At 46.7% G+C, this 265,281-nt stretch overlaps 8 protein-coding genes and 1 long non-coding RNA gene across 30 annotated transcripts; 3 read left to right on the top strand and 6 right to left on the bottom strand.

The window, feature by feature from the left end:
• Positions 1–31,167: 31,167 nt before the first annotated feature.
• YWHAH (tyrosine 3-monooxygenase/tryptophan 5-monooxygenase activation protein eta) lies at positions 31,168–38,459 on the bottom strand. The gene is made up of 2 exons (XM_028710127.2): positions 38,029–38,459; positions 31,168–31,959 (listed from the first exon to the last, which is right to left on the bottom strand). Exons 1-2 carry the CDS (start codon positions 38,113–38,115, stop codon positions 31,303–31,305), a joined length of 744 nt encoding a protein of 247 aa, XP_028565960.1. The 5' UTR covers positions 38,116–38,459; the 3' UTR covers positions 31,168–31,302.
• Positions 38,460–41,512: 3,053 nt separating this feature from the next.
• On the bottom strand, positions 41,513–46,361 carry LOC114586458 (uncharacterized). The gene is made up of 4 exons (XR_003704124.2): positions 46,228–46,361; positions 45,199–45,319; positions 43,958–44,038; positions 41,513–42,614 (listed from the first exon to the last, which is right to left on the bottom strand). It is a non-coding gene; the product is annotated as an uncharacterized LOC114586458 (long non-coding RNA).
• Positions 46,362–50,105: 3,744 nt separating this feature from the next.
• Positions 50,106–102,462, bottom strand: DEPDC5 (DEP domain containing 5, GATOR1 subcomplex subunit). Of its 6 annotated transcripts, none has more exons than XM_028710046.2 (43): positions 102,350–102,462; positions 101,508–101,625; positions 101,243–101,330; positions 99,903–99,949; positions 99,615–99,700; positions 98,635–98,718; positions 97,425–97,474; positions 96,314–96,383; positions 96,117–96,195; positions 95,629–95,690; positions 94,486–94,555; positions 93,741–93,813; positions 92,707–92,810; positions 91,007–91,081; positions 89,600–89,734; positions 88,888–88,949; positions 87,940–88,013; positions 87,308–87,377; positions 86,368–86,404; positions 84,956–85,076; positions 84,093–84,316; positions 81,662–81,868; positions 80,756–80,891; positions 79,334–79,431; positions 78,200–78,265; positions 73,796–73,979; positions 72,444–72,604; positions 71,935–72,052; positions 71,349–71,516; positions 69,206–69,425; positions 68,045–68,181; positions 66,885–67,008; positions 64,035–64,097; positions 60,636–60,787; positions 59,536–59,613; positions 58,193–58,325; positions 57,693–57,801; positions 57,293–57,517; positions 56,051–56,220; positions 55,176–55,347; positions 53,181–53,241; positions 52,488–52,570; positions 50,106–50,756 (listed from the first exon to the last, which is right to left on the bottom strand). In XM_028710046.2, the coding sequence occupies exons 2-43, from the start codon at positions 101,563–101,565 to the stop codon at positions 50,464–50,466; spliced, it is 4,827 nt and encodes a 1,608-aa protein (XP_028565879.2). In that variant the 5' UTR covers positions 101,566–101,625; positions 102,350–102,462; the 3' UTR covers positions 50,106–50,463. The 6 variants fall into 6 exon arrangements, with proteins under 6 accessions (XP_028565879.2, XP_028565881.2, XP_028565880.2 ...); XM_028710048.2 differs by having other exon boundaries at positions 102,292–102,377; XM_028710047.2 differs by having other exon boundaries at positions 102,281–102,369.
• PRR14L (proline rich 14 like) lies at positions 102,460–127,299 on the top strand. Of its 3 annotated transcripts, none has more exons than XM_028710041.2 (9): positions 102,460–102,594; positions 104,645–105,166; positions 107,371–107,452; positions 109,836–115,449; positions 119,510–119,578; positions 120,742–120,904; positions 122,636–122,742; positions 123,188–123,259; positions 123,948–127,299. In XM_028710041.2, exons 1-9 carry the CDS (start codon positions 102,475–102,477, stop codon positions 124,222–124,224), a joined length of 7,026 nt encoding a protein of 2,341 aa, XP_028565874.2. In that variant the 5' UTR covers positions 102,460–102,474; the 3' UTR covers positions 124,225–127,299. The 3 variants fall into 3 exon arrangements, with proteins under 3 accessions (XP_028565874.2, XP_028565873.2, XP_028565878.2); XM_028710040.2 differs by having other exon boundaries at positions 107,368–107,452; XM_028710045.2 differs by lacking the exon at positions 102,460–102,594 and adding an exon at positions 102,681–103,074 and having other exon boundaries at positions 107,368–107,452.
• Positions 127,300–127,305: 6 nt separating this feature from the next.
• Positions 127,306–145,167, bottom strand: LOC114586507 (ovotransferrin-like). Of its 6 annotated transcripts, none has more exons than XM_028710077.2 (17): positions 143,781–145,167; positions 141,523–142,658; positions 140,421–140,520; positions 139,306–139,482; positions 137,445–137,607; positions 137,286–137,350; positions 137,000–137,157; positions 135,888–136,074; positions 135,037–135,185; positions 134,650–134,740; positions 133,218–133,277; positions 132,733–132,915; positions 130,999–131,155; positions 129,758–129,840; positions 129,232–129,416; positions 128,601–128,778; positions 127,306–127,796 (listed from the first exon to the last, which is right to left on the bottom strand). In XM_028710077.2, the coding sequence occupies exons 2-17, from the start codon at positions 141,832–141,834 to the stop codon at positions 127,744–127,746; spliced, it is 2,301 nt and encodes a 766-aa protein (XP_028565910.2). In that variant the 5' UTR covers positions 141,835–142,658; positions 143,781–145,167; the 3' UTR covers positions 127,306–127,743. The 6 variants fall into 6 exon arrangements, with proteins under 6 accessions (XP_028565910.2, XP_028565913.2, XP_028565914.2 ...); XM_028710080.2 differs by having other exon boundaries at positions 141,523–141,686; XM_028710081.2 differs by lacking the exon at positions 143,781–145,167 and having other exon boundaries at positions 141,523–141,686; positions 142,318–142,797.
• A 61-nt stretch (positions 145,168–145,228) lies between these two features.
• PISD (phosphatidylserine decarboxylase) lies at positions 145,229–188,599 on the top strand. 7 transcript variants are annotated; one of them, XM_028710088.2, is made up of 9 exons: positions 166,484–166,601; positions 167,606–167,727; positions 174,791–175,222; positions 177,767–177,932; positions 183,315–183,551; positions 183,962–184,100; positions 184,340–184,477; positions 185,106–185,266; positions 186,238–188,599. In XM_028710088.2, the coding sequence occupies exons 3-9, from the start codon at positions 175,032–175,034 to the stop codon at positions 186,460–186,462; spliced, it is 1,257 nt and encodes a 418-aa protein (XP_028565921.1). In that variant the 5' UTR covers positions 166,484–166,601; positions 167,606–167,727; positions 174,791–175,031; the 3' UTR covers positions 186,463–188,599. The 7 variants fall into 7 exon arrangements, with proteins under 7 accessions (XP_028565926.2, XP_028565921.1, XP_028565922.1 ...); XM_028710093.2 differs by lacking the exons at positions 166,484–166,601; positions 167,606–167,727; positions 174,791–175,222; positions 177,767–177,932 and adding exons at positions 145,229–145,402; positions 151,150–151,247; positions 159,349–159,524; XM_028710089.2 differs by lacking the exon at positions 167,606–167,727 and having other exon boundaries at positions 166,495–166,601.
• On the bottom strand, positions 188,454–221,150 carry SFI1 (SFI1 centrin binding protein). Its single transcript, XM_028710064.2, has 34 exons — positions 220,796–221,150; positions 219,042–219,137; positions 217,952–218,023; positions 215,549–215,701; positions 214,948–215,019; positions 214,236–214,346; positions 212,998–213,092; positions 210,282–210,399; positions 208,871–208,973; positions 208,233–208,389; positions 206,831–206,992; positions 206,221–206,291; positions 205,536–205,628; positions 204,679–204,776; positions 203,423–203,489; positions 202,517–202,647; positions 202,336–202,417; positions 201,518–201,696; positions 200,408–200,483; positions 199,406–199,501; positions 198,727–198,803; positions 198,475–198,577; positions 198,208–198,304; positions 196,945–197,105; positions 196,718–196,792; positions 196,263–196,337; positions 195,407–195,577; positions 194,199–194,461; positions 193,392–193,487; positions 192,554–192,785; positions 191,800–191,962; positions 191,329–191,461; positions 190,052–190,154; positions 188,454–188,951 (listed from the first exon to the last, which is right to left on the bottom strand). The coding sequence occupies exons 3-34, from the start codon at positions 217,972–217,974 to the stop codon at positions 188,844–188,846; spliced, it is 3,744 nt and encodes a 1,247-aa protein (XP_028565897.2). The 5' UTR covers positions 217,975–218,023; positions 219,042–219,137; positions 220,796–221,150; the 3' UTR covers positions 188,454–188,843.
• Positions 221,151–221,487: 337 nt separating this feature from the next.
• EIF4ENIF1 (eukaryotic translation initiation factor 4E nuclear import factor 1) lies at positions 221,488–246,056 on the top strand. Of its 4 annotated transcripts, none has more exons than XM_077920046.1 (19): positions 221,488–221,720; positions 223,615–223,725; positions 225,243–225,316; positions 225,423–225,550; positions 225,907–226,202; positions 227,099–227,300; positions 228,355–228,530; positions 232,142–232,277; positions 232,526–232,705; positions 235,121–235,347; positions 236,002–236,073; positions 236,794–236,986; positions 237,346–237,425; positions 238,288–238,427; positions 239,187–239,286; positions 239,613–239,742; positions 241,029–241,373; positions 242,191–242,355; positions 244,454–246,056. In XM_077920046.1, exons 2-19 carry the CDS (start codon positions 223,642–223,644, stop codon positions 244,678–244,680), a joined length of 2,955 nt encoding a protein of 984 aa, XP_077776172.1. In that variant the 5' UTR covers positions 221,488–221,720; positions 223,615–223,641; the 3' UTR covers positions 244,681–246,056. The 4 variants fall into 4 exon arrangements, with proteins under 4 accessions (XP_077776172.1, XP_077776173.1, XP_077776174.1 ...); XM_077920047.1 differs by having other exon boundaries at positions 238,288–238,428; positions 239,194–239,286; XM_028710073.2 differs by lacking the exon at positions 221,488–221,720 and adding an exon at positions 221,815–221,966.
• A 1,971-nt stretch (positions 246,057–248,027) lies between these two features.
• DRG1 (developmentally regulated GTP binding protein 1) lies at positions 248,028–259,789 on the bottom strand. The gene is made up of 9 exons (XM_028710144.2): positions 259,651–259,789; positions 257,703–257,826; positions 255,689–255,864; positions 254,920–254,989; positions 254,445–254,614; positions 253,320–253,450; positions 252,601–252,768; positions 251,188–251,310; positions 248,028–248,607 (listed from the first exon to the last, which is right to left on the bottom strand). Exons 1-9 carry the CDS (start codon positions 259,690–259,692, stop codon positions 248,508–248,510), a joined length of 1,104 nt encoding a protein of 367 aa, XP_028565977.2. The 5' UTR covers positions 259,693–259,789; the 3' UTR covers positions 248,028–248,507.
• Between the last annotated feature and the right edge of the window lie 5,492 nt (positions 259,790–265,281).

Below are 265,281 nucleotides of genomic sequence, written 5' to 3'. Positions count from 1 at the left end.
AAGGATTTGGTAACCATATATTCCGAAGATCTCTGTTTGAAATATGGGCCGCAGTGGGTGTCTCCATTAGAAGCAATGAGTGTGAAAAATATAAATATGAGTAAAAATTGGGTTACATATGAAAAATTAATACAAAAGGAAGGAAGTAAATGGAAAATGAAACCTTATGAAGAGGTTAAAGGATATGCTGCACTATAGCCAAGTCAATGAAATGTTTAAACAGGATTTGAAGATAATAAATCAAAATTTGAAATAGAATTATTGAATAATGATTACAAAATTTTGTCTAAAATGTATAAATTGCTACTTGAATGGCATTTTAAAAACGAAGAGGTAAAGTCGGTTATGGTACATTGGGCCAAAGATTTTGGTTATAACATACAATTAAAAGGCTGGGGGAAACTGTGGAAAGAAGGACCAAAATTTACAGCATGCAATGCTTTGAATGAAAATGTGATGAAAATGATGTATAGGTTGTATATTACCCCTGTGAAACTAGCTAAAATGTATAAAACAAGTAATAAATGTTGGAAATGTAAAGAAAAGGAAGGAATTTTTTATCACATGTGGTGGGAATTTTAAAAAGTGAAAAACTTATGGGTAATGATATATAATGAGATGAAAAAGATGCTGAAATATACATTTATTAAAAAACCAGAAGCATTTTTACTTGGCATTGTAGGGGATGATATTAATAGACAGGATTGTAAGTTGTTTTTATATGCAATGGTGGCAGCAAGAATATTATTGGCACAAAAATGGAAGCAAGAAGAATTACCGACAAAAGAAGAATGGCAAATGAAATTAATGGACTATGGAGTAAATATTTGAACTATTTGAAAAGCAACTGTAATAAACAGATTACACTAGTAGGATTGCAAGAAGTTCTGTAAGGAGGACTATTTGAAACACTGCAAGAAAGACTACGGTGAGAATTATTAAAGACAATTAAAAGTAATGGAGAAATTAAGAAATGCAGAACAAGTGATAGAGAACGGAAAATGTTTAGAAGTTGTTGACGGAAGTCTAAAATATTGTATAAGATAAGAAGTTATGTTAAATGATTGTTGGAAATGATATGTTAAAAACAACAACAATAAAATGTGTGTAGATAGATAGATAGATAGATAGATAGATAGATAGATAGATAGATAGATAGATGATAGATAGATAGATGATACATAGATATAGATAGATAGATGATAGATAGATAGATAGATAGATAGATAGATAGATAGATGATAGATAGATAGATAGATAGATAGATATATAGATAGATAGATAGATAGATAGATGATAGATAGATTAGATGATAGATAGATAGATAGATAGATAGATAGATAGATAGATAGATAGATAGATATAGATAGATGATAGATGATAGATAGATAGATAGATAGATAGATAGATGATAGATAGATAGATATAGATAGATATAGATATAGATATAGATATAGATATAGATATAGATATAGATATAGATATAGATATAGATATAGATATAGATATAGATATAGATATAGATATAGATATAGATATAGATATCCCAATAGGGAGACTGCAAGCAGGAGTCTGAGCACAAGAGCCCTTTCTGCTTCCTATGGTTACCAGCAACTGCTATTCAGAAACCTCACTCGTTGGATCATCACCTTGTCGTGGTGAGTAGGCTTGCACGTTCCTATGACCCTTGTGAGTGAAGCTGTCGGGAATCTTGTACTCCCAGCAGAGTCACCTAAGGCAGTATGGTCAAAGGGAAGGAGCTAGACGAAGAATAATCCAAGAAGTCCTCAACGGCAGAACAGGTGGATGATAGCAAGTGGTATGTTACAACGGCTGTGAAGGCGGATGAAGGCTGCAGCAGATAAGAATCTACCAGTCGTCGTGACTACTCATGCCATCAGAACAGAGCCATACTGCAAAGAATGTGCGTTGGTCAGCATGCGCTGATCTACACACATAAAACAAATTCACACACAGGCGTATTCCAAAAACCCATCCCAAACCCCCAAAGTCCCATGGTGATCGGTAAATGATAACAGAGGCAGGACCATGAAATCTGGAAGCCCCTAGTCATGAACTGGCACATGGGTGGTGGATACAGATTCAGTCATTCTGACTCAAGGAACAAGGCAGTTGAGCAGATCAGCAGCTGTATCCGTGACTGAGCAGCCCTTTTTAGGATCCACTCTGCTCATCCTGAAAAGGGGGAGGGCCCCCTTTTCCCTGACTGGGTTACCGCGCCCAGTGGGGTCACCACCCAGCGGTTGTAAAAGACAATTGTACTTTGGAACATGGAATATACGGACTTTGTCAGATAACACAGATAACGAGCATCCTGAATGCAGAACTGCCATCATTGCAAGAGAGCTGCGACGTTTTAATATCGATATTGCAGTGCTTCAAGAGACCCGAAGAGCAGGCAAGGGACAACTGAAGGAAGAAAAAGGAGGCTACACATTCTTCTGGAAAGGTCTATCTGAACAAGAACTTTGGATACATGGGGTAGGCTTCACTATCAAAAACGATCTTGTGAAGCTCCTGTCAGAAGTCCCTACCTGCATTAATGAGTGGCTCTCAACCCTTTGAATAAAACTCACCAAAAACCAACAGGCTACTATTATGCACCAACACTGGATGCCGATGAAGACATTAAAGAAAATTATTACTCTCAGCTGGATACCGTCCTATCAGAGACGCCTAAGGAAGATAAAATTATCCCCCCTCACAGAGTCACCATTCCAAGCAACAGTTAACAAACTACAGTTCCCATAATTCTTTGAGGGAAAGAACATGCTTTGGATGTGCTTTCAAAGTCTAGGGCAACATTCCCCCAAACGTTCCTCTTCCCCCATGGATCACTTGAGGGTCTTGGCAGACCACTTAATGTGTTTTTTTTCCTTCTGCCTGTTGCTATAGTTAAAATGCACTGTGATAGATTTATGATTTTTAATTGTATTTTTACAGACATACTGCAGAACACCTGAATGAGGTTCACGGACCACAGTTTGGGAACCCTACTATAGTGTGTGCACAGACCCAGGCATACCCAGGCCATTGGGGAAGACTGGGATAGGATGAGTGGCTTACTGGGAACGGATTCCGGGAATAATAGTTTGCAGTTTGCAGATAATTGTAGTGACTATTACTAATTAACACGGGACACACACTGGACTACCAGCCCCATTCGAATGAATGGGAGATTCATATGTTTTATCTCTCTGTGTGTGTATTTGGGGTGGTTGTTTTTTAGTTGTGTCAGATACTGTATGTAATGATCTCCTGGGATGGTTAACAATTCTGTTCAGGCAGCTTTCCACCTTGACCAACAGTTGGTAATGATTGTAGGAACCAAAATATTCCAGGAATTGGGTGCATCCGGAAGTGCCAGCGGTTGGGTGTTTTAAGCACCTGCTTGTTGGCGCCAGACTTTTCCGACACTCAGGAGGACTCTGTCCCATTCAGCAGTAGACTGTGTCGTTTTTAACAGATGGGCTTTAAAATATGTAATGTATTTTCTATTGTCTGATTTTCACTGGTAATATTTTTTTTAATTGATTTTAACATATAAATTATAAAATGTACCACAAAACTTATCACTTATACAATCTTTTTAGACTTCCATCAGCACCTCTGATGATCCACCGTTTTAACCACTTCTTATGCATTTCTTAACTTTATATTGCCTTTACATCTCTTAACAAATCATCCTTCCCCTTTTCCAATTTTGCAATACTTCCAATAATACTCCTCACAAAACTTCTTGCAAACCTACAAACATTGTCTGATCTTCACAAATACTTTTCAAGTAGCCCGTAAATTTACTCCAGTCTTCCGTGAATTTCTGGTCCCGCCAGTTTCAAATCCTTCCTGTTAGTTTATCTAATTCTGCATTCTTCTTGCTTCCATTTTTGGGCTGGTAATATTCTTGCTGCTGTTATTGCATATAAAAAGAACTTACATTCCTTTCTATTTATATCACTCCCCACAATGCCGTTCACTGGTAATCTTTTATGTTATTTGTAAGACACTTAGAGCCCTTCCCCCAAACACATGGTTAAGCAGTACAGTGGTACCTTGGTTCCCAAACAGCTTAGTTGTCAAACAAATCGGCTCCTGAATGCTGCAAACCCGGAAGTAAGTGTTTTTTGGAAGCCGAATGTCTGACGCGGTTTCTGCGGCTTCCAACTGAGTGCAGGAAGCTTCTGCAGCCAATTGGAAACCGCACCTTGGTTTTCGAATGGTTTTGGGAGTCAAACAGATTCCTGGAATGGATTAAGCTTGAGAACCAAGGTACTGTTAGAATTCCTGCCCCATGATTGCAGTAATAGGATTGTTGTCTTTCACATGACGGTATATGTTTTGACTCCACAGAGTGGGAAGTGACAGAGACAGGATGTTTGTGTTACTCTGTTCCGTGAAGTGGGACTATTGTCCTTTGCTCTTTCTCTTTGCTGTCTGATGCTAGAGAGAGAGGGAGCCATGTTGCAGTGCTCTGTGTGTGTTTATATGTAAATAAAGTAGATTAGCCAAAATGCTGAGTTGCTGAGGTCTGTCACGCAAGGTGCGCAAACTCTGCGGACCCCTAAGTGTGCCGGTGTCGGTTGGCATCAGTCGCTGTGATGTTCGGGCTGAAGAAAGCTTTTGAAGCTCCCGAATGATCAACCAGGAAGCAGAGAACATGCCAGTCAGGTGTATACTTGAGTGTAGGCTGAACTCCTGACAGGTGTTGTTGTTGTTTAGTCGTTTAGTTATGTCCGACTCTTCATGACCCCATGGACCAGAGCACAATAGGCACTCCTGTCTTCCACTGCCTCCTGCAGTTTGGTCAAACTCATGCTGGTAGCTTCGAGAACACTATCCAACCATCTCGTCCTCTGTCATCCCCTTCTTCTTGTGGCCTCAATCTTTCCCAACATCAGGGTCTTTTCCAGGGAGTCTTCTCTTCTCATGAGGTGGCCAAAGTACTGGAGTCTCAGCTTCAGGATCTGTCCTTCCAGTGAGCACTCAGGGCTGATTTCCTTCAGAATGGATAGGTTTGATCTTCTTGCAGTCCATGGGACTCTCAAGAGTCTCCTCCAGCACCATAATTCAAAAGCACCAATTCTTCAGCGATCAGCCTTCTTTATGGTCCAGCTCTCACTTCCATACAGGTACCACTGTATATAAATTGTCTAAATAAATCAGCGAATGAATCGCAGAATTGTAGAGCTGCAAGGGACCCAGAGAGTCATGAAGTCCAACCCCCTTCATTGCAGGAATCACAACTAATAGAGCAGAGGATGTCAGAGTAACTACATAAAGCCCCATGGATGAGGCCCATTGAGATTTCCATAGTGCAATTTGCCCTGGCAAATGTGCCACTCTCCCACACCATTCAAGGAAGTGCAAGCCTCCCTTTGGAGCTGCAAGGGCCCCCCCCCCCATAGCAGACAACTTTCTGAAGAACCTGCTCTTACTTCAAACTGCTTAATCCCCAAGTTAAACCTGGCTGGGTGTTTCTGCGACAGCTGTGAACCCATTTGCTGAGGTTTTCCTCATACTTCACATCCATGACGGAGAGTCGGGAAGTGGCTCGTTGCTAAGGAACTAGTCTTCAAACAGAGGAAGAGAGTAAACTTACTGGCTTGCTATTTAGTTATCACAGAATTGTCGGCAACCACCTCTCAAGAGAAAATCCCAGGGCAGCTTACCTTACATGGAAATGGGAGGGAAAAACACCTCTATACCCCAAAATTGAAATACAGGTAAAATACTCCTGACCATCGGAAGAGGGCCACCCACATAAAACTATGGATCTAAGTCCAGGATCTAAAATATTAGCTGTACAGTGGTACCTCGGGTTACATATGCTTCAGGTTACAGACTCCGCTAACCCAGAAATAGTACCTCAGGTTAAGAACTTTGCTTTAGGATGAGAACAGAAATTGTGCTCCAGCGGCGTGGCAGCAGCAGGAGGCCCCACTAGCTAAAGTGGTGCTTCAGGTTAAGAACAGTTTCAGGTTAAGAACGGACCTCCGGAACGACTTAAGTACTTAACCCGAGGTACCACTGTACCAGAGAGTATTATTAAGAACATAGGAAGAGCCTTTTGGAGCAGGCCAGTGGACCCAGCATCCTGTTCTTGAGATAGCCAAACAGATGCCTCAAGCAGGCAGGATTCAAGCACAAGTCCACTCTCCCCTCCTGTGGCTCCCAGAAACTAGAATTCAGAAGCACTTCCTGCCTCTGACAGTGGAGGTGAAGCATGCCCATCATGGCTAGTAGCCATCGATAGCCCTCTCCTCCTCCATGAATTTGTCCAACCCCTTTTTAAAGCCGTCCAAGTTGGTGGCCATCACTGCATCCTGTGGGAGTGAGTTCCACAGGTTAACTACGCCCTGCATGAAAATCATTCTTTTATGTGGTTTTATTATGCTGTATGCTGCTCTGGGAAGGTTTCCTAGCAGAGCAGAATAGAAATTATTATTATTATTATTATTATTATTATTATTATTATTATTATTTGCTTTTTGAACTGGAGAGATGGAAGATTGAGCTGAAGATCTCAGGACACGAACAAAGCTCTTCCTTGACAATAGTGAGACTGCATTAACTGACAGACTGATTGGTCTGGGAGGACAGAATGGGCTGGCTTGCTTTAATCTGTTATTATTTTGCTGTTTTCAGTTTCTTCGTCACGGGCTAGCAAGGTGTGCGTGTGAGAAAGAGAGAGCTGACCTTGATGGATATATAAGTAAGCAAATTAAGGACAAATGAACCAGGGACTCTGCATACCTGAAGGGGGTGGGGTCAAATGCAAAAGGTTACACCAGTATAAATAATAATAGCAGCCATGCTAGAAGGTCGTGCAAATGGAATCTGAATACAATGTGCAAACTTTATCAGGTCCAAAGGACTAGTGAGTGTATATGGCATGGGATTTACAAGACAGTTTCTGGCTGGATCGCACCTAAACTATTCTAGACTTTAAATTTATTTCAGGAGAGTGAGAATAATGCAAAAGTGCAGCAAAACCTTGGTCCACCACACCAAGGCAATGTTCAGAAGAGCCCAAACCAGAAACAATGGGGTAAAGAGTGAGTCCGATGACCAACTGCTGTGAAACATTTCCTTTCAAGCAAATTAATAGTTCTTGACTTGGTTCCCAATTCAGCACTGGTTTTTTCTGCATTTCCTGCCGTATTTCTAACAAGCGACTGCATATGGAATACTGTGTGCTGTTCTGGTCGCCTCCCCTCAAAAAGGAGATTGTAGAGTTGGAAAGGGACACAGGTGGCGCTGTGGGTTAAACCACAGAGCCTAGGACTTGCCGATCAGAAGGTCGGCGGTTCGAATCCCCGCAATGGGGTGAGCTCCCGATGCTCAGTCCCTGCTCCTGCCAACCTAGCAGTTCGGAAGCACGTCAAAGTGCAAGTAGATAAATAGGTACCACTCTGGCGGGAAGGTAAATGGCGTTTCTGTGTGCTGCTTTGGTTCGCCAGAAGCAGCTTAGTCATGCTGGCCACATGACCTGGAAGTTGTCTGCGGCCTATAGAGCGAGATGAGTGCACAACCCCAGAGTCGGTCACGACTGGACCTAATGGTCAGGGGTCCCTCTACCTTTACCTTTTAGAGTTGGAAAAAGTTCAGGAAAGGGCAACCGAAATGATCAAAGGCATATAGAGACTTGCTTATGAGGAAGAGTCGCAGCGTTTGGGACTTTTTAATTTAGAGAAAGAGGGGGTAAGAAGCAACATAATAAGAGATTGCACAATTCTGCATGGCATGGAGAAAACTGATAAGAGAAAAGTTTTTTGCCCTCCTAACTCTAAAACTTGTGAGCATCTAAAAAGGCTGAATGTTGGAAGCAAATAAAAGAAGGTACTTCTTCACAAAGCACATAGATAAACTATGAAGCTTGCGTCCGCAGGAGGCTGTGCTGGCCACCAGCCTAGATGGACAAAGGACAACTGTGACTTCAAAGAAGAATGGGAACTTTTTACAAATTATTTAAAAAGACAACAAAATGAATTGGACTCCTTGGCAGGTTTTGAATAAACATACACAAATTTATTGATTGATAACATGGTAGACAGATAATAATACAGTGGTACCTCAGGTTAAGTACTTAATTTGTTCCGGAGGTCTGTTCTTAACCTGAAACTGTTCTTAACCAGAAGCACCACTTTAGTTAATGGGGCCTCCTGCTGCTGCCACGCCGCCGGAGCACAATTTCTGTTCTCATCCTGAAGCAAAGTTCTTAACCTGAAGCACTATTTCTGGGTTAGCGGAGTCTGTAACCTGAAGCGTATGTAACCTGAGGTACCACTGTCATAATAATAATAATAATAATAATAATAATAATAATAATAATAATAATATCCCACCCTCTCCAGCTGAAGCCGGGCTCAGAGCAACTAACAACAGTAAAGGTAATACAGCATTATATAAATACAGCATTGTATAAATAAGGATTTATACAATTTTATAATATGCAGAGAATAATATGTGTTGAGAAATCAGAGAGAGGAGCTGAGGGAAGTCTTTGGGGGTGAAGGTTTGATGGGGAGGTGGGAAAAAAGGGGGGAAATAATGAATATGATATGTTTTGATATTTCGTTATGTTGAAATTGTTAATAATATATTTTTTTTAAAGAGGATTGGACAAATTCATGGGGGGAAGGGCTATCGATGGCTACTAGCCACCATGGCTATGTTCCTTCTCCACAGTTATAGACACTAATCCTCCTGAACACCAATTGCTGGAAGCTCTTGTGCTTGAATCCTGCTCGTGGGCTTCCCACTGGGGCATCTGGGTGGCCACAGAGAGAACAGCAGGCTGGACTAGAAGGGCAATTGGCCTGATCCAGGAGGCTCTTCTTATGTTCTTATGAGACAGAACACTGGCCCATCTACCCTGTTATTGATGACAGTGATGCGTGGCAGCTCTCCAGCACACACGACTCTGTCCACTTTGCCCCTCATCAACTTCTTCCACCAGAGGCAACTTCTTCCCTTTGCCTCATAGCAGGGCCGGCACCTGTCCAGGCCTTTAACCGCTGCAGCTGGTCAAGATCTGTTGCTGCATCCCACGCAGCTCTTAAAGGCACAGGAGCCCTGCCGGAAATGGAGGAGGGGAGAGTTATAAATCGCAGCAGACTCCCTCCCTGCTCCCTTTAAGAGTTTTTGTCCATTTTTTTTGACTCTGCCCAAGAGAAACCGCACCAGAAGACCTGTAACTTAACTACAGAGCCCTGCAACAGCTTGGCTTATTAATCCACATCAGAGCTGCAATCATCCAAGGACCAATTGACACTTATCTCTCGGTCGTTTCCGAACGGTGAGTTGGATTACTGCCTAATGATATTATACTTTCACCCACAGGGCTTTCTGTTTCCCGATTAGCGGGGCTGCTTTAATTGCTCACGCCATGTCTTGTGATTGCTGCTGTATAAGAAGGTCACGTGCACCAACCTCTTTCTAGGGAACGGCTGAACTCCAGGCCACAGAGGACGTTCTGTGGCTCAGCACCTCCAGCACGTGGCCAGCAAAGCGTCAGGAACATGCCCAGAGAGGAATCTGAACACAGGGCAGTGAGGGGTGCCCATTTTCATAGAATCAAGAAATTGCAGATTTGCCAACCCCTGGAATACATGCCTTTCAACTAAATCATCCATGATAGATGACCATGCAGCCGCTGCTTAAAAAGTGGAAGAACAGTCCACATCCTCCCAAGGGAGTTTCGAATCTGTTGCATTTATTTACAACCTTTTACTCCAATGAGGTCAAAGTGGTTCTCCCCACTCCTCATTTAATCCCCACAACAGCCTTGTGAGGTAGGCTGGGAGGCAGTGACTGGCCCTCAAGTTCACCCAGTGAGCTTCATGGCTGAGTGAGGATTCGAACCTTGGTCTCCGAGGCCCTAGGCCAGTACTCCAAGCATTACACTAATGTCTTTTGGGGGGTTTCATTTTAATGTATCCCTGTGAGTTGTATCTACAGTGGTACCTCGGATTAAGTACTTAATTCATTCCGGAATTAACCTGAAACTGTTCTTCATTAACCTGAAACTGTTCTTAACCTGAAGCACCACTTTAGCTAATGGGGCCTCCTGCTGCCGCCGCGCCGCCAGAGAATGATTTCTGTTCTCATCCTGAAGCAAAGTTCTTAACCTGAAACACTATTTCTGGGTTAGCGTAGTCTGTAACCTGAAGCATATGTAACTTGAAGTGTATGTAACACGAGGTACCACTGTATTTGGTTGCGAGTTGCTTTGAGTTGCCATTGGCAAGAAAAAGTGACCAATAAATTTAATAAATGGCAGCAACACTGACTCTCGCAAGGTAAGACCTGCATTAAGGGCTTGGATGAAGGGTGCCAACTGACTTCAAAAAGATAGCCTATTCTGCTCTTGTGCTTCTAAGCCAGTCTACACATTTCCAGGTATATTATGGGGGCACTCATAAAGTTCCTAACATCACCCACACTGTGCCCCTGTGCATTGGGGGGGGGGGAACATGCCAGTGTTCGACCACCTCTTCCAGACTGACAGCAGCCTTTTCCCCCAGCAAAATAGAGAGCCCGGGCAACAGTGGGGTGAGGTTCCCTTACAGCAGTCTTATTCAACCTTGCATTCCCAGGTGTTTTTAGACTACAACTCCAAGCCAGGTCACTCAGTGGTCAGGAGTGATGGGAGCTGGCATTTCAGCAACATCCGGGGATCCTCTGTTGAAGGACTCTGTAGCCTAGAGTTAAGCTGGACAGTGTTCTTGGGCTCCATGATCACTGCAGATGGTGACAGCAGCCACAAAATTAAAAGACGGCTGCTTCTTGGGAGAAAAGCAATGACAAACCTAGACAGCATCTTAAAAAGCAGAGACATCACCTTGCCAACAAAGGTCCGTATAGTTAAAGCTATGGTTTTCCCAGTAGTGATGTATGGAAGTGAGAGCTGGACCATAAAGAAGGCTGATCGCCGAAGAATTGATGCTTTTGAATTATGGTGCTGGAGGAGACTCTTGAGAGTCCCAAGGACTGCAAGAAGATCAAACCTATCCATTCTGAAGGAAATCAGCCCTGAGTGCTCACTGGAAGGACAGATCCTGAAGCTGAGGCTCCAATACTTTGGCCACCTCATGAGAAGAGAAGACTCCCAGGAAAAGACCCTGATGTTGGGAAAGATGGAGGGCACAAGGAGAAGGGGACGGCAGAGGGCGAGATGGTTGGATAGTGTTCTCGAAGCTACCAGCATGAGTTTGACCAAACTGCAGGAGGCAGTGGAAGACAGGAGTGCCTGGCGTGGTCTGGTTCCATGGGGTCACGAAGAGTTGGACATGACTAAATGACTAAACAACAACAACATTTCCAGAGAAAGTAAGCTTCAGGTATTGTGGCTGCTCTGGAAATGCATGAATAAAAAGGGAGTCATGCCCCTCTGATTAAAGGAGTTGCCCGTTGAGGAAGGACTTCCCCAAGGCTGGCGAACCACAAAGCCTTTCAAGAATTCAGGCGAGGTCACCAACATGAAATCGCTTTTGCAAACCAAGGGATTATAATAACAAAAGACCTGGGTATTAAACTAGGCGGTGCATTTATTCACGGTGTGGACGAACTTGTTCCCAGCGCCTCTTACGAAAGAGGAAGCAGCTCCTGGGAAAGAGAGTCAGCGTCTTCAAAGCAGCAGCGTCTGAAATGCAACCGTCCGCCAAGGGAGCTTCAAGGGTTTGCAGGAAGCAGTGATTTGCATATTAAGCTGCTTTCTGCTGAGTCAGACCACAGGCTCATCTAGATTGTATTGTACACAATAACTGGCAGCAGCTCTCCAGGGTTCCAAGCAGTGCTCGGACGTCCATTTCAGGCCCATTTTGAACGACTGATAAGAGATTGCAGGGAAAGTATTTTAATTTACTACGTTTGCATCCCTTGTCTGTGCTCTGGGAAGCTCAAAACAGCATACCGTATTTTTCGGTCTATAAGATGCACCTAATTTTTGGAGGAGGAAAACAAGAAAAAAAAATATTCTGAATCTCAGAAGCCAGAACAGCAAGAGGGATCGCTGCGCAGTGAAAGCAGCAATCCCTCTTGCTGTTCTGGCTTCTGGAATAGCTGCGCAGCCTGCATTTGCTCCATAAGACGCACACACATTTCCCCTTACTTTTTAGGATGGAAAAAGTGAATCTTATAGAGCAAAAAATACGGTATATGGCTGCCCTCCCCTTCGTTTTACTCCCCAACAACCCTGTGAGGCAGCTTAGACAACCACAATAAGATAGATAGATAATATTTATTACGGCCATAGGCCCATACAGGTAAAAACAACACATAAGTGACAGCTTGTGCCTTGGGGAAAAGAAAAAAAAAACAGTCGCTAAAATACCACTATAACAATAAATACTATAAGATGGAAAGGCATGCTACGCCTTAATTAGCTTGTAGCGCTCCTTGGCGTCGCTTTTGGGAGAGGACAGCGACCAGGAACCTAGCCACTTTCAGGGTCGTGTGGGAATCCTTATCCTGCAAGATTTGGGCAAGGTGGAATTTTGGTGGGGTACCCTCTAGTTTCTGTATGATTGATCCCAACAAATTTGCCCGTGGCACATTGAACAGGGGGCAAGTGAACATAATGTGCTGGAGCGACTCCGGCGTCACCTTATCACATTCGCACGTGGCGGGGACTTGGCCCTTTGAGAATCTATGTCTCAGGACATTGGAGGGGAAAACGTTGAACCTCGCTTTGGTGAAGGCCAGTCTATGGGCAACAGTCGAAAGGGAGGAGAGGTATGATGGAACGCAATAAGTTAAAGTGATACCAATGTTCTGGGGCGAACAAACACCTCCCCCCAGCGTATAATTTTGCTGCAAGTCGATGTCATCCAGTCTTTGACGGATCAGTCTTTGAGCAGTGATTTGATCTAGTTTTAGGGAATCTGAGGGAGAGATTCCATAGCTCAGGAGTTTGGCATGAATTTTACTAGTCCAAAGGCTGGAGAATTCATCTCGCCATAAGCATTGGACAAGGTAATGATTTGGTAATCTATGCCACAATGATAACCAGTAATTGAAGACTTGCTTCCACAGGCAAGTTTCTAAGGATGCGATCTTCAATTCTAGTCGCATGGCTGCGTTGCTTACGCACAGGGGGAGCATTAGGAGCCGGCGTAGGAATTGGCTTTGCAGAGTCTCAAGGGGAGCAAGATCTGTCATCACGGCCCAGAGCGGGGCAGCATAAGCAAGCACTGCAACCACTTTTGCCTTGAACAGACAACCACAATAAAAGCACAGCATGAAGAGGAGAGCCCGCGTGTTGCCTTGTGGGTGCCATAAATGGATGTTGCTGTTTGATACAACCTGAGGCTCCTTCGTCGATTTACTCTCTGCCACGCGTTTCTCTCCACCTGGAGAAATTAGATGTTTACATGCCTGGATGATAGTTCCTGCTCCTGAAGCCTAATGGCTCATGCGATACCTTGGCAACCCATTCATCGCTTCACTTTATAAGTTCTTATTGCATGGTGCCAGAGCAATGCGGAGCTCAGGGCTCCAGCTGGTGAGCTTCCTGGTCCAGCAATCATCTTTAGTCATCCTCCCTTAGGGCCAGAAAAGCCTTACCAAAAGTTGTTTTCTTTGCTGCTGGAGCAGCGCACAGCAGAACTTGGATGGATTCTGCTGAAGCGGAAGGGTTGCAAATAGTTCCTCACGGATACTCGTTTGCACAAGGCCACATACTGTTGTAAACAAAATCTGCCCTTCTTCCCTTATGGGGTATCCAAGAGCCCATATAGAGTCCTTACGTGGGTTCCCTATTGGTAGGAGAAAATAACAGAGGCCAACCAGAGAATATTGAGAAGCAAAGCAGCTAGTAAGCCTGATCTTTATTGATCTATTGCAACAGGGTGCTCCCCTCACACGCAGGAAAGGAGGAGGACCTAAAACAACGGTGTGCCTGCCCTTATATAGACATTTTAAATTCCCTGCCCTGGAGCTCACGACCACCCCTCCATACATCATACATACATCACAGCAGGGGTGTAAACCAAGACCACCCTCCACAAACATCATACCTACATCACAGAAAAGGCGGTCTACAACAGAAATTTGAGTGTTGTTGTTTGTTCTGTCCGGCAGGTTTTCTGATAATGCCTTATATGATTGCCTCTCCTGGTAGTCTGCCTATTCCTCTGGAATAGTGATCACCCACTTCCTGAGACAATGGGAAAGTTCCCCCACCCCCTCCCTCCTTGCAGAGAAAACATTTGGTCAGTTTGGGAGTCAAAATCGTTTCAGGGAGTCAAAATGGTTTCAGGAAGGTCTTCCTGTGCTGCTCCAGACATTGGTACATTTATGAACATATATAAATATATATGACCTTAAAATTCTTATAACAGTACACACATAAGAACACAAGGAGAGCCTGCTGGATCAGGCCAATGGCTCTCCAGTCCAGCATCCTGGTCTCACAGTGGCCAACTGGATGCCTGCAGGAAACTCGCAAGCAGGACTCAAGCACAAGGTCATTTCCCCTTTTCCGTGGTTTCCAGCAACTGGGATTCAGAAGCATTGCTGGCAGAGCATAGCCATCATGGCTCATAGCCATTGACAGCCCTCATCTACATGAATTTGCCCTATCCTCCAGGTCTTTGGCTTCTGGGATGTTTGGTTCATCCTCTGAGGACTGCAGAGCCTGGTTCTAGCTCAGGGCTGGGCATGACGCCGCAACTACATGAGCTGCCCCAAAACTGGGGCAAATCCAGACGATGAAAGGCAACCCTGAAACAGCCCACTCTGTCCACTGGTGCAGGCAGCAGGTGGTGACGTAGAAATAAATACCGATTGGGGTTGGAATGGAATCTGAGGACCAGCCTTCCACCAGCGCATGTCCTCCAAATGTTTTGGATTAAGAATCACATAATCCCTGACCACCAAACTCGCTAGCTGTATTTGATGTGGGTAAAAGCCTCAGCGCCTAGGGCTTGCCGATCGCAAGGTCGGCGGTTCGAATCCCCGTGGCGGGGTGCGCTCCCGCTGCTCGGTCCCAGCGCCTGCCAACCTAGCAGTTCGAAAGCACCCCCGGGTGCAAGTAGATAAATAGGGACCGCTCTACAAGCGGGAAGGTAAACGGCGTTTCCGTGTGCGGCTCTGGCTCGCCAGAGCAGCGATGTCACACTGGCCACGTGACCCGGAAGTGTCCTCGGACAGCGCTGGCCCCCGGCCTCTTGAGTGAGATGGGCGCACAACCCCAGAGTCTGGCAAGACTGGCCCGTACGGGCAGGGGTACCTTTACCTTTACCTTTACTATAGCCAAAAACAGGGACGCGGGTGGCGCTGTGGGTTAAACTACAGAGCCTAGGACTTGCCAATCAGAAGGTCGGCGGTTCGAATCCCCACGACGGGGTGAGCTCCCGTTGCTCGGTCCCAGCTCCTTTCAACCTAGCAGTTTGAAAGCATGTCAAAGTGCAAGTAGATAAATAGGTACCGCTCTGGCGGGAAGGTAAACGGCGTTTCCGTGCGCTGCTCTGGTTCGCCAGAAGCGGCTTAGTCATGCTGGCCACATGACCCAGAAGCTGTACACCGGCTCCCTCGGCCAATAAAGCGAGATGAGCGCCACAACCCCAGAGTCGGCCATGACTGGACCTAATGGTCAGGGGACCCTTTACCTTTACCTATAGCCCAAAACATCTGGAGGGCACCAGGTTGGTGTAGATAATGGTGAGCTAAATGGACCAGGAGGCCAACTCAGTGTAACAAAGTTTCCCGTGTTTCCAGCTGCAGTTTGGCGACAGTGCGCCTGCTTTGCATGCAGGTTTGATCCCTGACAGCATCTCCTGTTAGAGCTGGAAATTTCCCCTGCCTGAAACCCTGGAGAGCTGCTGCCAGTCCGTGTGGACAGTACTGAGCTAGATTGACCAGTCATAGAAATCATAGAATTGTAGAGTTGGAAGGGACCCTGAGAATCATCTAGTGCAATGCAGGAATATGCACCTGCCCCATACGGGGATCAAACCTGCAACCAGTAGCACCATCCTCGAATACCTGAGCTACCCAGGCAGTCATCTGATTTAGCGTAACTACAGCTTCCTATGTTCCTTCCTAACACATAATTTTAAGTGACCAGCACAGAGCGCATGTGTGCATGGCCCTGACCCTGGACCAGCCGAACACTGTCTCCCATCTGGGGTATATACCCTCTACAAAATATCTGAAGTGCAATGAGAACTAGGGTCCTCCCCAGACCCCTCACAGAGATGGAGAAAGGCAGCACCAAGTCTGGAGAGGAAACATGGGACCGGGGAGGTGAAGGAGCATCCCTGATGTTCACGCAGGCCAGGCATGTGCCTGGGACCGCTCTTTAGTGCAATTGCTCAGATAAACGTTTGGCGAGATAGCTCTCTCCGGAGTGGACTCTAACCTGGCTGGCGAATGGGGAGACCTGTGGAGTGTGGAACCCAAAGGAAAAAGCCCATCTGAGATTAATTAGTAGCTCAAGCGACCCTGACTTGACACCAGAAGCACCTGCTGCAGGTAGCAGCTCCTTGCAACAAGGGCCAAGTCAGGACATTTTTTTCATACCTGAGTTAGGAAATCCAAGTGGGCTGGTAATCCATATTGAACAACGCTTGAGTCTTGGAGGAGAAGGCTTTCAATGGCATCGTGCATCTGGATGCCAGTTACACTTACACACACACACACACACACACACTACTGGGAACATAGGAAGCTGCCTTATATTTGCACCACTAAATCCATCTAACTCAGTATTGTCTGCACTGACTGGCAGTCCCTTTCCATTGGCCCAGCTAGCTCAGTTTGTTTATTCATTTATTTATATTTTATTGAGATTATTATACAGTAGTGAGTTAAAGTACCGGTAAATAAGAAAAAAAAGAATAGAAAAGGAAAAAGAAAAAGGATACATTAATTTTTAAAAAGCAGAGGAAAACACCAGTAAAATAACGATAAAATATAATTAAGGTTACAAAATTATATTGTATATATGCAGATGGATAAACTTATTGTTTCCCTGAAGTATATGTTGATTCATGTGTCCCTATAAATATGTTTCAAATATCGTTAAATTTGTCCATGCATAATCCTCATCTGAAAGCAATCCGTTCATAGGTTGCAAGAATTGTCATGTCATCTATCATCTATCCATTGATCGAAGGTGGGGGGCATATTTTTGTTCTTCCAATGTATCAATACCACTCTTTTTGCAGATGTGAAGGCACAGAGAATCCATCTACGTTGGCCAATTGTCAGGCCCCATATATTATGTAAAAAATATTGTTGGCACTACCTGGCAGCATCCCTCCAGGATTTTAGAGAAGGTTATTTCCCAGCCAACTCCTGCCAACCTAGCAGTTTGAAAGCACGTCAAAGTGCAAGTAGATAAATAGGTACCGCTCCAGCGGGAAGATAAACAGCGTTTCCGTGTGCTGCTCTGGTCCACCAGAAGCGGCTTAGTCATTCTGGCCACATGAACCAGAAACTGTATGCCGGCTTCCTCGGCCAATAAAACAAGATGAGCGCCGCAACCCCAGAGTCGTCCGCGACTGGACCTAATGGTCAGGAATACCTTTACCTTTATTTCCTAGCACTATAGGCAAATGCCGATGGAGACTGAACCTGAGACCTTTTAAGGGCCAAGCAGCTGCTCTGCACCACAGAGCCTTGGCCCTTCTTGTAGAAGGAGACACAGCTTAGCAGTGCCAAACAGTTTTATTGACTGCCCAATTTTCTTTGCAGTCTAGTCCAGATATTATTATTACTGTTGTTGTTGTATTGCATTCTTGTGTTGATTTTAGTTTTTACTTTGCAAACCACTCAGAGATTATTTTCTTTAATTAATTAGTCTATAAATCAGTTGATTAAATAAACAAAATCTCAATTTTCAGCCCAGGTGAAGAGAAAAGTAAAGCAGTGCCCAGTCACTGCCAAGTGGGGGTGCCAGCTTGAATAAAATATGGGGGGGCAGGTAAGCCCCGCCCCACATAATTGATCACAAGACATGGCCCACGCTGTGGCAGGATGGAGGCTGGGCAGCCTTGGTGCCAAGCACTGCAAACCTTTCCATCACACTCACCCTGTAAAGTTGCTTGTGTGTTCGTCTTTTTAAATCCTCTCTCGGATCCCAGGGCAGCCACAAGTTGGATGTTGCTAATCAGTATCTGAGAGACGTGCCAAAGAGGTCTTGCCAGGTAAATATTCAAACTAATCTTGGTTTAGAGCTAAGCCCAGGAGCCAAAGAATTTTATTTGCACAAGAGCCCAGCCAGGGAAAAGTCGGCAGCCTTGGTGCCCTCTTGAGACTGGGCTCAATAAGTAACTGGGAAGTGGGGGGGGGGGGCTTGTTGCGCTACTTCCGACTCAGGGATCCTTATCACTGCAGAAAGCCAGCCTGTCTTTCCCACATCCACTCCTCTCTGCACTTGGCAGTCTAGGAAGGATCAGTTGGTGCTTTGATCCGCAGTTCTCTTTGTGGCTTAGGAAAGTTTTGTCTCCTCTGTTGTTGGCTTTGCCTTATTTATCTAAGAGGAGGACAGGAGGGCAACAGTGGGGCAGGAGGCCACAGAAAGAGGATTTAGTGCTGCATTAGGTCTGAAAGAATGAAAGATATGAAGAACATGAGAGTCTGGCTGCTGAATCAAGCCAAAATGGCCCATCTAGTCTAGCATCCTCTTTGGCCAGCCAGATGTCTGTGGGAAACCAGAGAGCAGGAATTAAAATGCAAGAGCCCTCTCGCCTCCTGTGGCTTCCAGCAACTGTGTATTCAGAAGCATGTTGCCTCCAACTGCAGAGGCAGAGCCTAGCCATCATGACTAGTAGCCTTCAATAGCCCTCTCCTCCAAAAATCCAATCTGGGATTGTAGTAAATGCCCTGCTGCATTAGGGCAATGGCCCATCTGGTCCAGCATCCCCTTCTCACAGTGGCCAATAAGATGCTCCCAAAGATGCCTGCAAACAAGACCTGAGCTAAACAGCAGTGCTCTGTGGGTTCCAACAGCTGGTTCAGGTGTGTGCTGCTTCTGACAGGGGAGAGAGTAGCTCATTCTTGGATTCTCAAGGGCAGAATCCTCTTGAGTGTTTTCAAAAGAAAACTACGGTTGCATTGGTAAAGGGACCCCTGACCATCAGGTCCAGTCGTGGCCGACTCTGGGGTTGCGCGCTCACCTCGCTCTATAGGCCTCAGACAACTTCCGGGTCATGTGGCCAGCATGACTAAGCTGCTTCTGGCGAACCAGAACAGTGCATGGAAACACCGTTTACCTTCCCGCCGGAGCGGTACCTATTTATTTACTTGCACTTTGACGTGCTTTCGAACTGGTAGGTTGGCAGAAGCAGGGACCGAGCAACGGGAGCTCACCCCGTCGCGGGGATTCAAACCGCTGACCTTCTGATCGGCACGTCCTAGGCTCTGTGGTTTAACCCACAGCGCCACCTGCATCCCTCTACGGTTATATACACAACATATGTTTAAAGCACACGGTTTCCCACCCAAGAATTCTGGGAAATGCAGTTTCCCCATCACAGAGCTACCCTTCCCAGTCCCTTTAACAAATTACAGTATACCTGAAGGAGCGTCCCCACCCCCATCATTCTGCCCGGACGCTGAGGTCCAGCGCCGAGGGCCTTCTGGCGGTTCCCTCATTGCGAGAAGCAAAGCTACAGGGAACCAGGCAGAGGGCCTTCTCGGTAGTGGCACCCGCCCTGTGGAACACCCTTCCAGCAGATGTCAAAGCGATAAACAACTACCTGACATTCAGAAGACATCTTAAGGCAGCCCTGTTCAGGGAAGTTTTTAATGTGTGATATTTTACTGTATTTGTGGTTTTTATGGAAGCCGCCCAGAGTGGCTGGGGAGGCCCAGCCAGATGGGCGGGGTATAAATAATAAATTATTATTATTATTATATTATTACAATTCCCAGGATTCTTGGCGGGGGGAGCCATGTGCTTTAAATGTGTGGTGTACACACAGTCAATGCCACTGGCGAAGCACCAAGAGGTGTGTTGAGTTTCTTCATTCTGTAGCTTTTGTCATGTGTCTCCTTTCACCCGCCTGGCCTTGGACAGTTAAAACCAGCCTCTTCTGCTTTGGTTGATCTGCCGCTGCTTGGAATTGTTTTCATACTTGTAGAGAAACTGCTTTGTTTCTGTTTTACTGTACTTGTTTTCCACTACGATGCTTCTACGGCTATCTCTCGCCCCGAGACCTTTCAGCAAAGGGCGGGTAAGAAAGCTCACAAATGGATAAATAAAGCAGAGCAAAACAAACAGGAGGGTTGTGCCAGTAATAGCAAATAAGCGAAAGTCCTTGTACGTGGCAGTAAATGTTGTCATAGTACTTGGAAATTGCTACAGTAATTAACCACAATACCTCCAGGGGTTGTGCCCGTTGCCAAGGCTGATCTAAGGAGGCCATTTTCCTGGGCCGGTCTGGGAAGCTCAGAGGAGAAACCCAGCCATTAGCAAGGCCTTGCAGAGAGGACATAATTACATCCAAAGGCAAGGAATGCCTGTCCGTATAGTTAAAGCTATGGTTTTCCCAGTAGTGATGTGTGAAAGTGAGAGCTGGACCATAAAGAAGGCTGATCGCTGAAGAATTGATGCTTTTGAATTCTGGTGCTGGAGGAGACTCTTGAGAGTCCTATGGACTGCAAGAAGATCAAACTTATCCATTCTGAAGGAAATCAGCCCTGAGTGCTCACTGGAAGGACAGATCCTGAAGCTGAGACTCCAATACTTTGGCCACCTCATGAGAGGAGAAGACTCCCTGGAAAAGGCTCTGATGTTGGGAAAGATGTAGGGCACAAGGAGAAGGGGACGACAGAGGACGAGATGGTTGGACAGTGTTCTCGAAGCTACTAAAATGAGTTTGGCCAAACTGCGGGAGGCAGTGGAAGACAGGAGTGCCTGGCGTGCTCTGGTCCAGGGGGTCATGAAGAGTTGGACACGACTTAACGACTAAACAACAGGCTGAAGTGCAGGCCAAGCACCACAATTCCCAGAAGTCTGTTCCAGTGCCTTTCATTAAGGAACTACCTTTGGGTCTCAGTTTCCCTGATTTCAGCACAGATGCAGGCAGACAAAACAGGCCTCCCTTCTCCTGCATGAGATGAGTCATCTTCTTCAGCCTTCAAATGCATCTTCATCAGACACGAACGCCTAGGATGCTTTCTGTCCGCTTTCCCACATTTGGACACTCGGTGTGCCAGATCCTGCACCCTTGAGCAGAAACAAGGCTGCTCCATGTCCACATGCAGGAATCTGGACAGCCAGCCTTTTGTGTTAGTGAGGTGGCTCCAACAGCCGATGACACTTTTCCCATCATTGCAGAATTGCCATTCCCAGGGGGGAAATGTCATGTGCAGATTTACTTTTTAAAAAAATAGCGAATTTAACAAAGAATTAAAAAGATAAAGGGAAAAAATGAAGGGGTGGGGGGAAACCCCAGCAACCCCCCCCCTCCATCAGCTCACATTAAGGACACAAGAACTTTCAATGCACCCATCTTAAATTAAACATTTAAGGGAAGATAAGCCATTTAGATGTTCAAATTGGTATCCACATGAGACTGACATTTTTGGGGAAATATCTTCCAATGCAGCCAGGGCAGGGAGGCCCTCAAACCGTTAGGCAATAGACGGTGGGTGTTTATCCTTCCAGCCTTAAAGTCTATAACTCTTAGCACAACCATAAGGGTTCACAAAATCCACTTTTCTTGTCACCTGGTGGTTTATGCAACCGTATTGGGAGGTTTTTAATGTTTGAGGTTTTACAGTGGTACATTGGGTCAATAACTTAATTCATTCTGGAGGTCCATTCTTAACCTGAAACTGTTCTTAACCTGAGGTACCACTTTAGCTAATGGGGCCTCCCGCTGCCGCTGCGTGATTTCTGTTCTCATCCTGAAGCAAAGTTCTTAACCTGAGGTACTATTTCTGGGTTAGCGTAGTCCGTAACTTGAAGCATCTGTAACCCAAGGTACCACTGTACTATGTTTTTATATGTATTGTAAGCTGCCCAGAGTGGCTGAGGAAACCCGGGCAGATGGGCAGGGTATGTATGTATGTATGTATGTATGTATGTATGTATGTATGTATAAATAATGTGCCCTACTTTACAGAGGATAGTCCTCTCTTCTTCTGGAAGGGCTCTCAAGTCCAAATTAGGTTGAACGATATGAAAACCCTAAGAAGGGAGAGCAGGAGGAGAAGGAAAGGCCTTGAATTGACCCCTGGGCTGAACAGACAGCTCACCTGGTCACACTCTTTTCCACGAGAGTGTTTTGTTTTTTTTAATGGTTTTAATTATGTCCCAATTTGCATCCGTGCATAGAAATAAGCATCTCCAATTTTATGCGAACCTGTTTCCTTTTGTTGTTGTTTTTTGGGGGGGATGAAGTGTAAAACTTGTACCACACCCAAAAATAGGAAGGGATATTCATCACCACAGATTTGTATATCATTTGCATATGCTGATGTATGCCCACCCTATTGCCCTGGGACCCTGCCAGGAAAGCAAGCAAGCAACAAGGCTGTCACCCTGGTTGACCTGGTAAGAGCATGTCAATAACCTCTCATGTGCATAGCTTCACTATGGGATGGGACTGCTTTTAAAACCCATGATGCCTACTCACTTTCTCCCACTTTCTGTTGCCATAGAACCAGGGGGACTGAGCTGTGGCTCTTTAAATGCTGTTAGTCTGCATTCCCCGCCCTCATCCCTGGACATTAGCCATACTGGCTGCTGGTGCCTGGAGTCCAACAACATCTGGAGACTGGCCAGAGATATTCCCCACCGCTGCGAGGGAGCACCCTGTCCCAGACTCTCCAGGCTTTTGCCAGAAGGATGCTGCGGCCGATACCACCATTTCCCAGCTTCTGTGTTGCTCCCAAAGGAGAAATTTGGTAGCCGCCTTAAGTCGGAGGCTTCCCATATAAAGTTGCCCTTCCTGTTCAGCAATGGCCACAATCTGGAAAGAGATCATGAAGTTTACTTGAAAGGAGGGGAATGCCAGGACATTCTGTGCTACTCTGAGAGTACTTTGATCAGTTTAATGGTATGAGTTCCAAGTCCACAGATATGGAGCCACCCACAACATTATTGCCGTTTGTAAAAATTAAAAAAATAATAATACTGTAACCAAAGTAACTGGGAGATTTATTTAAATAAATATGCACTTGTTTGCATCCAAGCATTCCCCCTGGTGCATCTCAGGCCTCCCTTGTGGCCCTGCTGAACCTATTATGCCCCCCATCCTAGCTTATATGGCAATCAGTAGACCGGAGCCCTCCGAGTGTGTTGGATCGCTCTTTTTTAATTGACCAGGCTACAGCCTAGAGCAAAACACCTTCCTTGCTTTTATTTATAGTTTTATTGCTCTTATCTCTTTCAAAGTTATTTCCTTTGGTCATATCTGTTTGCATTTACAATTCTGAGTTGTCACAAGATAGCCAATTATTAGGAATAGCTATTGATTTTCTTATAAATTAGTTGATGCACATTTGTGGTAGGTGAAGGTTTGTGCATGTTTCGTAAATAGTGATAGAGATAAGTTCTTCACTCTTATGTTTTCATTAATAAGAATGTGTAAAAATAATTTTCATGCAATACTCCTTGCTGAATTTTATTGTGTTATCTTTCTTAGTAGGTTAACAACTATTCTGAATAATGCTTTTTTATGGTAGAGGGCACTGGAGACGAGTTTATGGAACCAAATGTGGAGAGGTGTCTACCACAGCAGTAGACTCTCCACCTCTAGCTATTTTCACCTTTGTCCTAATAATGAGCTGAAGCTGTGTACACAATATACCTTTCTTCTTCTTCTTTGGCAATCACTCGTAGCCGAGTAAGAATGTCTTCCATAAACACGGTTTTAACAATGAGTCCGTAAGTGACTGTGGAGGCCAGTTCTGGATCCACACATCCTTCCACAGTGGAGACATTGGTTTCCGGGCGGGAGTTGACCATGGTGTAGATTTGCCAAGCGTGCCTTCCTCTTAGCACGTTTCTCCCTTGCGTCCTGAGTTTGAGTGTCTTCAAAGCGCATGACACCTTTGGTAAAGGCTGTTCTCCAATTGGAGTGCTCGCAGGCAAGTGTTTCCCAATTGTTGGTGTTTATATTACATTTTTTAAAATTTGCCTTGAGACCATCTTTAAACCTCTTTTGTTGACCACCAGCATTACGCTTTCCATTTTTAAGTTTGGAATAGAGTAGTTGCTTTGGAAGACGATAATCAGGCATCCGCACAACATGACCAGTCCAACAAAGTTGATGTTGAAGAATCATTGCTTCGACACTGGTGATCTTTGCTTCTTCCAGTACACTGGTATTAGTTTGCCTGTCTTCCCAAGTGATGTGTAACATTTTTCGAAGACACCGTTGACGGAATCTTTCAAGGAGGAAATGGTGTTTATAAGTGGTCCATGTTTCACAAGCATACAGTAAGGTTGGTAGGACAAGAGCTTTGTAAACAAGCATTTTGGTTTCCCTGCGAATGTCCCGGTCCTCAAACACTCTGCACTTCAATTGGGAGAAAGGTCAGAGGCAGTACCAATTGCTGGAAGCCACAGGAGGAGAGGGTTCATCTGGTTAGCCACTGTAAGAACAGAATGCTGGACTAGATGGGCCACCGACCTGATCCAGCACAATTGCTCTTAGCTATCAATGGCTACTAGAGATGCAGGTGGCTCTGTGGGTTAAACCACAGACCTAGGACTTGCCGATCAGAAGGTGGGCGGTTCGAATCCCCGCGACGGGGTGAGCTCTCGTTGTTCGGTCCCTGCTCCTGCCAACCTAGCAGTTCAAAAGCACATCAAAGTGCAAGTAGATAAATAGGTAGCGCTCCGGCGGGAAGGTAAACGGCGTTTCCGTGTGCTGCTCTGGTTCGCCAGAAGCGGCTTAGTCATTCTGGCCACATGATCTGGAAGCTGTACGCCGGCTCCCTCGGCCAATAAAGCGAGATGAGTGCCGCAACCCCAGAGTCGGCCACGACTGGACCTAATGGTCAGGGGTCCCTTTACCCTTTACCTATCAATGGCTACTAGCCATTGGCTACTAACCACAGTGGCTACTTTCTACCTCTGCCTCAGAGGCAGCTGGTATACCAGCTGGTGAGAATCACAAGTGGGAGAGGGCATGTTTGTGTGGGCTTGGCAGAAGTGGCATCTGGGCCACAGCAAGAACACTGTTCAGGACAGAATGGCCGCACTCTTCAGCTTCACCTATCTCCAGGCTCTTTGGGAGTTCTTAAGACATGGTGAATGATGACATGTTACCTGGCATGGTTTAGAAGTGTTTAAAGCAAGAAAAAAGAAGATTTAAACAGAGAGGTTGCATTAAACTGGCCGGCAGCTCACCCTCTCCCCAACAAAGACAAGGCAGTGATATGCTTTCACAGGGAAATGGAAAGATCTTAAGATTGCAAACGGCTTTGCTGCTTCTTTTAGAAACTCCACAGGCAAGAGCATCCTCCATCTGCAAGGGTTTACTGCCTCCAGCAGAGTCACTGGGGAATTGCAAGATGTAAATATTTTGGGTTTAGGAGGGCGCCAAGCTGCTTAAATAAAAATAATTTCGTACCACCATATCCTATAATATCAGGGCAGTGTACCATGTTAAAACATAAAGCACCACTTTTATAAAACAATTAAATACAGTTAATCATTAAGGTGATTAGCTAATCGGAAATAAAAATTAAACTGTTGCAAAGGCCTGTTGGCTTTTAAAATAGCCTTTGAGGCACCTGAAAGTTAAAAGTGAGGATGTCTGCTGCATCTCTGCTGGAAGAGTGTTCCATAGCATGGGACCAGCGACACTCAATGCCCAGCTTCAGCTGAGACCAGCCAGGCCTCTGTAACATGGAGCAGAGTGTACAATGTTCCATGTAGAATGTCCAGCTGGCATCTAATTTATCACCAATAGAGATGTACACAATCCAGTTTGAGATTCATCCTTGACGGGAAAAACTAGGCAAAGAAAGGTGGTTTGAAAGCCACCACCATAAGGAACCATCTCATCTCAAACAGAATCTGCTATCTAACACTGCGGATGGCTGCTGCTTTAGAACAGCCAGTCTTTTTCTACACATAGCGTGAGCAGTCTAAAGGAGACAGAATAGGCAATTAAATTTTTTTGACAGGTCCCTCCCACATGAAATGATTTATTTCTGTTGTGTGCATCTCTCCACCCCCCACCCCCCACCCCCGGTGTAACAGGAACATCTCCGGACACGGGTTGGATATCATTACTTCCTCAGCAAGCTGGCTCCGTAACCCTAGCAACACTCCTCAGTGCAACCACGTCATGCTGTCTCCAAGGCAACAGTTGCTAGTGTAATGACATCATGGTGTTGCCATGGAGATGCTCCATGAAAGTCAAGGGGAAAATATACTCTAAAGTAAATAGGGACTGGTGTGGAAGGGGGGGGGAGATGGAAACAGGGAAAGGGAGGATGAAGAAGGGCTAACAAACAAGGTTTGTAAGGCATCAAGTGGGAAGGATCCTCGTGCATCTTTGCCAGGAGGAATTAACATATCCCTTGGCCCGCCTGAAGAATTAATCATTGTGCGGCCCTGTTTGGTTTTGAAACAAATGTCCTCTTCCTGCCCTCTGTAATTTCCATAATTGTTGTTGTTGTTCTCTAAGCAATTGTGTTTGGGAATACTTGCTCACTTGCAGCACACCCTGAAGGCTGGTTTTCGCTACAGCTGGTTCAGTAACATCCAGAAGAATATATTACATGCTTCACATACCAAACAAGTTTAATACATAAATTAATGGGCAAAACTTAAGGGATGAATTTTGATTAGCACCGGGAGGCAACTGGAAGCCTGTGGGAACCTGCTGAGCACATAAGCAAGAGCACTGTTAGAATTAGGTGTTTGGCTGCAGAGTCGAGAGGTTCTTTCTACTCCTCGCCCACCAAAACCTCCGTAGTCCAGCAGGGTAGTTACTAGCCTGGTAGTATTTTTTGGTCACACCAACAAAACCACAATCTATGTCAGATGCTCATGACTGGGGTCTATGAAAACTCTAGAATCACATTCACCCGGTGCGAGATCACATTCACCCGGTGCTATACCAGCTGCACTGGCTCCCGGTGGAGTACAGGATCAGGTTTAAGGTGCTGGTTTTAACCTTTAAAGCCCTATACAGCCTAGGACCCTCGTACCTACGGGACCGCCTCTCCTGGTATGTCCCACAGAGGAACTTACGATCTTCAAACAAAAACATCCTGGAGGTCCCAGGCCACAGAGAGGTTAGGCTGGCCTCAACCAGAGCCAGAGCTTTTTCGGCTGTGGCTCTGATCTGGTGGAACGCTCTGCCACAAGAGATTAGGGCCCTGCGGGACTTGACATCTTTCCGCAGGGCCTGCAAGACAGAGCTGTTTCGCCAAGCCTTTGGCCAGGGCACAGCCTGACTCCCTCCTTTGGCAATCTTCACAGAACTCTAACCCAATGGTTGCCATCAATTTGATTTGAAGTAATTTTTTAATTAAATGATTTTAGAATGTTGTATTATTTTATTGTTGTTAGCCGCCCTGAGCCCGGCTTCGGCTGGGGAGGGAAGAATATAAATGAAAATTTATTATTTATTATTATTATTAGAATCTGTTGGTCTCTCCATACCTAGCCACATCATGGGCTCCCCTGGCTCAACCCCAACCTTCTCAATTCCACTTTGCCTCTACTTTTAGGGGCCAGGAAGGATCTTCAGGACCAGTTGTTGAGATGTGCTTGTGCTTCTCCTGCAGACAATTGACCAGAACTCAGAAGACTGTGCATTAATGCCCAGAGGAATGGTGCGAACATAAACCCACCCATTCTGGGAGGGATTTTTAACTGCCTGCCTAGGGTGCTCATCAAACTAATGAAAAATGTTATGGGCATTCATTCATCCTTACGTACCAGCAACATGACTCTCTGAATGGTTTCTTCGCCACTGAGTGGAATTCAGAAGCATTAAAATCAAGAACATGATTTGCCATGCAACGAACTCTGACCAAAAGCTGGGTATGTCCCATGACTATCCATAGTACCATAAGTCCCAGACATACCTGCCTTTCTGTCTTTAGACAACAATGAAAAACTTTCTGCTTGTGGCAAAAGGATCCCCTCCCCACCCCCCAAAAATTATGTTACTACTTGAGATTTTTTTTTAATAACCTCAAAATAGGGTGAGATAGCATTGACTTATTTTAGCTAACAAGCAGTTGTAAAAGATTTAACACCAATCAATAACCTCTGCTGAAGGTTTTGCTTTTCCTTCATTAAAGACGAGTGTTTTTCTCCTAGGAAATTAACATTCCACTCCTGATTCCTGCTCTGCTCAGGCCAGAGATGGAAAATGAAAAGCAGGTTTCCTATTTATTGAGCAAGAAAGGAACACAGGAAGCTGCTTTATATTTGGTCCATTTACCTCGGTATTGTCTACACTGACTGGCAGCAGATCACCCAGGTTTCAGATGGGTTCTCTCCCAGCCCTGTCTGCAGATTGGATGTGGGACCATGACAAACCTAGACAGCATCAGTCATGAAATTAAAAGATGCCTGCTCCTTGGGAGAAAGGCGATGGCAAACCTAGACAGCATCTTAAAAAGCAGAGACATCACCTTGCCGACAAAGGTCCATATAGTTAAAGCCATGGTTTTCCCAGTAGTGATGTATGGAAGTGAGAGCTGGACCATAAAGAAGGCTGATCGCCGAAGAATTTATGCTTTTGAATTATGGTGCTGGAGGAGACTCTTGAGAGTCCCATGGACTGCAAAAAGATCAAACCTCTCCATTCTGAAGGAAATCAGCCCTGAGTGCTCCCTGGAAGGACAGATCATGAAGCTGAGGCTCCAATACTTTGGCCACCTCATGAGAAGAGAAGACTCCCTGGAAAAGACCCTGATGTTGGGAAAGATGGAGGGCACAAAGAGAAGGGGACGACAGAGGACGAGATGGTTGAATAGTGTTCTCGAAGCTACTAGCATGAGTTTGACCAAACTGCAGGAGGCAGTGGTAGACAGGAGTGCCTGGCGTTCTCTGGTCCATGGGGTCACGAAGAGTTGGACACGACTAAACAACAACAAACGTGCAGAGCAGGTGCTCCATGACAGAGTTACAGCCCTTTCCCCAAGTCAGCCTGAATGCAGTTCCGAGAGCTTCAGACTCAGACCTTTTATGGTAACTCAACATTTTAAACCAATAAAGCTTTGCTTCCAAAATTTTGGGAAGCCTTCCTCAACTGGGCCCCCTCAATATGTTGTGGACTACAACTCCTTTCACAGCCAGGCTGCATTGGGGCCTTTTTAAGCATGCAGTGGAATTGTTGCAACTCTAAATATATGGCCCCAAACCCCTTCATATCCACTTGTCAGAAATTAAGGACTGGGCTTCTGTATCCTATGCCCTTTTAAAATGTGTTGGGGGGATTGGCTTGTTGTTTTTACTTTTATTATGTTTTATTATTTTGTGGTTTTATATTCTGATTTTATTCTGTGAACCGCCCTGAGGCCTGCGGGTATAGGGTGGTATATAAATTCAATAAATAATAATAAATAATAACAATTATTATGGCAGAATGGTTGTGTCTCATGTCTTAAAACACTTGAGCAGCATTCTAAAAAAAAACAACCATCCCCCGTTCAAATCAAGAGTCCCCACCACCACCAATAGGACTTGATTTGGCAATGGTAGGGGTGGACTAAATTCGGGAAAGACCTCATGTGAAGGGCACTAGGAATATCCCAGGCTAGAAGGAGGAATTTATGTCTGCTCAGTCTTCAGGCAGCCTCATTGGGCAGATTCTCATTTCCTGTTGCTATGCTAGCCTCCTCATGATACTCCAAATGTGTCAGGCCAGATCTCTCTGCAGCCTGGGAGAGCCCCACCTCTGAAGTGCACATGTGTGACATGTGTGATAAGGAACTGGCTTTTATATTATTGTCTCTTCTTCCCAACAAAGGAATGTTCCAGGAATCTGCCCTTAACTTCCAGAATGTGATACTCCAGTAGGTAACTAGGTCAAAAAGAAGGGTGGGATCTTATACAATTGGTCATACTTTAAAGTGAAGCTGTGTAAGGTTGGCATACCAGCAGAGTTCTATGGCACCCATGGGACAGAAGAAAACCTCATGCCTCATCCACAAGCAGTAAAATCAGTCAGGCATTCATTGCAACTGGGGCAAAATATTCACTCTGCATTTCCGTTACTGGAACACAGCTAATCAGTGAGAAGGGACTTGCAGGTTTAACGAGCTTATTTAATTCCTATAGTTACACACCTTGGGAGTATTAGTTTGTAAATATTTGAGAATTGAAGGCAGCTTGTAAATTTATTTGCTCCATCTTGTATCTGCCAGCAGAACCTGTGAGAAATCACTAAGAAGCCCATTTTTTGAGAGGCTAACATCCTTTTTGAGGTGATGGCAATTTCCTCTGAGACATGCTGTGGCCCAGAGATGCAGCAGCAAATGGAACATCTGAGGAATGCAGGTAAATCTGAATATACCTTTGCCTCTCTCTAGAAATTCCTATTTCATTGTACTTCGTAAGTCACTTTGAGAACTTTGGTTAGTGGGTGGGTTTAAATACTCTCAAACAAACACACAACTTCTTACAACTTATCTCCCCCAAGCAGCAGTTTATTTTCTTTAATTCCAAAACACTTAATTTAGAAGTCTGGCATCTCATCATCCATCTTAACATGGGCTAACATTGACACTGCGCTGTCAGAATACACAGGCAACTGAACAGCCAAAGAATTTACAAAAAATAAATCATGATTCTTCAAAACTGCAAAAAAAGCTTACACGTATCAAAATCAAAACCTCAAGATGCATTGCCTGAAACCAAGTCTGTGCACATAAAGAGTGAAACACAGATTGTTATAGAACCTCACATTTTAAAATTGATGAACAGGACAAAATCAGTTCACATCTGCTTAGAGCCACTTCCATGTTTTGCATGTATAAGATGTACTGCTGAACTGACATAATCCACTCCAAGCAGAAAATTTAAAGATTCAATTTTCGATCAATTCTCCTAAATCATTTCCACTCTTTTATTAACCCATATAATATGAATAAAATGAAACTAAAATGCCTCATTTTAAGTTTCTTCCTGCACAATATGCCACTATGATAAACAGGGCTGATACACCATTTAGTCCAGCAATGCCCATGAAGCCCCATCTGAAGCAGCATCTGGCAGACCTCACAGCTGTGCCAACAATACATTTATGCTTAGCACTAAATACATAGTGTGATCGTGGCAAAGAAGTATTGGTGATGGTGATGAGGTGGTGGTTGATGGGAAGCCGTGATCTGGGGAGCTCTTCAATTGTTGCCTTCCCCTGCCTCCTCATCCTGCTGGTCACTTGTCCAGAGAGTGAGGTTGTCTCGAAGGAGCTGCATGATAAGCGTGGAGTCCTTGTAGGAATCCTCGTTGAGTGTGTCCAGCTCCGCAATGGCATCATCAAAGGCTTGTTTGGCTAGAAGGCAGGCCTGCTCAGGGGCATTCTGGATTTCATAGTAGAAGACGGAGAAGTTGAGTGCCAGCCCCAGCCTGATTGGGTGCGTGGGCTGCATGTGCTCTTTGCTGATTTCAAAGGCTTCTTTGTAGGCAGCCTCTGATGCTTCCACAACGCTGTTCTTCTTCTCACCTGCAGCGACTTCTGCCAAATAGCGGTAGTAATCACCTTTCATTTTCAGGTAGAAGACCTTGCTCTCATATTGAATGTCACTGCAGTTCTTGATCAAGAACTTGTCTAGCAGGGCCAAAACATCATTGCACACTGTCTCCAACTCCTTTTCAATCTTCTCCCTGTATGCTTTAACCTTTTCCAGCTTCTTCTCATTCCCATCAGCCATGGTTTTCTGCTCTATGCTGCTGATGACTCGCCAGGAAGATCGCCTGGCACCAACTACATTCTTGTATGCTACAGACAGCAGGTTCCTGTCTTCATTTGAGAGGGGCTCATTCAGCTCGGTCACCTGCAAATGCACATAGAGATATTAAGACAAGTTTTGGGGGCCAAATATACCATCCTCCAAACCATACCACATGTACAAGTTTCACCCATATCTATTACAAAAGCCAAAAGACTCTCTGGGCCCTTATGGTTGCAGAGAAACTAGTCTTTCAACATGGGAACTTCCATTCCATTAATCAATAGAAGGACAAAAGACCTCTCTATGCTCTCTGAACATGGAACACATGAACAACAGTTTTCACCTCATCAGCCATTTGGAGGTTTAAAGTAACTCTGCCTTGCATTGATGAACATAGTAAGGACACCGTAGGAAGCAGACAATGATTCAAGTGCATCTCCACCCTCAGGCAGAAGCGGAATGATTTTACATTAGGTATTGAGAGGACGACATTCATATTGTAAGCGCAAAGCAACATCAATAATAATGACAGATTACAGGGCTGGAAAATTCTCTTGCACTTAAAATTAAGGTGTGGGTGACTAAGAATTTATAATGTTTATTCCTACACAGATCTGGCACCTTCCATTTTTATGCCATTTAGTTTGCTACGAAATAAATAAATGCTGTTAAAGAACAGGACCTAAGGCCCATCAGATTTACTGAGACAGAGGATTTGTGGACTTAAAAGTCCATGAGCCCTTTTTCAGTGATTGCTCATAAAAACATAATTCTAGCACCTTGGAACACATATTCAGCCCCAGTTGATTCATCTTTCACAGGCTGAGAAAAAGGATCCCTGCACTGCATAGAGTCACATCAGCTGAGAATCAGAAATGCAGCTATAACTTCCCTGAGTCTGTGACTGCTTAGGGAAGGAATGATCTGGCTGCTAAGACAGTGGAAACTGCCCTGCTGAAAACTGGAGGCAGCATGCAGTAGGAAGCAGGAGTAGAGCAAAGAGAAATATCTTCTAGCTCCCCAGCATCCCCTGTGGAAGTGTGGAAGGCAAATTAGCCCAAAGCCATCCTGTTGTGGGAAGAAGGTATTGCAACTTCCATAAAGAAAAAAATTAGAAGGGTTGAGTACTGTAAGTGACCAACTAAGGGAAGTGCAAACCTTACTCAGTGTGAGACATAATTAATGCAACAATCAACCAGCTACAAATGTGCAAACCAAGAAGTAACATCACAGTTTTTCTACAACATTTAACTCAATTTGAGGAAGAAATATAAATGAGGAAATTTTCTATACAAAAATGCATGTGATTTTCTTAAAGCTTTCATAAGAAGAATTAAAAACATCTGTATTATTAAAATTTATTTTCTTTCATTTCCACCTCCTAAATTACAGATAATGAAATTCCCATAGAAGGAATCTGGAAACGAACAGAGTCCTCATATTGGAAATGTAGATATGAACTCATTGTCTACGTCACAAGTTACGTGGCATGTGGCAGTCCTGTCCACTAACAAATAATTCTACTTATGTCTCTAGTATAAATAGCTAGCCATATGTGTGTACGGGACCAATGGAACACCCTGTACTAAAATCTGGCTCAGGCAAAAAAAAAAAAAAAAAAAAGCAAGCAAGCAAAGCACTTCTCCTTTCAGAGCACTGCAAAAGGCTCAATGACAAGCAAATAGTAACCCCACTGGAGGAATAATGCACTTTTTACCAAATAAAATTCCTTTACACCTATTCACATTTATAACTCATTCCACCTTTCATTCTAGCAGAATACTGCTCCACAGCTCCTTTACCACAGGGGTAAGGGTGAGGAACTAGTTAGACAGGAGGGTGTCTTGATTAAGGGAATCCTGCCCCTACCTGTTACTGTCCATTTGTCTTCTGAAAAGATAGATACAGCTCCACTTTCACAGTATGGCTCACTTCTTGCCTACTAAATGTAGGCGATATGGGTCATATTCAAGTAAATTGGGCAGCTCTCCACACAATGCTATGCATGCTTTCTTGAGACAAAAATCCTCACCATAAAGCAAAGATGTCTTAAGCTGAAAACCCTTGACTGAAGTTTGTACATGAGAACCAAGCCTCTGCAAATCTGCTTACCATGGCAAGTGTGGTGGTGTTCTCTGATAAGCATGACACACAGCCAGCAATGCAAGCTAAAAAGGTAACCCTCTGCCCCTCGCTGTCCTTTCTTGTTCTGGAGCAGGAAAGAAGGGTGCAGAAGACTAGACACAGCAGCCTGAAGCTATGCCAAACCACTCTCCTGATGGGCAACATTGCTTGGAGGTGCCACTACCTCTGACTAGTGTTGCCCAACCACCTATTCTCGTGCAGGTGCCCATTGGGCAACACTGCTCAAAAGCACTCAGAAATCCTCCAAACACCTTCACTCTGACCTAGCATGCTACCCCCCTCTCTACCCAGAGGTAGGACAGGGGCTTGCATACAAGATGGGGCTGGCTTTTACACAACACTGATAAGAATGCGCAAGTTCTCTATATTTCTCTTTGGAGTGGCAGCATGTTCTAATTTCACTGTTTATTAGGATCAGCATCTCAATTTCTCATGAAATAGGGAAGAATATGTAGCAGACAGCAATAAAAGAGGCAATATAAATTCCCTTGTGAAACATCAACCAATATAATTTCAAATGGGGGAAATGTTCAAACCCCACCCCACCACCAGCAAGATGATCCTGTTTAGACATGCAGAAAGCATTAAGGCTACTAGCATGGTTAAATATGGCTGCACCTGAACTAGTGGCACTGATTTCAGCAAGACACAGTTCTGAATGGATGTCCTTACCCTAGAGTATCAAGCCATGTTATACAATGTTGAATCTGTTCTAAAACCAATAATTAGTATGCAGAATTGTGGTAAAGACTCCCATCATTTCTAGTCTCCAAAAAGATGAGGCCAGAGTAAGGCAGAATCAAATGAGCAGTTGAAAGGAATGATGTTATAACCATTTCACAGTCCTACAATAATAGTTTGAGCCCATCACATAAATGGAAAATTATGCCAACAACAAAGATGACATTGCCAGGTACTGTATTTTGTAGAGTGAGACAAGCCATCCCTTCTATTAACAAACTTGCAAGCCCTGTCCCCATTTTATATACTTCTCTAATCACCTTGGCTCCAAAATCTAAATTTTGCCTGAAAATGTATTCCTCAGCAGAGGCTTAGACACCCAGGGCAAGAAAGGAGCAAGCATGTGCTGGCTGTCACCATTAACACAAACCACAGGGTGTTGACACCCTCTATGCAGCAGGCCAGAGACCTCTGGAGTATGTGCACACCCTGCTTCCTTGCAGTGCACCTAGTGATTCGCACTGCAGGGCCCTGGAGGGGGAAAGCAGGAAGCACTGGAGAATGATAGTGCAAATAACTAAGCCACACATTAAGATTAGGGACTTCCTCCCAAACCATGTATGCAAGGGACCCCTCTTGCACTCCCCAGACCTTTACATTCATCACCCCATGACAGTAGCACTATCAATACTCTTTTCCTCCCTCGCATAACAGAGCCTATAAGAGAAATCCCTAGCGGAGGTTCTTTCTTTTACAGATAGCCCTAACTCCCCCTCCCCCAATCCTTCTCTTTCCTCCTTCTCCATTTATTTTATTTTTGCACTTGGTTTTAAAAGGGTCCCAAAGGAACCTACAGCTTGCCAACATTTGTGTTCTTCCTTCACAGCCTTCACCTAGGAATGTTCTGTATGGTGCCCCTTGTTATCAAGAGTCAGGGTGTCTAGTCATTTTAGTATATGTAAAGAATAACTCATGCAAATCTAGTGCAATTTACAACCTCCAGATTTAAGGCAGACACCTTTGAAAGAGTCATTTCCTATAACTTTTGCCTTGGGACAGGTACCCACACTGATCTCTTTTCCCTCCCTGTTTCCTTTCTTGCCTCTCTAACTCTTAAGTAAGTTACCCCACACTGCTTCAAGTGACATGGCTGTTTTTTACTCCCCTTTTTGTAGTAAACTGCATATTCAATTACTCTAAGCACTGCACTGTTGTCTTTTAGCTAATTACCCCTCAGAAAACATGCTTGCTGTGATGCACTGCAACCCTTGGGTAAAGATCCTAACACATGTCATCTAGGTATGCATGTGCACTACTATACGTGTGTAGTCATTCTGGAATCATGAAATTGCTCTTTTTATGGTGGGAACTTCAAAAGTAGGTCAAAAGCAGACAGGAATAAATAGCAATCCAACCCCACAAGATGCCCCCGAGCTGCACCATTTACATGTCAGACTATTGCTCAGACTGACAAATGGATCTTGAAGCAAAAGTATCCAAGAGTAGCTGTTTTAAAGACTGAATCCCCACTGCTACTGAAGCCTGCCTCAGAGCAGTAGGGTGTGCTTGTGCTACAGTAGCTCAGGCTCAGAGTCAGCATGCGGCAAGACAGATGGGCAGAAACATAATCATCCAGCACTGCGACTATCTCCAAGGTTGTGCAGAGGAAAGAATCTGAGGTAGAATCAAGAGTGTTAACAGACAGGAAGTATGGAGGAGGGGGTGAGTGTGCAAAATCCCCCTGCAAGCAAAAATGGGGAAACTGGGTAGTCATAAATACTATTCAGTCAGAATATTTTCATGGAAAACCCATAATGCCAATGCATGAACTCCAAGAATTGACAAATTGATTTTGGTCCCTTGGATTTGATGCTCACTAGAGTAATAAAGTCAAGCAGATGCAAGATAGCAGAGTGAGGATGAATCCTGACCATCTGGATTACAGAGAAGGAAACTGACATGCCCTGCATTTACATGCAATCTGGTATATTTTTTGGTGGGCCAAATAAAAAGCTGTCTGTCCAGTGGCAATAAGAAAAACAGACTTGTATAAGAATCATGTTATGCTATAGACTACTATCAAAATTTAATTAGATTTTAATCCTTTTTATGCTGCTGGATATTGAAATGACAACAACAAAAGGCAAAAATAATAATTCTGAACCAGTCATTTGGAAGGTTATTGAGGCAAGTACCATATAAATGCAAAAGGGGGCTGCTGGAAATAAGGGAGATGGATAGCAGTATGGCCAAAAAGCCCTTTTTCAAAGTGGTTCAAGATGTTTTAGAAGCAGAGCCTCATTAGCATGAGGGACAAACTGTTAGGAAGCTCTCCAACAAAGGCCACATGAAATAGAACCCTTTGACAAACCTTACAGAGAAGAGCTTCCCAGCCAGATCTGCCCCATGGCTCAAATCAGTTTCCATCCCACTCCAACAGTGCCCACATCCCCATTGCTCCACCTTGCCGCATGGCTTAGGGCTTGTCCTCAGCTTCTGGCACACACAGACACGCCAAGCTGTTAAAGGGCACTCCCTTAGTGCACTACATACACCCACTCCATCGTTGACAATGCCCATGTCAGCTGATAAGCAGACAGGGAGGGAAATGATAAAATAATCTGACTAACCCCACCTCAAGAAACCCACACACACTCCTGTCCTGCCTAGTCACAACATACGTGTGTGGTGTGGTGAGAGGACTAAAAGGGGCTAAAAGACCCTTCCCCTTTCCCAGCTCATTCTCATAGGATGGAGACTAACAGGCAGCATGCCTTAGAAGGGAGGCTGAGAGGAGAGATCTGTTCACTGATAGAACCAGTTCATTCTTTTACAGAGGATCCCCACCCACACCCCAACTTCTACTTTCAGAGGGAGGGCTGAGAGAGGGTGGGGGACACCTAGACCAGGCCTGAGAGAAAGGGGCCACAGCAGCTGATTCAATGGATAGCACCCACCCCCTCTGAACTGCCCCCTCCCAGCCTCTTCCCAGCTCCAACTACAGAAAAGAAGAAGAAACCCTCCTCCCCCAGAAAGGCTTCCACAATACCCTATTAAGATCACTTAATAGAAATAAAAGGGGGGGGCAGCCTCAGAATAACAAGAACCTAAAAGAGACAGGTATCGCAAGGCATCCGCCTTAAAGGTTAGGGGGACTGAGGAGAAGGGAGGTGAGAAAGAGGGGGGGACACATTTGGAGCGAGAAGTCTTGGTCACCATCGCCGACCCCCTTTCCTCCTCCAGGGGGGCGGCCGCCATCCTCATCCTCCCCGTGGGTGGGTCTGGCGGTGGGTCAGCAGCAGCAGCCCCTTCTTCTTCTTGGCTCCCCTCGCTCGGTCCACTCACCGCTTTCATGGCCGAAGCCATGTCGTCGTATCGCTCCGCCTGCTCGGCCAGGCGGGCTCGCTGCAGCAGCTGCTCGCGGTCGCTCATCGTCGTCGTTGTCCGGGGGCTGAGGCGGAGGCTCGAGGTGGCGGTGGGGTCGCTGGGCTGGGGCTGTGCGCGCCCTTCCGAGGCGAAGCTCCTTTCAGGGCCGGCCAAAGACAGAGCGAGGCTGAGGCGGCGGCGTCGCCTCAGAAGCAGCAGCAGCAGCAGCAGTAGCAGCAACGGCTCTCCTTCCTTCGCCTCTTTTTTACCTCAGGCGAGAGAGCGCGCGCACTCTGTGACTGACTGGACCGACTGGCTGCTTCGCGCACGCGCAGCTTCAAACGTCTACTCCCTCGCTCTCGCGCGTGCGCGCTCCACACACCGGCCAGCGCCCGACAGACTCACCCACCTACATACATACACACGCTCACTGCATGACACTCTGCGCATGCGCCAGAGAGTAAAGCGCCACCGCTAAAGGGAAAGGAGGGCAAGTTGGATTCCTTGCTGCGATATTATATTTTTTTTTTTTAAAAAAAAAGCTGCGCATGCGCACGCTTGACGAGGCATTCCCCTTATAGTAAAAAAAGCGGGCAAAGTGGGCGGAGCCAAGAAGACCGCAAGGGAAGGGAGGGGTTGCGGAGGGCGCGTGCCCGTGCGTCAGCCCATCAGTCACGCGCGTGAGCCGCGGCTGGCCCCGGCGTTCTATTTCTAGCTGACGTCATCGGCTATAAATAGCTCCGCGGCGCTGGACGCGGGAGTGCGCGGGGCGGGGAGAGGGAGGCCGGAGCATGCGCGGTAGCCGTGCTGCATTGCAAAAGGGGTGGGCGGGCATTGCGGAGGGAGGCAGGGCGGAGGAGGAGGGAGGCGTCCCACGAGGAGGGTTGGTAGATCTAGAGACTGACCTCCCTGACACCTCCCCCCAAAAAATCTCTCCCTCGGCCGTGATGCTCAGTGGGCTCAGCCTGACCTACCTCGCAGGGTTGTTGTTGCGAGTGTGAAATTGGGGCGGGAAGAGCTCGCTGAAAGAAGCGTAAGACTTGAAATGTTCTCTTCTAAGTTTGCAGGGAGGTGGGCTTTTTCGGGAGTGCCTTTCACAGGACTCATTGTCTGTTCTCTTCTGCAGAGAGAAGCCCTTCCTTGCAAAGGTGGCAAGAGCCTTTCAGAGGGTAATCAAGATTTAAAGGTAAAGGGACCCCTGACCATTAGGTCCAGTCATGATTGACTGTGGGGTTGTGGTGCTCATCTCGCTTTATTGGCCGAGGGAGCCGGCGTACAGCTTCTGGGTCATGTGGCAGCATGACTAAGCCGCTTCTGGCGAACCAGAGCAGCGCATGGAAATGCCATTTAACTTCCTGCCGGAGTGGTACCTATTTATCTGCTTGCACTTTGAGGTGCTTTCGAACTGCTAGGTTGGCAGGAGCAGGGACCGAGTCACCCTGTTGCGGGGATTCGAACCGCCGACCTTCTGATCGGCAAGTCCTAGGCTCTGTGGTTTAACCCACAGCGCCACAAGCTTTGCCTTCCAGCTATTTTGAACTAGGACGCCCACCTGCCCCAGCAAACGTCTTGAGGACATGAGGAAAAATGAAGGGGTGTTTCAGACATTAAGGGCAGCAGGTTGGGAGACAGATATTGGCCCTGGGCTCAATGCTCCCCCATGATCCTGAGTGAAGTGACTTCCGAGCCTCCAACTCGCCTCCGCCTGGCTTGCACACTTGATTTTTTTCTCCTTTCATTTGCCGGGAAAGCATGACTTATTAATGCACAGCTTGTCTCTAAGTGCCCTTTCCTCCTTCTCCCTGGCACTCAGACGTCGGGGCTGCAGCCTGAGCCAGGAGAAGAGTCACCCCCATCTGTTGCCATGGTTCAGGAGGAAGGGAGAAGATGGATATATTTGTCTCCGGTTGCTAAAGGCAAAGGAGGCAGACCAGCCTATCCGCACAGAGCAAGACCAGGACTATGTGTGCAACATCAGCTCTCTGGTGGGACCAAGTCTGCACGTTCTTATATATCGTCATTGTAGGGGTTGTCTCTGGGAAGGGCTGTCCTCCGCCCCCAGTTCTTTTTTTGCTAGAAGATGGTGGTTTAAGGAGGAAGGAGAGGAATCAGCCCCTTTTGGGGGGTTTTCCCTCTGTTTCTAAGGAAATCAGCCCTGAGTGCTCACTGGAAGGACAGATCGTGAAGCTGAGGCTCCAGTACTTTGGCCACCTCATGAGAAGAGAAGACTCCCTGGAGAAGACACTGATGCTGGGAAAGATGGAGGGCACAAGGAGAAGGGGGCGACAGAGGACGAGATGGTTGGATAGTGTTTTCGAGGTTACCAGCATGAGTTTGACCAAACTGCGGGAGGTAGTGGAGGACAGAGGTACCTGGCGTGCTCTGGTCCATGGGGTCACGAAGAGTCGGAAACAACTAAACAACAACCCTCTGTTTCCCATTTTCCCAACCCTCTACATCAGTTTACAATTTTTGTTCAAATCCTCAAATTCCACTAAAACAATTCATATACAGTGGTACCTCAGGTTAAGTACTTACGGTAATTCGTTCCGGAGGTCCGTTCTTAACCTGAAACTGTTCTTAACCTGAAGCACCACTTTAGCTAATAGGGCCTCCTGCTGCTGCTGCGCCGCCAGAGCACGATTTCTATTCTTATCCTGAAGCAAAGTTCTTAACCTGAAGCACTATTTCTGGGTTAGCAAAGTCTGTAACTTGAAGCATCTCTAACCTGAAGCGTCTGTAATCCGAGGTACCACTGTATTAGGAGAATTGCATACAGGCATGCATTATTGCCTGTATGCATACAGTGTACACTGTTTTGGAGAAATACACTGCAAAATAGTTTGCAATTACCATTTTCAAGTCCTCACAAAAATTTGTCAGCATTTCAGGGGGCATGTTGCCTAATACTATACACTTTTGCTGTTGTTGCAAATAATCTGAAATAAAATGCATTTTTTGTATGTCATTTCCTCTAACATATACCTTTCATACACACTGTTGTTGGAGACCTAAATCCAGAGTACAAATTTCAAAGGACCTCTGTTTTGGGGGAATGAAAATTAGGTTTCCATTAAAATGGCACCCCCTAAATTTTTTTCAAAGCAGGTTGAATACTGTTCCATTCATGTTTTCGCTGCTACATATGTCCTTAAGACAATTTGCATGAAGTCTTTCTGTGTCTCCAATTATAGGTTTGAAAGGATGGCAATTTAAAAAAAACCTTCGCATAAAAATTTGCATTGACTAATTTCTATGTGTAGGCATCTCTGGGCAAATTAAGGTGTGTGTGTCTCATCAGCAATATATTTTACAAGGCATCCAAGCCTAGTCCTAGCAAAGTTTTAAAAAATTAAGGGAAGGGAAAGGGCAAAAAAATCCAGCGCTTGGTGCAAAAGACACCCAGGCTCAGATCCCAACCAACCACAGCAACCACAATACCACCTATGCAAAGAGAGGCAGCCATTTTCAAATAAATTTTATTCGTAATTATTCCTTTATAACAGAAGGTCCATGCAGGAGGCAAATATCCCATTGAGAAACATTTAAGATGGTGAAAATTACCGGAGGGACCACAAAAAGACGAGGAAGGAAGTCGAGTCTTGAAACAATTAAATGACTGTAAAACTATTGAAATGTATATAACTGAAAATTACGAAAAATAAGATTAAAAGAGAAACAGTTAGGATGAAACTGCTGGCCCTCCAGATGTTGGTGTCCCATCAGCCCAAACCAGCAAGGCCAGCAATCCAGGATGATCGGAGATGTAGCCCAGAACATCTGGAGGGCCTCACATTTGAGTTAAGCAAATAAAACCTTCAATGGACCTTGTGATCTGGAATCCTGCTTAAAAAGTAAACAATTTGATAAAATTACTGCAAAGGCCATATAGCAATCTTACATTTCTATGGTCTCTGGCATGTGGCAAATGCCCCTCCCCCTCTCTTGCCTCCAAAGAGACACCATTTCCATTATTTCAGCTCACAGAAGTAGTTCCACAACAGGAAAGAGAGCAGAGTGGCTTGGGGCGTGCTAGCTGCTGGGCACACCATACACTGAAATCACATTATTTCCCCCGGGGAATCCTGGGAACTGTAGTTTACCCACACAGCTAAAATAGGGAACCTACAGTTCCCAATATTCTTTAAGGAAAGCCATTTATGTTGGTCTTGTTCTCCTCGTGTTAGGCTTGGAACACTCCTCTGTCAAGGTGGAACCTCTGAAGGCAGCTGAGCAGATTCCCATCAATGAGAGCTGAAACTTGACAGCTTATCAAACGATTGAAGCCTTCCTCTGCAAACAAGCTTTGCAAAATAGTTACAAGAAATCTTGGAGTCCTTAGCAGACCCCAATGTCGAAAGTGGTTCTGTTTAGACTATGAACCACCTGAAAAGAGTTCCCTGGCACTGTTTTCCACAGATGCAACGGATGGAGAATGTGGGTCTTTGCAACTGCAGGACATAGTACGTTCTGGATCCAGCACAAGGGGAGGCAGGAAGGGATCAGTGGAAGGCTTATTAAAAAGCAAGATCTCCCCTCCATCGCCGCCCTTTTCTTTTCAATTCCTAGAGAAAATGGATGAGAAAATGGGGAAGGTAAGTATGCAAGCATGTTAAGAGGACCAAATTCCAGAGTGTAAACGACAATCTGCTCCCCCTTCTCATTTCCCATCTTATCTTAGGGGCATCCCTTCCACAGATAACTCGTCCCCACGAGATTGTACAGCGGGCCCATAGCTTAGCACTCACAACAGCCTCAAGCGTTGTTCTTTTAAAACTCGATAAATGCCACCCCTCATTGCTTGACTTACAGGCCACTTTGCAAGATGGCAACCGCCTTGTGAAGTTGGCAGGCTCTGAACCCCTGGAGGGGCTGGATCTGTGTGATCCACCAGATTCACCTGGGCCAATCCTCGGTGCTGCTGTTACCCCAAGGAAACGTGGCACTGACGGCGGGCTCCCTTGCCACCTACCTACCTGCCTGTTCTTCATGATCCAGACATAGGGAGTGGCCCTTCCTGCGAGCCCCCAGCGTGGGAGGCAACTGCCCTAAGCTACCCAGCGCAGCCAACTTTCCTAGTTTTCCACCAGCCAGCGTGGCAAAAAGATGCCAGAGCCACACTAAAGCAGCAGCAGCTCAGAGTACACAGAGGTAGCACATTCATTATTGATGTCCTTAAAAGCATTCCTGCTCTGCTAATGGCCGCTGAGAGGGCCACATTCCAAGACGAAGAAGAAGAGTGCCGTCAGGTAAAACACGGACAGAGAGCCCTTTCGAGAAGGAGCAGCACCCCCACCACCCGGCTGAGTGGCGCAAGCCTCCTTCCGCCCACCCAACACACTGCAGAAAATGAGTTGCGCCAGTCCAGCTGGGCGGGGCAGGATTCAGGCTTGTTGGATCAACTTTGGGATGTGTGGTTTTTTTGCTAGGACCCCACAAACTGCCAACCAGACCCAGGTGCTAGATCCCAAGTCCAATCTCCCTTGAGTGCTTTTGTCTGGCTGGGAGGCGACAGTGGACTCTGGCGTGCCTGGATTTTATTTTTTGTTACATTTGCCCAGCCCCCTTCACCTGCAAATCTCGGGATCCAAAGCTGGAGAAAGGTGTGCCTGTGTCTAAACTAGTAGAAAAGTAACGTTTGCATTCTTTCCTCCCCCTACATTTGGCCCCCAGAAAGTTACCCTAAGAGGAATGTGGCCCTTGGGCTGAAAAGCCTCCCCTCCACCCCCGCCATTCTAGAAGTTAAAACACCTACCATATCATGGGGCCAGTCAATGCCTCTCTTAGCCTAACCTACCTCACAGGGTTGTTGTGGGGATAAAATGGGAGAACGATGTACATCACCTTGTGCTCTTTGGCAAAAAAAGGAGGACGTCAATGCAAATAAGAAGAAGAAACTAGTCCTTACCTGCTGTTGTGCCAAGGCAGGGCTATTCTCTGAGCAGGAGAGGGGCAGCATCGAGGATGGCCAAGCACAGGGATAGAAGAGCTAAGGAGGGGAGGGAGAAATATTAGCTGTGGTTCATTGTAAGGGGTTGGACTAGAGGATCTTTGGGAGTCCCTTCCAACTCTATAATTCTATGATTGGATGACTAGTCAACAGGTTTTGTTAACTGTTTGGATTTTCCCTGGAAAGGGTAAATCTGGATTATTATTTTGGGGGGAGGGTGTAATACAAGTTGCTTACGTCGTGTGAAAAATGTGCGTGTGTGAGGAACACCCATCCATAATAAGCACCTGTTTGGAAGCACCCTCCGTTTCCTGGTGCTGAAGTCCAATCAGTATGGCTTCAGGTGGTGCCACTGCCTCAATGGTGCAGGGCAGGAACCTGACACAGTTGCTCCTCTGAGGCTACAGGTTCACAAATCTGCAGCTGCTCCATGAGGAATCCCACATTCTTCCATCAGGCTCCTTTCTCATTACCTGCTGCAGGAAAGGCGAGTTGACCAGGGCCACCATCACTCCTTGTATCTAAGCACCAGGCCATCTTTCTCCAAGTCCTGCTCACTGACTGTCTCTGATCTGACGCACCTGGAGGCATCGTGGCACAACCTGCATTGAAGAAATACACACACACACACACACACACACACAGCGATCTGGTTGTCTGAATACTTATAAACCACACTTCCATATAAAATATCTGTAAGGTTGTATATGAACCAAAAAACACAGTACTGTATATAAAGACACCTCAACAGCACATCTTTTGAATGTTGCTTTTAAAGAGTTGCTTTTACTGATAAATTTAGTGTCTTATTCTCTTTGTAAACCAGTTTGTAAGATTTATATACCACTTAATGATTTTTTTAAAAAGTAAAAAAACAAAACAAAACATTCTCAGAAGCTTAGGGGTGCACCCTCTCTTTGGCCTAGACTAGGTAATTCCCAGTTCCCCAGCTGTATTCTCTGCAAAAAAAAAAGTTGAGTCATATTCCTGCCTCCAGAAGTTGGCATAATAATAATAATAATAATAATAATAATAATAATAATAATAATTTATTATTTACACCCCACCCATCTGGCTGGGTTTCCCCAGCCACTCTGGCCGGCTTCCATCAGAACGCTAAAATACAATAACCTATTAAACATTAAAAGCTGATTCTCGCCGGGATGTAGATGATGTGAGGAGGGACCCCCCCCCAGTACCTGCCAGTCTTGCCAGGCCCCAAGGGGATTGCTGGAGAGCTTGAAAAGCTTTCCTGCTTCATGGCTCCTCTTCAGCAGGGCTGTGAACCACTTCACCTTTTTGGTCCACGCGTGGCCTCTTCTGTGGGGAACAAGGAACCATTAATCTCTGCAACAACCCTGTGAGGTAGGTACCTCAGGCTGAGAATGACTGCCCCAAGGTTAACCAGCGAGTTTCATGGCGGAGTGGGGATCTGAACCCATGTCTCCCAGGTCCTAGTGCCATAACTGCTTCTCATTCTCTCTCTGGTTATGTGTGCAAAAGAGATGATTCTAAGTTCTTGCACTGGGAGAAAAGCTTATTTCTATTTGCTTTCTTCACACCATGCTTGAACTTCTAGGTTTTTTCTAACCATTTTAACTAAAATGGACTATCTAGTAAATTAGACTGTGGCTCTGAAGACGGAAGTTGCCAACAGAATTATCTGAACAAAGCGTGGCCCTTGAAACTACTGTTTTTAAAATGTGGTTTGTTTGGGTCCCTTTTTATTTTATATCGATACTAGGAAGGGCAGACAGGAACAAAAGCACAGGCACCAGCGAGTAATAGAATTCTGGCCTTGGGTTCAAATCTCAGCTTCTGACAAATTATTTGGTAGGAAGGAACAGCACCAAGAAGATTTGTTTTATACAAGCACAATCAGGAAATAAGGGGGCGGAGAGACAAAACTTTCTCAGGTGTGAGAAATTAGACAACTCCCTGGAGGAAAAGTTACTGACCATTACCGTGGCTAAAAGGATTTTCTAGACTAGAGTCTGGGGTCTCTAGCCAGCTCCTCTCTGCAAATTGCAGGCTCCGAATTGGGGGGGAAATGAGGTTTTCATTTAAAATCACACCTCAATCATGACCTCTCGGAAAGTTTACTCTTGTGGTGATGATGAACCGAGGACTGAGAGACTCAGGTGTGCCACTCCGGGCCCCTTAGAGGTAAAGGGTGGGGTGTAAATTCAGCAAACACAAATAACTCGACCCGTTCCTGGGCAACTCACCAGCGGCACCCGTTTCTCTTATTAGTAGCAGCCTCCCGCCCCCCCCCCCCAACAGGAAGGCGCCCTGGGGCGCACCGGCCTCACTCCCCCGCACACGCCAAGAAAGATGCAGGATCAGCCCCGCCCCAAGGCAGGACCCGAGCACGTGGGTGGGGTGGCTCAGCCCGTTTGCAATTGCAAAGGTGTGTGGGGGGGTGTCGGAGCGCACGTGGCAAGGCCAGGGGCGGGGGCTTTGAGGTGGGGGGTTCTCCTAGGGGTACAGCTTAGGGGGCAGCAGAAGGTCCTAAAGGTGCTGATTTGTTCTCAGTTCTTTATTTGCTACAAAGGTCTCAGCTCCAAAAATCTGTGCCGATTGCTTTTTTTCCGTTTCTGTAATATCTTTTTAAAATATCTCTAAGCGGTGCACAAAAAATAATAATGAAGCGACAACAGACGGCTTAAACAAAAACATTGCAAAAATACAGTTACACGCAGTACAAATTCAGGTAGGTAGCCGTGTGGGTCTGACGCAGTCGGAATAAATAAATTAGAAAATTATCCAGTAGCACCTAAGTTTGTTCTGGGTATAAGCTTTCGTGTGCATGCCCACTTCTTCAGACGCAGTACAAAGTTACTAATGCATATGAGACAATATCCATTTTCCTTCTGATACACCCCACCCACTCAGCCTCTGGGATCTCACACAGGGTCCAGAAAATTCTCAACTCACCTACAGAAGCTCCACGAGAGTTGCTGTGCCTGGAAAAAGCCAACATCTAGTGACTCTCATGCAAGACTCACCATTTTATAGGTAGCCCACCCCCCACCCCGCCCAGGTGGATGGTTTTTTTTCTCAGGCGGCCCACAGCTGTGTCACATTCAGTTGCACCCAGTTTGTGGAGTTTCCCAGGTGTTTCAAAGGGTTGGGAAAAAGGCCTTCTCCACTCACAGCTGTTATTCTTGCTCTTTCCTCTCCTCCTACTGCAGCTGCTTATATACTTCTTGAGCCCCAAAATAAATGGGGATTCCCTCTATTGTGTATCCCCATGATCAGTGGACTGCCCCACTTAAGCCACAACAATGAAGTTATTTATCTGACTCCCACCCACTGCAAAAAGCTCATAAATGCATGAGAGCAATATATAATAATATATATAATAAGTGAGTGGGGAGCCCCATTGCCAACACATCGCATGCAGCCCAGTGTTTCCTGTGTGTGCATGGTACCACTTTATGGTTTTCTGCAGTCAAATGGTATATAAAGCAGATGTCAACTAGACAGAGCTAGTTGGTGGCCTATGAACTGGGAGACGGGTTCGAATCCCCACTCAGCCATGTAGCTCAGTGTTTGATCTTGGGCCAAACACTCACTCTTAGCCTAGCTTACCTCCCAGGGTTGTTGTGAAGATAAAATGGGAAGTTGGAGAACCATGTCTACCAGCCTGAGCTGCTTGGAGAAAAAGGTGTGCTCTAAATGTAATCATTGTTGTAAACAAAAAAATGGCCCTTTTCCCTTATGGGGTATCCAAGAGCCCATATAGAGTCCTTACATAGGTTCCCTATTGGTAGGAGAAAATAACAGAGGCCACCAGAGAATATTGAGAAGCAAAGCAGCTAGTAAGCTTGATCTTTATTGATCTGTTGCAACAGGGTGCTCCCCTCACACACAGGAGAGGAGGACCCAGAAAAATGGTGTGCAAAGCCTTATAAAGACTTTTGAAATTGCCACCCTGTAGATCAAGACCACCCCCAGAAACATTATGCATACATCACAGAAGGGGTGTAACCTAAGACCACCCCTCAGATACATCTGAATGTTGTTTTTCTCTTGTTGTTTATCTCCTGTCTGGCAGGATACTTGATTGGATTTCCTTGGTAGCCTGGCCATTCTTTTGTAGTGATAAATACTTAGTTCCTGGCCATGTCACAGGCTCACACCCTATTCAAAGAGAGACATACCCTTAAGATAGGATTTGTGAAGGACAAGACAATGGGGAGGCTTTTCCAGTTTGACCTTGCAGAGAAAACATTTGCTCGGTTTAGGAATCAAAATGGTTCCAGGTTGGCCTTCCTGTGCTGATCTATGTACGTGCAGTTATGGACATTGCCATATATCTAAGACCATAAAATTCCTATCACATCATCATCAACTGGAGAGCAAACCACATCTCTGTGAGCCGCCAGGTTGCATTTTGAAAGCTACATGGGGGCTGGAGCACTTTTTGTGGTTTTGAAAAGACTTTGTCTGTGGAGAGGGAACCTGCAGAAAGGCTCTGCCCTCCAAACCTTCAACCTCATTAGAAAGTGAACCGACTCCCCACCCTGCAAAAGGGATTTATTAAAAGCAATAAATAAGAGAAAGAGAAATTCAGTCTCTCTGCACACACCTTTCCGAGCAGAAGCTTCTTGGAAGCCAGCCACACATCCCAGCATGGCAACACCACCCACTTTGAAGGAAAGCGCTGAGTAACGCAAGTCAGGCCAGGATTGGGCTCAGTGATGTGAGAATGCAGCTCCATCATCACTCATGCATAATTGCTGACAGTCCCAGGTAGTTTTGGGAATGTGAGGAAATGGATCTACTCAATTTTTGGACATGCACTGATGCAGAAAGATGAGATGAGCTCTCTCTCCTCCAGTTTTGCTTATCTAGCTTCATGGAACCATGTTGGAGAGGTCCCCAATCCATTTTTTTGCTCAGTGTAGGGTCTTATAATGCAGGATCCGGCCATAGCAACAATGACAAACGGCCAACCAGCCTCTACTTAAATGCCTCCACCAGCTAAGGAATAACCCATCCATCACCTTCTGAGACAGGCTTCTCCATTGTCAAATAGCTCTTATCCTTAGATATTTTCTATTATAGTGGTACCTCGGGTTACATACGCTTCAGGTTACATACGCTTCAGGTTACAGACTCTGCTAACCCAGAAATAGTGCTTCAGGTTAAGAACTTTGCTTCAGGATGAGAACAGAAATTGTGCTCCAGCGGTGCGGCGGCGGCAGGAGGCCCCATTAGCTAAAGTGGTGCTTCAGGTTAAGAACAGTTTCAGGTTAAGAACAGACCTCCAGAACGAATTAAGTACTTAACCCGAGGTACCACTGTATTGTAAGGGACGCGGGTGGCACTGTGGGTTAAACCACAGAGCCTAGGACTTGCCGATCAGAAGGCCGGCGGTTCGAATCCCGGTGACGGGGTGAGCTCCCGTTGCTCGGTCCCTGCTCCTGCCAACCTAGCAGTTCAAAAGCACGTCAAAGTGCAAGTAGATAAATAGGTACCGCTCTGGCGGGAAGGTAAACGATGTTTCCGTGCACTGCTCTGGTTCGCCAGAAGCAGCTTTGTCATGCTGGCCACATGACCTGGAAGCTGTACGCCGGCTCCCTTGGCCAATAAAACGAGATGAGCGCCGCAACCCCAGAGTCGGTCACGACTGGACCTAATGTCAGGGGTCCCTTTACCTTTACCACTGTATTATTTTTAGCCCAGGCCCAATGCTTTGATTTCTCTCCACTGGTCCTCGCCTCCCCTCTGGAATGGGGTTGGCCAGCCCTCATTTTTAAAAAAGAAAAGAGTCTCTAGCTCTGCTAGATAAACAGTTATGAAGCAAAAAATGTAGGTAATCATCTAAGCAATTTCTGTGAAATGAACAAACCTGGCTGCTCCTGAGTCAGTTTTTAGCCAATGAATGACGTCAGATAGATAAGTGAGGAGTTTGCACGCCAGGCAACAGTAAAACCCAGGTTCCTAAAGAGGTGCTATTTCCACTCCCCTTTAATGTGCTTTTCCTGCTTCTACTGTATCATCTAGTCACTGTATCCAACCATCTGCCGCTCTGTTTTGCTGCCTGCCAGCAACCACATGCAAGCAGCGAGAGCCAATGAATACACCACTCCGGCAATGGGAGGAGAACAGTGTGTTTTTATTCCATAAATATTGTACAACATTTTACATATGCACAAAAAACTCCCAATGAGCATTTTCAGAAGATGAAAAAGTTTTTGCTCGTTTTTCTGAAAAAGCTTCTGCTCTTCTTCCACTGCTGTCTGATGTCCATCAGGCTGTCCTCCATTCGGGCAGGAAGTCATTTTCCCATAGTAAGACTTATCCATTCGCACCCGTGAAAAGTGCCCATTTGTGGCATCCTGAGACCTTGCTCCCAGGAGCCTGCCCAGGATTTCTCAAGATGCTCTTTGCACCCACTCTTCCAGGACAGCTAACTGCAGCTACATTTGACTTCTGTGGCTTGTGGGGATTCTTCAAGGGGCGCTGGCGTGCATCTTCTCCAGACAGCCTGTCCAGAAGGAAACCAGCCGGTTGTCCTTGTTCCAGCAGAAGTCGGTGAAGTCCTTCAGCAGCCGGTCAGCAAACTTCTCATCCCCTGTGGCGCTGGACCGCCACGTTTTGGTCAGCATGGTGTTGTAGGCCCAGTTATAGCCGATGCGTTCCTCACAGAAGACATTCTGGTTGGTGGAGCTGGTGGAGTTGCGCCGCCGTCGCTGCTGCCCAGAAAACTTCCGCTTGGAGTATGGCAGCTGAAGGAACACTGTCCCTGAATCGAGAGGAGCACATTTTTTTTAAAAAAGCAGCAACAATCTCATATTGCAGTTAGGTTAGTGAGGGATACATGTCAGTGTGTGATGCATACTGGGACCCTGGTCAACTTAGAGCAGAGTTAGCAAGTCTGCTACTTCTGTTCTTAAAATGAGAGCTTGTCTCCTTTGTAAAACCTGCTTTGCTGAGGTTTTTGCAAACAGCTCCAGCATGAGCTAGCAGTACAGCTCTTGCAAAACATCTCTTCTCAATCAACCTTATTGCCACAAGTTTGCTCAAAGAGGGAGGGTTGGTGATCGCATTTTTTTATTTTTTATTACTAAAGTCAGAAAGGTAGTCAAAAACTTTAGGCCTCACTATCAGGCACTCTGAACTCCCCCCGAGCCACACCCCTCACTGGGCTACCCTTGAACTCTAATAATATTTCTTGCTTTGATGATGATGATGATTTGTACCCCACCCATCTGAGTGGGTGGCCCCAGCCACTCTGAGTGGCTTCCAACACATATAAAAACATAATAAAACGTTAAACATTAAACAACTTCCCTATACTGGGCTGCCTACCCTATACAGGGTTGTCTTCTAAAGGTTATATAGTTACTTATTTCCTTGACACCTGATGGGAGGGCGTTCCACAGGATGGGCGCCACCACTAATAAGGCCCTCTGCCTGGTTCCCTGCAACTTCACTTCTTGCAGTGAGGGAACTGCAAGAAGGCCCACGGTGCTGGAATTCTGTCTGGGCTGAATGACGGTGGTAGAGACACTCCTTCAGATATACATGGCCGAGGCTGCTTTTCCCTCCCCCACTGCAATAGGCCCTTCCAGCTGAGGAGCAAATCAGATGCAGCGACACAAGCATGTCGCCAGAACTTTGAGAAAGAGCTTGTGCCATTGGATGAAAGAAAGCTGGTGGGTGGGGCCCCCAGGGCAAGGCAAACCTCGCCCTAAGCTCACTCCCCTCTGGAGAAGGACAGAGCCCCTGCCAGCTGCCTTCCAGGGTCCTCTCTAGCAACTTACTCAATTTTCTCTCTTTGGTGACTGGTTGGTAGGCGGGCTGTAGGGGACTCAATTGGCTGAGGCACTTGGGTGTTATGGGATTCCTCTACAGCATACTTACCAACCAGTCCCTGACCAACTGGAGCCAAGAGCAAAAGACACAGTTAGAATGGAAGAAAAGGGTTCCTCTGAGCACATTCTGAGCCTTGGAACTGGTTTTCAGAACCAGGATTGAATTGATGTCAGAAGTCCAATCCTGGCTACTTTGAAACGTTCTTTATTTCAGAAACTGGGTATGAGAAACTGCACCCCTTGCTAGTCTCTTGCAAATCAGATTGGCACCCCCTCCCCTTGGCCAGTCTCCTTTCTGCCCTCCAAGTGCTTTTTTCCTAGAAAAATAGGTGCCGATACTCACCATGAAGTTGTTACTGTAAGTGTCACACTTTTAAACAAAAAAAAAGAGAGGTGCTGGTACTGCGTACCCTTGAGTACCTCCTTTTAAAAAAGCACTGTGCCCACCCCTGACCTAGCCCACTACTCTGCTGCAAAGCTTTGCCTTCAATGATAAAGCAGTTATCGCTTGCTAGGGGCCTTTTGCTGACTCATCTCCTCATTCAGCATATTTCTCTGCTGGGTGTTCTGGTGGTTTTATACAAGGCCAGCTGCTCACAGGACGCTTTGTGTCTTGAGGGTCACAATCCCAGAAGGAGAAGAAAAAAAAGTGTATTCACCTGTGACATGAATGTACTGGGGTTTGTTCTCTGAAGGGAAGTTGAATGCAGAGGCAGAATATTTATCTTGCACAAACCCAAACCTAGAGAGAAGAAAACGTTGCAGAAGGAAATTAGCAAGGAATCGCGGAAGGGCTGTACCTTTTCCTGCAGAAGGGTCCCAAACTCATTCCCCAGCAGCATCGTCAGGTAGGGCTGGGGAATGACTCCTTTCCTAAAACCCTGGAGAGCCAGTCCTGCCACTCAGTGGGAGCACTGCTTCGCTAGATGGGACAATGGAGGACAAGGCAGCTTCCTATGATAGGGCAAGGGGTAGAGAGCATTTGCTTTGTCTGCAGAAGGTCCTGGGTTTTCCCCTTGGCATCCCCAGGTGAGACCCCCTTGCCTGAAACCCTAGAGAATTCCTGACAGTCAGTGTAATGAATTAGGTAGACACAGTGGTCTAACAAAGAGTAAGGCAGCTTGTTCCTATGCTCCTAAGTGACAAGAGGAATGACTGCATTCTGAACATGAGCAGGAACCTGGCAGCTTGTTTGCAGAAGGTTGTATAAAAGCCAAGACTCCTGCAGAAAACCTTATTGATCTCATTTCCCCATCCCTGATCACTCTCCCCCCCCCCCCAACAAGTGACTGCCCTTCTTGTGGCTCAAGGGTTAAACAGACGCTCCTCAGCCTGCCCTCTTCTAGGCTTACCTGTGTGCGATCACCTCCTGAAGGAGATGCATGCGGTCCCAGTAGGTCTCTGGCTCAAAGCCTGGAAGAGAACAATTGGGTGACTTTCCAACCCTGCTAGCAGGATAGGATCAGATTGCACCTAAAGACGTCTGGATGTGTAGGGAGGAGGGCCAGGTTGTTACACCAGCCCTCCTTCCTTAAAACACATGCATGTGGGAGGGCCATAGCTTAGTGCTGGAACTCATGTCAGAAAGCAGCAGGGATGGGTAGGAAAGACCTCTCTCCTTCTCTGCCAGAGTTGCTGCTGGTCTCAGGGGAGACAGTATTAATACTGGGTGAAGGGCGGAAAAGGATGGAACCTCCACTGGTCCACTATGCCATATTTAGAGGTTCTAGTTCCAAGACCTGGCAAGACTCAGGTTGGAGAGAGACAAATGAAGCGATTAGCTTTCGTAACTGGGCACTCCCCTTTTGGGGGATCTTTGCCTCTTGTTTGCGATGAGGAAGCCCCTCCTGCCTTTTGGCTCATCACCGGACAGGGAAAAGCCACCGGCTGTTCCCTTCCTTTCATGTTCCCAGAAAGCACCTTAAGTCTGAAATATTTTGGGGTGGGAGGGAGGTAACTATGGTAACAGTGGAAGCAATTGCACAGCAGAAGTCTGGATCATTCCATATTGGGTGTGGGGAGGGGGAGGCAGGCGGGGGTGGTGGAATGAGGGACGCGACCACCTGGCAGGACATTCATCATGAAGTCTCAAATGGCGAGGTGGACCCTGCTTTAACACAGTCATTGCTAGAACAAGAAATCCATTTGTGGCTCTTGGGAGACTACAGCGCCCCGCCTCCCCTTAAGAGTGTTGAAAGCTGCCAAATTCCAGTCTTCACCAACCTCCTGTTCTCTAGAAGTTTTGGACTACTGCCATCACCCCCAGCCAGCATTATGATTCTGGGGATTGATGGGAGGTGTAGTCCAAAAGGAGATTCTGTCTCCACTGAAATGGCATCAGTCACACCAGATGCAGTAGAATGATCCGCCCTCAGAGGAGTGCACCTGCTGCACCTCTGTATGAGTTGCTGCCCTAGGCTTCCTTCTAGTCAGGTGAGCAAGAGGCAGATCATCCTCTCTGATCCTACATGCCAGAGAGCTGTGTCCTGGGTGCAAGAGGGACAGGGGCTCAGATTTTTAAACCAGGAGGGAAAAATACAGCACCTCCAAAATGCTCCCGCAGAGTATACACCAGATGACGAGGAGGAGGAGGAGGAGGAGGAGGAGGAGGAGGAGGAGGAGGAGGAAACCCATCAACTTTTGGTAAAGGCAGGAACTAAAACTGGAGGAGGATCCAGAAGGAGGAGAAGCCTATACAAATCTATGAGTGACTTATCAGGGAAATTTTGGGAAAATTAGGACACACACAATAATTTAAGTGAGTGTCGCCCATGCCAATCTGAGACAGGGCAGGAAGGAGGGAGAGACTGAAAATGAGGAATGCACGAGCACTGACTACCTCCTTGCCCAAATCCAAGCGCCACAGTGAGCAGAGTTTTGAAACTGAGCAAAGGGACTCTCCTCCTGTCACCAGCAGGTGCAAACAACACCTTTCCAAATTTAATTATTATGATTTATTTGTAAAATAAAATAAAATTGTATACTGCTGGTCAACAAAATAAATCAAAGCAGTTTACAGCAATAAAAGCATAAAACCAGACATGAAAAAGTTAAAACAGACATCAATTAACCATTGCAGAAGTGTGCACTCTTAATTGTCAGCATTGGCCTGGCAGAATAGAAGAGTTTTCAGCAGGCATTTCAAAGCTGGAACAGAAGGCACCCGCTGAATCTCTATCGGTAGAGTGCTCCACAAGACTGAAATATCCCATGCACCCAACTTCAGATTCCACAGGACCCAAGCAGAGCCAAGAGCGACACTGCTGGGCTTTGTGCCGGGGGGACAGGGCAGACCCTCCACTCTCACCTGAGTCACCAAGGTGCCACTGCCTCCCTCTCTTCCTTACCATCAAAGAGGTGCTCGGTGCCCTCCTTCACCAGGCAGCTAATGTTGAGAGGGATAAAGAGCTGGGCTCGAAGGGGGTCTCCGTACAAGTAACTGGGCAGCGCAAACGGGCCTTCGAGGACAGGGACCAGCAGAAACCCGCAGGAAGTGGCTTTGCGATGCCAACCTTGGACCTGGGAGGAGAAGGAGCAGAGCCACACTGAGGAAAAGAGAGAGGGGGGGAGAGGTAGAAAGGCCTAGAGCAGGGGTCTGCAACCTTTAAGACAAAAAGAGCCACTTGGACCCGTTTCCGAAGGAAAAAAACCTGGGAGCCGCAAAACCATTGCGACATTTAAAACAAATATAACACTGCATATATTGTTTCTTACCTTAATGCTATATATACAAGATCTTCCTCCTCGCAGTCGTAGACCTACATGCGCGCTGCTGCCCTCTGATCTGACAGCGGGCGGGAAGGTGACGTCGGGACAGTGCGTGACTAACGCACGCACCGCCCCCATGCGACGTCACAGCCAGTACAGTGCCCACCACAGTGGGGAGTGTCGGGGCGCACAATGCGCCTCCTCCCCTCGCTAGTATCCGCCCCGGAGCCGCGGCAAAGGTGTAAAAGAGCCACATGTGGCTCCAGAGCCGCGGGTTGCAGACCCCTGGCCTAGAGGGGCCACTGGCCAGGGCCTATATGAGGGCACAGCAACACCACAAACTTGTGGTTTACGACCAAATTCTTCAGCAGGACAACGGAAACCTAGATAACTCCACAATTCTAGGCGTAACTACAGAAGTGCTGTTATTTCCTCGCACCAAAGAAACAGGCCCACCCTTCGACTCTCCATTGCCAGTTCTCAGCAAGGAACAGTCCTACCCAACCCCTCTCACCATCTCAAAGAGAACGGCCGCCGTCACAGCCATCCAGTGCAGCTTGATCTCGAAGGCGGCGTTGAGGGAGAAATTGCCGTGGTAGTAGCAGCTGCACCACTCCAGGCGGTCCGTGCGGTTGTTGATGTCCACGTCCAGCGTCACCGTCCGCTGTTCGGGCACTGTGGCAGCTGCCGTGGGTCAGGGAACCAGAACAGCAGGAAGCCATTAAGAATGGGGGAACTACAAGGAGGAAGCTTCTAATGAAAGGCACAAGGGACCTTTGCTCAACAGGACTTATCTCTGAGTAAACAATACAGAAGGGTCTCAGCAATGGGCCTGATTCAGTACATAAGGCAGCTTCCTATGTATGCTCAGCAGGGGTTGCTGGTTTTAGGGGCAGCTGTTTTAACCAGCCTTTTCCAACAGTGGACTGGACCCCTCAGAACAAGGTAGGCTCTCCTTCGCTGGGGGTTTTTAGATGGCGGTTGGATGGCCATCTGTCAGCGATTTTTTAGCTGTAATTCCTCATTGCAGCCAAAGCACCCTTGTCGGTACCATTCCAACCCTACATTTCTACCCCCCTCCTTTTAATGCAATTTTTATTGGGGGGGGGGGGGAAATCAGAACATTGGAGATGGACTACACCCAATATTATATGGCGGCAAGATGAACAGTTCGGTTAAGCCACATTTCATGTTCTGCCCGAATCAGAGATTAATTCTTATCTCTATTTGCTGGTGGTCTTGAAAAGTGAGGCCACAGGATATATTTGACCATCTAAACTTCCAGCTTCTCAGCCCCACTCTGGAAACTTCTTGAAGCAGTATACAGTGGTACCTCGGGTTACGGATGCTTCAGGTTACAGACTCCGCTAACCCAGAAATAGTACCTCGGGTTAAGAACTTTGCTTCAGGATGAGAACAGAAATCTCATGGCGGCAGCGGGAGGCTCCATTAGCTAAAGTGGTACCTCAGGTAAAGAACAGTTTCAGGTTAAGAACAGACCTGCAGAAGGAATTAAATTCTTAACCCAAGGTACCACTGTATTGCAATTAGATTTAGATTACCCAGCCCTACAATGATCCTGCTGCCCTTGAGATGTTCTGGGCTACTGCCCCCAACCAGGATCTGGAAGGTGCCTGCTTGACAGTGCCTGGTTTAAACCCTCTCTTCCTCTTATGCACACATCATGAACTCTGTGGCGTTTCTGACAGCCCCAAGGGCTCAACTCTCCCCTGGCCACCTGCAGCCACTATCTCACCTAACAGCGCAGCTGCCTGGCTCCGTCCTCCAAAGCTGCGGCTGAAGGAGCTGTGCCTGCTGGCGTAGGAGGCCGGGCGGCTGGGTAGCCAAGGCAGAAGGAAAGCCGGGATCTCAGAGTGGAGGAGCTCCTCAGCCACAAAGGCCACCTCAAACCACTTCCGTTGGAAGGCAGAAAAGTCGTCCTTGGCGGCCGTGTGCCACATGGCTGGCTGCTGGATTCCCACTGAAGAAGAGAAGAAAAGGAGGAGAGATCCCTGTGAAATGGCGTGTTGCGTCAGCTTTGCAGGATGCCCAGAGCTACCATTGCAAGGCCAGCATCCCTGAGGAAGGCCCCCCCCAAACACCCACCCAAGCCTCCACAAGGGGTGCAAGTTGCCTTTCGCCACACATAGCCTGACCTCGCTCCTGCTCCTTGTCTTCCATGATCTTGTAGAAGTAAAACCCATAGATGAAGGTGCGAAGGGCCTCTCCTGAGGCATGGGTGATGAGCTGCTCGTCCAGCATTTTCTGCAGACAGAAGCCGGGTTAGGGTCTCCAGGGCTGACAGGAGGGCACGTCGTCTCCAGGGCCTGGGGGGCAGGCTCACCCACCATCCCAGTAGGGGTCCTCTCAACTGCACCTTGTATTCCACCCCCCTATGACTTGGGTGGGTGTTTATGCACACATTCAGCACTATGGGGTGAAGTGAAGAGCTGAAAATATGGCGGGGGGTGGGCCTCCGCCTTCTGCTCTTGAACACTGCCTGGGACCCCTCTGCCCATCGCTGAAGTCTTTTGCCTTTCCTACTGCCCAAGGCAGGCACTTTTCATGCCCGTTAGCATCCTGGTAAAGCAAAGGTCTCAATTGCAGCTGATTCAGGGTAGCAAGCCACACAGGCATGTGTGCGCGCTCTTCTCACCTGCATGATGTCAATGGCCATGGCCTGGGTCTGCACCCCTTCCACCATGTTCACCAGCCAGTGGACCACCTCCGCGCTGATGAAGCAGGTCGGGGAGAGCCCCTTCTGTTCTGACAGCAGCTGGATCCCTGTGCTGAAGCCCAGCGGGAGAAGGGACAGAATGTTAACACAGGCAGGGTTAATATTGTTCCCCTTGCCAGCCCTTGACATGCAGGTGTATCCACTTGTGGTCTGCTCTTCTGGAGAAGGATACTAAGACTATCTGGGCTGGGGAAGGCTACAGTTCAGTGGCAGACCATCTGCTTTGCATGCACAAGTTCAATCCCTAATGGCATTGCTAGGTAAGGCTGGGAGAAAGACTCCTATCCAGAGAGCCACGGCCCGTCCATGTAGACGAACACTGAACAAGCTGAAACAATGGTCTAGCTTGGTGTCATGAACCAGATGGCTGCAGAGGAGGGGTGAGAGGCACCAGGTGGGGAGCCACCGAGGGAAGAATGCTCAGAGCTTGGGGAGTGGTGGTGGGGCAATGATGAGTGGTCCAAGGGAGCAGACTGGGAAAAGGTGTCAGAGCTTAGTGAGCTGGAGGAGTCTGTGACAGAGAGCAGTCCAGAATCAGAGGCAGAAGAGGAGGCTGGAAAGAGGGGGGGGGGGCCAAGAGGCAAAGCTGAGTCAGGCTGGCGAAGAGTCACGAGTGTCTCCCCCTCCTGTTGCAACAAACTCTCTTCCCGCCTTGTCTCCCAGAACCAGGAGAGGCACTAAAAGGGCAGAGAGGAGGTTGGTTGAATGCATGCAGGCACAGTCTCCAATTGCTTGGGAAAAGCCCTGGAGAGGAGGGGACTTAGATGGGCTGGGAGAAGGCAGGGACTTTCAGTCTTGGCAACTGAATTTCATGGAGTAAGACCAGCAGGAATGAGCTGCTCTGTTCACTAGGCCTGATACTCAACCAAGTCTGTGGAATTCGTGCTTTTGGTAATAACAAGTTAACTCCAACTCTTTATTACTGACTGGCACGCTCCTGCGACACTCTGTTTGAGGCTGCTTCCCAGTTACACCGGCCCTTTATTCAGAAGCATGAGGACTAGAAACCTTATTTTTAGGGGCAGGGCCATAGCATCTGCTTTGCAAGATCGCCAGGTTAAAGTTCTGACAGCATCTAGGTAGAACTGGGAGAGACAACCCCCCCCCCAACTGAAACCCTGGAGTCTCTGCCAGCCAGTGTGGACAATACTGAGCTAGATGGACCCATGACCTGACTCTGCACGGGATGGCTTCATGTTGACTGCCTAAGAGGCGAGAGAGAGAGAGAGAGAGAGAGAGAGAGAGAGAGGGGTTGCCCTTACGTGGGGTGCTTCATGGCTTCAAGGATCTCTATCAAAGTAGAGGATGAGGTCAGGGAGGTTGCTGAGGATGGCTGAGAGCTGCAAAGTTAAAAAACACACACTATATAAATATATTTAACCACCAGCTCAATTTGGCTCATTTCAGGCAGCCTTCCCTAACTACTTAAGGCCCTCCAGCTGCTTCGAACGTAAGAAAAACCTGCTGGATCAGGCCAAGCGGGGGTGGAGTGGGGAGTCCGTCCTCCCCTCCTCACAAACATGGAGGCACAGCACAGCCATCATAGCTAGTAGTCATCAGTAAGCCTCTCCTCCACGAATTTGTGCAATCCGCTTTAAAACCCAGTCTAGGTTTGTGGACTTCACTGCCTTCTGTCCCATAGTTTAACTAGCTATCTGCTGCACGAAGCAGGACTTGATTTTCTCTACCTTTGTCTCTTTCCTTAAGTCTCTCTCCATTATCAAAAGTCTATTCTCCTTTCAAGACCATGCCAGGGCTTTCGGAAAGCAGGAGCCTAAACATCTACCAGCTTCTGTAATTCAGGTACAGTCGCTCTGCTGCCCGTACAGATTTTACAAAGAGTTAACTCTAGACAATATAGCTGTGTCATCTCAAGTCCGGGACAGCCCGGGAGATTTATTTTATTACATTTATTTCATAAAATTTATACACTGCTTGATTTGTTTGTTTTTAAACCTCTCAAAGCAGTTTACAAAAAAGACGATCAAATTATCAATCAGAAAAAGAACCACAATTTAAAACATTCAAAAAGTTAAAATAACAATAAAAAACAGATTAAAACTTGCACCGACTCTCTAAACATCTGGATAGGCTTGTCTAAGCAAAAAATGTATTTAAGAGGTGCCAAAAAGAATATAGCGAAGGTTTCTGCCTGATCTCAAGTGGCAGGGAGTTCCAAAGTCTAGGTGCTGCCACACTAAAAAAAATAAATCTATTTCTTACAAATGAGGAACAGTTGTTATGTGGCACAGTTCCGCTGATCAGAGTGGCTGAGTGGGAATGTATGGGGAAAGGCAATTTCGTAGGTATACAGACCAGACAGGCCCACAACAAGGCTTTTTACCTGTGGCAACCGGCTCACCTGTTCTCGACGGAACCAGATGTTGCAGATCCCTGGTCTCCTAAGTTCTGGGAGCTGGCAAAGGCTTGGCTGATGCTCCTGTCTGTGGACTGGCTTGCGTTGCTCAGCGCAATGCCTTCAAGAGTGACAGGGGCTGTCTGATCAATGGAGACCTGAGGAGGGAAAGAAAGGCAACTCCTCTGTGGGCACAATTCATTTATTTAATTTAGCAGCATTAATCTAAACCAACTGATATTGAAAAGCCATATATAAATACGACATAAAAACCCAATAAAAGTTGTTGTTTTTTAATAACCTCAGAGATACAAAACATGAAAACAGTATTATAGAAACAGACATTCAGTAATTTCAGGTTCCAGTCTTCTGGATCAGGGAAAACCTGGGCAGGAAGATTAGACTTTAGAAGACACCTGAAGCAACCTATACATGATGCTTTGCCTATGGTAGAAGGAAGGCATTTCAGAGTGCTGGGAAATGCCCATTTTGGAGACACCACGCTGTGGTATTTTGTAGAGCGCAGCACCACAAGCGCAATTCCCCAGACCATCATCAAAAGCACATGGCTGCCCCCAAAGAATCCCGGGAACTGTGGTTTGCTAAGGGTGCTAGGAATGGCCGCTCTGTGGCCCCTTCCTCATTCCCTGGAGAGGAATCCTGTCGCGAGGTGATGAGAAGCCAACCTATCTGGCAGCGGAGTTCAGGGTCCACAGAAGAACATTAAGAAGAGCCCGGCTGAATGAAGCCAACAGACCATCTTGTCCAGCACCCTGTTCTCACAGGGGCCAACCAGATGTCTGTGGGGATGGAAATCTGGAAGCAGGACCCAGGCACCAGAGCCCTCCCCCCTCCCGAGGTGTCCAGCAACTGGTCTCCAGAAAGCACTGCTGCCTCCAGTTCTGCTCCTTTCTTGGGACAATTACTGCTTCCTCTCAGCTCATGGGAAGTGTTGTGCGTTTCACAACCTTACTGAAAAAACCAGAACCCTGGATTACGAAATTGTGCGAGTTGCCTCTTCTGTTTAAGATAAGCCCTCAAGAGAGCCAATGCAGTGTAGTAGTTAGTATGTTGGAACTAGGATGTGGGAGACCAGGGTTCAAATCCCCACTTGACTATGAAGCTCACTAGGCGTGTGACCTTGGATGGGCCAATCATTGCCTCGTAGCTCAAGCTACTGTATTTTTCGCTGCACAAGACGCACCCGACCATAAGACGAACCTAGTTTTTAGAGGAGGAAAACAAGAAAAAAGAAAGCAACGCAAAGCCTCTTGAGCGAAGAGGGAGGAGCGCTCCAGTTGCGCTCAAGAGGCTTTGCATGGCTATCCCTGAAGCTAGAAGACGAAGAGGGATCGCTGCGCAGTGATCCCTCTTGCTCTTCTGGCTTCTGGGATAGCTGCGCAGCCTGCATTCGCTCTATAAGGCACACACACATTTCCCCTTACGTTTCAGGAGGGGGAAAGTGCGTCTTATAGAACGAAAAATACAGGATCTCACAGGGCTGTTTGGGGGAGGGGGTTAAATGAGGAGGTGAGCAACCATGTACGTCACCTGGAGCTCCTTAGGAGGAAAAAAAGGTGGTTTGAAATGCAATAACATAAAATTTGAGTTTTCGGGGAAAGGGAGAGGAGCTGAGACGTTCTCCTCCTCCTCCCCTCCGACCAGTCAGGCTTGCAGCTTGTGTGATGACACAGAACGTTTCCCCCCTGCCCAAGGACTGGAAAGTGGGACAATCCAAGGGAAGGCTTGGGAGTTGCGGTGGAATGAACAACAAAGAACCTTCTGGAAGGAATGAGAGCCTCAAAAGCCTCCGCGTCAAAATGAGGCCAGCTGCCCCCAAAACGGATCCCATCTGCTGCTAACAACACAGTATGTCAAAGCTTTGGTAGATGAGGCACTGGGATGCATGCGCACAAATGATGCACTGAAGGCCTCAGTCGGCAGCAGGGCTAAGGAAAGAGAGGGAGCCATCGCAGTCCAAATTAAGGTCTTAAAATTAATGATTGTCTTGAGCATCTATGAATCTGTTCCGACGCTGAGCAAAACTTCCATCTAATTTCATAAGCAATCGTTAACGGATACCGTCCTCCTAATTCCTTTGAAGGCGTGGTTCAGTGGTAGAGCATCCGACTTGGACCTGGGAGACTAGGGCTCAATTTCCCACTCGACGACAAAGGTCACTAGGCCTGGCCTCAGGTCTGTCCCTGCCTGACCTACCTCACAGGGTTGTTGTGGGAATTCAATGAGGAAAGGGGGAACCATGTACGTGACCTTGAGCTCCTTGGAGAAAAAGGTGGGAGATGAAGGCGACAAACGAATAAAATCTCAGCCGCTTTCAAAACCCTCCACCACCATCTCTAAATCAGGTTTCCGAGTTGAGAGACAATCTGTTTTTTTGTTTTCCCAGAGGCGTTTCAATTCACACCACAGTCGGGTGATTTGCAACCTTCATTATCTTTCTGAACACAAGAAACCCTCTTCAGGTTATTTAAGCAGTTATTTAAGTTCTATTGACTCTTATTTCACTTTGCAAGAAGGCAACAAAAAACGATTAAAAAGGGAGGGGGGGGGAAGAGGCACGAATAGCGTCATTGCAGCCCCCTCCCCGCCTGGGGACGGATGGCTTCCTGCAGGCCCAGCTTATGTGACACCTCCCCGCTGCCCCGCATTCACACCCTCACACCCTCCCCCCTCACCACCTACATGACACTGTCTCAGCAGCCAGGAGGAACAGATGCTCTGCTTGGAATTGCAGAGCCAGCCTCGCCCTGGATCCCCTCCAGCCTTCTCTGAAGAGGAACGAACAGCTCTCATTATATATTAACCGGTACTGCATGTTCCCAATGGCACTTTCGTCCTCCCTCCCTCCACCTCCTGCAATTCCAGCATCCTCTGCCTCTCAAAACCATTAGAAGCAGGTCACGCACCGGGGGAAAAAGGTATTGCCTGGCCGCAGAAGACGGTGTGAGCCTCCTGGGATGCAGAACCCTCAGGGCCCAAAAGGAGAGAGGACATCAGTCTACTGGCCCATCTAGTCCAGCCTCCAGTTCCTCAAGGAGGCCAACCAGTTGCCCCTTCTGGGAAACCCGCAAGCAGGGGATGAGTGCAAGACGAGTCTCCCTTTCTGTGGTTTGCAGAAACTGGCATTCAGGAGCATTGCTACTTCTGACTGTGGAAGCAGAGCAGAGCTGTCATGGCTGGTGGCCACTCATATCCTTATTCTCCTCTGTTGTTTTGCCTGACCCTCTTTTAAAGCAATCCCAGCATCACTGCCTCCAGTGGGAGGGAGTTCCATAAGCACCCAGGAAGAGCAGAACAGAAGTGGTAGCAGAGGGAGAGATAATGGGGCTCCGCTAAAAAGACCAGCTGCGCCAAGGGACAGCAGGGGCCTGTCAGGAAACTGACCTGCGTGTGGAAGGCAGATGCTGTGCGTGGGCTCCGGACATACTCCACAAAGAAGGTCCCATCCTGAAGGCATCAGAGCAAAAAGCCGTGGGTGGCGGCAGCAGCAGGAACAAGATGGGGGAGGAAGACACACGTTTGTGCAGAACTCTCACCATCAGGAAGAGGAGGAAGGGCAAAGGAGGCAGCAAGGAAGGGGGAGGAAACACCTCCAGCACCCAGAGAGGGGCCTCCCCCAGGGTGAAAAGAGCAAGCAGTTTGAAGCACCACATGCCGGGCCAGGAGGGCTTCACCACCCTGAAAACAAAGTCATTAGGGATCCATGCACCCTGGGAATCAAAATTCTGCAGCATGCATGACCTCTGCATCTTGAATCTGCTTTGCAAAATGAGCAAAATGACACAGACGCTTCTTGCAGGCATGAAACATCTAATTCCACCACCCCTTTGGTGTCTGGGATTTCATCAAGCATTTCCCGCATGCTTTCCTTTCAGGCATGAGGGCTAGAAACTTGCCCTTCAAACAAACGGACAAGCAAGCAAGCAAGCAAGCCGAGATTCCAAGCAAACCAAATTTTGTGCTCAATCCCTGTCCACATTCTGGACTTTTCCACTCCGCCTGCAGAGCTGCAGCAAAAGGCGCAAGGTCCTAGCATAACAGCATGGGGGCTCTTAATTTCAAGAAGCAAGGATGGTTGCATAGCAATGGGAAGGCATGCAAAACACGCCCGCTTTCCTGCAGGCACACCATCCATTCAAAGTATGGGGAAGGGGCGCAAGGGGGTGTCTTTCCTGGAGCGGGGAGGTCTACTGTATGTTGCCAAGGGAAACCCACATGCAGGACATGAGTACAACAACAGCGTTCTCCCCTTCTAGCAACTGGTATCCAGAGGCATTTACTGTCTCCACCAGTGGAGTGAGAACATAGCCTTATCCCCCTCCATTGATTTATTGAATCCTCTTTCAAAGACTCTCATAAGCTGTTGGCCATCATTGCCTCTGGAAGTTTAACTCTTGTGTGAAAAAGGACTTTCTTTTGCCCACCCTGAATTCTCCAACATTCAGTTTCACTGTATGTCTGTGAGTTGCAGAATCTCTCCTTGCCATGCATAACTTTATTTCTCAGTTTCACTGGGAGGGTGGAGACTTTCCAGGTTTTTTTTACATGTGATCAGGAGAGGCCTTTGCTCCATGACGGCCCATCTAATGCCTTTCTTGGTGCAGCAGTTTCCTAGATACGCAACCTGGGTCTTAAGAGCCAAGGTGACTCCTAGCGTGGTGTGACTAAGCATGGGAACTGCATTAACTCCATCTTAAACCTTGCCTGAGGCTACTTTGCCAGTTGACAGCAGAAGCAAGGCTACAGCTTCAGCCCATTCTCTGCAATACTGGGATAATAATGAAGATGCACTCCCAAGAGCTCCAATCCTCTGCCCTTCATAGAATCACAGAATTGCAGAAATGGAAGGGACCCTGAGGATCATCTAGTCCAGTGCCCTGTATTGCAGGACTATGCAGCTGTACCCATATGGCAGTGGTGGCCAAACTTGGCCCTACAGCTGTTTTTGGACTACAACTCCCATCATCCCTAGCTAACAGGACCAGTGGCCAGGGATGATGGGAACTGTAGTTCCAAAACAGCTGGAGGGCCAAGTTTGGCCACCACTGCCATATGGAGATCGAACCTGCAACCCTGGCACCACCACGCTCTAACCAACTGAGCTATCCAGGCCGACGATGTTATCAGAAAAGGTATAGAATGTCAGCACATTCAGCTTATTTTAATTTCAACCTGGTTAAGTGCTCCGCACAGCCGATAGATCACAATGAAACACCAATGCAAAGGCCCTTCAGCATGGCAAACATTTACAAAGGCTTGGGAGGACGGCCGTCCGACGTCTTTTCCAAACCAGCTCCCTATTTCACACCTTCACCCTCTCTCCTTTAAAGGATGCATAAATCCAGGTAGCCTGGCTGACCCAGAGAAACTCCCCGTCCACCCGTGTTTTTGTTAAGTTTTGAAGAAGCCAGTGTAAAACCAAAACAAAAACACAGCAGCTGGACCAGGCCCAAGGGACTGGATGGATTCTGCTGAAGCGGAAGGGCTGCAAATAGTTCCTCACGGACACTCGTTTGCACAAGGCTACGTACACATGTAAGAACACAAGAAGAGCCTGCTGGATCAGGCCAATGGCCCATCTAGTCCAAAAGGAAGACAACCGCAAGCAGGACCTGAACGTAGCAGTGCTCTCCCCACTTGTGGTTCCCCAGTATACTGCTTCTGACAGAGGAGGGAGAGCACAGCTATCACTGGCTTGCAGCTGCTGATGGTATTATTCTCAGTGAACGGGATGAACCCCACTTTAAAGTCATCCAAACCAGAAGCTGTTACAGACACCACTCAAGATTCCTCATTACAGTGGTACCTCTGGTTACGTGCTTAATTTGTTCCAGAGGTCCGTTCTTAACCTGAAACTGTTCTTAACCTGAAGCACCACTTTAGCTAATGGGGCCTCCCGCTGCTGTGCCGCCGTGGCGCAATTTCTGTTCTCATCCTGAAGCAAAGTTCTTAACCCGAGGTACTATTTCTGGGTTAGCGGAGTCTGTAACCTGAAGTGTATGTAACCTGAAGCGTATGTAATCCGAAGTACCACTGTATGTCTCTTTATGCTTTCCTGGACGGTGTGGTCAAACCCTCTGGAATTCCCTCACACAGACAACAGAGTCATGACCCCGCATGGAGCGAGTGAGGCTACAGCTCGGCCGGAAGAGTTAGCAGATGGGTCCATGCCAGCAACATGCACGGGGCAAACGTGGCCTCTTTGAAACCAAGCCCCAGAGGCCGTGTCCTTACCTTGCGTGGACTGTCCACATACGTCGGTGTCATGGCCATGCTGCTGCTGTTCTCGGCTGGCTGGCTGGAGCTCTTCCCAGCAAGTGCTGCTACTGCTGCCGCCGCCTGCTGCTCTCCCAGGGTCCTGGAGAAGAAAGTGCAGGCAGAACGGAGGGATGAACTCACACTTCTTATTTGCGGGCAGTAACCACAAGAAAACAGTTTGGCTGCCCACTCGACCATTTCAACCTGCATGTGTGTTTCTGTGCAGAATGTGGCCTGTTGCACAAAGTCACGTCGGTTGCTCTGGTTCAGAAAGTATTGATCTGATGTGGAGAGATCTTTCCTATTCTAATTAATTCAAGAGGGTTCTGGAAGCTTCTCTGCATGATACAAACAGGTGCAAGCTGGAAGTTTCTAGCTGACACTATTCTGCCTAGAAACAAGCAGAAGGTTCATGATGTTTGGGTTAGTCCTTCAGAGAAGCTGAGCACAGCTGGTTTAAACTGGTTCTGTTATCTCTTTCTGTCAAGGTTATGCTGACTATAAATAATAAGGCCAGAAGGAGCCTGGGATTCACTCTTTTCTATCTCTCTTTCCTTCTGGTGTTGTGTTCTGTATATAGTATGCTTAGTGTTAAGGTTTTAGTCTTATTATAAGTTATTGTTAAGTTGCAGCATACTGCTGCAACTGGATTTCTTATGGACAGTGCCAATCCTGAATGTATTGGATTTGTGACCGTTATGCTCATTTGCCTTCCAGTAGCAGTAAAGCTCTGCTGGATGGAATATTAATTGCCTCTGGTCTATGCCTTTGGGAATCCAGCAACGTGTTTTAGATTTTACTCTGCTAATTATACGCTGAAATTTGCTCTGGATCAATACGAGTAGAATTCATGACACTCTTTGAATAAACATACATAAATTTATTATTGTTAACCTAACAGAGAAATAATTTAAGGATCTTTACAATTTTATAATATGCAGAGAATAATATGTGTTGAAAAACCGGAGAGAAAAGCTGAGGGAAGTCTGGAGGTGGGTGGGAGGGAGGATTTTTCTTGGGGAGGGGGGAAATGAAGATGATATGTTTTTGATAATTTGTTATTTTGAAATTCTTAATAAAAACTATTTTTAAAAAAAATCATGACACTCAACACATTGCTCAGTGTCCCAACTCACTTTTGGCTGGCTTCCATCTCCAGCAGAGCCGAGAGCGCAGAGGTCCCCTTCTTACCCAGAGGGGGAGGCCCGGACGGTTCCAAAGAATGAGCGGAAAGCGGACCCGCCATCTGCAAGCCTTTCATAGTGGTCCCTTTCTAAATGGAAAGGGATCATTGGGGGGCAATGGAAAGGGAAGAGGGGGAAACACAGAGAGAAGAACATCATAATCTGACTTATACTAAGTCAAGAGTATTGGTCTGGCTAGCTCAGTACTCCCTACACTGGCTGGCAGTGGTTCCTTAGTCTTTAAGGCAGGGAATCTGGAGATGCCAACAGAGACTGAACCTGGGACTTTCTGAATGCAGAGCCGGTACAGGAGTCTCCCCAGTTACGTGTGTTTGACTCGCATGCGGCCATGCATACGTGCAGCACTGGGAAATCATTAATCGGTTTAAACTGCAAAATGGTGCAAAAAGAGCGGGGAAATGGCTAGCCTTGGCAATTTCAATCCCATAAGCCTTTGCACTGACCTTTGAGGCCTGTGGAGAGTTGGGAATTTGAGAATGGTTTGTAGGGAGTGATTCGTGCCAGTCTGGTAAGTGCTGCTGGTTTTTAAAAGGGTTTTTTTCAAGGGTTTCCAGAGGTTTAGAGCATGTTTCCGGGCTTTTTAGAGGCTGTTCCCCACTATACGCAATTTCATGCACATGTGCGTTACCTGGGAATGTAACTCCCACGTTGTGGGGAGAGGCCTGTACTCTACCATGGAGCCACAGGTATTAAGTCACATGACATTTCAGTAGCTCTTCAACTGTAGGACTGTGATTAGAAAAATCCCTCCTTAGCTCATGAATGAATTTTATTATTTCGGTCACAGACCAGTTCCAGCCCACATACAATATCAAGGTCCTCAGTTCAGTCTCCACTAGGAACTTGTTACATCAGTTTTATAGCTGTTTGACTCCCATGAGAATTAAAATCTGGCAAGGGTGCAGAGAAAAAGCGTGAATGGAACAAAGACTGACGAGCAACAAGAGCAAGTAGGCTTGTGAGGGAGCTGGGGCTGGCATCAGCTCCCTGCCAAAAGTCAGCACGCTGGCCACAAGGTCTAGATACACCTTGCAGAATGTGTGAACGGGCCCACAAAAATTCACAGAGCGCTGGCTCAGGTCACCGGCTCACCCGGATCATCCGGTCCGACCGGTGGCGCCTGCGGATGCGGTTCAGCCCCTCCACAAAGCGGATGAAGCCATCCAGGAGCTGCCACTCCTCCTCGTCCGAGCGAGCCTTGCCCCCGTAGACGTCGCAGTGCGCCTCGCCCTCCATGATGCGCTTCGTGGCACTGATGCAGGCCGGCAGCAGCAGGAAGCGAGTCCGCCAGAATTTCAGCGACTCAATGAGACTGGGGGGAAGCCAAGGGGGGTGGGGTGGAGAAACACGTGGGAATCATAATATGCGTATGTCTTTGGATAATTACAGTGGTAAAGTAAAGGTAAAGGTACCCCTGCCCGTACGGGCCATTCTTGACAGACTCTAGGGTTGTGCGCTCATCTCACTCAAGAGGCCGGGGGCCAGCGCTGTCCGCAGACACTTCCGGGTCACGTGGCCAGCGTGACATCGCTGCTCTGGCGAGCCAGAGCCGCACACGGAAACGCTGTTTACCTTCCCGCTAGTAAACGGTCCCTATTTATCTACTTGCACCCGGGAGTGCTTTCGAACTGCTAGGTTGGCAGGCGCTGGGACCGAGCAATGGGAGCGCACCCCGCCACGGGGATTCGAACCGCCGACCTTTCGATCGGCAAGCCCTAGGCGCTGAGGCTTTTACCCACAGCGCCACCCGCATCCATACAATTACAGTGGTACTTTGGGTTAAAAACTTAATTTGTTCTGGAGGTCCGTTCTTAACCTGAAACTGTTCTTAACCTGAGGTACCACTTTAGCTAATGGGGCCTCCCGCCGCCACCACACGATTTCTGTTCTCATCCTGAAGCAAAGTTCTTAACCTGAGGTACTATTTCTGGGTTAGCGGAGTCTGTAACCTGAAGCATCTGTAACCTGAAGCGTCTGTAACCCGAGGTACCACTGTAAAGGAGATTCCAACTAAAGATTAGGAAGAACTTCCAGATGGTGAGAGACATTCGACACTGGAACAGGCTCCCTTGGAAGGTGGTGGACTCTCCTTCACTGGAGGTTTTTAAACAAGAAGTTGGATGGCCATCTGTCAGGGATTCTTTGGCCATGATTGCTGCCTTGCAGGATGACCCTTCCCAATTCTAAAATTTTCTGATTCTGTGTCATGTACGGCAAACATCTGCCAAGCTGCTCAAATTGAGTTAAGTATCAGTCAACCAACCTTGCAAACATATTTTACAGATTTCTACACCTCTTCCTGCCCATCTGTGCTCACCCCTTGCAGCCTGGCAGAAAAGGAGGAGCCAAACTCTCATGCTACTTCAGAGTTTGGGTGCCAGGAGGGGATGCTTCCTGGCCACGTGGGGCAACCATGCAAAGGAGCTGCTGGCCAGCCTGCAGCCCAGAGGTCAACATGGCTCCCTCTGGTTGCACACAAGAAGATCCTCATTGAAGCATCTCCTTCTCAAGCTTGATGCAGGAGCTGCAGCAGCTGTATTGGGTTGCTGCCACACTCTGGAGACCAGAGTTGTGGGCTTCTTTTTTTAAAAAAATAAACACACAGCCAAATAAATCTGTTACATTAAAAAAAGATGCAGAGCAGTCACAACCAGAACACACACAAATCCAACACAAGTTTTCCATGCAATATAGGGAGCAGCCAGCCAGACATAGACAAATTGCCCAAATAACTAGGAGAAAACAAGCCTAAAAGTATCAAAAGAAACACTTTTATGTTGCTTTAGGAGTTCATCCTATTCTTCTGAGGAACTGATATTGAACACAGCTGGAGATCAGTGTTAAAAACTCAAGATATATAAGCCAGGTACCAAATGTCTCCTTAAACCAGGGTTACAGTTGCTGAAACAGAATGTCTTGTTGCCATTTTGTGGCCAGATGGCTCAAAAGTCGTATTTTTCAATGCAACGTTTTGGTTCCTGAAATTTGTTCCGATCATGCAGATAAAATATCACAGGTAGAATTCTATAGGATGTGTTGTTACGTGTGTGAAAACAAGGAAAATCCAAGGATCCCCAGGCATGCACCTCCAGATGGTGGAGACGTCAGGCACCATCCTGGCACTCAGGCATCTTCACTTGGTCGCAAGTGGCCAGTAGCCAGGTGCAAAATGTGACTGGTGAATTTCCAACGTGCCTGGAGAGCACCAGGTCACTGAAGGCTGCTCAGCACTTACCTGAAATCCTCTGATCCTGCAGAGCAGATGTACTGGTCCAGGTAATTCCACTTGTATTCCTCTAACCTCTCATGGGAAAACTCAACCCAGCAAGAAACAAACTCAGAGTCAGAGTGGGAAGGGCACAGGCTGTAGGTGTAGTTTATCTGGGCTGATTCATACGGATACCTAAAGAGAACAGAGAAAACCTTGGCAGCTCAAACCCACAAGCTTTTTTGTTTTCATATTTTTTAAAGCCAAGCAGCTAGTCCACATTGGCCCTGGAGTTCCATCTGAAGATCAATACTCAGAAGATTACCTTGCCCCCTATATATAACGAACCAAACATTGTGCCTTGTAGGAGAGGGACTTGTTCCATCATCCAAGAGGGAAAGGAAAAGCGTGGGAGGCTTGTGAAGTGTATGGCTCACAACGCCCCTTGCGCTATGGTTCCTGAACCTGGAAACCTCACGCAAGGGATTCTGACGGGTGGGTGGTACAACCCACCTCTGAATCAGATTTGACAGAAGGAAGGAAGGATGGATTCTGGCCCACAGAGCCAAAAAGGGTCCCTCACTCCTGATCTAAGGCTGCCAAAGTTACTCACTTTGGCAAATACCGAGTGACGGTAATGATTTTGTCCTTCAATATCACTTTGTGGAAGGTGCGGCCCATGCTCAGCCAGTACTGGTCCTCCTCTTCAGCCCGGATTCGAGACACGAGGCCTGGTGTGTAGGAAGGGTATCGTAAATATATATATATCTCAAAGTGGTTTGCAGCAATAAAAACATAAAAGCATTTTAACTTCGTACAGTAGGCTGCTTTCTACACATGCATGCACCGCCAACATCTCTCCCCTCCATCCGGCAAGCCAGAGACAAAATTGGAGTTCAATGACACATCCCAGCCAGGCAAAAACATTCCAGGAGGGTGCAAAGCAAGGCTGGTGAGGGGTGTTGCACAGGCATAGCCTGGGAAGAGGGCTGGTCTCCCACCATTGCTCAACTGCATTTCCAAGTCAACCAAGGGCTAATCTGAACTCATTAATCTCCCTCCTTAAAATGGAGGAGGAGAAGGAGGAGGAGGAAGAAGAGAGGGTCTTGGGCAGGCTCTCACCTCTGCTGTACAAGGGGCTGCTGCTGAGAGGCGGCTGGACGGCTGCAGGCGGCTTCTGAGGCTTGCTTTGCACAATGAGCTGGTAGCCCTGCATGAGCCTCTGGCATATGAACTCCTCAAACACTTGCTGGGCCGTCATCTGCACACCTTCCTCGTCCCTCCTGAGAAGGGAAAAGGCAGGCAGTGAGTTGTCCCTACCTCAGGCAGGCAACCAGGCACCACCCTCTTCCCACAGCAGCCAACCAGACGGCTATCTGCATGAAGGGGGAGGCTGGAAGATTCAGGAAGTCTTCCTTTACACAGCGCATAGCTGCACTGTGGAATTTGCCGCCACGGGAGGCAGTGATGGCCGCCACTTTGGATGGCTTTAAAAGAGGATTGGGCATACAAACAAATTATTGTCTTATCCTTATTTTTTCTAAACATTGTTAGGTGAGCTTCCCCAAGTCCCACCTGTCTGATTTTCATTTTACCTCATCTTTAGCAGTTTCATGTATCATAATTTTTAACCATTTTTTTATCACACTTAAAGGGTAAAGGGACCATTAGGTCCAGTTGTGACCGACTCTGGGGTTGCGGCACTCATCTCGCTTTACTGGCTAAGGGAGCCGGCGTACAGCTTCCGGGTCACGTGGCCAGCATGACTAAGCCGCTTCTGGCGAACCAGAGCAGCGCATGGAAACGCCGTTTACCTTCCCGCTGGAGCGGTACCTCTTTATCTACTTGCACTTTGACGTGCTTTCGAACTGCTAGGTGGGCAGGAGCAGGGACCAAGCAATGGGAGCTCACCCCGTTGCAGGGATTCGAACCATCAACCTTCTGATTGGCAAGTCCTAGGCTCTGTGGTTTAACCCACAGCACCATCCACGTCCCTTTATCACACTTACTTTTACCATAAAAATCTTCACATTTGTATTGTTTATTTGTGTTATAAAGTGAATAAAAAAATTTGGGGGGGTAAAGAGGATTGGGCAAATTTGTTGGGGAGAGGACTACTGGCAGTTCCTAGTCATGACAGCTTTGTTCTGCCTCCCCAGGAGGGGAGAGGGCTCTTGTTGTTCAAGTCCTGCTTGTGGGGTTTCCCAGAAGAAGGCATCTAGTTGGCCACTGTGAGGGCAGGAGGCTGGACTAGATGGGCCATGGGCCTGATTCAGCAGGGCTCTTCTCATGTTCCCCACCAGGGGCGCTACCTGGAAGAAGCTGGTCTGGCAGTGACCCCCCTGCCCTCCCAATTACTTGCCATTTCTCCAGCCACTGGTGGCCAGGCCCAGCCTAGCCCAGCCAGTTCAACATCCCAAAGCACCCAATGGGACAGGGACAGCTCTCCGATTTCAGCCACAGGGTAAGCGTACCTGTCCAGATCTGCTTCGGGCAGCAGGTCATAGCACCCTTCGGTGTAGTCGTTCTGAAGGCTCTGGCGGTCCGGGAAATAATCCGTGGTGAGGGGGAGGCAGGCGGGCGTGGTAAGAGACTTCCAGTCCACCCCGACTGTACAACAGAAGCCTGGCACTACGGGGGGAGCAGACAGCGTCAGAACTGCCTCGTTTCGTCACCGGGCGGAAGGCAATGGGGGTGGGTTGGGCATCAGTGCGAGGGAGGAAGGAGAGAGAAAAAGAGAGGAGGAGGAGGAGGAGGAGGAGGAGAATAAAGTGCCACAGAAGCAAAAAATGGGAAAAGGGAAGGAAGGAAGGAAGGAAGGAAGGAAGGAAGGAAGGAAGGAAGGAAGGAAGGAAGGAAGAAAGAAAGAAAGAAAGAAAGAAAGAAAGAAAGAAAGAAAGAAAGAAAGAAAAAGAAAAAGAAAAAGAAAAAGAAAAAGATAGATTTGCATGGGGCAGGAGAATGAAAAATGTTCAGGATGGGAAAATGAGGTGGGAGGAAGGGTCGAGGAAGAGGGGAGGAAGGTAGGGAAAGAAAGACAGAGTTTGTTAAACAACACAGTGGCCATGCCGATTCACTCCCATCATGCAACTGGGAATAAAAATAAAGTTAAGTAACAGTTCAATTCGCCTTTCGATTTGTAAACTCGAATCAATACAGCAGCTGCAGGAATTAAAAAAACAACAACAGCTATTAAAAGCATCCCAAGGCGAATGAATGAAGAAGTGCAGGACAACACCCGTATTCCAAGCCCAGAACAGGAGAGGGAGAAGACCCTTCTCCTCCTGTGTCAAAGTGCCAGAGAAAGAGAGGAGGGCTAAGAGAGGGCAGCAGAGCGGCCTACACCCAGCAGAAGTTGCACACTCATTAGAGCAGCAGCAGCAGCAGCAGCAGCAGCAGCAGGAAAAGGAAGCACGGGAAAAAATTTAAAAGGAAAGAATGAGCAGCACAGGGAGGTAAGAAGGGATCTGCGGGAATAGTGAAAAGGGGGATCTTGCTGGGGTGACCCTTGCCAGTGGGTGGAACTGGCAGGGAGGCCAGTGGTAGGAGGCACCCAGGCCAAAGGCAGGCAGAGCCACCCACTAAGAAGGCAGGCAGACTTGGGAGGATATGGCTGGTGGCGCAGTGCCCCCCCATTTGCCCTAAAAGGGGAGAAGCTTCCCAAGGAAGCAGAGCTCACAGGATCAAAGCCGCCAGTTGCTCCACACTCTGGGCACGGGCTGCATCAAAGACTCCTCTCGGCCAAAAGCCCCTCTGCATCCCCAGCCTAGTGGCCAGGGCAGGACATTCTTTGCACCTTCTGAGCCAGCTGACAGGTGCAGAAGGAGACGACGAAGATGGGGGACTCATTTCCCCACAGTGCTCTCTCCCACACTCAAGATGCGTAAGTCTGGCTCAACAGCACGAAAGACAGAAGCCAATCTAAAGGGAGAATGGCATCTGCACCCGGAGAGGGTTCCTGGGACTCATCTCCTGCCATCCACGGTTGTCAGAGCAGCTACTTGGGCTGGTTCCCACATCCATGAGGGAAAAGCACTGTACACATGCTCAGAGACTTCCCTCAAGTCCTACCTATGTTCCAAGGCTAAGCCATCAAGGGCAAATTCCTGCATCGGAGTGAGCCTCGCAAGACACTCTGGGCTTGGCAGATATTGTTCACAGAAGATGGGCACAATAAATCCAAACAGAAGGCAAATTTACACGGAGACCCACTTTTTAATGGCAGGCAGATCAAGCCCTAGGACCAAAGTTTTTTGTTGTGGAGTGGGAATTGTACTCAGGTTCCAGAGCATGAGCAATCTAGCTTCCCTCTTTCCATCCCAGGGCACAGACTGTGCTCTGGTCTCCACCCAAAACGGCTGCAATTCGCAAGAGCCTCACAGCTCTCTGAGGGGGAAACGCGAAAAACAATCATAGGCCGCCTAAGCAAAATCCTTCCATTTAAGAATTTTGCAATCGACTCTGTGATTGAAGAATCGCAGCCCTCCGATAAAACAGTCCCGCAAATGACTCTGAACGGGCAACCTGGCAAAGTATGTGCAAGGGGGTAGAGCAGTTTTCTCCATTCACTTCCAAGCCTCCTCAATAAAAACTGCATTTGAAAAGGAGATGTAAAACTGCCTCTTCATTATTACAAGGGCTGTCCAGCAACTTTATTACGTCTGCCTTCTAAAAGATTCAATATCAAAGCACTCAAGTGTGTCAAGGAGAAAGATTTCCTGTATGCGGGAACAGAAAACCCAGTTAAGTATGTCACCCTGTTCTTAGAATTAAGACACGGTGAACCCAGCAACCCAGACGGGGTGCCAGCGGGGGAAGATAAGGTCCCAGGCAGGGGATGCTGCCTCCCCCAACTTCTCACAGGTCAACATTCATTAGTCTAACAATACATTTGCCCTGCTCAAGGTTCACAGATAGTAAATGAGGAGACAGTCAAACAACCCTTTGCACCAGTTCCTTTAAAGTAAAGGTAAAGGGACCCCTGACCATTAGGTCCAGTCGTGGCCGACTCTGGGGTTGCAGTGCTCATCTCGCTTTACTGGCCAAGGGAGCCGGTGTACAGCTTCCGGGTCATGTGGCCAGCATGACTAAGCCGCTTCTGGCGAACCACAGCAGCACACGGAAACGCCATTTACCTTCCCGCCGGAGCAGGACCTATTTATCTACTTGCACTTTGACATGCTTTCGAACTGCTAGGTTGGCAGGAGCAGGGACCGAGCAACGGGAGCTCACCCCGTCGCGAGGATTCGAACTGCCAACTTCTGATCGGCAAGTCCTAGGCTCTGTGGTTTAACCCACAGCGCCACCCGCGTCCCCCAGTTCCCTTACCCAGGCAGATTTATTTAAACCTTGTGGTTAGTGTTGCTCGCTCTCAGACAAATACAGTGGTGCCCCGCAAGACAAACGCCTCGCAAGACGGAAAACCCGCTAGACGAAAGGGTTTTCCGTTTTGGAGGCGCTTCGCAAAACGAATTTCCCTATGGGCTTCCTTCGCAAGACGAAAGCCCATAGGGAAATCTCCGGGACAGCGGGGAAGCACAGCGCGTCTTCCCCACTGTCCTCGGACCTCCTCCCGCCGCCAGGCTTCGGAAGGCTGCTCCGAAGCCTGGCAGGGGGCGGAGAGGTTTTTTAAAAACCACGGGACAGCGGGGGACTTCTCCGCTGTCCGGGGCGATTTTAAAATGCTGCCGGGTGGCAGCGCTGCCGCCCAGCAGCATTTAAAAAAACCCGGGACAGCGGGTTTAAAATCGCCCCGGCGTTTCTCCGCTCTCCCGGGAAGGCAGGCAGGGGGGAGCAAAGACTTTCGCCCCCCGCCCGCCTTCAGAAGAGGCCCTGGACCTCTTCTGAAGGCGGGCGGGGGGCGAAAGTCTTTGCTCCCCCTTGCCTGCCTTCCTGGACCTCTTCTGAAGGCGGGTGGGGGGCAAAAGTCTTTGCTCCCCCCTGCCTGCCTTCCTGGGAGAGCGGAGAAACGCGCTGCGTTTCTCCGCTGTCCCCGACGGCTTTTTAAGGCAGGCGGGGGGAGCAAAGACTTTCGCCCCCCGCCCGCCTTCAGAAGAGGTCCTGGACCTCTTCTGAAGGCGGGTGGGGGGCGAAAGTCTTTGCTCCCCCTTGCCTGCCTGTCCCGGAGGGCTTCTGAAGGCAGGCGGGGGGGGGGAGCAAAGACTTTCGCCCCCCGCCCGCCTTCAGAAGAGGTCCAGGACCTCTTCTGAAGGCTGGCGGGGGGCAAAAGTCTTTGTCCCCCCTGCCTGCCTTCCCAGGGGCTTTTAAATCGCCCCGGACAGCGGAGAAGTCCTCCGCTGTCCCGGGGCGATTTTAAAATGCCGCCGGCCAGCATTTTAAGATCGCCCCAGACAGCGGAGAAGCCCTCCGCTGTCCCAGGGTTTTTTTAAATGCTGGGGGTGGGAAGAAAAGCCCTTGTCCCACCCCCCCAGCCTTCAGAAGAGGTCGGGGAACAGACTGTCCCCGGACCTGGTCTGAAGTCGGTTTCCCTAGGAACGCATTAATTGATTTTCAATGCATTCCTATGGGAAACCGTGCATCGCAAGACGAAAAACTCGCAAGAAGAAAAAACTTGCGGAACGAATTAATTTCGTCTTGCGAGGCACCACTGTATTCTGGGATGTTCCCGACAGCTGAAGATCCGGTCACTGAGCAACCAGAAGCCTTCCTCGGTGGGACTGCGTCCCCACAGCTTCTGTATGGGAAAATCCCAGATGGAAGGAAAGCCCTATCCCAAAACTTACCACTTTGGAGAGAGGGAGCAAAAGGAACTGGAGGCGATCGTGAGTCCTTGGGACTCTGGAAGTGCTTCTCTCGCTTTTGCCCTCATCTACACAGACCAACCTCCTCCTCCCCAACCCTGTCATCACTGCTCTTACTCGGATCTGGAGAGTTAGAGACGGCGCCCTCCAGGGAGTCCTTGTTCTGGCTTCGGGCATTCATTCCTGAAAGAAGGGGAAAGATGTCAGCTTGCATTTCTTAGTACAGAGAGTATTGATCTTTCCTATTCTAATAAATTCAAAAGGGTTCTGGAAGCTTCAGGGAGCGTCTCTGTGTGAAAGAAACATGCAGAAGGTTCATGATGTTTGGGTTATTCCTCCAGAGAAGCAGAGCACAGCTGGTTTAAACTGGTTCTGTTATCTTTCTGTCAAGGTCATGCTGACTATAATAGTGAGGCCTGGGTCTCAGTCTTTTCTATCTCTCTTTCCTTCTGGTGTGGTGTTCTGTATATAGTACGCTTCGTGTTAAGGTTTTAGTCTTATTATTAGTTATTGTTAAGTTTAAGTCAAGTCTGTTGCAACTGGATTTCTTATGGACTGTGCAAATCCTGAATGTATTGGGTTTGTGACCATTATGCTCATTTGCCTTCAGTAGCAGTAAAGCTCTGCTGGATGCAATATTAATTGTCTCTGGTCTATTTTCTTGGGAATCCTGCAACGTGTTTTAAGTTTTTACTTTGCTAACTATACGTTGGAATCTACTCTGGGTCAATATTGAGTAGAAATTCACCAACAAAAGAGACCTTCGCCATGACAGGAGGTGCAGAGAGGGCTTTCGTGAGCCACAGAACATTTCTAGTCCAGCCTCGGGTTCTCACAGTGGCCAAACAGCTCCTCCAATGGGAAGAAGCCAGCAAGCAGGATTTGAGCACAAGAGCCCTCTCCCCTCCTGAGGCTTCCAGCAACTGGGATTCAGAAGCATTGCTGCCATTGGCCATGGAGGCAGAGCACAGCTGTCATGGCTAGTAGCCATTGATAGCCCTCTCCTCCATGGATTTGTCTAATGCTCTTTGAAAGCAATTTAAGTTGGTGGCCATCACTGCCTCTTGTGGGAGTGAGTTCCACAGTTTAACCACGTGGGCACTAACTGCAGGGACATAATGCTCACAGCCCCTGCAATTTGCTCTTCCATGACGAACGCCCAGACAGGTGTATGTTATGGGTCAGTTTTGGAACAGGCCCGCATCATCGCCGAAGCCCGCCCGCCACCCGCCTCGTGCCAACCGTTATCACCTGTGGCATGGCTGCCAGTGAGCTGGTTAGAGTAATCTTCCATGCCACTGAAGCTCATGAAGGAAGTGCCATCATCTGGATGGTGAGCAACTCCATGCCTGGAGAGAAGGAAAGGAAAGCTTTTAAAGATACAGTGGTACCCCGCAAGACGAACGCCTCGGAAGACGAAAAACTCGCTAGACGAAGGAGTTTTTCGTTTTCTTAGCCGCTTCGCAAGACGCATTTCCCTATGGGCTTGCTTCGCAAAACGAAGCTTGCCCCGCAAGCTCCGGGGATAGCGGGGAAGCGCAGCGCGCCTTCCCCTCTCTCCCCGGACCCCTTTTGAACCAAGGGGCGGCAACGGGGAGAAGCAATCTTCTCCCCTCTGCCCCTTCCCTTGCTTTAAAACAGGTCCGGGGAGATTGCGGGGCAGGCAACGGGGAGAAGCAATCTTCTCCCCGCTGCCCCTTGCTTTAAAACAGGTCCGGGGACAGAGGGGAAGGCGCGCGGCGCTTCCCCTCTATCCCCGGACGGTCTCCATAGGAACGCATTGATTGATTTTCAATGCATTCCTATGGGAAACCATGCTTCGCAAGACGAAAAACTCGCAAGAAGAAAAAACTTGCGGAACGAATTAATTTCGTCTTGCGAGGCACCACTGTAACAGTAAAAGAAGATTAAAGCATGTCAACATCTCTGTGTGTGGAGAGGCTTTTAAGGTGTGTTTTTTTAAAAAAAAGGTTTTAAGCAGGTGTTTGAAAAAGGTACAGTGAAGGCTCCTCCTACCTGAGATCAATAGGCAGGGAGTTCCAAAGTGTATGTGCTGCCATGCTGAAAGATCGAGGTCTTACAAATGCAGAATGAGCTGCAGCTCAAACATTTGTAGGCAAAGGCCAAAAGGAGAGTAATTTGAGGCAGCGACCAGAGAAGAATGGCAAACCAGGTTGATGGGTTATTCCGAAATGGCAAAATTAACTGGGAAGCTCAGTAATCAAGAAGACAAGAACTTTAACAAGGAATGGGGAAAGTTTATAATTTATTTACAAGACCATTGTAAACAGGTTAAAACATTAGCAGGATTTTAACCACACTTGTAAAGTAATGGAAAGTATGGAAAATTTAGAAGGATTAAAAATTTGGATAAGTATTGATATGCAGTTGTAAAAAACATATTGTTAGGATCCATGGAAGGGATGGGGGGGGGGGGGAGTCAGGAGATTCAGAGCAATCTCGATATTTGGATTCGGAACTGTTTTTTGTTGTATGTTTATACTTTTTAAAATCAAATTAAAAAACCATATCCCCTCCCCCCAAAAAAGAGTAATTTGAGGTGGAATCAGACTTCCTATGAACCCAACGCCTGAAAGCTCCATCAACGAGACCCACTTTTGGTTGTAAGTTTAGGGGAAAGCGCCCCTATGCGTTCCCTTTGGGCAGCCTCACCTCCCGGCTGCCTCGTGATAGGCCAGCTCCAGCAGTTCTGCAGAGGAGTGGGTCCAGTCCCTCTGCCCACTGCCCTGCATCTCAGCCATGTTCTGACGCGTCTGGTGGTGGATCTGGATGGCTTCTCCAGAAGGACCTGCCCAAGCACAGGATTCAGTTATCACTTGGTTTGCCAACCAGCTCTTCCCACACTCCACACCGACTCTCCACGCCACAAGATTGCATCTGAAGCAGCGATTTCCCACCAAATCGAACACAGAGGTGGCCGAGTTTGCATTGCGTCCCCTGAGCTGTTCCTGCCACAGTCTAAAAATGTGCAGTTCGTCAAAGGGGTGCAACCTTTCACATGAATAGCCTGAACCAAACATGAGAAGCACCTTGCTGGACCAGGCCAAGAGTTCATCTAACCCATGGTCTCAGTCTCCAGCTGTTTTGGGACTACAGTGGTACCTCGGGTTAAGAACTTAATCCGTTCTGGAGGTCCGTTCTTAACCTGAAACTGTTCTTAACCTGAGGTACCACTTTAGCTAATGGGGCCTCCCGCTGCCGCCGCGAGATTTCTGTTCTCATCCTGAAGCGAAGTTCTTAACCCGAGGTACTATTTCTGGGTTAGCAGAGTCTGTAACCTGAAGCATCTGTAACCCAAGCTACCGCTGTACAATTCCCATCATTCCTGACCACTAGCTAAGGATGATGGGAGTTGTAGTTCAAAAACAGCTGGAGACCCAAGTTGGGGAAACCCTGATCCAGCCCAGCAACTCCCAGCCTAGTAACTTCCAGATGTTCTGAGCTGAAACTTCCATCAGCCTCAGCTAACATGGCTATGCTGGCTGGAGTCGGTGGAAGCTGCAGTCCCAAATAATCATTCTGCCACAATAAGTGGCTAGTAGCCTTCCGTCTCCTTACCCACGGGGAAGGTGTGCATCCAGCGCCTCCGGTTCGATGTGAGTTTCATGGGCATCCTGGAGGGGGCAAAGGGGTTGATGAGGGCCCTCTGCGGCGCATAGCCCCCAGCCGAACGGATGTGCAGCATGGACTCGGCACTCCCGACGTGAAATCTCCCTGGGGCACTGGAGTCTCGCTGCTGGGACTCCATCATATTCTCAAGGGCATCTGAAATGACGACAACAAAAACTTCCCGTCAATTGGGAGAATCCGACAGGCACATAAGGAACCTACCAAGCAGCCAGTTAAGACACATGCCCCACACAGCAGATTTATTTTGGCAGGTGGGACTGTAATGGGAAACAGACAGACTGAACCCACTGGGCACAAACAGGGTGCTTTTGCACAGCGCCCACTCACCCCAACAAGGCTTACTCTGAACAGCTTCAGAGGAGATTGTGCCCCATTGAGGGGCAGGAATGGTGGGTGGCGTTTCTGACTCAGGCATGTAAACATATTTGCTCTGCCAGCCCAGGCAAAAGTGGGGGGAGAGGAGGACCCATCTTGAAGGCAACATACCCAAGTTCATCTATGTTTTAGTATGGCGGCACCTGCACTTTGGAACTCCCTGCCTATTGAGCCCACTCAGATGTCTAGAATGGCTGATGTGCTTTCAGTTTATTGCTGGTTTTAACTTTCTGAACATTTTTACTAATGATCTTAAACTGCTTTGAGGTTTGTTAGTTTTTAACAAACCAAGGTTTTTTTAAAAAATAAATTTTATGAAATAAGAAAAATCATTGTCCAGAGGGTGCTCTTTAATGTCTTTGTTTTCTATTATTATTAAACATGAATGATTGTTGTATTTATTTTTCCTTGTAACCTTTAAGCTTACACAGCAGCATAACTCTTCAAACAGGTAAAAATGGTAAATGCAATGGCTACAAAACTAAACTGAATTTAAAATCACAGAAAGGTCCACTGCAAAGGGAACTTAATTCATGTTCAATTTACCTGGAAAACATAGGAACTACTCGCAGGGGCAATTCGGATACTTTTGAATCAATTCAGTGAATTAACTTAATCGGAATTATTTTAGTGAAAGCATCAGTCTTAACACAGGCAGTTCTTTGGCTGTCCACAGATGACTTTTTCAATCAAAGATCTCTGATTTCAGGCCAGTTATTAGACGACGATGTGTATGCATGCACAAATGTGCACTCTATTTACCTCCTCCGAAAGGGAACCACCCAAATCAGCTTGCAAAAGATTAAAATAAATGCAAGATTACAATAACCAACAATTAAACTAAAAGCAGCGGCAAGAAACAAGATCTTTAGCTTCTTCTCGCTGTATTTTTTTGCCTTCAAAATGCCACGGTGAGGCTTTAGGTCCCCGAAGCTGAGAAAGAACCACCTGCTCAAGGTCCCCTGAATCTTAAAGTCACTCTAGACAAGTCCAGCTCCCTAACTAACCCCTGAGAATGCCGGACCTCACAGGGATGTTTTAAAAGGCAGATCCTAAAAAAGAAGCTGCTATGATAAGACAGTAAATCCACTTGGGAAAACAGCCACTAATTTTTCCACAGTTTGAGGCTGTAAGGGGGGGGAGGGTCCCAAGGGGCTCCCCAACTAAGCTGACCTCCTTAAATGATTTGATAAGTGGGCCAGAGAAGTAGGCCGCCCACTCCACGTGCTGTTATTTGGAGAAGGAGGACAAGGGCACTTAAGACGGAGCAGGCGAGATAGGAGGGGTGCCATGAGCCAAGGGGATGAAGGCTGGCTCAGGAAGTGAGGAGGTCTCTCTGGGGACAGTTCAGAACAATCTTCAAACAGGTTTCGGGGGGGAGAGAAATGAAAGGAAAAGTAAGAAGATATATAGAGATATAGATAGATGATGATGATAGATAGATAGATAGATAGATGAGAGATAGATAGATAGGATAAGTTGTCATAATCGCCAATAAAGAAATATAGGATGCACCTATGAAATTTACTGATTTGTTAATAAAGCATTCTAAGAGGGAAAGGATGTGTTGTCTATCATTGTAAAGAGTTCCATGGTCTGAACCAAAACAATTACAGGCAATGACCAGTTTAGGCATGTTTGAATGATGCACAATTGTGCACATGTGCACAGCACTGAACCCAGAATTAGCAGGAAAACCTCATAATGACACGAAAAGGGACAGAGTGGGCTTACGCTTGCTTTGCCGACACGCACGGGGTCCATAACGTAACCCCCGTGCAAAATGAGGATTGCCTGTATAATTTTTTATTTCAAATGCCGCCTTCTCCCTTAAAAAATATGTTCTTTTTTTCTGAAACCTGTATGTTTTGGGAGGTGACACACGCAGGCAACGTCTAATGAAATAATCCACAGGAAGAAATGAAATGATGATATGTTCAAAAGGAATGAAATGCTCCCGCTTCACATCGGGCCTCATCCTGACCTCGGGTGCTGGTGTAGCCCAAGGAGCTGCTGACTTCGTACTGGAGGTGGAGGTGCTGGCGGGGGATCATCAGGATGTTGGAGATCTTGCCCAGGGAGCTGTCGTCCGAGGCCTGGCTCCTCACCTCTTCCGGGGGCAAAGGCCGGCTCTGCAGGGAAGGACTGCAGGAGACGTCGTAGGAGCTGGAGCTCTTCCGGGGGCGGCTCTCTCGTTCCCGGACGGACCTGCTGGCAAAAAGCACCAGGTAGAAGGGAGGGCAGAGGCCTAGCTCCCGTCATGTCACAAAGACATTTTGTCACTTAACTTGGGTGGGGAACCTCAGGCCTGGGGCCCAAATGCGGCCCTGACAGGATCTCTAGCTGGCCCTTGGAACGCTCCCCAGGGCCCTGATTTGCATCCTAAGCATTTTTGCCTGGCTGAGATGTGCTGCTGAAAACTTTGATGGTGTTAAGTGTTCAGAAATAAGCCTACATCGACAAATGTAGAATTTGCTTCTCTGCAACATGCCCCTCAGCAAGCTGCCCGGAAGGGAATGTGGCCCTCAGAGTAAAAAAAGGTTCTCCACCTCTGAATTAACCAATCACAGTAAGCTGATTTTTTTTTTAAAAAAAAGGAAGAAGAAATGGGGGGGGAATCCATGGGCAGATACAGCGGGAAACCATTTTCCAGGTGTGCTTTGATGGCGCTCATGGTTAAAACAGCAGATGCAGACTGGAAGCCCAGCAGAAATGTGAAGCTGATGGAGAAGGGTGTGTGTGTGTTGATCTACGCTCCCTCCTTTGCAAAGGCTGCTCCAGATTCGTTTGGTAATGGCTCACAAGCACACCATCCAATTTGGCTCGTTGCCTCGCAAGCTTCTTTACCTGAAGATGGGGCAACGCTGAGCTCTGGACGGCCCCGGCAGACGGAAAACCTGGGCGTCGTAACCATCGTAATCCACTTGGATGGGGAGAGCGTTCTCTGTCTCTTTTGGGGCTCCCAAAGCTGGAAGGCAGTAACGTTATTGACTGGGGCAGCTTTTAAGAACCTGGTCTCCGTTCTTGGGCAAAACGGCCTAATATCAGCGTGAGAATTTCCCCGGCTGACAAATAGAAGAAGACGCCTTCACCCCGGTATTGCTCCCCTTTATCACATACACAGCCCAACAAGACAATGACAAAAATCCACCAACAGTATACAAATCAATATGGCTAACCTGATCCAAAACACCCACCCCACACACACACGAAAACAAAGACCACCACAGCCAATCACAAACAACCAACCACACCCTAGGCCAACCCCAACCTCTCTCACCACCAAAGGAACACAAGTGAACAGCAAAGAACCTGCACAAGCAACGCTGACACCAAACCCTACAAATAGTAAGTAAAATAGAAACATCACCACCCGAACCCCCCCCCATCTCCCCCCACCTCTTTCCCCCTTTTCTTCCTAATGTCTCAACAAATGAAACTGATTTGTAAAAATGTTAAAGGTAAAGGGACCCGGACCCCGGACCATTAGGTCCAGTCGTGGACGACTCTGGGGTTGTGGCGCTCATCTCGCTTTATTGGCCGAGGGAGCCGGCGTACAGCTTCCGGGTCACGTGGCCAGCATGACTAACCAGAGCAGCGCACGGAAACGCCGTTTACCTTCCCACCAGAGTGGTACCTATTTATCTACTTGCACTTTGAGGTGCTTTCGAACTGCTAGGTTGGCAGGAGCAGGGACCGAGCAACGGGATCTCACCCCGTTGCAGGCATTCGAACCGCCGACCTTCTGATCGGCAAGTCCTAGGCTCTGTGGTGAGAGAGAGCCATTGCACACACTTTTGTAAATCAATAAAATCTTTAATTAAAAAAAAAGAATTTTCCCTGTTGGAAGAGACGAAAGGTGACCTATGTGGTCCAATTTCCTGTTCTCCTAGTGGCCAACCAGATGCCTCTTTGGAAGCAGGGCCTGAAAGCAACAGCAGCTATCTCCCCACCTGGGATTCCCAGCAATGGGTGCTCAGAGGCATTGACTGCCTCTAACAGCCAGCGTGGAGTAGTGGTTAGGGTGTCAGACTGGGACCTGGGAGACCAGGGTTCAAATCCCCACTCAGCCAAAGCTCACTGGGTGACCTTGGGCCAGTTCACTGCCTCTCAGCTGAATCTGTCTTGCAGGGTTGTTGTGAGGATAAAATGGGAAGGAAGAGAAACGTGTCTGCCACCTTGGAGGATATAAACCCAATCTGTCAATGATCAATGGAGGTAGGACCCTTTCACAATAACAACCTGAGATGACTACTCACAGGCATCCCTGCTGCTCTTCAGTTTTTCACTCTGCGGCTGGAATCCAAGCGGCACGAAAAATGGCAAAGGAAAGAAAGCATTGGAAACTTAAGTTAGTTTTGGCCATGGAACGGTCACTGCATTACAAGCGATAGATTCAGACCAGGAATATTCTGACAATTCATCCAGTCACCCAATGCACACACCCCCCCTCAAATATCTCACACTGAAGTGCTTGGTGAACTCTTACTGTTTTAAAAGCCTTCAGTACAAATGCATTTGGGGGGACATGTTCCATATGAACCACCCCCATGCAACTATCCTTACATTTCAAGCAAGGTCGAGAAAAAGATTCCTAGAGCCCAGTAAGCTCGGTGCAGAGCTTAAAAGTAATTTCTGTGCTGGGAAAACCTGGTGCAAATGGAGCTTTTAAGGTCTCCACCATGCATGCAATTATTTCACGCAACTTCAACCCAGCCAGCTTTCAATTGTGCAAGGTTGAAATTGCCTGTGGCGACTGCATTTTTACAGAGAAGCATCTGCTACATTTCATGCATCAGCCAAAGTAAATGAATAAAGATCACCCCTGATGGCTGAGGTTCCCCCCACCCCATACCAATGCGGAACTCGGAAAGCTGCCCACTATGACAACATGACTTGGCTAAAGGGTGTGGGGAGAGGAAGCGAGTCAAGGAAAATGCTCTTCTATCAGGAGCTGCCAAAGTAGTGCCCACAGGTGTCAGTGAGCCCACCGGTACTTCCTATGGCACCCACAAAAGGTCTCAGTAAATAGCCCCTCAAAAATCAACAAGGCATGACAGATGGTTTGCTCTTCCTGCTTGTCCTAGCTCATCCTTTTTTTACACAGCTGTTTAGTGACTGGTGCAACTTCCTAATGTGCCCACTGCCCCCCCCCCCCCGCAAAAGGTTGGCAGCCCCGTCTTAACAGAGCCCACTTACTTTCCTGGCAGCCAGTTTGATCCGTGGAGTGAAGCTGTTACACTGGAGCTGGCTTTTGGAGGTGTAGAAACTGGAAAAGGGAAGTAGAAAAACAATGCCTCTGTTTGCATGTAACACTAAACCATGGTTTAGCGACTACACACACAAACTGGATCAAGCCCAAGGGAAACTCAGGTTTGCACATTCACTCCATCTCCTTTCTGACTCGGTGGTAGCATTTCATCTCCAACCTGATCTTAATAAACCAAAGGCTGCAGGTTACAACAAACTGCCCATGTTCAAAACAGTTCAACTTCAGACCATGGTTTCTAGGTCTGGCTTGTTAAACTAGCCACATTTTGTTGTAACCCACAATCTCCGATTCACATGTAATGACAAGCTGAGATTAGGGGGGAACAAAACTACCCCCCTTCCATGTTTTAAGGAGAAAAGCAATGCAGGAATACAGGGATTCGAAGCAACACCAGAGCAGACTCAGTGGAGGCTGAGGACAAGACTGCCCAGGGCTGAGGTTTGAGAGGGGAGGGAGAGCAGAGAGAATTCTCAAGTACCAAAAGCAGAGAGGGAAGACCCATGTGAGCATTGCCCAAGGTGAAGCCTTGGCTGCAACAGTTCCAACTTCAAACACCCACCTGTGGTTTATCCAGTGTGGTATATTGTAGTCATCTCCCAAGCGAGAGTCCCCAGGACTGCAGCGATTGTGCAGCTAAGAGAAGAAGAGTTTGGAAAAGGCACCATGTTAACTGGATGCTTTTTGCAGCTAGTTTGTACTGCATTCTGGAAATCCATGGGAATGGACGGTTGCAAGACAGGAATCTGGCACCGGATACAGAGGGTTGCAGCGAAAGAAGCCATGAATCCAGCAGAACTGTCTCTCCCTCTCCTCCCCACAGCACCCCCTTGCACCCCCCATATATGCCCTGAGGGTTCCCTTACCCCCATGGAGCAAATCTGGGAGGGTACAGGAGGGAGAAGTTACGTTATGGGAGCACAAATCATTCTGCTTATGCAGTGATGTCGTTGGATTCAACCCAGAAGCCGGTGGTCCAGAGATTTTTAGCCTTCATTTAAAACAGCCTTCCTCAACCTGGTGCCCCCCAGATGCTTTGCACTACCACCAGTCCTGGGAATCATACAGCCAAGCTAGCTGGGGCAGATGAGAATTATAGCCCCAAACATCTGAACGGCGCCATATTGAGGGAGTCTGATTTAGGAGTGAGAAGTTCCTAATCCTCAATAGTTTGGCGAAAGATAGAGGCTAACAGGCATCCTGGAAACAAGCCTGGCTTTTGGTAATTAGGCAGGTGCAGGTGTTCAGCACTTTGTTCCTTTCCCATACCTTTTCCTTCCTGCCACCCCCACCTCCAATCTCTTTTATTTCCCTATGTACTCAGCCCTTACTAGAGGATGTGCTTTAATTGAAGAGCCGGGAGTGTGGAAGCAAAATTATGGCTTTCTATTTAATTGGTTGGATATTTTTTTCTGGCACAAGAATCAGCTGGAGGAGGGAAACAGCTAGCAGGCAGGTGTGGCAGAGATGGAGGAGAAAGAAAACAGGCATACGACCCCACGGGCCTTACCTTGAAGAGGGGCACGGCGTGGAGGGGCTGCTCTCCCATGCACACCAAGTCCACCCCAATCCCTACAGAAGCAAGCAAAGCAGGGTGAGGAAGATGAGTTTGTTAATAGCCACGTGCTGTCCTGGTGCTGGACAAGGAAGGTCCACTGCAGAGAGGGGAGGGCTTGGATCTGGCCCCTCTCCTTGCCACTCATAGACCAGCAATGAAAAGCTTTCCCGCTTGGTCACCCATCACTTAAGATGCTTCTTAAACAAAAGGATTTCGCCATCTGGTTTTCCAAACAGCCCAACTCTCAACGCTACGCCTAAAAAAAGAGGTCATCTCTATATTTTGGAGATGCTCTAAAGTGAGAAAGAACACAGATAGGAAGCTTATGTGGCAGAGTCAGGCTGCTTGTCCACCCGGCTCAGAGTCCCCAGCAATGGAGAACCAGATGTTGCTGCACTGCAACACTCATCACCATCCCTTATCACTGGCCATGCTTGGCTGCAGGGCCTAATGGGAACTGGAGACCAACAACATCTGGAGAAGGGCCCCCACATCTGGTGGACATCAGCAGGGAGCCACTCTCCAGGGTTACAGGCAAGGAGTCTTTCTTCTTCCCAGGTCCTCCCTGGAAAATGCTGCCGGGGAGGTTTTGCTTGCAAAGAGGCTACTCTCCCCACTGAACTACACAGCCCTTTCCCACTGCCTGCCGCTAAGACCATTTTACCATTATCTATCATGCGCTGCTTGGTCAAGATCATGAGGAGCCGGTCCACTTCGAAGACTCCCACGCCAGGCGTGATGACTACGGACATCTGCCCCGTCCGGTCAAAATTTCGATTGATGTAATGCTTGTCGAACACTAAAAGCAGGAAAAGTCAGAAGCAAAAGGACATGCAATCTTTTACACATAATATGCCTAAGGTAAAGGTAAAGGGACCCCTGACCATTAGGTCCAGTCGTGGACGACTCTGGGGTTGTGACGCTCATCTCACTTTATTGGCTGAGGGAGCCGGAGTACATCTTCCGGGTCATGTGGCCAGCATGACTAAGCCACTTCTGGCGAACCAGAGCAGCGCATGGAAACGCCGTTTACCTTCCTGCCAGAGTGGTACCTATTTATCTACTTGCACTTTGAGGTGCTTTCGAAGTGCTAGGTTGGCAGGAGCAGGGACCGAGCAACGGGAGCTCACCCCGTCTCGGGGATTCAAACCGCCAACCTTCTGATCAGCAAGCCCTAGGCTCTGTGGTTTAACCCACAGCGCCACCCGCGTCCCTATAATATGCCTATCAAGGGACAATTTGCTCTCATTAACAACAGCTTGCTAAAAGTTCAGATGTGAACTTTGTAAGGTGCTTTAAACTGGTTCTTTTTTTTTTAATATTAAGTTTTAATTGTGGACCTGGGACCTTAGGGTGAAGGCAGGTCAACAACAACAACGTGCAATTCACCAGCTTACAGAAACTTGTTTGAGACAGTTAAAAAGTCCTGAACTGGATATTCAATCCGTTGGAGTCAAGAATCTGCTGGTTTTACTAATGAAGACCCTCAACAGTTATACTAGAGGTGGGTAAAAAAAAATCTCCTCCTGCATTTCCAAGGTCATTCACCACCAACCCAAAAAAGTGTGTGTGTGTGTTTATGTACAGAAGAGGATTGGGGGCTGTTTGTGAGATGCAGACAAAGTTGTCACGCTGGCTGGGGCTGATGAAAGCTGTAGCCCAGAGGGCACCAGATTGGAGAAGGTTGGTGTAGACTCAGGTAAGTACTGGGTGCCTCCTATTGGTCACTCTCCGTTCACAACCCACCAGGCTAGGCTAGCGTCCCACAGTCACAGAGCATGTGCACTAGAAATAAAACAAGAGTCCTCAACAGCATGAAAGGAATTCCATTCCAAATGCTCAGGGTTCCTTGGCAGATAAATCAACAAGGTAGAAATCCCCCTGAAGAGAGAAACTTTGAATGCCACTGAATTATCCCCTAAGTCAGAACTGTGCTAGTTACTGGCCTTTCCAATCCAATCTATCCTGTAAGAACAGATGACATTTGTGTGAGGAGGAGCCAGGTCACTGCCTGTGTACAGAAGGCTCCTTAGTGCTAGAGTGGTACAAGATGTTTTTTCCCTCTACTCACCATTGAAGGAGAGGTTTATGGCTTCCAAATAATTTCCTTGAGCGGAGGTGGAATTGCACCCTGGAGGAAAGCCCTCTAGAGGGTTAATGACGAAGGAGAAAGGAGAAAAGGAGAAAGAGATGTCAGCTATAATATTTGAAGCCCATTTTTATTATTTATTTGCCTGATGAATTAGGAGCGTAAGGAGAGCTGGAACAGGCCAAAGGGGACCCATATAGTCTAGCATCCTGTTCTCACTGCGGAAGACCAGATGCCTCTTCTGGGAAGCCCATAAGCACAGCAGCAGCAGCAGCGCTCTTCCCAGCAGTGATTCTCAGCAGCTGATATTCAGACAGCCTTGCTGCTTTCAGCACCGGAAGGGATTTGTCTAATCCCAGCTTTTGCTGGCGTGTTTTGATATTTTATAACTGCTTTCACCAGGGTTTTTTAGGTTGCAAGCCACCTTGTGATATTTTACACCAAAGTGCAATATATAAATATTGAAAATATATATATGAAAATCAAAGCTGTTCAGGTTGAGGAGGGAGGGGCATCCTTGCAGCTTTCCAGCTCTCCCTTTCCACCCCACCCTTCAGCACTCCTTTTCCTAGAGCTCCTAGTCAAGTACAGACACAGTTTAAAAACCACAAAATTGAATGACCATGTCGATACACAGTAGAAGAATAAAAAAACCTGGTGCATGCTGCAGACCTATCTGGCCTCCTCAAGGCCTTTGGACTACAAGTCCCATCAACCCAAGACAGCATGGCCGTATTTTGCTACGGCTGATAAAAGAATCTCTGTGGTGGTTGGGGCTGATGGAAATTGCAGTTCACAATATCGGGGGGGGGGGGGGCAAGTTTGGGGAAGGCTGCCTTGTGACAAGTTCCAAGAGTATTGGAGTCATTTTGGACTCACAGCTGTCCGTGGAGGCACAGGTTAATTCTGTGTCCGGGGCGGCTGTCTACCAGCTCCATCTGGTACGCAGGCTGAGACCCTACCTGCCTGCAGACTGTCTTGCCAGAGTGGTGCATGCTCTAGTTATCTCCCGCTTGGACTACTGCAATGCGCTCTACGTGGGGCTACCTTTGAAGGTGACCCGGAAACTACAACTAATCCAGAATGCAGCAGCTAGACTGGTGACAGGGAGTGGCCGCCGGGACCACATAACACCGGTCCTGAGAGATCTGCATTGGCTTCCAATACGTTTCTGAGCACAATTCAAAGTGTTGGTGCTGACCTTTAAAGCCCTAAACGGCCTCGGTCCTGTATACCTGAAGGAGCGTCTTCACCCCCATCATTCAGCCCAGACACTGAGATCCAGCACTGAGGGCCTTCTGGCGGTTCCCTCATTGCAAGGTTACAGGGAACCAGACAGAGGGCCTTCTCGGTAGTGGCGCCCGCCCTGTGGAACGTCTTCCCATCAGATGTGAAGGAAATAAGCAACTATCTACTCTTTAAAAGACATCTGAAGGCAGCTCTGTTTAGGGAAGTTTTTAATATTTAATGCTGTATTATTTTTAACACTTGATTGGAAGCCACCTAGAGTGCCTGGGGAAACTCAGCCAGATGGATGGGGTATAAATTAACAACAACAACAACAACAACAACAATAATAATTTCATTGCTCTGACTAATGCCAGATCTAGAATACTACCTTTTTTGAAATTCTAATAATAACCATCAGGAATAATATAGTAAAAATAGTAAGAATGCCCCACCTGCCTGCTCCAAACGCACCAGGATAGGGTACTGGATGAAGAGTTTCTTAATAGTCACAAGCAACGATGTCCACTCCTCTCGTCTTTCGTTCTGAACCACCACCCTGTAAGGAAGCGCTGGGACTGAGTAGGAGAGAAACTGAACCAGCACAATACTTTACAGATAATGTAAGGACTTAAGGATAGAAAGGGAAGGGAGCAAGGAGAGCCTGCTGGAAGAGGCCAATGGCTCACCTAATCCAGCCCTCTCCCTGCCTGTGGATTCCAGTGACTGGTACTCAGAAACACAGCCATCATGGCAAATAACCATCGATAGCCCTCTCCTCCCTGTGGGAGCTTAGAGTTAGGAAAATGGACTTTCTGGCGGGCACTTATCCAAATGCTGCTTCACAAGGTACTAACATGTAACCCAAATGTTAAAGACATCTGCAAACACGAATTCAGCATCTTGCAATACAGGGGAAATTCCCCAGGATAGCAGCAAGTTGCTAGTCCTCAAGGTTATGAGGCAAAAAACCCCAAGCAGTTTCTACTAAAATTTAAGAAACATTTCAGCAAAAACTTTCAGTCATGGAGCTTTTGCTGTCCCTCAAGGACCCCAATCTATATCCTCCTCGCCCTCCAAAATACTGCAAAAGTTGTCTATTTTGTAGCCAACCGTCAGTTTCCAAATTAAACATTTCAGTTGCAAAATACAGATTTCTTAGGAGGCTTACAAAATTTCTGGGATACCGTAGAGTAAGACATAACAGTTACTCCCTGCAAAACCGTAAACTCATCAGGTTTTAGCTTAGAAAAAACAATTGTTGAAAAGGAATGGAATTCTTCCAGTTCTTTAGCAACCGTCATGTTTTCCCCAGATAGGTTACTAGATCAATTATGAGGGGTGATATGTGTGTGGTTGTGCATCTCTCTCTCTCTCTCTCTCTCTCTCTCTCTCTCTCTCTCTCACACACACACACACACACACACACACACACACACCTGGAAATGGACCACAGATACTCAATGGAAGGACCACATGGGAAACCTACTTGTAAAAATCTTCATAGAATCTTCCTTCATGATCTTGCTGAATTGAGGCACGCTGTGTCTCTGGAAATTCATCTACAAGAGACAGCAGCAAGATGTATAGACCATCCCTGAAGCACCCAAAAGGCATCTGTCCCAAGCCCCCCACTCTTCAGACCAGCAATATTCAAAGTACTGTACTTTTCCATGTATAAGATTAGGTTTTTTTATTTAAAAATTATGCTAAAAAGTGGGGGCCGTCTTATACATGGATAGTGCATAGGGTGGACATTTGATTGGTTGCTGTCAGTGGCTATTGCGCATGTTATTGGTTGCTGTGTCAAGGGCTGGCATTGATTGTCTGATGCTGCGGCAATTGGGCAAGCGATTGGCAGCTTCTGCCAGCAAGGGGACAGATGAAAGGCGGATTTTCAGCAATCCCCCCCTAAAAAAAGCTCAACAAATCTGAGCCATCTCCCCACATTTCCTTAAATTTGAGTCCCACAAAATAGGGGGTGTTTTATACATGGGGACGTTTTATACACGGAAAAGTACGGTAGTACAACTCCTTGCAAAAGCACTTGCCCAAGCCACCAACCAAGGGCAACCATCCCTTTCCGCTACGCAGAGTAGTGACTGAGGTAACAGCTCAAAGCTCGGAGGGCGTAGGAGACAAAGAGAGAAGTCCCAGAGAGGAACAGAGGCAGGAAGATGTCAGTACCCTTACAAGCAAGGAGGAAGAGAAACATTTATCTCGTAGCTACTCACTCAAGGATTTGGCATCATAGAACGTTCTAGAAAACAGGACCACAGTCACTTCATGGCTGCAGTTCTTCTCCTGACAAAGAGGAAAGAGAGGAGGTGAATGTTCTGCACAAAGCCTCAGTCACAGCCCTCATGGGACCCCCTTGCATGCGCATGCACATAGACACAAACAGCTGCTTCAATCAATGGCGATGCTGCTTCGGTCTTGGTCTCAATGAAGAATGACCTAACTATGAGGACAGGCTCCACGCCGGAGGAATCTGACACCATGTTAGAGTCTAACACCTCCTGACATAACCTAAGGCTTTATGAATAGCTTTTCTGAGGAAAATGTTACCAGGGCAAGGGCATTTCCAAGCACACACAGGGCAACTCTCGCCCCCAAACAACAATTACAGCTTCTTCTCTAGAAAGCTGAAAGGAAGGCAGCCCCGATCTCATGCCTGAAAAATGTAAAAGCATTCCAGACACTAAATGAGGCTCTTTAATATCTGCTTTACAGAGGAAATCCAGCAATGAACGTGTAATAAAACCTCAGTCTATGGGAGTATCTATTCAGAAACCTGACAAATGTCAAGATAGGACTGGACTTCTCTTTACCGTCTAATGTTATGGCTCTTTGTTTACTTGAAAGTCACTTATCCAAAGTCTCTTTGGAAGTACCGCTACAATTCTCCGCAAAAAAAATTTAAGCAAGTGGACAAACATCTTTTGCTATGCTATGTACCGCCAAGGTCCTGCAAGCTGAGGTTGCCAACCTGGAGCCACCCAGATGATGGAGGACTACAACTCCCATCATCCTTAGTCATTGGCTGCAGCTGATGGGAGCTGGGAGTATATCATGTCTAGGTAAGCTTCACATTGGCAGTTCCCTGCATTACAGCATCCTGTGGACTCCCCAGGTTCCTTTTCCCTTCCTCCTTTGGATCCAATTGTTCCATAATCAGGCAGCAACTTCCACCAAGGAACCTCCTATCTGGGTTATGTTTTATCTACATTTGGGGAAGCTCAAATATCTATTGAGGGTAAGGAAGTGTAGGAACACCTCCTTATCCCAGTTGCAAGCAGGCCTGAATATGAGCCTAGGTCACAAAGTAAAAAGCACACTCTTATTCCATTGCTACAGTCGAAGACACAGAAAGTTACCTTCCACTTGGTGAAGAGATCAGCGAGGAAACCATTCACAGCTTTCTCAAAGTAAAGGTCCCCTGCAAAGGGAAGAGTAATAAAACGGGGGCGGGGGGGGGGGAGATAGACTAAGAGTGATTTCTGTTCAAAGGAGCATTGATACTGCAACCTGCGCTCCTCCCACCAGGTGTTTGTTCAACAGGGGAGGGGCCGTATTTGCAGTGGAAGCTAGTTCATCAGAGCAAATGGAGCTCAGCCTCACAAACCACAAGAGTTGTTTGGACGCACCCACCCAAGATGCTTGGGTCACAAGGCAACTGGAAAACAAACCAAGGTTTGCAGTAACAAACCATGGTTGACCGGTCACAAGAGACAACTCATTGCTTGTCGACCCAATCAAGGTTAGAACAAGCCATGTGGGAGTGGGATGAGCTCTTGTGGAGCCACAGTGCTAACAGCAGGTGTGGGACAGGCAGATTTCCAGGAAGGCTCCTATTTCTCCATACCGTAGATGTCAAAATCCCACATTTCACAGCTCATCTGGATGAAGATATATACCATGGCGGAGGTTGAACGGAAGACAACCTGCAAGAGAGACACACAAACAGTAAAAACTACTGCTCTAGCTGTTGCTTGATAGCGTAGAACAAACACTTGAAAAGGGGGGAGAGAAAACTCTGGGGTGGGGAATAAAGAGGCCTACCCGGGTGTCTTCACTGATGTAGCCACACGTGACCTTCTCACTTTTGACCCAAAGTTCGCCTGCTTGAGCCCTGGAAGAAAGCCAAAGAAAATCCGTTATCACATTCCGAAACAGTGGACATGAAAAGTGGGGTTGCTACTGGCTGGGCTGTATTGGCAGGCGAGGACAGTGCCAGGACTGACCCCTGTCCCTGGGCTTTGGGTTAACAGAAAAGGAACTGCCTTTTTAGGTGCATCACCATCATCATAAGTTATTATTTATATGCCACCCATCTGACGGGGTTTCCCCAGCCACTCTGGGAAGCTCCCAACAAAAAATAGTAAAAACACAACAGAACATCAAACATTAAAAACTTCTTGGAACATGCATGAGTCTCAAGAGCTCCTCAGGGGCATGTTTGCATTGATTTCCAAAATAGTGTTACTAGAGCTGCAACTTAATGTTTAACTTGATGGTATCATCAGCCTGATTAAAGCAGGAGACATAGAAGCATGATTAAGTCACACCAACAGCGTAAAGAACAGCTTCTATCTGCTGGCTGTTAGGCTGCTGAATGAAAGGATAACAACAGGGCAGCTGACTTTCAGGTTTGGTGGGTGTGCATCAGTAAACAAGGGGAATTAAGACTAAGAGAGCTGAGTGGGGGGTGCTCGTGTAATCTCACTGTATACAAGTTGTACAAGTGACAATAAAGTATTTCAATTATTTCAATTTCAATTAATCAATTTATCTGGTGCACACAAACGGCTCTGCTTATCATTAAAACCTCAAAACTGGAACCACAAAATTCTAGAGCTGGAAGAGATGTTGGAGGTCCTCTAGCATCACTTGCTGGGGCTGATGGGAATTGTAGTTCAACAACATCTGGAGGACCAAAAGTTCCCCGCACATGCTGCATTTGCAAGGCGCCTACACCGAGCAGGGAGTTGGGACAGAGGACCTCCAGAAGTCCCTTTGAGCTCAAGAATTCTACAGTTCTGTGTTATTACTTTGGGGCTAACATAACCATTGCCTGCACAGTCAGATTTCTAAAGAAAGCACTTCTGAGAGGGAGAGAGAGAGATGTGGAGAGGGAGCAAAGGGTATGTGTGGGGTGTGACTGGATACTCACCGAATACCTGCAAATTCCACCTTCTGAGTGACATAGGCACATGTGCCAACCTAGCAGGCATTTGGTTTAAAACAGAAAAAGAGGGGGAATGAGAACTCAAGGCAGTGTGAATTTGCAGGAGACAACTGTTCTTCATACCTCTTACCCCTGAGCACATCAGAGAGAGGGGGGGAACTGGTTTCTAGCACTCACGGCTGCATTTGTAAACATGCTTATGAAAGGCCCAGAAGCTCTCATCCGCTATCGCCTCATCTGCTTGTCCTCTATTCCTACCACATCTTATTTCAGCCCAGCACCCACCTCTCTTTGCCATCCTCTCAGACCCTAACCAAAAAACATCCCATGTTCTACACTACTGGTGAGAACCTTTTACTGCCTGAGGGCTACATGCCAGAGGTTGGGAGTAGAGTGGGGCCAAATACAAAAGTAGACAGAGCAATACAGTGGTGCCCCGCAAGACGAATGCCTCGCAAGACGGAAAACCCACTAGACGAAAGGGTTTTCCGTTTCGGAGGTGCTTCGCAAGACGAATTTCCCTATGGGCTTGCTTCGCAAGACGAAAAAGTCTTGCGAGTCTCGCCATTTTTTCCCCATTCCCCCCCCCTTTTTCAAAGCCGCTAAGCCACTAATAGCCTTTTAGCAGCTTAGCCGCTAATCCTTTAATAGCCGCTAAGCCGCTAAATCACTAATAGCCTTTTAGCAGATCCTCTAATGGGGTTGCTTCGCACGATGAAAAAACCGCTAGACGAAGAGAATTGCGGAACGGATTCTTTTCGTCTTGCGAGGCACCACTGTAGTTGCGATTCTCTCATTCATACAGCAGGCCACATTTCTGCCATGCCAAATCCGGAGGCTTCTACAGCCACACCTCTCCATCTAGGCAAGGAAGGCACATTATAACAGTTCAATGACACATTCAAGCCAGGCAGGGCTGGTGAAGTGTGCAGCTTGGGAAAGAGGCGTGGCTAGGGTAGGGTTCTGAGGGCCAGACAAAGAACTCAGGGGGCCGTATTCAACCTGATGTTCCCCACCCCATTTGACCCTCACAGTTGTCTCTCATTGCCCCAGTCCTGTAACAAATTCGATTGTCAGTATTTGTCCAGTTTATGCACAGAGCAGCAGCCTCAGATTCCCAAGCCGAGTCCATCGCAATCTAACTGAGAATGAACAAAGAGCACATTCCCTTCCAGATTAGACGCAGGGCCCTCACCAAGCTCTTCTTCAGTCGCCACATGTCCCCACGCCCGATGTACTGATCCTTGAATGTCAGCTCCACCAGATCAAGGGTCACTTCCTAAAGAGGAGGGCAGCAGAGAAGCATGATGGCTAAGGTGTTTGAGAGCCCCATTCTGCTCCTGTGAAGGCCTGGCACTGAAATCTGTAGGCTCCTGATTACAAGCACGAGCTCCCCTGATCTCCCCACTTAGCTGAAGAGAACTTTTCATTTATTATTATTTATTATTATTATTTATTTCAGAAACTTTATACAGCGCTTGATTAAAAAACTCCAACAACCTCAAAGCAGTTTACCAAAAAAAAATATGAAAGAAAATAAGCTTTATGACAGATAAACACCTGCATGTATGATCCCCCATAGCAAAACTGCTAAGTTTAGGTATACAATACTAGTTTTTTAAACCATTATTTTAAACTGTATTTTGATATGCCTGCTATTTGTATAGTCTGTTTATGTTTTGGATCATATTTTATGTATACCACCTGTAATTGAGTAGGCAGCTTGTTAAATAAATTTTAAAAACAACTGTGTCACCAGGTCCTTAGTGACTCTCTTTGTGCCAAGCCTCTCTTACACTGGGCAAGTAAAGTCACAGGTGGCATTATTTATATGGCAGATACCATAGGCACACCCCTAGGGCAAGCTGGCTGACACTGGACAGGAGGTCAGGGGCATCCCAAGGTAGTTGCTGATGAGGAAAGTACTCAGAGCATGTAAAGGCATCCATCTAAGGCAGTCTGCCCTACAGCAAGGAGTATACATAGTCCGAGATCTGCTACTCTCCTGCTAGAATTGCTGAACGCCAGCAGAATGCAACTTTGCAAAAGTGTTCAAATGCCTCCACAGAGCAGATTAACCTGCTTTTGCAACTTGGGCTGGGAGACAATCTCCACATGCTTGGAACCAGACCAGGTGGAAATGCCTCAGGGCAAAGGCTGCAGTGCCACAAATACCTTTGGGTCAACAACGTTCACATGGACATCCTGGTAGGGTCTCAGTCGGAACACCTGTGCCACAGTCTGATCTACACTTATGGTTTCTGCAAAAAGAAGGAAATCCTAGGTGATTGAGAGAAGGTGGCTTCCAACTGTGTCACCCCATCAAAGACTTCACGTTGGATCTCACAGGGATCTCACCTTGTCACTCCCTAGATGGAGAGCTGTTTGACAGCAGACAACACTATTGGCTGATTATACTGCACTCATTAAGGTGCACCCAAATAAAGATCAGAAAATCCCTACCTTTCTGTAAATCCTCCTTAAGTGACTTCACTTGCAGGAGCAAAGGGCTGGAACATAAGAGAGATAAACAGCTGCATGAATTGGGCCTCTACAACATACTCTAAGAAGCTGAGATGTTCTAATGTATCCCCTAAACCCTACCACACTGACGTCCAAGGAGGGCATCATAGCTGCTTCAAGAGATCAGCATTTCCCTTACACTTTTAATTCAAGATTTGCATTGTGCAACCAGAAGCTAAATTGATTTGGGAAGGAGGAGGCTAGGAAATAGGAAGAATGCCAAAACCACAAGAGGTGGTTGGCTTGAACACTCTTGTGTCTCCATAGGCCTGGTAACCTCCCGGATTAGAAGTGGGACATTCTTCTATTGCACAGGGTTAGGGCAGCAGTCAAAGGCCTGTCCCTCCCAGGGAAAACAACAACCAGCCTCCATGAACCTCCACCCAAGCAAGACCATGCTTTCAACGCTCTGTCCTTCGTGGTTTAGGAGATGTGGACAAGGTTCTTTATGAAGCCAGAACCTCTAGTGGTCAGGAGCTTAGAGGAACTGGTGCACGATGTCTTCTACGCACTTACAAAGTACACCATATCTTTTAAAAATATAAAATAACTTTATGTATTACTTTCTATACAAAGGCATCAAGACAACTTACACAGTAAACAAATATTAAAAACATACAACAATAGCAGCTAAAAGTGGTCACACAAAACAACCCCCCTCCAAGTACACGTTTCCCATTGAGCTAGCAAGAGACATATATCAACATTCAAATACTTCACTGTAGAGTGAAAGACATGACCAAGAGGTGGAAAGACGTTAAGACTAATTCTAACATGTATTGTCCACCTGAATGTGTCCTAGTAGTCTTGGAGTAATAGCTAACATACCATCCTGCCCAATGGAGTTGGAGCTTCTTACCTCAATGCCAAACACAGCAGGGTAACAGCCAGCATCTGTAACCAACTAAATACAGTAGCGCCTAGGGTTACGTAACCCTCTGGTTACGTAAACTTCACGTTACGAAAGCGGCAAACCCAGAAGTATCAGACCAGGTATCGCCACGCGCATGCACAGAACAGTGATCCTCAGGTTGTGAAAACCTCGGGATCCGGCCAGCCCTCTGAAACAGATCCCGTTCACAACTGGAGGTACCACTGTACACACACACATATGCGGTACTCCTTCACAAATGTCAACTTTAGTTTTGTCAAGCTAGAGGCCTTCATCAAACCTACCTCAAAGCTGCCAATCATTTGGCGGAGTCTGCAAAGATGGCCCCTTTTCCTGCATCATGCCCCCAAATTGCTGCATGCAAAAGCCCAAATACAAAAAGATTCACCTGTATTCATCATTAGGGTGTGCAATTTCCACAATGTCTCCCAGCTTGATCTGAAGAAATACTTTGGGGTTCACCACAAGCTCATCGTCTGAAAAGGGGAAGAAATTAGGGAGGTGGGGTTATAAATCTGTAAGGCTGTTTTACTATTTAGAAGTTCCTGCAGCATTTCCAGATTGCGGAGAAGTTATTTCAATAGAGATTAGTCTATTGCATTTTTTACACAAAGAGCCCTGAGGGAATTTCCACCACCTCCATGGCTACTGACCGCTGCTTCCAAAGCCTTTCTTGTGGATGACGAGCTTGTAGACCTTGCTGGTCTTCATCCTGAATTCTTGTTCTTCCCAGTTATTAGACACCAGGCATTTTTACAAGGTCTTGCATTTCTGCAAAATAAGCAAGCAAAGCATTGAAAACCACTTGCCTTCCATTCTACATTTCAAGGAAAACAACCCCACAGCCCAGCTTCAAAATAAGGCCATCGTCACATTTTGTACCAGCAAATTTCACAAAGTAAGTTATGCACTGTGGCAACGCAGGAACTGTACTCTGCACCAACTCAGGGGCACTTTCACCTCTACCCCAGAGAAAGAAATGGGGTGTTGTGCAAACTACTGGAGTGGCAGTTTCATCTATATACCCCCTTCAGATTTCATGTAGTGGTGGGTGTTTTTGTTGTTTTGTTTTTGGGTGAGAATCCCTTTTGTGAGGGCCACCCTACTTTTTTTAAAAAAAATCTAACAGAAATTCAGCATATGAGATAATATTTCCTGGCGTACTAGTTTGTTACTTGCAGGGAATCTGCCATTTATCATCTATTTATTGTTGCATTTATATCCCACCCTTTTGCTCCGAGGAGCTCGTGGCTCTCCCCGTCCTCACGTAATGTGCACAACAACCATGCGAGACCCATTAAGACTACATTTCTGGCCGTCCCCCGTGGTCCGGAATAGTACAGTCCACTCAGCCTCCAACCCAATGGCGAAAGAAGGAGGGCGAGCGCATTCAGCCCCCAAAAGGGGGGGGGGAGAGGTAGATTACCTCATGCCTACCCGCGACCGACCGTGCTCTTGGGCTGAGGGGAACCGACGCCTCTCGTGCTACACTTACCCACCGCACCGGGAGAGGGGGGCGTGGCGGACCCGCTCCCCGCACGAAGCGCACGCGCCCGGGCTCCCTTTTTGATTTCCTCATCCGGGAGCCTCGCGCGCGCTTTTCCGCCCGACTCCCTCTCTATGGTGGCGCAGGTTGGTTTCCCGGATGAGGAAGCGGCGCGGCCCATAGAGACGCAGGGGAGAGAGCGGCGCGATGACGGAGGGAGCGGAGACGGCTGCGGCCTGCGGAGCAGCGCTCAGGTGAAGAAGGGGGGGGGAGACGCCGGGGCGGAGCCCCCCCCACCCGAGGGGGCGAGGGCGAGTGGAAGCCCCGGAAGAGTAATATGGAGGGGGGGGAGTTAGGAGGCGCCCCCAATACCCCGCCTTCGCTCCAGCTCGAGGCGAGGGGGGGGCTTAATTAGTTAATTAGCTAAAAAGACTTTTGGGGTCTTCCCCCACTCAGGCTCCTCCTGTGGAGAATGTTTTGTTTCTTTTTTTTATGATGTAATTTATTTATATTTATGTTTTTAAATGTATAGTAGGTCGCTAGTAAACCCTTGGGTAATAAGTGACTGAATATTGTGATGAGGATGAGGATCCTCTGAGGGTCCCATCCTGAACTCGCCCACCGAAAGTGCTTTGGCGAGCCTCCCAGGGAAAGGGAGCTTTTTCCGGGCAGCTTTCTGGGCCTTGGCGTGGGCCCCCAGGCGGAGGAGGGCTTAGTCAGCTAAGGGCAACCAGGTAGAAAATCCGACAAGGCTTTTGCACCGCTGGTAGTTGCGGAGAAGAGATTTCAGCAGGATTATACCAAGCTGCTTTCTGCAGAGGCAGAGCATTGGTCCGTTTACCTCATTATTGTTGGCACGGACTGGCAGCAGTGGCTCTCCGGGGTTTCTTCATAGCTGTTAACTTTTCCCTTTCCTTGGGAGGAATCCTATTCGGAATAAGGGAATTTCCCTTTAAAAAAGGGAAACGTTGACAGTTATGTGGTTTCTTGGGATGGGTAGGAGGTCTCTTGAAGCCCAGACCGGAGGTGCTGTTGGGGATTAAAGCTGAGAACTTTCGTTTGCCGAATAGATGCTCTGCCATGGAACTTATGGGTGCGTACACAAACATATATTCTTGTCCTCATAGTTCTGAATGATGGGCTGAATTTGAAAGGAACATAGGAAGCTGAGTTATACAAAGTCAGAGCCTTGGTCTGTCTAGCTTAGTATTGTTGACACTGGCTGGTGGCTGTGCAAGGTTTCAGGTGGGGGCGTTTTGTACCTGCCAGGGATAAGGACATAAGAAGATGGTGATGGATTGGGAGAAAGGATTGGTCCCTCCTCCTGTTTTTACAGTTAACAACTAGATGCCCCAAAGGAAATCCAGCAAGCAGGACCCAAACACAAGAGCCCTCCCATCCTATGGTTTCCAGTAACTAGCATTCAGAAGCATTTTGGCCTCTTACCATGGATATGGAATAGATTCATTATGGCCTTTATGGCTCTACTATTGTGCCTTCATGAAGGTGGTTCAGGTCCATCACCTCTTGAGCCTCCCCCAATCTTGAAGTGAGTAGGGAATCCTGAGTGCCTTAGAACTCCAGAGAGCTTTGGATGAGAACCCTAACATTTCCACCCCAAATCCTTCTCTTTCTACTCCTCCTCCTCTAGTAGATAAAATTCCCCAAGCTGGGTGAAGTGAGGTGGGAATTTCAGGAGGGAATGTGAGGAAGGAGCTGCTTCTAGAGGAGGGGATCAGCAATTGGGGCACAGAAGGCAAGGTGGAGACAGGGGTGAGAACTTTGTGCCATAATGAAGGCCTTGATCATTAGCAGCCTGGAAAAACAGACGTTGGAAGAAGGCATGGTAGGGTGGTGGTGGTGGTTCGCCTTGCCTTGCCTTGCCTGAATGAAAGAGGATAGTGAAAAGTTTTTCTTCCTCTCTCATAACACTTGAACTTGTGGACATGAAGCTGAATGTAGGATGATTCAGGACAGGTAAAAGAAGCACATATTTGAACTATAAAACTTGTTCCCAAAGGAGGCAGTGATGGATACCACCAACCTAGATGGCTTTAAAAGAGGGTTAGACAAATGGCTACTAGCTGTGATGGCTATGCTCTTCCTCCATAGTCAAAGGCAGCGATTCTTCTGCATACCAGTTGCTGGAAACCACAAGATGGGAGAGTGCTCTTGTGCTTGGGTCTTGCTTGTGGGTTTCCCACAGGTATCTGGTTAGCCACTGTGAGAGCTAGATGGGTGGTTGGCCTGATCCAGGGGGCTCTTCTAATATTTCTGCTCACTTGTCTTTTTCCGTTGTGAAAGGTGGCTGGTCCAACTGTCCTGATGCTCACTGCCGGTGTGGAGTCCCTGGAAAAAAGCCATTTTGACCTTCTCAGCTCCTCCATGTCCGCTGTGGTGCAAGAACTCTACACGAGTCTGCCAGTCACCCTCCCCACTGACCTTGCAGCTCTGTCGGATCCCACCATTGTACTTGATGCTAAACCTGAAGCATCAGCCTTTGTGCTGTCATGTAGCAGTTTGCCATCCAAGCCCCACCGGACTCATGGGTTGAAAACCTGTTCTCAGGACTCTGCTGAAAGGCTGGATTGCACAGGCAAAGCCTCTTGCCCTGGGCTGATGGATCTGCTTCCTCAAGAGCCTGCAGAAGCCAGAGATCTGGCTGAGGATGATGATACCCCAAAAAAGGATGTGATGGAGTTGGACCCTTGTTACCAACATTCAAGGGAAGACACGGGAGGGACAAAGGAATTGGGGAGTGTTGCTGAGGAGGAAGACCTTGCACAGTCTTATCTAGCCTCAAAGGAAATCTGTTGCTTAAGAGAGGTAAGAATCAGGGCCATTTGGTGTTGGTTTGAAGACCGTAATAAATTTGTTAGCCTCTATTACACCTCTATTTCGCAAGAGATTAACATGACACTTCTCTGGAAAAGATTTTGGGATCTGCCCGTTGTGTCGGTGTTAGAAGAGAACCGTTACATAGCAATTGTGATAAATCGGCCCCCAACAAGATACAGAGGATTTAAAATTGAACGGTTCCAAATACTGGAGATGTTGTATAGGCTGATACCAGATTAAGAATTGCTGCATGTAATTAATCAAATGTTGACTATGCAATCCTATACCTGTCAGAATAACCCACCTCTGCCCACTTGAGTTCAATGGGAATAACTCCTAGGTCAGTGGGTGTAGTTAGTGAGGATTGCAGCCTGTGTGAATTACTGGGTGTCCTCTTCCATTAAATCATGAAGTTATATTGCTTGCCACTATTAATGGAATGTCTTGAAATATAAAATCTACAGATAGTGGAGAACTGTGTTTTGTTATGATTCATTGTTGTATAAAACAGCACATTCTCATTCCCATTTTCCTTTCAGAATTCTTGTTTCTTTGTACTAGCCTTGTGAACTAGCCTTGCTCATATGTCTGTTTAAAATTCATAACAAGTTACCGTATTTTTCGCCCTATAGGACGCACCGTCCCATAAGGCGCACCTAGTTTTTTGGGGGGGAAATAAAGGGGGGGAATTATTTTTCCCCCAGGCGTGGGGCTGGGGCGGGGGAAGCCCAGAACATGCAACTCTCCGCAAGCAGTGGGAGCGCCTTGCGGAGAGCTGTGTGAAGTTTGGGCGCGCTGAGCTCAGCGCGCCCAGCCTTCGGCATGCAGGCAACTCTCCGCAAGCCGCGGGAGCCCAGCGCAGGGCTCCCGCGCCTTGCAGGGAGCTGCGTGAAGTCTGGAGAGACTTCATGAAGTCTGAGTGAAGTCTGGAGAGGCTTTTTCAGCGAAAGCCTGCATTCGCCCCATAGGATGCACACACATTTTCCCTTCATTTTTGGAGGGGGGAAAGTGCGTCCTATGGGGCGAAAAATACGGTACTTTTTAAAATATTGTAAGGTATGAAGCTAGTGTTATACTTCATCTGAGGACCACTCTGCATGTTAAATGGGAACTGGCTTCTTAAAAACAAATTAAATTAGCTCAAATGCAGTAGACCTGTCAAGGAAACAACAGCTTAGAGAACAGAAGGGTTTAGATGAGGGAATTGTTGTATCTTGTCCCCGTGCAAACATACTGCTCTGAAGGAAATGGCACCTCCTTCTTGGAATCTATTTGGTGGTGGTGTGGTATTTAAATTTTCCATTGCGATGGATATTTTAATTCTATGTTTTATAAATATAGGAACCTGCCTTATAATAAATGCATCTGGTTCAGTATTGTCTACACCAGGCATGTCCAAAGTCCGTTTCGGGGGCCCAATGTGGCTTGCCCATCGGTTTAATCCGGCCCCTGTGGCAGTTTATTTCCAAGGCTAAAATCCTAAAAAAGCTAAACAACTGCAATCCAATAAAAACCTCAACAACTGCAATCCTAAAAAAGGTCAACAACTTTGGTCGGCCCTCATGTATGTTTACTTCATCAAATCTGGCCCTCTTTGGAAAAAGTTTGGACACCCCTAGTCTACACTGACTGGCAGCAGGTCTCCAGTGTTTCAGGCAGGGAATGTTTTTAGCCCTACCTTGAGGTGCTGAAGGCTGAACCGGGGACCTTCTGCATGCAAAGCAATTGCTCTACCACTCAGTCACAGGCCTTCCTTCAAAACAGCAGGCAGCTGTTTGGGTCTGTATGCACACTGGGAGGAAATAATTCATTGAGTTCTTTGTTATTGTCAAAACATCCAAGCGGTGAGCGTAAACATTGGTGCCAATATTTCGTAAAAATCAGAAACTAAAAATCCGTAATACGATTATTAGTAGAATAAAGCAGGGCTATCCATGGCAGGTTGGTTTTGACACCTTGCTCCTGTGTGAGTCGCCAGCGGATTGGTAGCACAAAATAAGCGTGGAGAAAGAGAATCTTTTTAGAAACAATCTAGCACATTTAATGAAGAATATCCAGAGACAGATTCTCTCCACAGACTTAACACCTGCACTGCTTGGGGAAGGTTTGGGGAAGTAATAATTAATCCCTTCTGTCTCTGCTGCTGCTGCTGCTTTGATGGCTGGCATTGTGTGTTTTTTTTGTTTCAGAAGGAACCTTGGCTAACCCACATGGGAAGAGGATTTCTTCCAAGCCCTTCCAATGTTGAAGCAGCAGGCTTGCAGAAGAACCCAGGTACGCAGAAATATGTTTGGCCAAGCTGCTTCTCCCTGCCTGGATAGTCCATTTGGGATTGAATCAGTTCGAATATCAATAAATAATAATAATAAATAATAAATAAATAAATAATAATAAATAATAATAAATAATAAAATAGTGTGAGCCCAGGAATGTCTGCTTTAAAAGATGGGTTTTTAGGAAGTGTTTACAGCTTGCCACGGTTTTTGCCTCGCAAACAGAGCATGAGAGGATGTTTGACCATTGGCCACGTTGACCGGGGCAGAGAGTGCTTCTTTATGGTCACCTACGGCATACCTGGGTATGGTTTTCCATCTCCCTGACAAGGAAAGCAGTGTATTCCAATGCTTTTCAGAAATACCGTATTTTTCGCCCCATAGGACGCACCGGCCCATAGGACGCACCAAGTTTTTTGGGGGGGAAATAAAGGGGAAAAAAATATTTTCCCCCCAGGCGCTTGTGGGGCCGGCAGCGGGGAGAAGCGCTCTTCTCCCTGCCGCCAGCCTTCATACCAGGTCCGGGGACAGCGGGAAGACGCGCTGCGCATCCCCGCTGTCCCCGGAGCTTGCGGGGCCGGCAGCGGGGAGAAGCGCTCTTCTCCCGGCCGCCAGCCTTCAGACCACGTCCGGGGACAGCGGGAAGGCACGCTGCGCCTCCCCGCTGTCCCCCGAGCTTGCGGGGCTGGCGGCGGGGAGAAACACGCGTCTCCCCGCCGTCAGCCTCCAAACCACATCGGGAGACAGCAGGATGGCGGCGTTCCGCCTCCCCGCTGTCCCCCAACCTTGTGGGGCTGGCGCTGGGGCTCTCCTGAAGCCTGGAGAGCGAGAGGGGTCGGTGCGCACCGACCCCTCTCGCTTTCCAGGCTTCAGCGAACGCCTGCATTCGCCCCATAGGACACACACACATTTTCCCTTCATTTTTGGAGGGGGGAAAGTGCGTCCTATAGGGTGAAAAATACGGTACCATTCACCATCCAGGTCACCGTCTTAACCATCATTTTGTTTTACACAATAAAGTTGAGTAACTTGGCTTCTTTTTCCCTCCTGAGAGAAAGCTTCAATTTACCCATTGCTCTGGCTAAATGGAGAACTTCTGTGTTCAGAGCCAGTATAACTTTATTAATACCTGTTGAGGCCAAACAATGGAGGAGGGGCTCATAAATGTACCCGCTAGAGATTTCAGCTCCGTAACCCTTTTGTGGGGTCCCGCTTTGATTAATCTGCAAAAGGCAGGATCTGTTCTATGATGTTAACAGCAGGGGAGAGAGATTGGAGATGGTTTCACCCGTATCCTCGTCACAAACAAAGTGGTGCCTTCAGAATTCTAGAACCTCATCAGAGTTCTAGCCCTAACAGAGAGCCCCGTGGGCCAGCTGCAGCTGAGATGGCATTTGTCTCTACAAGGCCAGAGTAGTTGTGCTGTCAGGCTTTTGACTTTCGTTGTCAGAATTAACATGTGGGTACCTTGGAGTAAATTGGAGTGAATACTGTTGCTCAGGGAAAGGACTGAGCAGAGGAAAGGACCCTGCAGTCCTTTCTGTGTGAACCAGTTAGGCCAGGGTTAAGAAGTCAAGTAAATGGGTTGATCTGGTCTGGCTATTAGTTATTTGCGAGCTGGTTATTTGCTTCCTCTGCTATCTTGCTCTTGTTGCCTCTCAGGTCACCTGCTGAGTATTATTTACTTCTTAATTATTTATTTCATTTACATCCCACTTGATTTAAATCATTTTTTTTACAGAAACACTCATTCTTGCTGGTAATCATCTTAATATTTACCTCCAGAGGAAGGTTTCATTTTTGGAATAATAATAAATTTACAGAGTAGTTTTTACAGTTATATCAAAAATTATTGATTTGGTTATACTATTGGAAATACATAGGCAGATAATTATGAAATTATTGTGCAGTTTAATATGTTAACTGTTTATATTTGGACAACTTTTCTGCTGTACTTTATTAGAAGGAGAAAAATAATCATTTCCTTAATAACAATTTGAACAATTTATTTAACCAAACAATAACATTGTAGCATATGTATCCATGTTTGGTAACTGATGTGGTTAAACAATTTATTTTTTTAAAAAAACTTAGACTGAGTTTTAGCACACATGAAAAACGTCAAACAAATCCTTATTTCCTGATGAATAGCCTTTGGGCTATAATTTAACTTAAATAGAAAAATATCTTTAGACAGATCAAATTTAGATAAAAAAAATCTGATTTAAATGTAAAAAAGCCATTTTAAAAAAAAATCATTGATTTTTATCCACCCTGCTTACAGCTAAGTTTGCTTATAACCTTATTCTTCCAGTACTAAAGAAATGGATGAATAAGGCATGTAGCACATTAACTCCTCCCCTACCCGTTTCTCTTTTGTGCAGAAGAAAGCCAAGCAAATGTGCAGGTGACCCCTGAAAATCTGTCAAACCTCCTGCAAGAAGCACAAGGTATGAAGGCGAAGGGGACTGATGGGCTGTTTAGTCATGCAGGCGAGCGCAGTGCCAGAGAGGTTGCAGGTGTCCCACCTGAGAGCAGTGAGTCCTCAGAGGTAGACACAGTCATGGCCAAAGTTGAGGTTTCAGGAAGCAACACTTTAGTCTCTCTAGATCCTGTGAGCGCCAAGAATGATGCTTCAGCAAGAGAGCTGCTGCAGGAAGATGAAGAAGTGGAGGAGAATTGTCAAGCTCTGATCTCCCACGTTGCTTTGTCAGCAACGAAGTGTATCCTTCCTAGCTCAGGAGCTGCGGGAGAAAAGTCCCTCAATCGAGATGTGGAAGCGAACCCAATCCTTGACAGTGATCCAGCTTCAATGCAGGATAAGACAAACGTGCCTAATGACAGTAGCTCTTCTCCAGTTTTGCAAAGTGGGACTACCATCGCTGCTCAGCTGTCAAACTCAGCCCCTGAAGCTTCAGCACATCACTTGGAAGGCAATTTGGAGCTTGGAAACATACTCTGGGAAGAGAACATGGATGCTTTTGAAATTGTCTGTGAAATGCAGGAGGAAGACTTGAGGAGCTGCAAAAAAATTGAGCTGCTGGAAGAATGGGCCTCTGAGCCGGATACGGATGAAACTTTGTCCCCAGCGTGCAGCAGTGAAGAGATGTCCAGCGAAAGCAACCAAGAACAGGAGGTGGATGCTCAAAGTATGGACCACTCTTACAGTTTGACCTGTGAGGGAGCTGTTGAAATCCAGAAAGGGGATGCTGTTCAATGCTACTGGAAAGACATTCAAGAAAATTATCAGCTACAGGAAAACAGCTTTGCAGAATCATCTTCAGTGGCCAAAAACATGTTTCCCTCTTCACCTGCTCATCCAGAAGATGACTTAAGACTGGCCTCTATAGAGGTTGACAGCATCCAAAAGGATAAGCATCATCAATGTGCTTCTAGTGACATAAGCATGGCTGTTGGGGGAGAAGAAAACAGGTCTCTCATGGCGGAAGTGGGAAACGTTGGGTGCATTCAGAACAGCTGCAGCACAAGCAATGATTCAAATCCCACCAGTCGTGACTCTTTGGATTGTGGCTCCAGATTAGGTGAACATGTACCACAGATGGGATCCCACAGTGGTCCAAAGACAGAAATCCGAAAGAGTCCTTCAGCTACACACCTGTGTGCTACCACAATAGCAGATGTTGACTCAGAAGAAAAACCCTCAACAGCTCAACTCTGTGACAATTACTCCTCTGCCCAGCAAACCGAGAGGAATTTAAATTGCAGCAGGTTACTAGACAGCTTGCCCAGAGAAGAATTCCCTGCAGAGCTGAAGCTGCAGAGCGCCAGCTTCGTACTTCACACCAAGAAAGAGTCACCTTCGCCAAGTCAGAATGCTGGGAGTTGTATTACAACAAGGGAAGCATCCGCGAAAAGCACAGGCCTTATGCTGAAGGATACAGAGCAGATGCCAGCTGATCAGGAAATGGCGCAAATCGAAGCATATAGTCCTGGGAACCCATGCATGAAGGACCTGTCTTCTGCCATTGAGACTTGCTGCGCCTCGTTGGGAGGTATCTGCTTAGCTGCTAATGATGATGTTGACAACAACAGTGTTCTCAAAAGCAGAAGTGAAGAATCTGATGGGCTGAAAGCAAGTCACTCTTCTGCATCTGCCGGGGAAGGTGTCCCTCCCGAGAAGCCTGGCAGTGTTGTTAAGGCAGGGGACCATCATCCCTGTGATGACTCAGATGATGCTGGAAGAATCCGGGATGCAGCTTGTCCTGAAGCTTCAGAAGTGGCAGATGTGGCAGCTGGAAATCAGAGGTCTGACGGCAACGATACTTCTGTGAAATCACACATTGCGCTGGAAGTTGACGCCGGTGTTTTCCCTGCAGATTCAAACCCAGAATTAGGTAAAGCTTCGCTGGTGGCTGAATCTGATGGAACGGGAGCAGCTGAAAGTGTAAAAACATGTGGAGAGAGTTGGAGAAACAGAATAGATGAGAAAGTGGCAGATTACAGAGATTTTGGCAAAACGAACTGCCTTGCACTTGGCAAACTTGTAAAAGACAAAGGTGAGGGGAAACAAAGGCAGCATCAAGCCCATCACTCCTCTTCCTCCTTTGCACCTGAATGCTCCAGTATGAAGACTGCCATGCACTCCAGCTTCCCCGGTCACACAGAGCAGCAGCCTGATTTTTTGCCCTTGGAGGATTTATGTGCTGAAAATCCAGGTCAGCCAGGGAAAACAATCTGTCAGACAAAAGTCCAGCCCTTTCCACATCAGAATCCTCCTTTTAATAGACTGGTTTTGTTGAATCAGAAAAATGAATCCCCAGAAAAGGATGTTTCAGAATGCCAGCAGCCTCCCTTGATGTCCTCAGAGAAGCAAAAGGTGGATCACGCTCTGCAGGCTGTGACCTCAAGTGAAGACACTGAAAAATCTGTTGACTGTAATCGGAACAACTCTCTGTGCTGGGAGAGGGGCCACGGCAAAACTCCAGTTCCATTGCTTTTAATAGGAGAAAAGAGTATTCAAGAAACATTTCAGCAAACTACATTAGGCAGTTGCTCATCTGTTAAAATGCTGTCAGAATCTCTTGGCAATCCATTGAAAGAAGAGTCCATAGAACTGAAAAGTGTCGACTCGCATTCAGAATGTTGTTCTGAACTTCTGAGGTCAATAGGGTTTGTTAATGATCAGGCTTCTCAAGCAACAACTGATGAATCTGCCTCTGGGGCAGTCGGCAGGAGTCCTTCCGAGGTACTAGATGAAAAAGCATTCTTACAGTGTAGTAGTGGGACTGCCTCATCTCCTAGTCAAATGTTTTTCCAGCGAAACTCTGCAAACTGTCAGAAAAGTATGGAGGGAGTGTGTTCAAAGCCGCTGGAGAACAAAGAAGTGCCTACTTTGGCAAGTATATGTTTCGGAGTGCAGCTCGCTCAGAATCCAGCCATCTGCTTGTCTCAGAAAGATGATCCATGGACATCTCCATCTTTTCCTCCATGTAGTCGCTGTTGTCCTTTTCCCAAAGAACACCCTGGAGCAATCAGCTTCTCTCTCAGTAGACTCAGTTATCAACATGTTAACCTGTTAAATTCAGAGAATGAACAGGCAAGCTCTTCTGTTAAAGAAAATACACCCAGAGATTCTCCTCTAGATAGCAAGGAAACGTCCGTTTGTGCAGTAGGTACCAAGCGAAGAGCGGAAGTAGTAAAAGACATATCAATTATTTCTGATAGCCCTAACCCCTCAAAAAAGATGAAACAGTCTTTGGAAGGTAACCAGAGAGCACTCAATCTGTCCACTGAGAAAACGGAGGTAACAGTTTACCCTCTAGGCATTAAAGATTCTTCTAGAGCTCTCTTGCAAGGCTTGAGGTTTTCTGCAGGGCGAGAAGAAATTGTGTTTCCATTCAAGATTGAAATACACACACAGCCTTCTTTTGTCCCCCTACCTGAGCACATTTTGCAACTTGGCAGATTGCTGCACAAGCCCAAGTTTTGCAGAATCAGAGATCCTTCAAAGCCAACTGTTGTTGCTCGACAGCATTTAAAGAACGTGCACTATGCTTTGCAAAATAAATGCTTACTCTCCACAAGACTGTCTCCGGAAATCTTTTGCAGCAGCATCCTGCCTTGTCCTTCTTCAGGTGGTCATAATAATAATAATAATAATTTAGAAGCTTCCCCCAAATGCCTCAGCAGTCAAGGAAGAAGCTGGCAGGCTGCAGAGGTCACCCAGGAGCCAGCAGGAGACGGAAAGAAGCCATTGGAAGATAGCTTGGTCATTGAAATACCTGTTGAGAAGGCGAGAGATTCAGAATCAGGTGTTTGTCTGATGCTTACCCAGAAACCCTTGCAAGAGGAGCCTGAGGAAGTTCCAGCTCTGCCTGCTGCCTCCTGTGGTGCAGTTGTTCAAGACAGAAGAGCTAAAGTGAAGGTAAAATCCAGAAACCTCTTGAAACGGAGATTCTTCTGCCTTGCACCACCTTTAAGCAGTTCTTACCGTGAGATGGTGGTGAAGCCACATGCTTTTGCTTCAGGGAGCGGAGTTGAGGTCAGTGAGAATGGAAGTCCTGGCAGCACTTTCAGGGGGTGGAAAAGGCCAAAGAGAGCCAAGGACTTTGATGGCTTGGACTACCTAGAGGCCAAAAGCCAAAGCCTAGGGAGTTTCAGGAGCCAAAGCCGGCCATCAGCCACCAATGACAGTCCTGTCCTTGTAGTCTTTTGCATGTTGCCACAAGCCTTTCACTTTAGTTACGATGGAAGCAGGAGTTCCCTCAGATGCACACGCAGAATAAGATCACCTCTTCCATTCAGGAGGCAGCTGGGGAAAGCCTGGGTCAGGATTTCTAGGCCGGACCAGCTCAGAACAGCAAGAAAAAGTCACCTAATGGCAAGTTCTGTTTCCTTCAGGAATCCCTCTGCGATTGTTCTAAAGCCTGAGTGCCAGCTCACAGATTCTGTCTGTTTTGCCCCAAAGCTCACTGTTACAGGAAACAAAGGAGAAGGCACAGTCAGGGACCAAATGCCAAAGCAACAAGGCAGCCAAAGCAGCTTGCTGGACAGCCCCAGGCTTAGCAAACTTACCAAAGACCCGGCGCTCTTGAGGAAGCTGTCAGCGTTGGCTAACAAATTGCTGGCACTGCCGGGAAACCCTCAAAACCGCAACCAGCTCTTGGGCTCTACAGAGCTCCTCCCTGTCCCTGAAAAGTACAGCCACTTCAGACATAAGAAGCTCTTGGAAGTTTTCTCCTGCGTGGACTTGAAGCTCAACTCTCCATGGTTTAATGGCAGCAGCTGCAGCTTCAAGATGTTCACCTCTCAATCTTTGGCACTTTATCCTCTGGAGTTGACCAACCTGTTCTTTTTGGAACTGGGCAATAATAACTCCCCCCTGGCCTTCAGTGCCCCTGTTTTCCCTGTGACTTTCCATATAAAATTGGACTCCAGCCCAGCGAGGAACCTCCCGGGGCTGACAGCACAGCACAACGACCCTAGCAACAGCCACCGGTTGGCTCTGGGGGAGGCCCACGGCTTCCAGCCTTCCAAGTGGACCTTTTCTCTCCTCCTGCCTCAAAGCTGCCTTGGTGTCGCACCAGTCCAGAGAGATGCCTGGGTCCCTGCTGAATCGCACACCACCACACCGCTGGCCTCTCTCGGCGCGGCAGAGAGCTGGCGAAGCGAGGCCATCACGACTCAGCGGAGGAGGGCAGGCTGCTCCCCACTTGGCCTCCACACCGTCTTGGCCCTCTATTCCCCCGGCTGCTATCGGATCTGGACCAGAAGAAGGAGCCTCACCAGCCGCCTCCCAGCGGTCCAGAATCTGGCTGCACTTCAGCTCGCCCAGGGCTTGAAGGGGTTAAGACATTCCGCTTCTGCGTCAGCTGACCTCTTCTCTTCTTTGCCCTATTCGCTGGGTCGAGTTCTGTCCATATGGAGCCAGCACAGTCCTCCCCCCAACCGTCCCTCCGAATTCGCTCCTCTCCATTCCAAGCGCTGCAAGTGGCAGCCAGCCACTTCTGCCACCACCAGGCTGGGCTTCGGGAACAGGTAAAGCTCCCTCCCCCTTATTTCCGAGACTCCCATCTTGTGCAGCTGTGTGTGTGTATTCCTGCATTGCAGGGGGGTTCCACTAGAAGGCCCGTTGGGTCACTGTCAACTCTTAGGATTCTATGTATTTTTCTGTCTCTTGCAAAGGGAGGGGAGCGCAGCATTAGGAACTGCAGGAGGTTATGGGGGGGCTCACGTTCCACCTTGCATGTGTGTGTGCCTGCCGTTGGCGAGACCTGCTCACGCAAGATGCCTCCCCTGCAGAGCGCCATCTTGTCAGCTGGAGCGGAGCCAGGCTTGGTTGGTTTATTTGCTCCACTAACTCTCATTTTTCTCCCCTCCCGGCCACACACCCCACACCACGTGCCAGAATATATATTGCGGAAAGGTGAGAATCTGGTGGCAGAGCTCCCGGAGGTGTGAGGTAGGAGAGGTTTCAGAGTCCGGAACTACGGAGCACAGACTTTGGACTTCCATAATGGGTCCTGCAGGCCAGACTTTCCCAGCCTTCCAGCTGTCCCAGACTACAACTCCCGTCTCACCTGGGCTGGCTAAGGCTGATGAGAGTTGTAGTCTGAAGCAACTAGAGAGCACCAGGTAGGGAAAGAGGCTGGCCTAGGTTCAGAGTGTTTGCCCTTACTGAAAACAACCCACATGCGCCTCAGAGATAGAGCTTTGAGCAGGATAGCATGGGGGAGTTGTAAGTAAATGTTGCTCCAAGGGCATCACCAAAAGTCCGCAGGAAATGTTGACTACCTGAATTAAAAACAGAATTAAACAAAGGAAGTTGAAGTAGTATTCTCTCTTCAACTTGTGGCTTTTGTAATTCTAAGGCAGTGGGGTGTGATCTAAAATTATTAAGTTGGGTTTTTGTTCCACTCCTCTGAAAAAAATTAAATAATTCACTTCACCACCTCGCCCTTTAGGGGCTTACTCGCTGCATCTGTCTGTCAAGCAAAGGAAATACCTTGTAGGTTTGCTTAACAGAATGCCGATTCTGTGCTTTCAATGGCCAGAAATAAAAATGGATAAAGCAGTTGATTGCTATGCCTACTGGGAGGAAATAAACCTATGGCTCAGCTGTGAGACAATTTCAGTTACCTGTTGGTTTGCAAAAGAGGAACTTTAAGAACTAACCAAACTCTAAAAATAGGTATTTTCGCCTTCCTTGACCTGTTTTTAAAACGGGTTTAGCAGAACATGTGAAGAAGCTGTTTAATACCTAGTGGAACTCTCAAGCACAGCATTTTCTGATGTGATCTGCAGTGATTCTAAGGCAGCAGCCTCTGCCTTCTGGGAGCCTCCAACTCCCAGCACTGCTGTGCTGGCTGGGGCAGATGGGAGCTGCGGTCCAAGCATCTAGAAGGCACCAGGCTGGTGTAGGCTGCTGTAAGGTTTGGGAGATTATTAAAGTATATTTTAAAGTAGTCCTACATAAGAGCCAGGCTTCTGGGATGACATCCCGGTGTTTCTACATACAAAACAAGAGCTTTTGCCACCAAACTGTGTCCTTCCACAAATATTTAATCTCGTGTACTTGTCAAGATTTTGACAATGTTCAGCATATAGAAAGCAAGTTGGGAGGATCAACGTAAAAAAGTGAGTTTTATCTGTAACTCTCTTGCTATCAAATGAAAGGGCTTGTGTCATGTTCTGAAGGAATGCTGCCTGAGTTGATAAAATACAATTCTAACAAAATACAGAATCATTGTGAGGCCATCTTGAGAAATGTACCGCTTTGGAGGGACAGAGAGTGCTGGATTTAACTGTGTGTTGTCACTCCTCTGACTTCTCTACCTACCAAATTCTTGACCTTATGGTGGAGATTGTGGAGCAGTTTCCTGCACATCCTTTTGCTAAAAGCAAGGTACCGTGGGTTGCTCCCCCCCCTCCCTTTTCGGTGTCTTGGAAAGAGGCAGCCCCTTTTAAGACCGAGATCTGCTCTACTGCTTTATCTCACCCTCTGTGTACAAAGGAGGTTGGCAGAGGGAATTGCCCCACCCCGGCTGAACCCCACAGTGGTCAAGCCAAGGCTTAGAAGGAACACCCAGGCACTGAAGGCATTTGATCGCCTCCTGCGCTTCTCATGGCTATATCCGAGGGCAAGTCACACCAGAACCATTCATTTAAAAAACAACACTTCACCATGCAGTGAGGGTCTGTTTGGGGCAGGTCAGAGCGGAACAGAGCCTCTGTTAGTGAGGCTTCCTTCCCCTTTCCCCTAGCTCTGCAGTAATTAGTTCGGCTTTAAGGTTTATTAAATCCATATATTGCTTCCCAGGGACGCAGGTGGCGCTGTGGGTTAAACCACAGAGCTTAGGACTTGCCGATCAGAAGGTTGGCAGTTCAAATCCCCGTGACGGGGTGAGCTCCCGTTGCTCGGTCCCTGCTCCTGCCAACCTAGCAGTTCAAAAGCACGTCAAAGTGCAAGTAGATAAATAGGTACCGCTCCAGCGGGAAGGTAAACGGCGTTTCTGTGCGCTGCTCTGGTTCGCCAGAAGAGGCTTAATCATGCTGGCCACATGACCCGGAAGCTGTACGCCGGCTCCCTCGGCCAATAAAGCGAGATGAGCGCCGCAACCCCAGAGTCGGTCACGACTGGACCTAATGGTCAGGGGTCCCTTTACCTTACCTTTATATTGTTTCCCACTAAAATGTCCTGAAGCGGTTGGCATGCAAGTAATAAAATTGCACAACCATGTGGTTTTGTTTTTTAAAAAAGCCACCCCATTTTTAACAATGTAATATCACTGGATATGTCCAAATGCCAAGGAAAACGGAAACCTCTGTGCCTGGACAAGGTTGGTGCTTGGAGGGCCTCTTTGTGGGGAGCATTCCATAGACGCTGTGAGGGAATCTCTCTTAACGCATTGGGACCTCCCTGACCTTATTTCCAGGCTTGGAAAAGATGCTGGTGTGAGGCTCTGGTCTTTAATTTGTATGCTGCCTTCCTACGTTACTGAACTGAGGGTGGTTCTGCAACCTGTAGAAAAGACGAAACGTACAACTATTGTCACTGTGCCACAGTCTAAAATAATAACTTAAGGACAAATGGCAAAAAAATATTGGGAATCCATTTCACATGCGGTTTTGTTAACAAAATGTCAGCGAGTGGTAGGTGTGGATCAGCTGAGGTTTCCACCTTAGGACACGTCATTTATCCTCATCCAGTTCTACTGGCACATATTTAGCAGAGGCCAGTCTCAGCCTCTCTGGCCATCCTGCACACCAAGCATGGACTGCCTTGCAGGTGGGCTCAGAGTCCTGAAGGTGAAGCTCTGCTTGCGACTTCCCTTCTCCTGCACCCCAAACCTCCTCTGGATCCCCCGTGTACCCACAAAGGGCAATCCAAATGGATGCAGTATTTCAAAACTGCAAAAGTTCTCCTGCAGTTTCAAACCCTGTCCAGCTCTCCAGTATCTCCTTGGATGGCTTCTTAAGTCCATGTATGGTGGCTGCTCCATTCAAAGGCTTTCAGGACTGCTTTTTTTCAGGACTCCCTGCTTTTTCTCACTTTCTCCTGCTGTGGCTTTTCCAATTAAGTGCTCCAGTAAGATGAGGCGAGGGAATGAAAGGTCACAGCCTTGATTGGAAGCCTTAGATGCCCCTAGCGCTCAGCTTCCTTTGCAACTTCCTTCAGCCTTCCACAACCGGCTGCCTTCCAAGTGTTTTGGACTACAACCCACCAGCCTCTGCCAACAACAGCTCTGCCTACCGGGGCTGGTGGAAGTTGTAGGCTGGAGGGCACGAGGTTGAGGAAGGCTGATGTTCTGAACTTGCTCTTTTTTAAAAAGAGAAGTAACTTTGAAACCATCAGGAGCTTCTCTAAATGATTTCCAGCCTCTCAGGCTAAACTTAGCACCCTCCTGTTTCATATTTTCTTGGCTTCTGCCTCTTAGGCCGAAACCCTTCCTCCTAGTCAAGGGGTCTCCGAAACACGTGGCCCCAGGAAGCGCAGAGAGAGAGCCCAATGTTTTCTCCCCTCCTGCCTGGAATGTAACTTGTGCTGATTCATCTCTAACTTTTGCTTTTCTGTGGCTTTCTCTCCTATCTGAACCAGCTCTGCCATGTTGCCTCAGGTGCCTGACCAGTGTGTGGATGACCCCAGCACTGTTGCTGATGCTGTGAGGTAAGTGGGGGCATTCCCACCCCTCACCCCCCCCCCCATCACACAAAGGAGCCTTTGACTTGAGGATCTCCCCTTTCGAGGTCAATTTTACACCTTGCCTGAAACTGTGTCTGTCTCTGACTAGGGAGTCATTGCGGAAAATGCATCTGGATTCTTCCCTAGAAGTGTTGAGTGTTGGCGTGATGCAGGAGGACTCTTCCTATGTCCTTATGCCTGCCCAGCATTACTTTTTGCTACCCTGGCACCCTTGAGGTTGTTTTGTACTGCGGCTCCTAGCTGTGCAGGCAGGGCTGATGGGAGTTGTAGTCTAAAAAACCCTGGAGGAGGGCGCTCAGTGCATATATCACTGTTGCCTCTTCAATCCTTGGCCTCTGCTCTCCCAGCTGGCCCTCTTTTTCAAATATATTTATTGTTGGTATTTATATACCACCCAACTCTTTTGTTGCATATTTTAATCATGGATGTTTTATATTTTCATTGGGATTGTTTTATTGTGGTAGGTGTTCATGTTATAATGTTGTGCAATTGAGTTTATATTTCCGAAGCTGCTGAGAAGCCTATTTTAGTAAAGGTAAAGGGACCCCTGACCATTAGGTCCAGTCGTGGCTGTCTCTGGAGTTGCGGCACTCGTCTCGCTTTATTGGCCAAGGGAGCCGGCGTACAGCTTCCGGGTCATGTGGCCAGCATGACTAAGCTGCTTCTGGCAAACCAGAGCAGTGCACGGAAACACTGTTTACCTTCCCACCGGAGCGGTACCTATTTATCTACTTGCACTTTGATGTGCTTTTGAACGGCTAGGTTGGCAGGAACAGGGACCGAGCACCTGGAGCTCACCCCGTCACGGGGATTTGAACCGCCGACCTTCTGATCGGCAAGTCCTAGGCTCTGTGGTTTAACCCACAGCGCCACCCGCGCCCTTTAGTATTAAGCATTATATAAATTAAGTATAAACACACACACACACACCCCTTCTGCATGCAGAGCAGATGATCTACTGCTAAGCTACGGCCATGACCATGAACCCCAGCTAACCACTGGCTTTGGCCCTCTAACTTGTCCCACCAGAACCAATCTTGATGCTGTCTCCATCATCAATCCCTGGCCTTAATCAGCATTTTTGTTCTTCCCCCACACACTCACTGCCTCTTTTGTCCTCCTCCTAGGCTGGAACCTTCATTTTCTGCGTCATTACGTGCATCTTGCTCACTTCTGGAGCCAGCACCACCTCCTCTCGGAATTCCAGTGCCTGCATTTCCGGTCATTCCCTTGGACAAACTGGACGTTCCTGTCCCTGTGTTGCCCAAGACTGGTAGCCGGCTTGAAAAGGTGAGTGATGTCCTGAGGAAAGGCGGGTACACAAGTTGGTAGGAGGGTGAATGGTGCTTCCCATTGCTTGACGGGTGTTTATCTTGGTTTAAGATGTGTGTGGGTGAAAGCATGTTTATGTTGGGATACTGCCAGGGAGACAAAGTCCATCATGGCCCCACGTCTCCATTCGGAGGTCCATGGATCTCCCGTAGACACATAGTATCAGCAATTAGCGACACGAGCTCCAGAAAATAGCTTGCCACATTCCAGGGCTGGTGCACACTCTTATCAGCAGATAATGCACAGCGTAAGATGCACGCAGGAGAGCATATTTACAAGTTTATTCAGCGTTGGTCAGAACAAAGGAAAAACATGACCGCCTGCTTCAGCGTTCAGGCACAAAGAGAGAAAACGAAAGCAACAGAAAACATAAACATCCTGTGAACAGGAAATGCGCAGACTCTGTGACTCGCAAAAGCCTGCTCCCTTTTAAGGTGGAACGGAAATATCCCAACAGTTTAGTGGGGGGGGGGGCAGGGAATGGAAGCAAAAAATAATCTTCGATTTACCCTTGTGGGGAAAGAATGGGAGGCTCTAACAGACCACTCTACCTTTTAGCTCTGTTATCTCCTCACACCTGTCATAATATGGAGGTAGTGCTGATCTACTTTGTAGGGTTGTTTGTAAGAATTAATACCGTGGTACCTCTGGAATGGGACACGGGTGGCACTGTGGGTTAAACCACAGAGCCTAGGACTTGCTGATCAGAAGGTCGGCGGTTCGAATACCCGCGTTGGGGTGAGCTCCTGTTGCTCGGTCCCTGCTCCTGCCAACCTAGCAGTTCGAAAGCACGTCAAAGTGCAAGTAGATAAATAGGTACCGCTCCGGCAGGAAGGTAAATGGCGTTTCCGTGTGCTGCTCTGGTTCGCCAGAAGTGGCTTAGTCATGCTGGCCACATGAGCTGTACGCCGGCTCCCTCGGCCAGTAAAGCGAGATGAGCGCCACAACCCCAGAGTCGGCTACGACTGGACTTAACGGTCAGGGTCCCTTTACCTTTACCTCTGGATATGAACCGCTCTGGATACCAATGCTTCGGGCTACGCATGCAGCAAACCCGGAAGTAAAGGAACGGTTTCCACATGCACAGAAGTGGGCTGCCGCCGCCCACACCTGCACAAAAGAGCACGCCTCTGGATGCAAATGTTTCGGGGTAAGAACAGACCCCCGGAACGAATTAAAATTGTATCCAGAGGTACCACTGTATGCCACTTTTCAATGTGTGCAACAGCTTTCCCCAACCTGGTGCCCTCCAGATGTTTTGGGCTCCAGCTTCCATTGGCCCTGACCACCACACATCAGCCCCAGCATCATACGGTTGTGCTGTCTGGGGCTGATGGAAATTGTGGTCTGAAATATCTGGAGGGCACCAGGTTGGGAGAAGGCTGGTCTACGGTCTATAGGTGAGCCATTGTAAAGAGGGACTGTCAGCAGAGCAGTAGCTGCCACAGGGGGCCAGGTTTGGCAATGAGTCAGATTGCCCTCAGGCTGTGCATCTCAGAGGATATCTCTGGGCAAATTATGTGTGCGTCTCCTTTCTCTCCCCCTGCCCCAACCTCTCCTGTAATTTCTGTGAGGATAAAATGGGATAATCACCCCTGAGCCAGAGGCCAGCTTGGTGGAATGCCTCTCTTTGGAGCTTGTAGCATCTGAAGCCACGTTGTAATTGCATAATCCTCTTCTTTTCTCCAGGCTGAACTGGAGAAGAGGCCAAAGAAAGTATCTCAGATCCGGATTCGAAAGACTATCCCTAAACCAGATCCCAACCTCACCCCCATGGGACTTCCCCGACCGAAAAGGTAGGAATGTATGCTCTTGTTTAATTAATGTATGCTCTTGTTTAATTAATTAATTTTATAATGAATGATTTTAGAGTGTTGTTTATGCTGTACTTTTGTACTGTTTTATTGTTGTTAGCCGCCCTGAGCGGCTTTGGCTGGGGAGGGCGGGATATAAATAAAATTTATGATGATGATGATGATGATGATGATTATGCTCTGCTCCTGCTTTTGGGCTTCTCACATGGGCATCTGGTTAGCCCCTGAGAACAGCATGTCAGACTAGGTGGGCCACTTGGCCTGAACCCAGCAGGGCTCTTCTTGTGTGCTTAACCTGTATCCCAAATCTCTTAACGTTTTGGTGTGCCTCTTAAACTCCTTTTTTCTTCTTCTGACCAAACGCAGCAGTAACTAGATGTGATGGATTACAGCTGTTTCTGATGTATCTCGATTATCATTCTTCTAGATTGAAGAAGACAGAATTCAGTTTGGAAGAAATATACACCAACAAGAACTACAAATCTCCCCCTACAACCAGGTTGGTTTACATATACCAGTGGAAGAACTCACTCTCTGGACCCATCCTGGGATAGAATAGCAAGCCTCCATAGCTGAGTTCCAGGATGTTAATCTGCTGTACAAAGAGAATTCACAGAAAACTGAGTAGCTCTCATTTGTTCATGAGCTGTGTTGTTGGGGGTAGTCATAAAGTAGTGAGCTAATGAGAACGAGTTACATTGCCTTTTTGTGATGTGCAGAAGTGTATTCATTCCCACTTTCACTCTGAAAAATATATCTAAATATACACTGATATGAGGAAATACACTACAGATTTAGCTTCTGTTCAACCCCTTCCCAACCCCTCCTCCCTGCTGTAACTTTGATCTTTGGCTGCACTTTTAGAGCAAAGGGAGTAGCTTGGAAGATATTCTGCCTGGATATCTAGATGCCAGCAGGAAACCATCTGGGAAGTGTCCTAGCAACGGGATGATGGCGATTGGATTTCTAAAAAAGGGTTGGTTTGTGGTTAGAAACTCTTAAGGTACAGCTTAGCTCTGTGTGGCAGAGATATGAGGTTTTTAGAATCACAGATATCACAGGAGGTCACTGTTTAGTCATTCTAGTTGCCTTCTCTCTCAGAGCAGGGCTGTTCCTGACACTCCTGTGGTCCGTGAGATGTCATGCAGTTAGTGACATTCTAAGCTTACTCCTTTTGGCCTTCCCAGGTGTCTGGAGACCATCTTTGAGGAGCCAAAGGAGAAGAACGGGTCCTTGATCTCCGTCAGCCAGCAAAAGAGGAAGCGGATTTTGGAGTTCCAAGATTTCACCATTCCCCGGAAGAGGAGAGCACGCAGCCGAGTCAAAATGATGGGCGGTTCCACCCGGGCTCAGAAGGCCGCCTTGGGTGGAAGAGAACTAGACGTTCTCTTGATCCAGAAACTGACAGACCTGGAAAGCTTTTTTGCCAAGGAGGAAGAGCAGGAGCAAGCATCAGGCAGTTGAGGGTGGGCTGGCGGCTGGGAACGGCCCATGTCCTTTAGCGCTTCAGCGTGCCTGGAAAGGCACGTAATCAGTTTCCCCATATGAAACCACTCTGCTCCGATCCCCGGACGATCAGCTCTTGTTTACGGGCCTGTCTGGCATGGCCGTAGAGATAGTTCATTAAGCACTGGGGAAGAGAGCTTCTAATTTCCTTTTAACGCAGCCAGGTGGCTCTGTCATCCTCCTTGCAGCCTCACTGAAAATCATTGTTTTAACATCCTCTGGGGGAAATGGGTGGGGCAGATTAAAGGCTAATGCACCTTTCAAAGGCAACAGGATTTAAAGAACCCCCAAATGTATGTGTGCGTTGAGTTTTCGGCCACACTGCTCTTTTGTGCCCCCCACCCCTAGATGTCGTAGGCGGCTAGGAGGACCAAAAAGCTTGAGTAAAATGGGCAGCAGGGGGAAGAGCTTATTCACAAGCAGCACTTGCGAAGCAAGATTTCAACATTTTTTCCATCCTCTGTAACCAGTCAAGGATCCTCTGCTGCTCTCTTGATCGAAATTGTCTCAAGTCAGCCAGAGTCTCTCCTGGGAGATCCCACAACAACATAACAACTTGCACTTTTGTACTTTGTTTGCTGCATGTGGACCCGTTTTAAAGATGCGTGGTACGGACACTGTGGGTTGAGGTTCCCCTGGGAAATGGCTGTAATTGTTCATCCCACCCCCACCCCCCGAGATGAGGGATAGCAGGTAGCATGAGCTCAGCCCCGCTCTTTCCCTCCTCACTATGTTCCTTTTGCTGACTTGAACCTTTCGGTATTTTACACAACAGTGGATTTCAGCTGCAAAGTGCACCACATTTTGTTGGGTTATCTCCCCATCTCGGCATCGTCTCTTCTCCCTGCCTGCAAATGCTGTGACTCTTAGATTTTTAACTTGAAAAATTATAGGTTTGGGGCCAAGCATTGCCTAGCTCATCTAGTTGAACAATTTATTAATAACCAACTGGTCTGTATAGCCTGGTGAGTAATACAGTACTGGGTCCTGACAGGTGGAAGCTGGTGAGCGGCCAGTGACAATTGGTAGCCACACTCAGGAAAGCTTAGCCTCCCCCTGCCCAGTTGGGAAATTTCTGTGCTCTGGGATACTCTTCCCCTCCCCATTATTATTTGAGCATTTACCGTAGGGAACAGCAGCTGCTGTGTGTCTGCAGTGCCTATAATTTGGGCCAGATTTAATGGCTGAAATCCTCATAGCTCGCCTCCCTCTCATTTAAAATTTGCACTTTCTGTACCTCAAATGCCCCTTTGGGATACCTTCTTGTTACCTCCAGAATGAGCATTGCTCTGGCATCCAATCAAGATAGCAGGTGATGGTAACTTGGGCAAGCCCAGGGGTGAAATCTGTGCTGCCCTCGCTTCTCTGCCATCCCCACATCGGAGGAAGCAAGAAGCAGAAGGTGTCAGCCCAGTTGCCTGTGATAAAACCCTGGGCCTGTAAACTGGAGGGTGGGGGGCTGCCGCACATGTGCCTGAAGCAACCGTTGGATTCCTGCTGCATACTCATCTGTATGGGCAAGTGAAATAGTTTCCCCAATGTGATAAAGATGAGAAAACTGGGAATCGTTTTTTTGATGGTGCAACCTACCCCGAAGTGGCACCCTCTCCAGATGGTTTGGACTACAACTCCCAACAGCCCCAGTATCGTATGGCCATGCTGGCTGGGGCTGGTGGGAGTTGTAGTTCTGCCACTGTGGGGAAGGTTGGACTAGATATCGTAGCCAGTTCCATATGTGACTGACGTTATGTTTGCTACTGCATGCAAATCTGTGGACGCTCCTGGCTAGCAAATAATACTTTTATCATGGTAGGCGATCCCTGAACATCTCTAGTCTCGATATTTTGGATGTGTTGAATAGAATCATCGTTAGAAGTACATTTTAAAATACATTTTTTTGTCCCATAGTGGGATTCTATGACACAGCACACCAGGACAGATTGTGATGTGGGGATTTCCAATTCCGTTGTTGAGCTGATGTTCCATGAGTGCCAGGCAGGGTCAGTGCTCTGAACAGGAGTATGTCCTCCACTGTGAATTTTGAATTGTCTGTTGTTGGTGTCTTTTGTGTGGGTGTGGTTTTCTTTCCCGCTCCTGTTTTGTTTGCTTCCTCTTGAGAATGCATTTCTGTAAAGCTGCAACATGGGAATGCAAGGACTGTTCTTGCCTTTGTTTCGTTGCAGCTGACCAGAAAATGAGGCTGAATTTCCCTGTAATGTGGTGGGATATGTGGCAATCCCAACCATGGTTTGCATTGAAAGAGGCTTTCTTCCCTACCTGGGATTCTTTCTAAAGGCATCATTCTGTGTGGATGCAAGTTCCTCTAACCCCTGTTCTCATAGGACCCGTAGACGGATTGTGGCAGTAGTGTGGCTGGTGAACAGTGTCCTCTGGAGCTGCCCCTACCGCAAGAGAGAGGTTTGGAGGATAGGTTCCCGAGGAAGAACCTGCCTTCAGGCAAGGCCCTTTCCAAGCTGTCGACTGGAATTCTTTTCCTTTCTTAGTTTTCAGTACAATCATTGAAGAAATTCTACCCAGAGCACTTGAACGAAAATTCCCTGTCAGGAAAGAGCCAAGGCAGCCTATGGTGTAAGCTCTTTGGGACCCGGAACATCGTTTTGTAATAAAATAATGTGGCTTGTGAGGACTGTGTCTGCTTGAATGAAATCAGGAGTACATAAAAATGCAATCTCTCTGCAGCTGCCAGGAGGAAATAGGGCTTGCAAGGTAACATCGCCAGGGACAGAGCATGGGTCATCTCTGCCAGTGGTTAGATTTGACTGTCTCCTTGTCAGGCTTGTCTGGCTGACGTCCCCAGAGCTCTTTGATGAAGCTCCAACTGCTTTGTGGTTAGTGTTCAGAAATGGCGTCTTTAAGCCTTTTGCATTAATAAAAACTGAATGGAAACTTGCACATTTTTGTACCTGTCATGCCATTATTATGTGGTGTTTTTGTTTTTAATTCCAGTAGTCTTGAGTTTGAAATTTTGCTTTCTTCGTATGTTAAATTATGGAAATAAAAAAATTAACATTTCATGTGTGTGTTAAAGGGATTTCTTTGTTCTATAGCAATGCCTTTATTTAAATTTGCAATGATATACAAGACCTGGAGAGTATCAGATTGGGAAACACGTGGCTAGTTGTTAAATATCAGTAGCTCTGCAAGTAAATCTTATGCAAGTCATTCCGGGGTAAGCTGCTGTGAAATGTTTCTAGGCAAGTGTATGTTTTGGAGTAACTGAAGATACAGCCTGAGGAAAACTTAAGCATGGTGGTACTGGAGGCTGGCTACCAACATGGGTGACATTCTAGTATTAGCTAGTGTACTAAACCCACCTTGCATATGTTTCCTAAGGAAAACAGCCAGCCACTGATAAAGCCCACAGAGCCTCCTGGCAATTCTCTGCCTTCCTGGCAAATGCATCAAATCTTCCACTGCAGTCTCACTTCTGTTTTGGGAGTTTCCCTGGAAACAACATCAGTGATGCTCTGAATAGATGCAAGTGTCTTGTTTGCAGAAGTCCAGGATGCCTGAAAACCAAAATGGGATGTATCTAAGTTATGCCACTAGGCAGAGGTGTGTGTGCGTGCCCGCGCACACCCGCTGTATTTTTCTGAGAGTGTCAAACAATCTCAGAATGTAGGTTCCTCCGAATCTCAAATTTGCTTTCTGTAAAACACGTTTTCAGCCCTTAACAGCTGCAAGAATGTGTTTGGACAGCTGCTGAAATCTTTTTAGCAAAGCCAGACAATAGTCTGAAATCTATATATCCTTGGGTTGAAGCAAGGGGCTCTGTGCCCTTTATGGTTCCTACCCTAACCCATTACAATAACCAAGCAAAATACAATTTGCAGGGGTGTTATGTGGGGTTGTTGTGCTTTAATTGCATTATGTTTTTATATACTGTAATTCCCCCCCCAAAAAAAAACCCTCATGAAGGGTGGATAAGGAATTCAATTAATGATGATAATAACTCTAATTTTTCACAAATTGCCTAGCATCAACGGATTTGAGCATAATTTGCACTATCTTGCTGACATTTAACACGTGCATAGCACATCCAGACTACTCAAATAGCTTTGCAGGCATGGATTCTATTATGTTTCATTGGTTTTACATGATTCAACTTAATGTCTGTCAGTCATCAAATAACCTGAGAGTTCTCCAACAAATATAGCAAATCATGCTATATTACTAGATCCTGTAGGAGCTCTCCAGCAAGGGGATCAGTATTCTTGCCCTCATAAGCATGTCAAGTACAATGCAGTAGAGAGCAAGTCGGGTGCACAACTTAGACCCTGCCATATGTCTCCTTCCAGGTAAGCCCAACTTACCTGCAGGTGTGCAGTTGAAAACAGACTCTGCAAGCTGGAAGAAGGGCTCCCCAAGGATTGTCTCATAGTCCAGGTGGCTTGTAGGAATGAGATGCCGAGTGGCATCTTTAAAGAGCAGGTCACTTTCACCGTACGCCTTTGATTGAAAGAGCTGAAAGGTCAAGCCTACGCTTTGTTCCTAAAAAAGAAAAAGGTGAAGCTGTGGAAACACGAGTACAAGCAATGCCAATATAGAGCACTTCAATATCTTTTCTGACTGGTTATGGACTGTACAGATTGCTTCACCCATTTCCCTCTCTAGTCTGTCTTCTAGGAATCATCTCTATCATTTTGACTCCTTGTTTTCCAAAAGCATGGCTTTTATTTTCCTCAAGGGGCAGCAATTGTAATTGGATGTCCAGCAGTGGCGGGTGGGCATGCAATCCCCCCCCCATCCCCCAGATCATGTTCCCAATTAAAATCACACCACCAAAGGAGGCCACAGAATATTATTTGGATGCAGAGTTGCTTTTCCACTTGCAGCTTAAAGCCAAACAGCAATAACTGGGTGTTACTTAAACCATCCACAGCTGGAAGCTCTCACAAATAATGCTTAAGCTCTTATCATTCAGTTCGACACGTTCAAACTGACCTGTGACTTCACCAGGAAGTCATAGACCTTTGCTACAGTTACGGGGCGTGTCACAACTACATTGGGAGGGACTAGGCCCAGGTTGCAGACTTTCCACTCTGTCACATTTGCGCGGCTGCCGTCAAGGCACAGGAGTTCAAGGTCACTTGGAGAACATCCTTTTGCCCAGCCTGAGCTATCCAGGTCTGCGAAGGAGCAAAAACAAAGCAGTTCTTCATGAGATCCATTTGCTTTGTAAATAAGATCCAGATATCTGTCATTGAACTATTGATCATTTTTAAGATCTCTTAGGATTTCTTAAGAATTAATAGAACAAAAGAATACAGTACAATTGTTTTTTTATGCAGGTGTTAAGTTCCAAGAGTTCCGATACTCTCAGAAACAAAAGTACAGTAGTACTAGTTCTCCCTTACAACGTTAGATTAGATAGGCTATTTAACTGGTGATAACATCTGGAGGGAAGTTAAGTTGAAAATTCACTTTGGCACCTTACTGGAATCTTAAAAGATTGAAAGAATCATCTTACACTGAATATTCTGGAGCAGGTTATGGTGCTCTAAAAAAGCCACATCACCAAAACTTCTTCCACTGGGATCACCAAAGAGGCATCTGGAAGAAGGAAGAGTGGTCCAAATCCAGCAAAAGTTAGTCACATGAATGGCTTAAAACAGTGAGATCACCCCCCCCCTTTTGTGTTGCAAGCTGCATTTACAGTGTTGTTTACATAGGTGCGCCCCTTATGAGTGAGGGGTGGTGGGGAAATTTGGCTCAATTTGCATTTTGATACTAATATGATTTTCACTTCCAAAAATGATACATGAACCAAGATGTAGCTATTCTTAGAAATTTGCACTTCTCCAAATATAAAGTGTGTCCATAAGTGTATATATTAATGAAAATAACCTATACAAATGCATTACATTATGTAATAAAGGTAAAGGTAAAGGTACCCCTGCCCGTACGGGCCAGTCTTGACAGGCTCTGGGGTTGTGCGCCCATCTCACTCAAGAGGCCGGGGGCCAGTGCTGTCCGCAGACACTTCCGGGTCACGTGGCCAGCGTGACAAAGCTGCATCTGGCGAGCCAGAGCTGCACACGGAAACGCTGTTTACCTTCCCGCCAATAAGCGGTCCCTATTTATCTACTTGCACCCGGGGGTGCTTTCGAACTGCTAGGTTGGCTGGCGCTGGGACCGAGCAGCGGGAGCGCACCCCGCCGCGGGGATTTGAACCGCCGACCTTTCGATCGGCAAGCCCTAGGCGCTGAGGCTTTTACCCACAGCGCCACCCGCGTCCCCTCACATTATGTAATACTGCTTGCAAAATGTATGTATTAGGCAAACCTGCAACATACAAATATGTGTCGGTTAGGAGAAAATAGCACTAAAATGCTGATTAGTTTTCATGAGGACTTAAAAAAAATACATCGCAGACTGGTGGGGAAAGTGACAAACTGAATTTAAGATTGAGGAAAAATGAGAAACTGAGAGAAGCCAAAATTTACAGATTTCTCCATTCCTCCTCCGAGCATGACAGTAGTCTGATAAAACCCACTATTTAACTTGGCATTTAATGATTGCCACCAAGGAATTTAGAGTTTGGCAGCAGTCAGTCAAGATTTTTTTAATATATAATTTTTATTAAATATTTTATTTGGTTACAAAACCCTTTGTCTCTTTTTTCAGGTAGCAGAGTCTTTTCTACAGATCAGTCACATTAACCTTATAATGTATACAGCAGTCATTTTTAAGCAATATCCTTCGACTCACCTGAGGGCACCCAGGTTTCCATAGTAGAGTTCGTTGTGATTGGCTGCGCACCTGGATGATCCCCTTCCTCCCTCCGCCTCCTTTTGCCCAATGCAGACTTTGCAAAGGTTCCCACCACCTCCTGGCATGCACCCCTTCCAGAAGTAATCCTCGTAACCTTTCAGGGGGGAGAGAAGGGCCAGTAGTTAAGCTTGCGTGGTTAAAAGCAATGGAGGAAATTATTCCCTGATGATCGAAGAAAACTAAGGAACAGGATAACCAATTTTACTCAGCTTGCTGTTGCTTGTGCAGAAAACATTTAAAAGCAAAACTACATGGTAAATATACTGCATTTTTTGCTCTATAAGACTCACTTTTTCCCTCCTAAAAAGGAAGGGGAAATGTGTGTGCGTCTTATGGAGCGAATGCAGGCTGCGCAGCTATCCCAGAAGCCAGAACAGCAAGAGGGATTGCTGCTTTCACTGCACAGTGATCCCTCTTGCTGTTCTGGCTTCTGAGATTCAGAATATTTTTTTCTTGTTTTCCTCCTCCGAAAACTAGGTGCATCTTGTGGTCTGGTGCGTCTTATAGAGCGAAAAATGCGGTAAATGGTTGTTTATATTTACAGTATTTCTCTTTCAGCAGCCAGGTATCATTTGCTTTTCTGAATGCTTATGTGATGCTTCCCCTGCTCTTTCGGTGCATATGAGTTTTGCTAACTTGAACATTTTGGCTGAACTGATTGTCTAAATCAGAACTTCCAAACCAAGGTATTGTTCTGCAAATCACCCATAAAAAAAGTTTGTGTCTGTTTCAGCGGTGAAAAACATGAAGCAGCCAATGAGAGAGTCCTCTTTGTATACCTTGTCTGTGCAATGCAGTTTGTACACATGCATAACTTGACGCACACATCACCTTGATTTAATTTACATATTAAAATCCTTTTTTGGGGGGGACAGTAAGCTTATCTCAAAATACATTTGTGCATCGCAAGCTGGATAAATCTGTACCACAAGCCCAGTATTTTCATACTTCAGCAGTATCAATTCCCACCAGCATTCAGGCCCCAGATAGAGAGAGAGGCATTAATGTGCAGCTTATTTTAATTTCCGTGGCCACAGCAGCACAGGGATGGGGAACCTATGGACTTTCAGATGCTGCTAGATCACACCTCCCATCCTCTCTGATGGTTGGCCATGTGGCTGATGGAAATCTAACAGAATCCTCAGGACCACATTTTTTCCCAGCCCACCCTGTACCGGGTCGTGAACTTGTTTGAAATATTCAGTAAAGTAGGCCCCATTTCCAGCTGCACATGTTTAAACCAGACGTAGCTAATGTGTTGCCTTCCAGATGAGGCTGGACTACAATTCCCATCATCATTGACCATGCTGCCTGCTGGGACTGATGGGAGTTGTAATCCAACAGCATCTGGAAGGGACTGTGTTGGCTAGAACAAGTAGGAGGCTTAAATGGAACATAGAAAGGGAAGTGGCCTAGGCTTCTATCCTGATTCAATCAAGATCTAGGACAGGCTTCCTCAACCTCGGCCCTCCAGATGTTTTTGGCCTACATGATCCCTAGCTAGCAGGACCAGCAGTCAGGAATGATGGGAATTGTAGTCTCAAAACATCTGGAGGGCCAAGGTTGAGGAAGCCTGAACTAGTAACACCACCCCCTGACACACCCACTCCCACCTTTCCTCCTGAATCAATTTGTCCCCATTTGTTTTGTAGATTCTGCTGTAATTCTCACCAGAGCTGAGGTTGCAGCTGGCAGTGCCATTCTCCTGAGCCCCCACTGTGTACTGGGCAAGGAGGAGCCATCCTCCAGGGCTGTATACGTGGCTGTGGCAGGAGCGCCTCTTCCCCAGATTGTAGATGTTCACATGCTTGGCATTCTTCTTGACAAGGGCCACTGCATAAATTGGAGGAAGAGCTGTGTGGCAATGAGGAGGCATTAGAACATGGCAGCAGGAGCGGATCTACTATGAAACAAAGGAAGCTTAAACTTCTGGGGCCCCTAATCCTAGAGGGACTTTAAAAAGGGAAGGGTCTAGTAGATGCAATTCGCGTTGCGTGAAAGGTGGTGGGTTCTTCTTCCTTGGAGGTTTTTAAGCAGAGTTTGGAAGGCCACCTGTCATGTAAGATCTAGTCTAGATTCCTGCATTGCAGAGGGTTGGATTAGATGGCCCTCGGGATCTCATCCACAATTCTATGATTACAGACACTTCCCTTTACCTGTAAGGTGGGCCAGCTTCTCAGTTTCCTCTTCTCCCTGAGCTGAAGTGCATTCTTCTCCTGTACACAAAAAAGCATAAAGAAGTGACGTCTGAACAGAAGACTCATGCCTTACACCACTTGGTAGGTGCTGAATACTAAACATGGATTGATTTGATTCAATCTTCTCCAACCTGACCTCGCCCCCATATTTTGGGCTACAGCTCACATCAGCCCCAGCCAGCAGTGTCAATGGCCGGGGATGATGGGAGTTGTAGTCCAAAAATCTGAAGGTTGTCAGTTTGGGAATTACATCAATTCATGTCTCCTTTACAGTGGCGTAGCGTGGGTTGTCAGCACCCGGGGCAAGGCAAGTAATTTGTGCCCCCTAACCTGTGGATTTTAGCACTGAGAGTGCGAGCGCCCCCAGATGTTGCGCCCGGTGCGGCTGGCCCCCCCTGCACCCCCCACGCTACGCCACTGCTCCTTTAGGAAAGTGCCTTTCATATCAGACACAGGAGCTATCAGTTTCTTTCTCCGAGGGAGAATTCCTCTGGAAACCAGAATCCCAGGATGCTCTAGTTGAGATACCCATGTCGGGAATGCCATGTGAACACTCTGGCCCCAGAAACTTCAGGCCACCTTGCAATATCCATTTGCTCCATTACAAATTCACTGTGGCACTGAGGAACTTGCACTAAGAAGACAAGGGCACAGAAAAAGACCACAGGCGCATTCTTCGTACATGCCTGCTCATTACTCGATGATTGCAGCATCAGCTGTTGCCTTGTAAATGATTAATCACAGAGTGAACACCACTGTGAGCATTGCAATATCACCTGTCAATGTAAGAAAATAGCAGCACAATACTGTCTGTACTACTCAACTACCAGTCATCAAGTGCCAAGTCACAGAGTGATGCACTTCAACGCACGAGTCAGCAAAGTGCTCTTTTAATTCTTCTGGGTTGCAAGCTTTGCTGAACTGAAAACGAAAGCCACTGGAGTGAGAACTCTGAATTGGATGGCAATAAAGGCTATAAATGCGATTCATTCATTCGAGTGGTTTAAAGTTAAGTGTCATTCCAGGATGTTTTAAGGATTTATTTTAACTTTCATTTTATCCTAATACTAAGTACATCTGCTTGCGTTTGTGGCAACAAGACATTTTATGTTTATGGTTTGCAATGACCCTATGGCTATGAGCAAGAAATATTTATCATACCATAACAGATGCGCACACACACATCACATCACATCACCTCTGCCATGCACCGGATTAGGCATTCTACACACCATTGACATTTGGGGTTATCTGCAGCAGCTTGCAGAATATTCCCCCTGCATGCTTAGAGGTATTTTTTTTATGTTTTACTTTTTATTGCCACTCTAGTGAAAAACCAATTAAAATGTGTTAGTTTGGTGTGTGTTTTTTTTTAAAAAAGGCAGCTCACCATAACATTCTGCAGCCACAGGAACAAGTGCGCATCTCCCTGCAAAGTAGGCGTGTGTGGCGTCCAGTGTAACGGCGTCTGCCTCATTGTTCTGCCCCGTGAAAAAGTGCACAGTTGACAGTCTGACATTGGCATGTTAAAGAAAGCCACACCCTTCCCTGCAAGCCATGGAGTTCTTGCCAGAATCGAGGTCTTTTCCCAGCCATCGTCTGTCTAGGCTGGGAAACAGGTGGAACTGGAGATAATATTAGTTTTATACCCCGCCCATCCGGCTGTGTTGTCCCAGTCAATCTGGGCCTTATTGAGATGGGGTGATTTATTTGTATCTTTTGCTTATGTAAAAAGAAAACGCTACCCGTTTTGCTTCCCAGAATGTGTGCAACTCACCTTGATCAGCTCAATGCAGTTGGCCATAGAGTTTGCTTGGACACAGACCAGCGGGTGTGACCTGACATTCAGAGCCCACTCCTCACATTTGCGGAGTTCAGCGTTGCTGATACAACACCAGCGGACCAGGCTGTTGGCCAGGGAGCTCCCTGAGGGAGCAGGAGAAGGTATTGTCATAGGAAGGAGGACAAATTGCATCACTTAGTAACCGAGCTGCTAGTACTTCAAAGATCTGAGGCATAGGCTCACAGAGAGATATTTGCATAAAATCTGCAGATGCTAATTTATATTATAGAAGCAACTTTAGAAGGTGAGCCAGGTGGTTTCCCATATAGATCATCCCAGATACATACTTTAGTTAATTTGCACACCAAATCAGTTCAGTTTCCCTTCCATTACCAAAATTCGTAGGCAGTGTGCCACTGAATAATGCCCAGTGGTTGGGAACTGCAAGTGGAGGAGCACTGCTGTTGCACTCAATTTTGGCTTTTGGGCTTCCCTTTGGGGCAGCTGATTGGCCACTGCAAGGACAGGATGCTGGGCTATCCGTGCCTCAATTGGCCTGATCCAGCAGGGCTCTCCTTATGTTCTTATTCATTGCCCTCCAAAGCATCTCTACATTGAATTAATTTATACTCCTAATTCAGCATCCAGCCCAGTTCTGCCTCTCAATTCAATTAAGCATCCAGAAACACCTGGGACTCCTAGAAAACGATCTGGAGCCCATACCTGAAGGGCTGACCTCCAGCTACGCTCCTAGTGTTATATAGGATCTTCGGGGCTCTTTTGATCCTATATAGGATCTTTCAGGACTCCCCATGACTTCATGAGGGAGGGAAGCACTCTCTCACCTTCATGGCCCAAGCCCTGCAGCAGAGCAACATAATCCAGGCCAAGAACGTGGCTGATTTCAGCCTCCTCATCAACAAGCTGGAAGTGGTGCGTCGCATCGTGGAAGAGCAGGTTCTTTCCTCTGAAAGGCGCAGAGGCAAAAAGCTCGAATCTGGCCTTCTCTCTTCCCTTCTTTCCAAAGAGGTGCTAAGAACAAGAGCAAGTTTCAGCTAGCCTTGGGCTACCCAGCAGAGGTGGCTAGACGATGAAATAAGCCACTGGGGCAGCCAACATGGCAACCTCCAGGTATGGTTGGACTGCAATGCCCATCATTCCGGATGACTGGCTATGCTGGCTACAGCGGATGAGAGGTGGACCGCAACAACATCTGGAGGCAGTATTGGCACATATGATGGGGCAAAGCTATCTTCCCAACACCAGCATCATTGCCGCCTCTCTGGATGGGATGGGATTTCGGCAAGGTCAGGGCCTTGCAGCTGCACCAGTGGGACTGTGGCCGCCAATCCAGTGCTGCTGCTGGTGCTCCCATATAGAGACACACACCCTCCTTATCGTATCAGTGCCATCCTGGTAAGTAGCAGTAACACCAGTATTGGATTTTAAAAAATTATCTGCCATGACTCACCCACAACCATACTTCTTTGCTATTTTCTTCCAAATGCTGGTATAACTTCAGCATCTCTTTTCTAGCTATTATTTAGCTGATAATATAGTGAGCCAGCAGCAGACACCCCCCCCCCCCAAAAAAAAGACCAGAGGCCACATATCTTCAAGGGAAAGAGAGTGTGTGGACATGATTGCAACACCCTATAAAACGTGCTTAGCACCTCCCACAAGCCATGCAATTGGTGAGAGCTTTCACCAGCCTGGCACCCTCCAGATGTTTTGTACCACAACTCCCATCAGCCCCAGCCAGCATGGCACACTGTTTTCAGGAGCACAAAAACTAGAGCACCCAGTTTCAACACTCAAAACAGCCAGATTTTGTTGTCTGTCAAACACTTTTTTTTTTAATGGAGTAGTCTTTTGGGGACTCTCAGTAGCTCTCTGTGTCAATGAGACCTCGGGCATGAGCCCTGCTGTACCCCTCCTTGTGTTGGCGAAGAAATACCTGAATGACAGTGAGAAACTTCTTGGCGATCTTCTTGAAGTTGTGGCGCGTGACAATGGCCCGTCCTGGCCCTCGGCCCAGATTGCAGGCAGCGTAAGCAGTCAGGGGAGCTGTGGACCCGTCAGGACACAGCAACTCATATTCTTCTTGTTCTGACTCTGAACAAGGGGAGGGGAAAAGAACGAATGGCATATCGAGAGAAGCTGGAGTGAGAGAATTTAACATCGGGCTGCTGTACATCTCCAGGGCAGATGTTAAGATGAGAGTCTCCGAGCAAGAAGTTTACCTGTGGCATTCATGATGGCCAGGTGATCCAGGAAAGCAACATCTGCCACCCCATTCTTCAAGCACCTGCACACAGATTGAAGTGGTGTTAGCACAGGAGGCCATGCAGCACCTGCTCCAGCCCCACCCGCCTGCACTTCAAGCACAAGCGCAAGGCCACCTGAAGGCCCCATCCGAACCAGAGAAGGGTTCGCCACCGCTGGTCTCACAGAAGTGGTTCTTGTCCTGGATGTAGGATTTCTGTCCTTGGCACAGGGAGCAGAGCTGCGGAGAGGCGACTCCGATGCCGGGGATGCAGCTGGCATTGAAATAACCACCGACGACTGGAGAAATGAGAAGGGGAGACATTCTCATGGAAACGCACTGCTAAAATAACACAGATTCTTGACTCAACCTCTGCATGATCAGAATGTAAGAAGAGCCCGTCTCGGTCAGACCTAAGAAGCCGCATCTACTCCAACATTCTCTTCTCAAATAGCCAACCAGGTGCCTCTGGCTCACAAGCAGAACCTGGGTGCAGCAGCAGTGCTCTCTCCCCACTTGTGATTCCCAGCAAATTCAAAGGCATACTGCCTCCAGCAACAGAGGTAATTCTCAGGTAAGCACACACAGAAATGTACCCACTATGTTGTATTCCTAAGTATGGCTACTTAGAAGTAGGCCCCTCTGAGTTCATTGGGACTTCATTCTAGGTACAGGACTGCAGCCTGAGGTTGCAAATCTATACCTATACCTATATAACTATATAAAACAAATCTATAACCTTTGAAGACATTCCATTGAACTCAATGGGGCAAACTTTTGAGCAGACATAATACTGTATGTTAATGCTGTAACCAAACATTTTCAAGAGTCAGACCCCAGTCTTCATCTATTTTTTAAATTAGAATTAGGAGTTTAATGTCTCAATGGCAAGGTGATAGTTCATCACCTGGGCTGCAAGTTAAGAATGTAGGTGCTTGTTTTACTTAGGCTACTTTGGGATCTGGTCTCTTTCTGCAGCGGTGAATGAAAAAGAAATTAATCAATAATATGTTTGTAGCTAACAATGAATGGTAAAGGTAAAGGGACCCCTGACCATTAGGTCCAGTCGTGGCCGACTCTGGGGTTGCGGCGCTCATCTCGCTTTATTGGCCGAGGGAGCTGGCGTACAGCTTCTGGGTCATGTGGTCAACATGACTAAGCCGCTTCTGGAGAACCAGAGCAGTGCACGGAAACGCCATTTACCTTCCCACTGGAGCGGTACCTATTTATCTACTTGCACTTTGACGTGCTTTCGAACTGCTAGGTTGGCAGGAAACAATGAATAGTAGCTTCTGTTTAATCATTCATTTTTAATTAATTGTAAATTATATTGCACTTTCTTTTCCTATATTGAAGTTTTGGTAAAATGTGGGTTTATTGAAACTTAACTGGTAAAAGACAAGATAATTAGCCAACTAAATTTCTTGAACTGGTTGACAGACTTAATCCTTTTGAAATTAAAGATGCCTCATAATGATCTGGATCAAAAAACAAAAACAGGAAGGGAGCACTTTACCAGGCAACGCAATGACAACAGGTGCTTCCTTTGGGTGTTGTCAAATTGGTTTGCAGCTCTCCCTGAAAAAAAGCTCTGGCCAAACAGGATCTGAGAACCTGTCTCAGGATCTCATCACGTGTTTATGTTTTGTGGGCACAGATGGGTATGAGAATACATTGTGAGGACACTTTGTGCATGTCATGATAAATTCTCAGGTGCAGTTTGCTTTTCTTTGACACGTAACATCCTGGGTATCGTCCAGCCTTAAAACAGTTAAGCAGTTTGGTGCTCTTTTGGTTTCAGTAACATGCTCTGGCATTTCTCCTGCTCAAACCAGTGGGACTAAAGAGGACGTCATGTGGCAGAAGTGGTCCCAATACGAGTAGAAGGACTTGGGACCTATGGTAGGTGCTTTGCACATTGCCCTTCCCCTCAAATTCCAATCGGTTGCAGACCTTTGGTACAAGGCTATGCATCTGATCTTTCACTGTGCACTCACTGTGGCTGAGGGGCTGGTCTTCATCCCATACGAGGTCATTCCTAACCAGAAGGAAGCCCAAAGGGATGTTCCAACCAGAGGTCCACCTGGCTCCATTGTGGCAACTGCGACTCCCTTTTAGCCTTTGGATATCCAGCGTTCCTCGTCTGGCCACAGCTACAGCAAACACACAGTTACCTAGTGATAAAAAAGGTACAGAAGGAACCATGTTAATGAACACTGAGAGATCTTTGTGTGAACAGAACAGCCTTCCTCAACTGCATGCCCTCCAGTTGTTTTGGATCACAACTTTCATCATAGAGACATGCTGACTGGGGCTGATGGGAGCTGTAGTCCACAACATCAGAAGGGCACCAGGTTGGAAACGGCTATACTGCACTAAGGCTTCCTTCGTGTTCTCAAGATTTCCTAGGGAGAAGGAATGATGGTTGAGCCCAGAGGAGCCAACTCCTAGGGGCCGACGGGGCTTTGCCCCACCAATAAAGCATCTGAGGGGGGTTGTCCACCCCAAAGCTAATGGGCATTGCCATTCAAATGATTGTGTTCACCACATCATGTGATTGAATACGCAGGATGGGGCTTGCCTTACCTCCCTCCCCATATTTTATTCAAGTTGGCACCCTGGTTGAGCCAGTTAAGTCTGTGTTATGTTGATATGCTCTCAGTTTATCACAGATCAAAGCAATGTCTCTGTGTGGAAAAAGCAGGGCCAGTTCTGTTAAAGAAATCTTTACAGTACTTCCAGATGGCAGTTTAATTTACAGTTGGGCTATTGGCATCAGTTTTGTTTTGTAAATTATTGATTTTCTGCTGGAAAGATTAGATCCCAGATTAAGTTGGGGGGCAGGGTATGGACAGACATTTTGATGCCAATGATGGCATGTGGACCCTGAGGAGCATCTATCCCATAGTAAAACCCCAGAGCCAAGGGAGCGGGCCTCCCTCCATAGCACACTGCTTGGAACACTTCCATGACCCTTGACCTCCATTGCCAACCTAGGTACACCAGGGATTGTGCTGGACTCAAGGCTTGGCTGGGCAGGCTCTTTACATTTCTATAAGCTGTAATCAATTTGCTGGGTGCTGACACCAGCCCTGGGGGTATGGTCACTGACCTTCCATATAGATCTCCTTTGCCACCACACTCAGGCCATAAAGCTTCACAGCCGAATACACATCTCCAGCATCCAAGGAGACAGCATCAGCTTTGTTCACCTAATTAAGAATGAGAAATAGTATTTAAAACAAGCTTCTGAATATCTTCAGTACAAGTTATTCTAGTCAGGCAGACTTTTCCCAACACTTCCTGGGATTATTGGCTAACATCCTGCCTCTAGTCATGGCAGAATTTCCTCTGGTTAGGATTTAATAAGTACGTATGTAGCAATAAATGGGCTGTAATCTCTCGCATATTAAGCATGAAAACCTGCCACAATAATTGCAGTAATTTGCCTGGGGCAACACCGCTTCCACCCTGAACAGATGCTGTGCTCAGCTAACCCCACAATTAATGTGCGACTCTTCATTCTCACCAGCGGTGGAGCGTGCTTGTATGGTGCCCGGGGCATGCGCAGCGAACGGAGTCCGCTGTGCACCAGCTCAGCCCTCGCCACTGAAATTGCCGGAGTAATACCATCCCTGAGCCACTTTGCGAGGCTCAGGGAGAGTGGCATGAGAAGGGTGCCATCTGCCCTTCAATCACAGCCTCACCCTTGAGGGTCTGGAATCGAAGGGCACATGGCTGTTGCGCCCTCCTCACGCTGCCCTCCCCAAGCCACTTGGCGAGGCTGGGATCTGATCAGATTGGCGCAGGGCGGGCTGGCTCGGGGGGGGGGGGGAGGCAGCGTGAGCAGCGCACTGTGCCTGCCAGAAAAATGCACCCAAGGCAATCACCCCACATACCCTTGATTCCCACCATCAACAACCTGGTGCCCTCAGGATGCTTTGGAATGCAACTCCAATAAGCCTCAGGAGCATACAGCCATGATGGCTGGGCCTCATGGGATTTGTAGTCCAAAATGCCCAAAAGACATCAGAACCAGCAAGCCCACCATTCTGTTCTCTCAGTGGCTGATCAGATGTCCTAAAGGGAAGCTGACAATAAGGGCGTGAGCGAAACAGCACTCTCCCCTCCTGTGGTTTCCAGGCATTCGAAAGCACTGATGCCTGCTTCGACTGTGGAGGTAGAAGAAACCTCTGGAATTTCTGGGTACTCACTCTGATCTTGTCAATGCAGTCGTAAGTGTTGTGAGCTCTGATGCAGGAAACCCTGGCAAAGGCGTTGACCGTGGCAGGAGGCAACACTGCCAGAAGCACTTTAGATAGCTCTGAGCACTTCCTCTGCTCCAGGTCAGAAAGGGTGCACCATCGGAACTTCTTCCCTGCAGGAACAGAAAGAGCAGGCAATGTTATGAATAGGGTAGAAACTGAGAACCTTGAAGGTAAGCAATGAAGAAAGTTGAGGAGCAGACACGGCTGGTCCCTATTTGAAAAACAAAACAAAAACATGCTATGCAGTCTGCGCATCATTGATGAATGGCAGAGGCATCAGGACAGGTTTTGGGGGAAGAAGTCAAGGCCCCACGTGGCAGAATGAGCAGGAGTCCCCACCTGAAAGCAGGAGTACCACATTTTGAAACAAGTCAGGTGATACACATTGCCTGTAAGGGAGAGGGACGCTGCAAAACAAGGATGGGGAACCAGTCTCCCTCCAGATGTTGTTGGACTCCAACCCCATGAACCCCTCTCTTTCTAGTTTCGTTCCCAACAACACGGCTTCCCCACCCCAACGCTTACCAAACAAATAATAAATAATGAGAGGAGCACTGGTGCTGGTGGTTGGCACAGCATTCCAATAACAAGAAGACATAACATTTTAAAAATTAAATTAAAAATAAAGCAGAAGACTAGTGTAATGGTGGAGGAGCTTGCTGGCATTTGCCTCTTAAAAGCAAATTAGCATTGTTCAGGGTGGAGGCTGCTTTTCATCTCCCTCAGTGCCGCCACTCTTACCTGTAGACCTGAGAGAAAGAGCGGTCAGGAGGATGAACACAGTGGCTGCCGCAGCCTTCATGGCCAAAGATGCAAAGCATAAATCCAGTTTGCCTCCACACACTGAAGCCTCTGCCTTGCCTCATACCAGGGATTCCAGAGCTATGACTGAAACAAACAAGGGGTCTTGGCACTGCCTTAAATATTTATTTTCGGGTTTGGGGGAGGATTAACAAAAGAGAGAGAGAGCAGCAGCAGCAGCATCCACTGGATGTAAGGATGATGGGCGGGGAAAGGGGCCCCATTCTTAGGCACAGATGGGAAGTGTTAGCAGGGCTTGGTCAAGAGTTGGCCTGGCGAGTCTGCGAGATAGAGAGAATAGATGAGTTATAACATTTTTCAGTCTTCTCACACTGGCAATCTGTCATAGATAGCACTGTGTTGGGCTTTAAAGACCTCATTTCACACTCAACAGAAGCAATTGAATCTTAAATCTCCATTTGAGCTAGCATTCTGAGGATTTTCAAGTGTCAAGTGAAAAGAGAAAGAGAGAGAGAGAGAGAATGTGATCTACCCACCTGCACACCCTCAGTCACTCAGTTTTTTTTATAAAGGTTCAGAGTCCTTCACCTGCATTCTCCAGATACATACATACATACATACATAACTTTATCTGTATGTCACATTTCCACAGTTCAAGACACTTACAATATGAAAAAACACATAGCTACAACATAATAAAAGTAGATATAAACAATAAAACATTAAAAATTATACCATGAAACTGAACATAAATGAGATCTTAAATAAAAATACAATAAACCAACAGCAGCAATCCCCTCCCAACCAAAAACTGAAACCACACCCCTGCCCAAGAGTCTGTTCAACAACCTCAGCTTTTGTAGCTGGAGTCAGTCAGGGCCCTGCCTGCATAAGCCAGTTGGAAAAAGGCCTGCACTCAGGGATCCTCACTATACACACATCCCCTCCTGGATTGCAGGTGGTTCACCTGAGTTCATAGGAGAGATGAGATCTGAACTAAGTAATTAATAAATCTAAATTAAGGCAATACTTTTCTTATTGTTAATATTATGATGTTTTTACTGTTAGCTTCCCTGAGAGTGTGTGACAGAAAGACTGCTGGTGTGGTGTAGTATAGTGGTTAGAACTTTTGCCAACCTGGTGCTTTGTAGATGTTTTAGAATACAACTCTCATAAGCCCCAGGGACATCACTGGGCAGCTATGTTGACTGGAGCTGATGATGTTCAAAACATCTGGAGGGTACCAGATTGGGAAAGTTGATTTACAATGCAATCCTATATAAATACACACACACAAGTCCTGCTATCCAAACACTCACTATACAAAAATTCACTGATCCAAACATGAGGAATTTGTACCCCAAAAAAAATATGCACCGCAGATTCGGATATCCAAACAGCCAGACTTGCATGCATTACTGTAAACAAATAAGCAGCCTTACTTTTTTGTGTTTTGCTGTTCCACAGCAGCAGATTCACATGGTAGGAGGGAGGGATGGATGGGGAGAGATCGGACAAAGAGAGCATTTGTTTGCCTTTTGCAGTTTCAGAGGGTTTTCCTGGTTTCGCCCATCATTTTGGAAGCAATGGAAAGTGTTGACTCGTTATGCAAACGCTTGCCTGACTTCCCGAGAATGCATTGTGTTTATATAGCGAGACCTGTCTTTATTCAGAAGTGAATTTATTGTGACTTACTCCCAGGTAACTGTGTACATACCACTCAACTGATCCCTGGATGTCCTGTTTTTGAGTGCAGCCTCCCCAAAAACACATTTTGGAGGGCTGTGCTTCCATGCGAGTCACCTGACTCGTGTCAAAGTGAGACCCCGAAAGACAGATTCCCCCTTTTCCCCTCTGTGGCATGTTGGAGGGTATGCAGTGTGTAGACAACTGCACCACGAAGATGGTTGTACTATGACCAGGGTAGCCCAGGTTGAAGCCATGCTTGGCCAGATGCTGACTGTGCCTCTGAGCTACTCGTTGCCTCTGACCATTTCTACCTTACAGGCTTGTGAGGATAAAGAGAGGGTGGAGATGAACCACTTATGCTAACCTGAGCTCCTTGAAATAAAGCTTTGTTTAATAAATGTAAATAAGGCGAGATGTATAAGCTCAATGGAATGATCTCCCTAGTGAGGCCTGCCTGCTGCTGGCATTAACACCTGCCACATCCACACCTGGCTTCCCCCAAAGAATCCTGGGAAATTGAGTTTACCCCTCACAGAACTACAATTACCAGCACCATGAACAAACAAGAGCTCCCAGGATTACTTGGGGGGAAGCCATGTACTTTAAATGTATGGTGTGGATCAGTACAGTAGTGAACCCTTTCTGTGCTCTGTCATTATGCATCTCACCTCCTAGCCATTTAAGGGAATATGGATTATCATTGCTGTTCTCTGTATGTGCGTGGGGGCCTCCCCCCCCCCAACCTGATGGTTACTTTTATTTTTTTTTATTACGAATTATTGTTCCACACAGTAGCTCCCCAAAACTTATGCAGAATGAAGACGAATAAACCGAAATGTAACTTTCCAACAAAGCAAACGCATCACTGTTAACAGCGGCGTGGCTGCCCTGATGCTAGTCGCTCCAGAACCGGATAAACTATCTGGCATTGATTTATTGATGGCTGTTTGCAAATGTGCGCGTGAGACGCCTTGGAGACGTTTTGCGGCATCATTATTATTATTATTATGCTTTTTCCTGCGTGAGAGAGGAATCCCAAGAAGCTCCCGGGCTTCCCTCAAGCCCCGCTGAGGCGAGGCGGCTGAGGCGCTGCGACCTAACCCAGCGCCTCAGAGAACCGGCGGCTCCTCCTCCTCCTCATCCTCCGGCCCGAGGCCCGCCTCGCTGGCTCGTGCTCTCCAGCTGTGCCCGCCCAGTCGCTCGCTCCCTCCCTCCTTCCCTCAGCCCCGGCGGCGCGGCAAACGAGCAGAGAGCAGCCGCGCGGCGGGGCGACTTCTCCCTCCACCGAACGAGAGAGCAGCAGCAGGGCCAAGATGGCGGCGGCGGCGGCGGCGGCAGGGGCTCTGAGGGTGGCGTGCGCCAGGGCGAGCGGCAGGTACCGCGCGGCAGTCCTAGCGGCGGCGAGGCGTGAGGGAGAGGGAGGCGGGATGGTTTCGGAGGAAGGGGCTGGCCCTCGAGGGTGAGGGAGGTGGGGGGGAGACAGGCAGACATAGCGGGGCGTGAGGCGCAGGGGGCGCAGCGCGTGCTCCGTGCCTCGCCATGCAGGTGGCGGGTGGCCCTTGGCCAGGCGGCGGATTCCCGCCTCCGAGGACCCCTGAGGGGGGGGTGTCTCCCCAACCCCTCACCTCAGTCCTACTCAGAGGAGACGTACTGGAGTTAATGGGGGGCATCCTATTTCAGCGGGGTCTGCAGTCGCCTTTTTATGTCTCCCTCCAGGGGAATTTGTGTGCACAAGGATTGCCAAAGCGGTGTGCAGGTTCTTGTCGCCCTCAAATTTATGGCCCAGCGGATCTCGGCGAGAAATTAAACAGTTTAAAATTTAGAACAAGTCTAAACGTGAAACAAACCAATGTGTCATTAACGATATTCAGGGTTGCGCCCTACTCGGAGTAGAGCCGCTGAAATTCATAGGCATGGACTTGAGTATGATTAAAGGCTGGATAATACTCCTCAGGCCCGGTACACACCACTTGCTTATTTTTATTAGTTAATTAATTTATATACGGCTTGCTGGTAAAAAAAAAACACCACAACCCCCCCCCCCCCAGTACATGTATATACTCCCCAAATCCTGGGAACTGTAGTTTGATAAGGGTGCTGGGAATTGGAGTTCTGTGAGGGGTAAACGACAGGGTCCCAGGTTTCTTGTGTGGTGCGAGGGCCTGGGATGAGCTTAAAAGCTGCTTTTAAATGTATAGTGTGTACACAGCCTCCCTATAAAGTTTTAATTCTAAGTTGATCTGTTGTACCCTGGTGTGAAGGTGGGAGATCGCACTTCAGGACAAGGATTGTGAAGAGCAGCAGCAAAGCATTAGGAAACTGCCTGAAGTTTAAAGTTTGGCATTTGCTTTCTTGTGTGGTGAGGGAAATGCACTCTGCCTGTGCTCAGGGGCACTTAAGCCTGCTCTTAACTGCCTGTATTGCTGCTGGAGTCCTTGTCTTCTCTTATTTCTCTCTAGTGCCATCCATGGTGCTTTCCCAAAATGTGAGAGAATGGGGGGTCTCTGCCCTGAGGTGCTTACAATGTAGTAGAAAATAAGAGGGATGTGGGAAGCAGGGAATGGAGGAAAATGGAGGCAGGGGAGGGCTGCTCTACTTACAGATATTCAAGGCTTTGTTACAGGGACCTTGCGTTCCCCTTCTGGTGCAAAGGAAGCCCTAGCCAAGTGGTCAGTTCACTGCCCCCCTTGCAGTGTGTGCCTGTTGGGCCCTAGCTCAACTTGGAGGATTTGGGGGAAATGGCCTATCCACATTATTATCATTATTGATTTTATTAAGCCACCCACCCAAACGGTCTCTCTGGGTGGCTCAGAGAAGCGAAAAATAAAATAGTGTTAAAAACAAAATTTGGGAATCAAAAAACAATGACAGATATGATAAAATAATGCAACACAAAACTTTCCTTCTAGCATTAAATAAAACTAGAACTCAGTAACTCTCCGTATCAAAATCACCTGGCACTGAATTTGCAATGGGAAAACATTACAAAGTGTTGCATCAGGAGAAATAGATGCTCTTGAGGGGCCTTTGTAAGCATATTAGACTTGTTTTGTATTCCTAACCAACTGTACCTGTTTGACTGGCATCAAGAATTTTTACCCATCCTGTTTTAGCTCTGGGCTTTGCATGTTATGCCAGTGCAAACTGATTTTTAAAAGCCCTTAAAGTCTGTAAGTTACCACTGCAATCCTTAACATGCTGATCCCATCCCTATGTATAGTTCACTTTGAGGGCAGCTCCACTGAGTTGAATGGGACTTATTCTCAAGTAAGTGGGTGTAGGACTTCAGCCTCCAGGTGTATTCATAAGAGTGTTAACTCAGAAGTAAGTCCCACTAAATTAAATGGGGCTATTGGAATTAACATGGTTAGAATTGCACTGTAATATTGAAATTTTGGTGGCAATCCTAGGCACCTATTCTTGAGAGTAAGCCATGTTCAACTCAGTGGGCTTTATTTTTTTGGCAAACACACATATAATTTCACAGTGTATTTGTGATGGCAAATAGTTAATATATGCAAAGGAAATTACTTTTGGAATTGAATTGTGTGCATGTTTTTTAAGTTAAGTCTTTAAATTTCTTACTCTGTGCATATATTATTATCTCTCAGAAGTAGTTTCTTTCATCCGTAGTTTAATTTCACAAGAGATGAGTCTGTCAACAGTTGCTAGCCATAATGCCTGTGTTCAGCGACAGTATGTTGTAAAATATGAACAAAAAGGGAAAGGAGGGCCTTTCTAGTGGTGTTCGCAAACTCCTTTAAGCTGCCGAACAGAGTTGTGGTTCTCAGTGCCTTGCATGTGCTTTCCCACTCGAGTCACAGAGGACAGAAGAGAACTCTGTGGAACTCTGATCTGAATTACTCTCCATTTATAGTGTGAAGATTGGACTCTAAATAACCTTACCATTGCTACCATATATACACACAATCAAGTCCCAGGGAATATATAAGTTTGGGCTCCTGAATGTTTCCCTGCCACCCTAGCTGTAGGTCACTGGGAACACACAGGGGCTAGACATTCTTTGCTCATCTTTCCATCTCCATAAAATCTCAGGAGACTGGGAGCAGAGGTGACTGGGTTCTCTGTCCCCTCATCAACCTCCATGAACTTCCTCAGGATACTGAATTAGTTACTCCCTCTTCATTTCAACCTTCAGGTAGAACTTACAAGAAAGAGGCTCTTGAGCAATATGTGCAGATGAGAGAAAGCCAACTGTGCTATGCTTGCACCTAAAGCAGGATTAACACAATGCTAAAACATGGTTTAGCCCTGCATTGATGAGCCTGCTCCTCTCTTTCTGCGCAGCTGGAAGGAGGAGTTTGGAAGCTTTTGCTTTTGGTTCACCACAGTTTGTAATTTTGTCAGAACAGGCAAACTGATTAACATAAGCTATGGTTAGTTTAAAACAAGCCATGTTCAAACCGTGGTTTCAGAAAGTGCAGGGTTGGGGGGAGCATTAGTGTATTAATAATTCCAGCCATAAAATCCATTTCAGCCTAAATCAAATGACTGTCCTATTTACATATCAACTTAATTCAACTTGCATACAAAAGTTAAGAATGACCAATTTACTCTATTATAAAAACTAAACGATATTAAATATTAAAATAATATCAGTGATGATATATCATCATCATCATCATTATTATATTTTTCAGAATAATAATAAATTTATTATTTATACCCCGCCCATCTGGCTGGGTTTCCCCAGCCACTCTGGGCAGCTTCCAACAAAATATTAAAAATACAATAAAGCTCATATGACAAAAAATTCAATGCACATTACTTATTCCACTACCTTTTAGGTAGGACAAAGAAAAACAAAAAGGAAAAGGGGGGAAATATACTGAAAACCCTCAAAGAGCTTAAAAGATAAAATACATTAAAGGGTCTGGGAGAACAAGACAGTCTTTGCCTGGTGCCAAAAGAGTAATGTGGCTCACCAGGCAAGCCTCTCTAGGCAGAGCACCACAGGTGCAGGCGAGGGTGAGGAGGAAGGTGTTAGCTGCCCAAGGGAGCCTGGCCCTTGTCACCAGTTTATTCTTTAAAATGTGGGCTGTCTTGAGTACAGCGTCAGTAGAAAGGTGAGATATAAATTATAACTAAATGCACAGTTCTGTCATCGCACTTCATTTGGTCCTAAGGACTGTAATATGAACTGGCTCCCAGGCAGCCAACTCCAGTAAGTCTGGAACATTCTGATCTTCCTCTGTGGAGGCTTTATCTGCAGGCCCAACTAGCTATTGGGAAGAGGAAGAGCTCCTATTCAAAGCTTTTCAGTAGTGCCTCAGAGACACCTCTTATTAACAGCTGAAATATATGCAGCTGTTGAAATCCATTGAACTCATGATGGAAGCTTTCGCCTTGTGTATGTTGACTTCCAGCAGTTTGACTTCACCCCCAAAAGGCACACTCCTCCATTGTCTCCTGAGACAGATGGATGCCAGCAGCAACAAGATGAGAAACAGTTTTAATCAGTCAGTGTAGAGAGCTGTGCTTGGTGCTAAGAGATCTGGGCTCATATCGAGGTTCAGCTTTGGACTTTACTGAGTGGTCTTGGGCAAGTGACTCTGCCTAATTTCATTCACAATTTGTAATTGTATTAGTGGCATAGTTTTCAGTGCAGGTGAACAAATGTCAGGATTCTGAAATGTGACCATAAAATAGAACCAATGACGTTGTACCCAGTGACCCCCATTAAATTTTGTGAGCCAAAGTAAGCAATCTGGGATATGCCTCAAACTCTGGCAGGGTGTGTGTGTGTCACAAATAGCAAGGGTTTGGTTTAACCCTATCTTAATGGGTCCCCGAGGGCATCTTCCCCACCCTAATCACACATATAGTGAATACTAAATCACTGCACACATTTGTGTACATTTGCAGATTGCCACATGTCTCTGCAGAGATCCATTTCTTCACACAGTGCATAATTAACTGGAATTTGCTGCCACAAGATGGCCGCCACATTGGATGGCTTTCAGTGGAAGTTAGCCTTATTTTTCACACATTTGTCTATTGATGGTTATATACTATACCCAGTGTCAGAAGCAGTACGTCTCTGTATGCCAGTTGCTGGGAATTCCAAGTGGGAAGAGTGGTTTAGCCCTTGAGTTCTGCTTGTGGGGTTTTTTTGGGTGCATCTGGTTGATCATTGTGAAAACAGGATGCTGGACTACTAGAGGGGCTTTTTGTCTGATCCAACAGTGCTCCTCCAGTGTTCCTTCTCATCCATACCAGTGTGGTAGTGGAGGATTTCAATAGGGTACCTGTTCTCTCTCCCATGCATTCCCTCACCTGGTATGATGAGAAGCATTTTGCTATTCATCATAAAACACAGTTCCTGAGTTTCACCTACCTGTCATAATCAAGGAACTGTACCTGGAGCAAGTCTGTAATGACAAGCCTTGATTCTCAGCGACTCCCATACAGTGTTGTGCAACATAGAAAACTTGAAAATAAATTCCATAGGGAGCAAATCTTAATTCAAATACTTTAATTAGGAGTAGGCTTAGGCCATTGGCTTGAATTTGCTTTAGTGTGATAGTTTCCAGCTTGTAAGGTCTCATGTTCTCTGATGTGATTACACTGCAGAACCTCTCAGGGTTAACAAGAGGGTGTTCACTTGGCCACAGTAATGTACTTTCCTCCTCCCGACTCTAGATTTTCCATACACATCAAGGTTGATGGGTTTAAAATGCCCATGAACTCTGCTGCCGGCCTCAAGATAGAAGAGGTTGCAAAGGTCAGGGCTTCAGGTGCGGCTTCCTGTATTTCTTTACTGCTAAATTTGTCCTCAGTAAAAGCAGATTTTGGAAAGCCTGCAGAAACAGGAAAAAGTGGGCTAAAAATAATGAAGTGCAGCCCTGAACCTGCCAGTCAAGAAAGATGAAATACACATTGCGTGATTTATTTATTTAAATTCTAAAAAGATTTATAACTTGCCCATCATCTGGAGTAGGTAAGGTAAAGCAGGAGTAGGTAAATATTATACAGTAATCCAGAGGAAGATAATGATTTGTAGCTCGGTTTATGAATATGTATAGTTAATGTGGATTTTTTCATATAGATATGCATCCATAATTATTTGTATTTTCCTGTTTTTATACCCATCACCACCAGTACCCTTTTCCACAGCAGCATTGTAAGACATGATAATCAGTCTATGAAGAAGATGTTGGTACTTTGGAAGCAACCACTTTCCCCATTCCTCCTTACTGGTAAGAACCCTCATATGTTTTCATCTTATTGTTTATCTTACCACTTCAAACTATGATTACAAATTATGGTTTGGAAGCACAGTATTAAAGGTACAGTGGTGCCTCGCAAGACGAAAATAATCCGTTCCACGGGTCTCTTCGTCTAGCAGTTTTTTCGTGTTGCGAAGCAACCCTATTAGCGGCTATTAAAGGCTTAGCGGCTTAGTGGCTAAAAGGCTATTAGCGGCTTAGAAAAGGGGGGGGAGCGAAAAAAATCGCAAGACTCGCAAGACATTTTCGTCTTGCGAAGCAAGCCCATAGGGAAATTTGTCTTGCGAAGCAACTCAAAAACGGAAAACCCTTTCGTCTAGCAGGTTTTTTGTCTTGCGAGGCATTCGTCTTGCGGGGCACCACTGTAGTTGGTTTGTTCAGGAAGTGGAAGAGAGAAGGTTTTTGCAAGAGAGGGTTAGGGAGGGTATGGAAGGCTGGTTTCAATACACGGAACAGGACATGATCCTGTTTTCTGATATTTGATACTTATGCAATTTTGCTTTGCTTGAGTCTGTGACACTACATAATAAAGAATCTGTAATCTGTATGTGCTGCCCAGGAGGACTCCCCTGAGTGAGTGCTTGAGGGCCCTGCTCTTGCCACTTACCATCTGGCTTGGGGCGGGGCCTGACAGGCCTCATAAGGACTGCGTGCTGCTTGCGGCCTGCTGCCCAGGAAGACTCCCTGAGTGAGTGCTTGAGGGCCCTGCTCTTGCCACTTACCATCTGGCCTGGGGCGGGGCCTGACAGGCCTCATAAGGACTGCGTGCTGCTTGCGGCCTGCTGCCCAGGAAGACTCCCTGAGTGAGTGCTTGAGGGCCCTGCTCCTTCCTGCCACTTACCATCTGGCCTGGGGCGGGGCCTGGGGCCTCATAAGGACTGCGTGCTGCTTGCGGCCTGCTGCCCAGGAAGACTCCCTGAGTGAGTGCTTGAGGGCCCTGCTCTTGCCACTTACCATCTGGCCTGGGGCGGGGCCTGACAGGCCTCATAAGGACTGCGTGCGGCTTGCGGCCTGCTGCCCAGGAGGACTCCCCTGAGTGAGTGCTTGAGGGCCCTGCTCTTGCCACTTACCATCTGGCTTGGGGCGGGGCCTGACAGGCCTCATAAGGACCGCGTGCTGCTTGCGGCCTGCTGCCCAGGAAGACTCCCTGAGTGAGTGCTTGAGGGCCCTGCTCTTGCCACTTACCATCTGGCCTGGGGCGGGGCCTGACAGGCCTCATAAGGACTGCGTGCTGCTTGCGGCCTGCTGCCCAGGAAGACTCCCTGAGTGAGTGCTTGAGGGCCCTGCTCCTTCCTGCCACTTACCATCTGGCCTGGGGCGGGGCCTGGGGCCTCATAAGGACTGCGTGCGGCTTGCGGCCTGCTGCCCAGGAGGACTCCCCTGAGTGAGTGCTTGAGGGCCCTGCTCTTGCCACTTACCATCTGGCCTGGGGCGGGGCCTGGGGCCTCATAAGGACTGCGTGCTGCTTGCGGCCTGCTGCCCAGGAAGACTCCCTGAGTGAGTGCTTGAGGGCCCTGCTCCTTCCTGCCACTTACCATCTGGCCTAGGGCGGGGCCTGACAGGCCTCATAAGGACTGCGTGCGGCTTGCGGCCTGCTGCCCAGGAGGACTCCCCTGAGTGAGTGCTTGAGGGCCCTGCTCTTGCCACTTACCATCTGGCTTGGGGCGGGGGCCTGACAGGCCTCATAAGGACTGCGTGCTGCTTGCGGCCTGCTGCCCAGGAAGACTCCCTGAGTGAGTGCTTGAGGGCCCTGCTCTTGCCACTTACCATCTGGCCTGGGGCGGGGCCTGACAGGCCTCATAAGGACTGCGTGCGGCTTGCGGCCTGCTGCCCAGGAGGACTCCCCTGAGTGAGTGCTTGAGGGCCCTGCTCTTGCCACTTACCATCTGGCCTGGGGCGGGGCCTGACAGGCCTCATAAGGACTGCGTGCGGCTTGCGGCCTGCTGCCCAGGAAGACTCCCTGAGTGAGTGCTTGAGGGCCCTGCTCCTTCCTGCCACTTACCATCTGGCCCAGGGCGGGGCCTGACAGGCCTCACCAGGACAGTTGTTACTGCCGGAGAGGCACAGAGTGTTTTTAAAATGTGTTTTTTTGTTTGTTTGTTTTTTAATTCTTTGGATTTTTTGTATGTGCGGGGTGGGGGTGGGATGGATGTTGGTTGGGCTTGGGGAATTTTTTTATTATTATTATTTTGATGTTTTTGTAATTTTTACATTTTTCGTTTGTATTGTTTTATTGGTTTTGGTTGTTTGTTTAAGGTGTTATTTTGTTTTTAGGGGGAGGGTTCAGGGCTGCCGGGGAGTGGGCCCCAGCCCATAAAATGGCTGGGGCATGTTCCACAGGGCAGGATGCACTGGGACAACCGATCTCAGTGATCACGGGTAGGAGGAGGAGTTACGCTAAGACCAGACCCTATCATTACAGAGGAGGCAGGTTTAGTCGTTGTCTGAGGACTATCCCTGCCTCCGGGTCTGGTCCTGACCGGATGGATACTAGAATCAGCAAGGGATACCCACATGACCTGAAGGTGCTGCTGTGCAATGCCAGGTCAATGATTCATAAGACCACTGCCATCCATGACTCGATCATGGATGGAGGATTTGACCTGGCATGTATAACAGAGACCTGGTTGGATGAAGCAGATGGGCCTGTCCTTGCCGCTGCTTGTCCACCAGGTTTCTCTTACGCACAGCAACCCAGGTCATGTGGGCGGGGAGGGGGGGTTGCAGTGATTTTTAGGAAGTCATTAGTTTGCACCAGGCGTCCTGTTGGGAAGACCCAGTTTTCTGAGTGCATGTTCTGGAAGTTGGGCAATAGGGGCAGTACAGGATTCCTTTTGGTGTACCGACCTCCCCGCTGCACCAAGGATTCCCTGCCCGAGCTGCTTCAGGTCGTGGCGGATGTTCTCCTGGAGACACCTAGTTTGGTCGTCCTAGGGGACTTTAACATCCATGCCGACACGACCTTACAAGGGGCCGCTCGGGACTTCGTGGAAAGCATGGCCTCCATGGGGCTGTCCCTGAATAAGTCTGGCCCAACCCATAGCCGTGGACATGCCTTGGACCTGGTGTTTACCTCTATGGATGTTGGTGATCTGACACTAAGTAAAAGCGAAACGAAAGAAGTGCCATGGTCAGATCACTTCCTGGTGCAACTGGACTTCTCTGCGACCCATCCCCTCTGCAGGGAGGTGGGACCAATTCGGATGGTCCGCCCCCGCCACTTAATGGATCCAAATGGTTTCCAGAGAGTGGTAGGGGATGCTTTATCCCATGTTGATGGCCTTTCAGCTGATTCCCTGGTGGCCCGCTGGAATGTGGAGTTAACCAGGGCTATTGACTGTTTGGCTCCGAAGCGCCCTCTCCGATTGCATGGAGCCCGGACAGCCCCGTGGTTTTCCACGGATCTGAGGGCAATGAAACAATCGTTGAGACGGCTAGAGCGCCGGTGGCGGAGAACTCATTCCGAATCTGACCGGACACAGGTTAGAGCTCAACGTCGAGCCTACCAAGTGGCGATAGCGACGGCGAAGAAGAATTTCTTCACCGCCTCTATTGCATCTGCAGAAAACAGCAGCAGGAGACTTTTTCAGGTGGTTCACAATTTAGCGGAACCACCTGCAACATCGGGGCCCAGTACGGGCCACATGTTCTCCTGCAATGATTTTGCAAAGTTTTTTGCAGATAAAATCGCTCAGATTCGGGAAGAAGTAGACTCCACCGTGGGAGCAGGGCCGGGGCGGGAGAGTGCTAGAGTTCTGTCTAGTCAAGTTGAGTGGGATCAATTCCAATCTGTTACCTCCGAGGATGTGGACAGGCTGCTTGGACGAGTGAAACCAACCACTTGTCTCCTTGATCCTTGCCCATCCTGGCTTATAAAAGCTAGCCGGGAAGGACTGGGCGATGGGCTTCGTGGGGTGGTGAATGCTTCCCTCCGTGAGGGAGCTTTCCCAGACCCGCTGAAAGAGGCGGTTATTAAACCGCTTCTTAAAAAACCATCTTTAGATGCGGCCACGATGGCCAACTATCGCCCAGTCTCAAATCTTCCATTCTTGGGCAAGGTGATTGAGCGAGCGGTTGCCGAACAACTCCAGGCACGCCTGGAAGAAGCGGACCACTTGGATCCCTTCCAGTCGGGATTCAGGCCTCATCATGGGACTGAAACTGCCTTGGTCGCACTGGTTGATGATCTCCGGCGGGCTAGGGACAAAGGTGAGAGCTGTTTCCTAGTTCTGCTGGATCTCTCAGCGGCGTTTGATACCATCGACCATAGCATCCTTCTGGACCGTCTTGAGGGGCTGGGAGCTGGGGGCACTGTTATACAGTGGTTCCGCTCCTTCCTCCTGGGCCGTGTTCAGAAAGTGGTGGTGGGGGATGAGTGTTCAGACCCCTGGGCTCTCACTTGTGGGGTGCCTCAGGGTTCTGTCCTCTCCCCCATGCTTTTCAACATTTACATGCAGCCGCTGGGAGAGATCATCAGGAGGTTTGGGCTGGGTGTTCATCAGTATGCGGATGATACCCAGCTCTACCTCTCTTTTAAATCAGAACCAGTGAAGGCGGTGAAGGTCCTGTGTGAGTGTCTGGAGGCGGTTGGAGGATGGATGGCGGCTAACAGATTGAGGTTGAATCCTGACAAGACAGAAGTACTGTTTTTGGGGGACAGGAGGCGGGCAGGTGTGGAGGTTTCCCTGGTCCTGAATGGGGTAACTGTGCCCCTGAAGGACCAGGTGCGCAGCCTGGGAGTCATTTTGGACTCACAGCTGTCCATGGAGGCACAGGTCAAATCCGTGTCCAGGGCAGCTGTTTACCAGCTCCATCTGGTACGTAGGCTGAGACCCTATCTGCCTGCGGACTGTCTCGCCAGAGTGGTACATGCTCTGGTTATCTCCCGCTTGGACTACTGCAATGCACTCTACGTGGGGCTACCTTTGAAGGTGACTCGGAAACTACAACTAATCCAGAATGCGGCAGCTAGACTGGTGACTGGGAGCGGCCGCCGAGACCATATAACACCGGTCTTGAAAGACTTGCATTGGCTCCCAGTACGTTTCCGAGCACAATTCAAAGTGTTGGTGCTGACCTTTAAAGCCCTAAACGGCCTCGGTCCAGTATACCTGAAGGAGCGTCTCCACCCCCATCATTCTGCCCGGACGCTGAGGTCCAGCGCCGAGGGCCTTCTGGCGGTTCCCTCATTGCGAGAAGCAAAGCTACAGGGAACCAGGCAGAGGGCCTTCTCGGTAGTGGCGCCCACCCTGTGGAACGCCCTTCCAGCAGATGTCAAAGTGATAAATAACTACCTGACATTCAAGAGACATCTTAAGGCAGCCCTGTTCAGGGAAGTTTTTAACATGTGATATTTTATTGTATTTTTGGTTTTTATGGAAGCCGCCCAGAGTGGCTGGGGAGGCCCAGCCAGATGGGCGGGGTATAAATAATAAATTATTATTATTATTATTATGTGATGATGATTGTGACATGTCATGTATTGCAACTGCTCTTTGATGTTAAATTTCTGATACCCATCATTGGGAAATTTTAGGTCTCTGACTATTAGATGAAAATTAAACCTGTTGGTCTTGTAGTTCTTGCTGAATCAAACATGTGAAGGTACTCATCATGTATACGCAGCATGAGTATTCTGGTAGTGATGTAGGCCAGAACTGTTAATTACGTTTTAATCTTTGAAATTAATTTTGTTTGGTTGTGGCCAATTGATGCCTTATGTGCAAACTCAAGGACTTTTAATCTAGTGAAACTGTCTGCTAACGGAGGAGGTGAGGCAACTTTTTACTTTCTCCCCCTGCCCCTGGCCTGCAGACTCCAGTGACCCCTGAAAATCTGCTCTATAGAGTTGGGAGACCATCCAGAATAGGGTGGTTTTGTTCTGCCTTGAGCACAGAGGTGTCCTGTCCCAAGCAAGATGGGCAGATTTGCCAGTTTTAATCAAATGGATTTGAGAGGGGAGTTGCACAGACCATGAACCACCACAGAGAAGGCCCCGTTTCCTAGTGGGGACACCCAGAGCCAGGTCACTAAAGAAGATCTGAATAATGTCCATACAGATTTATATAGGAGGTGTGTTAACGAAGTAATATAGCTGGAAGAAGTGCAAAAGCCTTGGCTTCCTGAACACTTGAAAGCATTTCCAGAAATTTAATTAACTACTGTAATTAATTAATTAATTAATTAATTAATTAACTAATTAATTTTATATGTGGCTCTTCATCCAAAGATCACAGGCTGGTTTACAGCATTAAAATACAAAATGAAAACACAAAGTGCACAACTTAATTACAATAGCAAAAACCAATAATCCCCCACCCACCGACAAATATAAAAGTTTTGACCCCAAGGCCTTTAATTAATACATTCTAATCCAGAAAAAAACAGATGCAGCTAATGTGGCTTATTCTCTCTAGTTGTGTCAGTCTCTGGGGTCCCAAAAGAAGGAAGAAAGCTCAGAATAACATAGTCATGGTTATCTTGTTCTCAGTGGCAAGAAGGTTGGTGGCTTGCTGAGGGCTAGCCAATCAGTGTTGTGCAAATGCAATTGTTACTGCAAGTTGGAAAAGCATGTTTCCTTTCCACTGAATCTGGTTCATGTGTCTAAAATGCAGTGAGAGTGCTTTCACAGCAGGCTCACTGCTGAAACTGTTTTTACATTGTTTTAACCAGCCATAGGACCTTATAGTGAAGAAACCTCCTCAGTAAAAAGCATGTGCCTGTATGCAAATATATGCCAGTTTGCATCCTAGCTGAGGTTCTTTTGCTCCCACAATGATTCCCAGAAGACTTCATTCTAGTACATGCTCCTGTCCAGCAGGTGGCAGTAGGGAAGTGCAAGATGCTTCTTGTGCTATGATAAGAAACACAAATTAATAATATCCATGCTTGCATAGAGATGGAAAAGGATTAGAATGATATGAGGTTTCTCCCCCCCTTCTTGTTTTCTTTTATCTTTTGGCTCCCCAGTTTGCACTGTTAACTGAGTGGAAGCACCATGTGTCTCTATGCAGGACCATAGAGTGCAAGAAGTGCCTGTTGAGTGCAGCAGAGCCCTGGCTTTATGTGTATTTTGCCTTTCACAGCTCTCTGGTGATTTGGGTTGTTGTCAGTCTTTATGTTTGTAGCTGTTTGCTGTCTCTTTGATTTTGCAGCTTCCAGACTGCTGGAATGTTGGAAAACAGCCATTTCCCACTGTGCCAAATACCAAAGAAACACAATGTTGTACTTTAATAACATTTCAGAAATAGTAACAAAGGAAAAAACATTTGAAATATTTTGATGCCAAAATGTAAGAGGTACAAAGGTCAGAAGCACATTTGGTAGTCATATCCCCATCATATTTTGCCAGCTGTTATTAAGCAAAAATATGAATGTGGCAGTAGCCCCCCATTGAAAATCTCCAACTTCCAAGGTGGTTTTCACAGGCAATGCAACACCCCAGAAGGAATGAATGCCCATTTTGGTTTCTCTCGGTTTCTCATTTTTATCATTCTTAAGTTAACAGCTCAGGTCCAAGATGCCCCAGGGATCACTTGATCCCTTATATCTCTGCCCAATCACTGAGTTCTTTGGAGGAGTTACAGTGCCTTCAATATTGTGGGCCCAATTTTATGAAACTACCTTCCAGTTGAGGTCAGACATGTCCCCTCCCTGTTGAACTTCCAGTACCTACTGAATTTTTTATTATTCCAGTAGGCTTTTAAACTGAATTCTGATTTTATAATTTTAACTGATTTTTATTTTCATTGTACTGAATTTTATGTACACTGCTTAGAGTTGATGTAGTGAATGAGTATATAAATTGTCAAAGTAAAATAATTGTTTTACTTGAATGTGGGCTCTGTTCCATAGTTTGAGAACTGAAGCTGCGAGTTGGGAATTGATTTGTCTAGGAAGTGACCATTGATGGTTTGAAAGAACCCCCAGCCAATCTTTGTAACAATGGTGACGTTTCTCTCTGGGCTGGCTTGGAGATGCCAGGTTCACTGTACAACCTCTGCCTCTGTTACACCGCAGTGTCAATGGCTGCCTGCCTGGTTTCCTAAAGTACGATCTCCTTTTGTTACAGGTCAGCGGAAACTCTACACTGCACCGGTGAGGAGTGTACTACGGTTACGCCCACTGCACCTTTTGGTGGCTACAGGCGGAGGTTATGCGGGGTACAAGCAATATGAGAATTATAAGGAGAATCAGCTCAGAAAGTCGGGTTTAGAGCCACCCCCTAAAATCGCAAGTGATTGGGAGGTAAGTTGTGGAAGTTTTTATGCCATGTTCTTAAACGTCTCACCATCCCTTGCTAAAAACAACATGAACTTGCCGAATGTAAAATGAAATGAATGGTGTGGTGCAGTGGCTCTAAAGTTTTGTGTCTTGGGTGTGAGAAACCCAAGTTGAATTCCCTGCTGAGCTCTGCAGCTTGCTGAGTGGCTTTGAGCAAGTCACAGAGTGCCAGTCCAGGGCTGCTATGAGGTGTAAACATCATTCTGAGTTTCTTTGAGGAAGGGCAGAACACCAGTATGCATTCATAAGTATTCAGCCTTTTTTCCTCTTCTTTTTTCTTTTTGGACCCACCTATCATCTTTTATCTTGCTCCCTGGGGGTGTCATGACTAGTGGCATTTTGGTTTAGTTGCCTGTTGTAATAGTGATGATAGCAATGAATATTTTCTAGAAAAAGAGGTGCTGGAATTCACCATGAACACCTCCCTTGTTCTCTTAAAATGGCAATGGTGCCCAGTTGAGAGGTGCTGGAAATGAGTCCTGGCGAGTTCTGGCTTTTTTTTAAAAAAAGCCCTGTGTGATAGTAATAAGGAGGGAGGGCCATATTGCTCCATGGTAGAGCACCAGCTCTCAATGCATAACGTCCTAGGTTCAGTTCCCTGCTTCTCCAAGTAGGGCTGAGAAAGACAGCAGTCCGAAACCCTGGATAGCCACTTATAGTCAGGGCCTTTTCTGGACCACAAAAGGAGAGGGGTCTTTAAAGCGTTTGGGTGATGAGTGCAAAGGGGGTTCTGTGTGTGGGTCTCTTACCTGGATGAGTGGTAATGCAGTCACCGGTGGTTGTAGTACCTGCAACATGGAGCTTTCCTTCACCAGGGCTCTAGGGTGGCCAATTAAATGAGTGAACTTTGGATGGCTTGATTCCATTAGGAACTAGATACGAAGAAGTGCAACTGCATAGGAGCATTCTGATGCTCCTGTGTGTCTGTGTGTATTCATCCAGTGACTCTGCAGGTGTTGAATACAAGGTCTGAGCCGTGCCAACCCTCTTGTTCCTGCTGGTCTGATTTCTGTGTCCTGTAGTTGACTCCTTGAGCAGAACAGCTTGTTCTCTTGGTGCTGAGGAATGTTTCTGGGACTGTTTTCTATTTCTCTCTGTGTTTCTGCAAGTGGTCTCCATGGTGTATAAATGTGGTATGCCCCTTTTGCTTTAAAAACTGCTGGCACCCAACCTTTACACTTTTGCATCTGCCCATTATCTCGCTCTTGTGGGGTAGGGGGGATGAACACAAGTCATAGTTAATGCTCCTTTTTTGATGTTAACATTTCTGTATAGCTTCCTCCTGCCCTGTAAATCAAGTGTCCCAGCTCAGAGCCTCAAATCAAGTGCTAAGATGTTGGAATGCAGTGTTTACTGACAAGTCTTGCGGCTTGGCTGGCCCCTAATTGCACCCCTGAATTGAATGGTTTGCCAAATTAATAGTAGAATGGGGGAGGCTGTCTTGCTTCTTGCTGCAAACGGTTTGTTACAACAATGGGAGGCTCAAAAAATATAAAAGCTTGATTGTTCAAAGTGGAGTCTATTTTTGCTGAACCCCCCCCCCCCCATTGCAGGTTTTTTTTGTATCCTTGGTCACAAATGACTGAGCTTTTCCCACTTCTGTATGGTTAATGAGTTGTGTAGCTGCCCATCACCAGGACAGGAATGGATTGCTGGGAGAGAGAGGGGCTCGCCCCTTGATTCAGTCTCCAGTACACAGGGCTAGCCTATTTGTGTTGGTAGGAAGGTGTTACATTTTAAATTGCACTTGAGCTTGCTGCAAAGTGGCAAGGGTGCACAGAGTCAGAGTGTATAAAAGAGGCAAATTTCACAGAGAAGCAGTATCGGTCATTAGGACTGCTATGGCACTAATTTCATCAAATAAAAATGAGTTGTGTTCTGTCAGCTCATCCAGTTGTTGGAGCCTCCATTGCTGGTCTGGATCAAAACTGCTTTGTAAGATCAACATAAATTTATGGAAAAGTATGTCATAGAATCATAGAATTTGTGGAGTTGGAAGGGATTCCAAGGGTCATCTAGTCCAAACCTCTGCAATGTGGAAAACACAATTAAGATTCCCTGACAGATGGCCATTTGATTCCCAGCAGGTGTCAGCATTAAGTTGTTAAGCACCAACCTTGCTTTAAAGCAGGCTTCCTCAAACTTGGCCCTCCAGATGTTTTTGGCCTACAACTCCCATGATCCCTAGCTAGCAGGACCAGTGGTCAGGGATGATGGGAACTGTAGTCTCAAAACATCGGGAGAGCCGAGTTTGAGGCAGGGATGGAGTACAGCCTATGCCCTTCCAAATGTTGCTGCTGGGGCTACTGGGAGTTGCAGAGTCCAGCAACACCTGGAGAAGAGCCACTATTTCCCCATTCTTGCTTTGACATAGAGCTCTGCTTCCAGCTTTTCCAAAGTTAGATCGCACTGTGAATATGAGAGGGGGATTTACTTCCATTTAATTAGATGAATGAATGGCTCGGGTTGCAATGGGTAGACATGTTATCATGCGGCCAAGAGGCCGAGAATCCAAAAAGCATTTCCTGAAAGTGTTCACGGGCTGTGTCCAAAGGGGTTAGAGGTCTTTAGGGAGAAGAAGCCTTTCCTCCAAAGAGCTCGGCATTCTTGCCACATCGATTTACACAAGGAAGCCTTGACCAAAGAATGTGCTTGTGTACACTTGGCCGGATGAGAGCAGCTTTTCGCCTTGAGCTGCAGCTTGTTCATTTTATATTTCCCTTTGGTGTGTGAAAAAGCTCCCTGTTTTTTTGTTAATGAAGAGACTCTTAGCCATTCTAGTGGGCTGCTTTGTATCTTTGCATTTCAGAATGGCTGTTTCTGTATGGCACAGACCTGGGGATTCTGCATAAAAGATTTTTCTACCCCTTCCAGTTGTTTGTTAGCTGCCTTGAGTACCATTTGTTGGAAAGGTAGAATGCAAATTGAGCAACAACAGCAAAAGTTGTTTTACTATTTTACTATTCAGTTAATGAATTTACAGTGGTACCTTGGTTTAAGAACAGGTTAGTTTATGAACAACTTGGATTAAGAACGCTGCAAATCCGGAAGTAGGTGTTTTGGTTTGTTAACTTTGCCTTGGAAGCAGAACATGTTCCGCTTCCTGTTGAGTGTGTTCCATTTGTAAATTGCGTCCCCTGCTGCTGTGGGAAAGCACGTCTTGGTTTAAGAGTGCTTTGGCTTAAGAACGGACTTCCGGAACGGATTAAGTTAGTAAACCAAGGTACCATTGTATATCTCACTGATTTAGTGGCTAACAGTTAAAAACACTAGAAATGTTAGCAACAAATTTATATAAAAGCAGCACAAAACAGCAGTGGGATAATCTTAGCAGCCAGGTATAATGATGGGTAAAATCAAAAGATCTACAACACTTGGGCAAATGAAAGGACATCCCGGTTTGCCTCAGACCAAGTTCCTTGTATAAGTGAACCCCTGTAAATTTGGCTCTCCTGTGTGCATAGGGTGAAATTCTCTGCATGCATGCAGTGGTCATCATAGGCTCAGATAAAGCTACTGAGAGAGGGTTAATTTGCTGAGCTTTTTGTTGTTTCCCCTGCTCCCCACTATTTTATTTTCATTTAAATGTAAACACCAAATACTATTGCACAATTGGGCTCAGAATAGATAACGGGAATGCTGCCTACTACCCAGGTAGAAAAGGTGCTGCCAAGATCCAAGAGAACTCTGTGAACTTTGGAGGAGCCCCAGTTCACAGTGACATCTGACACTGAGCACGCGGCGCGTAACCTGGCCTGTTCATGCAGCTTAGCCGTTCCTAGCTCCGGAGAGGGAACCTTAGTGTGATGGGCCATACTTTGGCACCTGACAGCCCTAAGAAACACGAAGCCCCAGTGGCGCTTCACCGACGTAGCCTTTTCTGGCGGAGGGGAGTGGCATGCATTGATGAGTGATCCACTCTGATGACATGGCACACTCTGCTGAAAGGGTACAAATTGCATCTGTGGGCTCTGTTGCAATATGATATCTCCTGCTGCTGGAGATCCTGACTCAGAAAATAATCAATGGAAAACCCCAAGCGGGGACTCCTTTCCTGAGCCTAAGTTTGCTGCTGGTACAGAGTGAACTGTAATGTGGGTCAGTCCGGCTGCATTGCCAGTACGTATAGTTAAAATGAGTGAAAAGTAGCCTCCGCAAGCAGCCTCCTCCATCTGCAGTGTGAACTTAATGGACAGGGTTGTTGTAAGTCTATTTTGAACACTTGGAAATGTAATAACAAATTACTTTTGCTGCCTCATAGCCCAAAATTTCCAGATGGTGTACATAAAAATGATTAAAACAGAATATAAAAGAATAAAAAGTACAGTAAAACAATAGTATAGATAGATCGCTAGATGCAGTGATGTGAGACAGAAAATGTTCCAAAACAATTTCCCCCCAATGCTTCACTTTTCTGTGGAAAAATAACAGCTATTTGATGTTAGCAACTTTGAGTGGGAGAAAAGCCAGCAATAAATGTATAAATAAGGAAATGGTTGTTCAGGAAACCACATAGTGTTAAATGGAAAAAAAATGACTTCTTTAAAATTCTGCCTGTAGTTATTCCACAGAAGCCACGTGTCTTTGACTCTGTACCTTCTGAGTCATTTTTGAGCAAATAATTATTTAGCAGGTTGAGAGAGAAGAAGAACCCCAAACGTTTAAAATCTAGGGTCATCTCCTCAGAGATACAGACATTAAGCTGTGCTAAAATTATTGGGAAGAATTGTTGTGGTGGTTATTCTTTTTTTTAATTTTCATTTATGAATCACTTCTCATGAGGCATCTCAAAGCGATTTAGTATATAATATGAACATATATAAAAAAGTTACACGTATGCAACAGTTTGAAACAACTGCATATATAAAAACAAATTACACACACATAAACATGTTTTCAACAACAGCACATACACCAAATCAGTTCATATCCCATACAGGTACCAGTCCTTTGCTGTATGCATGCTGGTATCTGTGATTTTCAGAACCTTGCAATACTGAGGACTAGAAACACTCACTGCTTTTATAATCCACTTTGGAATGAACAAAACTTGTCCATCAGTATTTAGAATGCATGCTGCTTTTCCAATGCAGCTCACCTAAAGAAAAAATAGTATAAAATCACAAGCTCAAATAAAACACAAAGTAGTTAACCAGCACTAGTTAATATCCCTCTGGATAAATAAGCTTTACATTCTGTTCAGAAAGTTGTGAGGGAAGAGGAACCTAGAATCCTCAGAAAAGCTCATACACTAAAGACACTGCTCTGTACAGCTGATGGCATCACTTGGCATAGCAAAGGGTTTTGGAGCAAGGCCTGGGTAATTGTATGGGGTGTTAGTGGTTTGTTTGGGGTGGAACCACTTGGTGCCTTATTGGCAAACGTAATATTCCCAACCCTGTGACACCTGGCTTCTGTGGAATAACTACAGGCAGAATTCACAACCCACAATCCTCCAGGGGGTGGAGGACCTACAAGGTAGAATTGGTGGTTGTGGGAGGAGTGCCCTCAAGGTAACTTCTTGAATCAAAGCCTGGTTGGGGAAGACATTATATCATCTCTCACCATTTGATTCTCCCTGCAAATCATGAAGACAGTACTGACCTAGATCAGGGGTAGGCAACCTAAGGCCCATGGGCCACAAGCGGCCCACGGGGGTCGTTTAACCGGCCCCCGAACCGGCCCCAAACCGAGCCGCCTGCTTGGCGAGTCCCCACGTGCTGCGCTAAACCAGCACGGTGCAGGGACTCACTTCCACAGGGCTGAAATCGCGTCTGCACAGACGCAGGAAATCGTGGGCGGGTGCGCTCACGTGCACGCGCAGTCTGGCCCATGGAGGGATCTCCACTGGAGTGAACCGGCCCAGGCGTGGTAAACCTTGCCGACTCCTGACCTAGATGGACCAACTGGTCTGACTCAGTAAAAGTTAGCTTCCTTTGAAGGCTGTAGCTCAGTGGCAGAACCTTGGCTTTGCATGCAGAAGTTATCGGGCACAATCCATGGCAACATTTCCAGGTAGGGCTGGGAATAGCCTGTCTGAAACCCCGGAGAGCTACCAGGGTAGAGGGACCCAATGATATGTCTCTGTGTAAATAGAGCTTCCTGTGATCCTTACGAACAGCACATATGCAAAACAGAGACATTTCTACAAAGAAAATCTATTGGGGAATGCTACAAAACTTTTAGCTATGCCAACATTTTTTAGCCAGAATTTTGCCAATTTTTCTTTATATATTTTCATTTATTTAACAAGATTGGTATTCCTCCTTAATCAAACAAATCACTAAGTGCTTTATTTGTTTGCAATAAAATTTCTACCATGCATTTATTAGCAAGGCAGAAGGCACAAGGCAGCTTATAATAAACCCAAATGAAGCACTATAGCAATAATATAGATTAAATAATATATTAATATAGACTAAAAAAGCAGATTGCTAATACAATACAAAGCAGGCAAAACAATACAAAGTTGCTAAACAAATGCAGCGGAAACCCCCTTCTGGAAAAGGTGCAGCCGCTGCTATGCTACCATCTGGCTTCTTCTGGTTCCTGGGCAGAGGCTTGCACAATCTGCCCACCCCTGAAGGACTGTCTGTGCTTGTCGGGAGAGGAAGAGTATATTTGGTGCCTGGCATCAGCAAGTGCTTATGGCTGTGGCTGGCTGATAATTTTGACTGCAAACTTGTGAGTTGCTGGTTTAAATATGTTTCCTGGAAGTGCGTAGGGATAAGTGGAGGAGGAATGTGAGTTAAGATCTGGGAAGTGTGGTTATTGTTCCTTTTGTCTGAAAGCTGGAGAAGTGCCCCAGTCAGCTAAGCTTGGAAACAGTGAGAAAGGGGACTTAGTGGACAGAAGGAGGGGCTTGCCCTCCCTCTCCCTTCCCACAAGGGTTTATAAAAGGAGCTGGAGTAACAACAGTCTGCAGTTGGAGCCGGTGACAGGACAGCGGAGCCAGGATTTGAGGAAGGCAGTCACCATCCCAGCCTACAGCACCCAACCTTTTGCCCTTGCAAAGGTGCTTGAGAGCCCTCTGAAAATCGGGTAGCTAAATATATTCACATGGTCTATAGACCCTTTTGATTTCTACTGTTTCTCCTCTGTAGAGAGTCTTTTTGTGTGAATAAAATTTTAATTACAGTCCTGGGATAGAAAGATGAGGTCGTTTTGCGTTTCCCCTCTTTAATGGGGTTTCTTTTATGATGGGGTTGTAGCCTTGAAAAGCATCCAAAATAGTTCAGGATAAATGATCACACTATTTAGAAAGTCCACACAAAAGTGTGATGCTCTTTAATCCACTGTGTGTAGAAAGTACTTTGGACTTCCTATAAACGGGTTTAGTGCTTTTCCCAAAGCCCCACTTTCAGACCAAGAGGGCTTCCTTTTTCAAACTTCCTTTTTCAAGCCTCAGCCTGAAATACTTTGGGGGTTTGTGAGAGTCCTAATGACTCATCCACAGCTTCCCAGCCCCCTGCTGGTCTCTGTACAGGCTGGGCAGAGCCTGTGAGCAACTGGTGGGAGTCAGAGTGCCTTGTTATCATCATGAGTTTTATCGCCCCTCCTTCCTCACTCTTAGGCTTTCTGCCTTGCCGCCGCCTCTTAAAGAAGCACGAGGCATATTCTGGCATTTGGGGGATATCTGTGTTTTATGACAGAGATGGAACAACCTTAAGAGTTCTCATCCCGTAAGTCCGAGTAACTGAAACTTCAGCTGAAAGAGGCAGTTTCCACTTTCTGTTGATCTCTTAATGAAAGTTCCAGACTGAGCCAGTTCTGAGCCTGCACTCCATGAGAGGATGAGTAAAGGGTATTTTATCAGTTACTGCAAAATTTCAGATTCCATGTTGAGATGTATATAATTTATCTCTTACTTCTTACAAGCTTCCTCACTGTCAAAATATGAGGTGGTGGTGGTGATTATTATTAATTGAATTTATATACCACCCTATACCCGGAGGTCTCATGGTGTTTTTTTGCCCTTTTGTGTGTTTTTTAGAAAGAAGTGGGGCTTGTTATTCAGAGTATTATTATTTTTTGTCTGTGTTAAGTCTACATCAGTGATCCTTTACATCTAGCCTGGAAGAGTTTCTACCAAAAACAGCTATTTGGGCAAGGTTGCTTTAGTTTTCAACCAGGGCTTCAGCTTCCTGGCAGTCTTGCATGCAAAGATGTGAGTTGCAGAAAGCTTTTTCTTCCTGTGAATATGCTTGAGAATTTAATTGCTTGTTAAATATTTAGTTGACATAATGTAAACTGCTTTCTACAATGCATGTGCACATTTTCCTGCTGTTACAATAATAATATTAAGAGATAGTGCCCCTGTTTATTATAATTGCATCTGCTTGATGTGATTTTAATAAATGGGGTGAGGGCTTTTGAAGGGGGTGCTGATGATGTCAGTGAAAGTTATTTCCTAATGTTATTTCTATGGTTTTCACATGGAAATAACTACCGTATTTAAGACACCCCCATGTATAAGATGCCTCCTATTTTGGGGGACTCCGATTTAAGAAAATGGGATATCCGTGTATAACACACCCTCAAAATTTGGACATTATTTTTAAGGAAAAAACCTAGTCTTAGGCATGAAAAAACACAGTACTTCCCATTTCAGAAATAAAAACATCATCAGAATAATTGGAGAACTTTAAGTAGCATTTCATTTGCCCTGGCTGTGGCATTCCTCTTAAGCAGCCACCCTGGTGCCCTTCAGATGTTGTTGGACTGCAGCCCCATCAGCAGACAGATAATTCTTTCCCATAACCTAACCCTTCTATTGCTGGAGAGATTGAACCTTGGACTTCCTGTGTGCAAAGCACCTGTTCTGCCACTGACCTATAGTAGTGGTAGAGTAGAGAGCCCTTTCAGCACTTGTATACTGTCAAATTTTACAAATAGTTAATAAAAACAAGAAGTTTGCCTTCAATTGAACGTATACATAATTGCATTGCCATTCTCTGCTACGTGGTGAAGGCTGTCTGGAAAATCATGTGACTTCTTTCAATTTGTGTCAGACGCATGATTTATGTTTCCGTTGTTAGGTCAGATTTAGCATGTGCTGTCTCGATAACTGAATGCTCCTTTCTTTGCAGGAGTTCCCTGCACACAGCAAAGTAACATTTCAATTCTTCCTGACATGTAAGCTTTCTATGTGCAAGGATATTGTTGCTATTATTATTGTTCTTAACAGAGGAGAATTCTGCCATGTGAGTCTCCATCTGTAGCCTGAAGTGTTACATCCAAGAAACACATTTATTAATCTGCTGTTTATAAATAGGTGAAGATTGCCAGATCTGCTTGTTTGAGCAGTCAGAATCTAAGTTGGTTATAATTCAGCATATCGCCCTGTAAATATACATCATTTTTAATCACCAAAGTATTAATCAAAAGTGAGGAAAAAATAAGGCTGTCTAGCCAGGAGCTTTTACCACAGTTTTGTTTGTATGTAGACTAAAAGATGGCCATTCTCTTGGGTTTACAGAGGTGTGGTGAGTGTCGTGGAACTGGAATATTTGAGTGAACTTAAAGCCAGGGGTGAGGGAGAAATTCACTTCAGTTTACTTTTAAAGGCAAATTTGTCAGATTCACACTTTCTGAAAAGATATGCAAACAAACACAGGGCCTTCCTTTAAAAATTGCACCACACTGAATGAATTACAGTGCAGTTCCCCAGCCAAGTAATAAGTTGTGGTTTTTTTAAGCATACAGTTGTACCTTGGATCTCAAACGCCTTGCGACTTGAACGTTTTGGCTCTGGAACGCCACAAACACAGAAGTGAGTGTTCTGGTTTGTGAATGTTCTTTGGAACATCCTACGTGGCTTCCACAGCTTCCAATTGAGTGCAGGAAGCTCCTGCAGCCAATTGGAAGCTGTGCCTTGGTTGTCGAACGTTTTCGGAAGTCGAATGGGCTTCCAGAACAGATTCTGTTCGACAACCAAGGTGCAACTGTATATTTGGGTAAAGTATGCATGAAAATGCATATACAGTATTTGTGAAAACAGCATACAAAAATACATTATAGTAGGGGAAATTGCTTTGCAAAAAGATGTATATTAGTTAAAATTGCATTAAAAGGGTGCTTATTAGGATAAATTTGCCCTAAAATGCTGATTAATATTCATGAGGATTTTTTTTCTTAAATTCACAAATTTCCACAGAAACTGAATTTAAGATTGGAAAAACATGACACTGAGACCCAATACTGACAAATCTATTCTCCATTTAAAACAGTCAGTTCCAAGAAAGTGCTCTGATGAGATGGAATGTTGGGGTGTTTCTCTCTGTTGCCAATCTTGGGGGTCAGGTGGATAAGAGTACAGTCATATCTTGGATCCCGAAGGCCCTGGAACTCGGACGTTTTAGCTCCCAAACGTCTCAAAGTGATTGTTCGGTTCTGGTTTGCAAACGTTCTTTTGGAACCTGAATGTCTGACGGGGCTTCCGATTGGCTGCAGGAGCTTTCTGCAGCCAATCAGAAGCTGCGATTTGGTTTTCAAATGTTTTGGAAGTCGAATGGACTTCTGGAATGGATTCTGTTCGACTTCCAAGGTACGACTGTACTTGGCAAACTCTATCCCTTTTCCCAGGTGGCAGCAAAGTTCACGAAATACAACCTGATGTTGCAAGTGAGATGCTTAAAATCCGGCTGCAGGACTTTTGTGCTTTTTTTGGCTCCTGAAGTACTTGAGACCAGAGCTCCTTTTAGAGCCACATGGTATTAGTGCAAGGCTAGGAGGTGCTGGAACTTCCAGTTGAAAAAGTCAGAAGATTTTTCAGTGTTAATAAGAAAACAGAAATACGGACTTTACATTTAATTCTTTAAAAAAGCAATGAAATAAATGTAGCCAGGCAAAGCTAAACTTTGCCTTAAGAGCATAATGATGGTTTTTCTTCAGGGACTTGCAAGCTGGTGCTCTCGCCTTGAGAGGGGAGAGTTTCTCTTTTTGAGCATAGCTTTAAGGGGTGAACTGAGCACTTCCGTCACTCTTGGCCACTTCCTCTGGGGAACTTTCTACTCTGTGAAGTCTGCATGTCTCTCTCTCTTTCTCTTGTGAATCAGGTAGCCATCTTTTTGCCTTGTTTTTCTTTACTGAAGAAATGGACCCTGCAGCTGCAGGGGTTGCTTGACCAGGGGTAGGGGGGCAGGTGAGGGCTTTGAATGGGTGGCCAGCCCTGCATAGATGATATTCTTCACTTGCATTCTGAAGCCTTGGCTGTCTCTTCTCTTCAAGCAGCATTTGGCAGTGATTTCAGCATTTCACCTCCAAATCAAGGATGCCCAGTATTTGCTTACCCATGGATGAAATGTTTTTTCAAGGGCCTTAGAAATAAACTGGCGGAGGGTATTGTTTTTGTCTGTTACAATGTTAGTACCATATATATATATATATATATATATATATATATATATATATATATATATAAAATTTATTATTTATACCCCGCCCATCTGGCTGGGTTTCCCCAGCCACTCTGGGCAGCTTCCACAGAGACCAAAAATACACCAAAATGTCACACATATCTATCTATCTATCTATCTATCTATCTATCTATCTATCTATCTATCATCACCACCCTGTGATCACCAGATGAAGGATGATGTAGTTAGGAAATAATAAAATAAAAATAATGACCCTGGGAATGGCACGTAGTCTCCTACTGGGAGCTCACTCTTGCTCCTGCTCAGCTGATGCCATGACCTTTGTTTACTTGTGATCTGCATCTACCATTCTTCATAAACAGGTCTGTTGGGATGCATCCAGACCAAGTTAGGCCCCATTCAAACCAATGGATAAAGGTGCTTGATGACTTAATGGTTCCCAGGACTTTAGAAAGTTTTCTCTTACAGAGTTACTCATATTTTAGTTGGGTGGCTAGGACTTGGCCTTATTGATGTGGTGTTGGGAAAGCATTTTATGTATTTTGTGGTGTGTTTACATTTATTTGTTTTAAATAGCTTTTATGTATTGTATTATATACTGTTAATCTGCTTTGAGACCTTTTCTTTTGTATAAAGTGACTGATGAATGTAATTATTATGAATAATAATAATCCCTAGTCTCATTGATTTCAATGGTAACAAAGTTCAACTAACTTACTCTGGATCCAGGTCATTGAATTGCATTCTTTGCTTCTCATCCAAAGAATGAGATGTTTTCCTCGGCTGTATATAAGCCTGTTTCTACATCCATACTCGAGTGAAGTTAAAAATTCAGTGGAAGGAGTGAGTGGCTAGAAAACGCAGGGATACCATAATCATGAAAAAGAGTATTTGATTTAAGACACTGCGCTAGATTGACAGATCACTTCTGCAGAGCAACTTGGAGCTCAGAAGAGAAACCCAGCAGTAAATGCCTGTTTCAGTAAGACCTTTCAGGAAGCGAGGCAGTTGAGTGTCATCCCCAGTTCTGCTTTGCTTCAAAACAGAGGCAGGCCTTCCTGGAGATAGTTGCCTTAAGTGGTAGGTTTTGGGTGTTGCTAAGGGTAGCAGCAGATTGGAACTACCCCTCTGTAAGCCCAGTGGAAATGAGCAGGACCTCTGCATCTTAAGGCCAAAGTGAAGGAACCTCCTGCTGGATGTTTGGCTGTAATGCTTTCCAGGAGCCTGGTGTCCTCTGTTTGGGGCTAAAACTCCCATCTGTCCCAGCCAACAAAGCCATATTTCCTACTCCAGCACAACCTTCTTGGCTGGGGCTGCTGGAAGTTGTAGTTTAAAACATCTGGAAGGCATTGAGTTGGGGAAGGCTGTGGTTTCCAGTGTGGCAGAAGAGATGGGGGTTATGGAACAGTCCATAGACTGCTCCACTGATGAGGGGAAAGCATTTGGAAATGACTTCTTAATAGCACCAAGTGGAATATGCTGTTTGTAATGATTGCAATCTGCCCTGGCCTTTTCTGCATGGAAGGCAAATACGGAGGGGTGATCTCCGAAGGCAGCATGAAAAAAGGTTGCTGAACAAATTCCTGGTGTGGGAGACTCAGGAGAGCAGACTCAGCCTGTCTGGAATGCGAGGGGGAGGGGAGAAAGTCATCCTGCCACCATTATTCAAGCCACTCTTTTGTCCAGTTGCCCCCCCCCCAGCACTTTAAGGGTTGGCTGTGTTTCTTGGAAGCTTGGTGAAAGAAGTATTGCTTGGCTTAACAGAAAGCCATGGCAACCTGAGCAGGCAGATGACAGAAATTCCCAGAGTATTGGCAAGGAACATTCTTCTGCACCACCATAGGCATTGAGCCTGAGCAGACATGGCTGGCTCCCGGAGACTGCAGCCCAGCGGCCTCAAAAGCTACCTCCAGGTCAGCTACAGTGGCTGCTGGCTAAGGAAGCCTATCACTCCTTGCCAGGCCTGTTGCTACAGCTGTTGCCCCAGACACAGCAGTGCCAGCAGTTGGGTGGCACACGCCGCTGTGGTCATTGTGTTCTAGGAGTGCCTGGGTGCATTTCCTAGGTGAGAGGAGGCTGGAGAGCTGAACTGGAGATGGAGCCCTTAAAAGTGCACTCCATCTTGTTTCTTATTTGCAAATATAACAGGGAAAAAGAAAAGGTTAATTGATAGACAGATATATATTAAACAAACCATTGCCAATTGACCCAGGAAAGCCCTGCTGTATTTGGCAGTTTTGCTGATTTTGATATGCTGCCTTTGGGTTCCTACTTTGTGGTTGTGCTGCTGGGTTCTTTGCCTGCTTGGACCCCTTCCTTTCTTTGGGCCTTAGCAGGCAGAAGGAGATCATGTTCTAGAGCAGCCTGGTGCCCTTCAAATGTTTTGGACAGCAACTCCCATCAGCCCCACCCAGCACAGCCATTCAAAGATGCTGGGGCTGATGGAACTTGTATTCTAAAACATCTGGAGGGCACCAAATCAGCAAAGGCTGCTCTGGAAACTGGCAGGGTGCAAGGAGGGGGTGGGATACATGTGCATAGAAAGATAATAGTAATCTAATTTAGAATGTAGTCACCACAAATTCTATAAATTTGAAGCAATGGTAAAGGCTGAGAATTAATGGAAAACCAGAAGAAACCAGTAAGAAATGAATGCTCTTGTGTAACTCACATTCACAACAGTGAGGCTTGTGCAGGAGGAACTGGTGCCATTAGTTTTGTCCAGCAACGCTGGCCTTCAAATGTGGTGCTAACTGGTATTGATGTGGAAATAAGCTTCCTTGAAATCATGGGCAACGTTCAAGTGTACATGCTGGATGAATTTAAGAAATAGGGAATATCTGTGTGGCCATTAGTTAAATACGAAGGACTTGCTTCTCTGTACCAACTTCCTGTCCAAAATAAGCAAATATTTCTGCATTTTGGCTGGACCAGTAATGAAGTTAATGGTTTTCTTACTAAACATTGTTTCTTGACTAAACAACTCTACATTGCTTGGCTGTTACTTTGAGAGTGAAGTCCAATATAAGCAGGTTTATTCTGGTCTGTGCCTCCGGCCCTCTTAACTTCCATGGTTGGTCAGTCCTCCTCTTACCGCCCAGGTTTAGTCTATAATATGACCTGAGTAGTCACAGGCTTTGAGGTAGCATTTGGGAAATGAGAGAACGAACAATATGCACTTGTGAATATTCATAACTATGTGCCTCCTGAGTTTTTTTGTTTTTATTTTTTAAGAATCTGCTTAAGAGTTTGCCTCTGCCTATTTCTCTGGGAAGAGATGGCTGATTCCTGTGGCCTCCATCTGTTCCTAGCTGTGCAGCATGCGATAGAGGGCCTCCTGCAGGCTCAGTGGGGGGCATTCCTCTTGTCTGTGATGGGAGGCTCCCTCCCTGCTTGGAGTGGTGTGTGCTTTGGCTGGGCAATGTGAGCAGGAGATGTTTCTCTGGCAACATGAGTGCTGCATGCAGACCTGACTGAACAGCAGCCCACAACTGAGGGAGATGGAGTTGCTGCACTGCAGAGTCATAGCTGGGATTGCCTCCCCCTTCCCTTCCCTTCCCTTCCCTTCCCCTCCCCTTCCCCTTCCCCTTCCCCTCCCTCCTCTCCGCCTGCTCGCTTGCATTCAGCCTGGCTATAGGGAGAGATGTGCAGGGCTGGCGGGCTGCACTTCTGACAATAGTGCATCAGTCCTCGCAGGCAGCTCCAGATTCGTTGGCGCCGGAGCCCAGCTCCAATGGCAGCCCCTGGCTGAAGCAGAGCCTCATAGTGCAGGGCTGGCATGTGGGAAGGGCTTGCTTTTGTCTCTGCAGGAGGATGTCGGACTGTGACACAATGCTTGTTTGTTTGCAATAGCTGAGACCGTCCTAAGAGGGCAAGAGGCAGGGGCAGATCGGAGGAGGGAAGACCGGCAGCCAGCAGCGGCGGCAGGGGAAATTGAGAGCCGAGACATCGCACCTTTCCCTCTTGTGCCCAGAAGTGAGTGAGGGAAAGAGAGGCAGAAGAGAGGAGGAAGGAAGAGAAAGATTGTGTGAGAGAGAAAGAGGACGATGTGTCAGTCAAGCGCCCTGCAGGGACCAGAGCTGCACTCAGGGAAATGGTGAGATGCTGCAAAGCTTTATCTAACCCTCCTCGTTCTTGCTGCAACCTCCACAAAGTTAGAATTCATGTCCGGAGGCTGAGCTCAGGGAATGGTGGCAGCAGCGGCAGCTGTGCTGGGGAGCAGCACCCGCAGCTGGAAAATCCGGGCCCAGGTGGGGGCACCCCAAATAGGAGAGCCCGTTTCAGGTACTGTCTAGCATATGTTTTGCTTTGTCAGAAGGTGCTGGAAGGAAGGGGGAGGGGGGAAGGAAGGGGAGGAAGGGAGGGAGGAAGAGTGGCAGCTGCCTGCAAAGCCTTTGTTTGGCCCAATTTACTCCCAAGCTCTTTATGCGCTTGATTGACAGTCAAAGTGGGTGTTGCACTGGAGTTGGGCATCCTTTCCCCCTTCCAAGCCTTTTTGAGGAGTGGGGCAAGAGTGAAATAGAGCAGCTGGGTGTGTGTGTGGAAAAGAAGGGCCATGTGGGGGCAAGCAAGGATGCTTTACAGCTAGCTGCAGCTCTGCGGGGATTGGCCCATGATTGTCTGCAGTGAAAGGGGGGAGATGGAGGAAGAAGAAGGAGGCAAGAGAGAGGCATCTTTTTCTTTGAGCTCCCCTCTGTGGGTCCAACCAGTGAGAGGAGGCTGAGCAGCATCCATGAGGCCCCATTACAGCCTCCCCCCTCCAGGCCGAGCTTCCTGTTGAAGATTAGTAAACTTTACTCTTCTTTGGCCCTAAGGAAACCTGGCTGCCCCTTATTTGTGGGGAATTGCTTGAGCCTTCATTGACCTCATTAGGACCCCAAAGCACTCCTATTCCCCAATTTTCACTCTGGGTCCAGATCCTGACCAGAATGTGTGCTTGGAAGCGTCCCATAGGCTCTCTTGCCGCTTCCTCCTTAGAAGGAAGTAAAGGGATGGGTTCTTCTTCTCTCCCTGATATGGGTGGACTGTGTGTGGGCAAGGAACAGGCCTACTAAGCAAGTGATCACTTTTAGGCTCAAAGGAGATTGAAGTGCCAGTGGCTGCAGCCAAGTGGAGGTTTATTCAATTGTTGTTCCAAAAATGCAGGTAATTTAAAACAGAAAAGCAGAGAATTGCCTGTCCAGAAAGAATAATAAAAACAGAACTGGACTGGTCTTTCCCAGTCGTATCTTTTTTTGCTTTTGTCCAGTGAGAGGTTCCTCTGGCCTCAGTCCCATGGCAAGAGGTGTAGAACCCCTTGACTTTATGAAGGCCCAGGGAACTGTTTAGGAAAAAAATAAGGGGATTGGCTTTTGCTGCCAAACTCTCCAAGGGGCCAAGTCCCCTAAGTCCATGATCGGTCAGAGATCAATTGATGGGGGCAAGATCCATAGAAAGCAAGGCAGATCTTTATTTTTCTGTTGCAACAGAGTTCCCTCCCCTCCTTGCAAGGAGGTAGGAGAGACCTAGAACAATGGTGCGCAAGCCCCTATAAAGACTTTTGAAATTGCCTACCCTGTAACCCAAGACCACCCCCCAAAACATCATGCATACATCACAGAAGGAGGCGGTCTCCAGCAGAAATTTGAGAGTGTTGCTTCTCTCCGGTCTGCCAGGATACCTGATATTTTCTGGGTAGCCTGGCCATTCCTTTGAGATGATAAACACTTTAGTTCCTGAATATCTTACACATAATGATAGTTTAACAGATACTTGCCAGGCTGTATTTGCAGGGAGGTGTAAGCCCCTACAGTCCAAAGACAATTGGAAAGCTTTTCCCATTTCCTTCCTCCTTGCAGAGAAATATTTGAGGTCAATTTGAGAGAGTCAAAATGGCTTCAGGACTACTCTCCTGTACTATTTCCGATACGTAGTTTATATCCTTATGTATGTGTTTGCCTTGTACATTTATGAACATTTGTTCTATATTTGAGACCTTAGAATTCTTATAACCACCCTGGAAGTGGAGTGAACCTTTGGTGTGTTCTGCTTTAGGCGAGACCTTTTGGTCTCCCTGGATGGCTCAGGATGTAACATTTTCCTGGTTTCATGCAGCCCTGCTGCTGTAGGATCCTATCCCTGGCTCTGTGCAGGACCTGCTACTGGCTGGTAGCTTTTAGCCTTAGCAGCTCCTGCTGTAGCCCTTCACTAGGATTTTCCTGACAAAGTTTCCTTGGGACCCCAAAAGAAAGGCAGGAAACCCTCTCTGTGCTCTTTTGTACACAGTAGTAGTTTGGGTACGATTGCTGCAAGCCCCACAGAAATACGGGTTCTCAAATAGCAGGGAACAAGGTTGGGGCCATGTTGGAATCATCCTACAGCGTCAGTGGGAAGGTAGCAGACCTTCCATTACTTGGTAATAATGCCTCTCTGCCATCCTCCATTACAGCTCTTTTGCTGCAGACAATTTCCATGTCCACACTAAATTATATTTTAGAGAGTATTCTGTCTTTTCCAAATGTGTCCTTGCTTTCTTTCTAGTGGATTATGGGTGAAGCCTTTTACTGAGTGGTTCTAAAAAGTACAATGTGGCTTAGGCAGGTCAGCCTAAAGACAGCCTTGCTTCCCTTCTGAAACAACTGCTGAGTAGCAAGTACACTCTCACACACTTTCCTGGCCTTTTATTTTTTGGAAAGAGCAAGAGCGGGTGGATGGGCAGGTGGTAGGTAGAGATGTTCCCGTGTCCACAGAGAGGTGCTTCTGATTGACCAGGTGCTTGACTTTTGAGAGTCATCAGTGCCTGAGCTCAAGTTGGCTGACCGTTTTGTGTGTGTGTATGTGATCCTACAGGTTGCAATTTCCCCAGCTGGCCCTGAGGCGGAGGTTGGGCCAGCTGAGCTGTATGTCTAGGCCCGCTCTGAAACTCCGTTCTTGGCCTCTGACTATTCTCTATTACCTTCTGCCTTTTGGTGCTCTTAAACCCTTGACCAGAGTGAGATGGAGGCCTATGAGCAGGGTAAGTGCTTGCAGGTTTGTACTGCGCTTTTTGACGCCTTATTTGGAGGAGGAGGGTGGCTGTTAGCAGGGCGAAAAGGCTGAAGTAGAGCTGGCATATGGAGCCCTTCCCCTGCCACCCCTTTCTCAATCACATCACTAGTGGAGCTTCTGTGCTTGGAGAGCATTTCCTTCTAGTGGATAATTTCACCTGCTAGCGTCATGTGTGGAAGTTATGTGTGGAATCAGCTCCTAGAGAGAAAATGAGAGGAAAATTCTGGATAAGCCAAGGTGCATTTATTATGATGTGAAGATGGATGTTTGCTTACGCCATCCATGGCTGCTGAGAGGGCAGGGACCCTCACTGGGCACTGTGATATTTTGGGAGATTGACGCTGCACATGTTGCAGGAATGCTTTGTTGCATCCCTTCATGCAAACATGTCTGTGCCAGACCTCTGCGGGTGTGCAATACATGAAAGGACACTGTCAACTTGTATAGTATAGGAGTTTTTAAAACAAGCCATTTGTGCCTTAGTCATGCTGTTATTACAAGCATATTGTGCCATTATTTTGAATATAATTGTGTCGTGCCAGGAAACTGCTGGGCAGGAGTCTATCTTCACAGCCATTTCATTCATCCCCCCCCCTTTTTTTTAATGGGAAAAGTGTTGCTGAGAAGAATCATTAGCTGAAAAATCATTAGCGTGATCTTCAGAGTAGCTACTGCTCACTTGCTTTTCAGTCCAACTACTCTTATTTTAATGCTAACTTTCCTCCTTCATCTTAAGTCCATTTCAGGCAGCCACAAGAGAATCTTATGAGCAGGCAGCCATGGCTATAAACCTCACATCCCTTTTTCTCCCGGGAGCTCAGGGTGGTGTATATGGCGGTTCTCTGATTTTATCGTCACAACCAGTGCTTTTTTTCTTAAAAAATGTTTAGGGGTACTCTCATTTTGACTCAAGAAAATCACCATTTTATAGTTCAAATTGGGAAAAATAAATATAGTAAATGGACAAAAGTACAAAGATTCACAAAATGTTTAGGGGTATGTGTATCCCTGCGTACCCCCAGGAAAAAAGCACTGGTCACAACTACCCTGTAAAGCAGGCTAGGCAGGCAAAGGGATTATTTTCTCTCCTCTGCTGCACAATATTGAATTCTCTTAAAGTGATTTTGGCCACACAACAGTTGCCTCCAACAGCCTTCCCTTCAGAGTGTCTGTTTTTCCTCTGTGCAGGCAGCACTCTACATTTGAGCACCCACCTTCCAAACTGAAGTTGGCCTGTTGCATGCCTCTGAAACAGAACTGTGAATAAAAAGGGGTGGTGGCAGGGGGGTGCCTAAAAGAACAGAATCTACTGACAAGGAGCTGCTGACTAATGCATAGCCCACCAGCATTTTTTAATGGCATGTCGTGTGTTGCAGTCTGTGGTTTTCCCAAATGTGTAGCTTTTCATTGTTTCCAAATGGTAGAGCAGAAGCTCACCCGAAAAGAAGAACAGGGTGTATGTGTGTAGCAAGCTAGTGGCCCTGAGTTAGCCTGGGGCCTTCTAGGCCTGAGGAACTTACCTGGCAAATATCAGAGAACACACGATAAACCAAAATGGATGCCAATCATGGGAAAAGTTCAACTGATTGAAATGTTTGGTGAATCACAGTGGCAATTAATGTGAGATCTTGGGAGATGATATGGACCTTATGTAGGGTTAAAGAAAGCTTCATTCCTAATAAGATAGTAAAAAGAGCAGTAGCATAAGTGAGTTGTTTTCAAGAGTATGTTGGAATTTGTCAAAGTGACCCAGTAAAGGCTTGCCCAAAAAATTAAGGGAATATAAGAACATAGCAAACAGCCTATGTTTTGTCTTCACTGATTGGCAGTGGCTCTCCTGGGTTCCAAGCCGAGGACATTCCTAGCCCTACCTGGAGAAGCTGCCATTGAGGCTTGAACCTGAGGGCTTTGTTATGCAATGCAAGTGCTCTGCTACTGAGCTACTGTACTAGACAGCTACAGGTCCCAGTTACACTTTCCCCTACTCAGAGTACAGGCACCCATAATCTATTACTTAGGTAGGGTCACCAACCTAAGTGATGAAACGGACATAAAAGCTGGTACAGTTGCCAATCAGTAACCTAGGAAGATTCTCCCTCCTGCACTTGCTCATACCACAAGACTCGTTGGCCCCTGACAACTTTATTCCGAAATACTGTAGGAAACTTGGAAATCATTTTAAAGAATAGTTGCACTGGAGAAAGTAAGGTTAGGAAATAGTAAGTCTTGGATTCATATTCAAATTACTCTGATTGCTTAGTCAAGGCAATTATAATGCTCTTCTTAATCCATATTATTTTCTAACTGCTATATTGCTATACTAGATTTCTAGTCTTTCTTTGAAGGTCATAATATTATCTTCTGTATGAAGGATAATATTATTTTCTGAATGAAGGATTGTGGATCAGCAAACCAGTTCGTTTGTATCAGTTGCCACCTTGAGTATGTGGTCTTTATCACCAGCTATGCTTTGCCCTCTGGCTAACCCACCGGGTTGCTGAAGTGCACATTTGAAACCCAGATGACACCAGCACATTAACACCAAGTGCTTCAGATGGGTCGCACACCCTTTTGATCATAAGGGAGCTTGAAAAATTCAGGAGATATAAAAAGTAGCTTTCTTTCTGCTTCCTGGCTCAGTTTTCAGAGTGTTCTGATGAGTGAAATAAAGTGGCGTTTCTTTTAAGGAGAAAGATAAATATTTCCCCATTTTTATGAGGAGCCTCATAATTAGGAATAGTGAAAAGACATGAGTTGTCCTGTATTATCCCGAGTGTACAAGCTGCAGTGGCAACAGGCTGGTGTGTCTGTGTGCCATGATCACAGCACAGTTCCAAGCATTTCCCCTCTGAACTCAGCTGAGCAAATACAACCCTAGACAACTCCCCCGCCCCTCCTCTAGGCATTGTTCCTCGCCTGACATGGCTGTGCCAATAGCTAGCCTTGTAGGAAACCGCAGATGCAGGAGAATAGGTCTGTGGAAGTGCTGCTGGGGCGCCCTGCTCTTCCTTCCTAAGCCAGAAAGCCGTTGAACGGCTTTGCCCAGTGATGATGGCAGCTGGGCTGCACCTGTACACCAGTCAGACCTTTTCATCATACCAGCAGTCTCTGTACTTATCCTAAAGTAATGACCCCCGACTTGACATTCTGGTGCCTAGTTATAGACTGTCCTTATATCCACAGGAATTCATACTAGAAGGGCTGGAGGGGCACAAACCAATGCATTACCTTCTGGGGTTTTTGACTACAGCTCCCATCATCCCTGAACAGTGGCCACGCTGACTGGGGCGGATGGGAGTTGTAGTTCACAGTATCAGAAGGGCAGTCAGACCATTGGTCTATCTGGCTCAGTATTGTCTACGCTGACTGACAGCAGCAGTTCTCCAGGGTTTAAGATGGGACAGTCCCAGCTCTACCTGCTGGGGACTGAGCCTGGGATCTTCTGCATGTAAAGCAGGTGGTCTATCATCGTGCTGCGTCTCTCATCCTGCCACTCTGTCCTTCTCAAGGACACCCTACCCACACCCTTCCACAGCTTGAGGTGTACTGTTTTTGGACATTCCCATTCCAGATAGCTTCCTCCTTTCAGGTGTTGGTTGGGACTGATAGGACTGATGTCCAAAACATCTGGAGGGTACCAAGCTGAATGAAAGCATGATCTTTATCAAGGGGGATAAAGTTAGCTTGGGAAGATTTGCTATTGGAAGATCCATTCTGGCTAGTTTTGTGATGCTCTGCTTTTTTCCTTTTCTTTTTGGTAAGCAATTTACAGACAGTGGCATGGCTCTTCTAAAGTCTCTGCCATGTTGAGAGATTTTCTTTTCCCTGCTCTGCGTCCCTCAAGAGGAATGCCAGGGGTTTCAGGATTAACCAAGGGGGGATTTGAAGGAATTAGCTACAGCAATTTCCTCAGGCCTTGCTGCCTACAGATAATCCTGCAGTATTTTAACCTGTTCCCACCCTGTTCTGACCTAGATCTTAGACCTGCTTCACAGTTAGCACCCCCCCCCAACAGAATACAAAGCAACCTCCTCCTCCTCATTGCCAGTCACAGCAATTCATCAAGAATATATCTGTGTTCCAATTGCACAGAAGCAGCAGAATGCAGAATTATTGCATCAAGGTCTGGGTGCTGGTGCAAATGGAACCATGGCCTCCTTGTTCTAGGGGCAACTCCCACTCCCTGCATCATATCCAGGGTAGCTGCTTGTTTTGCCACAAAGTCCTTACTAGCCCAAATAGTTCTTCAGGGGTAGAAAGGGGTACTGGGCCACCACTAGCCCCTTCCTTGAGAAATGTGCATGAGCTCCATGGGTTTGTTTTTCCAGTACAGCAGTCAGGGAACTGTTACTTTGGGGAAGGGCCGCAGTTCAGTGGCAGAGCATTTGCCTTGCATGGAGAAGCTCCCAGGTTCAGTCTAGAGCAGCATCTCCAGGTTGGACTGGGAGAGGCGCCAGAGACTGAATCCCTGGAGAGCTGTTGCTGCTGGTCAACGTGGACAGTACTGAGCTAGATGGACTAAGGGCCCGACTGTTAGGCAGCTACTGCTGTTCCTGTATACTTTTGCCAAGACACAACATCCTCAGAGATGTGAAATTGCTCATGGTGGCCCCCAGCGGATAGGCATCCTAAAGCCACATGAGGCCCTTTCAAAAGTTGTTAGCAGCTGCGGAGTTGCCTCTCCTCCCAACCTCATTGCCTAATCCAGGGGAGAGAACCAGTCATCTATTTGAGGTGCATATGCTATGAGGATATGCTCAACATAGCTCAGTTGGTAGGACATGAGATTCTTAATCTCAAGGTCGTGGGTTCAAGCCCCACACTGGGTGAAATATTCCTGCATTTAAGGAAGTTGGGACTATCAGGGTTTCCCAAACTTGGGTCTCCAGCAGTTTTTGGACTACACCTCCCATTATCCCATGCTAGATGGACCAATGGTCAGGGATGATGGAAATTGTAGTCCAAAAGCTGCTGGAGCCCCTAGATGATCCTTGTAGTCCCTTCCAATTCTATGATTCTATGAATGGAGCTTTCATGGTTAGACCAAAATGTGGAAGCTGCCATGATCATTATTTGGGTGGGGTGTGTGTGTGTGTGTGTGTGTGTGTGTGTGTGTGTGTAAGAACCCCATCTTAATTAGTCTTTAATTGCCAGCTTTTTTACATCCAGCCTTTCCACCTCTGTAGATCAGTAGAGGGTGCATGGGAAATTACATTCTCCTCCCAACATACTCCCCCACCAGCAGCCTCTGATCTCTTGCATTAAAATTAGCCAAGGGCAGGTTTTCAGTTGTTTTTTTCAGGTGAGCGGGTGTCGTGAAGTAGCTCCCATTTTCCTCCTCTGTTTTTAGGTTTCCCTCTACAAATCTGTGCCAACGCGACTTCTTTCCCGAGCCTGGGGGCGCCTGAACAGTGTTGAGCTGCCCACCTGGCTCCGGAAGCCGGTCCTCAGCCTATACATCTGGACGTTTGGTGTCAACATGAAGGAGGCTGCTGTGGAAGACCTTCACCACTACAGAAACCTTAGTGAGTTCTTCAGGCGGAAGCTAAAGCCCCAAGCCCGACCCGTCTGCGGCATCCACAGTATGGTAAGTGGCAGAGATGTGAGGGGCAGTGGTGTTGAGTTTATGGAGAAGCAGTAGCCTCACTGCTGATGGACACCATCAAGGCCCTATCCCATCCAACCTTTAGATGAGTTTCTTTGCCAAGTTAATTGCATCAGACCTGATTCACTGGAGCTGATGAATATGGGCTGTTTAAAAAGGCCTCTTTCAGGTGTTTTGATGCTTAATTCTGATGGCTTTGTGGTTTTTATGCCAATATTTTGATTTATGCTTTGGTTGCATTGCGGATTGTTCTAGAACTGCTGGGTTTTTAAAAATCATTGATCATCTTCTGAATAGAATAGTAGGATACAATTTTTTTAAAAAAATTAATAGTGTTTAGAGAAGTGACAGATGCTAACACGAGAATTTTTGGTGCTGTTTGCTCCCTGTAGATCAGTCCATCTGATGGCAAGATTCTCAGCTTTGGGCAAGTGAAGAACTGTGAAGTGGAGCAAGTAAAAGGCATCACTTACTCACTGGAGTCCTTCCTGGGACCACGTGCTGATAAAGAGAACTGTAAAAGCAAGCCAGGTAGGTGTACACAGGCACACTTTGGGGCTCAGTATCATTCCACTGGACTTGGCATCTGCAGAGGACCAACCACTGGATGCCATGTAATAGCTGTATTGGGCCCTGACTGGGCACAGGCATTGAGCCACCCCTTCCTCTTCCTCCTTGCAGCTGCTTCTGTCTCACCTACAGCTGCCTATGTTCCTGTTTTGTACATTGTTTTGAAGCCTCAAAAGCCATATTACTCATTATTCTTCCAGCCTCCTCATTCCAAAAGCAGCTGGTAACAAAGGACTGCAATGAGCTCTATCACTGTGTGATTTACTTGGCGCCTGGAGACTACCACTGCTTCCACTCACCGACCGACTGGAAAGTGTCTCACCGGCGTCACTTCCCAGGTAAGCCAGGTTTCCAGAGATACGCAAGCAGTGAAAGGTTGCTGCTAAACACTGCATTTTAATAAATATTTGTCGGTGAAGTCATGTCCCTTCCAACTCTGTGATTCTGTGTAAAATCCAGTGGTTCCTGATGCTGGACATCATCCTTCCTTTGAGAAGCATGATTTACCAGGAAGTATTCAGAATGTAAAAGGCACTGAATGAATTTGCCCTTTAAAAATAGCAAGTGATCCCATCTCGAGTAAGTGCTTCTCAAATTATTATTTCTGCAGGATTTTAAGTGGGGAAATGGTTGTGATCACGCTCATACTATGAGTGATTGGATTCCCTCCCTCCCTTATTGCCCTTACAAAAGTACACCAGTGTTTGTTGCTCCTGGGTGTCTAACTTAATCTTAAAACTACCAGGTAATAAATGAGGTCATACCTTTCAATTTGGGGCTTCTCCAGCTTGCCCCTTTCCACTCTCCAGCCCAAAGCCTCATCTGTGTCTTAATGCAGGAAGACTGTCTTACAGAGCTGAAAGCTTCTTCATTCAAGCTGTTTCTGAGAATTTGCTTTCATCTTCCCAACAGTGGCTGGGGAAATAAAAGGGTGGCTCTGCCCATTTCTCTCCTTGCTCCCCATAGGCTCCCTGATGTCTGTGAATCCAGGGGTTGCTCGCTGGATCAAAGAACTCTTCTGCCATAATGAACGCGTTGTACTCAGTGGCTACTGGAAGCACGGTTTTTTCTCTCTGACTGCAGTAGGAGCCCAAAATGTGGGATCAATCCGCATCTATTTTGATCAGGTTAGTCTAGCCTTTCAAACACTTGAGAAGAAGGAGTGATTGTCCCATGTGTTCCCACCATTTAGAGTAGAAGTGGAACAGTGACACTTGAACTGTGTTGAGCTGCCTGTTGCTGTCCCACCTTCGCAGTTTCCAAAATAAGGGCCTGCTCTAGACATTACGCAGGAGGGGCCAGAGCTCAATGGTAGGAATGAGAAGGATTTCTAGGTTCAATCCTTCGAAGCCTCTCTGGCCAAAAAAAAGGACCAGGTGGCAGCAGGTGACGGGAAAGGGCAACCCAATTCCCTGTTGGAGGGAGCTCCCCCTCTCCCAGGAGCCGCTGCTGTTGCCAGTCAGAGGAAGTGGGCAAATAGCATGAACCTGGTAAAAGGCTGCTTAATATTTTCAGGGGGGCATGTTGATGGTGGGATCACTTGCCCAGCCTGTGAGCAATCACTTGGGACATATTAAATGACTGTAATAATCCCAGCTCCTGAGGAACCTTAGAACTAGAAAACCATTTCTTGCTATTAATTCCCCAGCGAGTGAGTGCCCTTACCTCCTTTGAACTGATTTTCTTTGTTCTGCTCCCAAGTTTCCAGCTTGGTTATGGAACTGAGTGCAACTTCAGTCCTGCAAGGCAGCAGGTGGGAGTGGGTGTTCTTGAGCATCCTGCGAACAATTTACAGGTTCCTGGAAAGAGGGTGGTGTGGTTTTGGTGGCAACTGTGTCACTGTGAATACATGCAAATTGGGCCTTGAGCAAGGCTTTAAGTAGCCTCTTGCCTCGTTGCCCATGGTGAAGAAGAACCTTCTTATGGTGACCAGGCAGGCAGGCACCACAAAAATGCCTCCCTCCCTGCACTTCACCCACAAATGACTAAAGTAGCCAGTGGTTGAGTAACAAAACATTACAGGCTTCTTTGCAAGGCATTTACCTGCTTCCCTCCTGGAGTCCTTATGTAACACCACTTTTCTTCTCTCCATGTGCAGGATCTGCATACAAATAACCCCAGCTACAGCAAAGGCTCATACAACGACTTCAGCTTCGTAAGCAACAACAATCATGAGGGCATCCCCATGAGGAAGGGAGAACATTTAGGAGAGTTTAATCTAGGCTCAACCATCGTCTTGATCTTTGAGGCACCGAAGGACTTTAATTTTTATCTGAAGCCTGGCCAGAAAATCCGCTTTGGAGAGGCCTTAGGATCTCTCTAGAGACTCCACTGCCAGGGGGGCTTTTTATATGCAACAGGGACTCAATTCGTAAAAGGATAAGTTTCTCTAAGGTGGGAGTATTGCTCAGCAGGACCTGAGTGAGGAAACTAAAGCCCCCTTGTTCTTAGAACGGGGGGTGCCGGCAGTGCATTCCCACCATGAGAGCTGCAGACATATCAGGGATTGTGGCCTTTAAGAATGTTGACCAGGGTGGCTTTTCTGCTTCTTCCCTGTGCCTGTAGAAATAGGCATTTCTCCCCAAGATGCCATTTTCAGCCTGCTTTGGTACCAAACGATGAAGTCTTGGTTGAAATGCTGCAGTCAGAGGGAGGAAGGAGAGCAGAGATTCCTGCTTTCAAGGGATACTGTCAGATTGACCCATGCTCCATATTTTCTAATTATGTCTCTCACCCAGCCGTATTCTCAATTTATGTTTCACACCAGACTGAACAGTCCAATGCCAAAACCAGGAGACTCAGCAGAGTGGAATATAGAAACATTAAAGAGTTCATCTGGGTGTGCCATTGTTTTAGAAACCTCCCTTATAAATCTGGTACTATCCCTTTAAAACAGAAGTCTGCACTGTATTTTTAAACCTCAAACACTGTGTCCACATTCCACATTTGACTTGATCTTGTTTTTGTTTTTAGGAAGCGTATTTTATTTGTAGCTCGAGCTCACTCTAACCCGGCCATTCTGTATTGCTATTCTGGCCTTAATCTTTTTTTTTTTTTTTTTTTGGTTTGTATGGGAAATATCTAGTCTCTTGTTAAGCTGGGGACGTGAAAAAAACCCAGAATTGTTTTTTTTCTCTGCAAAGGCAGTGGGAAGTCTCTTGCTGTGGACAGCAGTGAAAGCCTCTTTCCTCTCCCTACGCAGCTACTGCCAACTTGCCAGAACCCGAGGACTGGGGGAGAAGATCCTGTCAGCCCAGGTCTTCCTAAAAAGCAAAAGGAGTAGTCCTCCTTTTCTCGTGTGTGTTAACCGTTTTCCCCACTCTTTGCTGGACTTGCAAAATACTTAAAAGCCAAATTTGCCAAAGCCAGCTTGAGGGTTCTATTCTGAACCTTCATCCCACAAACATCTAAGTGGGGTTCAGTGGCGAAATATTAAGCACTGCTGCGTAGACCAATAATAAGAGGAATCTTAAAACTTACTATGCCTTTTTTTCCTGGGAGGGGATTCATAGAAATTGGTGCCAAAGGGGGGGAGGGCAGTTGAAAAGGGATTGGTTTATTTATGATGTCTGTGTTTTGTTCTTGACCTCAAGAAACCAAGTTGTGAACATGGCTGAGGCTCAGGAGTGTTGAGCTCATTTGGCTTTAAAACTGCATCCCTCCCCTTAAAAGTCTCCTTATGCTTTTCTTGCTTTAGTCTTACCTTGTACACACACACACACACGAGAGAAGCTGCCCCTTTTAATGAGCACAGCCATAAGAAAAGAAGCCAAGGCACGTTTAAGACGGTGACTGCTAGAAAAAGGAGCAAGTCTTCATCTGAGGCGTGTGCCATTTGAGGCATGGATGTTTCCAATGATAGTGGCTCCCGTCTCTGATGCTGATGAAGGGCAGAGAAGTGGCCTTGGTGATGATGGCTGGTCATCCATCCTTCCTATCTTTGCACAGTGTGAAGGTGGGTTTTCTAACCAGCTAACTGGCCTGTTTAACCATAGGATAGAATGATGGGTCACAGCTCCTCTATTAGTGCATTATCAAAAAAGACAAAATTACCCGAAGCGGGTAAACTTTGCTCCATCCATTGCTCCTTCGATTGCTTCCACTTGGCTGCTTTGCCAGTTCCTCTTTGAGCTTTAATTTCTTGTTACTCTGCTTGCAGAGCGGCACTGAAGGTTCTGCTGCTTACTGAGGACACGGGAATTCTGCTGGATGAACTTCCCGGTCTAGGGGAGGAGATTGTGGTGGGGGCCTGAGGCTGCTGAGAGCCAGAGGAGGTCACATTGATCCTAAGCAAAATGGGAGTGGGTTTCTTAGTGACGCTGTGAATTTCTCCTGCACGGAGAATCCATTTAATTTTTCAACTGTATCAGTAGCACAGTATTTTTGTATGTCAAAATGTACAACTTAAGGACATTAACTCATTAATTGCAAACGTTTTAAAATAAAAATGAATGACTTACCGTGGCTGACTTTTTAAAAGAAAGCATTTGACTGCTGTAAAGAGACATGCTAACTACTTGCAGTGCAATCCTGTGCATGTCAATGTGACTTACTTCCAGGTAAATGAGTTATATTGGATTGCAGCCTCCACCAGTGTTTGTACAGCTACCGGGATGGAGGCTCCTCTGCCACCCCCCTGCATAGCAAAGGGACAACATCCAGCCATCCCACTGCATATCATGCAAACAAGTGAGTCCAAGATGCTTAAGTGCTAAGAGCCGCTCGAATATCCTGGACACGTGTGATGTAGGACTCCATTAGCTGTCGCTCTTCTCCCAGTATGTGCCTGAGGGAACTGATCTTCACTTTCAGCTGCAAAGAAACAGAAGCACAAAGAGAGGTGGTTTGGAGGTGCAGCCTGGCTCAGGCCCCAGCTAGCGTGAGAGGCAGCCATCTGTGCCCCCGAGAAATTATTCCTAGCCTCCCTCATCCAAAAATCTTGCTTTGAGCTACAACACACAAAACATGCACAAACTGCTAGGGTACCACTAGCTCCCAGACCAATCCCAAATGGAGTTGGTCTTTGCAATTCTTCTCAAAAGCGGTTTGGGTAGTGGAAACTTCCAACTAACAAAAACTTGATTTACTCACAAGCCGATATGCCAGTTTGCCATTTCAAAGCACTAAGCCAATGCATCTTGATTTATAAGTAAATTTATATTTCCCCTTTTTGTCTGCCACATGCAACCATGTACCACAAGTGACAAGTGAGTAAGAAACACAATGTCACTGGGGAGCTTTGCTACAGAAGGGATGCCATCTTGAATAAAATATGGGGGGGGCATGTGAGTCCCACCCCCCCTTAATCGATCACAAGATGCGGTGCACACACACCAATTGAATGACAATGGCCATAAACTTTGGGAGGCCCAGCTCCCTCAGATATTTTATGGAGGGTACCAAAGGGACCTCAGCTCCAATACTACAGGCCCACCTCCCGATTCTCCAGAACATGCTGAGCTACCAAGTAATTTATTTAATTGATACCCTCTAGTTACTAACCAGCATAGTAAAACCTATTGCCGAAAACAAGAAACTAGCATCAGATACTTGCATACGTTCTTTTAAAAGTGCAACCACCAAAACTTCATGAGAAGCAAATCCTGAAATAGGAAAATCTAGGTATTTTGTGGCAAAGGGGTGGGCCCCAGAGCAATGCAGAACAGAGAAGCCATGCAGCCCTGAGGACCATGGGACATGGAGGCTCCCTCCAGTCTCACTATAAACACTTTCTTGCTCCATATTTTCACACCATCTCAGCCCTAGAGCTGAGAATAATAGCAGAAGTGGTGACGGCAGCAGGGGAATAAAGGTTTTACTCTTCTTTGCAATGCCCTTTGGGAAATGTGTGGGCTTCGCTGCAGCCATTTAATTTTGCTTCAGTGGCCGCAGGGAGAACTTCCTGCTTGTACCTGATCCAACTCTTCTTGTACTTGACGCACAGCCACCTGCTCTTCATCCCCTGGTCTCATCTCCAGCCACTTAAGCAGAATGCGCTGCTGCCGCTGGTAGGACCTGGAATAAAAAGCCAGAAGGTCACCCTGTTCTGGCCAAATGAAAGCAAGGCCGGGGGTCCAATCCCCACCACTTTCCTCTATTAGGCCCAATGCAACCATTTGCACTTACAGGATTTGCAGTGGTTTAAGTGAGCCCTGTGCAAATGTTTCCTCCTCTATAAACCTGTCAGGTAGGTTAACCCAGCCCATCCACTCCAGTTGCTTTGCCTTCACAGTAATGCCCTCTGTTGTTATCTGCAGTAGGACTGCCTTGAACAAATCCTGCCTGATCCCAGTATCTGTCTAAATAACTACTTAATTACAGAGCACTATTGAAGTTTCCTTACTGTGGTTTACTGGGGAAATTGGACCATAAGAACTATTACACTGATGGCGGAGAATCTTTTTCTGTCCTTGTGGCCAACCTTCCAGACTTTGCATGCCAGCAATAGGTGGGGACAAAAGGAGTGGGCTGAGCCAAAGTGTACAGGGCCAGAACTAGTTCACATAAATCTCCCACCCCCACATACATACTTGCTCCCCTCCCCTGCAGTTAGGTTTGTGGGGGGAAGCATTTCAGGAGCAACAGGAATGTTTAAGCACTATGATACCACTTTGAACAGTGATGACTTCCCCCAAATAATTCTGAAAGCTGAAGTTTATTAGGGGTGCTGAGATTGTAGGAGCCCCTCTTCCTCTCCCAGGGCTACAATTCCTAGAGTTCCCTGGGAAGAGGGATAGATTGTTAAATGACTTTGGGAAGTGTAGCTGTGGGAGGGGAATAATGGTCTCCTAGAAACTTACCAAATCACAGCTCCCAGAATTACTTGGGGGAAGCCAGCATCAAAACACTTTAAATGTACAGGGTAATTGCGGCCTTAGGGCATTTTTCACCTTCCCTTTCCTGAATTTGTTAGTGTGAGAAGGGAGCCAGCCCATGGATATGCCTACTGCTTGCTCTGAAGTCATCAAAATAAAGATTTACTGGGCGGTGCTACAAGAGGGCAACAGTTAAGGGAGGCATGGAAGAGTGTGCTGGAGGGGAACTGTGTCCCTGCACCCACCAACACAGCAGACTACAGCAGTGGCCCCTTTCAACTAGGATTTCCTGAACCGATCTCTCCTTCCCAGAGGAAACAGAAGCCCAAACACGCATTGCAAAGTGGGAGAAGAAGTAGTGTTTGGCTGCGTACTTCAGCTCCTGCTGGTTGTGGTGGTAGAGTTGCATTTTCTTCCCAATAACCTGGAGCTCAGCTCCCAGCTGTTTGTGAACTGCCGGAGCCTCCTGGGTAAAACCCTCTGTTGCCTTTTCTGGTTCTTTGGTTCCTAAAATGAAAAGGAAGACAGTGTGGGTTTTGGAATCCCTCCGAGCAGCTTCTGCTCCCTTCTCTGTAGCCGCCATATTAACTGTGGGTCATCTGGGAAGGATCACATCTCAGAGAGACATGCCCCCTTACTCTTGTTGCAGAAGCAGCAAAAACGGGAGGGAACACACTTACACCCAGGTAGGAGGACAAACCTTCTGGAAAGCCACTGCACCTCTGGCCTCAAAACAAGCAGCTCACTTCCTTTAGGAAACAAAATGTCTCCCTGCAGGCAAAAAAAGAGCCTTTTGCTATTTGGGAGTGAGAAAAGTGGGTCACTCATAGGACCATCATCGTTACCTGCCCTTCCGCAAGTGGGATGGGGAGGAGGGCTCTCTCTCCTTGAAAAATCTTCAGGCAGGAGGAAATCTGCCCTTGAGTCTGCCAGCAGTTTTTCCTTCCCAGTGGTTGGTCTCGGAGGGCTTGTGGAATAGAGGCCAGGCTGCAGGCCCAAAGGCTCAGCCTGAAAGGCAGGAAAACAAGAATGTTATTTAACCCTGTCCAGACACCAATCAGAGCTGTGCTTATGGATTTGGTGTTAAACAAACTACAAGGTACCCTAAGCCCTTTGAATGGAATGTTCTTATGATAAGAGGATCCCCACCTTAGAAACTGATAGAGGGATAAGCTCTGTGCTACAGAACTGGGCTAACAGAGAGGCAACCACTTCTGAATCTGGGAGCCTTCCAGAGTAATCAAAATCAGCAATCTGCCATGCTAGAGGGGGTTTGGATGAAGCAGAAGTGGTGTCCCTGCTGGCAAGTAATGCTGCAATGTGGTCAACCCAAAACAGGCCCTTTTGAGTGTGAAGAGGGCGTCAGGCCAGGATCCACTGAGCAAGCCCTGCTGCTGCATTTTTTTCCTTCCACCCTGGTTGGTGCAATTAGCTAGACTGTGGATGTGGCTGATTGCACCATTCCATCAAGCCTGCCACGGCCAGCTGAGGGTTAGGATTGCAGCCTTAACTGGGAATTTGACTCAGGCAGATCAAGTGAGTGTAAGGCCACTACACTCTACCACTGCGTCAAGCAGCAAACAAGGTGTGAGAACTCACCGTTCCTGGCTTCTCTCTTCTCCGTGTCATGAAGGAGGAAGGTGGCAACAGCTCTGGGTTTGGCTTTGGGAGGGCTGTGCTATCTGGCCAATGGGGTGTGCGCAGCACTGGAGCAGGCTGAGGAAGTGGGGGTGCTGAGAAGGGGCAGCTGCTGAACTGGGTTGGAGAAGGGACACTGCTTTGGGCAGATGACAAAAGGGCCGTAGACAAAGCCCCAGAAAGGCTTTCTAGTCTAGAAGAGGAAGACAAAGATCCGATTTGTTAGATGTATAAGAATCTGAAGCACACCAAGGAAGAATCTGGGAAAATCCCTCTTACTGTTACCTTCCAAGCTGCCAGCATCCACTTTTCTAGCTCAGGCACATTTTAAGCTTTGCTCTACAAATTAAAGTGGACTAAGTCCACCCACCCATCTATCCCACCTCCAGCCCTTTCCTTTTTTGTACCAAGCAGAAGTTTTCCAAGAATCTGGAGGCATCCACAAGATTCCTTGAAGAATTGTGGCCATGCAGCTTTATGACTTGCATCAGAGCTTCTTGTTGCAGAAGTCTTGTTTTGTGAGTTTGATATTCTGCTACACTCCGAATTCTCCATGCAATCAAATAAGAAGCCTTGCTTCTTATTTCATCAACAGGATGGTTGATGGGCACACAAGTTTATTCTAGTTTGAACATCCATTAAGTACCAAGATGGGGTGAGAATGTCATCCTGGATCTTCCCTTTCATTAGAGGTCTTGGGTAAAAGTGACCCTGAACTTGGCTGGTGGGAGTAGCCCCTATGTAGTCCTTGTTCTATTTATTAATTTGTCATGTCTGAAAGTTGAACATTCTTCCCTACCCATTCAAGTCAGGATCAGGCAGCTCTGTTCTCTCCAGAGATTGCAGCAGGAAGTCAGGTCTACGGGGCTGTAACCTGCCTTGGCGGGCTGCCTGCCTGTGGGGAGGATAGGAGGGTGGGTTAGAGGCCTTTTTAGAATTAGGGAACACTGAGGTACATACATACCTTTTACACACTGATAATTATGCACAGGAATGCCTACAAGCATGTTCTCAGCACTAATACTTCTTTAAGAAAAGCAGGTTGACAGGTGGATTTACACAAGCAACTGTACTTACAGCCTTACAAGTTTAAACAAAACCAAAGAGCCAGCACAGTTACTCCGAGGCTCGCTATTGAGAACTGAATAATGATTCCAGTACTTCATGCCACTCAATAATCCTAAGGGGCACAAGCCTTCTTTGCCTGCCCTTTGGCTAGTAATAAAGATTGGTTAGACTAGCCAATTTCAAGAGGATTTTTATTATTATTACAACAGCAAATGACTGCCAGGGAGATGGGCAAATGGAGCCTTAGGGATAGGAAAGTCCCCAATGCTTCATTAAATGTTTCCTGTGCATTACACCTTCCCTGCATGGAACAGAGAGAGAGAATGAGATCTGGAGAAGAGAGTCTAACCATCTGCTGCTGAGTCCTTTTGCTAGATGCAACTCATTCTTTCCCCACTCTTTAAAATTAAAAGAAACCTTCCTCTGTGCATTTGCAGTGGCTTTCAAAATGAGGGAGGCGACTGTGCAATTAAATTCACCGTTTGCTGGCTCAAGGGGAAGCGAGCGCAAGGAGGTTGCAGCTTTGCCTCTTACTCACAGATCAGTCAGGATGGAATCTCCAGAAGCCTGGAAAATGTGGGCCTGGTGGTCGCTCTGTGCAGGCCTTGCCATGGAATGAAGGCTCGTTCTCCTTCCAAGATCTTCATCGACTCTTGAAATTGCAGCAGGCACTGGCACTTGGAATGTCACTCGCTTCTTGAGAGGGGGGCCCGGAATAGACAGGCTGGGTTTCTGGCAGAGGGCCTTTAGTTTCCAGAGCATGGCGCACCGGTAGACAGCCTGGTGACGGTGGCAGGCGATCTGTGAGTGCAAGGAAGAAGCACATGGCAGGTTGGTGGTGCTGCAAAAGCGAGGGCTGCGTGTGCCCTTCAGTCTGCTCTAAGGAGGGGCTGGGGAGGGAAAATGGAGAGAAGGAGCTTGTTAATTTCTGTATTTCTTGGGGAGCCTTCACCAATCTGGTGTCCTTCCAGATGTTTTGGACTACAAATCTCATCAGAGCCATATGATGCAGGGGCTGATGGAAGTTATAGTCCAGAATAACTGGAGGGCACCAGGCTGGGGAAGTCTGGTCTTTAGGGGAGGAGGATAGTTGTATAAGGAGCTCCTCCATAGTCAAGAGGAAAGTCTCCAGTTTTCAATCTGGAGGAGCAGCAGTCTCTCCCAAATGCTTCAATCCAACATGGCATGTCAAAAGAGGTTAAGAACAGAGCCAAAGGAAGAGTGGGGCAAGGTGTGGGCCAGGCACACCTGTGATGATGTCACTCTCTGGCTCTGTAGTGCCCCCTAGAGGGAGAAGCTGGGCAGTGGACCTGACAGGACCTACTGTGCCTCTACTTGTCCCAGGAGTACCTGTGAGAGGGTGGCGTGTGCTTCTAACTGTTGCTGTGGGGTGGAACCCCATAAGGGATCTGTGCTTCCTGCTTATGTACAAAGAGGAGAAGCCAGCACAGGCAACAACCAAATATTTTCAGAACACCCTCTATTCTGGCAATTAAAATTTGTTTAAAACTGTTTTTAACATTGTATTTTAAATTATTGTGACATGTCCTAAGACCCTGGGGTGAATGGCAGATAATAGAGCAAATAATTGTTAGTCATCATTGTGGATCCGATCCATCTAACATGCAAAAAAGAAACCACTGTGTATGAAGCAGTTATCAACCTGTTGCGAAATAAAGTGGGTAAAGTTGTATAGATGTGAAATGAGAGGGAGCCACAAGAGGGGTCCCATTCTTTTACCTTCACCTGATGCTGGGCCTGCAAGTGCCCTCGGAATTCCTTCATGCCAGCCGTGTACCTCAGGATGCGGGTCACACCCTCCCGCAGCAAATCAGCCCGGTAAATCTCCACAGCCCTTTCGATCCGACCTTTCTTGCGCTGCTGCTCCAGGACAAATGCCAGCCAAGCATCAAATACCTGCAGGCAAGACACATAGGTGGCAGTGGCCGCACAGCCTCTCATATTCATCAGCGACAAAGGAACCATCAAAAATTCCCTCTGGAGAAACAGGTTCAAGGAACTCAAATACACATGCCGGTGCTTTTCTTTTTCTTTTTTAAGCTCTCAGAATTTCAAGTACAGATCCAAAACTGTCAGCAGTGTGGGAGGTGGTGCAAAAACATCCACAAGTGAGAGATTGATCGTCCCTATATCCTTGAAAACATTTTTATGTCTGACATATGTAATGGAAATACATATATTAGCTGCAACTGCTGTGCTCCCTCTCAAGATATGATGCCCTAGGCTGAAGCAGCTCCCCAGCCCTGCCCAGAGGTGGAAGGCCCTTCCATGCAGTGCTGCTAGTAACAGAGATGGCACTGCCCTCCACGGCTGCTGGGAGAGATGCACAGCTGCAGCTGGAAACAGAGCATCCTGTGTCTCCACCCTCCTCCTCCTCCTCTTTCCTTGGTAATATGTACTTAACCAAACTGCAGAAAGCTCCCTCCCACTCCCATGCATGGAACGAGCTATGTGATTCTTTACATCCTGGCTTTGCAATCCAGCAAAGGGAGAAAGAGAAGGCAGTCTGCTGGCAAGCAGAGCTGCTCCCTCCAAACAGGACCATGTGAATGCACCTCCTCTCTTGCCTGCCAAGACTGACCTTGCCCTGCAGGGACATGGACCAATGCCAAAGCGCTCGCATGGTTTCCTGCCGCTCCCGCTGCCTGTACGCCAACTGTTGGTGCAGAAAGAAAGAAAGAAAGAAAGAAAGAAAGAAAGAAAGAAAGAAAGAAAGAAAGAAAGACCACGTGGGCCAGGTTAAGGAGGGAGGGGGAAATCCCAACCCCAGCATTGATACAAGCCATGAAGTTCTTTTGCGTTTTCAGCATTAACTGAAAAATTATTCTCCTTTGTCCCCTTTCATCTCCTCTGCACCTGGGTCGAGGGTTAGGGGAGATGCTTTAGTTGAACTCCCTTTTTCCCCCTCCCACAATATGGTTTCCCATAATGCCACATGATGGAAAAAAGTCAGCAGCCTCACTGTTCCATCCCAGCCTTCAGATGGACCCACTGCAGTCAGAGACTGGAAGGGGAAAGGGATGTGTCTGACCTCACCTGTGTCTTCCAGGTTGAGAAGTAGGTAGAGGAAAGCCTCCGGGCCATCAGCTGATCCCCTTGTCTCTGCAGGAGCTGCAGGGGGAAAGAGGCACAAGGGTTGCCACTCTGAGGCGCAGAGCCTGGCCCTTTCCTATGAAAATTATCAGGCTGTCCTAGAAAGCCTTCCACACATCTGGTTTACTGCTTCCTACCCTCTGGAGACGGAAATCTGCAAATTTCCTCACCATCTTCCTTATGCACTGGAGGTGATACTGCTTCCACCTGGCCATGCACTTGCTAAGCAGCTGCCTCCCATGGTGCTGAGCTGCCAAGACAAACTGCCCTCTCTGCTTAGAGGACTGAACGTAGGACTCCTTCCAGCGAAGAAACATTGCCTGCAGCCTCACTGTCCAAACAGGAAGATAAAAAATAGTGAGCGAGAAGAAGCCCAGCCCTCCTCCCATCCTATTTCTCAGAGCAGCCTTCCCTAACCTGGTGCTCTCCAGGGTACAGTGGTACCCCAGGTTAAGTACTTACCGTATTTTTCGCTCTATAACACGCACCCGACCATAACACGCACGTAGTTTTTAGAGGAGGGAAATCCATAGGCATGCCACCCGTAGGCATTTCCTCCATAACACGCACAGACATTTCCCCTTACTTTCTAGGAGGAAAAAAGTGAGTGTTATGGTGCAAAAAATACGGTAATTCATTCTGGAGGTCTGTTCTTAACCTGAAACTGTTCTTAACCTGAAGCACCAATTTAGCTAATGGGGCCTCCCGCTCCCGCTGCGCCGCCGGAGAAAGATTTCTGTTCTCATCCTGAAGCAAAGTTCTTAACCTGAAGCACTATTTCTGGGTTAGCGGAGTCTGTAACCTGAAGCGTATGTAACCCGAGGTACCACTGTATTTTGCCCCACAACTCCCATCTACTCCAGCCAGCATTGGGCATATGGCGCTGGGAGCGATGGAAGTTCCAGCACTAAAATATCCAGAAGGTACCAGGTTGGTGGAAGACAGCTCACTAATAAACAGCACAGCACTGCAGCAAGTAACACTGAGGTTGGAAACCTGGAGAACGGCGCAATTCTGTATTGGAACCCATGTACATAAAAGCTTTGTGGACTTAAATTTTACACAGATGGTTTTTAGATTAACCTTCAATTAATTTTTGGGGGTGATTTACAACCATCATATATATCTCTATCTCTATCTCTATCTCCAACAATCCAGAGCCGCACAAAACCACACACACACACACACACACACACACACACACACACACACACACTGCCCTTCCCTGGTGGATGGCTTTGAAGCTGCTATGCATCCTGCATCCACTGATGCATGGGAAAAATCACCCCTCACAGACCTTCCTCCTCCTCCACTACACAAGGGAGGGGGTATATGGCTGCCATACAAAGAGGCCCAATCCAGTGACCCAATGCAGGAGGCAGAAGGCTAGTATTGGGATCATGTGCCACATTCAAGCAAATAGCCACACTCACCTGAATGCAAATGCTTCCTGGCCTCCATCACAGCTGCTGCCTCCTGCTGACGATGGTATGCACACAAGGAGGCTGCATCCCTCCATCTGAGCACAACCTAGGCAGAGAAAACAGGGGCAGAAGCATTAAGGACTCCTAATACTGTGTTGTTTTTTACTTCCTCAACTGGAGGCTCAAGGGCATCATGTCAGGCCTGAGTCACCCCAACCAGCCCAGGGACAAGGGACCTGTACTGGGAGTTTAGCTTTCCTTCCTGATGGGAGTTACCTTTGAGAGAAACGCTCTTCGGTGATGCTCTTCTGCCAGAGCAGCCTTCTCAGCTTCATGCTTGGAATCTGCAGCATTTTCCTTCCAGGTGCACAGTGCTTGCCTGAGGGCCGACAGAGATGGGGGGAAGTTCTAACCAAGAGCAAATCCTTTCCCTCTGTGAAGCCCAGGATGGGGAAAAGGCAGAGGGCGAGGGTTCCTCCAAGACTGTCAGACCAGGTTGAGAATCGCCACAGATTTAAGAAGGCTTACCATAGCAGCCGCTGATTATGCTCCTCCTCCTTTTTGGCTACTTGGGACAGAATGTGCTGGATGTGACTCTGGTAAGCCTGCAAGAGAAAAATGTGAAATATTGTTCCTAATTTTGAGATTTTACCAAAGCAGAAGTTAGAGCTGTGTAGCCCACAGGTGCCCCAATCAGAGGTATTTACTGTCAGTCCAGGTTCCCCTTTAAGGAAATGCTAAGGCGTGTTTGCTTGGAAGAAACAGGACATTTCTGCTTCTCTTGGCTCCCCCCCCCCCCCAGAGGCAGAGAGCCAAAGTGCCACGTTGTCTGATACCCTCTTTGCTGAGGATTCTGGCTGATGTGGACCACAAGGCAGCTTCACTGGCAAGCTGCTCCTCTTCACAGCTCAGTCCCTCCCTCTCTCTCTAAGGAAGGAAAGCATTTCTGATGTAAAGGGCTAACACATTTTCTGAGCACTCCCATAACTTGTCCTTGAGGTGCAGAGCCCCTACCTCATGACAAGCATTGCAAAGCACTCTACACATGCCACCAATATGACACAAAAAGGAAAGGTATCCCACACCAATAGGCAAAGGCAACAGTGGATTCCACCCCAGCTCAGCCAAACTTGGTGGTTCTTTGGGGCTGCTGTCCTTGGGCCCAGCCAAGCCACCTGGGGCATCACAAGTAATAGCTCAGCCATACCTTCCAGGCTGACAAGGCCCTGCGCAGCACAGCCTGCTGGTGGTGCACATCGGCTCTCACCAGCTTCGTCCACTTCTCAGAGCGGTGCCTCAAGTACTGCAAGAGAAAAGGGGAGCAGAACATCACTGTGTGGGACAAAGTGAAGAAAAGAAAGTGCAGCTTCCTCGGCAGGGTGGGATAGCAACCAAGCAGAGTGTTAGAGCTGTTCAAATGAGTTAAATCAGCCTTCTCCAAACTGCTACCCTCCAGATAAGCCTCCCATGGCACTTGGAAGCGTGTTCCTTTCAGAAAAAAAGAATCAGCTAAAAGCTGGACTAGGAGACACCTCCTACTTCCTTGTGAGAATTACCTTTTGCCTGCCTCCTTCAGTGAATGGCTGCAACAACAGTCAAACCATTTTATTTAAATCAACAGCAACAATTTGCACTCTGCCTTCAATTGCTGTAATTCTCTCTTGGTCTCAAGTTCTTCACTTTTGGAATCTAACAGCGGTCACAGGATTTGGTACCCCGGGAATCTTGGATTTCACAATGTTGTTGTTTTAAAGACAACCCTTCTAGCACTTGTAGAGAAAAGCCTGAAACTGTGTGGGCAGTGACTACTGGCATCTTCTAAGCCAAAGTGTCAGCAAGGTAGAGTTTGTCAGCATTTGGAGGAGAGGCTGACAATTGTCTCCTCCACCTTCCCCACTAGCTATTCCACAGCCTCCCTGTCTCTCCCTCATCTCTGTGCTCTTCCCTCCTTTTGTTCCTTTTATCCTTACACACATTTTCAAACTTCTTTGAGAACGTGTGGCAGAGTTATGCCACAGCAGCGGACAGATGCAGATCTACCCAATTTATGTTACTTCATTTCGTAACAAAATGTTGGCTTATTGGGGGCAGAATTTCAAGGTACGCAGAAAACACCACATCACACACATACACTCCTGCCTACAAGGCTAGGAATGTGAGTCACAACAGGTAGAGGACCAATGTGAAATCCATCAGGTATATTTCTCACCTGTCGCCACTTGCTCCAAGACCACTGAAGGAGCTTGACAGAGTGGAACCTTGAAGCTCTGGCCTCCTTCGTCCTCCTAAAGGGAAGCACAGCAGACCCTCTCTCAAGCTTCAGGATAGACATGGGCCTTCTGTGCTACTGTCTTAGGTGGTGAGCCTCAAAGCAGAGCCTGCCATTTTATCTCATGTAAAGTACTTACTTTCCCAAAGTGGTGTTATAAATGGTAATGCTGTTTCAGTGGTACCTCAGTTCTCGAACGTAATCCATTCTGGAAGACTGTTCGACTTCCAAAATGTTAACAAACTGAGGTGCAAAGGGCTGGCTGCAAGTTCAATTGGAAAAATGGGAAAACACACAGCAGAAGCCGTTCAACTTCCGAGGCATGTTCGAAAACGGAAGCAATTACTTCTGGGTTTTGGCATTCAAAAATGAAAACATTCGGCTTCCGAGACGCTCGAAAACCTAGGTACCACTGTAGCACTATTCCTGAACTACTATGCCTGAGGGATATCTGCTTGGGAATTTCCTGTGTGCCTTGTCCAAGACAGGGCCAAAGGAGGGAGTCGCAGCAGAACCAGCAAGTAAGCTTCTGGAACAAGAAGAGTCTCAAGCAGGTCATATGGGGACTGAGCCCTATAAGTAGATCTGGATCAGGCTTGCTTTCCAGTCTGCTGCTTCCCTTCCTGTCCATAAAGGCAACAGCAAGGTAAGGGGAAGCGGCAGGAATTGAGGCTGCAAAGGTTTGGTGGGCTTGATGCAGATGCAGGCTGAAGGGACAAGGATGTAGGCCTTTTTTGCAAGAACATGGGCCACTGCCAGTCAGGTAAAGTCAGCCTAAAGCAGTTATAGCTGCAGGACTTGCGATAGCAGTGGCTACTAACCCTGATGGCTGTGCTTTTACCTCTACTGTTGGAGGCAGGATGCTTCTGAATACCAGGTGCTGGGAATGACAGATGGGGAAAGTTTCTGTTGCACTTGGGCCCTGCTTGTGGGCTCCCCACTAGGATACATTTCTGGCCATTGAAAGAACAGGATGCTGGGCAAGATGTGCTACTGATCCAGCAGCCAGACTTATCTTATGCTATGATTGATTCTTCTCTGTTATCTTACCCTTCCTTTATTTCCTGAACGTTCTCCTTCCAAAGACAGAAAGCAGTCTGCAGGATTTGGTGGCTGTGGTGCTCTTTGGCCAAGGACAGTCCCTCACGCTCTTCCAGCTGAACCACAGTTCTCCTGCGCCAGAAGCACCAGGACTGGGACAGCAGCCGTCGCTCAGAGTGCAGAACAGCCTACACAGGGAGAGGAGGGATTTTGAAGCCAGCTCATGCTGTGCCAGGCTTCCGGCAAAGGTAGGATAATTCTTTTGCCAGCAACCTGCCCCCAATAACCCAAACAGTCTTTTAAAAAGAAGATGGCTACCCAGTTGAGCTCAGGAACCCAAATAAATCTCATACATCAACATCGTCAGTCAAATATGAGAGGGGGAGCCAGGAAGGAAAGCTGGAATGAATGGCAGCACAAGCACCACCAGAGGCAGCTGTGGGTGAAAAAAATACCCTGCTTCCTTCTACTTCCTCTTTCTAAGTGGTCTAATTATCACTTTGAGACCCAGAACATGTTTGGAATTATAGGATTCCTCTCTGGTGCATAAGGAGAAGAGAGCAATGTGTCTGAAGGCCAGGGCAAGTGCCTCCAAGTAAGCAAAAGTGCCTTAAGGGTGAGGCACTGGGAGGCATGTGTGTTTAAAGATTTACGACTTGGCACAGGCATCTCAGGTACATTAAGCAGGTACAGAAAGAACATTTCAGAATGTAACAAGGTAAGCATCCACCAACACTGCCTCCTGTCTGAAACCCCTGATATTGTATATTCAAGAACAGCAGTGTAGAAATCGTCTACTATCCTGAAACAAAAAAATCTAGATTTACCATTTCCTCTGCCATGTGGTTCTCTTGATGCTCATGTTTTCTCAGCCACCACCTTTCAAACCATCGCCTTGTGCAAATTTCTCTGGAAAGCAGGGAGAAGAGCACTAGATTTTCACCAGGCACTCAATGCATGCCAAGAGCTGTTCCCCAACATTCTCTTTTTACTGACCCTCCATCCTACCTGTGGAAACACACAGCCATCCCCTTCATCTTTCTCCACCGGCACTGACGATCCCTGAATCGCTTCCAGGCCTCAAAAGTGGCAGGCAAGATCACACCCTCGTAGTGCCTATTGGCTCTGGCATATTGCAGCTGAGGACATACGGCAAAAGCAAAAGCAGCAAAAGCCTCACTCTGAGAAACCAAGAAGGCTTAAGCTTTCTCAAAGACACATGTACACACATGCGATACAAAGCGACTAGAGTGGCAAGCAGCTACCCATAGAGCAGCCTTCACTTACTTGGCTCTGCTCCATTTAAAGTAAGGAACAACTCTCTACCTTTATAGAGCAGTGCTCTTCAACCTTGGCTTCCCAGAAGCAGGTGGACTACAACTCCCATCATCCCCAGCCAGCTTAGCCATGGCTACAGGTGATGGGAGTTGTAGTCCAGAATCATCTGGGCGCCTAAGGTTGAAAAATGCTGGCTTGGAGGGCGTACTAGTAAGCAGAGAGAGTTTAGCACGGTGTTGAAGAAAGAGCCCACACCACAATAGAACTGCATGAAGCAGAACTTAATTTTGCCCTAGCGACCTTTCTATTGCTAGGCTGCAGTTCCCATCACCTCTGTCCAATGTTCATGGTGGCTGGGGCTGATGCGAGCTGGGAGTCTGGCTGGGGAAGGCGGCCCTATAAGACATCAGTCTTTGACTGGTGATACACAACCAAGTAGGCCAGCATCACGTACTATGTGTTTTTTTGAAAGAAAGAAAGAAAGATGAGAAGGATGGGGAGAGACAATTAAAGATTGGGATTAATACACAATGAGAAAAGGATAAATATGGAGAAGGGAAAGGGTATCGCTTAAAAGTAGATCCCACTTGGAAAATTCAGAGCCTGAATAGTCTGAAGATGACCATGCCCCCTTACCTTCCTGTGCCTTTTCCAGTTGGCATGGCATGACCAGGTCCTGAGACACCTGTGCAGCAACACAGTCCTGAAATGTAAAGTATGAAGTTCTGTCAACAATTGCCTCTAACGAAGAGGACAGTTCCCTTCAGCTCAGGACCAAGGACAGCTCCCTACAGACACAGAATGAGTGCTAACAGAAAAAGCACAGGGTTAACCTGCCACTCATGCTACCCAGTAGAGGTCTCCATGGTTTGGGGGCAATGAGGATGCAACAGTCAGGATTCATTTGTGCTGCTTCATGTGGACTTCAGCCAGCAAAAGCACAAAAGAAAGCAGATGGAGTAAGGCCATCAATGACTTGCTTTGTATCGTTACAAGCAGTTCTGCTAATGTCAACTGCACCTCTTGTCACCATCAACAAGTGACAAAGCCACCTATGCCAACACGAGCAATTATGAAGTAGTAAAATTCTGCCAAAGGGAACCAACATTGGGTACCCCTTCCCTGCCCTGTTCCCATGACCCAGAGAGTAACACTTGATCTGCTGCTTGGAAACTGATTAAGTGGTACAGTGGCACCTCGGGTTACATACGCTTCAGGTTACAGACGCCTCAGGTTACAGACTCCGCTAACCCAGAAATAGTACCTTGGGTTAAGAACTTTGCTTCAGGTTGAGAACAGAAATCGTGCTCCGGCAGCGTAGCGGCAGCAGGAGGCCCCATTAGCGAAAGTGGTGCTTCAGGTTAAGAACAGTTTCAGGTTAAGAACGGACCTCCGGAACGAATTAAGTACTTAACCCGAGGTACCACTGTATATGAATAACAGTAGTAACAATAATAATAATAATTATTATTACTATCCTGTTTCAAAAGCTAGGCAAGGCTATGACCGGCTAGTGCTTAAACAGGGGGATTCCCAGGAGCTCAGTCAACATTACTGTGAGTTTTGAGATGGAAAGATGTAATAGTAATATATGTAAGATTAAAAGGAAACAAAGAAAGAATGGGCAGAATGAGCTCATTCCTAATAACATGGGACTGGACCAGCCTTCCTCCAACTTGGGGCCTGCCAGCTGTTTTGGACAACAATTCCCATCAGCCCTGGCCAGCATGGCTGCAGGATGCTGGGGTTGATGTGTGTTGTTGTCCAAAACCTCTGGAGGAAACCAACTTGGGGCCTAGAAGGTTTAAGATATGGGAGCATTTCAAACTTCAAAAAGAAATGAGCTACCAGGTTTTAGCTCTGTTGCTGCCTCAATATAGTTGGTTCCTCACCTGTAGTGAGAATGAGCTGACAGTGTCTGGGAGCGGTATCGCTCTTCCTCCTTCTGTTCCAAACGAGACTTCCATCCATTCCAGAACCTGAGCAAGAGCTAAAAGAAAATCGGAAGAGACAGTGTGTGAAGCACCCTAAAGCCTGGTTCCCTTGAACACAGATAGGCCAACCGAGAGGGCCTTTTTGAAATAAAAACATCAACAGAGCAGCAAAGGGATGTTTGCTTTCAATGGCAAATGATAAAAGCAACAGACAATCCTTTTTCTTCTTCTTTATTATTATTATTGTAGGTAAATGTCATAACATGTGATCATATAAGTTCAAAAAAAGTAAGATACAACTATTATATAAATACCAATAAATTGGATTTAAATATACTTCTGAATGCTGTATATAAATAGATAGGCCACCATTTATTTGGACAAAAGCACACATGTAGGTCAACCTATTTATGGTCGACCTAACTTTTTATGATACCTAACTTTTTGCTACCTGGAAGATTGGTTGCTCTGACACATCACGGAAACTTCCATATCCCTAACTTTTACTTTCCTATCCCTAACATCACCATAATTTCTGAGTCCAGCCCAGTCAGAGTCAGGGTACTCCTGCTGGCCTGCACAGGTACACAAAGAAGATCCTTTCATGATGTTGTCACACCGTGGTCCATATGTAAGTAACTGTTCCTAACTTTACACACAAACACACACAGAGTTTTCTATAGCTTGCTACACTGCTTCTACCACAGGAACAACTCAGGAACACAAGATGGTAGTTTTCTTGCCAATGTGACCCAGAAGGCACATTAAAGGTTCTGGTTTAGTGTAGATGAAGCAGGGAACACGGTCAAACTCACCATGACTTGGTGCTGCTGATGAGCCAAGTTTATCCTCATTTGCTTGACAGAAGCTTCTGTAACATTCTTCCGCAAGGCACTCAGCCCACAGTGCTGTGAAAAGCAAAAGAGCAGGAAGCACGCTGGAGAAGCCACTCCTACTACAAAGGCAAAGGTGTGTCTTCAACAGCCCATCTTATTTACGATTTATAAAGTTCGGCTTCATACAGAAGAGATACGGGGAACTGGTGGCCTCTGACAACAGATTTTGGTATAAAGTGGGATACTGTCTAAGCATAAACCACAGGATATTCTCCTACACAAGCCATATAGAGAGGAACAGTACAACAGCATTGGCCATGGAGCTGTAGTGCAGGGGTGGGAAACCTTGGCCCTCCAGACATTGCTGAACTTCAACTCTCATCAGCCCCAGCAATCATGGCCAAGGACCAGGGATGATTGGAGTTGTAGTTCAGCAACAAATGGAGGGCCAAACCAGTTGTAGCGCGTTCATCTCCAGCCCCATCCTTCCTAAAATTATGCTGCAGGGAGCTGAGATTGGCTGTGGCCTCCAGCTGCTTGAATACACAAAGTGCTTGCTTGCCACTGTGGAAAGTGGCCCCATGGGAGAATCATCATGGAGGAACCAACTTTTCCTGGCCAGAGGTCATTCCAGAGAGGCCACCAGATATGGCAAACCTCTTACCAGCAGGTGACATCTGTAGTGGCGCTCAGCACGTTCATAGTGCTTAGCTTTTTGGGCACACAACGTCACATCTGTTATTCAGGTTAAGAAAAAAAGTTTGCTTAACCAGCTAGAATAGATCAACCTTTCAGTAGTTTATTACTGACCTGGATAAAAGTTATGGGGAAGAATCTACATCCTGCACCTGTGAATTCCACCAAGTTAATCTGCGTTATCCTAACATTCTTCCCTTTACTTTAAATATATTTTCCAAATGTGTGCCCACTCCTTCCTTTGATTGTTAGGCGAAAGAGAAAATAAGCACCCGGTGATCAACTTCTCTGAATATTTTATCATGGTTTTACACGCATGTCTTCTTAAAGACTGTGACATACTGGTCCAACTCTGAGCCACGAGGGCTCACAGAATCAAACAGCAGGGCCTTCCCCAGTCTTTGCTCCAGTGCTGCAGGCCTGGAACAAACCTATTGGTATACAGAGTCATTCCTCATGTTCAAAAGGAGTCATTTAAAAGCAACAACCCAGAAGTATCATTTTACACATGCACCTCAACTCTTACTACCCATGTCCCCCCTAACCGCTGGAAAGGCCCACAAGGAGAATATGGATACACTGCTTCCATCGCGTGAAAACTCTTCGCAAGGCGACCCTCGCAGCCAGCTGAACAAGGTACTCCTGGTGGGCATGCAGTTGCTGTCTGTGTTCCCAAGTCAGACGCCACATCGAGAAGCTCTGAAAGAGGACCCGGGTGCGGTTGTGCTGCAAGGCCAGCTCTGGAACAAAAGAGGCAGAAAATGTCCTATCTGTGCTAGGGTCAGGGTCGGGGGTGGTGCATAAGCATTGGGTATTCAAGTGACAGATATTTTGGTATGAAATAGGAGCTGGAAACTAAAGTAATTTATGGTGCCTGCTTGCAGGCTTCCCACTGGGGCATCTGGCTGGATACTATAAGGATGCTGGACTAGATGGAAATTTGGCTTCAGGGCTTTTATGGTATTTAAATGAGGGATCATGGTATTCTGCATGAAAAGCAAATTAGCATTTGCACAGGAGCAACTGTTCAAGCTTGTAAAGAAAGGTGGAGTGAGGAGAAGTTCTGCCCCCGCCCCCACTGTGGGTGCTGAAGGGGCTGAGCTAGGGGGGCAATGTAGCAGGCTGTTCTAGAGCTCTTGTCCCGGGGTGGCGGCTGGAAGACCAGGACTGCAATTCCTGCAAAGCAGGGGGCTAGACTAATGGCCCTTGGATACTTTCCAATTCTATAATTCTGTGTTTCTGTGATTCTTTAGGAGCACATACACAAAATGTGCTGAATTACTAATGCAAAAAGCAAAATGAAAACAGGACTTTTATATTGTTGATTCGGTGTTCTGTGACAGGAGTAAAAGAGTGGAATTCTGCTTCTAAGATTATTTTAGAATTGAATTAGGCGCAGGAATACAAGGGCAGAGGGACTGAGCTCCACCTGTAGTACCTCTAATTTCACAGCCTTTCCAGAAATCTAGAGATTCATGCTGAATTCTACTAAAGTCACCTTCCAGCAATTAAAGAAATGGGGTCTCCCCTACAACCCACCTTTCAGTGGAGCTGCTCCCACTGAATAACAACTTTTCTTGAAATCTCCAACTAGAGAGAGGGTTTTTTTGCACACATAGGTATTTAGCTCTCAAAGGCACCCAGACATGGTTTTCTACTATGCTCCACCCTTATCAAACAAAGCAATAAGGTCATCACATTTGAAATATTATGCTACACCCTTCTGTACAGGCTTTTAGCGGTCTACTGGATTTATTGGCAGCGGAGATTTTCTGCAGTTCTGGACCAGGCCATCCTATACTGGCAGTGCAATCAACGAGATCCCTGTCTTTGAGCAACAGAAGATGCCTAAGCCCACTTGGAGGCAACCAACACCCCAAGTGAAAAACCAAAACCTCTCTCTTAGACGAAATGCATCATTCTGTGGTGCTGGAAGAGAAATCAACTCTATTTTGTCCAAAAGCACTGTGCGCAACTCACTGTGCTGATGCTCCTTCTCTCTTCGGATTTGCACATAGACATGCCAGGATTTCATGGCCCTCCACATCTCCCTGTGCTGCTCATGCATCACTGCCCTGGCCTCCTCCTTTCTCTCATCTTGGATGCACATATAGCACTCCTTCCATTTGAGCCAGGCCTGACAACAAGGATGAACAGGAAGAATAAGGGTCCGAAAACAAGGCAGTGAAAGAAGAGGCAAGGCAGATCTTATCTGCAAACGATTCACAGAAATTGCACCCATCATTACAAACAGCAGCAATTAAATAATAATAATTTTGTTAGCTAATGGGCAAAATTCAGCTGTGTGCTAGTTACACTTGCGCGAGCAAGAATGGCTTGTGCAAGAGAAGGTGAAAAGAGCCAGCATGGTTCACATGGATAGTTGTGCCACAGTTTGCACTAGCTCCTATACTTCTTGTTGCACAACCAGTTCCACAACAAAACCTCTGCTAGCGCAACTCTTGAACTGGATTTCATATTGTGCTTTATTATGCTACTACAGCAGCCCTTGCACTGGTTGTCAGAGAACACTGAATCTGGGCCTTTGGCCAGTGTTAGTGTGTGCACACAACACAAAGGCACACAGGGTTTAAAGGGTTGATATTCCCAGCACTCACACGAAACTGTAAGCCTTGGGCCCAATGCTGTAGAGCCTGACCATCCATTTCACAAGCAACTTGATTCTGTGACCATCTCTTTCTCCACAACCTCCATGCAAGTCTGTTGAAAATAAAAAGGTTAGGACACACTTAACTTGATGAAAACAAAGAGTTTTATGAATGTATGTGCTGGAGAACTATAGAGCCCCACCTGCTTCTTAGAGCAGCTTTTGTCAACGTGGTGCTCTCCCAACATCTTTGACTAAAACTCCCATCAGCCCCAGCCACCATGGTCATGTGATGCTAGGTCTGATGGGAGCTGTAATCCAAAACATTTGAAGGGCACCAGGTTGGTAAAGGCTGCCATAGAGATACCCAATGTTTCTGGTCCCTTTTTGCTTCTTTACATGTCATAAACAACTTACCATGCCAACCAACTAACTGAATAGCATTCTTTACGTATTACAGTAGTTTTCAAAAACTGTCTTCTTGGAGGTGGGTGAGTTATTGTTTCCTTGGAAATCTATTTATTTATCATTAACATGTATCATCAGCTCTTGTGGCACTAAGTGCTGGTGGCAACACAGAACAACATGAAAAACATTCCTTTTTAATTTTTTTAAAAACCCAGCAATTAAAAGCAGGAGAACAAACCAGTGTGGTATGGTGGTTAGAGCATTATTCTAGGACCTGGAAGACCAAGGTTCAAATTCCCACCCAGGCATGAAGCTCACTGGGTAACCCTTGTGCTAGTCACTGCCTCTCAACTTAACCTACCTCACAAGGTTGTTGTGGGGATTAAATAAGAGAAAACGGTGTACGCCACCTTGAGTGCCTTTGAGAAAAAATGTGGGATGTAAATGCAGTATATAAATAATACGTCTCTGCCAGCCGTCAAATATTGAGGGATCAAATCACGAGGGGTGCAGAAATCTCTTGTGTCCATGTGGAGTAGCCCAGACTAACAACCAGGTTGAGTGAGTCTGCACTGAAGTATGGAATTGAAAGCCAACAGGGTACAGTGGTACCTCGGTTTAAGTACTTAATTCGTTCCGGATGTCCGTTCTTAACCTGAAACTGTTCTTAACCTGAAGCACCACTTTAGCTAATGGGGCCTCCTGCTGCCGCCGCGCCGCCAGAGCACAATTTCTGTTCTTAACCTGAAGCAAAGTTCTTAACCTGAAGCACTATTTCTGGGTTAGCGGAGTCTGTAACCTGAAGCGTATGTAACCTGAGGTACCACTGTATAGTGTTTAGTTTCAGACTAAGACTGCCATGAGCTCCATGGAGGAAAAAAGGTGAGATATTAATTGAGATATTAATTAATTAATTAATTAATTAATTGTTTCAGGGTTGGAATATCTAGAAAGATGGAATAGGAGCGCCATGTGCCCCATTAACCCTTGTTTGAACCTGAACCAGTTCTCACCGCAAGGCACTCTTTTCCCTGAACTTGAAGGCCTCCAAGTGCATTCGGCGCTTCATCCGGCGCAATTCCACATAGCTCAGCCAGCGCTGCCACGTCCAAAGGGTTTTCATTTTTGCCGCTGTGAAAAATGTGAAGCCATGGTTTTAATGGCAGGCACGAGTATTTTAAAGTTTCCATATTTTTGTCCGATACACAGAACTTCCCAATCCTTTTTGGCCCATACAGAAAAAGCCTGGCTCTAAGAGAGAGGTGTGGCTGGTCAAAACACTGACGGCAGACTGTTTTCAGACACAAAAGGAACTTCATATCTCATCAGGAGGACTGCAAGGGCACTTTGCAACAAGCAGCTGCAAATAGGGGTACACTGGGGACAGAGGGAGGAATGGTACCTTAAATGCTTCATAGTTCTGGAACTCACATGAATAGGACTCTGAAGGCCAAATGCAATGTAGTAAGTCCATGATGGATCTCCAGCTTGATTATTTTACTTATTATTTTACTTTTACTTATTAGCATTTCTAAACCAGTCAATACTTAAATATCTCTTAGCAGTATACAAACATAGCATAAAACTATAAAAAACAGCATATAAGAAAACAGTAGAACAATCCTTGTTCAACTTCAGGTGCTTGAAATAGACATTTCTATTTCAGCAGGCATTTTGGAAAAGTTTTTTGTTTTTATACTTAAATTTCATTTATCTTATCTGTCATATGCTTTTAATTTCTATGTACAGTGGTGCCTCGCAAGACGAAATTAATTCGTTCCGCAAGTCTCTTCGTCTTGCGGTTTTTTCGTCTTGCGATGCATGGTTTCCCATAGGAATGCATTGAAAATCAATTAATGCGTTCCTAGGGAAACCGCCTTCAGACCAGGTCCGGGGACAGACTGTCCCCGGACCTCTTCTGAAGGCTGGGGGGGGGTGGGACAAGGGCTTTTCTTCCCACCCCCAGCATTTTAAAAAACCCTGGGACAGCGGAGGACTTCTCCGCTGTCCGGGCGATCTTAAAATGCTGGCGGGCGGCATTTTAAAATCGCCCCGGGACAGCGGAGGACTTCTCCGCTGTCCGGGGCGATTTAAAAGCCCCTGGGAAGGCAGGCAGGGGGGACAAAGACTTTCGCCCCCCGCCCGCCTTCAGAAGGTGTTCCCGCCCCCCCCCCCCCGCCCGGCTTCGCAGCAGCGCTACGAAGCCCGGCGGCTGGGGCAGGTGTTCCCGCCCCCCACCCGGCTTCGCAGCAGCGCTACGAAGCCCGGCGGCTGGGGCAGGTGTTCCCGCCCCCCCTGCTTCGGAGCAGCGTTCCGAAGCGGGGTGGCTGGGGCAGGTGTTCCCGCCCCCCCGCCCGGCTTCGCAGCAGCACTACGAAGCCCGGCGGCTGGGGCAGGTGTTCCTGCCCCCCCACCCCACTTCGGAGCACCGGGAGAAGCGATCTCCCCGCAGCCCCTTGCTTCAAAAGAGGTCCGGGGGCAGACCTCTTTTGAAGCAAGGGGCGGTGGGGAGAAGCGATCTCCCCGCCGCCCCTTGCTTCAAAAGAGAAGACCCGCTGTCCCCGGGGCAAGCTTCGTTTTGCGAAGCAAGCCCATAGGGAAATTCGTCTTGCGAGGCAACTCGAAAACGAAAAAACCTTTCGTTTTGCGAGTTTTTCGTCTCGCGAGGCGTTCGTCTTGCGGGGTACCACTGTACGCAGCTTAGAAACTTTGAGAATTAAAAGGTCTAGAAATAGCACAAACAAACAAAAAATAATATGGTTCCACCAGGGCAAAAAGATGTCTTCACAAGACATCTGGACCAACTAATAGATGATGATGCCTCACGTATAGTTTTTAAGCTTGAAATCAGCTGCTGGAAGTGTTGCTCCACTGGGGGTAGGGAGAGTAACCCTTTGTCCTACCCTCCACTTTCCTTATCTGAAAACCAGAAGGGTATTTTTTTCTCCAGCGAAAAAAAAATACATAGGTGCTTGCCTCTCTACACTGGGAGAAACAGCAAAGCATGGGGAGGGTGGAAAAGGAAACTGAAAAGAGGGAGCAATGAGTAAAGATAAGCCAATGCAGTTGCACAATCTTTGGTTCAACTGGGGATACAGAGCACGGGGCTAAAGCTTCTTGAAAAAGACAATTGTAAGGAAAAGATGAGTGGCGCCACTTAGGTGTCATTAAATTAGCAATGCAACTTGCTAGCTAAGCAAAATGTCTGCTAAATTACTGATGCTAATGTATTGTTTATTTAGTAGATATATCAACATAGTTTGCACTGTTGTGCTGTAGGATTCAAGATCCCAGTAGAAATTCATTGATTTCACAAGCAAGGTTTTCAGAGAACTATCCAATAATGTGTTGGCTGCAACAAAACTCTAAATGCAAAATACATGTTGCTGTTCAGAAATACTGCAGAGCAGATGGAGAACCCCTTGAGCTTTTGCAGAGGCTGGGATTAATTTAACACACAGCAAAATATGCAGAGAAAAGGCTCGATGCTGGATTCAAGCAGGCTGCCATCTGCACTGGAAGAGCATGGACACAGCAACCCAGGCTCTTCTACTGCAGGGCTGAGGAAACTGTGGTCCTCCAGATGTTGCTCGACTCCATCTCCCAAACAGCCTGAGCCAACCTGGACAAAGTTCAAGGGTGGTGAGAGTTGTAGCCTGACAACAACTGGAGGGCTACAAGTTCCCTACTCCATTCTATATGCTTCCACAACAGATTCTATTCTCTCACCGTGTGAATCTGCAACACAATAAGTCACCTTCTTCTCTCGCTGCAGGAGTACGTAGGACTTCCAGGCCCGAAAGATCAGGTTGTACAGGAAATACCTGGCCAACAAAAGCAAATAAGGGTCAGAACCCAGCCTACCCATTTGCTATACAGATGATTCATTCCAAATTACTATTGAGGAATGCTTTTGCATTGTAATTTTTTGCAACACATAAAGTATTCATTTATTTTCACAGGTGGCAAAACAGGCTGGGAAACAACCGCTTGCTTGCTTGCCTAAGGCAACTAAGAATCCCCTCCAGGCAGAGAAGTTTGTTCCTTTTTTGTTTAAAAATGACTGTGTACGGGTTATGTGTAGGCAGGCAGCCTAGTAAAAACTTTTGTGGGCTAGTAATTATTGCTGTTGTGCTTGTTATTTATTTCATTTATGAATTGCTTCCCACAAGCCGCCCCAAAGCAATTTGCAATATAGTAACAAATATAAAACAGTTACATATATATATAAAGTTTTAAACTCAATTATAAAAGCAACAGGAGCACATACACACAATCAGTTCAAATGCAGGACAGATACCAGTTGGGATAAGGACACTTTGTTGAAAGAGAAGCATATTTCGTAGGTGCCAAAAAGACAATAGAGAGGGTTTCTGATTGATAGTAGCTTTTGTGAATTTATTTGCAATGCAATTATTCATCAAAATATGTTGATGAGTCCATGCTGTATTTGGATGGGTACTCAAAGCCTAGGAACTGGCAAAGCTACATATAGTGCGGTTCCAGAGAGGAATTTTGGTGGCCAAGTGACTGGAATGGAAAGAAACAGCAGGGAATTGCCAGTGCAGGCAGCCTATGAGAAAGTGGTTTGGATGATCATGGAAAATAAATATAAATGTACAGAACTGTAGGACAATTACTGTACCTTCAGCTGTACATATCAAGGAAGAAGAAAAGCACTGATGCAATGCATCCCTGACCCCCTTTTTTTGTCCTGTTTGTAATGATCAAACTGAGGATGATTTGGGCTCTAAACTATGGTTAGCGTGAGCCATGGTTTGGACCAATGTGTCTTCCTAGTAAGAACACAGGAAGAAATGCATGCACTTAGGAAAACTGAACTGAACTGTAGAAACACCAACATGCCTGGCTGCTTGCTGACTAGATAGCACAGCTTGCTTTTTGACACATTACAACAAACAGGGGATTTCTTCTCTCTGTAGTATTAGAAAGTACATTTAACAGACCTGTAATGGCAGTCAGCCCGGATGGTGAGCTTCCATTCTTTCCAAATAACCCACCATTCTTCCTTCCACCCTCCAAAGGTTTTCCGCAGTATCTTCTGATCATAATAGTGCCTAGAAATGGAAAGAATACAAAACCTCTAAGACAATGGAAACATACACACAATATTAAACCAATTATTGTAAACTTCTGCCCTTTATCTGTTCAGTCATCATTTTTTCCACTTCCAGTTCACAGATTGGACTGCTCTAGTCCTGCTGAAATCAACAACATTTAAGCATGCTGAACTGTGAGCTAAAACATGCCCTTCATCTGTGAACAAGTGTTCTTAGAGACAATTATAGTTTCAATAATTCTTATGAGTGATTTTCTTCATTTTGTACCAGCAATAAAAACCCAGAGAAGTTCAGTCTCTCCCAAAATATCACAGGTGACACTGCTAACAATGAAAGGCTGTGGATTTCAACATCCTGGTGCTCCAGTAGGCTGTGATGGTTCAGACACAACAAAAAAGCATGGTTTGCAAGTTGCCCCTAAATCAGGATCTGAAACTGCAAGCTGAAGCAGATTTGGCCAAACTTTAGTTTCATGTTCTGTGTAAAATAACACTCTGTAATCACTTTTTACACATGCACAAGCCATAAGTCCACTTGTGTAGACCAGTTTCTCAGAGAAATACTTATCATTTTTAAGCAAAGAACTTGCTTTGCTTACCTGGCACTAGAAGGGAGGACCCTTCCAAATGCCTTCTTCATCCACAAGTAAAGGAATTTCCTAGCCAGGTGTCTGAAAAACATATCTCTCATTGCTTTTTAGCATATATTTATTATCTATAAACATTCAGCCAAAGATGAACAAACAGAAACTTCACACATAAATGCTAATTCCTCCATTTAAGTCCACCACTAAAAAACAAATTTTACATGAGATTTTCCCCTCACCCTTCCTCAAAAGTGAGGTTAAAAACTTTCCTTGTTAACAAACTTGTGAATCTGCTGCTGCTTAATGTATCAATTAGGAGTAAATATATTTGTTTTTGCTGCTGTTCAGAGTTTGGTAAATCTGTGTTTTAATTATCTGATTACAGTTGCTTTTTACGTTTAACCTGCTTTGAGCAGCTCCTTTGTGGAAGGGGAAAGTGGAGGTGGGGGAATCTTTTAAATGAAAATCACTTCCCCTGCTTGATTCGACTGACGAAGCCGGATCGATGTTTTAAAATGAATACAATAAAAATATACCTATTGGACACGACTACTTTTCATATTAAGTTAATAAGCCCTACAAATAAGATATAAAACATAAACATGTCTATTACCTGATACGGAGTTCTTTTAATCTCCCACCTCGGTTCCAGGTGTATGTCACACGGTACGAGATCCTGCGATTCCCAATCAGACGCGGAGAAGCGAACTGGCCACCTGAACCTCCTTTGTGACTAGGCTGTTTTTGTGTTTTTATAAACTTTGAACTAAAATAAATAAAATAAAGAAGATAAGCAGTTTTTGCCACTAAGCTTGCAAGTCGCTAGGTAACTTAAGACTTTCACAAAGCACAGAAACAGGATCGAGTGAGCACTCTTCCCTGGGCCCCAGTTCATTCAGAATGATGCTGCTTTTGCAACTGGAGAGTGCTGCTCCATTTGCGCTCATGTCCTGCTTGCTTATGGGCTTCTCATAAAGGCCCATTTCCTACACTGCACATATTAGACCTCTTGATGTGACAGTATCTGTAGAAGGCCCTTTCCTACAGAGTGCAGTGACTAATAAAGAACATAAGTAGAGCCCTGAAGATGGATCAGCCAAAGGTCCATTTAGTCCAGCATCCGTTTCTCACAGTGGCCAACCAGATGCCCATTATGGGAAATCCACTAGCAGGACCTCAAAGCAACAGCACCAGATATATAATGGATAAGGTATCGTGGTCACTAGCTGTATGAGGCTTTGTATACCAATACCTATACTTTGAACTTAGCCCAGTTTCTAACTGGCAGCCAGTGCAAGCCTTTCAGGAATGGTGTAACTTGATGACAACAGTCAATTCCGTGAGCGACCACATTCTTGAACAAGCCTGTCTGAATTTCTGGTTCTAGGGAGCATCAAGGGCTTTGGTACAAGAAAGAACATGCTAAGGCAGGGGAAATTATAAAAGTAATTGTCTGCAGCCTCCATTTGCCTTAGTATGAAAGGGCATATGTAAACTAATACATATAGAAAATACTGTTGCTGCTTCTATAGCTAGAGAGACTAGGAGATAGGCCGGGGCTGCACATTTGACTGGTCAAAAAATAAAATAAAAATGATCAACTGGATGGTCAAACATTGTCAAATAATGTCCAAATATTTTTTTAAATAACAGCGTTATTAGAACAACAAAACCACACCACACTTCATTTATCAATATGTCTGAGACATCTGCTAAAATTGTTACAAATAACTGTGACTGTATATTTATCAACTGATGATATATGATAGGTCAATTCCTGCATGCCGGTCCCAAGAAAGCAATGGTGTGGATTTTCCAGAATTTTTTTCCATACAATTTCTTTTTTAAAAAACATCCAATGCATATTACACCATCTGGAAAAATTTCTGATGCTTAGAAAGTGTTCTAATTTAGAATGCTTCTTGTTCTGTACTTGTATTTAGTAAACAAAGCTAAGTGTTGGAACTACTCAGCTTCCCTAATATTATATTTGCAACTGGCATCCATTCATGGTTACTAATGAATTTATAAAACAGAACATTTTTCATGGAGAAAGAAAGCACTGGGAAAATGTCCATGTAGAATTTTCTACCCTACTTCACGACAAGATTATAGGGTTTTCCCCCTAGAGTAAAAAGTGATCTGGAAGAAGGATGTCTGATTGTGGCCTGCAGACTCACCCTCCTTAATGCAGGTTTTGCAGCATTCTGTACTGTTTCAAAACCCACAAAACCTGTTAGTCCAGAAGTGACAGTGGGACACAGTGAGTGCATGCAACCTGTGGGAGGTGATGTTTCTTTCAACTCCAGCTTCTCTACAACCTAGGTTTATCAAACAACTCTTTTATCAATCACTTAAGACAAGCTCAGACTTGATTACTCTTCCAGAACTAAAAATAAACCTACAAAATCAATCTGCAAAGAAATTATTGAAGAATTAATGGTCAAGAAAAGAGAAGCCAAGCCTCACAGCATTCAGTGGAAAGGTTGTTAAACAATATATTCTAGACCATCTGGCAAAAAAAATATTTTGGTGGTTGAATGAGCACTCTCCTCCAGCAAAGGGAGGTCTGAGAAAGCACCACATTTCTCTGTAAATTTACCAGAGATAATGTACTGGGCAGGAAGAAGGCTCCTTCTTGTTGAAGTTCAGCCATGATGTTCAGGGGCCAACTTCAGGACAGTCACTGTCTCTCAGCCTAACTGACCTCACAGAGTTGCTGTGAGGATAAAAGGGGGAGAACTGTATACACCACTTTGAGTTCCTTAGAGGAAAGGTAATAAATGAATAAATAAAGTGAGGGGAAAGTCTGACATCCAGGAATCTGTAGCACAGACAAAAATAATTTGATCACACTACTGTGTGCTTCTTGTGTAATATTACAGCTTCTAGTTCCACTGCAGTGGTAGCAATCCTTGTTCACAAACTGTTGCCCCCCCCCCCCCGAACTATTTAAGCACTAGCAACAACACAGCTGAGTTTTAGGTACAGGCTCTTCTGTTTAAGTGTTTCTTACCTGAATTTAGCCTTCTTTTCCATCACGTTAACAGCCTTGCGTCCTCTACTGTACAGTCCAGACCACTGTTTTCTGGTAAGAAAAATCCTTTGTCAAAACACAAGGATTGTTTTCTTTAAAATACATGGAAAGTGGCCCTGTACAGAGTCAGACCATTGGTCCATCTAGATCAATATTGCATATACTGACTGGCGGCAGCTCTCCCAGGTTTCAGTCAGGGGACATTCTCAGTTCTACCTGGAGAAACTAGCATCCAGAGACACAGTACCTCTGACACTGAAGGTAGTACGTAAAAAGAGCCTAGCTGCTGAATCAGGCCAAAGGGCCGTCTAGTCCAGCATCCTACGAGATGCCCCAATAGGAAAGCCACAAGCAGAATATAAGCAAAACAACACTCTTCCCACTTGTGATTCTCAGCAGCTGATATTCAGAGGTATGGCACCTTCAACATTGGAAGCGGGGGCATAGGCATCATGGCTAATTGCCATCAATAGCCTTAAATCCTCTATGAATTTGTCCAATCCTCTTTTAAAGCCATCCAAGTTGGTGGTCATCACTGCCTCCTGAGGGAGGGAGTTCCATTGCTTAACTATGTGCTGCATGGACTTTCTTTTCTATGTCCCGAATCTTCCAGAATTCAGTTTCATTGGATCTGAGTTCTAGTGCCATAAGAGAGGGAGAAAAACTTTTTTCTTCTATCTGGCTTCTCTATCCCATGCATACTTCTATCATGTTGCCTTGTACTCAGCTTTTATCTAAACTAAAAAATTTCCAAATGCTGCAACCATTCTTCATAGCAGAGTCGCTCCATCCTCTTGGAACATTTTCTGTACCTTTTCCAACTCTATTATTTTTGAGGTGAAGTGACCCCAAGTGTGGTAGCATCATAGACTTGCATAAGGGTCTTTAGATGCTGGAAACTTTATTTTCTTCTCCTTTCCAAATCTCTCCAGCCCAAGGGCCTGAACCCCTCAATTGTAGTCCTGGGCTGCTCAGAAGACGACCCCCCCCCATCTCTCCCTCACTGAGATAGTCCAAAGGAAAGCAGAGGATAATCCCTTGTGAAGGGACCCATTGGATAGTAGGATACCTGCTTGGGGTAGCCTGATCTAGGGTTTCACTTTTGCCACAGCCTACGGCCTCAGAAGCCAACTTTCGGTTTGCAGAGATGTTTTCATTCTCTTGCCTACAAAAAACGAGCGTTAAAAAAGATATTTCTTCAATCTACTATCTTAAAAGGGCAGAGCCTCTTTCTCCCCTTTCCTCCTCCTGCTACACGTGTAGCAGGCATCTCCACGACACTTCTCGCTATGCCCGTGTCGGGCAGTCACTGGGAGGGAAGCATCACCGAGAGAAGGGGCTCCCGCCTCTCCTCAGGAAAAAGCGCGGGAAGGCGGCCCACGGACTCCTCCTCAGCTAACGTCTTTCCCCAAGGCGGCGGAAGGCTTCGGCTGGGGCACGGCACACGCCCAGTGGTCGCCATGGCGGGCCGGCGGCAGGACAACTGCCTAGTTACACTTGGGAGGGTCCTCTGACTTGGAATAACTGGATTCCGGGGGGGGGGGGCGGGCGGGGAAGACAGGAGCGCGAGGGAGCCTGGAGCCGCACTCAATTGCTCTTCACAGACCCTCAAAACCAACCAACCATCCACACGCACGGAGCAAGTTGACGGGTACCCGAGGCGGGGTATCTTCAAACATTGCGAGACTTCAACTCCCAGCATCCCTTTCCATTGGCACTGCCCGCTGAGGATGATGGGAGTTGAAGTCCCGCTGCATCTGGCTAGCACCTGGTGAGCTTTCCCTGCCTTTTTGTCCTCCACGGCGCGTATGGAATGAAAAGTGGAGGGGGCGGGGGGAGGATGCACAGCCACCCAGCAATTCGTAAACCACGTTTTTCTTTGAGGAGCAGACCCAGCTGCTTTCAACGGGGCGCGCGCAGTTTAACAGACCCGACTCCCAAGTAATCCTGTTCAGTATTATCGACTTAGAGTAAGCTCCATTGGACGCACTAGGGCTTCTTACTTCTGAGTAAGCGTGCATAGGATTGCATTGTGCTCTGGTTCCATAGGATAATTACTGTAATGTGGGCTGGCATTCTCATTTCTCCCACAAATATGCAGGAGAGGGGGGACTCCGGTGATTTATCGCTCATCTTATAATGAGGAACAAACCTTGCAGCCCTAAACACATTCCTTCCCAGAAAATGTGAATTGCACGTAAAGGTACTTTCAAAGCGGAGTATCTTAAGTTTCATGAACAAGAGCCCCCTTTATTGCAATTGCGCTTACATAAATATACAGGGGTGGTGGTGATTGTCAACAGTGGGGCGGAAAAAGGTCTGTCATATGTCAACATGGTGGTTCTATGGACGTTTACTCAATAGTAAGTCTCATTGTGTCCAATGGCAGAAGGGTTTAGCCAGTAAATGTGTTTAGGATTGCAGCCCAAATGATGCAAGAAACAATTAATTGCTCCTTAACACACTTTAAGCACAGCCAGAGCGGTTAAAAGGCGAGTGTGTCATTCTTATAGATGAAATAGAAGTTTTTATCTGCGTTTCTGAAGCCATAACTAATCCGCATTAACTGATATTCGTTTGTGTCATTACAAAACGCGTTAAAAATTAACGAGAATCAACTGATCGTGCTGCATGCAGAGACAATTCAGGATCTCATGACCTGTCTTGTGACATACATCGGGGCTAAATGATTTAATTGAAGCTAATCCATTGCTTTGGATAGCTAAGTATCCCCCCCACCACACAAAAGGCATCTCATAGTTTACAGTGCAATCCTAACCATGCTACTCAGGAGTAAATCCCACCAAATTAAACGGGGCTTACCAGGTAAATGGGGTTAGGTTTTGCAGCTTAAAGAGGTACGCGGCCGGGAAGCATCGCAGTCTTCTCCACCGCTCTGCGCGTCCGAGACTGCAATCCTATTGCACACAATTACTTGGAAGCGAGTTCCTTTATACTTTCAGCGGGGCTTAACTTCTGAAAGAGCACGGACAAGACCACCCTGCAACGCTGCACAGGCTCAATCTCTTGGGCTGCAACCCTATGCGCACTAACCGGGGAGTAAAGCCCTACCAAAGCAGTGCAGAGAGCAACACAACCACGCACAGGTGCCATTCAGCGCCTCCTGAGCCGGGACTCCCCGCTGCAGGCAACAATCGATAAGAAAACGAGGCTGTCCTGCCGAAACGCCTGAAGGACCCTTCCATGCCTCTTAACACACTACTCTATCGCCACCTGCCTATTGTGTGCGGGTTTATTTATACAACTATAAATCTCGCCAGAGCTGAGAAATGGGAATTCGAATTTGGAAGTAGCCTGTGAAGTTCCTATACTTTGTTTTGTATTTGTGTTTCCCCGCCCCCCTCACCCGTTTTGGGCAGGCAATTGCCAACGGCACGCTCTCTGCGGGCCTGTCCGCCGGCTTACACTGCGCGTGCGCGAGCCGGAGGAAAGGTGGAAGCGAGGAGCGAGTGTGGCGCATGCGCCGTGGCTATTAAAGGGGGAGGGGTGGGCAACGAAGGCCCCGGTTACGGCGGCTGAGGAGAGGAGGGAGAGGCGGGGCTGAGCTTGAGGAGCGGACGGGCCGTGTGCACAGAGAGGAGGAGGAGGAAGGACGGGAGAAGCGGCGGCGGCAGGGTCTGAGGGAACGGCGGCGGCGGCCGCCCCCGTCGTCGTCGTCCTCGTCCCTGGCCGGACTGAGAGGGGGCGGGAAGGCCAGACACCCAGCGAGGGAGCGACAGCGAGGGAGGTGAGAAGCCGCCCGCGGCCTGGGCCCCCGGTGGGGGTTCCGCTGAGTCACCTGCCGGGCGTGGGGCAGGGGGCGCCTCTCCTCGGGGCGGCGGGGGCCGAGGAGCCACATTCCCCCTTCCCGCTTCCGCCGGCGCTGTGTGCGGCCTCCCCGGAAAACCGTCCCCCCTTTGCCTGGGCGGGGCGTCTCCGTACTACTGCTGCGCCTGCGACGCGTGCAGGCCGGCCACAACAACAGCCCTGCCAGGTAGGCCGCCGCCGCTGCTGCTGCTACCCGCCCGCCCCCTTCTCTTGGGCAGTCAGCGAGGGAGACTGTGGCTGAGAGCAGAGGAGAAGCGGAGGGCTTCCCGCTTCTGCTCCACCACCCCACTTCCACGGCTTGCAGCTTCTTGTCTCGGCCAGCCATGGGTTATCCAAGGGACGAAAGTGGGGGGCGGCGGCGGGGAGGAGCGGAGTGGTGTCGGAGATGATACTGCCCCCAAGGAAGGGATGGAAGGAAGGGGTCGCCGCGTGAGGAGAGGCGCCTCCCGCCTAGGATTGTGGCTTCCCACGTTCTGAGTTAGGATTGGAGGCGGGTTAAGTGTACGTGTGTGTATGCGCGCGTGTTTAATATCCATATTAGTCATCTCCTGCCAAACATTATTCCTACCTGTTGAGCACCTTGGCAACCTCCATTGCAGTTTGGTCGGAATGGCTTGTGTCGCTCCTTGTACTGCCTCTTCCAACCAGCCTGTTGGACCACAACTCCTGGCATCGCTGGCCCCGCTGGCTTGGGGGTTGATGAGAGTTGGAGTCCAACAGTATCGAGGGAAGTGGAGGAGGACTTTTCTTCCATGCAGGTTCAGTCCTCCCAGTAGGAAGGCCTTAGGGTGGAGGGTAATTGATTGATTGATTGATTGATTGATTGATTGGGCTGGAATGCCCCTTACCTGAAATCTAGAGAGCCATTGTTACTGGTCACTGTAGGTAATATTGAACCAGTAGTCTGACTTGGTATAAGACAGCTTCCTATTTAAGACATTCCTTTATTCAGAACTTTGAGGACTAGAATTTTTATGTTCAGGGGAAAGGCCATGGCTTAGATGCAGAAGTTTCCAGGTTTAAGGCTTGACAGCATCCTATTTAGCACCTGGAGGCCACCATGCTGGGGAAGGCATTACTAGTCAATAGTAGAACTCTCCAAGGTCTCAGGCTGCAGGAGGGTCCATTACCTGCTATGGCTGTTGTCCTTTTTTTCTTATTGAACTGGAGATGCTGAGCATTGAACCTGGGACCTTCTGCATGCAGCACATGGGAGCTACAGCCCCTCCCACAGGAGCTTGTTGTGCCCCCTTTGAAGGACTTGTTGCCGAATATGGTCTGTCTCCACCCCCAGCTATCTGGAAGTACTGATGTGGCATTCCCCATGTGCTTCTGACCTGTGATAAGGATGCCTGTCTCCTTGAATATAGGGTCTCTCTTATAAACATAGCTATGATTAACTGCAGCGGTCTTGATAGGGAAACTTTCTCAAGGAGGCATCATGGTATCCTGGAATGTCAATACTCTGGTCCTTGACTCTCCTAAAGCAGAAAAGTGAGGCAGCCAATGTTGCTTTATCTCCTTCAGACTCATAGGTTGTTGAAAGAAGCACTATTATTATAAGTTGTTGGCCAGCAATATGTATGCAGAAAGACTATTTAAAGGAGTAACTCTTGACCTGGAGACTTTTGCTTTGAAGGAGTAAAACCAGCAAACAGTTTTGAAAAATCCATACTACAGGCTACCATCAAATGTCCAGGTGCCTGTAATGTGCTCAGAATGGCAAAAGTTGTCATAAGTGCATAGGGAATGCATGAAGTGAAACTACGTTGCATGGTTTTCTACATTCCATTTTGTGTGTGTGTGTTTACCAGGCGCATGTTCAAGGCCTCCAAGCAACTATGGATAAAAGGGGGGGAATGACAGAAGTTGTGAACGGCGATACATTGATTGGTGCAATGAAATTCCCTCACCGCTACACAAAAGTAAGCTTTTATGCTTCTAGTATAAGTATCAAATTGCTTCTGAAGTGATAGTAGAATCAAGCTGTTAATAGTTGCCATCAGTCTGCAAAAACTTGTAATTTTCCTGTAAATGAGCATACAAATATAGAACTGTCAGTGAGATTTTTCTTCTTTGGATTTAATTCCTAAACCTTGTTTTTGTAGTAAAGCTAACAGGAACTCATTTAAGGGATAGGCGTACTTAACAGCCTTCTAGAGAGCTCCAACTTGTCACCACACTAAACAAGCTGGTGTATGATACAAGAATTTTATATTAAACTAGTTTACCTAAACATAAAGATTTGCAACACCACCCTTCTAATTTTTGCCACTAAAGTGACTGATAGCAAATTTATTTTACCAAATGAACAATATTAATCTGAAATTCTATTTTGTTTCAGAACATAGGTTGTAGATGTAATTAGGGTTCAAGATCTAATTTAATTTCACGTCACCTGGTCAAAATGCTTATTGCTGGAGGCCTTTGACCCCTGAATAGTTCTCAGATGTTTTAGTCTCTCTTGAGATTCTTGAGGTTTTAAATGTTGGAGGTTTAGTTTTAAAATTCATATATAGGGGATTCACCACTTATGTGAGGGTTCCGGTCCGGTCCGCTGCATTCATCACCGGGACACATGCAAATAGGGAATTCCTTATTCTGCCCCACCTCCTTTTGGTATGCATGTCAGTGGAGAGATGCCTGCATTCATCTACATGGTGAAAAGCAGGATATATATATATATATATAAAATTCTATTTAGCTTTGCACTTTTGCTATGCCAAGTATTCCAGGAGAAGGCCTGTGCTTCTAGGCAGGACCACATTATAAAAACGAACAGTATAAAATAACATTAAAAGCCTTCAGTAGAAATGCACTTCAAAGATGTATAGCTGCTACATATAGTAAATGGACCATTGTGTGATTTCCTGAAAGTAATCTCAGCAGGACAGTTGTCAGTTTGCAGTAACTGCCACCAGACAGCACATTACTGATGTCTCTTGCATGGAACAATCTCCCATGTACAAGGACTTCTTTCAGAAAGCATTTGAGATTCTTATTTATGGGGAATCTTACATTCTTTCAGCTTCTAAATCCTTTAAACTCCAGCAGAAGGTGTAATCCTCCCAAACCATGGGTAGGCAAACTAAGGTCCAGGAGCCAGATGCGGCCCAATTGCCTTCGCAAGTGTGTTTTTACATGAGTAGAATGTATGCTTTTATTTAAGATGCATCTCTGGGTTATTTGTAGGGCATAGGAATTTCAAATTATAGTCCAGCCCCTCACAAGGTCTGAGGGACAGTGGACCAGCCCCCTGCTGAAAAAGTTTGCTGACTCCTGTGCTAAACAGACACTCCTTCAGCTGTTTTCTAAATACTCCTTTTGAGTCAAAACAGATACCAGACAAGCCTTCTTGCTATGTTGCATGAAATCTGGTGTACAATAAATTGTCATGTGGAAATTTGAGAATACCATCATTTTTTCCCTCCCCTTTCTCCAGGAAGAGCTCTTGGACATTAAAGAGCGTCCCCATTCTAAACGGAGGCCATCATGTCTTTCAGAAAAATATGACAGGTATTTCTATTAATCATTAGCCAACTTAGGGCTTTCATTGGTTGCAGAAATGTTAAATATATAGGGGGTCAAACATGAGTGATGTGCATCTTTTGCAACGTTGCAGTGATGGAGTTTGGGATCCTGAAAAATGGCATGCGTCACTATATCCAAATTCTGGAAGGACTTCACCAGTGGAAGGACTTAAGAAGGACTCGGATTCAGATCGGAGTTCGCTCATGAGAAGGATAGTGGGTGAGCACTTCACAAAAGCACATAAATCACAAAACTGAAATATAGAGGTTCCTGTGTGGCTTTGACTATTTCATGGAGCTCGGTATGTGCTTCAGAAAGCAGGATAAAACAAGGAAGGAGCGTGCAATAGAGTTACTTAAAATTGTAGTGAAGACTGTTTTAGGACAGATTTGAGTAATGAATTAAACTACATATAACGTAGAATTGTAGGGTTGGGTCCTCTAGTTCAGCTCCTTGCAATCACGGCAAATATGTAAAATGATTTTGCCATGCTTGTGAATATAGCTTGTAGCACCTACTTTCTTTAACACATAAACACATTCCTGACATGTAACTAAAATCTCTTCAACCTGTAGATCCCAGAGAACGGGTAAAAGAAGATGACTTGGATGTGGTGCTGAGTCCACAGCGGCGAAGCTTTGGAGGGGGCTGCCACGTGACTGCAGCTGTAGGCTCACGAAGAGCAGGAAGCCCACTGGAGAAAGAAAATGACTGTGTCCGTGTCATTGGCGGCCGTAGGATTGGCAGTGGGAGAATAATCTCTGCCCGAAACTTTGATAAAGACCACCGAGGTGGTGAGAAGGACTCACGGGACTCAAGAGACGCAAGGGACAGAGACCGCGACAGGGAGTACAAAGACAAGCGTTTCAGGGTTAGTCCTTAAAACCACACAGGAAGGTGTACCTGTGCCTGCTTCATGTATTTGATAGACTTTCTTGACCACTTGTATAAGCCGCACCAGGGCATCCCAGAGCAAGTTCAGAAAACAACACAGCACTTTCCTGTTATACAGTAAAGTATACCGTATTTTTCGCCCCATAGGACGCACTTTTTCCCCTCCAAAAATGAAGGGGAAATGTGTGTGCGTCCTATGGGGCGAATGCAGGCTTTCGCTGAAGCCTGGAGAGCGAGAGGGGTCGGTGTGCGACTTGCGGAGAGTTGCCTGCATGCCGAAGGCTGGGCGCGCTGAGCTCAGCGCGCCCAGGCTTCACGCAGCTCTCCGCAAGGCGCGGGAGCCCGCCATCGGGCTCCCACGGCTTGCGGAGAGTTGCCTGTTCTGGGGGCTGGGGTCGGGGGAAGCTTTCCCTGCCCCAGCCCCGCGCCTGGGGGGGGGTAATTTTTTCCCCTTTATTCCCCCCCCCCCAAAAAAAACCCACCTAGGTGCGCCTTATGTGACGGTGCGTCCTATAGGGCGAAAAATACGGTAAATGCCTTTGCTGTAGGTCTGATAATGGCAGAAGCACCTGTAGCCTGTGGATTGTGTTGAATTGGAAGGCTATTTGGCAGCAAAGAGGGATGGAGAGGAATGCTGCTTTAGAAGCAGAGGGCTGTATCCAGTATTGGTCCTTCTTGGGCCCATTGGGTGGTAAACTTTGAAATTAACAGACATGGCAAAGTTAGGCCCATTAATTTCAGTAGGTCGGTGCTGAGTAGGACTTGGTTGGATTCAACACCAAAAAAAGCTGGATCCCACTAAAGGGATGATTATTACGATTGGCTAGTGACCACATGTTGAATGTTTTCCACATCTCTCCCCGTAAACTTTAGAGAGAATATGGGGACAGCAAGCGTGTATTTGGAGAACGCCGAAGGAATGACTCCTATACAGAGGAGGAGCCGGAATGGTTCTCTGCTGGCCCCACAAGTCAGTCGGAAACCATTGAACTTACTGGCTTTGATGATAAAATACTAGAGGAAGAACATAAAGGGCGGAAGCGAACAAGACGGCGTCCAACTTCTCTGAAGGAAGGTATTAACACAGAAACTTTGTGTATTGGATAACTGGAGAAAAACTCTTTGGCCCAGAAAGCGGGGGCGGCGGCATTTTGGGCACTGAAGTGTCTGTTTCTATCCATTTCTGTCATTGGCCATTAACTGAACTTTCTCTGCTTCATGATCAGTCTTCTGGCTTGTAGATTCAGGTATGAGATGCATCTTTACTTGAGTTCTTTAGAGTGGGGTTATAGGGCCTAGGTGTGTGTGACTTGGTATAGAGGGCATTTCTGTGTCTGCTGTGCTGTAAAGCTACCCATAAGAGGTTTTCATTTTAGAATATTATTTGCTCAAATGAGTGTAAGCCTCAAATGCCTGTCTAGACCAAGAAAAAATTTAGTTAAGCAAGGCTGGGTGATAGTGAGCAAGGTAACTAGTGTGATGCTAGCAGGTGATGCATGTGGTACATAGCTGTCATACTGGGGATTGAAGGCCTTAATCTGAGGTCCTTTTGCAGCCTTCCTGAAGGACAGTATCTCATGCACTCTTAATTTGGAATCAGGATAAGATGTTGGAATGCAATCCTAACTACTTTGCTGGGAGTGAGCTCCATTGAATTCAGTGGGACCTACTTAGCACAGTTAAGATTGCAGCTGTAGTGTTAACGCATTCTAGGTAAATAGCAAAATTTTGCTTGGGAGATTTTGGGAACAGATTGGCCCCATCTGCCCCTTGTCTGGCTGCATTCTAATGGAACTGGGTGTTGGTAGGCCTTAAGGCTTCACACATTTTTGTAGACTGTAAAAACGTTATTTTAGCAGAACTGAAATACAGTTCTTTAGCCACCTGAAAACTTAACAGTGCATACAATTGGCACCTTTCTGGTATCTGTTTTGAATGTTATCTGGGGCAACTCTGATGAAACTTGAGAGTAATGCATATTTAAATGTAACTTAGAGAAGCATTATATGAACTTGTAGACCTGTATAACAATTGAAACAGGCAGCTCTGTCCCTGGGTGTCAAAGAGTGGCTCCTGTTGCCTCTCGAAATTATTTTGTGTGTGCTGATTTTGGCTTTATCCCTCCCAAGGAATAGAATGCAATGGCGGGTTAGCAGAAGAGGTAGAAGTGCAGTCTGTTCTTGGCCAGGAGACAGTAGCCGATCAAGAAGTCCCAAGGGAAATAGTCCTGCCGGAACCAGCTCCAGGAGAGTTCGATTTCAATGAGTTCTTCAACCTAGATAAGAGTGTTCCTGGCTTGGCTTCGGTAAGTATTTTTTTAAAAAAAACACCCAACTCTGCCATGATGGTTACCATCTTGAACTAATGCACCCTGTTTCTGGTGGTGGCTTTTCCCATGTCTTGTTGCTCTGTAGAAGGCTTTGAAAAACTTTGTCAAGTGAAGTGGAAATACTTGAATATTTCAAGGCAGCCCCCACTTCTGCCATGGGTGGGTTTACTTGCATGTTTGGAAGTAGTGATGATATGGTTTCATTTCTTGTACTTCACCCTTCTGTGAAAATTTGCAGACAGTGAGCTATGCTGAGTTAGATCATCTGGAATACAGGGGTACCTTGGTTTACGAACTTAATCCGTTCCAGAAGTCCATTCTTAAACCAAAGCGTTCTTAAACCAATGCGTGCTTTCCCATAGCAGCGGGTGACTCAATTTACAAAACGCACTCAACAGGAAGTGAAACATGTTCTGCTTCCACGGCAAAGTTCACAAACCAAAACACCTACTTTCGGGTTTGCAGCGTTCTTAATCCAACTAAGCTGTTCTTAAACCAAGGTGCCACTGTATAGGCTTTTTATGGAAAGGTGGGGTATAAAATATTTTAAATACTACTCCTTGTGACAGGAACTGAGAAAAAGCTAGAGAAACAAGTCAAATAAATGAGGTCAGTGACCTTCCGAACTTAGTTGTGTCATCTAAAATTACTCCGGCTACTGTAAGCAACAGTGTTTGAATATGTTTAGTAGTGGTATGGGTTATGAGCTACATTATGGAAAACTCCGGTATAATTTTAGATGGGGAACTTGGGTGGTGGGAGCCATGAGGCTTCTAGTTTTAACAGGAAGTACTGGGGGCAACTTTGAGGTTTGCACAACTACAAGAACTTCTGGCTTGATTGAGTGGGTGAGACTTTCTCCCAAACCAGCAAGTGAATATGCCTGTGTGTTCATCGGATATATTTAGTTTTAAAAACAGGAAGCTTTATTTAAATTGTCTTATTCCAAGGTAGGTATGTTGGGGTTGAAATCTGCTGGATGTGTCCATACAGAGCTATACACAGTTGCCTCAGGAGAGAACTATCCAAGGAAAAATTTTGAGGCTACACACATTTTTTTTTTGTAGGTATGATGCTCGTACTTGCTTGAATTCACTTTTAATCAAAATATTGAGGGCCCTTCCCCAAAAAAAGGCCTAAAATTTTATGTATTTGGATACTACAGATCAGGCATAGGCAAACTCTGGCCCTCTAGATGTTTTGAGACTACAATTCCAATCATCTCTGACCACTGGTCCTGTTAGCTAGGGATGATGGGAAATGTAGTTCCAAAACATCTGGAGGGCTGGAGTTTGCCTATGCCTGCTCCATATTGTTAGTTTGAATCTATGACTCCTTAGCTGAATAGTTTCATATGCATACAATCCTTAAGATAAACTAATAAGACTAGTTAACCTTCCATGGGGTCACGAAGAGTCGGACACGACTAAACAACAACAACAACCTTCAAAATGGAATACCTGACACCCAAATGCAATCTCTCAGGCTTTGACTTGCCTCACAACAAAGGCGTTATTTTGCAAGAGGAACTCGGGCTTCATAGGAAACATTGGGTGGATGAAGGAATTGATTGCCTTGGATTTAAGGGTGGGAGCAGCAGCAGCCAGGATCATGCCTAGGCTTGCAGAACTCAGGCTTCACTTCTATGCATGTAGGTTCTCCCTCTCAAGCATGGCCTGCAAAAAAATTACCATATTTTTCGCTCTATAACACGCACCCGACCATAACACGCACGTAGTTTTTAGAGGAGGAAAATCCGTAGGCATGCCACCCGTAGGCATTCCCTCCATAACACGCACAGACATTTTCCCTTACTTTTTAGGAGGAAAAAAGTGAGTGTTATGGTGCAAAAAATATGGTAAATAGGCTAGTGACTTACCCCTGCCCCTCATAAGAGTAAAGAGGAAACACCTTCAAAAGTAGCTTATCAAAGCTCAACCTTGGATGTGTTTGCCAATCAGAATCAGTGGTGCTGGTTGATTGTGGTTCTGTGTGGTGAAGAGCAGAAGGACCCTTGAGTTGCCATTTCTGAAGTTGGGTGACGGTGTTAACTTGACATAGCATAAAAAATGATTCAGTTAATACTTCAGCCTGTTAACTGTGGGTACCTAGCAAGCTTCCAAGTTCCACAGGGCGGGGGGATGAATTCATCCTGAACTCTGTGCTACTCCTGTTCCACTCTTCCTTCAGTAAAACCAATAAGAGGTCATCATAGAGGGTCCCATTTTTCCCACAGTCGACATAGCATTTGATACTCTAGTAAAATATGGGATAGCAGATTGATTTGATCTAAATTTGATATACTGCTGTTCAGACCCATGTGGGAGCCCTCAAGCAGGCTCCCTACATACATTATGGTATGCAAAAAGGTCCCCTCAACTGCTTCAATCTGCGGAACTGCCAGTTCTTCAGGTGCCACATAATACCTGGTCCACATTTGTAAGAACTCATTTTTTGTGTGTGGCAGCATATACACTTTGGAACGCCTTGCCTATTGAAATCAGGTATGTGCCTTCACTTTGTTTTCAGCACCTGCTGAAAACATTTTTGTTTAGACAAGCCTATGCAGATATATAAAATGCTGATGTGTTTTAGTTTGTTGCTGATTTTAATTTATTGAATGTTTTAATCAATAATTTTGGGTTTTTGTAAACAATTTTGAAGTAGCGTATAAGTTTTATAAAATAAATAAAAGTAGAACTACAGTGGTACCTCGGAAGTCGAACAGAATCCGTTCCGAAAGTCCGTTTGACTTCCAAAACGTTTGGAAACTAAGGTGCGGCTTCCGAGTGGCTGCAGGAAGCTCCTGCAGCCAATCGGAAAGTGTATCGGACGTTCAGGTTCCAAAGAACGTTTGCAAACCGGAATACTCACTTCTTGGTTTGCGGTGTTCAGAAGCCAAAACATTCAACTCACAAGGCGTTCGGGATCCAAGGTACGACTGTATAGTAATGGAGCCCTTTTTATGTAATGTTTTGCATATGCAAGAATGACATTGTATGTTTGCAACAGAGTCTTGGTCTTTGGAGGCAAAAGTGCCTCCTTTTGGAAGCTGCCTTTTGCAATACAAGTAGCACGTCCTGGGTTGGAATCCTAAGTCCCCTTGGACACAATAGGATCTTGCTTCCGAGAAAACAAGTAAGATTGCCCCTGGTGGAGGCTGAACAGCATGAAGTATAGTTGACTATCCTAAGGTTCTAGAACCTTTGGCCCTCCAGATGTTGCTGAACTACAACTTCCATCATCATCCCTGACAATTGGCTATGCTTGCTGGGGCTGATGGGAATTGTAGTTCAACAACATATGGAGGGATAAAGGGCCCTCACCATTGATCTAAACCTTTAGGATTAGTAAATTGAGGCCCCTTAATGGACTCCAGGACACACTTCTGCCATCAGGGCAAAGTGCCAACTGCCAACAGAAGTGGTTTGGGGACTAACCTTCAGAGAAAAGGCTTTTTGTGTTTGCTTCTGGAAGAATTCTGGAAACAGCAGGCCTGCTACAGTCAAAGGGATTATGCAGGGATCAGACACCTGTTCTTGGTTATGATTGCCTGCAATACTACCCCTTTTCTCTCTATTATATAGATGATAGAAGATGTGCTGGGGGAAGGTGCTGTGTCGGCCAGCAGGTTCAGCCGCTGGTTTTCCAATCCCAGCCGTTCCGGAAGCCGTTCGAGCAGCCTTCGATCTACACCCCATGAAGAGTTGGAGAGACTGGCAGGTAATACTGTCTTGTCCTTTCTATGGCCATTTGTATTTCTTCTAGAAAGTTGCAGGACCATGTTGCAGGACCCCTTGTCCGTGGCATTTCCTTCATTCTGATTCTTCAGCTTCTGGAGCAGAACCCTAAACTCCTTGGGTAGGAGTGTGTCTCTTTGTGGAATGCTCTCAAGAGTATAAACCTCTTTGCTCTGTTCTCCTTAGCGGAAAAGACTTACAAGGCAGTCGTCCTGGTTTTTACTGTTTCAGGTCTAGAGCAAGGCATTCTGTCCCCTGGTCAGAACTCTGGAAACTACTTTGCTCCCATTCCTTTGGAAGACCATTCTGAAAACAAAGTGGACATCTTAGAGATGCTGCAGAAAGCCAAAGTGGACTTAAAACCCCTCCTCTCAAGTCTCTCAGCCAACAAGGAGAAGCTGAGAGAGAGCAGTAAGTCTTCCCCCTTCTGCTGTTGTGATGCCTCTGGGTGCCTCCGGCAAAAACATGTTCAAGTGCCAAGCTTTGGTTCTCGGCCAGGAAGTGCTAAGATGGACTTCAGGGATCCCTATGGATATCTGCATTGCCTTGCTATTGCCTGATCCTTATCCATAGGCTATAACAGCAGGATTAACTCCTGGTGTAAACGAAGCTCCTGGTATCAACCCTTCCTGGCATCTGAATCAATTTCCAAATTGAAAGCTGGTGGCGAAAGCCTCGAGCACTGCAAAGCTTGCCACTTGAGCCGCTCTTGCTCTTCACCCAAGCTTGCACCACAGCATCTCTTGCCTCGATAACGTAAGCAAAGTTTTCTGCAACTAATCTCTCAGCTAGGGAGTCTGCGGCTTCTCTGGATGTCGTATAAACCTGGATATATTAAAGAGAAATATATTTGGCCAGTACCCGAGATGGCAGCTTTGCAGTGGATGTGGGGGTGAGGGCTGAAGGTGGGAAAGGAATTCTTGAGCCATAAATTCTTCTGCCGAAATCTTGGCATGTCGTACGTCTTGGTTACTGAGGCCCACCTTTTTAAAATGCATGTACCGCAGAAGGCTTGCATGGCTGATCTGCATGTTGCTTGTGCATGTTCAGAAGCTCCCCTGCATGTGCTGCATATGCTGCATAATAATCGGGTTTCGGTTCAGAATCTCAGCTGGCAGGTCTGAGCAGCGGATACTGGCATGCAAACATGCTGAGGAATTTATAAAAACACGTCTTTGATTTGGTGCATCCTAATGACAGTCAGGAGCAGGAGTTGGAATTTTCATCCAGTGAATATGCACAGTGGAAAACTGGGAAATCCCTGCTATAAGAGTTTCCACCCAAACTAATGCCAAGCCCTGTGCTCAGATGTCAGTCTCTATCTTCCTGCTACAGTTTGCTGAATGTGCTTGAACGTTAAGTGATTTGGGTCCTTTCCTGCATCTGCACAACTGTCAGGGCATCTGAATTGCAGTATTGGGTGCCAATTTTGTTCTGTAATAAATAAAAAGGCAATTCCTGCTGTGGAAATACATTCATTTACATTTCTTTGGCCATTAACTCATAAACGAGACCTAAGACTGCCTATTACATCATGGTGCCTCTGTGTTCCAATATCTGTTCCCTAACTGGAAGCATCTTGCCTAAATGGCTAGCTGTTGCTTCAGAGCACTGTTTCCTTTGTGCTGCATATTTTGTGGCTTTGCATGATCTGTGACTAGACTGGGCAAGCCATTCTAGTGCAGCAAACAATGCACTTGGTGTCTCTATTGACTACTCTTCAGTCTTCATAGTAGATGTAGGCAACTTCTGCTCCTTGGAGCTCCTGGAAAACACAAGACCGGAGCGTCACAAGTTTATACAACAGCCTTGAATTTGCTTGGGTTAACTGCTTCGGTGAAATGGCAAGTAGCTTCTGCTCAGATGGGTCTAAATTGATCATGTTGTGGTTTCTTTTCTTGTTGAGGTGCAGTAATGGAAGGCATACATATGATCTTGTGAATAGAAAATCCGCTTCTATTTTAGTCTGACTTCAAACACCAGTGGTTCAGCATTGACTGACACGACATAAGGATCAAATAATTACATGACAGTGCAGCTTCCTGTAAGCAGAATATATGCTTCCAGATGTCAGCTTCTGCATAGAAGTGAAGGCATGCATTCCAAGAGCGCCCTGGTATTGCAAGTAGAAACTTAGGACCATGAGAGAGACCCGTAGTTAAGGAGCCCAAGAGATCTTTTATTCTGTTTTAGGCAAACCACTATTTGAAAAATAGTTTTTTTCATTGAAAAATTCTTGGAAGAAATTGTCCATATTCTTAATGGCTCAAAGAAAGCTTGCTCAGGTTGCAGATCATTTGTGCATGTGCCTTGGGGTGTCGTCCACTGGAAAGTGCTATTGTCCCGACTCTCTCGCTTTATAGGGCTACTTTGTGCTGGAGTGTACCCATTGTCCTAATAGCTCTTGTACTGTACAAATATGCATGGCTGTTTATACGCTTCAACCCTTGTATGTAATCTAAATTCTGCTAAGCTGTTGGGCTGGCTTCTAAGTTACTCACAGGGCTCAGAGTTATCTCTGACTCATACATTATTGAGAGTCTCATGTCTGTGTCACCTCTTCGTTTGATTCTTATTTGCTGTTTGGAAGATCTGGAATCTTAATTTTTGATTTAGCTGCAGCTTCGGTGTTGGATGTGCATAAGTCCTTGCATGGCCTTGGAATGACTGACGCTTTAAAGCAGTGACCTGGAACAAAAATGGAGCTAGTGCCGTATCCTTGTGGTCTTCCTTTCTTGCAATCTCTGTCATCCCTGAATCTGCCCCATCAATGGAACACCTAGTTCTTGATTATCTCTCTCTTTCCCCTCACCCCACCCCTTTCAGCACATTCAGGAGTTGTCCTTTCAGTGGAAGAAGTAGAAGCTGGGCTGAAAACCCTGAAAGTGGACCAGGAGAGGAAACCTGCCGCCCCCTTAACGGCTGAGCAGATGGAAGAGTCACTAAACATGAGAGATTCCCGGCACCTTAAGGATGGCGATATGTCTGCCTTCAACAAACTAGTCAGTACTATGAAGGCAAGTGGGACTCTGCCTTCCCAACCAAAAGTCAATGTAAGTAGAGAAGGAGTGTGTAAATGATAGAAATTCAACCACACCTAGTCTTGGGGCACAAACTGAAACCACTTCCATATACAAACACGTACTTATATGACTGTATAGCAGACATACTTCAGATCAATAGTTTAAAACTATATGAGAGGGTGTCTTACTGGATGCATCCCATGACATGGGGAAATGATTGCTTGTAAGAGTTCTTAATGCACAAAGATTGGAAATCTAAATTTTAGAAATTGTATGAACTTTCATTACTTTTTATTAGATGTCATTTATTTCCTAAGCATGGGCAAAAGCTGTTCACCAACCATCCAAAACTTAAATATCAATATATAAGGGTAGGGAGCATTCTATAAATGGGGAACTACCACTGAGCAGGCCACCTTTGGTTCAGCCAGTACCAGTTAGTTGGTGACAGTAGTAAGGTTTGATGTGTGGAAGACCAGCTCCTCCACCTCTGTCTTTAGAGTGGGTGAGCTAATGTTGGCATCCTCATAGCCTGCTTATCAAACTACTTCTAAAATTGATGCCTTGTTACACTGGTAGATTTGTCTTGATTCTTGCATGTGCTGGTGGGCTGCAGTGGGAGGATGGGGCAGGCGACGAATGCTTACAAAGTGATACAAAAACTGCATGTCACCTTATTTTCAGCAAACCCTTGAAAGCCACTTGATAACGCCTCCTGAGATGCAAGGCCAATCGGCCACAAAGAATATCTTGCAGGTAGAGTGAAACTAATAATAATAGTAGTAGTAGTAATAATAATAATAATAATAATAATAATAATAATAATAATAATAATAATGGAGATAAGGTGGTCCTTAATGTAACCTGGACCCAAGTTACTAAGGGCCTTGTAAGTTAATACACAAACCTTGAACCTGGCTCAATAATGTATGAGCCTCCAGTGCAAACCTTTTGAGCACTGGAATTAAATGCTGGTTGTAGCCTATCCACGTTTTGCACTAGCTGAAGCGTCCAACTGTCATACTCCATGCATGCAAATGGATGTTTGCAGCACTCAGTGGCAGTGAGCTCACCACAAGAAGCTGCATGCAGCTGCTACAATGACTTAAAGAATATTTGTATAAATAAATAAAAAAAGCAGGAGTGTTGCTCTTGTTGACTGGCTCAGCTAGTATGGCTGCAGAAGTGTTGTAATCCAGCCCTGCAGATTTACAGAAAGTTACTGCCTGCCTGCCTGCCCTTCCATGTCTGTTTTAATGAGAACCTGTGCTCCATTTGACAACCGCCTAAAAGAAAACAAGTAGATGAAGTTTCCATTCTGCTTGCCTGGAGGCAATTCTTTCTGCCACAGGCAGTTTGGAATGTCTTGACAGACTTGTTTTCATGGAGCATCTCTTTCTGTTATGTGCTGCTGGGAAGTGACTTTAAGTAGTCATCATAGTTGGAGGATCTGAAATTCCTGTGTTATTTCCAAAGGAGATCCTTGGGCCATCCAGTGGCAGACCTGCTTCATCTAATGTCCTCAACAACTTGATGAGTGGCTTGGAACCTGTCTCATCTCTGCTTGGCCAAAGAGCCCCCTCTCCACCGCAGCCTCCGATTTCTCAGATGTTTCCGACTCGAGCTGCTTCTGCCGACTATCTGAGGCATCAGATCTCCTCACCAATTGGTAAGAGCTGGAATGTCTAGAAATACTCCCCATCAGCTTCCTTTGGATACATCCAGTGCCTGCCTACTGGTACTCCTGGGAAGTTCATTGTTTCACACTCCTACCAAACAATCAACTCAAAGTTTCTAACCAAAACAAGTTGGACTCAGGCTCTGAATAATAACCTTGGATCAGAATTAATTTGAATTGCAAACTAACAAGTCCAGATGACTTCTCTACAATCAGTAGCTCTTTTTTTATGTGTTCAAAAGAGCTTGCAGCTTTCCTAGAACAAAATGTCTAAGAGAAAATCATGTCTAAGAGAACCACTAGGCCATTGGTTCACTTAATGTTGAAGCTGCTCACTTATCTCATTGCAGGCTTTGGATCAGGTTCTCAACAGCTGCTTGGTGATCCATTTCAGGGGATCCGGAAATCGATGAGCCCAGCTGCTGCGCAGGTGAGGGGGGAGGAATGCTTTTCCTACCCATTGGTGTTTAAGTTGGAATCATGATGGGTGTGGAATCTAGCTGGCTCACTGCTAGAAATGGTGATGATTCTATCTAGCTGAATGAAGGAATTGTATTTTATTCAGTCACACATATGTTAGGCTACTTGCAGAATTGCATGCCGTGTTGAAAAGTTGGGACTTCTACGGTGAGAGTGGCCTATTATAAGGCAAACATCTTGGTCAATGTTGGCGTGTACAGGGAATGTAGGAGAGGTAGCTCCTACAACATGCCAGAAGCTCAAAAGGATTTGGGAGATATGTGGTAAGGTCTAAGAAACTGGAGGGTGGGGTAATAAACTGTTTTCCAGTTAGCATTCCTTCTCTCTGCCCAGCATACAAGGGCACTCCAGTGAGAAAATCTAAAATACCTGTTACCTCTACTGACCTAGTTAGAGCATTGTTACTGTCCTGTTCAGACAGTTTTGAGAAATGACTTCTCGCTTAGTTCTTAGGTACATTTGGATTCTACCTTTACAATAGGCAAATGTCTTTGGAGATATACTTTAAAATGCGGGTTGACAGATAAGCTATCTCTGGATGGAGTTGGAGGATAATCTGAAGCAGAAGAGGTGAAGTGCTTTCCTTGCAATTATGCTGTAATTCAGCATCTTACTCCTAACATCTGGGTTAAATAGTGCAAGCATGAGGTGGTGACCCTCCTATTTAACAGGAGAACGTTGCCTTTTGGTACAGACTTGTTAACACTAAAGAAACCTTTTAATGTTGGCATCTGCAGCTAATTTGTAATAATAATCTAACAGTTTAAAAGCCTTGGCTTTAGACTTAGAGTCTGCTGAAATCTTTATTTCAGATGAGTCCACTTGAGCTGCAGCAAGCAGCATTAGAAGGCCTCTCGCTTCCACATGACTTAACCATGCAGGTGTCGAACTTCTACCAGCCGGGTTTTGGCAAACTACAAATAGACAAAAACCGAGATGGCTTCAGGAACAGGTGAGCATAAACAGCGGTTTGGTAGCTGGGAGAGCAGTTTCAATGCTCCCTTCCTATGTCTATTTGTCCTACCTTATTTTTCAAAGGAGGCTCATACCAGAGCTCTGGCGAAGATAGTTTGAAATGTGGGTCTCAGGTTTGCTAGGAATAAATAATTTTGCTGACGTAGGGCTTGGACTGTAACTTCATGACACCCAAGCAGTGCCTGTAAAAATTAAATATTTGTAATAGCATATATTGCATATATTTCGCACAATGATTGTTGGATATTAATGCAGGCGAAAAGCTGTGGGGACCACTGAATCTGAACTGCAGGGATTGGTCTGTAGTACTTAGGGCGCAATTGCTTTTGCCTAGAAAGCACTTGGCACAAGGCAAGTAAACTGCTTTCCCCTCCACGTTGCACTGCCTGGCCATCCCCAGGTCTGGCTGGAACTCTCCCAGCCTGCTTTCCTGCGGAGAAAGGACTGTGGCTTCTTTACCAGAGTTCTGACCTAGGGATGAAAGGTAGTCTGTCCTGCTCTCTTCCAAATACACAAGGAACCAGGTTCAAAGACCAAGCTTAGTGTTGTGCTAAGCAGTATCTTCCATTTCCTCTCTTAAAAACTAGCCCATTTTTCTCCTGCCTCCAAACTGATTTGTATCAGCAGAGCAGAGCAGGCCAGACTCGCGGGACAGTTTAGCCAAGGAGCTTTCTTGTTCCCCAGCCAGGCAGAAAGAGGATGGGGCAACAGTTAATGTGTGTTTTCTCTTTCTTAGGCAGCAGCAGCAGCAGCGTCTGTCGAAATCTCCTGCTCCCATGGGCCACAGAGGGAATGCCTCTTCTCCTCCAGCCCCTGCTGCTTCCATCACTAGCATGGTTAGTGCTATCGAAAGACCCGATTTTGTATGAAAAACGAAGGACAAATGGATCAGATTTAGTGTAGTAGAAGCCCTCTTTCAATTTCCAGCTAATGGAAGTGTTGTAATACCAGATGAACTTGACATTATTATTGTTGTGGTGGCACTTCTCCTTCAAACACTTCTTTAGTTGTACCTTTCTATAGTATCTCCTTGGGGTCCCAGGCACTGCCTGGTGTATCTAGGGCTCTGGAACTTGTCTAGCTAGATGAGCTGCCCGATGCACAAAAACTATCCCACACAATGGGCTACTAATTTCTGGTGATCTTTTTGTTTTCCTTCTAGCTGTCTCCTTCCTTTACTCCTACCTCAGTGATACGCAAGATGTATGAAAGCAAAGACAAAAGTAAAGATGAACCAAATCCTGCAAAGCTGAAATGCAGTGAGAGAGATGAAGGTCTGAGGAACAGTGAAGGTACGGGATGGTGTGGCGGCCATCTGTGTTGTGAAAGGCGAAACAGAGATCTAAATAAGTCTGTGCCACCATGTGCCATAAATTCTGTCCAGAGAATCCCCATAAAACCAGAAGGGAGGGGTCTCTCCTGAAGAGGCTGGCGAATAGGCAGGAGAGAGTTCTGTGGTTCATGGGTTGTACAGAGACAAGACAGGCAAGCTACTTGGAATTCTCTGCCAAAATTCATTAAATCTTCTCATCTAAATGTGATTGACAAAACAGAATTAGGCAGGCCTGCCTGGCGAATGTAAGTGGTGTAGCTTCCTCTGCATCCATAGAGTAGAAAATGAAGCACAGGGAGGCAGTAATGGTGAGTAGAGAAGAAACAAACCTTTGGAAGCTAGCACTGTGAAGGAGCAGGGCATGGAACATCTCCTGTGAGGGTTAAGTGGCTCATGCCAGCTCTGCTGTGCCTGGGCCACAGCTATGCTGTGTGGCAGTAGTGGAGGGGTTCCAGTTTGGACCAGAGAGGCCTGGCCACAAATCCTTGCTTCAGACATGAAGTTTCATATGATCATGGGCTATACCAGGCATCCCCAAACTCAGCCCTCCAGGTGTTTTGGGACTACAGTTCCCATCATCCCTGACCACTGGTTCTGTTAGCTAGGAAGGATGGGAGTTGTAGTCCCCAAAAACATCTGGAGGGCCGAGTTTTGGGATGCCTGGGCTATGAAATCTTCTCTAGCCTGGTCTTTGGGGAAACAATTTTGTGGAAAAGCAGCGTATAGTTAAACTATGGAACTCACTCCCACTGGAGGCGGTGATAGTCACCAACCTAAATAGCTTTAAGGGAGAATTAGACAAATTAACGGAGGAGAGGGCTATTTATGGCTACTAACCCTGATGGCTATGCTCTGCCTCCACGGTCAGAGGCAGCAGTGCTTCTAAACACCTGTTACCGGAAGCCACAGGAGAGGAGAGTGCTTTTGTCCTCTGGTCCTGCTTGCAGGTTTTCCATTGGCACCTGGGTGACGACTGTGAGAACAGGATGCTAGAGTACCTGAGGCATTGGCCTGATCCAGCAGGCGGTTCTTAAGTTAAATTTTTTTTGGGGGGGGGGGAGTAAAGGCTAAGCCTAGCCCACCCCAACCACAGGGTTGTTATGGGAATGTAGGATAAGCTGCTCGATCCAACAGGCAATTTGGCTGCGGTGGCTTCTTGTCAGCGTGGGCAGTGAGTGTGCGCTCTTTCCAAACCCCACCCCAAATTATAGTACACTTAAGTGATCTGCTCTTGTCTCTCCACAGAGGGCTTGCTGCCATCTAGGTCCATAGAACACGTAGATCAAGAGAATTCACCTTCCATAGGTACCAAGCTAGCATCGCTACAGCGCTCTGCCTGTTCAACGCCACTTTCTCAGACCAATCGTTGCACCAAAGAACAAGAATACAGGCCGAAGTCCACTGGGAGAAAGACCCCTACCATGGCTTCCCCTGTCCCGGGGTCTACTTTCCTCCGTCCCGTCCACCAGGTCCCCCTGGTTCCTCATGTACCAATGGTACGGCCTACTCATCAACTGCCCCCGGGATTAGTCCAGAGGATGCTGCAGCAAGGGATTCATCCTCAGCATCTTCCACCTCTGCTGCAAGCAGGTAATCTCTCTCCCCCCCCCAACATAGGAACAAACTGTCGGGCCTTCTTATTACAGTGGTGCCCCGCAAGACGAATGCCTCGCAAGACGAAAAACTCGCTAGACGAAAGGGTTTTCCGTTTTTTGAGTCGTTCCGCAAGACGAATTTCCCTATGGGCTTGCTTCGCAAGATGAAACGTCTTGCGAGTTCTTGCAAGTTTGTTTCCTTTTTCTTAAAGCCGCTTAGCCGTTAATAGCCGCTAATAGCCGCTAATAGCCGCTAAGCCACTAATAGCCGTGCTTCGCCAGACAAAAAAATCACAAGACGAAGAGACTCGCGGAACGGATTAATTTCATCTTGCGAGGCACCACTGTAACTGCAAGTTTAGAAAGAATACTTAAGCACAGCAACCTTTATGAATTCTGTTACCTTGTAGGTGGAACTTAAATGAGTGATCGGACTGCTGGAATAGCTCAGTGGGTAGAGTATGAGACCCTTTATCTTGCGGTCGAGTTTGAGCCCCACCTTGGGTAAAAGATTCCTGTATTGCAGGGAGTTGGACTAAAAGATCCTCTTGTTTCCATTCTAACTTTTCAGTTCTATGATTTGGGCATAATTTCTTTGGGATCTCCTTAAGAACCTGAAACAGGCAGTGTGTGAAGATGACCAGGGCCAAGCAAATGATCAAATCCATTTAAACAGCGGCTTGTGGTTTTGAGTCAAAATGGCTATTAACTTGCCTTGAATTCTTGGGAATGGTTGGGCTAGAAATGCAGATAAATCTCCAAAACTGAGGAGAGATCATTTGCTTATCGGGGATTTTTTTTCTTCCTACCAGGTATGATTCCCCCTGGGGTAGACTTGACTCACTTCCAGGGAGTGTCTGCTCCCATCCTTGGTCAGCCTTGTTACCCGCTTCCAACAGCTGGCCATCCTCTCTTGAATCCTCGCTCTGGGACACCTCTGCAGCTGGCAATGATGCAGCAGCAGCTACAGAGATCAGGTAAGGTTTTCCCTCCCCAGGTAGTCAGGGACTGCCAGTGTTCTAAATGGTTCCTTTCTAGTATGAATAGCAAAACTCTCACTTAGAAACAAGCAGCTTACAGTACTTCTCCTTGCTGCTAGAGCAGAGTTAAGCAGATTGTGGGCTGCCATCCTTCAGTGGACCACCTTGGCCTGCTGATAAGATTTTGCAAAGAATGCTGAGCTAAGTAGGCCCAGCAAGGCACTACTTGTCTTAAGCAGACTTTCAAATTCTGGATCTTTAACAGCTATGCTGCAGCTAGTCTGTGTTAATAAATCCTTTATGTTCTTGCTTTGTTTTGTAATGCTTCAAAACACTTTGGTGTAGCCCACAGGAAATTGCTCAGCAAGACTAACGTAGGCCTATTTCTGCACTAGAAGATACCAGATGGTGGCCAGGGCTGTCTTAAGCATATCCAGCACCGTGGTGCAAAGATGCCTCCGGTGCCCCCCCCCTTTCCCAGAGTTGTCAACCTTTTTAAGGGGAGGAACAACTCCAAAGTTGTTGACCTTTTTTAGGAAAGATTCCCCAGAGTTGTTGACCTTTTCTTAGGGAGCTGACGGGGGGGGGGGACTGATCTCCATATAAATGCAGACATCTAGGAGGGGAGAAAGCAGAAGGGGGAGGTGATCACTAAGTTCATTCTGCAGACTAAGGTTTGAACAGGAGATTTAAATCAGAAGAGCGCTCTTTTGCAGAGGTGAATTTGACAATGCGTTGGGTGAAAATGACCTGGAGGAGGGAGGCAAAGTGTGCCTCCCAACACAGATCTGCTTGTGATTTTGTTTGGCGGCTGAAGCTTCTTCCTCTTCTTTTAGCTGAGCTTGGTGAGGGGCTGGGAGGCAGAAGCGCTCAAGTTTGCTGCCTCTTGGTGGCTTACTGCAGCTGGCAGAGGAAAGGGAAACACACACACACACACACACACACACACACACACACACACACACACAACACCAAAGAAAGAGAAAGACAAGAGGGGAAACCAACTGATGGGTTATTTTCCCTTTTGAAAAGCAAAACAAGGAAATGCCTGCCCCAGTGGTGGGAGAAGGGGGAGACGCTTTGCGGTTTGACAGTGAGCTGGGGAGGGAGGCAGAGGAGCAGCTTTGCCGGTGCGGCTGCTGGGTGGGGAGGGGAGCCGCTTTGCTGGGAGGGAGGAAGATGGAGGAGCCACTTTACAGCAAGCTCGGGAGGGAGGGAGAAGAGCAGCTTTGCCGGTGCTGTTGCTCACGAGCTCCTGGCTTGCCAGAGAGTCAGCCCGGGGAGAGAGGGGGACAGGGGAGCGGGAGCCACTTTACCGGGAGAGAAGGAGCCCTGCCGGGGCTGCCGATTGGTGCAGCTGCGCCATCCTCCCACCCGTCGGGGGTACTGATTGGTGCGGCTGCGTGAGCCACCCACCCGCCTGCGGGGGGGGGGGTGCCAGTGCTTTCAGATGCTTTGCCGCTCCCCCCTTCCTCCGCCACTGCCGCTAGCCATATAGTTGGCGGGGCACAGCTGGCGGGACTTGCTGGGGTGCCCTTGAGAAGCCTGCGGCCTGGCGCAACGCACCAGTAAGCCCAATGGGAAAGACGGCTCTGATGGTGGCTCATATCACAAGTGGTATTTTGGAGGAGCTCAAGTTCTTCTCTCCACCTTGGAGAGCGGAAGCCACCTAGTCTTGTGGAGAAGCCAGGCCTCCATGATGCTTGAGTTCAGGAGGTTAGGGAGCAGAGCTTTTGGAAATGCTGCTGGCCCCTGAATACTGCTGCACCAAACCGAACTAGCAACTGAACTGCTTGCATCTACCCTGTAGCATGGTCAAGCTGTACTCTGAATGGTTATAGAGTTCAGGGATGAAGAAAGCTTTTATTTTGCCACTCACTTCAGGAGTTCTATCTGTTCTCTTAGAAAAGCTGAAGAAGTGCTTCTGACTCAGAGCCAAACATACAGTCCATTCACCACCAGGACTGAAGCTTCCCATCACACTTTCAAAGCAGCCTCATGTTTGCTCAAGGCATGTATTTCATTTTTCCTTTCTTTCTTTCTCTCTCTCTCTCTCTCTCTCTCTCTCCTTCTCCCCCTGCTCCCCCTTCCCCAGGCTCAAGTGCACAAGGATCTGCTGTTGGTGTACAAACTCCCCCTCTGAATGTGCCATCTCGGACTGGACTGCCTCATGTGCACTCACAGCTTGACCACCGTGCGAACCAGCGAAGTAGCTCCCCTGTTGGTCTTGCAAAATGGTTTGGTTCGGACGTCTTACAGCAACCTCTCCCTTCCATGCCATCCAAAGTAATCAGTGTAGACGAACTGGAGTACCGGCAGTAAGCAGCTATGTTGGAGAGCAGGTACTTAGTCTTCCTGCTGCTGCTACTGCTGCCTCCTTAGACACGGAACTCTGTGCTTCACTGGCATTTCCTTTTGGGCGCTTTGGTTTTAGCACTTTGTGCAAGGTTTTCTTTTCTCCCCCCCCCCCTTCTTTTTCTTCAGTTTTCTTCATTCTTCTTTTTTTTCTCTTTTTTTTTGAGTGACTGAAAGCACATGGCACCTGTCCGAGCTCCCATGTCTACATTGAGATTAAAAAAATCTCCTGGACTGAACAGTGAACTCTGAAGGAACTTTGATGCAAGACAGGACCAGTTCCAATTCTGAAAGCATCTTCCCTTTTTTGCGTTTGGCTTTCTTTGTAAGATATGTGAATGAAGTGCTGGGAATCCTCTTGAGGATAGAGGTAGCAGCTTAAGGGGTTCCTCACAGGAAATTAAATGTATAGACCCTTGTGTACAGACCAATGTATAAACATCTTTTTGTATATATATATATCTCCACCAGATAGCTTTTTTTGAAACCTTATACAGCTGTACATAAGAGTAGCTAGTAAAAAGTTACGCTTTAGTTTGTGTGCCTATGATTTGGGATCTTTTCACTGTACATGTGGGACTTGTTTAAGATTAAAGGTGCTGCATCTGTCAAGTGTGAGTGAACAGGGTGAAGTCGCTTTGCCTGTTGCAGTCTCAAGTCTTTCTCCACGGTATCCTTTTTGTCATCCGTAATGTGGCGGTAGCTAAAGTGGGGAATGAGCAGCCACTGTGCATCCTGAACTACTCCTGTCCAAGAAAATCTTCCAACGGGCAACCACTTCACTGGAAGTGTCAGCCTCCTTCAGCGCACTGAAGACATGGCAAGTGGGCTGCTGTATACGGACCTTCGTAACTGACCTTAGATAATTATCAGTACAACAGTAGTTCCACCCGATTGTTGTCCTTGCTGCTGTGTGGTGTGTCTTTTAAAATTGCCTTCCACTAGCTAAGGTCAAAAGCAGCTTCTCTCAGTGGCCCACCATCACCAGCGACTCTTCATCACAAGTGTAGCTGTAGTTGCCTGTTCCTTCCTCCCCACTCTTGAAAGTGAAATGACAACCTGATACAGTCCAAAACAAAGCCAGCTCTTGCACTCTGGAAGCAATGCTGTGGCTAGTATTGATGGCCCAGAATAGGCTTCAGAAATGACCTGTCACATGCTCCAGGCATCTGGAATCCATATGGGCCATCAATAACTGAACACTTGAATATTTCTGTAAAAAGTGAACTAGTTTAAAGTATACTTTGTGGTCATAGACTCTTCCCTGTAAGATTGTTTCATAACTTTTTTTTTTAAGTGACAATTTCTCCCCAAACGGTCTGTAAATAAAGTCAATTCTATGAGCTGTTTGTCTCGCTGTGTAAAAGGATGTTGGAAGTGAGTGGGCTTGGCTTCTTTGTATCAGTTGCCTATTATGCTACTGTTTCCATCTTTAATTTGGCTTTTAACGTGTAGTCTAAGTCAGATTCGAGGACTGAACTTCAGGTTCTGTCTGAATGTAGCAGCTTTGCTCATACTTCCTCAACAATGGATGAGTGAGCTTGTCCTGGCTTTACTGCACAGCTGGCTTATTTTCAGCTATCAACTGCTTAAACATACTGATTTCAGCAGCTTAATTGGGAATTTTGAAAGAAACTAGAAAATGAGAAACCTGCAGCTTGGTAAATAGTAAAGGTTTGTAAGATTTCCCACCCTGTTTAGTATTTCATTTGGGGCCAACTTTCAGTTTTTGAAAGGGTTTGGAGAGTCTCACAAGCTGCTGCATTGTAAGGAAAACTTTCTTAAATGAAAATGAATCTAGTTGCAAGGTTTGCTCTTTTGGCTCTCCCTCAACTTGCACAGTACTGGAAACTTGGCATATGAGTACAGTGGTACCTCAGGTTAAGAACTTAATTCGTTCTTAACCTGAAACTGTTCTTAACCTGAGGTACCACTTTAGCTAATGGGGCCTCCTGCTGCCGTCGTGCGATTTCTGTGCTCATCCTTAAGCCAAGTTCTTAACCTGAGGTACTATTTCTGGGTTAGTGGAGTCTGTAACCTGAAGCGTCTGTAACCCGAGGTGCCACTGTAATGTATTGGGACTTGAGTGAGTTAGATGTGTCACAGGAATTCCTGTCATGTAAGGTGGCACTGTAGGGCTTGCTGATCAGGTTGGTGGTTTGAATCCCTGCGACGGGGTGAGCTCCTGTTGTTCAGACCCAGCTCCTGCCACCCTAGCAGTTTGAAAGCACACAGTGCAAGTAGATAAATAGGTACCGCTCTGGCGGGAAGGTAAATGGCATTTCCGTGTGCTTCTCTGGTTCACCAGAAGCGGCTTAGTCATGCTGGCCACATGACCCGGAAGCTGTACGCCAGCTCCCTCGGCCAGTAAAGCGAGATGAGCGCCGCAACCCCAGTCGTCTGCGACTGGACCTAATGGTCAGGGGTCCCTTTAACTTTACCTTTAAGGTGGCAAAATGTGTGGATTGCAAGATGCTTGTGAATGGGCTGCGCAGCAGTTCTGAGTAGCAGCTTTAGAAGTTTCTAATGGAGCTTGGGCTTGGACTACCTAATGGGGTATTAATGCACCTGGTGTTAGCTTAATCTTGGCAGACACCTCAAAACTAATACTCTATAATTAATCCTGTTGTGTGCTACAGGCATTGACCCCTTAAACTACATGGAAGCAGCTAGGAACAAGGGTCCGGCTCCTAACCACCCATATTAAGACTGTCTCGCATTTCACTTATTATTCAAACACTCTTCCACCTGGAGGCAGCAAGGGAATAGAAACCAATTTTTTATTGAAAGGCGCAGCTGAGTTTTTTGGGCACTAAAGAAAGATACTACTGTATAAACACTAGAGGAAGTAGGGGTCATCCAATTATGCTAGTCAGTGAGAAAGGAAGAACTTCAAATAATGCACAGATAAATTATGCCATTCGCATCTAGCAGCTGGGGTGAGGATAAGGTTATTCCTGACTGTCTAATCTTGATAGTTAAATTCTACCTCCACCACCACCACTCTTGTATTTAAATGCCACATTCAGTGGGGAGCAGGAATGGGCTCTTGCACACACGTGATGTGTGGGGTTTTCCATAGGCAGCTGTTTATCATCACTGGTATACCAGAGACGCCTTTTGTACAAAGCTGTGTCAATTTTGGAAAAGCTTGAAAACATTTCTAGGTATTTCAAACAGCAATGAGAGGTGCCAGTCTTAAAATCCTCGGGGGAAGAGTGAGGTGGAAAAAAGCAAAGCTCTTAACCCATACTCGCAAAAGCTTGTTATACGCATACAGTGTTTAGGTTCTAGGCATGAGCACCATTCTGGAATTAATATTCGAGTTTTTATCTGCATGCTTTATTTACACAAGCATATAATGACAAGAATGCTAGTTTTGTATGCCTCTCATGCACAAAGCAAAGCAGAAGGCTTGCACATTTTCTTCCTTGTATGTTTTATCTACACTACAGGAAGGATGGGGAAGCTGTGGACCTCCAGCTGTTGGGCTGTGCCTCCCCCTTGCCAGGCTGGCTGCTTGGAGCTACAGTCTAGCTGTGGGTGGGGAGGAGCCACAGGTTAGCTTCCCCCTGCCCTAGTGTGAGGCTGTGCAGTCAGTCAAAACAGCAATAGAGACCAAGGCCTCACACAGTAAGCAGATTTCCATTGCTCCCATGGCTAATACACCTGACTTTCCTAGGAGGATTAAGATAGGAATGAGCACACACACATTCAACCATCCAGCAAATAGAACAAGCTTTTGAACAGTCACTGAGGAGAAGGAGTCATGACTAATTGCCCAGTCGAGCTTTTTATTTCTTCACTATCTGAATGACATCTTCATCCTCCAAGGTATGATCCTTTCCAACTTTCTGTGGGTTGTGCTTGACCGATGAGCCCCACACAAGTGCACTGAAAAAGAAAAGTGTTTAGTTGAGACACTACACTTCCACAGTTTACATAGACCAGCAGCAGTGAGGCTTCCTCAGAAATTCAGATACTCTACAGGTCAGAGAATCTCACTAATCTCTCTCTTGGCCGCTATTCTTTAATTCTCTTGAGTGCCTCACAAATAAAATATAAAACAAGCAGCAAACAGCACTTATAAAATAGTTTTGGCTATTAAAAAACAGCAGTAAGATAATACATCCTAACAGACATGATCAGCCTACCTTCAGGAAATGACAGAACAAGTGATAATGACACCTGACATGTCTTCAGTAACAGGAATTTTCATAAATTCAAGGATGCCCTGCATAGGCTTGGGGCACTGTTATACAGTGGTTCCGCTCCTTCCTCCTGGGCCGTGTCCAGAAAGTGGGGGAGGGGGATGACTGTTCAGACCCCTGGGCCCTCAGTTGTGGGGTGCCTCAGGGTTCCATCCTCTCCCCCATGCTTTTTAACATCTACATGAAGCCACTGGGAAGAGATCAGGGGTTTGGACGGGGTGTTCCTCAATGTGCAGATGATACCCAGCTCTACCTCTCTTTCAAATCAGAACCAGTGAAGGTCCTGTGCGAGTGCCTGGAGGCGGTTGGAGGATGGATGGCGGCTAATGGATTGAGGTTGAATCCTGACAAGACAGAAGTACTGTTCTTGGGGGACAGGGGGAAGGCTGGTGTGGAGGGCTCCCTGGTCCTGAAGGACCAGGTGCACAGCCTGGGAGTCATTTTGGACTCACAGCTGTCCATGGAGGCGCAGGTCAATTCTGTTTCCAGGGCAGCTGTCTACCAGCTCCATCTGGTACGCAGGCTGAGACCCTACCTGCCAGCAGACTGTCTCGCCAGAGTGGTGCATGCTCTAGTTATCTCTCACTTGGACTACTGCAATGCGCTCTACGTGGGGCTACCTTTGAAGGTGACCCAGAAACTACAACTAATCCAGAATGCGGCAGCTAGACTGGTGACTGGGGGTGGCCGCCAAGACCACATAACACCGGCCTTGAAAGACCTACATTGGCTCCCAGTACGTTTCCGAGCACAATTCAAAGTGTTGGTGTTGACCTTTAAAGCCCTAAACAGACTCAGCCCAGTATACCTGAAGGAGCGTCTCCACCCCCATCGTTCTGCCCGGACGCTGAGGTCCAGCGCTGAGGGCCTTCTGGTGGTTCCCTCATTGCGAGAAGCAAAGCTACAGGGAACCAGGCAGAGGGCCTTCTCGGTAGTGGCTCCCGCCCTGTGGAATGCCCTCCCATCAGATGTCAAAGAGATAAACAACTACCTGACATTTAGAAGACATCTGAAGGCAGCCCTCTTTAGGAAAGCTTTTAATGTTTAAAAGACCACTGTATTTTAATACTTTGTTGGAAGCCTCCCAGAGTGGCTGGGGAAACCCAGCCAGGTGGGCGGGGTACAAATTATTATTATTATTATTATTATTATTATTATTATTATTATTATTATTATTATTATTTGCCCAAAATGACAGAAGCCTACTCCAAAGATCTCAACTGGTGGCCTGGGAGATACCAACAGATGTGTCCCATCTAGCATCTGGGGGGCTCAGACATTTCTGGAACCCTGTAAGTCGGTATCAAAACCTTGCTCAGAATTGGCAGCCAGAGCAGTTCACAGAGAATAACACGATTTGGATTTTGCATGCTACTCCAGAGCCCAGCAGCAGCTAGAGCAGAGGTCAGCAAACATTTTCAGCAGGGGGCCGGTCCACTTTCCCTCAGACCTTGTGGGGGGCTTGACTATATTTTTGGGGAGGAGGGGAATGAACGAATTCCTATGCCCCACAAATAACCCAGAGATGCATTTTAAATAAATGCACACATTCTACTCATGTAAAAACACTAATTCCCGGTCCGCGGGCCGGATTTAGAAGGTGATAGGGCTGGATCCGGCCCCCAGGCCTTAGTTTGCCTACCCATGAGCTAGAGCAGCCTTTCTCAACCTGTGGGTCCCCAGATGTTGTTGAACTACAACTCCCATCACCCCTAGCTAGCAAGGCCAGAGCTCAGGGATGATGGGAGTTGTAGTCCAACATCTGGGGACCCACAGGTTGAGAACTGCTGAGCTAGAGCTTCCAAACAGTATTTGAGGTAGCCCCATGTAGCATGTCATTGTAACAATCTATTTTCTGGTTCAGCAGGGCAACTTATCTTCCACTACCAAGAACTGTTTCTTCCCTTCTGCTGCAATGGCTTTCTTGCCCTTTGATGCACTTTTCAATTACAAAGTACAAGTTGTTCCATCACAATGATAGTACTATGAGAAATATCCTTCAAAGGCTTGGTTTTTTTTGCAAAACTGAATGAAAAGCCATGTACTTGTGACCCAGTGCTTTCGAGGCTGTCTAAGACTACAAGGAGAATAGAAAAACGATCAGACAAAAGACTACAGTTAATTTCCCACAGAAATGCTGAACCTCCCAATGCCTAGTCATTTTCTGTTTGAAAGGAAGCTTCAGTCGATGTTTTTGTCGCCTGGTGCTGTGACATTACAAGGACTGCGGGAGAAAATTGGCTGCTTTGTAGGCCGTACTTACTATTTAAACTCTTTAATCAGGTTTTTGTGGATCTTCATGCAGAAATCCTCCACTGTGGTCCGAGAGTAAGGCAAGACTACGGGAGAGCTGTAATCTGGTAGCTGCCCTTTGGGCTTTGTGTAACTGCAATTTAAATTTAGAGTCATCAAAAGGAGATGCTACAGCATGTTAAAACACAGATACATTTCAAACAAGCTTTCCCTTCTACCAGGGCAAAGATTCATCATCTAACACCTCTGTCGCCTTGAATACTAGGAAGGGGCCATCTCCACTGTCTTTTTGGTACCTCTCAAAGACCTTCCTTTTCCAACAAGCCTTTTAAAAAGAGATCTCTCCCAGTTTGCAGCTGTATTAAAATTGTTTTCAGATGTTTTTAATTGCCTTTATTATTTGTGTGTTTGCCACATTGGGATCCTTTGGCAGGAAGGAGGGGTGTGTAATAGTTTGCAAAATTATAGAGCTGGAACTGACTAGAGGTCATCTTGCCCAACACTCTTCTAATGCAGGACACCCACTACCGCAGCATCCCTGATAGGAAGCCAGCCAGCCTGCCTCTGCTTAAAAGCTCTAGTGCAGGGGAGTCCCCCATCACCATTAAATCAAGCTGTTCCAAATAACTTGTGCTGACATAAAGTTATTTCTATTGTTTTATCAAAATTCTTGTACTTTGAACCCACTGGTTCAGGTCATACCCTCTAGAATACTTTTCTCCAACCTGGTGCCATCCAGATGTTTTCAGATTTCCAACTCCCATAATCCCTAGCCGCTGGCTAGGGCTGCTACCCAAAACAGCTGGAGAGCACGAGGTTGGAGAAGGCTGCTTTGCAGCAACAGAAAACAGATGAGATAAATCCTTGTGTCTGAACTGTAGTGCTTCAGAATTCAAGTGGTGGGATAGCACAAAGAAACGCTCAACTCTAACAAAAAATAATAATAAAAAAGAATTCCCAGCACAGAGAACAGAGAACGATCCTAGCCTACTCTTCTCAATGTCAGGCCAATTTCCAATGTGCATAAAGTTATCATTTTTTTGCACTGAAACATGCCCGTAAAGTCCAAAGTGGCTCATATGTGGTCCTTCACAATTCCCACCATTCCCGATGAATAGCCATCCTATTTGCTGAAGGCATCACCCTACAACATTTATCCTGTCATAGAAAACTGCAATGATGCCGAATTGTACAAAGGTTTTGTTGACAACTGTCCAAAGCTATTTTAGGGCTTACATGTGGCACCATGGGACAGAACATGATTACAGCAAGAAAGCAGGAAGAAAAGCCAACTTCAAAGACCAGCCTGCAAGTCAGCCAGCTCAAAACCAGGACAGTGGGGAAGGAAATGCAGCTGCAGATTTCCAAGTAAACGGGAACCAAAGACGCTTTCAGCCTGGACAATGCAAAACACTTGACTCACATTCGCACAAGTTTTAGGTAGTCCCAGATCTTCTCCAAGAGGTCATCAAAATTCCACCGGTGGTGAGCAGAGATTGGAACACAGTGAGGCACTTTGTAAATTATGTCTAGTTCCTCAAGGGAGATCTGATCAATTTTGTTCAGCACGTAAATGCATGGGATGTAAACTCTGTAAGAGCGAATAAATTATCACTGACAACACACATTTCTTTTTTAAAAAACTCCCTTCTGTCCCTCCTTAATGATCATGGTTACAAGACAGGTGTATTTTGGAATAAGCCTTTATGTACATCCAAACTACTATGCCCACATGCGTCCACAAAGATTTAGCACTTGTTCCAGTGTCCCAAAACAAAGAAGACCATCCTGCACTCTTGGTCTTCCATCGAGAAAACTATTCCACACCTTTCAGCAGTTACAAGAGCAATTACACAGCTCCTTGCTACTGGAATCAAGTGGGAGGGCAGGTGGCCTCCTCACAAATCAGACTCTCTTCAAGAGTGGATTTCCAAAAGTACAAAACCCACAACACAACCCCCCAGCACATCCCAAACAGCCTGCATTCATAATGATAAAAGTGCTTGCTTTGCACAGTATATAACGCACACTGGATTTTGATTCCCTGAAGAATTTGAAAGGCATCTGCGACACAGTATAAACAACCCCAACAGCCTAGTAAACCTCATCAATCAGTCTGATTCACAAGTCCCACCACACTACCTGTTTCCTTCAACCACATCGATGAGGTCGTCTGCAGTAACATCACTACGCAGCGTGACATCAGCATTGTGAATTTTATACTCCGCCAAGATGCTCTTCACAGTTTCAGTATCCAGCTCACTCTGTGGGCACTAATGGAAGAACAAAAGAACCATTCAGATATTTAGGAGGTGAGTAACTCTGAAGAACCCAGATTTGGGTTTGCTATTACTCCATAAGAGCTATTTGAAGAAGCTTCTGTTCTTTGCTTGTGGTAACCAAATTACTGTATTTTTCGCCCGATAGGACGCACTTTTTCCCCTCCAAAAATGAAGAGGAAATGTGTGTGCGTCCTATGGGGCAAATGCAGGCTTTCACTGAAGTCAGGAGAGCGAGAGGGGTTGGTGCGCTCCAGGCTTCAGGAGAGCCCCAGCGCCAGCCCCACAAGGTCGGGGGACACCGAAGTGGTTTGGAGGCTGACAGCGGGGAAGAGCGCTTTTCCCCGCTGCCTGCCCTGCAAGCTCCGGGGACGGCTGGGAGGCGCACCGCGTCTTCCCGCTGTCCCCGGACCTGGTCTGAAGGCGGACTGCGGGGAGAAGAGCGCTTCTCCCCGCTGCCGGCCCCACAAGTGCCTGGGGGGGAAATAATTTTTTTTCTTTATTTCCCCCCCAAAAAACTTGATGCGTCCTATGGGCCGGTGCGTCCTATGGGGCGAAAAATACGGTAGTGAGTAAGTCGCAGCTCTATAGATCTGAAGATCCTTTCTCAGCCAGAGGGCTTCATGTCAGTGATGGGCACAGCCAGAGGCAAAAATGGGTGGAGCAACAGATGAGACTTTCATCTCTGTACAACTAGCCATATTCCAGCAGCTAATGGCACAGCATACTTCCCTTTCCATTGCAACAAGGAAAAGTCTCTTACTGTTCTCACAAATAAATCTATGTCAAAGTGAGGCCCCATTCAAAGCTGTGGGATCCTTGTCCAGATCAGCAAGGATTGTCCCCAGATAAATGTAATTAAATAAATAGCTCTCTTCCAAAACTACCCAGGCACAGTCAGAAGAGCATTCAGATTATCCAAAGAGCTCTCTCCTTGTCACAGTGACAAGGCAGGAGGCGCACACACTTTCTGCCCAGGCCTGCTTACGGTGGCTGTGAGATTGATGCCTCCTTTGTCCTTCTTCTTAAAGCCGATGTTGGGAGGTTTGCTGTTCAGTCGGATCCCAAAGCCCTCAAGCTCATTCTCAATTATCTTCTTGTGTCCCAGGGGCTTCAGGACATCCAGGACTATCAGAATAAGGTTGCAGGTTCGAGCAACTGAGAAGAAAAAAAAGGATTAAAAAAGACGCTTGCTTGGCCTCTTCAAAGAAGTTGGAAAGAAAGAGTTGCATCCTGTGCCAAGCACTTCCCACTCCTGTTTTGTAATCTGCTTCTCTAAGCCAGAATGCCGGAAAAAGTCAAACCTCTGCTTTATATGGAGACGAAACATTCACAAAATAGAACACAGTGGACAAAACATATCAAATGACAAGAAAGATATCTGTAAAGATTCCTCCTTCCCAAAAGCACAAAAAGATGGATAGGGCAGAGAAGGATTTCTGATACTGGAGCAACAACCTCACCTGCAATGACCTGGCGACCACGACCTTTCCCATCTTTTGCACCCTCAATAATTCCTGGAAGATCCAGAAGCTGTAGCGTTTAAGGAAGAGGAAAGAAACCCATTATATAGAAGTCAGCAAGCCAGAATCCACCAGCAGAAACATTTTAACAATACTGATCAGCTTCATTCACTTGAGTCTGAATAGAGGCAATGGTTTCCTGTTCCTTGACAGGAAATAACACAATAATCTTAGCGCTGCTGAGGAACTCTGTCACCAAATACTACTGCTCTGTTTTGCCTACATTTAAGCTCTAATCAAAGTGCCAGAGACTGTACTTTTGCATTCCATTGCCATTTAACTCTTATATATTTGTCACTCTTTGTGCCTGTACATCTAATGATAAAAGGTGATACCATCAAAAGCATCTCCAGGAGATCTGCTGCCAAACAGTGTAGATCAGGAGTGGCCATGATGGTGCCCTCTAGAATTTTTTTGTTGCTGGCTGGGGCTGATCGGAGTTGTAGTTCACTATCCCTGGAGAGCATCCTGTTAAGCTGTTCCTGGTATAGCTAGAATATACTATGCTAGAGGGCTTGACTTTGGAAAAGTCAGCTGATACCATCATAATAAGCAGATCCACTTTTATGTACAGACTGAGCTCTAATTAAACAAAAGGAAAAATCTCCCTACCTAGACCAGAAATGTACTGGGGGGAAATGGCCCTTCATACATATTTCAGATATTCCATCCTTCACATACACTCCCACTCCAGATCTAGAGAGCTCACCTGTATTTTTGCTCCTTTGTATCGAATCACACCAGGCACCGTGGTCAGCGTGGTGAACTCATAGGCAGCGACCTCCGAGTAGACTCCAGCAAGGTTGCTCAGCAAAGTGGATTTCCCCACGGATGGGAAGCCCACAAAACCAATTCGGGCATCACCAGTCTTTGCAACATCAAAACCTTCAATGCAGAAATCAGTACTGTTACTGACAGGCTGCAGAAGAGATGGGCTACACTTGCCCCTTCGTTGTGCCAGGCCCCTCCAGGAAGTTGGAGCATGAAAAGGGAGGGGAGAAGACCTCTGGAGAAAGCCAGAAAAGAGTCATCTCAGCAAGCCAGGCTGGGCCCCCTTGGATGATATCTTCAGCCTGAGATAGATTTGGTATCCTATCAGAGAAATATTTTTATCTGCCCATAGGATTTATTAACAGGTTTTATTTAAGCATCAGGGCCTCAAAGTCTTGCTCATCCATAATAAATACAGGTCCCAATCAGATGCTACACTGGCATATGGTTTAGCATTACGTGAGAAGACTTTAAATCCCTGCAACTTCCCACCAGCCCAACTCCTGATCAAATATGGCTGCAAGGAGATCAGAAACTTTGCTTATGTTTTTAACAAACTGAAGTTTAGTCTTATGTCCAAACTGGGGTTACTCTCAGCAACAATTTACTGAAACAAGCCATCTATGGTTTATGAAGACTTCAACAGTGAACCATAGTTAAGACTAACTACGTTTAGGATTCACACACAGTTATGTTTGGTTTAGGGTTCAGACGCAGTGTGCAACTGTGGCCAACTAAAAACTGAAGCAAAATCTGTATTACATCACCAGAGGAGGAGAGGGGAGGAAAAGCACATGACACCAAGTGTACATATAATCCTGAACTATAAGCCACCTTCAGGTGTTCAACATCTGAATAAACATGCATGGGGGGACAGTAGGGAGAAGTAATAATAATAATAATAATAATAATAATAATAAAATTTTTGATTTATACCCCGCCCTCCCTCCCCAGCCAAAGCCGGGCTCAGAGTGGCTTACAAGCAATAATAAAAACAAGAATGATTACAACTTAAAAACAAAAATAAAATACATTAAAATAATGAAACATTAAAATATTAAAATGTAGCCTCATTGCAGGAGGAGAAGGAAAATAAAAAAGAAAGAGAGGGAGGGAGGGAATCAAATTGGCTCCAAGCCAAAGGCCAGGCGGAACAACTCTGTCTTACAGGCCCTGCGGAAAGAAATCAGATCCTGCAGGGCCCTGGTCTCATGAGGCAGAGCGCTGCACCAGGCCGGAGCCAGTGTTGAAAAGGCCCTGGCTCTGATTGAAGCCAATCTAACTTCCTTAGGGCCTGGGACCACTAGGGTGTTGTTATTTATGGACCTTGAGGCTCTCCGTGGGGCATACCAGGAGAGGTGGTCCCGTAAGTACGAGGGTCCTTGGCCATGAAGGGCTTTAAAGGTCAAAAACAGCACCTTAAATCTGACCCTGTACTCCACCGGGAGCCAGTGCAGCTTGAAAAGCACTGGGTGAATATGCTCCCATGGCAGAGACCCCGTGAGGAGCCTCGCTGCAGCATTCTGTACCCGCTGGAGTTTCTGGGACAGCTTCAAGGGCAGCCATGCGTAGAGTGAATTACAGTAGTCAAGCCGGGAGATGACCGTCGCATGGATCACTGTGGCCAGGTCGGGGCGCGAAAGGTAAGGGACCAACTGCTTGATGCGGCGAAGGTGGAAAAATGTTGCCTTGGCTGTTGCTGTAACTTGCGCCTCCATGGAAATTACTCAAAGTACTCAAACCAGTCACCACCCTTCCTAGTCACTACCTCAGCAGTTTACAGTCAGCATCTTAAATAATAAAAATTCTGTATAATTTCCAAAGCAAGTGATTATTTTTGGTGTATTTTGTATATTCTTTTTTCTGCTAACAAGAGGAAAACAGCACCATCTCCAAACTTCAACTTGAGGATTGAGCCACTCATTTCCATCCTCTTGGAATACTGTGCATACCTTCTCCTGGACCACCCCCTCCACCTCCCTTCGGGGTGATGAGCTCTCGGCGCAGTTTGGCCAGACGTGCCTTCAACAGCCCCAGATGGTGAGCTGTGGCCTTATTCTTCTGTGTGCGGGCCATCTGTGGAGTGAGGAGAAGACAAAGATCAGGGAGGGCTGCACAAGCCCAGGATTTCCATGGGAAAGACTGGTGACACCAACCTTGTTCCAAGGTCTTGCATATTACATTGAAGGGCACAGGTCACTCTTCCCTGCCACAGAAGAGATTTAAAGGAGTGAGGAGTTGTCTGCAAATCATGCAAGGGAGACAGGAAGAGTATCTGTCCCATCAGAAGAACTACAGAGGGTTGTTCCTACTCTCTAGGAAACTCGGACAAAGGCAGAAGGAAGGGTGGCAGTTTTCAAGGCTTAACTTGAATCAGAGCTCAACCCCAACAGTGTTGTGGAAGATAGAGGTTGAATGTTTATTTGCTGCACTTTTATCCCACTTTTCAGACAATTATTGTTTTCCTGAGGATTGGACTAGAACTAGGATGATCCAGGTTCAAATCCTGGCTTGGCCATGAAGCTTCCTGGGTGACACTGTGTGAGCTGCACACTTTCAGCCTTAACTACTAGCGGTTGCAGCCTATAGCTGGGATAGATCCCTCCTCTGCTGTCTCCTCCTTGGGTCTGTCTAAGGCCCAGTGTTTCTCAAACTTGGGTCCCCAGCTGTTGTTGGACTACAATTCCCATCATCCCTGACTGCCGGTCCTGCTAGCTAGGGATGATGGGAGTTGCAGTGCAACAGCAGCTGGAGACCCAAGTTTGAAAAACACAGAGCCAACCTGGTGCTGCAACTCCAACGGGCTCCATTAGCAATTGCTCTTCACAAGCCACCTAAGCCACAGCTATCTGTTTTTTTATTGGGGCAAGGAGGCCTGTCTGCACTGTGCTCAGAAGACACAAGCCCACCAGCCTCCAACTTCATTCAGCAACCCTTAGCACCAGGCAGGGCCAGTGCTCTTTATTCCTATTTATTTATTAATTTTACATACCCTTAGGCAGGGCCCAAGGAGTCTCAGAGCATAAACAAACAGATACAAGGGTGGAAAGCGGGGGGGGGGGGGGGGGGCTCACGCACAAAACAAATAAGTACAGTGGTACCTTGGGTTACATACGCTTTAGGTTACATATGCTTCAGGTTACACACTCCGCTAACCCAGAAATAGTGCTTCAGGATAAGAACAGAAATTGGGCTCTGGCGGCGTGGCGGCAGTGGGAGGCCCCATTAGCTAAAGTGGTACTTTAGGTTAAGAACAGTTTCAGGTTAAGAACGGACCTCCGGAATGAATTAAGTTCAGTGGTACCTCAGGTTAAGTACTTAATTCGTTCTGGAGGTCCGTTCTTAACCTGAAACTGTTCTTAACCTGAAGCACCACTTTAGCTAATGGGGCCACCTGCTGCTGCCGTGCTGCCGGAGCCCGATTTCTGTTCTCATCCTGAAGCAAAGTTCTTAACCTGAGGTAATATTTCTGGGTTAGCGGCGTCTGTAACCTGAAGCGTATGTAACCCGAGGTACCACTGTACTTAACCCGAGGTACCACTGTATCTCCCTCCCCTGGGCTCCAGCCTTGCCCAACATGGTGTCTCCCAGGTACTGCTGGGGATTCCGAATCCCATCAGCCAACACGGCAATGCTCAGCGATAAGGATGGGAGCTGCACTCCAGGAACATCTGGAAAGCACCAGGATGGGGGTCATGAATACTATTCGACCTCAGTCCAGCAAGCTTCTACCAGCCTCCCGCATTGTTGACCCCCAGCAGATAGACTGCCGCTGTGTACGGAGGCTCTACTGAGCCGCGACCACGACTCCTCCACAGCCCAGTTGGGCGGGGCGGAGCCGCTGGTTGGGGCCCCACAGGGAGAGCCGAGGAGCCTTTCAGTCGCCGCTGGTTGGGTTACCTCGGCCTCTATCTCGGCGATCTTGGCCAACGTCGTGCTCATGATGGCGGTGGCGGCGGCAGCGGTGCCTCACGGACGGCTCTCCTCAGGCCTGTGGCACGGCGCATGCGCCCAAAGCACAGGTTCTCGCGAGACTTCTAACAAAAGCCCGGCAGGGGGGCGCGTGCGGAGTGCGAGAGTTACCCCCGCCTTTCTGTTGTCATCACGCTCCACCCATGACTCCTGGAAGGGGACGCTACCATAGAGTGAGGAGGCTAGAGAGGAAACCAAAGAAGACAGCTTAAGCGTCGCCGTAAGGACTCCTCCCGCCTAATGGCCGGGAGACGGTATTGCAGGGGGCGCAGACCCCACCCTCGCTACTACGCTCAGGTCTGGGCCTACAAGGCAGATAGAGAGACCTGTTAATAAATAAGGCTTTATTTCTATCAGGAGCTCCCAAACTGCGGCTCTCATTCAGGTGGTAGGTCCAACTCGTTATATACTTAGAATTATCCTTTTATTTCTTATCTATCTTATCTTTCATGATGTTGCCATTTTAATTCCAGAAGTGATAAAAATATAGAATTTTAAATCCTACTGTTTGACTTCTGTGGGATACTGTATCATTAAAGACAAAATATAAGAAATAAGAGAAGCAATTAAAAACCATACAGCATCTAACACAGCGCATTATTAAAATTATATACCACCCTTCACTGGAAGATCACAGGACAGCTTATGACGTTAAAACACAAAATATAATAATAATGGATTAATTAATTAAGAACCTTGCATTACAACAGGCAGGGGGGGGGGGGAAGTGGGCTGCAAAGACCCTCTGAAATTTTGAAGGGATCTATGGGGGAAATGTGTGAGAACCCCTGGCTTATATTCTCTCCCCACCCCCAAAACATGTTGCTTACTATTCCTAAACCTACTGACGTAACTGCAACAATATCGTTTCCATCCCCTTCCTATCCCCTGCCTCAGTTGAAACCCCATTTTCTTGACTGTAGCCACCTCAGGGCAAGATCTTCTCAATTCCTTCCTACCACAGTACCCCCTACAACAGGTGTGGACAGCCTTTGTCCTGCCAGGTGTGAACTGCAGCTCCCATCATCCCTGGCCATTGCCAAGGCTGCTAGGGCTGATGGGAGTTGTAGTTCTGCAACACCTGGAGGACCAAAAGTTCCTCCACCAGAGAGATATAATGATAGTGCAATGTTGCTGCTACCACCTCTACTATGAATCATCATGCAGTTTCTCCAACCAGGTGCTCTCCAGACGTTCTGGAGTACAACTCAGGACTGGGGCTGATGGGAGTTGCAGTCCAAATTATCTAAAGTCCACCAGGATAGAGAAGACTCTGAAAATGCATTGTTAAATTTATGCCCTACTTCTCCCATTGGAAAAAGTCATTATACAGAGTGCTTTCCCCTTCCTTCTGGATGCCACAGTTGTATATTTGAACATGCGTCCAGCACTCGTGTATTCTTACACACTAACAAGAGGTTTGGGATCTTTTGCTAGAGTTATAACATGTGTCCACTTATGAATATGTGCTTATCTCAATTCCTGCCTAAATAAAACTCCCGACACGCTTTTACTTTTTGTTCTGGGCCAGTGACCCTAACAAGCTTTTGACTGCCAGATGAGCAACCCAGTAATTTTTAGAGGCAAACAAATAGCATTACATTAAGATTCTTGACACATTAACAAAGAAAGCTTGGTTTATTATATGAATTGAACATGACAGAATATGTAAATGCTGTTTCAGAAAGTCAAATTACAATTTTAAGCAGGCAGCAAATCCTACGCTACATACACACCTTGATCTAAAGTTAGAATCCCAACCTATTTGCAAAAGCTCAAAGTGTGACAATTCTGCCAGCAGGACTCACACTAATAGGAAGTTAATGAACAGAGTGGAAGGAGTATATCTGTCCTAAAGTGAAGCAGATGTGTGCCAATTCCTTGGGGGTGAGTTCTTTTAGCTGGAGCTAGTACTGAAAGTACTGAAAAGCTGGGAGTTTTAGAATATTTATTGCTAATGCATCATAGTACTTTCAGATTTTCTCTCTCTCTGGTAATCTCTATCCCTAGGTTGTATGTTCCAAACTGTACCCTAATCCATTTCATACGCCCAAATCCAAGTCAAACAGGGACTGTAGCATCAGGGGCTATCATTATCAATAGTCATTTGCTAAGTTACTGAGAAGGGACACGGGTGGCGCTGTGGGTTAAACCACAGAGCCTAGGACCTGCCGATCAGAAGGTCGGCGGTTCGAATCCCCGCAACAGGGTGAGCTCCCGTTGTTCGGTCCCAGCTCCTGCCAACCTAGCAGTCCTGCTGGCCACATGACCCAGAAGCTGTACGCCGGCTCCCTCGGCCAATAAAGTGAGATGAGTACCGCAACCCGAGAGTGGGTCACAACTGGACCTAATGGTCAGGGGTCCCTTTACCCTTTAAGTTACTGAGCCCCCCCACCCAAGAGTGAGGTGTTGACCATGAGCCATGAAGGCAAGAAGCAGGGGGCTACCTATCCCTGATCTCTCTCAAACCACTCACAATGGACAATGCTTTGTGGGTCAGACCATTGGTCCATCTAGCTCAGCGCTGAACTCGGGTTACTAATTTCCCGTTCCTTATTTGCAGAAAAATTTGTTCCTTGTTGTGGGTTTTAATTTACATCTCCCTGCCACTGTCTCATCAGTGCAGAGACTGAGCTAATAGGTGTTGTGTGGATATGGCTAGAGCCGTAGCTAGGTGATCTTGGGCCTGGCAGAACTGTCCAGAATTTGCCCCCTAGCCACGGAAAAATTAGCTCTTCTTTCTGCCTCTCCTCCAACTCCACCCCACCCATTCAATTCACCCTCTATTTAAAACCTTTTCTTATGAGGCAATGATCTATATTTGTATTTATAGACATATTTATGGACATTTTTTAGCCAATTTTGTGTCGTCGTCCCCCGCCTGCACCCCTAGCGGGGGCCCACCTCACCACCCCCTAGCTACAGCCCTGCATGTGGCACCTTCAGTTTTTAATTGACCTAGGTCCTTGCGACCCCTGCCTGGCAAAAGGCCCTCCCACAACCTCAGCGGTTCACAAAGTGCTGCCCCAGGCAAGCCCCCTCACCCAAGGAAGATATTCTGGCCCCATATTATAAAATGTATTCTTTATTTCCTCTGCACCAAATGATAAAATTAGTATTAGCAGCAGCAGCAGCAGCAGCCATCTGGGGTGCAAAATAAAAACACAGTGATACATCAAGCATTAAAAACTTCCCTATACAGAGTTGCCTTCAGATGTCTTCTAAGTGTTGTATACAGAAAGCAACCGTTTTGCGCAGGGGTTCAATTTCTGACCCCTGTGTCGGCAGAGTGCACAGAAGCCCGCTCCGCCCCATGTGTCAGTGGTCGTGCGTCAGTTGGACGCACCTAAAATGGTTGCCGCCTGTAGTTGTTTATTACCTTGACAACTAAAGTAAAGGTACCCCTGCCCGTACGGGCCAGTCTTGACAGACTCTAGGGTTGTGCGCTCATCTCACTCTATAGGCCGGGAGCCAGCGCTGTCCGCAGACACTTCCTAACTAATGGGAGGCTGTTCCACAGGGCGGGCGCCACTACCAAGAAGGCCCTCTGCCTGGTTCCCTGTAAATTCACTTCTCACAGTGAGGGAACCCCCAGAAGGCCCTTGGAACTGGATCTCAGTGCCCAGGCTGATTGATGGGGGTAGAGATGCTTCTTCAAGATGTTGACAAACTGGAACAAATCCAGGGATGGGAGAGAGAAATGGAGCTGGGTCCAACAGGTCATGTGAGAAAGGGTTATGCCAGTGGAGGCTACAAATGGGGCACTGCCCCACCATCCTCAGTCTGCACCATGAGACACGCTCCACCTACTTATAAAAAGTTTAGTGGTTTGCACTGCCTGCTTCCCAATGAGTTTTGCAAATCTCAGCAAGTAAGATGGGGATGAAACTGATTGGCTCTGGTGCCACCTTGGCTCTTTGGATTCCTGTATTCTGCCCCAGCAGTCCCAGTGGGCACCAGCCACAGATAGCCTATGCTGAGCTTAGGAGGGAGACAAATCTTTGAAAGGCTGCCATATTTGTTTTCTCTCACTCCAGAGGCCAACCCCCTAGATATTGACTAAACATTTGCAAGACCAACCTGACAGTGCAAGCCGTTTAGCAGTGAAATTAGCTGCCTTGGAAGAAGGTGTCTTCTCCAAGGTTAAGAGGTTTCTAAGCAGAAACTGGATATCAACCTGTCAGGGATGCTATAGCAGGGGGGTTGGAATGGATGATGTCTGAGATATCCGGCCTGTTAGTTTAGCAGGATCGCTGCATTGTTTGGCCCATTGAAATAAATAAAAATTAAGTAGGGTTGTTTGGGGGTTGGGGGTTGGGGGGGGGAGTAAAATCACTCTTAAAACAACTGAGTTGCATCCAAAGCCTGTCATACTCAAGAGCAGCCCTGCTGAAACTTAAGATTAATTTCACTGGGTCTACTCTGAGTAAACTGGGTCATATTCTACCTAGCTGTTAGGTAATACTCCTATACGCTGGCAGGATTTGAAGGGCTGACTCCTCTGTTAATAATGTAGAAGGGGGAATGTTGGGAACATAAAGGTACCATGGCAACAGATGTTTAAAGGAAGCATCATCACTCTTGAAAAGGAAAGATGGGGAATAGCTGAGAGGAAGCAAAAAAAAAAAAAAAAACCCCGAAGTGTTAAAACAGGGGAGGGCCTTTGAAGAGAGAGAGAAATGAACTCTATTTAGAGGAGCTGTGTCAATTTCTCCCTTCTATTTTGCTCCAAGAACCACATGAAATACCACCTGTTTAAATATGAATAACGCTTTTGCTATATCTGAGTAAATTTTTATTTCTGTGACAGTAATTGCTTCCGGCAAAGAGAAAAGTAGATTTAAAGGACATTGCCGCCTAGTGCCACAGGTTTGATGTGGGCTTTGTGCCGTTAAGAATTACTGGAATAAAAAGCGAGACTTGACAAATCCTACATCATTGTTGCACCTGCCAGCTTGGGTGCAAACAGGGCGATTGGAGGAGCGACTCCAGAGACCTGGGGACATGGATGGCTAAAGGTATTTTATGGGGCCTTCAAGGACATGTTAGGATACTCTGTGGGGGTTGGCAGGTTTGCTGCTCATTTGCATGTCAATTCCCACAGTGGCATTTCTTTTTTCTGGCTAAAGGGAAAGTTTTGCATGTGTTTAGGCACCTGCTTGAATGGGAGAAAACACACACAAAGGACAGAGTGAGAAAACCCCCGTGCCTGAATTAAGGAATGCCCATTGTGGGATCAAAAGGATTCACTGAATGCTTTCTCCATTTATAATTTTGCGGTGATGGAAGCGGGCTTGGATCTGGAAACTGGTAAGACTCAGTTGCCTACTCCCCTCTCCAGCCAGGCTAAACATTTAGACAATTTCAGTGGGAAAGTAATTTGTGATACCGGAATTATTTTCTATAAAACGTTAAAAAGAGCAGGATAGGAATTGCAAGTGGGGGGAAATCATCAAGTGGCTTCAGGCTGAGCCGTCGGGCGATGGGGTTGTTGGCCCATCAGTGTTTTCTGCGGCCGCCGAGGGAGCGGCCTGGGCGCGCCCCGCCGAGGCCCATCAA

The sequence above is a fragment of the Podarcis muralis genome, chromosome 16 (genome assembly GCF_964188315.1).
Source record: "Podarcis muralis chromosome 16, rPodMur119.hap1.1, whole genome shotgun sequence".
NCBI classification, from domain to species: domain Eukaryota; kingdom Metazoa; phylum Chordata; class Lepidosauria; order Squamata; family Lacertidae; genus Podarcis; species Podarcis muralis.
This window is presented reverse-complemented; position numbering and strand designations above follow the sequence as displayed.

What these genes read in the sequence shown, in the direction of transcription:
- PRR14L (XM_028710040.2), top strand. Translation starts at nt 102,475, where the DNA reads ATGGTGGCGCAGGTTGGTTTCCCGGATGAGGAAGCGGCGCGGCCCATA. An exon ending in GGACTTCCCCGACCGAAAAG is followed by an intron (nt 122,743 to 123,187) that starts GTAGGAATGTAT and finishes TCATTCTTCTAG; the next exon opens with ATTGAAGAAGACAGAATTCA. An exon ending in AAATCTCCCCCTACAACCAG is followed by an intron (nt 123,260 to 123,947) that starts GTTGGTTTACAT and finishes TGGCCTTCCCAG; the next exon opens with GTGTCTGGAGACCATCTTTG.
- DEPDC5 (XM_028710046.2), bottom strand. Translation starts at nt 101,565, where the DNA reads ATGAAGACCAGCAAGGTCTACAAGCTCGTCATCCACAAGAAAGGCTTT. An exon ending in GTGGGATTTTGACATCTACG is followed by an intron (nt 95,691 to 96,116) that starts GTATGGAGAAAT and finishes TTCCCTTTGCAG; the next exon opens with GGGACCTTTACTTTGAGAAA. An exon ending in TCTGGTTCCGTCGAGAACAG is followed by an intron (nt 59,614 to 60,635) that starts GTGAGCCGGTTG and finishes TTAACTTTGCAG; the next exon opens with CTCTCAGCCATCCTCAGCAA.
- LOC114586507 (XM_028710077.2), bottom strand. Translation starts at nt 141,834, where the DNA reads ATGATGCGCAGACTGCATAGCATGTTTTTGTTTTGTTTTTCAAATAGG. An exon ending in ACTGCATTGACAAGATCAGA is followed by an intron (nt 140,521 to 141,522) that starts GTGAGTACCCAG and finishes ATTCTTAATTAG; the next exon opens with GTGAACAAAGCTGATGCTGT. An exon ending in AGTTTCTCACTGTCATTCAG is followed by an intron (nt 136,075 to 136,999) that starts GTATTTCTTCGC and finishes TCTTGTTCTTAG; the next exon opens with CACCTCTTTGGAAAGAAGGG.
- SFI1 (XM_028710064.2), bottom strand. Translation starts at nt 217,974, where the DNA reads ATGGAAAAGAAGGCTAAATTCAG. An exon ending in GAAAAGAAGGCTAAATTCAG is followed by an intron (nt 215,702 to 217,951) that starts GTAAGAAACACT and finishes TATTTATTTTAG; the next exon opens with TTCAAAGTTTATAAAAACAC. An exon ending in TTGTGTTGCAGATTCACACG is followed by an intron (nt 210,400 to 212,997) that starts GTGAGAGAATAG and finishes CATTTTTCACAG; the next exon opens with CGGCAAAAATGAAAACCCTT.
- PISD (XM_028710088.2), top strand. Translation starts at nt 175,032, where the DNA reads ATGGTGAGATGCTGCAAAGCTTTATCTAACCCTCCTCGTTCTTGCTGC. An exon ending in AATAGGAGAGCCCGTTTCAG is followed by an intron (nt 175,223 to 177,766) that starts GTACTGTCTAGC and finishes GTGATCCTACAG; the next exon opens with GTTGCAATTTCCCCAGCTGG. An exon ending in TCACCGGCGTCACTTCCCAG is followed by an intron (nt 184,478 to 185,105) that starts GTAAGCCAGGTT and finishes TGCTCCCCATAG; the next exon opens with GCTCCCTGATGTCTGTGAAT.
- EIF4ENIF1 (XM_077920046.1), top strand. Translation starts at nt 223,642, where the DNA reads ATGGATAAAAGGGGGGGAATGACAGAAGTTGTGAACGGCGATACATTG. An exon ending in TCCAACTTCTCTGAAGGAAG is followed by an intron (nt 227,301 to 228,354) that starts GTATTAACACAG and finishes ATCCCTCCCAAG; the next exon opens with GAATAGAATGCAATGGCGGG. An exon ending in AGGTCTGAGGAACAGTGAAG is followed by an intron (nt 239,743 to 241,028) that starts GTACGGGATGGT and finishes GTCTCTCCACAG; the next exon opens with AGGGCTTGCTGCCATCTAGG.
- DRG1 (XM_028710144.2), bottom strand. Translation starts at nt 259,692, where the DNA reads ATGAGCACGACGTTGGCCAAGATCGCCGAGATAGAGGCCGAG. An exon ending in GATGTGGTTGAAGGAAACAG is followed by an intron (nt 252,769 to 253,319) that starts GTAGTGTGGTGG and finishes TCGCTCTTACAG; the next exon opens with AGTTTACATCCCATGCATTT. An exon ending in CTGATTAAAGAGTTTAAATA is followed by an intron (nt 248,608 to 251,187) that starts GTAAGTACGGCC and finishes TTTCTTTTTCAG; the next exon opens with TGCACTTGTGTGGGGCTCAT.
- YWHAH (XM_028710127.2), bottom strand. Translation starts at nt 38,115, where the DNA reads ATGAGCGACCGCGAGCAGCTGCTGCAGCGAGCCCGCCTGGCCGAGCAG. An exon ending in TGGCTTCGGCCATGAAAGCG is followed by an intron (nt 31,960 to 38,028) that starts GTGAGTGGACCG and finishes GTGCATTTGCAG; the next exon opens with GTGACCGAGCTGAATGAGCC.